The 219,691-nt window shown below is 53.1% G+C and overlaps 11 protein-coding genes across 17 annotated transcripts; 9 read left to right on the top strand and 2 right to left on the bottom strand.

Annotated features, from left to right (window-relative positions):
• The first annotated feature begins 2,999 nt into the window (after window positions 1-2,999).
• BLVRB (biliverdin reductase B) lies at window positions 3,000-7,819 on the top strand. The gene is made up of 5 exons (XM_036747884.1): window positions 3,000-3,186; window positions 5,337-5,501; window positions 5,641-5,730; window positions 6,980-7,108; window positions 7,491-7,819. The coding sequence occupies exons 1-5, from the start codon at window positions 3,108-3,110 to the stop codon at window positions 7,649-7,651; spliced, it is 624 nt and encodes a 207-aa protein (XP_036603779.1). The 5' UTR covers window positions 3,000-3,107; the 3' UTR covers window positions 7,652-7,819.
• Window positions 7,820-10,981: 3,162 nt separating this feature from the next.
• On the top strand, window positions 10,982-13,851 carry SERTAD3 (SERTA domain containing 3). Its single transcript, XM_036746502.1, is given in 3 exon segments — window positions 10,982-12,551; window positions 12,554-12,883; window positions 12,886-13,851. Coding segments are annotated over 3 exon segments (690 nt in total). The 5' UTR covers window positions 10,982-12,397; the 3' UTR covers window positions 13,092-13,851.
• A 1,786-nt stretch (window positions 13,852-15,637) lies between these two features.
• SERTAD1 (SERTA domain containing 1) lies at window positions 15,638-18,058 on the top strand. Its single transcript, XM_036745667.1, has 2 exons — window positions 15,638-16,084; window positions 17,062-18,058. Exon 2 carries the CDS (start codon window positions 17,066-17,068, stop codon window positions 17,729-17,731), a length of 666 nt encoding a protein of 221 aa, XP_036601562.1. The 5' UTR covers window positions 15,638-16,084; window positions 17,062-17,065; the 3' UTR covers window positions 17,732-18,058.
• Window positions 18,059-22,384: 4,326 nt separating this feature from the next.
• On the top strand, window positions 22,385-40,672 carry PRX (periaxin). The gene is made up of 8 exons (XM_036743657.1): window positions 22,385-22,626; window positions 23,135-23,319; window positions 29,840-29,895; window positions 30,064-30,159; window positions 30,766-30,894; window positions 31,089-31,308; window positions 35,248-35,444; window positions 36,245-40,672. Exons 1-8 carry the CDS (start codon window positions 22,385-22,387, stop codon window positions 40,670-40,672), a joined length of 5,553 nt encoding a protein of 1,850 aa, XP_036599552.1.
• A 1,937-nt stretch (window positions 40,673-42,609) lies between these two features.
• Window positions 42,610-45,609, top strand: HIPK4 (homeodomain interacting protein kinase 4). The gene is made up of 4 exons (XM_036742708.1): window positions 42,610-43,074; window positions 43,473-43,829; window positions 43,941-44,786; window positions 45,093-45,609. The coding sequence occupies exons 1-4, from the start codon at window positions 42,610-42,612 to the stop codon at window positions 45,285-45,287; spliced, it is 1,863 nt and encodes a 620-aa protein (XP_036598603.1). The 3' UTR covers window positions 45,288-45,609.
• Window positions 45,610-46,272: 663 nt separating this feature from the next.
• On the bottom strand, window positions 46,273-62,461 carry PLD3 (phospholipase D family member 3). Of its 2 annotated transcripts, none has more exons than XM_036744615.1 (12): window positions 62,001-62,461; window positions 53,347-53,435; window positions 53,106-53,168; window positions 52,725-52,870; window positions 52,222-52,402; window positions 51,885-52,005; window positions 51,676-51,803; window positions 47,958-48,158; window positions 47,683-47,822; window positions 47,374-47,539; window positions 47,148-47,247; window positions 46,273-47,068 (listed from the first exon to the last, which is right to left on the bottom strand). In XM_036744615.1, exons 2-12 carry the CDS (start codon window positions 53,371-53,373, stop codon window positions 46,881-46,883), a joined length of 1,461 nt encoding a protein of 486 aa, XP_036600510.1. In that variant the 5' UTR covers window positions 53,374-53,435; window positions 62,001-62,461; the 3' UTR covers window positions 46,273-46,880. The 2 variants fall into 2 exon arrangements, with proteins under 2 accessions (XP_036600510.1, XP_036600511.1); XM_036744616.1 differs by lacking the exon at window positions 62,001-62,461 and adding an exon at window positions 54,322-54,698 and having other exon boundaries at window positions 46,275-47,068.
• On the top strand, window positions 59,533-72,559 carry C2H19orf47 (chromosome 2 C19orf47 homolog). 3 transcript variants are annotated; one of them, XM_036744619.1, is made up of 11 exons: window positions 62,558-63,126; window positions 63,578-63,631; window positions 64,298-64,358; window positions 67,807-67,894; window positions 67,979-68,093; window positions 68,922-69,003; window positions 69,522-69,659; window positions 69,980-70,132; window positions 70,564-70,634; window positions 70,740-71,082; window positions 72,043-72,559. In XM_036744619.1, exons 3-11 carry the CDS (start codon window positions 64,340-64,342, stop codon window positions 72,138-72,140), a joined length of 1,107 nt encoding a protein of 368 aa, XP_036600514.1. In that variant the 5' UTR covers window positions 62,558-63,126; window positions 63,578-63,631; window positions 64,298-64,339; the 3' UTR covers window positions 72,141-72,559. The 3 variants fall into 3 exon arrangements, with proteins under 3 accessions (XP_036600513.1, XP_036600514.1, XP_036600512.1); XM_036744617.1 differs by having other exon boundaries at window positions 62,982-63,126; window positions 70,740-72,559; XM_036744618.1 differs by lacking the exons at window positions 62,558-63,126; window positions 63,578-63,631 and adding an exon at window positions 59,533-59,536 and having other exon boundaries at window positions 70,740-72,136.
• Window positions 72,560-73,858: 1,299 nt separating this feature from the next.
• Window positions 73,859-116,082, top strand: AKT2 (AKT serine/threonine kinase 2). Of its 4 annotated transcripts, XM_036745848.1 has the most exons (16): window positions 73,897-74,031; window positions 79,157-79,261; window positions 80,053-80,145; window positions 91,949-92,078; window positions 93,904-94,032; window positions 95,276-95,387; window positions 98,900-99,053; window positions 99,424-99,555; window positions 100,763-100,828; window positions 108,876-108,944; window positions 109,422-109,544; window positions 111,713-111,841; window positions 112,035-112,249; window positions 112,566-112,653; window positions 113,019-113,121; window positions 113,453-116,082. In XM_036745848.1, the coding sequence occupies exons 4-16, from the start codon at window positions 92,033-92,035 to the stop codon at window positions 113,530-113,532; spliced, it is 1,446 nt and encodes a 481-aa protein (XP_036601743.1). In that variant the 5' UTR covers window positions 73,897-74,031; window positions 79,157-79,261; window positions 80,053-80,145; window positions 91,949-92,032; the 3' UTR covers window positions 113,533-116,082. The 4 variants fall into 4 exon arrangements, with proteins under 4 accessions (XP_036601741.1, XP_036601743.1, XP_036601744.1 ...); XM_036745846.1 differs by lacking the exons at window positions 79,157-79,261; window positions 80,053-80,145 and having other exon boundaries at window positions 73,859-74,031; XM_036745849.1 differs by lacking the exons at window positions 73,897-74,031; window positions 79,157-79,261; window positions 80,053-80,145 and adding an exon at window positions 90,319-90,340.
• On the top strand, window positions 115,442-122,505 carry LOC118836332 (cyclin P). The gene is given in 8 exon segments (XM_036743656.1): window positions 115,442-115,446; window positions 120,331-120,515; window positions 120,600-120,715; window positions 121,279-121,368; window positions 121,458-121,613; window positions 121,745-121,903; window positions 121,992-122,146; window positions 122,340-122,505. Coding segments are annotated over 8 exon segments (1,032 nt in total).
• Window positions 122,506-123,169: 664 nt separating this feature from the next.
• On the top strand, window positions 123,170-125,855 carry TTC9B (tetratricopeptide repeat domain 9B). The gene is made up of 3 exons (XM_036745145.1): window positions 123,170-123,551; window positions 124,367-124,549; window positions 125,490-125,855. Exons 1-3 carry the CDS (start codon window positions 123,170-123,172, stop codon window positions 125,603-125,605), a joined length of 681 nt encoding a protein of 226 aa, XP_036601040.1. The 3' UTR covers window positions 125,606-125,855.
• Window positions 125,856-125,996: 141 nt separating this feature from the next.
• On the bottom strand, window positions 125,997-139,071 carry MAP3K10 (mitogen-activated protein kinase kinase kinase 10). The gene is made up of 10 exons (XM_036745144.1): window positions 138,059-139,071; window positions 134,695-134,875; window positions 133,384-133,532; window positions 131,379-131,554; window positions 130,545-130,785; window positions 129,124-129,249; window positions 128,830-128,962; window positions 128,279-128,391; window positions 127,416-128,111; window positions 125,997-126,473 (listed from the first exon to the last, which is right to left on the bottom strand). The coding sequence occupies exons 1-10, from the start codon at window positions 138,780-138,782 to the stop codon at window positions 126,130-126,132; spliced, it is 2,883 nt and encodes a 960-aa protein (XP_036601039.1). The 5' UTR covers window positions 138,783-139,071; the 3' UTR covers window positions 125,997-126,129.
• Between the last annotated feature and the right edge of the window lie 80,620 nt (window positions 139,072-219,691).

Genomic DNA, 219,691 nt, shown 5'->3' with positions numbered 1-219,691 from the left:
AGATACACAGCTGTGAGCTGCTGCATTAGGAAGAGCTGGGCTCGGGTTCTGGAAACCTTGGTTTGTCATGACTAACTTTAAGTATGACTTTGGGAGAAACTCATCTTTCCCTATTCCCCCTCATTCCCACCTAGCTCATCTTTTCCTCCCCAGGCTCTGTTCTCTGCCCTCCTACATCTCTGTTCTCTGCCCTCCCCCGAATCGGTTCTCTACCCTCCCCCGTATCTGTTCTCTGCCCTCCCATGTATCTGTTCTCTGCCCTCCCAGTTCTACCATGCCCTATGGAGCCTCTGAAATTCCCCTTCTTCCTGAACATCTTCTATCTTCTTTCACTGAGAAACCTGGCTCTCTCTGAAAGACAAGGCATTTTCAGCCACCATCTCCCTCAATGAGTGCTTCCCTCATGCCCCCACTAGGTGACACTACACTAAGAGAGAAGTAAACATACTCCTTGCTTTTCACTGCTGCTTCCAAACCATCCTTTTGCCCCCAACACCCTCTGAGATTCACTCTCTATGTCACGGGTCCAGATCCTTGTGATAACTCATATATCGGGGCTTCAGGACTCTAATCTTTCTTATTTGAGGAGTTGAGTGCTTGGCTTACAGTCTTCCTCTCAATCCCGACTCCTGACATCACAGTCAGGGATACTTTGGTCTCTCAGATGCTCAAACTCTTCAGTTCCCAGGACTTACAACTTCGCTCCACCTCGGGGATCCACAGGGTGGCTACCTGCAGTTGAGGGTGCACAATCATTCACCAGTTTTATCTCCATAACTTTCAGCACTGAAATTCCCCTCTCTGATCATAGCCTTCCATCCTCTCCATCCCTATTTTTCATCCTCATCATAATCTCCAGTGTTTGCCTTTCACTCTTCTCACAGTTAGTTGTCTCTACTTTAACTCTACTTTCTTTCCCTTCACCATCTTACACCCTATGGCTGGCCAGTTAAATTTCACCCTTTCCTCCACTTTTGAATCCCTTACACCTTTGTCATGCTTTGCTGAACCACAAACTTGTGTCACCCTTTCTATCCCCCTCCTCCACTCTTCATATGCTACAAGCTGCTTGAGAAAGTCACTCAACTATGCTGGCTGGAAACCCTCATGATCTGATCAGGACTGGACCATTCCTGTTGCTCATAATCCTTTTATTTTCACACTGACTTTTTAAAAAATTACATTCCCATTCTCTCTTCAGACTCTTCTCTTCTCACTCTCCCACCCCTAACTGAGTCTCACCTCTACTGAGAAAATCAAGGTTATTCACCATGAGAACTCTTTTCTTCCCTATTCTGTGACTCAAAACCCTTCCTCACAACCCTACACTCTTCCTTCTCTTGCTCCAGTCTGTGATAAAGAGGTAGTCTTCCTCCTAACCAAGGCCAATGTCTCCACAATATCTTCCTTTATTCCTACCCCTCCCATGTCCAGGAGTTTTGCCCCTTTGCCCCCCTCACCTCTCCTCCCTACTATGCACAAAAACGTCCAAGACTCCCCATCATCCTTGAAAAACCTTCACTTAACTCTGCCTTCCCTCAAGCTATTGTGCTATATCTCTTCTTTTATAGCTGAGTAAAAATGTCATCCCTCCATTTCCTTGCCACCTCCTCATTTCTCAGCTCTTTGCAATTTGACTTTGAATCTTATCACTCGGCTGAAACCACTCTTTCCAAGGTTACCAATGAAATTACTGATTCCAAGGGCTTTTTCCTGGGCATCATCCCTCTTGACCACTCTGTAGCTTGTGACACCATCAACCATCCCCTTCATCCAGAACACTCTTTCCCTGACCTTTCCAACACTGCCCTCTCCTGGTTTTCCTCCTTGTCAGACTTCTTCCTTAGTCTGCACTGCTAGATTTTCATCTGTCTTCTACACTTTAGCTGCAGGAATTCTCCAAGGTTATGTCCTGGAACTGATTCTCTGCCACCAACCCATGCTCTTTCTTAGTGATCTCACTTGCTGTCATGGGTTCAGCGATCATCTCTACATAGATCCAACCCTATATCCAGCCCTAATCTCTCTCCTGAACTCCACAATACCAGCCATATGCTGGACAGCTCCATGTGGACATCCCTCAAGTCCTATAGTCCCCAAAGGGAATGGCTTCCTTTCTCTCTAAATATATCCCTCCAACAAACTTAGCCATTTCTGTCCAGGGCTCCATCATTCTTCTTGTCACCTAGGTTCAAAACCTTCAGGTCATCCTCCATTCTTTCCACTCCCTCCACATCCCCCACCCCCATAACCAATCAGTTCCAAACCAAGCCAATACAAAAAGCATTTACCAAGGACCTCCTATGTGCAAGGTACTGTGCTAATTGCTAGGAATAGAAACACAAAATGAAAAAATCCTGCTTTCGAGAGCTTACATTCTACTGGCCTGTAGAGAGGGGGAAGGAGAGTCATGCGTAAGGCCAGAAAGGTAGGTTGGAGCCAAGTTGTGATGGGATTTAAAAGCCAAACGGAATTTTGCATTTGATTCTGGAGGTAAGAGGGAGCCACTGGAAATTATTGAGCAGGGGAGTAGCAATGTCAGACTTATTGCTTTAGGACTATCTCTTTGGAAGCATGGACTGGAGAGGGGAAAGACTGAAGACAATACATATATTCCCAACCTTTTGTGTCGGGCTTTGACCAGGAAAAAAAAAAGCTCTGTGAAGGCCAGGACTGTTCGGTTTCTGTCACACTCTCAGAGCCTTGCACACACTCTGGCTGAACTGAATTGACTTACATCAAATTGAAGCCATTTCTTGCCTCAGTTTCTTCACCTGTAAAATGAAGGTGTAGAGGATCTCTCTGAGTGAGCTACCAGCTCTGTGCCTTCGCCAGATGCACACCAAGGAGAGGGCTGTGTCTACTGCAGGGACCTTTAAATTAAAACCGGAGGGCTAGCGAGGACGACCTGCCTGCCCAACTGTGGGCGGGCTGGGAGGAGGGGGGCGTGTCTAGAGGCGGGGTCTCCTCGCTGGCCCGCCTCCCCAGGGGGTGGGAGCCTGCAGCCAGAGTTCGGGTCTTTAGATCCGGGTCTATGGTTTCGCAGCGAGGCGCGGAATTCTCTGTGGTTTCTGTCCCTCCAGACTGGATCCCCGGCCTCTGGCAGCATGAACATCAACAAGATAGCGATCTTTGGAGCCACCGGCAGAACCGGGCTCGCCACCCTGGCACAGGCGGTGCAAGCAGGCATGGGGCATGGGACCTGGGGGTGCAGGGTCACGTGAATGGGGTACAACATAGAGGACTCTGTGGAGGTGCAGAGAAGGCTGTGGGGCTCTGAAGGGCTAGACGAAAATGGTGTGGGGCGTGAAAATTGTCACGGGGGGCATGGAGAGGGGACACAGGGAGAGGGCACACCGAGGGGGAAGCTGAGGGGTATAAAGATTTGCACAGGCGCAAAATACAAAAGGCTGCGGGTGGGGGATGGGGGTGGGATTGTTGTTCGTCCTTTGCTCTCAGAAAGGACCAGGACACCAGGGAGGTGATGCCATGACATGCAAGTGAATTGGATTTAAATGGTGAGGGGAGAGGGCAAAGGGGATTCTGAGGAAGAGAATGGATGAGGCATAGGATTTGGAGGATAGCAGGAACATGCACAGGGGCCCCAGGGAAGATATGGGGATGGGGCACAGGGGGTTCTGAGGGAACTTGGAAATGAGGTGCAGGATAGGACACTGGAGACTCTGGGGCACAGGGGACTGAGAGTGGGATCAGGAGGCTCTGATGGAGACATGAGGATGGAACCAGAGTCAAGGGGATTCTTTAGGGTTCTTTGTGGGGCACATGGGGGTAGGGCACAGAGACAAAGCTGGGTCATAGGGAATATTTGGTTTTCTTGAGGGAGGACTATGAGCAGAAGTCCACATGGGGGCCCTAACACTATCTCCAGCACGAGACATAATAATTTCATAAGGGCAGCCTCTGGAATGGGACACCCCAGGGCTACAGCTTCAGCCTGGGCCAGGAGGAGAGCCTGGATCTGGAAGGGAGAGGACTGAGTGGGGACCTTGGTGGCCCCAGCTAACGACACCAGCTCCCTGCCTGGTCTGGGCCCCATAGATAGACCACCTGGTAGCATGGAGACAAGTTAACTGACCCAGATGGTGAGAGAGATAACAGGATATCTGAGGGCCCCACATGGGTGGGTGGGGGTGCCTCTGGCATCCCTCCTCCTCCCAACCTGGGCATCCTCCCCAAGCAATACTCCAGCCCAGAGAATCACTCCTCCCAGCCCCCAGCGTCCAAGGAACCCCCTTTGTGACATGTGATAGGGAGAGGGGGCAGAAAGAAAGAGGAGATATTCTTGCTGACTAGGATTTCGGGAGTAGGGGGGCAGTGTAGAGAGGTCAGGAAGTTGGGACTTGCTGAGTCATTCCTCTCCCAACTTCCTCCTGCCCCCGGCTTCCTCCCTCCCTGCTGCTCACTATTGGGATTACACCCTGGGAGAGCACACAAAAGGGTCTGGCAGGCTGGACATCTTGATGTCCCTGGGTCTTCGTTTCCCAAATCTCTATAATAAGGACAACAGCAGCTTCTGTTGCAGGGGGAGCCCGTGTCTTGCAGCTGGAGCTGGAGCTCCAACATATACTCATCAGACAGTCCACCGAGCCTCAGTTTCCTTTTTTTGTAAAATGTGGATAGTAGTACCTGTCCTGCCTCCTCTCAGGGCAGCTGTGAGGAAAACCTGCTTGGTGTAGGTGACAAGGGAGAGAATTCTGGATTTGTGGTGTTCAGTTCAGATCCTTGCCTTCTGTTTCGTACTTGCATTATTTACCTCCCCAGGGAATTAGGATCATGGGATCCTAGAACCAGACCTGGAAAGGACCTCAGAGGCCATCTAGTCCAACCCCTTCATTTTACATATGAGGAAACTAAGGCAAACAGGTTAAGTGATTTGCCCAAGGACACCTTGGTAATAAAAGTGTCAGAGGTAGCATTTGAACCTAGGTGCTCCAACTCCAAATCCAGGGCTCATTTCCATCGTACTAACCTTGCCTCTCATGTTTTGGTGTGCTAAAATTCTGCATGAAGCCTCTTCCAGGCCTCCTTAATCTGAATGCCACTCCTGATTTATCCTGTCTATAGCTCATTTGTACATCCTTGTTTGCATGTTGTCTCCCCTATTAGGGACCCCGTTAGATACTGAGCTCCCTGAAAGCAAGCCTTTTCTTTTACCTGTCTTTGTATCCTTGGCATAGTGACTGACGTACAGTATGTGATTAACAAATTCTTGTTGGTTGACATTGGGCCATTCTAAGATGCAGAGTCCCAGGTTCCTAATCCCTAGACAACGCCTGACCTCTCCATCTCTCTTGTTGTTTCTCTTCCATCTGTAGGTTACCAAGTGACAGTGCTGGTGAGGGATATCTCCAAGCTACCCTCTGATGGTCCCCAGCCAGCCCGGGTGGTGGTGGGTGATGTCCTGCAAGCAGACAACGTGAATGAAACTGTGGCAGGGCAGGATGCTGTCATTATATTGCTGGGCACCGGCAGTGACCTGAGTACTGAACCTCCCCTGTGCCCCCGGCCTGTCCCTGTGCCCCGGCCCCCTCAGCCACCACCCCCCCCACCACCTCCACCGCTCCCACTGCCTCCACCCCCTCCAACCAGTGACCATCACTCTCTGTCCTCCCCTCCAAGGTCCCACCACCGTGATGTCAGAGGGCACCCGGAACATTGTGGCCGCCATGAAGGCCCATGGCGTGGACAAGGTCGTGGCCTGCACCTCGGGTGGGTGGAGTGGGTACCTTGAGCATTACCAAGGCATTAACCCCAGCCTGGAAACCTGGCCCAGCCTGGGCCATAGCTAGCACAGAGACGAATGGGGGTGGGTGGGGGAAGGATTGGAAGATGTAGGGGATCTGAGAAAGGTCATGAGTGGCCTCCTCAAATCTGGACTGAGGGGGTCCAGAGGAAAGCAGCCAATTTGGAGAGATGTCTGGAAACCATGCCAGGTGACTGAACTGGGGATATTTAGCTGGAATAGAAGCGACTTAGGAGGACTATCTTCCAGGATTGGCTAGACCTAGAGTCAGGAAGACTTTAGACATTTACTAGTTGTATGACCTTGGGCAAGTTGCTTAACCGGTTTGCTTCAGTTTCCTTACCTGTAAAATGAAGATAATAATATTACCCACCTCCCAGGGTTGTTAGGAGGATCAAATGAGATACTGTTTGTAAAAGCACTTATATTGTCTGGCACACAGTAGGTACTGTAAATGTTAGCTATTATAATTATCCTTATCAAGTGAGATAATATTTGTAAAGCGCTTATCATAGTGCCTGGTACATAGTAGGTATTTTATAAGTGTTACTCATCTTCATCGTCATCATCATCATTATCAAATGAGATAATATTTGTAAAGCGCTTAGCACAATGCCTGGCACATAGCAAGTGTTATATAAAAATATTAGCTATAATTATAATTACTGTATTGTGAAAGAGGGATTAGACTTATTCTGTTTGCCCCTAGAGGGGAAAATTAGGAGCCTTGGGTAGGAAAAGCTTCAGAGAGGCAGATGCCGACTCAACATCAGAGCAAACAAACAAGCAAAAATTCCCTAAGGAAGACGTGGAGAAAACCCGAACAGTATGAAAAAGTGTGCAACTAGTGGACACAACATACCCTCATCAAATTTCTATCTAAATTTACACATAAAAACTCATTGTGATAGAACACAAACCTGAGCCAAATTATTTAGGTGTTAAGATAGCAAAGGCTTTTTGTCTTCTTGTATTTCTATAATTTCTTTATGAATTAAAAACTGCTAAAAAAAAATTCTCTAATGGGGCGGGGGGGGGGGGGGAGGGACTGCCTAATGATGAGAGCTATCCAGAAGTGAGATGGGTTATCTCCAGAAGGAATGAGTTCCCTGTCACTAGAAGTCCTTAATAGATGACGTATGACCACTCCTCGGGGTATTGGGCCAGGGTTATCTACTCCATTCTGTAACACTGTCCCCTTCTTGCTCTCTGCAGCTTTCCTCTTGTGGGACCCAGCTCAGGTCCCTGCCCGGCTCCAGGCAGTGACCGATGACCACATCCGTATGCATAAACTGCTGTTGGATTCCGGTCTACACTACGTGGCTGTGATGCCCCCGCACATTGGTTTGTGGCTTCAGGAGGGGGGGTCCTGGGCTCTTCCTTGTTCATACCTACTTAAGGATGTCCCTTGAGTGAAAAAAAAGAGTTCTTAAGTTCATCAGGTGACCTCCAAGGCCCTTTCCAACTCTGGGATTCGGTGGTTGGTTCATGCCCTGGCTGTGCCCTCAGTCAACTGTGTGACCTTGGGGCTTTAGTTTCCCCAACTGTAAAGAGAGAGCGTCTCAGTTGGCTCTGAGTCGTCTATGAGCCAAAGTCCTGGTCTCCAGGAGATGCCTTCATTCCGAACCCAGAGAACATCCATCCATCCATCCCCCTTCCTAGACAGGACAAGAGAGAAAAGGGAAGTTGAACTTCAACATGCTTTCTCCTTCTCTTCCCATTGCAGCTGGGGACCAGCCACTGACAGGAGCCTACAATGTGACTGTGGATGGACGGGGTCCCTTCAGAGTCATCTCCAAACATGACCTGGGACACCTCATGCTTCGATGCCTCACCACAACTGAGTATGATGGACATATCATCTACCCTTCCCATCAGTATACCTAGGAGAATGTGGAATCCGTACCATGAGCCTAGCCCCAACCCAGCCCGACCACGGGTGAGAAGGAGCAGCGCTTGGTCCTGTCCTTTGGAAGCAGGGATAGCCCATTGCTGAGTGGGGCTATGGGAGGAAAGCAGCAAACAGAACAATAAAAGATCCTGTAGTACCAAGTACTGAGTGATACAGACTCCTAGACTTTCCTACTTTCCTTCTCTGTGTATATGTATGTCTCTGTCTCTGTGTGTCTCTCTCTCGCCCTTCTTCCTGCCTCTTTCTCTCCCTCTTTGTCCATGTAGCACCCCTCTGGTTTATTTCTAATACTCGTTCTGCAGGGTTGGGTTTTCAGAGGGGCAGCTGCTATCTCAGGTTCTGCGAGGTAACCCTGTGGGTCTTTTCTCCTTACACTCTAACTCACAAGCCCCAGTAACCATCTGTAGGCTTAATTAGCGTTTTTAAAAAGGTATTGATGAAGATAGTGTGGTAAAAACAGTAAGTATATAACATTCCCCCCCCAAGCTTGGGGTTCACTCTCCCACAAATACAAAGTCTATAGGAAGCGTAAGCTCAAATTTCTGGGTCTGCTAGATTGTTTGTGGGACAGACCACACACAATTCCTAGACCTGAAGGGCATGGTAGTGCTCACGTCCGAAGCTCCTAGGCTGTGATCCTCTCCCCTTGCCAGGGTGAGGGACTGTCTGTGTATTCACGTGGGCCTGGAATGTGTGTCCCTGAGCACTCAGTGGTGCCTCAAATTCTGTGGAGCCAAGGAACTCTCTGCTGGATAGAGCATCTCCCTCTGGGCAAGTCCAGGGGAGGGATGTGGCTGATGGAGCCGGGAAAGGAGAACCGCTTTCTCTGCCGCCCCCACCCCCCAGCAGGGGTCTCAAGCCACAACTCAGGATTCAGCAGTGCCTTAAACTTTTTAGGGTTTCGCTTTTTGAAGTCCCCTGAGGCTGGCTAATTTGTTTTCTGGTCAAACCCGATTGTTCTCTTCCGGACTCAATTTGAAAACAGTCAGTTTAACACCTCATTAATACTTTGGGAATACATGGGGGAGGGATAACAGAATAACTTTCTCCTTCCCTTACGTCTGACTTCTTCCCTACATTTGTCTCTCTTCACCTGACTTTCTTTCCTTTTCTGACTCAACTCACCTCGCTGAGTCTCTCTCCTGTCTTTCGTCTCCTATCTCTCCTTCCTTGTTTTTACTTCCTGGTCTATATCACCCCCCTTGTTGATGTATCTGTCTCTCTTTGCGTGTGTCTCTCTCTCTCCTCTCCTATCTCCTCTGTCTCTGTCGCAATGTCTGTCTGTCTGTCTCTCTGCCCTTTCCCTCTGTCTCTCCTGTCGCCTGTCTGTCCGTTCCTCCCCTCCTCCCCTTTCCCTCTGTCTCTTTGGTTTCTCTCCCTGTTCTGATACCTTGGTCTGTGTCATTTCATTTGTTGGTATCTATATCTCTTTCCTTCTGTCTCTCCTTGTCAATGTCTCTCTCCTTTCCACTCTCCTCCCTGTGTTGACTTCCTGGTCTATCACTTTGCAGGTGGTTCCTTTGGTCTCTCCACGTCTATCTATCTCTCCTTTCCTCCCTCTTCTCCATTCCCGTCTGTCTCCCTCTCTGTTTCTCCTCTTCTCGCCTACCTGTCTCAACTCTTGTCTCTCTCCCCTCTCCAATCTATCTCTCCCTCCATCTGTCTCCATCTCTTTATTAGTTTCCATTCCCTCGGGTACCTGGCTGTATGTGTGCGTGCACGTGTGCGTACACGTTTGGGATGTGCGTACACGTGTGGGGTGTGCGTGAGAGATAGCAGAGCAGAGCAGGGAGCCCCGCCCAGGACAGATCTAGTCCCTTCCCCAACCTCTCATGCCACCAGGGCTGGGCCTCGGGGAGTCCGAAAAGGCAAGATCCTGGTCGCCATGGCGACCCCAAGCTTCTTCCCCTCCCCCGCCTCTGGCCCTTCTGATTGGCTGCAGGCGGGGCTTTGGACAGCTGAGTTAGCCGCCTCTTTACGCCTGCGTTGTAGACACCGCCAAGTGCCAGTAGGCGGAGTCGGGCGGGGTCCTCTTTCCGCCAGCCCGAGCGAAAATAACTCTTTTCTCCTCCCTACGTCACCTCCTCCCTCCGGGCTTTTAGTTGGCCCAGGGAGGAGGGGCCCGCACCGACCCCCGGGAGGCTGGACTGGGAGGCTAGTTAGTTTGACAGTCACGCGACTCAGGTCTTTAAATGGCCCGGAGCGCAGATAGGAGAGGGGAGGAATGAGTGAAGACCGCATCACCTGTAGTCGGAACGGTAGCCTCACCCAGCCAATCAGCGAATGGCGCGGGTGAGGCTTTAGCCAGTCTCTGAGAGGGGCCGGGCTGTTGGCGGGGCTGCCTGGGTGTGACAAGCACGGGCTCCAGGCCCCTGCCCCGCCTCCAGTCCGGAGCCATGGAGCCCGGATCGATGAGCTGGAGTCGGGGTGGACGGGGTAGGAGGAGGAGGAGGCAGGGACACCCCGTGGACTAGAGCTGCCAGGACGAGGCAAGAAAACTTCGGGGATGGAGGCGAGAGGGTCGAGAGGACTAGAGATCTAGGAGAATCAGACCAGGTCTTAGAGCCCTAGATCAGAGTCGGAAGGGGGTGGTGGTGGTAGTGGTAGTGATGTCAATTCAGACTCTGCAAGGTGTAGAGATCTGGCTTCGGACGCCGATGGGGAAACTGTAGATAACAGCCCTTTTTAAAGGGCAGCGTGCTGTAGTGAGATTGGAATTGAGGAGACCTGGGTTCAAATCCCAGTCTTTTCTCCAATACGTAACTAGCTGTGTGCCTACATGTATCCTAACCTTTGAGTCCCAAGTTTTCCCGCCTGTGAAATGGAGATAATGGTTTTTATACTGCGGAAATGTAGGACGTTATTCAAACGTGTGAGCTATTATGGATCAAACTAGAGCTGCCAGGAGGAGGCAGGTTTCTCCGGGGCTGGAGACGGGGGTCGAGAAGACTGGAGATCTGGGAGAATCAGACCAGATCTTAGAGCCCTGGGAGGTCAGAGTCAGAAGTGGCCTTACCTGGGAGAGAGGAGAAGGAAATGAAGGGGCCTCTTTCTCCTACCCCCACTCTTACGGACCCAGGGGCTGGTGTCTCTGCTTAAGCTCCCCAGTTCTCACCCAAAAGAACCTCGGAATTTTTCTGTAGCAATAGTCTGGAGTGGGGGTGGGTGACTGGGGAATTTCGGAGAGTGGGGAGGAGCTCCTGCTACATTTTTGTATAAGTGTGATGTTTTTTTTTCCTTCTTAAAAACAGTTTAGAGAGGGGCGGAGCAGCCTGGGGCCCCAGAAGGCTGAAGATGGAGTGGCCTTCTGGGAGTTGTAGTCCACTACCTGAATAGTTACATTCTCCCTTCCCTGAAAGAGAACCCGCACTCAGTTCCCTAATAGCCTCGGGGAAAGGAAAGGAACCAAACCTCCCTGGGCGTGGCTTGGAAAAGATGAGGCCGTCTGATTGGAGGATAGGCCAAAATGGGCGTTGTCTGAACGTTTCTAAGACCGGAGGGGTGGAGCAAGATAGTACACTCTCGGAGGTGCTTAGCCCTGAGGGTGTGGCAGCCCCTGGGGCACGTATGAGTCCTTTGCATATCTTTGCTAAACTAATCCTTTCCATTTTTTGAGGCTTGTCCAGTGAGAATCTAGAGAACTGGTTTCTAGTCTTGAATTGTCAGTGAATGACTTCGAGCAAGTTCCTTCCCTTTCTCTGTCCCTCTGTTTCCCTCTCTGTAAAATGAGGGGACCCTACCACAAAGTGATCCCCGGGTAATCAAAGTCCTGGAATGTCAGAATCATAGACCCTAGAAGGGACCTTAAAAATCATCTTTTTTTACAAATGAGGAAACTGAGACCCAGAAAGGTCTGCTTATTACTCACAAGTAGTGACAGAGTATTTAAATGGAGGCCCAAACAAAGGGGGGAGGGGAGGACTGATTACTGAGATATTAAAAGGATGAGGGCCAAAAAAAAAGGATAAGGGCCTTCTATCTCATTGGCAAAAGGAACTCCTAGAAGACCCAGTGGGTACCTGATGGACTGGGTATCAGAGAGACCAGGGTTCAAATCCTACTACAGACAAGTGTCTGTGGGCAAATCATTGAACTGCTCAGCCTGAATTTCCTCATTTGCAAAATGGAAAATGTTTAGACTGGATGGCTTACAGTCTCTTCATTCCTTTCCAGGTCTCAGTTCATGATCCCAAGTGAAGCTATTCCCTCTACCCATGCAGGTCAGCTCCTCCTCAGCAATTTAGAGAGGGGCAGAGCAGCCAAGAGCTAAGAGTTACCAAAAGCATTAAAAAGTTAAGTGGCTTACCCAGGGTCCTACCATAGGTACTGTCTGAGGTAGGATTCAAACCCAAGATTCTGGTTTTGAAGCCAGCTCTCTCTACCCACTCTCATACTATAATAATATAAAACCAAAATCCTCTGCATTTCCCAAATTTATTTTTGAGGATAAAACAATAGGGCATCTCTAAGCTTTCCTGGCCAAGTTCAGTTCATTCTATCAGTGTTCAGAAGAGGGCCCTCACAGAGTCTCCAATCCAACCCCATCATTTTTCTAGAGGGACGAAAGTAGGGCTTAGAGTTGGTCTTATGGGAGACACCATAATAAGTCAGTGGCAGAGGCTCGTCTAGGGCCCAGGGCTCTTTGGGGCCCCTTTGCAGTAGGAGTCCTGTGGGTACAAGCAGGGCCTCCTAACTCCTGTCCCCCCTCCCATCAGGGGACAATGGTGGTTGGCGTGAAGCGAAAACACCCAGATGATCACTGAGATCCAGAAGAGGTGGAGGCTGGGAAGGAGTCCCAGGAACAGGCCCCCTTCTCCAGGTCCAACCTAGGCTAGACCCTACTTCGACTTTCAATGGACAAATTCCAGCTAGGTCCCCCAGCCTCTTGAGGCAAGTGCTCATCACAAACACCCTGAACTACATCAGGGAAAAGATGAAGCTGGAGAGGAGCCCAGCCCCACCCCAGGAACCTGGGTTGGAGCTGCTTTTACCTTTGACTGCCTAGTCTGCCAACAACTTCCTCAGGGAGCTGGAGGTGATCCTGGGCTTAAGAGCCACACAAGACTGCTGTGAGCCCCCAGACCTGAGTTGTAGCACTACTTCTGCCCCTGATCTGTTGAGTGATAGCAAGCAAATACCTTCCCCTCTTAAGGCCTCAGTTTCCCCATCTGTCAGAGTTGAAGAGCCTGCCCTGGGCAGCTTTGAGATCATAGTGACAGGTGCCTTGAAGACCTGGTTCCTGATGACTTCTTCCCTGACCCTGATACTGACACCTCAGATGTGGAAAGAGATCCTTGGCTCTCACCTTCTGCCATTGCTCCCTCCTCTGGGGCAGCCTGCTCCCTAAGGCATCCTAAGACTGAATGGGACTGGACTGAACTGGACCATATCTTGGAAATCATCAAGGGGTCGTAAGACTGAACCTTTCCCTTCAGATACTTGCTCACCTCTGGAGAGTTTCAAGAAAGTGGTCTCCAAAAATTTCATATCTCAGGAACCTGGGGTGAAGCTTCTTAGTCACAGCCTCATCAGCTCTTCTGCCCTAGTCTCAGTGCCTGCTGATGGCAGAAAACCAGAATGTATCTCTCTTTCCTGATGGCTTGATAGAACTCTGCTCCCCCTGCCTTCATCTTCCCACAGCTGGAGCTGCTGTCATGGAATCCCTCCTTCTCTCCACCCTATCACCCTGACTGGCCTATGGTGTGCTGGGGCCAAGCACTCTGGGGCTGCTGTTCCTACTTGTTAGCCTTTTGGGTCTCCTGGGAGCCTGGTCCCCAGGTACTCCCTGGTTTTTCCCCTTGATTTGGCTTCAGACTGGATGAAGAACCTGGCTTCAGGGTTGAGTAACTGCCTGGGGGAGGAAGGGGGCAGGGCAGGGCTGAAAGCCAGGAGCCTGGGCCTCTGGGGAGACAAAGTCCAAATTGCAAGGAGGAGGGGCTCTAGACCAACCCCCCCTCCCCTCCCACCCAACTCCCAAGGTTGACAGGTATGGAAACAGTAAGAAGTCACATCTTCTTCCTCCTCTCCACCCCAGGGCCTGCATAACTGTGAACCCCCCTCCTTTGTCTGCTCCTTTGTACTTGGTCACCCCCTCCCTTACCCAAAGTGGCTTTGTTGAAGTGCAATAGGGATACAGGGATCTTTATCTGTGGTCATGCCTTCCCCACCCCCCTAATTCTACAACCACCTATTTCACCTTTTTTTGTGTGTGTGTGAGTAAAACTTTCAAATTCCATAATGTCCCTTTAATCCGTTCTTCTTCCCATCATGCTTTTGGCCTGGAACTTCTGGTGGGTAGGAACAGGTGGCCTGCCATATAAGGCCAGGGGTCAGGTGTTTCTCCTTTCTCCACCAGGCCCTCCCTGCCTTTAGGGCTACTCCTGGGTGGGGGGCGGGGCTGGTCAGTTAAGACTTAGTCTTGGAAGTTGGGAGGGGTCTTAGACATCTTGTCAAGCCTCTACATCTTAGAGAGGAGGAAATTTAGGCTGGGAAGGGGAAGAAACTTACCTTTCTTCTCAAAGAGTGGACCCCTGGGGAGCCCCTGGAACCCTTTCTGGAGGTCTTCAATATCAAAACTATTTTCATGATAATACTAAGATGTTTCAATTTCTAACATGGTAGATAGAAATTGATACTGGACAAACAAAAGCTCTTGGGGAGGTGTGTGGCTCCTGAATAATTTCTAAGAATGGAAAAGGGTCCTGGAACCCAAAAGTTTGCCACATCGGGGTGTACAAAATACAGGAGGAAATTCTTTTCTTCTGTTGGGGGAGAGGGGCTTTGTGGAAGGGTCATGACGGGCTCTGGCTTAGTGCTTCCTTTCTTCTAACTCTACTCCTCCTTATTTGGGAGCACAGCCCCAGGAGCTGGCCCTCAAAGCAGGGTCCTGAGGTGAGTTTGCTCAACTGTGGGGAGATCATGGCTCCCTTCTCTGCTGGGTTGGACCAGCTGGGGAGTTCTGCGGGATTCTCTCTCTCTCTCTCCCTCCGCCCCCCCCCCCCCATCTCTCTCTCTCTCTGTCTCTCCTCTCTCTCTCTCTCTCTCTCTCTCTCTCTCTCTCTCTCTCTCTCTCTCTCGTGTGTGTGGTAGAATACGATCTGGACACTCCTGAGAAAGCTGGCTGGCTGGGCCCCTTCCACCTGCCCCACCCACCCTGGGGCCCTGTTTGCTCCTCCCTCCCTGGCCCCAAGACTACGTTTTCTCCCCCTGATAAAGCCCCCGAGGTGCCCCAGCTTCGGAGCCGCAGGTCGCGCTGGCTCATTTTCTTTTAACTTTCGTTTCTGTGCCGAGGGCAGGCCTTCCTCTCCTTCCCCCCACCCCGTCCCGCTGTTCCCCTCTGTCTGGGCCTCCCTCATCTGTTCCCCAGCTGCCAAGAAGTTCGGGACGGACAGGGCTCTGCTCAGCTGCTTGGAATCGCCCAATGGCAGAGCCCCAACGATCTCGAGAGCTCAAGCCTCTCCTCAATTCAGAGCGACACGGGTCCACAAGAGGGAAGCGTCCTAAGAGTCTGGGCCTGCAAAAGCCCATCTGGTACAGCCCTGATATTACAGCAGAGGCCAAGAAAAGTGACTGGTCAAGGTCACACAGGTCTGCCTTGCCAGGAGCCGAGCCTAAACTCAACTCCGGGCCTCGGAGCCCCCGGGCATTTTCCATTTTGGCCCACCGAGTTGGTCAGAAATCAGTGGTCCCAGAGACCTAGACTCTCCCCCCAGGAGTTCTCCTCCCCACCCCCAGAAGTCGCTCTAGCTAGCTTTTTAAGGCAGCCGGGTGGGGGAGGGGGAGGGGGCTCTGCAATTTCCCCCAGGCCCTTTCCGTCCAGATTCCGGGGGCCAGAGTCTCTGTGACAAAAATGCGGGGGGAGGAAGATGGCCCGGGGGTGGGGGGCGGCTAGCTAGACAGGTGCATGTGGGGCTCTTGTCAACCCAAGCAAGAACCCAGCCCCTCTGGGGGGAATGGGGGACAATCAGTTTTTCCAGCTCCTTCAGCCCTTTCCTCAAAGCCCAAGAACAGACCTCCGCCCTCGCCGACCTCCCTAGCCCAGAAAGAGACAGCTGAGACCGAGTACACACGGGTTGGCCAACTAGCGAGTGCCCCCGTCCCGGGCCTCCCAGCCTCGGGAATCCAGTTCTCGGAGCCCGGGCTCCTGGTTGGCCCCGCCTCCCCTCCTCACCCTGCCCCTCGCGGAAGCGAACCAATCCCGCGCTCCAGGGGCGGAGCCTCCGAGGGGCGGGGCAGAAGCGGAGGAAAGTAGCAACCCCCCGACCGCGCTCCGGAGCCAGTGCAGCTTCTAGCGACCCAGGGGCCAGCTGCGGGAGGAGCGAGGGAGCGAGCGATGCGGTCGCCCCGGCCGCTTTCTGATTGGCTGCTGGTGGCGTCGCGGACCCTCTGATTGGCAGCTGACTAGCCGGGTATGTAAATGAGGCGAAGGGGAAGGGGGGAGGGGGGGGCAGGCTTTGGGGGCCGGAGAGTGGATCGCCGTCCCGGGCGCGTCCGATCCCCGGGCGGCGTCCGATGCTCGCGCCGCGGCCCCCGGGGCGCCAGGCCTGGGCTGGCGGGGGCTGCTGCCGCTGCCGCTGGCGCCTGCTCGGGCCTCGGGTGAATCACGCCCCAGCCCCGGGGAAGGGGAAGGGGAAGGGGGCGGGGCGCGGGGGCGCCGGCTCCCTGGCTCCGGCTGCGTGACTCACCCGCCCCCGCGGCCGCCGCAGCCGTGCCGGGCCGGAAGCGGGAGCGGAGGCCGGGCGGGGAGCCGTGCCTAGCCGAGCCGGGCTGGGGGCGCCCGCGGGCTGGGGCTGGAGAAGCCGGACCCTCCTCTCCCCCTCCCCTAGCTGGCCCGCCCCGCCCCGGGGGCGTCCGGGTTCTGCCCTTGACTCCTGCTGGGCGAGTCCCATCCTCCGAGCCCCCACCGCCCTCGCCCCCCTCTGTGGAAGCATAGGAGGAGTCCCCTGCGCCTGCCAGGCCAACCCTGAGTTGTACAAGAGAGGAAACTGAGGCCCACGGGGTTGTGACTTGGGATCCTAGTATGAGCTGGAAGGAGCCCCAGGGGCCGTACAGGAGTAGAGGGTCAACCTTTTTGGTGTGCGGGCTCCTGGAGCTGTCCGGTGAAGCCCATGGACTGCTTTCGAGAATAATGTCTTAAAGTGCATGAAATAAAACACACAGAATTTTAAAATTCATCAGTATTGGAATACGGTTGTTAAAATTTTTTAAATGTTCACAGACCCCAGGTTAAGACTCCCTGCATTAGAAGGTCTCCACAACTTTAATTTTCTGGGATTCTTTGTCCCAAGGCATCAGGAGAGGGGTTTTCAGGGTCCTTCGATGAGGGGAACCAAAAGAATGTTCTGAGAAGCCCATTTTCTGACCCCGTATCCCCCTTTCTCCACAGACCCATGTTGTGCAAAGGTGTGAAACGTAAGCGAGAGGAGGAAGAGGAGGAAGACCTGACCTCACAGGACTGGTGGCTAGAGGAGACCACCCCCAGCCCAAGCCCTGAGGAGGGAGCTGGCCCAGCACCCCTGCCCCCCAGTTCTCTCTTCAGCCTGTCTATATTCAAACTCCACCATGGCCTCCGGAGGGGCGAGCCAGATCTCCGCCACCTTGTCCTGGTGGTCAACACTCTGAGGAGAATTCAGTCCTCTATGGCCCTGGAGCCTTCTGCCCCAGAACCCCCTTCTCCGGCTCCTGCTGACCCCTTCCCGGTGGTCCCTGATGCCCCTCTATGCACATCTGTCTCAGCCCTCCTGGATGACCTGAGTCACATTGAGGGCCTCAGTGACACCCAGACAGCCTTTCCCGAAGATGCTCCCCTTAGTCGGCCCCCTGACCTGGGCCTGGATCCTGGCCGGCCGGCTCCTCTGGGGTCCCTGGAGCTCCTTCTGGAGGATGGACTAGAGGGTCTTTTTGATGACATTGACACCTCCATGTATGACTGTGAACTCTGGCCCAACCTTAAAACAGACTCTGGGGAAACAGAGGACAAGATACAGGGACCTGGGCTGGACGTGTCTGAACTAGATTACCTTATGGATGTGCTTGTGGGCACACAGACTTTGTAGGGGGACCAGGAAATGGTTCCCTGCCCCCAAGAGGCCAGAAATGGATGAGCTGCTGGGAGCTCCCCTCCAGGTTACCGACTGTGGAGGGAGGGGGGTCATAAAATTGTGGGGAGGGAAGCGTGAACGGTTTTTAAGATGAAAACAATTAATATATGAAGCAATGTGTCTGTCCCTTGTCTATCTCTTCCTCTTCCCCACCTGTGCATATTTTAAGTGAATTATTGGCCCTTGTTACGTAGCACTTGCTAGGTAGTCTTAGGGCAAGGCTGTTTGCCTCTCTAGGACTCAATTTCCACAACTTTGAAATGAAGAGTTTGGATCCTGTGGTCTCTAAGTCTCAACTCTGTCTCTGATTCTGTGTGGGCTTGAGGAAGCCTCCTAACTTTCTCTAGGCCTTAGGTTCCCTTCTATATGAGGACTGGAATAGATGTATTTCCCTAAGACCTCATGTAGTTCAGACATTCTGTTTTAAGGTCACACAGAATAATATACAATCCCAGAACTAAGAGAGATCTCAATGCTGTAGAATATAGAGGGGGGGATGGAAAGATAGATGGAGCATTAAAGAGCTTTCTATGTGCCAAGTGCTGTGCTAGGTTCTGACAACACAAATACAAGCATGGCAGCCCTCAAAGAGTTTACATTCTAATCATGGAAGATAACAAATATGTTTGTGTTGGAAAGGGAGACTCAAGGCATTGGAAGAGAAGGCAGTAGTTTGGGGAGAGTGGGAGGGATTCATGGCTGGAATCCTTCCCAAATTGCTGGTCCTGCAAAGGAAGTCTCCAGTGAAGAGAGGAATGCCCCTGCATGTGAAGGTGGGAACTGTTTTGTGCTACAGTTTAGGTACACAGTAGGTGCTTAATAAATGTTTGTTGATCAAAAGCCCCCCTACCCCCTTTCCAAGCAAAAATGTCCTTTACTGTAGCTTTTCCCAAACTTTTGGCCTCAGGACCTCTTTATGTTCTTAAAAATTGAAGACCACGCACCCCTTTTGTTTGCTTCTCATGATCCTCAGTTTCCCTAACCAGGAAATGAGGGAGTTGGTTTCTGTGGTTTCTTAAGGGCTGTGGATTGTGGCTATTGATATAACTGTATTAGAAATTAAAGCATCTTGATATTATGATTAAAGTAGTTTGGATCTCAGAGACCCCCTAAAAGGGTCTCCATTCCCTAGCTCCAGGACATTTGGAGAGCCTCAACTCTATTAACTCTAATAAGTGGTCATCCATCCTCCAGGTGGAGATAGCCACTACTTCCTGAAGCTGCCCATCCCACTTTGGGGAAGAGTTATCTCTTATATTAAGCATGATACTCCTTTTCTCTGCTTCAGTAAAGACCTGGAAGTTCTCTGCTATGTCCTAAGGTCCCTTCCAGTTCTCCTACGTTCTAAGCACTTGCCATTAGGAGGCTTCTTCTGGCTGTGACATTCTATGTGCTTACGAGATGGCGCATCTGTCTGTCTCCTGCCTGTGGGAGCTGTGGCTGGGCCACATTCCTCAGGCCACTTAGTCGTTTGGAATGAGCGGGGCTGGGCGGGGTCCCTGCACACTCAGCACCCTGGCACGGGAGCTTGCGTCCTTCCTGGGACTGGGGAGATGGGGGGGGGGGGGTTGGGAGGACGTGGGTTGAGGGCAGAGGGTGGGAGGGAGGAGCTGGGGATGGCCAAAGCCGGAGCCCTGGGGAGAGAAGATGCTTAAAAAGAAACCCTGCACCATAACCTCCAGGCTGGGGTAGAAGGAAGGAAAATGGCCCGACGACTCCAGAAAGGGAAGAGGGTTCCTCCCCTTCTGGCGCCCTCATCTGTGCTCCTGGTCTCCATTGGGATGAGGGCCAGGGAGAAACCTCAGTTCTCTTCTGGGCATGGGGCTGGGGAACTAAACCGAGAAGACACTTAGGTCTCTAAGCAGAATCGAGGGGTTGGGAGAAATACCCTAGTAACAAACATCCCCAACTGAGAGTCTGTGGATCTGGGCTATCCTTGGGACTATAGATGGGCTTGGCCTCAGTTTCCCCATCTGTAAAATACGAGGACTTTACTCAAAGGGGTTTTCAGTCCCTTCCAGATCTAAATGCTATTATCCTCAGGCTGCCTAGGAGCCCCAAACAGGTCCCTTCCTGTCTGGCCAGGCCTGGCCCAACCCTCCACCCTCTACAACGCAGCTTCCTGCCCTGTTCAGGGGAAGGAGGGCGGAGCCAGGGAGCCCTAAGATCTCGCCCCTCCCAGGAGGGAAATGGGCTGGGCCTCAGAGAACCTCTGAGGGCGAGGAATCCTGGGGCAGGCGGAGGACTAGACCCAATCCTCTCTGGCTCTTGTCAAGAGAGTGAACCTTGTTCTTTCTGGGGATTCTCAACTACTCAGTGGTAGGGTTTGAGGGTCATGGGCATTAGAAGAGCCCTTAGAACACCGAAGACTGAATGATGGAGTTGGAGGGGGTGGAGAGGGGATTCTTAGGAATAGACTGTAAGAACCAAGAGGGTCCTTAGAATACAAAAAGTCAGAGCTGAGAGACACCATTGACTCTCTGACCTGGTGGAGTCCTTAGAACAGAAAATGTCAGAGCTGGGAGGGCCTTGGAACAGGGAATGTCAAAACTGGGAGGGGCCTAAGAACAGGGAATGTCAGGGCTGGGAGGAGCCTTAGAACAAGATAGGGCTGGGAGGGGCCTTAGAACAGGGAATGTCAGAGCTGAGAAGGGCTTTAGAATAGGGAATTTGGCGGCAGAAAAGAATTTGGAAGAGCATCCCTTCTAAACCCCTTGTTTTAACAGAGATGGAAACAAGGCCCTAAAAGTGGAGGGATCTGCCCCAGGTCACACAGACAGTAAAGATGAGGCACCTGGGATCTCTCCCCGGCCTCTCCATTACAACAGGCTGCCCTTTAAGAACCGAAGCGCTGCTCACTTCCTCCACAGGCTTTCCCAGTAATCCTCTTTCCACACCTAGGATAGTCCCCTTTTACTCACTTTGTGATCTTGGACATGTCCCATCCCTGAGTCTGTTTCCCTACCTAGAAAAGAAGGTGACTGTCCTGAGGGCCCCTCCTACCCTGCTGCTCCAATGTACTTTGAGCCAAGTCAGGCTACCCATTGTGTTCAGTCCTGCTGTGTCCAGCCCCCCCTTGCACACATTCCCAGAGCCCACACCATTCCTGAGAGAGCCACCCTCCCACCCAGCTCAAAAGGCCTCTGTCCCTGCTAGTCCCCTCCAGCACTCTGAAGTGAATGCCACCAAGCCCCCTTGGCTTCCCACTTTCCCACTGGGGCCTAGTGGATACACTTTCCTGTTAGACTGGAGAAATATTGGATGAAGGAAGAAAGGGGTAGGGCTGAGATAAGACTTGGAGATCTCTGAGGACAGAGGGCCTGGCTTCTGTGGGGATGCTCAGGGGAGAGACAAGACTGAGCAGATATGAAGGGCAGGATTGAGGGGTGTGCCGCAGGAGATAAGCCAGGGCCTGTGGCTGGCTCTGGCCAGGCTGAACCAGAGAGAGCTGTTAAGGTGGAAGGTGGATGTACCCGAATGGCCTTTCCCATCCCTAGCCCGGTGCCCACAGGCAGGCTGTCCCCAGGCTGGTTGGAAGTCCCCTATCCCCACATCCCCTCCCTTCCCCTCCCCTCCGCCGGAAGTCCTGTGTTTACAGAGATCCTTGGCCTGCTCCTTCCCCTACCTACCCCTTCCCCAAACCCTCCCCATCCCAAGACTGCTCCCTATGCTTAGCCTAACTCTACCCTGCCAGGCCCTCTGATCTCAGTCTTTTCCCTAAATAGAGTTGGGTCTTTGAGGCTCTGTTCCATGGCTGTCCCAAAGGCCACCCAGTGTGGAGCAAAGGATTCTCTGTACACCCTGATAGCCAAAGAAAGCTGGGATCCAAGGCTCCCCTGGGGCCCCCTGGGGCCCTGTGAAGGCCCAGGCAGCTGGCCATTGCCCCCTCCTTTTGCCCCATCCCCAGTACCTCCCTACCATGGGGGCTCAGTGCCAGGGTCCAGCCTGGCTGCCTGCCCGAAGGTTATTTCCTAAAGCTCAGCAAATTCCAACTTCCCCATTGGTGGCTGGGAGTAGGCAGGGAAGGAGGGGGATGGGGCATTTTTAGGGGAGGAGGGGGAGAAATGTTTTCTTTCTCTCTTATCTCCCCCCCATACCAAGGGAAGGGAACTCAGAGTCCCTGTCCCTACCAATTTCCATAGGACCCCACCGAAGACAAAGATATTCCTAGGGAACCAGGAAGCCGGGGCTCAGGGAGTACCATCAGAGCCAACCTAGTGGACCAGGAATCCACAGACCTGGGTTCTGGTCCTGATTCTGCTGGTGGTTAGTCCTGTGTCCTTGTGCAAGTCCCAAGCTGTCTGGGCCTTGAGTACCTCATCTGTATGATGAAAGGCTCTGCCTGGAGGGTCTCTAAAGGTCCTTCCAGGATTGACCTTCTATCTTCTGTGTTCTAAGGTCCCTCCAACTCGGATCATTCTATATTCTATTAGGTTCTTGTGTGTTCTAAGTTCTTTTCCAGTTCTAAGAGTCTACATTCTAAGATTCTTCCAGGATTAATGTTCTAACAGGTCTAACAGCCTGTATTCTAAAGCCCTTCCAGTACTGGCATTAGGAGTTCTCCTGTCCATCCAGTTCCAGGATCCTGTGGGCCTCGGCCAGGGCACGATGGGTCAGTGCAGGACCAGGGCAGCCACCAGTCCTTGGTGCCCCGAGAGGGACAATGACCAGTCCCCGAAAGCTGCTGACAGGCAGTTTGAGCTAATCCCCCAGCCCTGGTGGGCCCCATTCCCCAGGGCTCAGAGTAGCTTCAGCCAGGCAGGGATCCGACAGGCAGGGCACACTGAATTCTGCCCAGAACGGGGCCATGTGGACCTACTTCTGCTCCTTGTGCCAATCTGCGGGGCCAGGTGAGTCTGGGAGAAGAGGACATGAGAGGAAGGAGGAAGGATAGGGAAAAGTCCAGGGATACCTCTCCCAGCTGACTACCCAACCTGACCTGTTACCTCCCCACCAGCGCCCTTAAAACCAGGGAAATCAGCCTGACCCTGGGGCTGCACCTTAATCAGAGTAGAGCCCCTTGGGGGCATGAGGCACTTTCTTTACAGCTGCTCTGTGAGGTAATCAGTACCCCCATTTTCCAGATGAGTGACTTGCTACACATAGCAACTAAGTGGCAGGATTAGAATTCAAACCTTAGTCTTCTGACTCTCCCACCCAGTGTCCTTCCTTGTACCAGACAGCTGGAGAGTCTGGGGGTGAAGTAAGGGCCAGGGCATCAGGCGCAGGCAGGCACCCGGTGGTCCTCATCCCAATGGAAGGCACAGACAAGATGTGGGGAGGCTACGGGCTGCCCTGAACACCACCAATTGTCTTCACGTTTGTCCTTGCCTGTGACTCATCCTCCCCCCCCACAAGCCCTGGGAATCCTGAGGGGCTGCAGAATCTCCAGACTAAGAGGCCAGAGCTCCAAGTCAGCAAGTCCTGGGCTTCAGCCCCACCTTTGCCCTTTACCAACAGTCACCTAAAGTCCCTGCGCCTCGGCACCCTCCTCTTGGAAATGGGGATAGTAATGCCTACGGTGGCTACCTTCCAGGCCCGTTGTGAGTCACTGGGACAAGGTCCCAGGAAGTACTTCTCAAACCTTAAACTGTCATGCAAATGTCGGCTTTCAAATTGGAGTTGTTACCATGGTCATCTTTGCCCATACTACTAGGTGGCAAAGCTGGCATTATCATCTGCGTGGTGCAGATGGGAGAAACTGAGGCAGGGAGAGGAGAAGCCATTCCTCTAAGATCACTCAGAGAATCCAATACTAAGGGAGTGTGTGTGTATGTGTGTGTGCGTGCGCGCGTGTGTTTGCGTGTCTGTGTATGTCTGTCTGTATCCATGTCTGTGTGTCTGTGCTGTGCGCCTGTGTGTATCTGTGTATCTGTGTCTGTGTGTGTGCCTGTATGTCTAGGTGTGTGTCTGTGTGTGTGTCTGTGTCTCTCTGTGTCTGTGTGTGTGCCTGTGTGTCTCTGTATCTGTGTGTGTGTCTGTGTGTGTGTGTGTGTGTGTGTGTCTGTATGTGTTTCTGTGTCTATGTGTCTATGTCTGTCTGTGTGTCTCTATCTATGTATGTCTTTGTGTGTGTGTCCCTGTGTGTGTGTGTGTGTTTATGTGTCTGTGTGTTACTTTGGGATTGGTTATTCTTCCTAGGACATAGTTGGCAAGGGAAGAGGGAAGAGGACTGTGTCCTTTCCCAGAATCCTGCTCACCCTCAGTCCTTGGCATGTTGGTCCCTATACCCAGAGGCCCAGAGATACCCTCAGACTGCCCCAAGGATTCCTGCCCCAAGGGCTGTGCTGGAAGCAGCATCAACCAGAGAACCAATACCGTTTTCAGCATGAGTATTTATTCCTCAAAAACGGGCAGGGGTTAAAAAGCAGAAACCCTGATCAGATCAAATTAAATCAAACCAAACTGATTTAGTGTTCTGTTGATAGTCTAGACTTAAGAAAGTGATAGGGAAAATGTTAATGATACAAATTAAACTAAAAAATGTGATAGATGAGTATATATTCTTGGTGTTTTGGAGAGTCAGTTGTTAAACATTTACCATCACTCCCCTGCCTCCTCCCCAGCTGACCCCCTGCAAACTTAGGATTTCAGAATTCGAGCTTGATAAATATCACAGCATTATAGGACCTGGAGTTGGAAGAGAACACATATTCCTGGCCCCCACTCATTTTACAGAGAAGGAAACTGAGAGCCGTAAGGAGAACGGACATTCCCAAGACCACAAGATAAGAACGATGATAATATTTCTATACTATGTTAAGGTGTGCAAAGTGCTTTACACCTAGTGTTATGGACAGTCAGCCTTGAAGTTGGGGGTAGGGAGAGGGAAGGGAACAAACATTTATGAAGCACCCACTGTGTACCAGGCACGGTGCTAATTGACAAATATTTGATCCTCACAACAAACCTGACCTGAAGCAGGCGGTATTACTTATCCCCATTTGACAGTTGAATAAATTGAGGCGGACAGGGGTTGCATGACTTGCCCAGGGTCACACAGTTAGTTAAGTGACTGGGGCTGGATTTGAACTCAGGTCTTCCTGACTCCAGGTCCAGTGTCCCATCCACTGCAGCACCACGTCGCTGCCTCGAGAACACTTGCATTCTAGTCCAGTCTCTGAATGGGTGACCCTGGGTAAGTCACTGCCTCACTATAGGTGCCAGAGAAGGTGCTGATCTGCAGCAGGAGAAGGGACTTTCTCACCCACCACGTATTACTCCATTCCACGGTGTGGCAGATGCTATTATCATACCCACTTTGTAGATGAGAAAACTGAGGCTCAGTTAGATTCTTACTATTGACTTGCCCAGGAAGTGTATGAGGGGGGACTCAAACACATCTTCCTAATCCAGGCCCACCAAGTTCCCCAGCTAACGGGGACCAAACTCGAACACAAGACCTCTGAAGTCAAGTCCAGAGCCATATACAGCAGCCTTCCCTTGCAAACAGTGGAGAGATAGAAAGCTAGACAAGGGGTGGGAGGGGGATTAGGGAGCAGGGAGATCCACCCCTCCCCCATTCCCAGCCGTCTCATGACATCTGCCAATGAGCTGAGCCCTCCTACCATCCCCACCCCCTGCCCTCCCAGCCCAGTTCCTTTTCCCCCTGGCTCGGGCAGTACAGGCAGGGTATCCAGAGCCAGCCATCGGTCCAGGCAGACGGTAAGAGAGCTCCTCTATCTGAACAGCAGTGGGGCAGGAAACCTGAATCCTGGAGAAGGGCCCTGGGGGACAGAATGCCTGGGCCAGGGGAGGAGAGGCTTGAGGAGCACGAACTTGTGACTGTGGGTGGGGAGAGGAGACGGGGGCTGGAGGCCAAGATGCTAAATTCTGTAAGAGTAACCTAAGGGACAGAAGGAAAAGACCAAAGGCAGGATACCTGTATCCTGAGCGAAGGCTGGGAGCCAGAGACTAGGAGGACAAAGTCCTGGAAAGAGACATGGGGGGGCAGAGATGAGGTTGTCTAAGTCCCAAGATAGGACAAAATGGTGATGGGGAGCCAAGTGGAAGAAGCTGGGGGAGAAGAGGGGAAGGCAGAAAGGATTGGCCACTGGGCTGGGTCCCCTGTTGGGACCCTTCATTTCTCCGAAGCCAATGGGCTCCAAGCCCCACCTTAGAACCTCCAGGGGGGTAGCCCTTCCATCATCCCCCTTGCCTATTGCTACCTCTTGGGTCACCAGTGGAGGAAAGGGTGACTCCTCCCAAAGGAAGAAGATTCCTAACCTCAACCAGGGTGGGACCGAGCTGAACCCAGCAGCCCTAGGTGATTAAGAGCCTGAAGAGACCTTGGCCATCAGCCAGTCTGACCCCCAGAGATGGAATGACTTTTGTAAAGGGCAGAACCAGGATGTAAACTGGGGTCTTCTGACCTGAAATCAGCATTCTCCCCACCGCCCTGGGCTCAGAAGCATCTTTCCCAGCTTGCTCAGGTAGTGTCAGAGCAAGGATACTGAGTTTTTTTGACGAGATCTTCCACATCAGCTAATCCAGAGACATCCTTTACAGATGGGGAAAATGAGACCCAGAGAGAGGCAGTCTTTTGCCCAAGGTGTTTCAATTCAGGTCCTCTGATTCCAGGTTGGCACCTCTTGCCACTGAACCACATTGGCCACACTCTAGGGATGGGGGTGAGATGGGATTCTGCTCAGTTCATCTTCTTCTCCCACAGGGTCAGAGAATCTCAGGAATCTAGGTTTTACCACCTCGTCCCTAGGGTGCTCCCTGTTTCTGGCTCTTGGAACGTGAGCATCTCAGAGGCATAATGATCTTGTGTTTGAGGTGGCCCTACAGAGAACACCAGAACCCTGGGCTGGGCCAGGGAACCTGGGTTTGGGCCACGCAGCATGATACTGTGGAAAGGCCGCTGGGACTGGAGGTAGAGGACCCGGGTTCAAATTCTGCTTCCAGTGCTTACTAACTGTGGACAAGTCACGTAAATTTCTTCAGTTTCCTCCCCTGTAAACTGAAGGTGTTTGGACTGGGTGGTCTCCTTCTAGCTCTGGAGTTTTGGCCCTAAGTCATTAAGCCCCTTCCAAGTATAGACAGTGAGTCTATGACCATCGACTGTGTGACCCCAGTGATTCCTCTGTGTAAGGGAGGGGGGTGGACTCCGTGACCTCAGATGTTCCTCCCAGTTCTGACATTCTAGGATTCTTTAAAGCAGTTCATATTAGTTATGCTCATAATTGTTAATAATATGGATAATTAAAATAAGTACAATTATAGCCATCACTCTGGCTTGCTCTGGAACTTCAGGTGAGTCCAAGGGCATGAGGACCTGAGTTCAATTTCTGGCCGGTGTGGGTGCCACTTGTCTCTGCCTCTTCTTAGCTATGGGAACCATTCTGCCTCTCTGAACATCAGTCTCTTTTTCTGTGAAGGGAGGGGTTGGATTAGAGTAGGAGTCTTAAGCTGTGTTGTGTACTGGCCGCCTTGGGCAGTCAGGCTGGTGACATCTATGGATCGCTTCTCAGAATCATAGTTTTAAAGGCATAAGATAAAAAACATGGGGTTACCATGGAAACCAATCATATTGCAATGTAATTATCCATTAAAAAGATAAACTGGTGACCCCAGGTTGAGAATCCCTGGATCTGATGGTCCCTAAAGACCTTTGCAGTTCTAAGGCTCATAATCCTATAATTATTCCCTTCTCTGGGCCTCAGTTTCTCCTGTCCAGTTTAAGTAGAGGTGCTGAGCTGGATCTGGGGTAAGTCAAAGGCAGGGGAAGCCAGTAACTGGGGATGAGGTGAGCTTCCTGCCCCCCAAATTCTCTCCTTGTAAGAGCTAGATATGGGGTACAGAGAGGATATGGCCAGGCTAAGTGGGAGGGGAAGGCCAGAAGAAAAGGGGATGTCCGGTCCCACCCACCTATGCTAAGAGGTCATTTTCTGCTCCCCACCCTGCCCTGCCCTAGGCCCAGCTGGCCTTCCTGTCTCAGATCCTGCCTGCTGGGGACCCTCCCAATCTGTCCTGGACCCACAAGCTCCCAAGGGTCCCAGGAGATATTCTAGCTTTGACTCTAAATGGTGGGGGCAGTGTTCGGACCTGGGGCTGGGAAACAGGTGGGGAGAGAAGCAGATAAGCTCAGACTGACATACAGAGGGAGAGAGTCAGATCTGACAAGAGAGACTGAGGTATCTGGAGGCAGACAGACAGACAGACAGACAGAGATAGAGAGAGATGGGTAATAGCGCCGGATTGCCCAGCTTTGGGGGGCAGGGCAGGTCTCAGCATCAGGTCTCCTGAAAGACAAGACATCAAAGTGGAGAGATGCTAAGTGAACTTAACATCAGCTAGGCCTGGCTTCAATAGCCAAGGCCATTGCCTCCTCTGTGCCTCAGTTTCTGTATCTGTAAAACAGGGATAATCCCAATATTTTTAGGTTGCTGAGGCCAAAGAGAGGGGAGGGAGGTCCCAAGGTTACAGATCTGGAGCCGGAAACAGCTTCAGAGCACATTGAGTCCAACTCTATCATTTTACATATGAGGAAAGAGACTCGGGAGGGTGAAGTAACTTCCACCCAGGTAAGAAGAGACAAAGGCAGGATTGGCTCCCAAGTCGGCCTACCCCTGGGTCAATGCCAGCAGGTTTTACAAATGGGAAAACTGAGGCCCAGAGAGGAGCAGACACTTGCTGCAGATCACATTTCTAGTCAAGGGCAGGGTCAAGACTTGAGACTAGGTCTCCTGTGGTCCTGGCAATGGATCTTTGTTGGTCCTTGAGTTTAGAGAGGAGGGGAAGGGAGGGGAGGATGGGCCTGTGCCTCTGTGCTGGCGGAGCGGGGGAGAAGGGCCCTGGGTCACCTCGATGCTCCCAGGGATCCATCTGCCTGCTGGGGGTGGGCTCTGAAGGGGCTTTGTGTAGTTGGGAGGGGGGTAGGGGGGTAGGGGGTGGGAATGTGACCAGCAGGGAGGGGGATGGGGAGGGGCCCTATTGTTCCTGAAAATGTGCCTTGTGAGAGCTGACCTTTCAGCCGGAGTGGGGGCGAAGTCAAGATGCCAACCCCACTGGGGGATGGGCTTGCCAGGAAGAAGGGGTGGAGCCCAGGTGGGGGGCAAGGGAGTGGCTGGAGAGGCCAAGTCATAGAGGAGGGTTGGTGTCTCAGTAGCGGCCCTGATGAGGTGAGTCCCCCAGCTTCGCAGCATCTAAGAAGCCCACAGTTTGGAGGGAGGATGGGGAGGGATAGGATCTGGAGCTGGAAGGGCCCTCGGACACCATGTAGATAAGGAAACTGAGGCTGGGAGGCTGAATGCCTTTCCCAAGGTCCCACAGGTAGGCAGGATGGGATCTAGCCTTCTCCTGAGCAGGAATCAGATTCCATAATCACATGAACAAGAAATCACCTACTTTCTGCTTGAGTACACCTAGGGATGGGGACCTCACTACTTTAAGAACAACCTTTTGGGCAGCTCCAGTTGTTCAGGAATTTATTCCTTGGCTTAAATGGTCCCACCTCTGATGCTTCCTACCTGTGTGAATTTGGGCAACGTTCTTCAACTTCCCAGCTTCCGTATTTCCTTTGGAAGAGGGTTGTTTTCTATGGTTGTACTCTGAGAACCCTTCCAGCTCTGGATCTGTGATCCTATGTCTTCTAAACTCCCTGTACCTCAATTTCCCCATCCATAAAGGGGGTTGGACTACCTGGCTTCTGAGGTTCCTTCTGGCCCAGATCTCTGATACCCTTTTTGTCCCTCGTCTTGTCCTCTGGGGTCAAGCAGAGCTAGGCTTCATCTGCTATTCCGTGGGTGTCAGGTGGCAACCACACTCTCCCTCCCTCCACCCAGTACCCATCTCTTCCCCACTCTGTCTTTGCCTGTCTTCCTGTCCCTGCGTATCCTGATTTCTACCTCATCCAGGGGGCCATCAGTTGGAAAGAACAGGAAAAGCCCCCACATCTGCCCCCTATGGGTGACTGTGTGATGCTAGGCAAATGTCCTTCCCTCTCTGATTCCTCCTCTACCCAATGAGGACTTGCCGGGAGCTCCCACTGAGGAGATTCAAGGATCCTGCAGCCCCCCGCCGGCCGCAAGACCACCTCATCCCCCTCTCTCTTTCCAGGGTCCCCCAGGCAGTCTCAGACCAAGAACATTTCCAGGGTAGGAGTTGGCGCTGAGGTAAGTAGCTGGAGGACCTAAGGCATTGCTCCGTCAATGGAATGGAAACTCCCCGAGGGCAGGCACCACTTCTTTCTTGTTTCTGTATCATCCGAGGCCCTTAAATGCTTGATATTAGTTGTTCAATTGCTCCCTCCTCTTCCTCAGTCCCTGGCTTCTTCCCCACAGACAGGTGCTCAAGAAGAGAAGGGGAAAGCAGCGGAGAACCCTCAAGCGCCCTGGGCTCAGCGCCCCCCAGGAGCTGGGCACTGTGCAGAGAGAACGGTGAGGGTCGCCCTGGACTCTGGCCCCGCTGGATCAGGCAATGGGAGGCAGGGGAGGTGAAGCCCCGGGACAGACTCTCAGCTCACCATGGGCAAGACATTGCCTTGCCCTGGGCCTGTTTCCTCATCTGTGACAACTCAGTGAAGGAGGTAGGACCAGCATTAACCCTGTTTTACAGATGACTCACAAAGGTCAAGTGACTTTTCCAATGTCACGCAGTTTTAAAATTGAGAGAGGGGAAAAAGGAAAGCAAAACATCAGAGTCCAGTTTAAATGAAAGTGTCTTCTGCCTAGAAGCCAATGGGTCTGAGCATTGGCTTATGCCCTCCTGAGGGGCTTGGAGTCAGAAGGCTGGACTTTATTTTTTCCAGCCCCCAGTGCTGTGTGAGCTTGGGCAAATCACCGGACCCCTCTGACCCTCGCATTTCCTCCTCCACTAAGTGAAGGGCTGGTCCTGGGTGATGTCTAAGGTCTCATCCTGCTCTGAGCAGGTGCTAGCAGTCCTAGGCACTAGTGTGATGGCACCTGGCTCCTGTTCTCTGGTCCTCTTCTTATGAGGTGCATCCTTCTCTTCCTCTCTCCACCTCTTTCTCCTGCCCACTGCAGGCCCAGAAGCTCCTGCTCCATGCAGAGCTGAAGCAAGTTTTACAGAAGAAAGGAGAGAGGCAGGCTGCATCTGGGCCTCTGGCCTCAACCTCTGGACGCACCATGGAGGCCAGAAGTAGGAGTGCTGAGGTATGGCTGTCATGTTGAGGGAGGGGAGTGGCATTTCAAGTACAGGATCCTCCAGGGGTGCAGGCCTTGCTCCCAGGAAGCCAAGATAGCCGGGGACCTTCTCCAATGGCCATGGCCCACTGGGAGCCCATGGACAGAGCCTCAGACTGGGAGCCTCAGTTTCTGCTGTATCTCTCCCCTTCTCCCTCTCTGAGATGAGAAGACTGAATGGCCTCCCTGCCCCACTACCCCCTACCAATGTCCTCCTCTGCCCCCAGGAGCTCAGAAAGGCAGAGCTGGTGGAGATCATTGTGGAGACTGAGGCTGAGACAGGGGTCAGCGGCATCAACGTGGCAGGTGGGGGCAAGGAAGGAATCTTCATCAAGGAATTGCTCAAAGACTCACCAGCGGCCAGGACCCTCAGTTTGCAGGAAGGTACGTGGGATCTGGGGTGTGGGGGGGCAGGGGAGGGTCCATTAAGTCTTGGCGGGTAAAACTTCCATCCTGAAGAAGCCTGTAAGGTCAACCTTGGAGTGGTAGCAGTGCAGCTGAGCTGTGGAGCCATCAAGTCAGAGATCCTGGGTTTTACCTCCGCCTGGAGCCAGCTACTTGACCTCTCTTACCTCAGTTTCTCCATCTGTGAAAGGAGAGACTAACTGGCCTCTGAAGGACTTTCTTGTTCTAGATTCTATGAGACAAATGCCCAGGGCTGCACAGACTAAGACAGTTAAAATGGAGCCAAGCTTAGAACCTAAGTCAAGATCTCAGGACAGCTGGGTGATGAATCTTCCAAGGCAGTCAGTGGTAGGGGCAGAAAGGGGTGGCAGTAGGTCATGTTGCTGTTACTGTTTAGTCCTTTTCAGTCCTTCAGTTTGGGATTTTCTTGGCAAAGATCCTGGAGTGTTTTGCCATTTCCTTCTTCAGCTCATTTGACAGATGAGGAAATTGGGGCAAACAGGGTGAAGTGACTTGCCCAGGGTCACACAGCTAGGAAGTGTCTGAGGCCAGCAGGTCATAGGCTCACCAATTTAGAGCTAGACTGGACCTTAAAGGCTAGGTGGGTCCAACTGCCTTGTTTTACAGATGAGGAAACTGAGGCAAGAAAGGTGGTGTGACCCATCTAGGCATATGCAGCTAGCATGAGAAGCAGGATTGGATCTGCTCTGTACCATTACTGGCTTCCTTTCTCTCTCTCCCTCTCCCTCTCTCTCTACCTTCAAGTCTCAGCCAAAAGTCCACATCCTGCTGGAAGCCTTTCCAGACCCCTCTTAATTCTAGTGTAGAGTGGGTGATTATTTCCAATTTCTCAGACCTATAGCTTATTTGTAGATGGTTATTTGTATATTGTCTCCCTATTAAGCTGGGAACTCCTTGAGAGCAGGGACTGTCTAGTGTGTGGCACAAAGTAAGCACCTAATGTTTCTTGACTGACTGGGGAGGGCTGGGGTGGAGGTGGGAGAGGTGGAAACCTGCCCCAGAAGAGGGGATGTTGGTGCCCCGAGGGCAAAGCAACCACCCCTCAGTCACTTCTTAGAAGAGCTTACAACTTAATGGGGGAAGAGAAATCTTCAGGAATAATTAAACTATAGGGGTATGTAGTGAAGGCGAAGGATGGGGTTCAGGAGAAATCCGAGTGAGGTTCTTGGTGGGGGTGGTGGGATGTGTGGACATAGAATGGAATCTCCTTGAGGGCAAGGGGTGTCTCCCCTTAGCACTGATGTATTTAGAGTCTGGCAGTGTCTGGCAGCACATAGTAAGAAGCAGAGAACGGGCCCCACAGTTTCAGTGGTATAAGGCAGTGGTTTGGGTACAGACTCCTCAAGGTCAAAGCTACTTTCATAATAATACTGAGATATTTTCATTTCTAATACCATAAATACCAACAGATCTAACCTACATAAATAAAAGTTCTTGGGGGAGGTCCTCAGTAATTTGACCTAAGGCCAAGACTGAGAACTGCACCCCCTGCCCCCTATTAATAGTCTTAGAGAGTTACCTAGAACACTGGGAGGTTAAATGATGTGCCCAGAGTCCCAGATCCAGTATAATAATAACTAACATGTAGCACCTACTATGTGCTAGGCACTGTGCTAAGCAACTCACACATATTATCTCATTTTATCCTTACAACAACCTTGGGAGGTAGGTGCTATTATCTCCACTTTACAGATGAGAATAACTGACGCTGCGGGTGAAGTGACTTGCCTAGGGTCACACAGCTAGGAAGTGTCTGAGGCTGGATTTGAACTCAGGTCTTCCTGACTCTGGGCCCCCAAACTCTGTCTGCCTCCATGAGTGTACCTGTATGTTTCAGAGGCAGAAAGTGAAACTAGGTCTTTCTGGTTTTGAGGATGGCTCTTGGCATGTAGTTGGTGCTTAATAATTGCTGACTAAAGACTCCTTAAAGGAGTTAGCTTTGGAACTGGGCCTCAAAAGCCAGGCAGAATGGAGGCCCTGGGTCCCATTGTTGTCCTCTGCACTCCCAACAATGTCGTGAACTTAGGTATTGAAGGGTGCATCAAGTGGGAGGAGTTCAGCAGGCGGAAAGGGGGGCACAGCCTGAATGGAGTCACAGAGTTGGAAGACAGGAGGCTGGGGCTGGTAAGTTCTGCTCGTCTCAGTTAGCTGGTGAAGAAATGGGAGTAAGGGTAGGTAAGGCTGTATGGGGAGCACAGGGGTTGGAATTCTGACTCTGTTACTTCCTAGCTGTGTGACCGTGGAGGAAAGCATCGTGGGGTAGGGGTCAGGGCCTGGGCTTGGACTCAAGAAGCGCTAGGTTCAGGATCTAGGAAAAGTCACTTGGTCTGTGACTCAGTTTCCTCATCTGTAAACAGAGGGAGGTGGGACTTGATAGCCTCTAAATTCCCTTTCAGTTCTAAATCTATGAGCCTATATGCCAGCTAAGCACTTGGTGCCTCAGTTTCCTCATCAAAGGAGGATGATGATTGGGCTAGATGGTACCAACTGTCCCATCCACAGCAGGCAATCTGATTCGTGTTCTCAGGATGCTGTTAAAATAATTTAGCCAGCACTTAGCTCAGCAAAACATTAGGCTTAGAACCAGAAGTTATGTGAAAGTAAGACTTCAGTCATCTCCAATTGTCCAGAAAGGGGTCGAGGGCAAGGGATGCCCTGGGATGCCCAACCATCCTGCTAGGCCAAAGCCCCCAGTGGGATCTTAATTTGCATTGGAAAAGAAAGTGCTTGGGCCACCTGGGTGGCACAGGGGATAGAGCATTGGCTCTGGAGTGAGGAGGACCTGAGTTCAAATCTGGTCTCAGACAGACTAGCTGTGTGACCCTGGACAAGTCACTTAACCCCAATTGCCCAAAAAGAAAAGAAAATGGCCAGAACCAAGGAGGGGGACAGTCTATCTTCTGCCCTGGTCAGATAACTTCCAGATCCTTGTGCTAGCTCTAGATACCACAATCTTTTACGATGAAAAGAGAGAGGCTGAAATCCAGAGCAAGGACACCTGGGTGGTGAGGGGATTGGGGATCGAACCAGGGATATCTAACCCGGAGAAGATAAGACTTTGGGCAGGCGGCATGGTGGCTGTCTTTCAAGAATTTGCAAGGTTGCCCTGTGGGGGAAGAGGTCGGCCTCGTTCTGTTACTTGCCATAGGATGTCACCAGAAACAATGTGTGTGGGGGTATGTGGGTATGTGGTGCAGGGAGGAGGAGCCGGGGAGAATTCCAGCTCCATGTCATGAAAAGCATTCTAATAATGGGAACTGTCCAGAAGTGGGGCAGGATGTCTCAGGAGGGAGGCAAGGAGTGCCATGTTGCTGGAAGTCTCCAAGTGGACCATACGGGCCCACCTGTCGAGGGGTTTTCTGCTCAGGGAGGGGTCAGACAAAAGAACCTCTGAGGTTCTAGTGCCTTAAAATTCAGTTCCACTAGGCTCATATTGAATGTGAGAGGCAGCCTGGGCGAGGGGGTGTGGGGGTGGGAGTTGCCCTTAATCCGGGAAGACCGGAGTTCGAACCTTATCTCCAATATATATGGGCACTTCTCTCTGCTCTAGGTGACTCTGAGGTGATAAGGTCCAGAGAAGGTGCCCACTGTAGAGGGAGTGCTCTCATCTGGAACTTTCCTGTAGCAGTCCTGTCCCCTAAAATCCTATGCAGAGCACACGGGGCAGTTGGAATCACAGGAAACAGATTTCAGCTTGAAAAGTGAAAGGGAAACTTCCTATCCGTCAGAGCTATCCAGAAATGGAAATGGGCTGCCTCAATAGGTAGTGAGTTCCCCATCACTGGAAGTATTCAGGCAGAAGCTGAATGATCACTTTAAGCGATTGTTGCACGGTAAGGGCTGGACTGGATGACCCTGGAGTTCCCTTCCAGCCCTGAGATTCTGTGACTCCCACAGGGGACCAGCTACTCAGTGCCCGGGTCTTTTTTGACAACTTCAAGTATGAAGACGCTCTGCGCTTGCTGCAGTGTGCAGAACCTTATAAGGTCTCCTTCTGCCTCAAGCGGACAGTGCCCACCGGGGACCTGGCGCTGCGCCCGGGCACCGCAGCCGGCTACGAGGTCAAGGGCCCCCGGGCCAAGGTGGCCAAGCTGGTACGCGTGCTGCTCCCCGGCCCTGCCATGGAGGGCCCTGGAGCCCCAAACTCGGCCCCAGGCACCCTGCGGGGAGCTTCCCACGCCGCTCCTGTTGCCCCAGGCTCCGCCCCCTGAGCCTGCCCAGCCGTCTGGCCGAATGGGGACTAACCCAGCTGTTAACCTTCCCCAGCCCCTCCTACTGTCCCTGCCCCAGGCCAGCCCAGCCCAGCCTCAGCCCCAAACTCCTTCAAAACCTCCCATGGCCCACAGTGCCCGACGGCAGGTCCGGGGCACTGCTCCGACTCCTGGTCTTTCCTGCCCTTAGCCTACCGCCTTCGCGGGCTGTCCATTCAGGCATCACCGGCTGATTCATACTCCAGATGATGAGGCTGATCTCCCCACAGCAGTGGTTCTCAAACTTTTTTGGTCTCGGGACCCCTTTACACTCTTAAAAATTAAAGAGGACTCCCTAGAGAGCTTTTATTTAGAGGAGAGTTATGTCTATCACTATTCACTGCATTAGAAATTACAACAAGCTAGTGTTAGGAAAATCGTTTGGACCTGGGGACCCTCAGGGGGTCCTGGAGCCTCTTTGAGAACCACAGCCCTAAGGTGGCTACAGCCACCTGAGACTGTAAATGAGGGACAGTCCTTTAGAGCCCAAAGGAATAATGCTATGATGGAGGAAGGCCCAACGGGGCTGGTATCTGAGGGCAGGCCTTCCTCCCCCTCCTCAGCTGCTCTGTTCCCAGCCTCCCCCTAATCTTCTGGCCCCCTCTATTATTCCACCGCCTCCCGCCTCTCTCCTCTCTCCCCAGAACATCCAGAGCCTGTCCCCAGTGAAGAAGAAGAAGGTCCTAGCTGTGTCGGGGGCCCCGGGAATCCCCTCAGACCTGGCCCCTGTTGATGTTGAGTTCTCCTTCCCCAAGTTTTCCAGGCTGCGACGGGCAAAGGCCGAGGTAGCCCCAGGGCCCGCGCTGCCCGCCCCTGCCCGCCGACGCTTACGTCTCCCCCGGCTGCGGGTGAGGGAAGTGGCCGGTCCTATTCCAACCACTGAGCCAGTGGCCCAGGTGTCTCACCTGGCCACCATCCCCTTCCTTGGGAGCAGGAAGGCCAAGGTGGAGGGTGCCCTGGCTGGAGAGGAGCCATCCTTTGGTGCCCACTTTGTGACCCCCCAGCTAGAGCTGGTTGGGCCTCAGAGGGCAGGTGCTGAGGCGGTGGCTGAAGTTCCAGAGCCTTCTGGCACTGGATTTAGCCTCCATCTGCCCACATTTGGCCTTACAGCCCCAGCAGCACCTGTGCCTGAGGTGGCCACAGGGGGCATCCAGGTGCCCCAAGTGGAGCTGCCTACCCTCACCAAATTGCCTTGCCTAGAGGCCATAGAAGGTGGGGCCATGGCAGCACCCACCCTAGATGTGTCTGTGCCATCCATGGAGGTAGACCTGGCTCTGCCCGGAGCTGAGGCTGAAGTCAGGGAGGAAGTCCGGGGAGTAGGGCCTGAGGTCACTTTAAAGGTGCCCTGGCTCACCTTTCCCCGCTTTGGTGCTCGGGGGAAGGAAGGAGTAGGGCTTGAGGGTGAGGGAAAGGCTGGCAAAGGAATAAGGGCTAGTCCTGAGGCCAGGGCCAAGGGGTCCAAGCTGCGGATGCCCACTTTTGGGCTCTCCCTGCTGGAGTCCCGGCCAGCTGCACCCGAACCCACTGTGGAAGGCAAGCTGAAACTGCCCACAATCAAGATGCCTTCTTTTGGCATCGGGGTGTCTGGGGCTGAAGTGAAGCTGCCCAAGGGCCCAGAGGTGAAGCTGCCCAAGATCCCAGAGGTGAAGCTGCCCAAGGGCCCAGAGGTGAAGGTGCCCAAGGTCCCAGAGGTAAAGCTGCCAAAGGGGCCAGATGTGCAGCTCCCCAAAGTAGCAGAGATGAAGCTGCCAGAGATGAAGTTGCCCAAGGGGCCTGAAGTTTCCATTCCAGAGGTGCACCTTCCAGATGTGCAGCTCCCAAAAGTGCCAGAGATGAAGCTGCCAGAGATGAAGTTGCCCAAGGGGCCTGAAGTTTCCATTCCAGAGGTGCACCTTCCAGATGTGCAGCTCCCAAAAGTGCCAGAGATGAAGCTGCCAGAGATGAAGTTGCCCAAGGCGCCTAAAGTTTCCATCCCAGAAGTGCACCTTCCAGAGGTCCAGCTCCCAAAGGTGCCAGAGATGAAGCTGCCAGAGATGAAGTTGCCCAAGGGACCTGAGGTGTCCATCCCAGAGGTGCACCTTCCAGAGGTCCAGCTCCCAAAGGTGCCAGAGATGAAGCTACCTGAGATGAAGCTTCCCAAGGTCCCAGACATGTCTATTCCAGAGGTGCACCTTCCAGATGTGCAGCTCCCAAAGGTGCCAGAGATGAAGTTGCCCAAGGGACCTGAGGTGTCTATCCCAGAGGTGCACCTTCCAGATGTGCAGCTCCCAAAGGTGCCAGAGATGAAGTTGCCCAAGGGACCTGAGGTGTCTATCCCAGAGGTGCACCTTCCAGATGTGCAACTCCCAAAGGTGCCAGAGATGAAGATACCTGAGATGAAGCTTCCCAAGGTCCCAGACATGTCTATCCCAGAGGTACACCTTCCAGATGTACAGCTCCCAAAGGTGCCAGAGATGCAAATGCCCAAGATGCCAGAAATGCACCTCCCTAAGATGCCTGAGGTGAAGCTGCCCAAAGCTCCAGACGTGCGGCTTCCTCAAGAACCCATGGCAACCCGTGGGGCAGAACGGGGGGAGGGACTGGACTTTGGTTTCAAATTACCCAAGATGTCCATACCCAAGTTGGGTCGGGTGGGATCTCCTCCACGGGCCAAGGTTGGGGTGGTGAGCCCTGAAGTTTCAGGGCGTGGGGAGCCGTTGCCCATTCTTGAGCCAGTGGCCAAGGGGCCTGAGGCCCGGCTCAGCTTCCCATCAGTTACACTGCCCTCGGTGGAGCTGGAGCTGCCTGGAGCTGGGCTCCCAGGGCCCCCTACAGGCGAGGGAGGCCGCCCAAAGGGAGCTCCCCCAACATCTAAGCTTCCTGCAGAGCTTTCTGGGATCTCGGGGGAGGCAGGGTTCAAGATGCCCAGCCTGGTGCTACCTGCAGTTGAGATAGCTGCCCCCAAGCTTCCTGAAGGAGAGGCAGAGGGGAAGCTGGAAGTGTCTGAGCCCAAACTCAAATCTCCCAAGTTTTCCCTGCCTAAGTTTGGGCTTTCGGGTCCCAAGGTGGGAAAAGGGGAAGGGGACAGTGGGGCCAAGCTGAAAACATCCAAGTTTGGCATCACTTTCCCCAAGGTGCGGACAGGTGTTGAGGCTGAAACCAAGGAATCTGGGGAGGCCCCTCTGCTGTCTGCCCTGGGTGTCTCTGTCCCCCAACTCAGCCTGGATGTCCAGTTGCCCACAGGCAAGGTGGAGGTGCCCAGTGAGCTGCCTGACATCAAACTCAAGGGCCCCAAGTTTGCTTTGCCCAGGTTTGGGGCCAAGGGCAAGGATATGGAAGCTGGAGAGATGGTGCTGGAGGAGGGGGAAGCAGAAAGCAAAGGCCGGGGGTGGGAGACTAAGGTAAAGATGCCCAAGTTTAAGATGCCCTCATTTGGGCTGGCACGAGGAAGGGAGGTAGAAGATGGGGACCGGGGCAGCCATGAGGAGAAACTACATATGGGGCATGCTGCCTTGAAACTACCCCAAGTGGAGCTGCCTACTTTGGTGGCACAGGGAGAGGAAAGAGGGGAGGTGGAGAGGGCAAAGGGGGAGGTCAGGCTGCCAGAGCTTCACATCTCAGTGCCTGGACTGGCAAGTGGGGCAGAGCAGGTGGGAGTGGGGACCTCTGACAAGGATGCCAGAGGCCACAAGGGGGAGATGACAGTGCCCACACTGGGAATCACAATGCCCCAGGTAGAACTGACTGGTTTTGGTGGGGTTGGTGAAGGGACGGGGTCTGATGCAAAAGCTTCCCAGAAGCAGAAGGAAGGGATGGCCACTGCACCAGAGGGTGCAGGCTTCCGGGTACAGCTGCCCCAGGTGGACCTTTCTCTCCCTGGGGCCCAACTAGAGGGAGGGGAGATGCTTGTGGGAGAGGGGGTGTTTAAGATGCCCGGTGTGGCTGTGCCCCAGCTGGAGCTGGATGTAGGGCTCGGGCACAAGGCAGAGGGGGCCAGGGATGCTCTGGTGAGGGGTGAGGGGCAGGCAGCAGCCGAAGGCACAGCAGAGGGGAGATTCCGGTTGAAGATGCCCACCTTCAAGGGCAGTGGGGAGGGTGAGGGTCAGCCTCTGGGCCCACCTGGAGCCATCCCTGACCATACCTTCCACCTCTCCCTTCCAGATGTGGGCTTCACAGTGGAGCCAGGAGCTGCACAGGCAGGCACACCCCCCGAAGGGGGCAAGCAACGCTCCTGGATGCCCGAGGTGGAACTCTCCCCACCTCCCATGGGCAGCCATGCTGAATACCAGGTCACTGGGGATGGGCTGGAAGGCGAGGCTGGGCGCAGGCCCAAAGTCAAACTGCCTCGGTTCGGGCTCTTGCTAGGGAAAGAAGAGGGAGATGATGGGGAGAAGGCCAAGGGAAAGAAACTGGCAAAGGCAGGGGGCAAGGATGACGCTGATGTCTCTGGGGAGGGAGGGACAAAAATCTCCCCAGGGTCAGGGAAATCTACCCTCCTATTGTCTTGGGGTGGTTCTGGAGAGGGGAGTGGGGAGGCTGGCAGCCGAGTCCGGAGTCCTAAGCTAAGACTGCCTAAAGTAGGCTTTGCCAAGGGCGAAGCGCCCAGTGCTAATGGGACTAGCTCCCCAGGAGAGGAGGCTGGAGCTACCGTAGCCTTGCACAATGGGGCATCCACAGGCCGCCTTGGCCGTGTGTGCCTGCCCCAAGTGGAACTTGCCTCCCCCTACAAAGGCCCAGAACAGGAGCCTGAGATGAGCCGGAGCCTGGTGGGGGGGGATAGTGGCCCGTTTGCCGCCTTGCGGGCCACCCGTTTCCGCTCCCCCTTCTCCAGCCGCTCTAAAGAGGAAGGGGAGCCTGGTGGGACGGAGGGATCTCAGAGGTCCCCCGGAGACAAGTCCCCCAAATTCCACTTCCCTAAGGTGTCACTGAGTCCCAAGGCACAGGGGGTGGCCAAGGGAGTCCCAAGTGAGGAGGAGGAGGGAACGTTCAGGGTCCGGCTGCCTAAGGTGGGCTTCTCTGAGACAGCAACTGATGGTGAGCCAACCCCAGTGGGCACTGTCAAGATGGAGGGGGCCCAAACAGCAGCTGTCTGAGTTCTTTTGGGGATGTAGAGGTGCCTTCCCTGTTCTCCTCCTACAGCTCTGTGTGTTAGATACTAGCACTAACCCTATGAGGCCTGAGAGGTGGGGGCAACCCAGGAATCACTGGGCACCAGCTACCACTCAGGCCACACACCACTTGGAGGAAACATCTGTGTAATGACCGAGAGCCGATTGGTATGAATAAAGTAACCCTAAGTCAGTCACTTTGTCTGGTCACCTCTAGCAAGAAGCCCTGAGACTTTGGTTTGGGGCTGACTGGGCCTCTGGTCTTCATTTTTGGGGAAGAAGGTACCAGGAGAAACCAGAGATTGGGTGGGAGCTTTACGGTTGGCCCTCATGGGGGCTGGATGGCATATGAGCACTCTGACTTGAGCTTGAGAAACACAGGCCCTGGCCTCAGGGAGCCCCAGTAGAGAGGGATATGTGATGGGAGAACGAGGTCCCTGCTCCTACAGAGAGAGACACGGATCCCCTGCCCTCATGTAAACCCTATGGATGGTAGGCCTTGCGAGATCATTCTCCTAGAGGTGGGAGGAATCATGTTGTCTGCTGTCCGGTAACCCCCTTGGTCTATAGCAGGAGGGAGGAGAGAGAGCTGCAGCCCTGGGGTAAATCATCTTCACTCCAGAGAGGGGAGCCCCCTTTTTATATGAGGGGCACTAGAGTTGGGGGGAAGATAGGGGCTTGTTTTGGGAAGCAACTGGCCACAGAATCCCAGGCCAGAGGAACTGGTGGCATGTTGGGACAAAAGTGGCAGAGAGAACGGACACTTCGGCCCTGCTCCCAACTCTGGGCACCAAGATAGGAGGGGAATGTTGGGTGGCTAAGAGGGGGTGGAGGGCACCAAGTAGAATATGGGGAGGGGTATGTGGGTGAGCCCATAATGGCTCTTTGTTGACCCTTGTTATTTACTGCTAGGAGGGGAGAAAGGGGGCATTTGGTTGCTGGGTGTTTGTGCTGAAGTGCATCTATATGCATGTCCAGTCACTGGTGGGGCAGGGCAGGGCAGGGCGGGGCTGAGGCATTGTAAGCCAGGGCAGGGGGAGCTCAGTTGGTATGGTGGGGTGGGGTGGGACAGGGCAGGGACCCATGGCAGAGCTGGCTCCACAGGGACCACCCTCCAGGAACCTCCTTTCCTGGTGTTCTGGTCCAACCAGTTTGCCTGGGCTGGCAGCACCCAGAGGGGAGGCAGGAGGCCTAGAGGGCCCATCTTCTCGAGCAAGGCCTCAACATTTGTGGCCAAGGGCTGAGCTCCTCTAGAAGGGGGCTCAACCCAATCCCTCCTCTCAGGAAGGGAAACTGAGGCCTAGCTCAGGGTGGATCACATGAATCACAAAATCTCAGAGATGGATGAGGCCTCAGAGGGCAGCTATTCTAACCTGTGTGTGAGGAGTCCCTTGGCAGCATCTCTGACTATAAGAGGCACCCACATGAGTAGAGAATTCTAGGCCTGGGTTTAGCACGGACACCTTCCCAATGGTGACTTCTTCAAATGGGGAGGGGAAACGGATTCCCATCATCGGGTTCTACCATCCAGAGGAAGGCTAAGTGCCCTGAGCCTTCAGGCACTGCCCACTGCCCACCCTGGGTTCTGCCATCAATCGGGGGAGGGGAGAGGCCTTTCTTGGAACACGACAGTCCATTCTGCATCAGGGTCCAGAGGAGGGTCTCCGACAACAGAACCCATCCTGCTCAGCAACCCCGGAACCGATCGGGGTCCGGGGGGGGGCTCATCCCGAGCCCGGGGTGGGGGGGAGGGGCGAAGGCCCCAGCAGTTTCGCACTCCAGAGAGGGGGGGGGGCGGGGCGGCGGAGAGGGCGCTGTCCCTGGGCGGCACGAGTGCGGTTCTCTTTCCCCCGCTCGGGCCCCGGGGCCGGCGGCGGGGCGGACGCCCTCGGAGGCGGAGGGTCGAGGGCAGTGGCCGGGCCATGGCCACCATCCAGTCTGAAACCGATTGCTATGACATCATCGAGGTCCTAGGTAAGGGGACCTTTGGTGAGGTGGCCAAGGGCTGGCGACGCAGCACAGGCGAGATGGTGGCCATCAAGATCCTGAAGAACGATGCGTACCGGAATCGCATCATTAAGAATGAGCTGAAGCTCCTTCGCTGCATGCGGGGCCTGGATCCCGACGAGGCCCACATCATCCGTTTTCTTGAGTTCTTCCATGATGCCCTCAAGTTTTACCTGGTCTTTGAGCTGCTGGAGCAGAATCTTTTTGAGTTCCAAAAGGAGAACAATTTTGCACCCCTTGCGGCCCGTCACATCCGCACGGTGACACTGCAGGTGCTTCGGGCCTTGGCCCGGCTCAAGGAATTGGCCATCATCCACGCTGACCTCAAACCGGAGAATATCATGCTGGTCGACCAGACACGTTGTCCCTTCAGGGTCAAGGTTTGGGGATGGGGGTCCAGAAGAGAGGGACAGGGTGGGGGTAGAAATCCTCTCTTCCCAGGGCACCCTTACCCCTCTAAGGATACCCCCAAACCTACTCCCACTCTTCTGTTACCCAGGGCCTAAACCCCTAGCACATGTAAGGGGGGACCCCTCTGTTTTCCAGCTGCCTCCCTGGTCCCCTTCCCATACTCACCTACTGTACGCCCCTCAGGCCAACTTCCACTGATGATCTGCATCCCCTCCATCCTAACACCCCAGAGGAGAAACTCCTTCCCCATCTTGCCTCCTGACTTCATCCCATTAGAAAGAGGGGTTGGTAGAGGCCTGTAGCAATTGCTCAGGCCTCCGGGCTAGAGGGATCCACCTGGCTGAGGGCACTGGGGGTGTGCTCACAGGTGATTGACTTTGGCTCAGCCAGCATCTTCAGCGAGGTGCGTTATGTCAAAGAACCGTACATCCAGTCCCGCTTTTACCGGGCTCCAGAGATCCTCCTGGGACTGCCCTTCTGTGAGAAGGTGGATGTCTGGTCACTGGGGTGTGTGATGGCTGAGCTTCACCTGGGCTGGCCACTCTACCCAGGCAACAATGAGTATGACCAGATCCGCTACATCTGTGAGACCCAGGGCCTGCCAAAGGCCCACCTCCTCCACGCTGCCCGGAAAGCGCACCATTTCTTCAAACGGAATCCCCATCCAGAGGCCTCCAACCCTTGGCAGCTTAAGTCTTCAGCTGACTATCTGGCAGAGACCAAGGTAATGGGTAGCTTGCTTGGGTTTGGGCATAGCAGCCCCCTCCAGGCTGTTTGGCTTGGGCTCCCATGGGCAGAGCCTGGGGCTGAGCCCTGACTGGTTCCTGACCACCAGGTCCGCCCCCTGGAGCGGCGTAAATACATGCTCAAGTCTCTGGATCAGATTGAGACTGTGAATGGCGGTGGGGCAGCAGGCAAGCTGGCATTTCCAGACCGCGAGACACTGGCAGAGTACGCGGACCTCAAGAGCATGGTGGAGCTTATTAAGCGGATGCTGACCTGGGAGTCCCATGAGCGAATCAGCCCCAGTGCTGCTCTCCGCCATCCCTTCGTGTCCATGCAGCAGCTGCGCAGTGCCCATGAGGGCACCCGCTACTACCAGCTATCCCTACATGGCTGCCGCCTCTCGCTGCAGCTGGAGGGTCGGGCGCCCACAGATGATGGGCCGCCCTACTACCGCCTGGCAGAGGAGGAGGAGAGCAGTGGTGGTGGAGGTGGCAGTGGCACCTACTACCGGGAGGAGAAGGCCCCCGGTGTGCAGAGGGCCATCGACCAGCTGGATGACCTGAGCCTGCAGGAGCCTGGAAAGTTGTGGGGGGAAGGCCGGGCTGGGGCCTATGGTGCCAGTGAGCCAACCACTGATACCCTGGTGCTGCCCAAGGGGGTTAGCCGGCGGGGTCGTGAGCCCGGGCCTGAGCCCATCCTAGCCTTCTATGGCAGCCGACTCACTGGGCGTCATAAGTCCCGGAAGCACCCCGCTGGCTCCAAGTCTGATCCTAACTTTGGCAACCTCATCCGGCTGGGCCAGGCTTCCCCCGATGAGGGTGGGCCTGGCCGGGGCAGCGGCTGGGAGGAGGGGGAGCGGCGTGGGGCCTCCGCGGACCCCCCAGCTGTCCCGCAGCTAGATGGGGATGGGCCTGACGAGCGGCCTGGGGCCAAGGAGCTGACACTAGCTGCTGAGGTACCAGGGGCTGGGGGAGGGCCCATGGCTAGGGGGCTGACAGTCAGGGGAGCGGGGTGGGGGTTGGGGTGATAGTCCAAGGAGAGGGGTGAGGGCCTAGAGGGAGCCTGGGCAGAGGATGTGATGTGGGGACAACTTGGGAAAAAGGGGGTGGCAGGAGGGGAAGAGAGTACCAGGTGAAGGACCCAGCTGCCATTAGCACCAAGTGTCTGGTGGGCAGTGACAGGCCCGGTAGTTGGGCCTGCGCAAAGGGAGGCAGATGAGAGGATGCCGAGGGACCTCCAGGACCCCCTCCTGTCTCTGCAGAGGGCTGGCCCGGAGCTGTACGACGCAGGTGTACCCCCTTTGCCCCCCTGCCCGGGGGAGTGGCTAAGCGACCCTGACTGGAGCTTGGAGGGCAGCGGGGGGGCCCGGGGTCAGGCCCCCCCGCCCCGCCACCCCCACCCCCACGGGCCTCCCCGGGTCACTGGCTTCCTCCAGCACGTCGGCGGGCATCACTGATGGATCCCCCCCTTCCCTGGGCCGTGCCAGCCACGACCTGGTGCCTGCTTCATTTGACTCATCCCTCGCCCTGAGATGCGCTTACCTAGAAATCCAGATTATAGTTACAGAAAAAATAAATACACAGAGATTCCCCCCATCCTCACCTCCACCCCCTCCATCCCCAGCTATCGTGCACCTGAGAGGGCCCTGCCAGGCCACCCTGCAGGACCCCCCTGTGCCAGGAGGGGTGCCCAGGGAAGGGGTGGCTGCCGGGCCTGGCTCCATGCCCTCTCCCATCCCCCCCAGCTCTGCCTGTTTCCATAAAGGACTGTTCAGCTGCTCTGGCCTCCTGGTTCTTTGACTGGCTAGGGCCTGGACAGTGGAGACAGGACCCCTGGGAAGGACCCTGATCAGGAGCTCTGGGGACTGAGAGCCATGCCTGGGATGGGCTAACCTCACTCCCAAGTACAACCTCCATTCATACTAAGAGACACAGACACAATCTGCTCAGGCTCTCTCTCTGGCACTCCTCCCCCCTCTCCTCCCTTTCTCCCCCTCCCTCTCTCTCTTCTCTCTCTCCCTCCCTCCTTCTCCCTCTTCTTCCTCCTTTCTCTTTCACTCACACACGCACACACACTCTCTCTCTCTCTCTCTATCCTACCATGCTCCAACATGTCCGACCCATGTTCATGAGTATACAAACATACATTACTACCACTATCACTTGGCCTTGGGCCAGATGACCTCTGACCCAGCTCGTGCTAATACCCTCAAATACCCCTTCCTACCACTGCTGGTGCCAATGTAAAACACTAACACACGTCTTGCTCATGCTCACTCATACTGATTCTCCCACCCCCCACTCATGCCCCCGAAAATCTGGAAATCCCCAGCACAGCTGCCACATGCTGCTCCTCCATTCTGCCCACAGGTGGTCCTGTACCCCAAGGGCAGTCTGTCCCATGGCACCCGGTCCCCCCAGAACTCTCAGCAGACACGAGGCTTGCCTCATCGACACTTTATTCTTGTTGGGATCCCTGGCTGCAGGTGCAGCTCCAGTGCTCGGTGTGGGGCAGGGAGGGGGTGGCCCCCATCCAAGGCTTTCTTTCTTCCCTTCGTCATGAGGTGAGGACTCCACCCCAGGGAGGGCCCGTCTGCCCCTTGATTCCACAGCCTCAAGGAGAGCTGGGAAAGAGGGGAAGCCTCCGGCTGGACCTGGCCAGCTTCTGCCAGCCTGGCTCTGCCTGGGCTCATGCCCTTCACTGGCGGGAACACCTAGTCAAACAGTCTGCCTAGGTTTCTGAGGCAGAGACAGAGATGGGAGGGAGATACAGGAGGAAGACACGGGGAAAGGATGGACATCACAGAAATCCACACAAAGCTGGACAGAAGCCTCAAAAGACAGGAAGCCACAAAGACTGACAGACAGAGACAGCAACAGAGACTCTCAGAGATGGGCAGAGACCGAGGTGTGGGGTGGGAGAGAGAGTAATGCAGGAGCAAGAGTACGATGAGACAGTGGGTCAGAAGAGACCCCACGGAAGTAGGCTCCTGGTCAGTGTGAGGGAGCCAGGCCTGGAGCCCCTGGCAACGCACTGGGGCACAAGGCACTCACAGCAGGCGGCAGGAGTGCCCGTCAGCCAAGCCCGGGCTGTCCAGCTCGTGGCTGTACGGGGAGGCCCAGTCTCGAAGGAAGACGGCTTCCAGTTGTGCGCGGAGGCCAGGAGATTCACTCTGATTCACCACCAGGGCCGAGCCCGCAGTCTGCGTGAAGTAGTTGCCAGACCAGTTGGACGTGCCTGAGGGTGGGGAGCAAGAGGGTCAGGAGGCCGGCTCACAGCCCCGGTGCCCAGGAGGGAGGGGCCTTGGATCACTCACCCACATAGGCAGCTCGGTCAGTCACCATGTACTTGTTGTGGTTGACACGGGCGTAAGGGATCCGGGCCTGGGCCTCACTGGAGGGGATCACGAATAGCTTCTAGGGATGGAGAAAGGCCCAGATTCAGCAAGGCCCAGCTGGGAAGGGGCCAGGGCCAGGGACACAAGGACAGGGACGGAGGAGGAGGCGGCTGCTGACTACAGGTGTCAGAAAGGGTCTCCTTACCACTTGCACATCATAGTGGGTGCGGTTGTCCTGGAGGGCAGCCAGGGACAGGAGGAAGGGGCGCAAGGCAGGCTCCGAGTGGCCCCAGCAGCTGACCAGAAGCCTCACCCGAACCCCCCGCTCGAAGGCTGCACGCCGAAGGGCATCATCAATGGCTGGCCAGAACCTGGGGAGGGGTCCTTGTGCTGAGCCACCCCTCAGCTTCCTTTCCTCCCACCCATACCCGATTCCCACATGGCCTCCCTGTCATGCTCCTTATGTCCCTGCCACAAGCTTCCCCTCCACCCCCGACAGAAAGGCCATATGCACCTTCGAGGGTGGGAATATTCCATGATGGGGAGATAGTTCATAACAGCAACATAGACAAAGTCTCGGGCATCATTCACCAGGCTGAGCAGGGCGCGTAGGTCTGGGGTGCGGCCTCCCGGGCACAGTGATGGGGGAGCACTCTGGGGGGCCAGGGAGAGAATCAGTACTGCTACATCTCTCCTCCCCACCCCCAAATCTTGGACTGGGGCATGGGAAGGAGGGCACGGGAACATCTTGGCATCGAGGCAGAGACTACGGAAGGGTGGGCTCCTTACCGAGAGGAAGGCCTGGGAAGGGGTGCCATTGAGACGCAGCTCCATGGGGGTCTCCAGATTGTAGTGGGTGGTGTAATTGTCTGGCCAGGGGGAGGGGATGCTGCTGTCTGGCTGGCCCAGATACCAGTACGCCTCGAACACTTTGGCCAGGTCCTGGGCCAGGCAGCTGCAGTTGTAGACGACCACCCCCAACTCCTTCACCTGCAGGCGGGATGCAGAGAGTTCTGGGAGGGCTGCCCCAAGCCTGGGCCCCTCGGGGGGCAGCCACCCTCTGCGGACCATTCTGTGCTCACCCTGATCTGTCCCCTCTAGCCCAGCCCAGTGGGGGTTTAGGGGACCAAGGTCAGCATCAGCCTCGGGCCTTCTGCCCATAGGAAACAGTGAGCGAACAGCCAAGCATGGAGCTGTCCAACACCGAACCTCAGGTTCCCATCTATAAAACGGGGTGATGTTTATGGTTCTTACTTCAGAGGGTCCTCCGGACCATAGAGGCTACCAAGCCCAACCCCCTCATTTTACAGATGAGGAAACCAGGCCCAGGGGCACTGACTCGGTCACACTGAGGCTGTGAGCCCCTTTCCAGAGGAAAGTGCTGATGGGGAGCCCCAGCCCCTTTGCCCGCACCCTGCCAAAACAGAGGGCACTCAACAGCTACATCTACGTGGGGCAGGCAGAGTACCCTCCCTGCCCGGCCCCCACCCTGACTTTTTGTTTTAGTCATTTGTACCAGCCAGGTGAGGCCCGAGAGGTGGGGATGGCCCAGGAGTGGGTCTAATGGGCACGGAAGTCTTTGGTCATCCTCACTGCCTGCAAGTGGCCAAGGCCAAAGAGAAGCCAGGATGGAGAGAGGAGTGGGAGTAGGGTGGGGCTGAAGGATGGGGGACCAGAATGACGCTGTTAAAGACCCTTTATCTGAACGGCTAAGCAAAAGCAGGGTCTGGGTTGGACCATCTCTACCTATTTCTGGTACGCTGGGCCTGGAGGGCCACAGATACTCACTGCCTAGCTGTGTGACCCTGGGCAAGTTACTTAACCACAGTCTGCCTCAGTTTCCTCATCTGTAAAATGGGGATAATAATAGCTCTTACTTCCCAGGGCTGTCCTGAGGATCAATTGAGATGATGATGGCAAAGCTCTTAGCACAGTGCTGGGCACACAGTAGGCACCATACAAACATTAGCTATTACCATCAGCTATTAGTATTGAGAGAAGTGTGTGGGGCAACACATGCAGGACAGACCACAGGGAGAGAAGCCCTGGTCTTGTGGGAGAGGTGGGGGTATGCGGTGTGTGTGTGATGTGTGTGAGAATGTGTTTGTGTGTGTGTATAAATGTGCATATGGTGTGTATGTGTGGTGTAAGTGTATGTGGGGGGTATGTGTGTGTGTGATACATGTGTGTGTGTGATTTGTAGCATGTGTGTATGTGTGGTGTCTGTGTGTGTGAGATGTGGTGTGTGTATGTGGGTGTGTGATGTGTGGTGCGTGTGTGTAGAGCGGCTCCTTGAGGAAGGGTTTGCCCTGTTTCCCAGATAGGTAGTGCCAATGGCAGAAATGGTGCTGACCCCCAACAGGACAGCTGTCCTGGACGCCTCACCATCGACCCTCTCTGGGATCCAGAGCTGATGTCCATGCACTTCTCCCAAGTCCCCCCCTCCCCCTCCCTGGGACACAGCCCCTGCCCTCCATCCTCTAAGAGGTGGCTGGGGGCTCCCCCTCTGACATGAGGCTTCCCTGACCTCCTCAGGCCTTTGTTCCCAAACCACTGGAATTAGTACATGACTGAGCGTAGACTTCATTTACTCGCTTTACTTTTCTGGCCTCCATACCCTCACATGCCCGCCTGCCAGGGTATGAGCTCTTGGCCCATCACCAGAGCTTCACTCCTTGGATTTGTATCCCCAGGGCTCGTGCGCTCCCCAGCACACACTAGGTGCTGACTAGGTGTGTCCTGACTTTGGGTCACTGTTTCTCCCCTAGGCCACCTGGGTGCTCCAATGACTGCTCCCTTCTTGGTCTCTGTGTTAATGATTCACCATTTCCCAGGTCCCCCCAGGGCCTTCTCAGGCCCCCTTTTCACTCCTCTTCCACATTCTGTCTCAGGGATCTGGGTTCACTTCTCACTTTCATGTAGAGGATCCAACTTAACAAAGCTCAAAGCACCTACTCCATCTTGGTGCTAGGGCAGGCTCTAGGTTAGGGGTGGGTCCTCCAGGGCGGCAGCGGTTCTATTCCATGAAGTTTGGAGTCAGTCAAAGGTCTGTTCCTCAAGGCCCTGTCCTGGGTCCTCTTTGCTCTTCCTCTGTCTGTACTTGGTGACCTCATCAGCTCCCATGGTCCGGCTGTCATCCCTTGGGAAATGGCCCCCAGAGCCAGGCTGTCTCCTGAGTTATGGCCCTGCCCCATCAGCCATCTCTCCAGGTAGGCGTCTCAAACTCAACTCACCCAAAATGGAATTCCTTGTCTTTCCCTTCAAACTCACTTCCCTCTCACTGTTGAAAGCCGGCTCCCCTCGTAGTTACCAAGGCCAGAGACCGCAGCGGCCTCCTCAACTTCTCCCACTCGTTCCATGCCACATCTTGCTGTTTCTATGTCCACAACGCCTCTGTCTACACTCCCTTCTCTCCACCCGTAGCTACCATCTCAGCTTAGGATTTCATCAATCCTCTTACCAGAACAATTGAATATAGAACCATACAAGGTTTCTCCTGTTGGAGTGTAAGCTCCTTGAGGACAGAGACTGTTTCTAGATTTTTCTTGATATCCTCAGCACTCAGTAAATGCTTGCTGACTTCTGCTGGATAAACCCAGCCCCCCTCCAAGCTTCCCCACTTCTCCTGAGGGCCTCGTCAGCCTTCCAGTCCCCCAGGTTCACAACTTCTGAGTCCCTTTTGTCTCCTCCCTCTCTCCTAGATCCAATCAATTGCTAAGTTTTAGCTTAGCCTAGAGCCTGGCACACAGTAGGTGCCTAATAAACATTTATTGATTATGGATGGAAGTCTGGCTGCCTCTACCTCCATTCCATCTCAAAGCTACCCTTTTCTCTCCAGTCGTTCAGCTGCCATCTTGGTTCAGGTTTGTCTCCCCAATGGGCTTCTCTCCAACGCACCCTCCACACAGCAGCCAAAACAAAGTCCCTGACATAGGCCTGACCCTGTTCCTTACTCACTCAAAAACCGTGGCAGTAATTCCCCACAGCTTCTGCTAAGCTCCTCAGCCTGGGCCTTAAGGTTCTCTACCATATGGCTCAAACTTAGCTTTCTACCTGTATTCTTATTTCATAAATTCCCTTCATGAACTCTCTGTTGTTGGGAGTCCTTCCTTGAACCTGACATGTTTTCTCACCTGTGTGCATTTATCTAGGCACCTGCCCCATATCTGTGAAACCCTCCCTCCCTTCCTCCTCTGTGGCTTTGGGAAACCTAGTCTTCCTTCCTCCCCCACCCCAGCCTGGGAAGCCTTCCTGGATCCCAGTGGCAGCTACACTTCTCTCTCCCTTCTCAGAGTGTCTTGTATTAATCTAGACATAAACACGCTGTCTCCCTCCAGTAAGCTCTGGGGCCCTCCTAGCTTGCTTCTGAACCTGGGCTGCTAGTGCCTTTCTTGTTCTGGCACTTGGTAAGATGGCTGAATTGGGAATAAGGGGAACTAGTTGAGAGGGAGTAGGGGAGTGGATGGAGGATGCCCTCGCAGGGGAGGCAGCATCCTTAGCTCCATACCTGGGTTAGAGAACGCCAGTCCATGTTGGCACTGCCAATGTAGATATGGGTTTGATCCACTACCCAGAATTTGGTATGCAGGACACCATGCGTCAGTCTCTGCATATCCACCATCCGTACTTGGGCCCCTGGGGCAAAGGGAGAAGAGATGCTGGGTCCTTTGTCCCTGGCTGGCCCCAGCTCCCGCAACCCAGGCTCCCAACACTCACCACTCTTTAGAAGGCTCTGCAGGTCAGCCTGGGGTTGGGGACCCCTGGGCTTGCTGACAGCCACACGCACGGACACACCCCTTGGGACCAGACTCTGCAGCTGCCTGAGAATCTCCTCACCCTAGGAGAGAGGAACAAGCGAAATGCCTGGGTGCCCCATGTCTACCGAATGAAGGGGTTGGCTGAGATACCTCCCAAGTCTCCTGCAGTCATAACATTCCCTGGTGTGAGCTGTCCCAGAGGGGCTGTCCCCCCTTCCCCTTCCCCTAGCTCTCTTGGTCTTGCTCCCCACAGAAGCTCCCGCCTAAGCTGGCTCCAGGCAGGAGCAGGGGGACACCTGTTGGGCAGAGGGCTCCTGGGTCTGGGTATCATTGTTGGTGAGAGTCCAGTAGAAAGAGGCGATGTCAAGGCTGTGCTGGGCCCCAGCCATCAGGTCCAGCCAGGCCTGGCTGATGGAAGGGTAGACAGGACCCTTGGGGAAGGTGAGGCCCTCAGGGATGCTCTCTACCAGGACAATCCTGGAGGTAAATAAGAAAGGGAAGGATCAGGATGTGCAGTGACAGAGAACGTCCCTCTTCCCAGGCCAAGCCCCTCTGTGAAGGCTCCAGCGGGGATGGGGGTAGGTCTGAGACCCCCAGGTTTTTCACTGGTTCCTGCCTAATTCTTCCTCCTGGTGGACACCATGAGTACCCGAGGGCTCTCTCTCTCTCTCTGTCACACACACACACACACACACACACACACACACACACACACACACGGTATGAGTATCTGCCCACTTCTGGCATCGGGGCTGGAAGCCTTTCCCCCAGGCCCAGCCCCTTCCCATGGGGCACTCACTGGCAGGGATCCTCACAGACAGAGTTGGGGGGTGGCTGTATCCTCTCTTGGGGAGTCCTGAGCCTGGGCCACAGCAGCAGCTGGGTGAGCAGGGCACCCAGGCCCATTGCTGTCAGTGTCACGATCAGCAGGACCCATCGGACTTTCTGGAGGAAGGTAAGGAAAGAATGGCTTAGTGGGGAGGAGCCTCTCAGGGAGGCTGAGTCAAGCATGACCTCCTGCCCCCACCTCTCCAGGGCGTCTGGAGACATAGAGGCATCAGGACCCAGGGTGAAAGCACTTCTTTCTGACATCAGAGGACAGTGTGCCTGGATGAGGGAGTTGTGTAGGTGTGGGGGGGGGGGCAGTGGGGTGGGGAGGGGTATGGTGGAACTGATCTACCTTGTCTCCTGGTTTCCAGGACACAGCAGGTGAAGGAAGCTGCTCCTCAGGGCGTGGCTTCAACTGTGGGAGAAGAAATAATGAAAGAGCCCTTTCCAAACCCCAGAGTGTCTGTGTGCACGCATGTGGAGGATGGAGCGTGGTCTGCTCCCTGGGAAATCCTCTGTAACAGGAGGAGCTGGGGCTGGTGGCCCAGCCTCCTAAGCTCTGCTGGTCTCCCTCAGATTCCCTCAGCCCTCACCTGCTGGTACACTGTGTGCAGCTTCATCTTCCTCAGTGGAACCCTGGCAGGGCCAGGCAGGCAGATGAAGGACAAGCTCTCTCTCCAATCTGTGAGGAAGATGAGCAGGATTTCAGCCTGGTCCACTCTGGGAAGGGCCCTCATGGCCACGGGGAAGGTCACAGGGTCTGCTGGCAGAATGCCCTACCTTCTTCCCCTCAAAAGGGGAAACACATTGGCCACCAGCAGGCCTTATGCAACTTGTGAGGTCCCCAAAGGAATGCTAGGACAGGGCCCCGAAAGAGAGAAATCCTCACAGCTTGAACTTGGATGGCCCTCTGAGGGGCATGAAGCATTTTTCTCCCACTGTGCCCATTTCACAGATGCCTGAGAGAAGCATCTGTGACACACAGCAGGCAGGAGCCAGATGTGCTGCTCCGAGGCTGGGTTTCTGGCCTGAGCACTGCTGATAAGCACAGCCCTCTAGGGTGCTAGGAGCTTCTAGGCAGCCTGATTCCCTGCCTCTGCCCCCCAAGGTTGATATGGTTGGGCAAAGTACCCTATCTGACCATCATACACCATTGTTTCCCTACAGGAACCTCTGATGGAAGGTGGTGGGGGAGAACATGAGTGATAGCAGAAGGCCCAACTCCCCCAACCGCAGCAGGAATTGGGGGGGGGGGGGAGTCTGGCGGCAGCGCAGGCTGGCTGAGACTGAGAACCCAGGTGTCTTCCCTGGAAACCATCTACAAAGGCTTTGTCGGAGCTAACCTTACCCTACGTCACTGAGTACATCGTGAGCCCCAGTTAGCTCTGAGAAATGAAAGGAGGGGTGGATCAGAGGACCCCAACCCCTGGGCAGTGGGGAGTAATCAGGGCTGGGGGTGGAGGGTCCAGACTCCCAGGACCGGCCCCTCTCTGCAGGCTGGCTCGAGGTCCCCAGTCAATCCCCGGCTCTCCTCAGAGGCCTTTGCTTGGGGCCCAGCTCTATCTTACCTGGAAGGAGCGTCCTCCCAAAGGCCCCCGATGCCTTTCTTCTCCCAAATGGGGAGACAGGCCAGGCTGAAGGCTCCAGAGACAGCCGAGGGGCTGGATCAGTCAGTGGCTGGCCCCACCTCCCAGCAGTGGCAGCAGCCACTGAGGGCGGTATCTGGGCCTGGCCACACCTCCCTCTCAACACCACTGCAGACCTCAGTCGGGCCTGCAAAGACGGTGGCGGTGGTGAGCTCAGGGGAGTCCCCACCCCCGAGCCATCTCTGCTCTGGGAACAAAGCAGTCTTCCCTCCCCCCCACTTAAGCCAACCAGTCTGGAGATCCCAGACACTGGGCTCTCTCCCACTCCCAGGCTGGGTGGGCGGATGGGCACATGGCTGAGTCACTGTGTGTGTGTGTGTGTGTGTGTGTGTGTGTGTGTGTGTGTGTGTGTGTGTGTGTGTGTGTGTATGTGTGTATGTGTGTGTGTGTGTATGTGTATGTGTGTGTGAGTGATACAAGGGGCTGGTGACAGGCAGACAGGTCGAATTCTGGGGGATCTCCTGCCTCTCTGCTAGGCCAGCTGCCTCTGCTCATGGCAGGGATCTGCAGTCTGATGGATAAGCTCTCCCTTCTCCAGGGAGCCTTTCCCAAGCCCTCTGCAGGCTGGGGCCCTCCCTCTCTTCATTATTATTTACTTATCCTGAGCAGAGTGCTGGGACATATTTATTTGCTTCTTGTCTCCTCCCCGTCAGACTGGTAGCTCCTTGAGAAAAGGGTTACTTTTGCCTCTTTTTGTATCCACAGTGCATGGTACACAGTAGGTGCTTAATAAATGCATATTGACTGATTGCTAGACTGCCTGTACGATCTTGTACGCTCCCTCCTCTCTGGAGGTCATTTTCCTCATCTGTCCAATAGAGTGGTTGGCCCAGATGATCCCAAAGGCTCTTTCCAGCTGGAAATTTTGTGAAATCTCAATGGCCTCTGAGCCCCTGGCCTGGGGACTCTTCTGCCTTCTGCCTCCCCTGCTTCCCCAGGAGTCCAGAGTTCCTTCACCTTTGGGTGGGGTAGTCTGGCAAAGCCTGAGCTGTCCCCTCATCTTAGCTGCCTATTTTCACAATTAAGGAATTCAGTTAGTGGTCAGTGAAAATAGAGGTGCTAGCCACTCCCCTGAACCCACCCAAGTTCACGGACCCTGAGAAATTTATCCACACATGCTCCATTAAGTACCTCCCCCCAGCAGATGTGCAGGGCTGGGGATGGAGGTGTTCCCAAGGCAAACAGACCTAAGGTAGCACCAGCCTCTCCTTTCTTTCTGAATCACAGGACGCCAGCTTCAGGGCTGGAGCAACCTTCAAAGTCACTGAGCCCATCTCTCTCGTTTTACCAATGAGGACACAAAGGTCAGTGAGGTGATGACTTATCCAAGATCACACAGACAAGAAGAGATAGTCAAGATTTCATCTCTAGCATTCCCACGTTTGCCACGGTATCCCCCTCCTGTCTAATGCCTACCTGGCTCACTGGGCCCTGCAGCTGCCGTATATGTGAGTCAGAAGCAGGCCAGGAGGCCCCCGCAGGAATGCCACTTCTGTGTGGCCAGCCACTGTGCCCTACCTGCCTACCTCAGGGAATAGTTCCAAGGATCAGAATGACACAATGTATGTGAAAACACACACTTTGGAAACCTGGAAGCTTTATGTCTACTGCTGTTAATGGAAAGGCAGCTAGGTGGCGCCATAGTGCACAGAGCGCCGGGCCCGGAGTTAAGACTCATCTTCTGGAGTTCAAATCTAGCCCTTGACACTTCCTAGCTATGTGACTCAGGCAAGTCACTGGACCCTGTCTGCCTCAGTATCCTCATGAGTAAAATGAGCTGGAGAAGGAAATATCAAACCAGTCCTATATCTTTAGCAAGAAAACCCCAAGTGGGATCACAGAGTCCAACACAAATGAAAAATGACTGTACAACAAGCTGTTACTGGAGGTAGAGAACATATTCCCCCATACTGTGTGCCCTCTGGGCCCTAGGGCTCCACCCTAAGGAGCACCAGGACTTGCTATATGTCTCATCTCTCCCTAGTAGGATATGAACTCTTTGAGTCCTGGGATTGGCCCAGGTTTCTATTTGCTGTTCTCAGTCTTTGGCATACAGGAAGTGCTCAATAAATACATTTCCTTCATGACTCCAATGTGATATGACAGCCAGGAGAGCTAATTCAACTTTGGGCTACATTTGCTTCTAGGGAGAAGGGTGAAAATGGCAGAGGTAAACTCAGGTTTGAGGCCCAGGAGCTTTCCAACAACCGGGGCTACCCAAGCCTACCATCAGCTGCCTCAGGAGGTAGTGAATTCAGCATCACTGGAGGGCTTTGAGCAGAGGCTGGTGGACCATTTGTTGGGTGGGTTTTAGAGGGAATTCTTCAAATGTGGGTTGAGCTAGAAGCACACCTGAAATTCTATGATTATGGTATTCATTATTCTCATTCTTAGCTCCCAGGAGGAGCGCTGTGGTGGGAAGGGTTGGGTCCAGAGCCAGGCATGACCCAGGTACAAACCCTGCCTCTGCCACCCCCCCAGACTGTGCCCTAGGAGTCCTTCCTGACTTTTCACTGTCTCTCATATCCAGGTCATTGCCCAATCTTGGCGATTCCACCTCTGGGACATACTCTGACTCCACCACCAATCTCCTCCACCTTCAGATGGGCTTGGCCAGAGACTGCTAGTCATGTGACCCTAGGAAAGCCAGGGATGCCAGAGTCTCAGTTAACTTACCTGCACAATGGAGGGAAGCAAGACCTGCTCTACCTGACTTTCTGGGTGGTTGTGAGACTCCTACAAGATAGAGCACCAGGTAAACACTGGCTAACCCTGGTGCCTGTACCACCTCTTCTGCCTGCAAAGAGATGGGAGCCAGGAGGCAGGGCGCTGAGCCCTCACACTGACCCTCCACAGCCCAGAGACTTTGGAAAAGACAGCAACTCCACAGCTCCAGCTTCCGCCTATATAAAACAGAGCTAATGACCTCGACCTGGTGGGAAAATGAGATGGGTGAAAGGGACAGGAAAGGCTATTATCATTCCTGTTCACCCTCCCCAGCTGCCTCCCACAATCTGAGGACCTGAGCACCACTCCAGCCTGCTGGGACACATACACCCCACAAAGAGACATCTGCAGGCAGCTTACATTCACCTCGTCCAAAACAGAACTCAACTTTCCCCAGACCCACCTTCCTCCTGACTTCCTTAATCGTCCAGGGCCACTGCCACCCCTCCGCTCGCTAGGCCATGCCCTGGGAGGCCTTCTTGACTTCCCAACATCTCTCATGCCCAATGCACTGCCAAGTCTTGTCAATTTCACCTCCATGGTGCCCCCCTTTCCACTGGCCCTGGCACCACCTTAGTTCAGTTCTGCATCCCCTCTCCCAGACCTAATGGGTTCCCTGCCTCCAGGCTCTCCCCATTCCACTCCAACTTCACAGGTGCCCAATGATATTCCCAAAGCACAGGTCAGACCCTGCCCTCCCCACCCCCCAGCCCCCACCCAGGTGTTTCTGCCATTCTTTGGTGTTTTTAGGCTCAAATATGACTCCTCTGGTTTTTTAAGCCCTTTGCTATCCAGCTGCCATCTAGCTTACCAGACAGACTTCATTTGACTGTACTCCCTCCTTCTCCTTCTAGGCAGGCTGTCCTGCTTGCAGTGCCTCTCCCCCCACCCCCCACAATGATTTAGAACAGGCTTGTCCCCCACCCACCCACCATACCCCAGGACTGCAAAGGTCTCTTCTCATCTCTGCCTTCAGGGCAGCTGAGTGGCAGTTAACCTTGTTTGCCTCAGTTTCCTCATCTGGAAAATGAGCTGGAGAAGGAAATGGCAAACCACTCCAGTATCTTTGCCAAGAAATCCAAATGGGGTCACAAAGAATCAGACACAACTGAAAATGACTAAACAAAAATGGTTTCCACTCTGTTAGAATGGAAGCTCCTTGAGTGCAGGGGCTGTCTTGCTTTTCTAGCTGAATCCTCAGCTCTGAGCACATATCAAGTGTTTAATAAGTATTTTTTCCATTCATTTGTTCATGATTTGTATCTCCAGCAGTTAGCCCAGTGCCTAGCACATAGTAGGTACTCGTACTGGCTGAACGAACTTGTGATAAACGTTGCCGTTCAGCTGTCTCAGTTGCATCTGACTCTTCGTGACCCCATTTGGCTTTTCTTGGCAGGGATCCTGGAGCGATTTGCCATTTCCTTCCCCAGCTCATTTTACAGATGTGGAAACTGAGGCAAACAGGGTGAAGGGACTTGCTCAGGGTCACACAGCTTGGAAGTGTCTGAGGCCAGATTAGAAGTCAGGAAGATGAGTCTTCCTGACTCCAGGCCTGGTGCTCTATGCACTATGGCGCCACCTAGCTGTATTGCCGTACTGTGTACTGATAAAAGTAAGCAATTAGTACCTCTCCAAAACTCTGTGATTTCATCAGCTATGTTAACATAAGTGGGCTCTATTCTAGCACCGACGCCCCCGCCCCGCCCCCCCATCCCCAACATCCCTCCCAGCCTCCCAAGCCTTAGAGGACAACCAGGAGCTCATGAGGCTGAAAAACTTCTCTGTCCATGTTTAGCTTCCTCCTGAGCGTGTCCAGGCTCACACTCCCCAGGCATAGCCTTTGCCCCCCAAGGGTTACTTTGGAGGGAATGTTAGCGGAGAATTGTATGCCTGAGGTCCTGACTCGGACAGACCTTCGCTGTTAGAGAGGAGTCATTGCTACAGTGTAGCAGAGCAGATGGCAGCAGCATCTCTACAGAAACAAAGTGTCATCCTTGCTACTCTTCTACTTTGTTTCCAGCTATGTAACCTTGGCAAGTCCCAAGCTTGATAGGGTTCAGAGCTGCATGAGACCCCGCCTATTTTACAGAGGAGGAAACCCAAGGCTGCACACAGCTAATAAGAGGCAGTGGGGTGGCTCAGTGGAGACAGCGCTGGGCCTGAAGTCAGGAAGACCTGAGTTCAAATGTGACCTCAGCCACTTACTAGCTGTGTGATCCTGGCCAAGTCACTTTACCTATTTGTCTGTTTCCTCATCTGTAAAATGGGCATAATAGAACCTAATTTTCAGGGTTGTTGTGGGGATCAAATGAAATAATATTTGCAAAGTGCCTGACACACAGCAGGTGTCTGTCTGTTGGCGTTTTTTAGATAATCGGGGTTAAATGACTTGCCTAGGGTCACACAGCTAGTAAGTGTCTAAGGTTGCATTTGAACTCAGGTCCTCCTGACTCCAAAGCCAGGGCTCTCTCCACTGAGCCAGCTGGCTGCCCCACAGTAGGTATCCTATAAATGTCAGTTAGTGTTAATACACAGCATGGCTGGAGAGGGAAATGACAAACTAACTCCAGGATCTTGGACAGCAGAGTCCGACAGGACAGATTACGGACCTTGGCAATCAGGAGTAGCAGGCCTTACTGTTGACTGTGACCCTACGTGGTCTCTTTCCTTAGCAGCAGCTAGCAGGAGCACTTTAAGGGTCCAGAGCAAGCCCCCTCTGGCCACCTCCATCATGGCTCCGGACTGGGCACCTCCTCCACCTCCTCCTCCCTTCCTGTTTAGGTGAGGTCGAGGTCTTCTCTCATTAGAAAATGAGCTGGCTTTCTTTTTTTGTATTTGCATCCCCAGCCCTGAGCACACAGGAATCACTTAGTAAATGCTTGTTCATTTGATTAGACAAAGTACACTCTTCACAACTCCCACAAAGGAAGGGCAGGTTTTATTTTCCCTGTTTTATAGAAGAGGCAGGTGAAGGTGAGGGACACAATGACCTAGTAGTGGTCACCCAGAAGGACATGGATAGCCCACTGTCCTCTAGTCCATGGAATATCAGAGCTGGAAGGGACCCTAGAGTCCCCTCTTATTATCAGTTAGGGACCCGGAGCTACAGCGTCAGAGTATCCCAGTCCTCTGATACCAAATCCAACACCAGCCTTAATGCTGGCTCCACTGAACCTTTTTAGAGAGGGAGAGTGAGGACCAAAAGACGTTGAACTTGGACTCAGGGGGGCAGGATTCCTATCACAGAGCTTCCATGCGCTACCTCTACGACTTTGGACAAGATGCTTTTCTCACTTTAAAGGGCTATGTGAGCTCTAAACCCAGAGGCAATATGGTGGTGGAAAGCCTACAAGATTGAGTCCGAAGACCTGGGTCTGAATGCTGATTTTGTCACTGCAACAACTCATTTATTCCTTGAATGAACATTTATAAAGCAATGAGACCCGTTACATGCACGAGACACTTGCTAAGAACTAAGGATCCAAAAGGGAAAAAAAAGACAGTCCCTGACCTCAAGGCACTTATATTTTACATGGAAGGAATAGGAGTTCTATCAAGGCAAATACAGGGCAAGGCCCTAGGGGGTGGGGGCAAAGGAGGGATGCAGCTGAAGTACTCCAGGAACGTGGGATCTCGCTGGCAGGATGAGGAATGGCTGACCTCACCTCAGCCTCTGAGCTTCCTTCCCATCCCAGGTCCCAGCTAAAGTTGCCTTTTCTAGGAAGCCTTCCCTGGGCTGACTATCTCCCACTGATCCTGGGTACAGTTTGTTTACATGCTGTCTCTCATTAGATAGTGAGTTCTTTGAGAGAAAGGACAGTCTTTTTGCCTCATTTTGAATCTCCAGCTCTTAGCACCATGGCTTGCTGTACAATGTCTCCCTACCCCCACTTAATAATCTCCAATTTATCCTGTTTACAGTCTCCATCATAAGACTGTGAGCTATCAATAATCAACCGCCATTATTAAGTACCCACTACACGTCAGGTACTGGGTTAAGTGGTACAAAGAGGCAAAAGACAGCCCTCAAGGAGCTTACAATCTAAAGGGGGAGACAACATGCAAGCAAATACATACAAAGCAAGCTAGATACAAAATGTTCAGGAAATGATTAAAAAAGGGAAGAGCCTGGGATTGAGAGGGGTTGGGAAAGACTTCTGGAGAAGGTGGGAATTCAGTTGGGACTTAAAGAAGGTAGGGAAACTTGTATCCTCCATATACATACTCTTTCTCTTTAGAGTATGTGCTCCTCCAGGGCAGGGGCTGTCTCTGGCCTCTTTTTTATCCCAGTGCTTAGGCCACTGCCTGGCACACAGTAGGAGCTATATAAATGCTTATTCCATTCCCCCTTTGATTATCTCCCATTTATCCAGTGTATAGTTGTGTTCGCATGCTGGCTCTCCCAGTAGATGGTGGGCTCCTCGAGGTCAGGGGCTGTCTCTAGCCTCTTTTTTATCCCAGCACTTAGGCCAGTGGCTGGCACACAGTAGGTGCTATATAAATGCTTATTCTTTCCCCCCTTTGATTATCTCCCATTTATCCAGTGTAGTTGTTCGCATACTGGCTCTCCGGTAGACAGGGAGACAGGGGCTGTCTCTGGCCTCTTTCTGTAGCCCAGCGCTTAGGCCAGTGCCTGGCACAGAGTAGGCGCTTAATAGACGTGCACTGGATTGAAGTGGATTACAGAGGGCGGGGGACACCGGGCCTCCAGCCCCGCAGGCGCTTCACGGACACCCGCGGAGCCCTGGGCTGTACCTAGGGGCGGGGGTCCCAGGGCGAGGAAAGCCCCCGGCCGTCCGCGACCTTGGCGTCGGCGCCGCAGGCGGGCATTAAGGCCCTTTTTAAATCCGTCATTCCCCAAGCCTCTGACTTACCCAGGGCCGGGGGCCGGGGAAGGGACCCACGGATGGAGCGGGTGACGGTGATTCAGATGGCCTAGCTCCCGGTGCCGCCCCCAGGAGGAGAGAACGCCCCAGCCCAGCCTACGGAGAGGCGGAGGGATCAGCTAGGGACGCATAGGTGGCGCATGCGCGCTAGTTTTCTTTCACTCAAACTCCGCTACTGAAAACTTCCTCCGGGGCGCGTGCGCGCAGCCTCAACTGCTTTGGGGGTTCTCCGGGCAGTGCAGCGCTAGGCGGGGCCTCCACCTCTTCCGGGGGCCTCCGGCCTGAGGGTGGGGAGGGTGGGGGGTTGGAGCCTGTTGTTCGGCCCGCGCCCACACTTTGGGTCACGTGTCCCGAGGGATGGTGGGGGCGGAGGGAGCCGGCCTGCTCTATGGTCGCGGCCGCAGCTAGAGCGGCCCCACTCCCCTCCCGGGGAGGGCCTCTTCCGGCGCGCGCTGAGTGGTATTTCCGGTCCAGCCGGGACTGAGGCGGGTGGGGGGGGGGGGGGTCCGTTGGCTCCGGGCAGAGGGCGGGAGCCTGAGACCCGTGACAGGTAAGGGGGGAGCCGGCCCCGGCACTGCGAGGTAGGGAAGGCGAGCGGGTGGGTGCCGGAAGTCGCTGCGTGACTCCTGGAATCGTGCCCCGGCCCCTCTGGGCCTCAGTTTCCCTCCTCTGTGCAGTGGCAGGGGGCGGAGGTCCCCAGCCCCGGGAATGTTTGCTGAGTGTCGGGATGTCCCGGGGCCCCCGAGATCAGGATAGAAAGTGCCGGCCCCTGCCCCTGAGGAGCTTCCAGTCTAGCGGGAGGCGGAGGCGGGGTCGGGGTCGGGGCCGGGGCAGGCTCAGCTGACCCGGGCCCGCGGAGCCTCCCCCTGATCCCTCCGCCCCTCCCCCTCCTAACCCTCCTCTCCCCTCCCCCAGCTGAGGGGGCTCATCCCTTGGGCACAGTCAGACCGGCAGAGCCTGGGCATCCCCCACCCAAACCTCTCAGTCATGCCTTTAAATTCAGAAATTCAGATACCCAGGATTGCAGAGGAAGCCACATCCAGGCCCAGGCCCAGACCCTCCGCACGTGGGACCCTCGGCGAGTCCGGGTGCCCAAAGCCGGGGACTGGAGCAGGTGCCTTCCACTCGGGCTGCTGTGAGGGTAGAATGAGGGGGCGTCCGGGAATGCTGTGGGTTATTACAATGAGGGTGCCCGAATATCGACGAAAGCCAGATTTTGGGGGTCCTGTTGGAGCCCGACCACTCCCCAACTCTGGGACCCTCCTCAGGCTGGGGGAGAAATAGGGAGCCTTACCTAAAATAAGCTGGGGGGGGGCAGGCGAGCCCTTGGAGATTCGGAAGAAAGGGAGGGAGGAAGGTGAGACCCCAACAGGAAAGCGAGTCAGAAAATGCATGCAAAATGTTCACACATTCTCATCTGTTAGTCATCTTTGTGTCTTTGTCTTAATAATGATAGCTAACTTTCACATAGCACTCTAAGGTTTGCAAAGAGCTTTACAAGTATTAACTTATTTGACCCTCACAACCCCTGGGAGGTCGATGCTATTATTATCCTTCTTTTACAGCTGAGGAAACTGAGGCAGCAGAAATTAAGTGACTTTCCCAGGAGCACACAGCTAGTAAGTGTTTGAAGTAGGATTTGAATTCAGATTTTTCTGAGGCGAAGTGCAGCGCCCCCTAACTGCCTTATTTCACCTGTCAGAATCTAAGCTTTTTGAGGACAGAGACTTTTATTTAATATTTGTATTTTCCCCAGTACCTAGCAAGGGTCTTGCTCATAGTAGAGGCTTAGTAAGTGTTTACATTTGTTGAAAAAGGAGTGGAGGTTAGTGAGAGAGGAAGGAAGAGGGTGGTTGTTAATGGGATAGAGGAGAAGTGGTGGAGGAACTAGGTGTAAGAGGAAAGAGAAGAAAAGGCAAGGGGAGGGTGAGGAAGTTAGAAGGGGATTGGGGGATAGTCCACAATAAAAATATCCCCCACTCCTCTGAGACAGTTTCTGGTCATCCCGCACTCTCTTCTAGGCCCTCCTGCCCCCTTAAAAACAGCCAGGTCCTTTCCTGAAAGCGTGGGAAATGAGCCCTGAGAAGGGGCTCTCTGAATGTCGCCTTGGGTTTCAGGGCTGGGGGGAGGGGGGTCATTGCAGTGGCAGTGAAGGCCTCTGGGTGATTTCCTGACAGCTGGTCACCAGCTATTCCTGAGCTCTGAACCTGAGCCCAGGAATGCCAGCCCTGGTGAAGAGCCTTCTCACAAGCCTCTTCTTTCTGCCCCCCCCCCCCCCCCACCAGGCTACTTTGGGGAGTGCCGGCTTGGTTGTGCCTGGGGAGAAGATGGTGTCTGTGACAATGGGTGAGTCTGTAAGGCCCCCCCCCCCCCCCCCCCCCCGCCCCGTGAAGTCCACTTGATGAGGGCACTGGCGGTTGGGTTAGCTGTCATGGAGGCAGACCCTGTGTGTTATAGTGACAGTGACAGCTGCTGGCGTGTGGAATGCAGGCTGAGGACTCTAGCCCCAGAAGCCATGCTTAGGGCTCCTGTAAAGGGCCCCTTTCCCTCTTCTCTCTGCCTTATCCCAGCTGCAGCTTTGGTGAGAATATTCCATTCCGCTCCCTCTGAGGTTCAGAGGACCAAGGTGTTCCAGGCTCAGGCCTGTTCTGTGGGTCTTCCCAGGTAGCCTGGGAAAGTTCCAGCCCTGGGGATTGCTTGGCTCTTTTTCTACAGACAGTTCTCCCCATGGATTCTGGCCAGTTCCTTCTTAGGCTTAGCAAGTTTTGTTGAGAGTATTAGAAGGGACTGGAGCCTCCTTCCCTGCCTTTTCACTCCAGGCTTTATGTTGTGGAGCGCAGCTGGGACTGCAGGATGCTGGGGGGAAGCATGATTACCTGAGCCCTCTGAAGCTGGCGTGGGCTCCTGGGGTCTCTGGCCTGCAAGCAGAGCTAACGGGACCCTGGTCAGGGACTGGATCAGGGGCGCTTCCTGCTGAACAGTCCATTCATATGGTTCCTCTCCAAGTGCCATTCCAGTTCTGAGCTGCTCTTCCTTCAGCAAGCAGTTATTAAGTGCCTGTTGTGTGCCAGGCATCAAAACCAGTGTCCCTGCCCTCAAGGGGCTCACATTCGGACAGGGGAAGAGAACCTGTAAATAATGATGTATGTAACAGGATTGATACAGAGGTGATGGAAGGTGACATCTTAGAGAAGGGCCTCCAGCAGAAACTGGGAGGGGTGTGCATGTACAACAGTAAACATGAATGAAACACTGTATGCTAGGCATCTTGGTAGGCAGTAAGGTTACAAGGACAAAATGAAGTAGTCCCTACCCTCAAGCACTCCTAGAATGAATATGAAGTAAATACAAGGCACTTGAGGGAGGGGGAGGATGTTAATAATCGGAGGATTACCAAAGGCTTCCTGTAGGAGGTGGTGCTTGAGCCTATGAGGGCTCTTGTGTGGAGGAGGAGGAGGTGAGAGGGAGCAGATTCCAGGCCTGGGAGATGCACAGGGTGGGGGGAGGGGTGATGATGTGCGGCCTCAAAAGCCCACAGAGGTAGGAAGGGGAGTGATGGGAGATTGGGCTGAAAAGGTCCCTTGGGGGGGTGGGGGCAGTCTGTAAAAGGATCGAAAAAGTCCGACAAAGGAAGCTCACCTTGGTCCCAGAGGGAATAGGGAGACCCTGGAGTTTGTTGATTGGGCAGCAATGTGGTCTGACCTGGGCTTTAGGAAAATCACTAGCAATGAGTGGAGAATATAATGGAGAGGGAGACCCTTAGGAGTGTCTGTGTGTGTAGCTCTGGGGACCTTCTGATGGCCTGCAGAGCATTCCAATGCAGGAACGCGCGTGTGTACGTTCCTAGGCGTTGGGGAGCAGTCATGTGGGCACAAGTGTGTTTGCCTGCATGGTGGCATAAACGGGTGCAGCGGCATCCTCAGCCTGCTGGTGCTTCTGCTGTGAAGGTAAGCTCTTACTCTGAGGCTCGTAGCCAGATGCAAAGAAAGACCATGGGCTGAAAGGAGTTTGCTTGAGGTCTAGGTTCCTCTTTCCTTTTGAGGTTGGTCCCACAAGTGGGTCTTCGTTTTCCCTCTTCCTCCTGAGCAGAGCAGGCTGACCTCCTTAGCTTTATGGAATCCTCTCCTAACCTGGAGCATTTGGCAGTCTGATGGGATGTGTTAACTTCTGCATCCAATTAGTTAACGTAGGTAAAGCATCTTAGAACTGGGGAGGGGAAAGAGAATAAACATTGATAGAGCACCTACTATGTGCCAGGCACTGTGCTAGGTGCTTTTTAAAGAAATTTTACAAATATCATCTCATTTGATCTCCCAGCAGCCTTGGGAAGTAGGTGCTAGTATTATCCGTTTTGAGGGATGCTGAGACAGGCAAAGATTTAGTGATTAGCCAAGGCTCACACAGCTAGTGAAGTGTCCAAGGCTGTACTGGAACCCAGGTCTTCCTGACCTGAGGCCCAACGCTGTATCCACTGTGCCGCCAGCTGCCTCCATGCTAACTAAGAGCTACCTGTTAATTACCATGTGTTACACATATAGGTGTGCCCAGTGATTATGGCCTCCTGAGCGCTCTTTAGAACCTTCTTTTTATCCTGCACTTCAGCAAAGTGAGCACTTATACACACATATGTGTGTGTGTACATATATGTATCATAGAACAGAAAAAGAGAATTGTACACGGAACTGTGACTCTCTTATGTACGGCTTACTTTTCTTTTTAAATGTGGAATAAATTCAACATGTAATTTCGAAGCTGTCTTCCTTGTCTGTGATTCTTTCTGGCCTTCCTTCTGTTGTCTTGTAAAAAAAACAAAACTTCATGATTTTTTTTTCTTTCTTTTCTTGCTACTCTATCCCTAAGCCCACCCCCTTCTTCCCCTCCACCACCTCAAAACTGGAAAAAAACCCAAATCCAGAACTCTTGTAACAAGGTAGCATGCTTCCTCATTAGTCCTCAGGAATTGTAGCTGGTCATTGTACTGATGAGTCCTTATGTCTTTCCTAGTTGACTTCTTTGCAGTGTTATTGTTATGCATAAATTGTTTTTCTGGTTCCACCTACTCCACTTTGCATCATAACCTACAAGTCTTCCTTGGTTTCCCTGCAACCATCCCCTTCATCGTTTCTTAGGGTGAAATAATATTCCATTGCATTTATATACCGTAATTTGTTTAGCCATTCCTTAGTAGATTTGCCGTTTTCCCCCTGGATGCTCTTCCAAGGGCCCAGAGGATAGTGAAGGACCCCAAGAGGGTGACCTGTGAGGGTTGGCCACGAGATCTGGGGAAGTTGTGCCTTAGAAGGGAGTACTTAAGCGGAAGGAAGGAAGGATGTCTCTAAGGACACAAAAAGATGGCAGGGGAAGACCTCTAGAACACCTCTCACCAAAGGACAGTGGGTAGAACTTAGAGGCAAGTTTAAGATTAAAGTAAGGAAAAACTTACTAACAACTAGATCTGCCCTAAAGTGAAGTGGATTGTGTCTGGGCGTGCTGGGCTCTGCTCCCAGGAGGGTTTCTTGGATAAAAGGGGACCTTTCGGGGAGGGCATCTTTGTGGAGTTCTACATCAGAGATATTGTCCAACTTGGACATTCTGTGATATGCTATCACTGACAACGGAATGAGGGGTGGGCATTTAGCTGGGACTCAGCTAAGCCGGAGGCGCTTCCATGTCTATAAGACTGGGTTTTGTTGTGAAGAAGGAGGCTGGGTGGCACAGGAGCCAGGATGCAACATATTTTGGGGTTGACAAGATACATCATTGGTTCTCTGACTTCCTTTCTGTCTCTCCATAGCTACATCAGAATGGATCCAGTTCTTCAAGGAAGCTGGGATCCCCCCAGGGCCTGCTGTCAACTACGCAGTCATGTTTGTAGATAATCGGTAAGGCAGTTCCACCATGGGGAAGGAGGGTAGGTTAGTGCCCTGGCCTGTGCTCCTCTGCTCACTACCCAGCATTTCCCACAGGATCCAGAAGAACATGCTGCTAGACCTGAATAAGGAGATCATGAATGAGCTTGGTGTGACTGTGGTGGGTGACATCATTGCCATCCTCAAGCATGCCAAAGTGGTGTACCGCCAGGTGGGTGAGGCCAGCTTGGGCAGAATGGTTCCCCAAGGGAGTGCAGCCCCTTGACTCAGACTGTCCTTATGGGGGTATGGGAACCCACCCCCCCATAAGGTATTCTGAGAGGCTGGTGTGTCATAGGGGCAGAAGGGTGCTTGTCTCTGTTTCCTGCTTTGTGGTCTTCCATGATCAAAGAACAAGAGGAGTGAGTTGGTGTTTCCTTTTTTTTCACCTGTTATACCAGGAGGCTTCCTTAGACTCTTTGCTTGGGAGACAGGTAGACCCCATGATGCTCTACTGGGTCTCAGCCCTTTCCTAGATTATGTGGTGCCTGACATCAAGTGAAATGGGCTAGGAGCAAAGCCTCTGCCCCCCTCCCCCAGCAGAACTATCTGGGATATACATTCGAGGTGATGTAATTATCAACATTGGGAAGCACCAGACAGGCGTCCTTCATTTGGGCCTCATGGTGGCCCACGAGCTCAGTGTCCCAGAATGAAGATATGCATTTTACAAGGAGGCCAGGCTAGCTCATGGTCACACAAGCCGGGAAGCAGCAGAGGCCAAAGTCCAACTGAGGTCTCTCTGACCGTCTCCATGGTGCCACACTGCCAGACACGAGAGAAGTGAGGGCCGCCAGTGGGGGCAGTTTGCTCCAGGTCCCACATAGCCAAGGCCTGAGCTTACATGCCTAGAGGAGCCAGACTGTCCCAGTTCTGTCACTGTCAATAACAGCTTCCCTTTGATCATTTAGAGCTAGCCAGGCCTCTGCGCACTAAGAGGTGTCCAGGGCACCAGGGACCCTTGTCTTGGCGATGTTTTTACCTGTCTTGTCTTTGACAGGATGTGTGCAAAGCGGCTGCCGAGTCCTTGGCTTCCAGCCCCAGCCACCTGCAGGCAGAGCTCAGGCGCAGCGCGACCAGCGGTGAGTTTGTCTGTGAGGGCTCCCTGCTTAGCAATTCTGGGCACTCAGGGTTGGTGCCCATGAGAGTAGTCACTGTGTGCACTAGGGCAGTGGTGGGGTGTGGTGGGGCATGGTGAGGGATGCCTTGCTCTTCTTCTATGGCACGGCTCTGGCCGAGCCTCAGTTTTTTGACCAATAATCCTCCCATCACACGCTACAAGAGTATTGGGAGAGTCATAGGAACTAATGCACAGAAAGCCTTCCTCACATCTGGAAGGGGGATAGATTTTACTGTAAGAACCACAGTGGAGGCGAGCTGAAAGCCAAGCTTCAGTGCCCATTTCCCCTTCCTTTGCGGCCGTGTCTTCTCTGATTTCTCTGTGGCTTGGCTTTATTTCTTCAGAGCTTTGAGGAGGTCAAGTCCAGGTCACTCCTGCTGACCAGTTAGAACCCAGTGGCTGTCCCCCAACCCCACTCCACAGGTTTTGATGGTCCAAGCCCTGCTCGTAAGTGTCGTTTCCCCTTTGCCACTTCTCCAGCTGCCTCTCGGATGATTGCTAATAGCCTGAGTCGGGACTCCCCCCCCAGCACCCCTGCCAGGCGTCCTGATGCCAGTGCCTCTAAGATCTCGGTTACCGTCTCCAACAAGATGGCTGCTAAGCACGCCAAAGCTGCTGGTATGGGGAGTACAGTGGTGGGGCCTCTGTGAGGATGGGGGGGTGGCCAAGTGCCTCTGGGGGGCTTCTGCCCCCTGGGGGATCCTCTCACTGATTGCATCTTCCTGGGAGAGCTTTGGTGAGGTTATTCAGATGTTCCCTAGAAAGAAATTCCAAAGCTTTGAGTCCTGTGAGTGAAATGAGATGGAAGGTGGGAAGAGGGGCAATTTTCTGATTGTGTTCCCCATTTGGAGTGATGGAGCCCTTCCTTCCCCCATTCTAGAATGTTTCTGAGGGTGCCTGACCCAGCTGCCCATTATGTCACATTTGACCCCTCCTAGCTCTGGACCAGCTTGAAGAGGAGAATGCCTCTGTGCCAGTGAAGCGGAGGCGCCGAGTGACTGCAGAGATGGAAGGGAAATACATCATCACCATGCCCAAGGGGACCACACCTCGGACACGGAAGATCCTGGAGCAGCAGCAGGCGGCCAAAGGTGAGGGCAGGGGCTCCCCTACCTCTCCAAAGGGAGCCTTTCCTAAGGGTCTGCCTGGAGAGGGCAGACAGGAGGTCTGGCCCCCAACATAGGCCTCTTTGTTCTAGACCTGGGAGCCTCCTCATCAGCCACGTCCTGGGCTTTAGGTGTGTTAGTGTTATGGGGATCATGTACAATTTGGTTCCTTGCTGACATGTCCCTACAACTTAGTTCAGCCATCTCATTATGTCCTGGATCCCATCTTTTCCATTTGTTTCACATACCTGTACCCCATACCTACCCTTTGAGACCTCTGAGGATTGCTGTAGCTTCTCCACAAGCCCAGGTGTTTTTCAGGGTAGGGACTGTGTCTTCTTCCTTGGTATCTCCAACAGTACCCAGCATAGGGCTGTGGCCATCAGGGCACTCAGCATGACTGACTTCCCTTCCAGGTGTCCAGAGAACATCTGTATTTGACCGGCTTGGCGCTGAGACCAAGGCTGACACAACAACTGGGAGTAAGGTGAGATGGGGGGAAGGGAAATGTGTGGAAAGCTCTTGTGTTTCCTCCCTTAATGTCCTAGTTCATCCTTTGCTCTAACTGGTGACCCCTTTAATTCCAATGTAGCCCACAGGTGTCTTCAGCCGACTGGGTGATGCCCTGGAGACAGACGAGGAGCGGGCAGGAGACAGTGATGATGACAGCTCCGTCTTACAATATGCTGGGGTCCTGAAGAGGATGGGCAAGTCCTTTACCAAGGACAGCAGCCCCCTGGGGGTGACCATCAAGGCCAAAGCTACCAGCTCAGAGCCCAAGCCGGTCCCAGCCACTCTTCGGCGTTTAGGGGGCAGCCAGGGCCCCTCTGCTGAGAGAAAGCCAGAAGCATTGCCCAAAGTCAGCGTCATCCAGAGACTTGGCAAAGCCACTCTTCCACCAGAGGCTCAGGACAGCCAAGTCACCAGCACAAAGAGTAAGTCCCCAGCTGAGTTCAAGGTTACCATAAAGAGGACCTTGGCAGGCCCGAGGGTGAGCAGCTCAAGTGAGGGCCATAGTGCGCAGATGGACAACACAGGCACTATTAGTGTGTTTAAGAGACTGGGGCGGAAGACCGACTAACATTGCCGCTAGGGCTTGGTGAGCCATCTTGGAGCGCCTCTGTACTGTGTTTGCCTTAACTCACACACCTGGCCTGGTCTGGCCTGGCCCCTGCCTTGGCCCACCGCTGGCTTTCGTCTGGGGCTCTCAGTTGCTTGTGTCTGCTTCCACTGCCTTAGACACCCCTCTTAGCTCCCCTTGTCCAAATTGTATCGAGTCCTCTCATGAGAACATGAAATCTGGCCAGTGAAGTGTGCTGAAGGTGGGGCACATCAAAGAAAGAGATCCTGCTTCAGGCCAGGAATCTGGCACTGTCCAGAGCTGTTTCCACCACTGGGGATGTGCTGTTATGGGAGACGGAGCTGACAATGGTCGGTGGAGTGGGAGCCCTTGGGGGAACCAGTGGTGTTGAGTTCTGGATAAAGGACTTGAGAAATCCAGTGCTTTCCCTGCAGGACCCGTGGCTGCCCCCTTTTCTTGTTTTCCCTCTGTGACATCCTTCCCTCTTTCTTCCAGGGAAGAGGAATGCCCCTTCCCCACTAGCTTTTACTTGGCCCCCAGGTAAATGGGAGAATGCCAATGGCCCAAATGGACAGGCCACTCTTCTCCAGCATAGCACTTGAATGGACCCTGCTCAGAGACCAACTCTGAGGTCCTTTTCAGAGATCTGTCAGCCCAGGCCCCCCCATGTCCTTGTCATGCCCCACAGCCAGGAGGGAGGGCCTCTCATTCTCCCGTCTCTCCCTTCCCTTCCCCTGCTTGCTCTAGGTGATTGTCTTTAGTCTTCCTCCTTCACACTTTTCGTTTCTCTTCTGTTTTCTGCCCCGGTGGGAAGGCCAGACTGCCCGCTGTCCTCTGCCTGAAGTGCGTCTGTCCTCGCCCTCCCTGCGCCCTCCCCGCCGCCCATGGCGCCGTGCTGTTAGGAACTCTTAGGAGGCCAAGGCGCTGCCGGGGAGGGCTCTCCACCTTGGTGCCTGCTGGCCAGAGGAGCTTCACCTGGGCCTGTCTGCCCGCCAACAGATGTAATCATGAGAGGCCGCAGAGGGGAGAGGAGATGGGTTTTCGTATATTTTTGTGATTTTTTTTTTTCCCTACTGTGGGCAAGTGTTCTTTACTCTGTTTTTAGACTGAAAGTGAAATGCTTGGGGTGAGGTGGGGGGAAGGGGAGGCAGGGACTGGGGAAAACCAGGTTTCTCCGAAGATGACACCATCTACCTGTGAACTGGATTTTTCCTGGACTTGTTTCAGGAATGGAGGGGAGGCCCTTGATGTGACCCTTAGTAAATAAAGCTGGGGTCACCTGACTTAGAAGCCCTGGAAACCGAGTACTACAGCCCCACTTCTCTTGTGGCGAGTGTTTTTGTTTTGTTTTCTCGGCTAACACTTGGGGTGGGCATTTCTGGGCAGTGTTTTGACTGGCCCTGGCTGACGGCCATCTTGCACTGGGGTGACTGAGCTTGAGCCTCAGGGGTCGTCTGCCTCCACTTGGTTTGGGGAGGGCCAGGGCCACGGCCAGCCAAACCTCTTCTTGGCAAGCTATTTCCTTTTTATCCCTCTCCGGAACCATTTTGGAGTAGCCGGGGTGCACTCGAAGAACTGGAGTGCTAGGCTTTGGTCTCTGTTGGACCTTGGCCAGAGAGAGCCAGGGGAGGGGGAGAGGTGCTGATCTTGCACCTGGATGGGCGGTGGAAGTGGCTACCCTCGGCCATATCAAGGGTGGCCCTGAGGGGCAAGCTGATGAAGCCGAAGGGGACCTCCCTGGACCCCAACCCCCTCAATTTACAGATGGGGAAACTGAGGCCCAGAGACAGAAAAGGACTTTCCCCAGGTCACACAGATAGTGACCGGCGAAGAGGACACTGAACAAGGCCTCGGACCGGATCCAGTGCCCCCCGCCCGGGAGGAGATGGTCTGGGATTGATGAAGGGGCTTTTGGAGAAGGTGTAGCCTCCAGCCGTGGGCTCCGTGGCCGTGGGGTCAGAGCGCTGAAGGATGGCCCGGATCGGCCTCCTCACACCCACTGGCGTCCAAGGCAGTTCCAGACCTGGCACCCTGGTGACCGCCCTTGTCATAGCTAAAGCGCTCCCGGCAGAGAAGGGTGCCCCGCCCGGCCCACTCTCCAGCTCCATGGGGCGGTGCCACGTGCGTCATGACCACGCCGTCCTAGGCTGCCCTCGCGCGGCTGTATGAGCCACCGGCTCCGGGGTGAGAGCCCAGGTCCTGGAGCGTCCCGGAGGCGCCGCGGCTCTCGAGGCAAGCTGCGCCTACGCACCTCGCTGCCCCCAACAGGCAAAGTGTCACTTTTCCCCTTTTTTTCCGTCTTATGCGCCTGCGTGGTCCCTTCTAGAGGCCACACACCAGGCCACACCGGTTTCGTTCCTCGTCGCCCCCGCTTTCCACAGCTGCGCCGGCGCAGCAACCCTGACAACTTCCCAGAGTCCTTCAGCCGAGAGTCTGCGCGCTTGCAGCTTTCCGGACAGCCCCGCCTCCCCTTCCCTTCCCCCGCTCCGAGCGTCTCGGTCGTCATCCCTTACGTCAGTTCCTGTTTGTGGCAGGAGGGGGCGGTCCTTCCGGCCAGGGGGCGGGCGGCGGGCGGGGGAGGCGAGCCGCGGGCCGGGGAGGGAGGGCCGGGAGGGAGGGAGGGGAGGAGCGCGACGGGAGGGGGGCGCGCGCTCCGTAGCTGCTGCGCGAGCCGTTGGGGCCTGACGCGGAGGACGATCCACGGCCACCCGGCACCCGCAGAGCCGCCGTAGGAGGTAGCGGTCGGACGGCTATGGGCGGGAGCCGGCGCCCGCCGAGGACCCGCAGCGGCCGTCGGTGACAGGTGAGGGAGGGGGCGGTGGCGCCGGGGCCCCTCCCCTCGGGGAGCCCGGGTGGGGGCGGGGGAGCCCCTGATCTGGAGGAGGGGGCGCGGGCCGGACCCGGGCCGGGGTCAATAACCAGGGGTGGGGCGGGGGGCCAGGCCGACCCTGACCTCGGCTAGGGGGGGTCCTCTCTCCCCTCGGCCCCTGTGCTGGGCCCTCGTGTGCCCGGGTGGTCTCTGCGACATCGCTCCTGCCCGGGGGCTGGCACTCCACCACCCCCAGGGTCTGGGGGAGGCCATTCTCTGTGGGTGAATCTCTCCCCCTACCCCACCATTGTCTCCGCCGCCGTCAGGGTTTGTTTTCCTCCTTTGGCAGCTCCTCGTGGAAGCGGGTTGGGGTGGGGGGGGCAGTCAGCTGGGGGGCCATGGGCCCGGGAATCAACTGGGGGAAGCAACGGGGCCGGGCGCAGGCCGGCGGGGGGCAATTGGGGGGTCACTGGCCTCTGGGGCAGCTGGGGAGCACTCAGCTGAGGGGCCGCAGGCGGGGAGGGGGACAGTTGGGGAGGTCATGGGCCCCAGAGGCAAATGGGGGGCAGTCAGCTGGGGGGCCGCAGGCGGGGAGGGGACAGTTAGGGGTGGGGTCGCGGGCCCTGGGGGCTGCAGGAGGGGTGTAGGATAGGGGGCAGTTAGCTGGGGAGCCGCTGGGCGGGAGGAGGGCCGGCCCACCTGCCCAGGCTCTGTGGGTGCTGTCCGGGGGTCCCCCCACGCCGGCAGCCTGTGCTCCTCCGTGCTCGCTGGGTGACCGGGCAGCTGGCGTGTTGGAGCTGCCTCTTTGCGGTCAGAGGGGAAGCGCCGTTTCCTCCAGTGTAAGTGCCCCTTCTCTTGGCAGTGCCACAGAGCCACCGCTTCCGTGGAGGCTATCTCATTGAGAGATTTCCCCATGTGTCGGCTGAGCTGGGGAGAGTTTCCCCTGGAGGATGTTGGTGGTGGCGATCTGCCCCACCGAGGCAGGAGGAGGGGGAGGAGACACTTTCCTCGGGGGAGGGAGGTGGGAAGTGTGCAAACAGCTGGTTCCTCAATGTGGCCTACTGGAAAGAATCCAGAAGACTTGGGTTCAAATTCTGATTCTCTGTTACCAACGACCTTGATGACCTTGGACAGAAAATAGTCCTAACAACTGACTTCATTTATCATTTTGACAATAATGATGGTGGTCACTGGTTTTATATAGCATTTTAAGATTTGCAAAGGTCTTTCCATGAGTTATCCTCTTGGAGGCGCACTGCAACTCTGAGGCAAATGCCACTGGCATGATTCTTTCCATTTCACAGTAGCAGAAGCTTGACTGAGTAGCCTGCCCAAAGTCTGTGCAGCCACATGTGAGGCAGGAGCCTGATTCAGAACTTTCTGAATCTATACCTGGCACTTGAACCACGGGGCCTCAGGTTCCTCATCTTTAATATGGTCAGGTTGAATGACCTTTCCAGCCCTAAACCCTATAAACCCTAGCCTTGTCTAGAGGCAGCTCGGAATCTCCCCTGAACCTCAAGGGATGACCATCGCCGCAGTCCTCTAGCTGACCTACAGGTAATTAGAGACAATTCTTGGCCATCCTTCAGGGCTGCTGCCTCTTTCAGGTGATGTTGGCTTGGGCTTGGTAAGCAGGTCCTTGATGCTAGGAAAGTCCTTGTCATTGACCCATCAAGAAGCCCTCCCAGGGTTGGGGGCACCCGCCTTTTGGTTTCTCCATCTTCAGTGGTTGTAAAGGAGTCCAGCAAGAGCTGCTTTGGGTTTGTCCTTACCCCTAAAAAGGGACCATTTGTGCCCTGAGCACTGTAGGGGGTCTAAGGCAGGTCACTCTTGGGAGCCATCCTGTTCATTTCTCTGTCTACAAAGAGGCTTCATCGGCTACAGCTTCATCCTCCTTTCTTACCTGGCCCAGTGCTTTGGCTCCAGGGTCCTTTTTCTCTTTTCTCCTTTGACTTCCAAGCACTTCTTCATCACAAGCTGCTCAGCAGGACCAGCTCTGCTCTGTGTGTGTGTGTGTGTGTGTGTGTGTGTGTGTGTGTGTGTGTGTGTGTGTGTGTGTGTGTTTGGGAAGATAGGAAAATAATCCCTACCCGCCTTGAGTTTCTAGTCCAGTTAGGGAGACACCCCCACCCCCCACTCATTCAACAAACATTTCCTAAGCACCTGCTTGGCCTGGTGTCCTTTTCGGGAGGGACTGTGCCCTCTCAGAACTCCTAATTAATTAAAGGAAATAAGACCTCCCCAAATAAACACCATTGTAGAATTTGCTAAATGTGTATGGAGAGACATAGAGGAAGTTCCATGGGAGGCCCAAGGAGAGAGAGAACAGAGCAGCCAGCAAAGTGTTCTCCATTGATCCTCACAACAGCCCCAAAGAGGCAGGCACCATTCTTCTCATCCTCGCTGCCCCTGCTCAGTGGCCAAGGTGGGGAGGTGGGAACCGGCCTCTCCCCACTCCGTGCTCAGCTCTCTTTGGCCCTGGCCTGCATGAAGACTGGAGATGTTCTTCTTGTCATCACTTTTCTGGTGCAGGCAGGAGAGAAAAGATTCTTCTCGACAATTGTAATCGCTAACACATGGAGTACTTTTAGGTCTGCAAAGTCCTTTATGTGGGTTCATTCACCTGATCCTCCCCACAACCTTGGGATCGAGGTGTTATTATCCCTATTTTACAGATGAGGAAACTGAGGTAGACAGGTTGAGTGACTTGCCCAGGGTCATACTTCAAGTTGAGTGCTTGAGGTAGGATTTGAACTTGGGTCTTCCTCATTCCAAGTTCAGCACTCTTGTCTGTTGTGCTTTCAAATATTTGAATGGTCTCATGTGGAAGAGGTATTAGCTGGATTCCCCTGGGTCTTAGAGAGTAGAAGGAGGACCCAGGCCACCAATGGGAGGCCCTTTGAGCTATTTTTCAAAGGATAGCGGTTTCCTCAGGGTGGGAGTGAGCACCACATCTCTAGAGCTCTTTGAGCAGAGCCAGACTGGCCTCTCACTGGACATGTTGGGGGGGGGGTGCTGACTCAGATGATCCCTGCTGTCACTTTGGGTTCTTATGTTCTGTGAGTCTGTTTGAAAAGACACACATGGAGCCATTTGAAGCTAAGCAGGAGGATAGACTGCGTGAAGTTGGGGTGGGAAGGAACTGAGTAGGGATTAATGATCCACTTGCTGGGGGCGGGGGTGGGGGGTGGGGGGGGCATCCTCTCCCTGGCTTAGGAAGGCCATGCAGGACACTGGATCTCTCTGACTTGCATGTCTTCTCTTGATCTTCTGATCTGGGTCCTCCCCACCCAACCTGATGGTTGGGTCCAGTTCATTTCTTCCTTTCTTCGAGGGAGCTCTCTGGGCCTTTGTGCAGGCCAGGGACCCTGTGAGCAGGCCAGGGATCCTTTGGGCAGGCCAAGGACCCTTCACGCAGGCCAGGGACCCTTTGTGCAGGCCAGACTCTTTGAGCAGGTCAGAGATCCTTTGGGCTCTGCCTCTCCCTGTCTCTGGCCCAGCCCTGTCCAGCTCTCACTGCTTCACTCAGTTTGATGTTATATATTAGCCTTAACCTCCTTTTTCAGAAGGAATCTGCCTCCTGCTGAACACCTTCCATGGCAGTTGGAGTCAGGAGTTAGCAGAAGCTCCATTTAACTCTCCCTCCCTCGTTCAAAGTCTGCCATATTGGCTTTTCAGTTGGAAGGGGCCTCAGCGGCCCAGGCCCAGGCAGCTCACCTGCCTCTGCTTGCCAAGGGCCCAGGAGCAGACCCCAGCATCTACTCCTCACACTTTCGGATCGCTTTCAGTTGGAGGGAGTCCTTCCGGCTTGAAGCCTAACTTGGCCTGGTTTCAGCCGACCCCTCTTGCTCCTGGCCTGGCATCACTTGTGCCCCTTTAGTTCCTGGCCAGTGGTGAGGTCCCTGGTGGCATCTTGGCTCTCTGCGCTTCTCCCTGCCCCTCCTCCTCTGCTCATTATCCTTTGGCCTCTTCTTTGCCCTCCTGCTCAGGTCTCTATCCCTTCTGGCAATTCCTTTGTTTTGGACCACGGCTGCTCCTGGGTATCTGTCCCCTGCCTCCCACCACAGTTAGCGGCTTTTTATTTTTATCTGCAGTGAAGTCTGGCCAAGCTTGGCTTTCATCTGGAGGACAGTCTGTCACCCAGGCTTGGTGGTCTTCCCCTGCTTCATTGGCTCAGTCATTGTCACAGAGCCTTTCAGGAGAAAAGGGATTCTTCACCCTTCTCCTAATTGCTTTTTTAGGAAGAGACTGACTTGGAGACAAGCTTTCCAGAGAAAGGACTTGTTCTGGGGCATGGAGCAAGTCATGGGCAGAACTCAGCTGGTACCCTGGGCACCTGGAACAAGTCATGGGCAGAGCCTAGCCTGGCACCCTGGGCACCAGACAAAGCCACCTTTTTGAGATGTGTGCCCAGGAGGAAAGAGCCCTGTGACCTTGGACCAACTTCTCTGGAGTTGGAGGACCTGGGTTCAAATTCTGACTCCATCACTTAGTATGGCAACATTATTTAGCCTCTGTAGGCTTCACTTTCGTCATGTGTACAATGAGGGGTTGGCTTCTCCCTTTAGTCCTGGGACCATCTGTTACCTTTTGGGGCCTTGGTGTCCTCAGTGTGACTCTCTAGATCAGCAGGGATTTGTGAAAGGTCTACTAGGTGCTGAGCCGCTCTGCTAGGGGCTGGGGATACGATAACCAAAGAATCTCTGTCCTCAGGGAGCTGGTGTTCTACTAGGGAAATAGTGTGATAGACATGAGGTTCACAGGAGAGGAGGGAGCAGGAGCAGCAGGAGGGCTGGGTGGCCTGGGGAGGTGGGTTGGCTTCCAGGAAAGTGGAGCACATGGTCCTGGAGGCTCTCTCTCAGCCTCAGATTCTGTGACTGGACTTTGTTGGGGCTGCAGAGCAACTCGGGGCTCTCTCCTTGGGAAGGACCCTAAGCGGCCGCTGCCTGCGCCAGAGAGGCCGGAGCGGGGGTGGGGTTGGCTGTGGCAGCCTCCTCCAGATGAAAGACCGGGAGGAGGAGGCCCCAGTTGGGGGAAGCAGACCTGGGCATAGGCCGGGCCTCGGGGAAGAGGAGGAAGGGAGCTTGCTGAGGATCGCCTCTCCCGTCGTCCACAGGGAGGGCAGGGCAGCCCCGCCAAGGCACAGCAGGAGCCCCGTTCTCTGGCGTGGCCAGGTGGACAAGAAGCAGCAGTCATTCAGAGAGGTGGCAAGCCGCTGCAGGTTGCAGGTTCTTCCCCCCTCCCCCACCCTTTCCAGGCCCTCCATCTGTCTGCCCTTGAAAGCCCCGCCACGGATGGCATTTTGAGGGGAGGGGAGAAGGCCAGGGTATTTATTTCCTGCCTTGGGCCTGTTACTCTGACTCAGTTCAGAAACCATCCCTCCCTCTAGAAGACCAAGCTCCCTGAGGCCCGGCTATGTTTCTCTGCCTTCTCTCTTCCCTTCCCTTCCCGCTCCCCAGGGCCAGGTGCACAGTAGGTGTGCTTACTGACCTGGCTCTTCCTGTGACTTCTTGTCGTGTGTGTGTGCACGCGCACGCTCGTGCCCTCATGCATGTGTGTGGTCCTCAGCCAGCTGATGGGCGCTGAGGCCTCTTTGGAGCCTGTCTCCCAGCAAGGATACTCACCCCAGCCCCTCCTGGCTGGGCAGAGCCCATCCTCATGCCGCTCTTCCCTCCCCCTCCCCCAGGCCTGTGCAGCCTGGGGTATGGTAGACCTTCTCTTGGAGGCAGGCATCTCGCAAGTGGCTCTTCTGGGGACCTGACATCCTCTTGCCTCATTTTATAAAATGTCTCCCATGTATTCTGTTAGCAGGTTCTGTTTTCATGGTCCCAGTGTTTGGGGATCTGCCCCCCACCCCCACTCTACCCTGTAACAAAGGACAGTTAAACTAAGCCGGGCATGTGGCCTTCAGCCCCCTCTGGCCCTCACCTGCCGTCTGCTGGCCACTCTTTGGGATCATTCTTGGTTGTCAGTTACTTCCTGTTGTCCATCTTTTCCTTTGTGTTGTTTCAGGGGCTGTCCAGTCTATATCAGCTGACATAACTTCCCACATTCCTCTGGATTCTTCCTGTCTGTTATGTCTCCTGAACCGTCTGGTGTCACAAGGTGCCTAGCCATTCCCCAGTCAATGGGTACCCACTTTGTAGTTATTTGCTAGGGATCCTTTGTTAAATCTAGAAACTTCAGTTGTGCCTTTGATCTCCTGGGAGTATATGCCCTAAACACATTTACACCCCTCACCCCCACATTACAGCTCAGGGTCTCAGAGCTCTGGACATCGAGCAAGAAGATAGATGTGTGCCTGGGAGATACACAGGCTGGTTTTCTAGGTTGGAGGCCAACATGGGGCATGTCATTTGGGGCTTTTTTGTTCTTGCAGAATTTCTCTGTCCCTTCCAAACCTGGCGCCGAACTGGGTCCCAGAAGCATCCTGGATGGCCAGGAGCCTCTTTCTGGTTTTCTGCATCTCGGGCCCACCAGTAGCTCTGGAGAGGTCACCTATGGGGGGAAGGGGCCGGGTGGGGTGCTGTTTGCTCAGCCCTCTAGGCCATACGCTTTCCAGCGTCCCCTGCCTCCCCCACACTGCCATGGGCTTATCAGAATGCCTTCATGTAGTCTCCGAGATTTGGTTTGCCTCAAGGAGGAGGAGGTTCATTCCTGTTTGCTCCTGGCCTGTCCCAAAGCTGGGCTCCAGTGACCTGCAGCTCTGCAGAAGGGCCCATCTGTAGGGCACCATATCGATGATGGTCATGGAGCAATTGGAAGGTGGCAAAGGCCCTGATATCTCATGGTTCATTGATGCTCCCAAGCCTAATTATCACAAGAGGAACAACTGACATTTACATCATTTTTCTTCTGTGCCAGGCCCTGGGATAAGGCTTTTAATAGTATCTCATTGGGGATGAGGGCTTGGCTAGGGGGTGGCAAGCCTGGTCATGGCCCAGGGTGGGATTTATAGCCAGGACCTCTTTCCTGACTCCCAAATACAGCCTTCTGTGCCCACTTCAGTGCTGCTGCCATCTCCCGTTGGAGGCTCTTCCTGAGCATTTAGTACCAAGTGTGGGAACTCGGGGGTCTGGGGGGAAGGAGAGGGAGGCAGAGAAGAGCCAGCCCAGGGAATGGGCAGTTTAGCTTCTGGGAATCAGGGGTTAATCCGCAAACACTAAGTACCTATAAGAAATGTCGACTGGCACTAGGGTGGCAGATAGAAAGGTGAGATGTAGTGTGTCCATAGATAAGTAAATATAGGGGATATACTGAATCTGTATGCAGTGACCAGAGCAGGGCTGGGAGAGGCACAGGGGGAGCCAGGAAAGGTCCCTTGGAGAAGCCTGAAAGGCAGCTGGTAGGGACTGGTGGCAGTTGTGAGAAGTAGAGACACGGCAGGCGGGGGCTTCAGCCTGAGCAAAGATGTGGAAACAGGAGATTGAGAATGTTATGTCTGGGAAGCAGCATGAAGGCCATCTGAGGAAGTAGGAGAATGACTGGTCACCAAGAGCATTGTGTCTGGGGGTGTCTACAAGGCCCAAAACAAGGTTTAGTTTGCCAGTCCCATTTTGAGTTCAGTTCAACAAGCTTCATTAAGTGCCAGGCACTCTGCAAGGCCTTGGGAATACAAGGACAAGCCCGAGAGCCCCTGCCCACCCAGAGTTTACAATCTACTTGTGGGAGGGGGGGGCGGTGCGCTGGAGCAGTGTTTGCAGGGAATGTGGAATCCCAGGTTTAGATCTGGAATGGACCTCAGAGGCCATCTGTGTACACTGCTAAGGTTGTGCCAAACATCACTGGGTGCCCAGTTGTGCTCAGGGTCCTGGTCTAGGCAGCATGGTGGCTTCCAAGAGCCAGGAGACAGTCTTAAATGTCTAATAGCAAGAGACAGAGGAGAATTAAGACGTGTGTGCAGGTAACAGTAGTGAAAGGGAAGTTGTGACAAAGGCTTCAGGAGAGACAACCTAACTTTAGGCGGTGTGCCATCATAGAAGGAGAATTGGGTTCAGGTCCTACCGTTTTCAGTCTTGTCACACCCATTGTTTCTCCCATTTGTGCACTCTGATCTGGCCAATTGTGTTTTGTGCTGTTCTTCACCCACAGCACTCCCACCTCCCATCTCTGGGCCTTTGCAATGGCTGTCCCCCCTGCCTGGAGTGCTCTCCCTCCTGACAGCGGCTTCTTCAAATTCCTCATTTCCTTCAAAGCTCAACTGAAATGCCACCCTTGACATGGAAGGCTTTGCCGATTCTCCTCAGCGGCTGCTGTCTCCCTCTCCTCAGATGACTGTGTACCTCTTTTACATCTTCTCATGAGTGTATGTGTTGTCTCCCTAAAAAGTTCCTAGCAAGGAGGGATTGTTTCATTCTTTGTCTTTGTATCCCCAGTGGCTAGCACCTAGTAGGTGCTTGCAACGTGTTTGTGATAGAGTCCCAGCGTTTAACGCACAGTGGGTGCCTGCTAAGTGCTTGTTGGTGATAGAGCCCTAGTACTCAGCTGGGTGATAATGGGTCAGTTCCTTCACTCCTTAGAACCTCAGGTTTTACAGATGTAAAATGGAGCTGTTGGTGTGGCTTGAGAGGCTGAGCCTGGGAGGCCTGGCTGGCATCTGCTGGTGCTCCTCTGGTTCTGTTCCTGCTGCTCCTTGCGAGCAGGACCTGGCACATAACAGGCCTTTAAGTAAGAGATGCTTGTGGCTGGAGTGAGCTGGACTAGAGAGAACGTGGGGCCCTTTCAGGCCACCTCTTCTTTTGTAGATGAAGCAGGTAGGGAGTGGAAGAAGTGGGATTTAACCAGAGCCTTCTGCACCAGGCCCCGAGAGGTGCTCAGATTTGGCTAAGGGGCCATTGTGAGGCATCCGTAGAACAGAAGGACGTGAGCAAAGGTAGAGAGGTGGGAAAAGCGTCAAAAAGGGACAGAGTCTGGGCAGGGGGCGCCCCAGAGGCCTTCAGATTCAGGCCCTTTATCTCATGCATGAAGAAACTGAGGGAAGTGACCTGCCCAGAGTGTTGCACGTTGTCCATATCAGAATCAGGATTCTAACTTGGGGCCATGACTCTAGAGCCAGGCCCTTTCCACCATGCTCTGCTGTCTCCCAAAACTCAGGGTTTGCTTAAGGATGCTGTGTGTGATTCAACTATACTGGACTAGTGGGAGAATGAGACTGGAAGAAAAGTAAGTTGAGGCTAGACTGTGCAGGGTGATGGTTTCTGGCTTAAGCAATTTAGCCGCTTTTGGAGACTTCTGAGCGATGTGAGGAGAGCCTTTGAAATAGATGTCTGACATTGAAGGCCACAGAGATCGGAGAGGAGCTCCTGGGAGCAGGGAGCCCAGTCAGGAGACGAGAGCAGTGGAAGTTGGAACTCGGATCAGAGTCGAGGGTGCCCAAAGGAGGGGATGGGGTGCTGCTCTGATGGACAGGGAGGGAGAATCTCATGTGTGCACCTGGGCCTTTGGGCTGGAGCTTTCTCATTGGCTGATTTGTTGGAGGTGCAGATGGAGGAGGTACCCAGATGCCCCTCCAGCCGATTCTCCAGCAGCTGGTAATGCCCCCATCCCTGTGGGAAGCTGCCTTCTGGCTATGACAGCCTTTCTTGAACTGTCAGGTCTTGGGAGCCTCAGCATTGGCAGAGGGAAGGGATGGGCTGGAGAGTCGGGGGGAGGCATTGTGGAGACTGGAGTGGCTTTCTGGGGGGCGGGGGGGGGGGAGCTGTCTCTGAAAGGAATAGCAGTGGCTGAGCTTCGTTTCCTCCCAGCCCCACTTTTCCTAACGGCAAGTCATCTTGTACTGGGCTCCCCACTCCACTTGCCCTCCAGGTGTACCAGGAAGACAGTGTTCTCTTTGGTCCCCAGGAGGCCCCTGCCCCTAACCGTGGCCCCCCAGAGGCCGGGGACACAGTGGTCCTCATGGTGAAGCGCCTGGGCCGATGGCAGGATGTGGTCAGCTCAGTAACTCCTTGGCTCAGCTGTCAACACGCCGGGTTTCTCACCTCCCCATGGAGGGAGCCTGCCTGCAGCAAGCTGGGGGCCCAGGCTTGTTGGGGGGGGGAGTCCATCTTGGCTCCTCGGCAGGCCTGTGCCAGCTTTCCTCATGGCTCCAGCTGGACTGAACAGAGCAGACTCCATCAGTTGGGGCTTTGGGAGGGCTTCCTTAGGGCCTGGCCCATACCCCCGGCACCAGTGCCATCCAGAGGGTGCATGAGGCCAGGTCGGGGGAATGGCCAACTTGTAATTGAGCTGATGATGGTGTTGAAGGCAGGGGCCACAAGGTGGGTTTGAATCCCAGATCTTGGGACCTTGGGCTTCAGGGTCTGGGTCTCGGACTCAACTCTGTGGATCAAAGGAGAAACACTCATCAGGATGGCCTTGTCAGCTAAGCTTTAAACTGAAGGCCCTCTCACCTTGTCAGCCACTTCCAGGAGAGGCTAGAGTATGGAGCAAGAGTCAGATTGGAGTTTAGGCCTCCTCCCCCTCCCCCCCCCCCCCCCCGACTGCTGCTGGCTAGCTGTGTGACCTTGACCAGATCATTCATTTCCTATTCGTGGCGTTCAATTCTGTACTCAATAAAAGGAGGGTGTGGGATTGCTGCCTTCATAGGATTCCCAAAGCTCCAGATCCTCTCAGTTTAAAGGAAGGACTTCATAAGACTCACACTCCTGTGAGCTCTCTGGGGGTTACAGATTGCTTTTCTTGTGACTCTAGGAGGGAACAAGCTCATTTGTTCTTCTCCCTTTTGTATAGTTGGGTAAACCAAGGCCTTGAGCAGTTCAATGATTTCACCAGGGTATTTAACTGACTACTAAGGAGCAGCAGAGTTAACATTTGAACTCAGGCCCCTCTGGACTCAGAGCCTAGCATCCTTCCTTCTCCACTGGCCTGGCCCAAGTGGCTAGACATTACTGATGTTTCCTGTAACCTTAGAGCACTAACTTTGGAATTGAAGGACCCGGACATGCCAGTTAAATGGACCCTCAGCTTTCTTGTCTCTAAAAATGGACATCATAGTCCTTATCCTAACCTCCCTCGGTAGGGTTGCCAACTGGGAGCTGGATTTATTCCTCTGATTGTGCTCTCCGTGTAGTTAGGGGACTCCCACCAAACACCTCCTTGTGACTGAGGGCTTGAGAATTTCAATCAAAAACATTTATTAAGAACTCTTATGTGCCAGGCCCTGTGCTAAGTGCCGGGGATGCAGAAAGAGACCAAAGATAGTCCCTGCCCTCAAGGACTTTACCATCTAATCCTAATTTAAAGCAAGACTACAGATGGCCAGCCCAACTGAAATATTTGACTGGCCTTGGTTGGGGAAGGGGGGCCATGGAGGGGCAGGGCCTCTTCTGCAGTTTGTAATCAGCCAAGTCCTTTTTTGCTAATGGCTTGGGTGGAGGTGGGGGTGAGTTTAAACTTTTCTTTCCAACTTATCTCTCCACAAAAACATGGCGGTTTGTTGGGGGTTTTTTGAAGATTTCATCCCAGACCCTGGAGTCTCAAAAGCCTCTTAGTCTATAACACAAGTAAACACTCATTTTGGAACTCTGACTAATTAAAGGATTGAGCATGCTGAGCAGTGGAGGCTCTTGGGTGTTAGGCTGCTGCTTGCTTTGTGGGTGGTTTGCTTTAACCCTGTCATTTCATGTCCCCTCCCCTGTGCTCCCCGGCGGCCTGCCCACCTGCTGTTGTTCCAGCTCACGTTGGCCTCCCAGCCTTCCCAATGGTCATAGCCAATGTAGGGGCCATGTTGGCTCTTAGGAGGAGGCCCACCTTCCCACATGGCCCCAGGCCTCACACAGCCTGGTGCTTCTGGTTGGAAGGACCTCAGGAGACCCTTTCCTGCCTTGTCCATCCTTAGGCCTGTCATTAGGGAAATGTCAGGTAGGGAAGTCATGAGATTCTCCTTGGAGTCCTCTCCTCCCATTACTCTGTCTGTTCTGCTGGTTGTGTCTTCCTGGAGAGCGTAAGCTCTTTGAGGGTAGGGACTTTTTCCTTTTGTTTTTGTATCCCTGGCACTTGCGACAGTGCTTGGCACATAGTAAGTAGGTACTTAATAAGTGCTTGGAGTATCCAGGTGGCGCAGTGGATAGAGTGCCACGCCTGAAGTCAGGAAGAGTCATCTTCCTCAGTTCAAATCCAGCCTCAGACACTTTCTAGCTATGTGACCCTGGGCAAGTGACTTTACCCTGTTTGCCTCCGTTTCCTCATCTGTAAAATGAGCTGGAGAAGGCAATGGCAAACTACTCCAGTACCTTGGCCAAGAGAACCCCCAAATGGGGTCACAAAGAATTGGACACAACTCACCGACAATAAATGCTGAATTGGTTTGGGTATAAAAGTCAAGGCTTGTTCATGTCGGGCACCTCTCATTAGGCCTGGAGGGGAAATTTCTTTTGATGTCCTTGTCTGAGAGAGGATCCTGGGCTACAGGGGCTCAGCTGTTGGCTTAGTACATAGTAGACATTCAGAAAGCAGTTAGTGATTAAGTTTGTAAACTTAAAATTAGGTTCTCATACTTTGAGATTGATGAGCTAGTGCAGAGGGCAGTCCTGTTGTCCCGAGGGCCTCAGTGGGCAGGCATTGGCAAGACAGTCTCAGTGTTGCTCAGTGAAAACTGCCCTGCAGGAGAACTTTTTGGACTGCAGGAATCCAGCGGGTCTTTGTGGGGTGCCTGGTGCTTGGGGAGCCACGGTGGGGCCTTCCGAGGTTGGGCTATTGAAGTAGTACTTAGTATAAGGTAACATCTGCTCTCCTCACAGTTGGAAGTAATAATGTGTTAAGTAACCATATGTTATGAGGAGGCTTTCTTGGCCTGGTCCTGCTCCAGGTGGGCCTTCAGGAGTAGGGCTGCCTTTTCCAGGGGCCAACCTCCATTCTCTTGCTCAGCTTTAGGCCAAGGGTGTTCATTTAAGAGAGGGATGACAGAGGTTAGACTAAGGCTGAGGCTAGTATTCTTCAGCTGGACATAAGGGAAGCCTTTCTAAAGATCAGAACCATCCCACTATGGAGTATATTGCTTAGAGATGTAGTAAGTTTCTTTTTTTTTTTTTTTTTGAGGTAGTGAGTTTCCCATCATGAGAAGCACGAAGACAGAGACTGAATTGACCAAGCCCTGAGCATGGAAGCATTTTTTTTGTCTGGAGGTCAGAGGCTGATCTAGGTCATGGGGAAGGGCCTGGGGACTAGAAAGGGACCTAACAGCATCAAAGGGTCATGAAGCCTCAGAGATCATTGAGTCACAGCCTTTAGTAAGTACCTACTCTGTGCCAGGCCCTGGAGACACAGATGTGTCCTTCCTGGAGCCCCCTGGTCACATTCCCTCATTCTATGGTGTGGCACCTGAGGCCCAGACAGTTGAAGTGGTTGTGTCCAGCCTAAGGACATAAGCCAGTAACAAATTCAAATCCAGTTTCCCTGAGCCCAAATCCAGACTTTACAGCTTTCACTTGGAGCAGGTGGAGTGTTAGCTTGATGAGGCCAGGGATGCTTTGCCTTTTGTCTTCTCTTCCCCAACACTGGGGTAGGGGAAGGGCCTCGAAGCATCCTTTCCTCACCCTGGGAGGCTGGTACATGGTTCTTCCACTGTGGAAGGCCTCCTCACCAGTCTCTGCAGCAGATGAAGGTCAGCTTGCATCTGGCAGAGCCTCTTGGCTTAATTTACTCTGTGTGTTGGGGTTTTTTTTCCCTCTGGCCTTATTTATTTGCTTTTCCAGTAACTGCCCGACCCCAGACAAAAGACAAGAGCAGGCCTTTTCCAGGAAATTAGATCAACATTCTCGGGTGGCCTATTTCACACTCAGCAGAAGCCGACTGGGGCTTGATGAGGGTGGTGGGGCACAGGTGGGCCTCCGGAACACCATGTGCATAGGGAAAGGACCTGAGATGCCAGCAGTGCCTGCTTCTTGGCCCCCAATGGGTTCATTTCAGGTGGACGATCTGGGTTGAGGCTAATCGGCATGCCATATGTCCTACGTCTTCTCGCCTCCATCCCCATGGCACCTCTGAGGGATGTGGGCTGGAGAGGGAGAGGAAAACAGACGAGACCTCGAGGGTAAAGCTCCAGCTAGGCTCGCTCGGTGTTGGTTGTCTGATTTGGGAAGCCTGGTGTGGCGGCCTGAGCGATGGACACAAAGGCAAGAGGCCGGGCTTCCAGGCCCCATTTTGGCCCTAACTGTCTCTGGGGCTTGGGGCAGGGACTTTGTTCTTCATCAGTATGATATGGAGAAGCAATTTGCGTTCTCTACTTCCCAAAGCGCATTGGGTGGATCAGGGGGCGGGGGTCATCAGTCAGTCACCGACAGGAAGTGCCTTCCATGTGCTTCACACTGAGCATGGGGTCTTTGCAAAGTCAGAAGCTTTATTCCATTAGGGGGATGCATGCACATATGCCTATATACAAGATAATTCCAGGGGCCGGTACAGCTAACTGACTCGAGACATCTTCCTGGCGGTGATAGCAAGTCACAGGAGCCCGCTTTCCTCTTGAGCTTTAGGGTTCACCAAATGCTTCACCGATATCCTCATTTGGGCAGAATTTGAACCCAGGTCCAGCACTCTGCCCAACAGCACACTCCTCCCAAAGGAGCAAATGCATTGGCAATGCTCCGTGTTTGTAAAGTCCTCTCTGAATTCGGGTTATTGTTCTTCAGGGGTGCGAGTACGGTGTTCGGATATCAGGGCGTTGAATTAGGGAGCCTCACACTGTCTCGTGGGCACAGTCTACACTGGCCATTTCACTGGCCCCTTGGTTGTGGGAGAAGGTAGATGATGGTATGGGGGGATCCAGCCCCTGCTGACTTTTTGGGTAAGGAGAGTCCTGTGGCTATGAGCCTCCCCTCCTCTGACACCACCCTGGAGAGAGGAGAGAGCTTTCCAGCCAGGAGCCTCTGGCCCTGGCCCTGGCTCTGGCTGCCTCCTCGCCTCTAGCAGAGGCCACGCTCCTCCAGCTCAGGTGCTGCCTGCCAGTCCCCTCCCCACTCCTCAGCCCGTCACTTTTTTTCCCTGAAATGGCTTCCCTGCTCCCCACCAGCTGTCACCTCCTTTGCTGAGAGCAGGTTTTCCTGACCCATAGCCAGAACCCTTGTGAGGAGAGGACACCCCACCTCCTGCCCCTGAGTCGAGTTTCCATGTTAGGTCCTGGGGGGAGGTTCAGAGTGTTCCTTATTTGACTGTATTTAGTGTCTTACTGTCTTTCTTCTGGGTCATAGAATGTCAGGTGTGAGAGGTCCTCCAGGACAACCCCCATATTTGCTTAGGGAGGAGACTGAGGCCAGAGAGGGGACATGTTCTTCCCACTGCCCCCGGGACCTCTATGGAGGGTGACTGGCAGATCCTTCCAAAGGCCAAGCCTTGTGGAGTTTGGGGAATGACTGCCAGGCAGAGGAGTTCAGGTTTCAGAATTTCTCAGCTGGGCTGATATCCAGGACGAGCGTGTGTTTCGTTTCTGAACTGGAAAGAGCAGATCCACCTACCCGGAGTGCATTGCCAGGCTAGGGTGGCAGGAACTCTGGGGTCTGGAGCACAAACAACCTTAGGAGTTTCTCTTCAGATTAGGGGGAGACAGCTGTCTGAACCATCCTGGGAGTGGGGAGGAAGCCTGCCAGTTAAGGGGGAGCCCCAAACCGTTTCTCAGAGGTTGCATGGGTCCATCGTGGAGGGGTAGGGAGAAGTCTTGAGGTCTGGGGGGCCCCAAATATGAATGGAATAGGGACTTCCCTTCCTGCTCCCAACCCCAACCCTGACGGCCCCCTGGCAAAGGCATCTAAGTGGGCCAAGGGGCAGTATGCCACCGCAGGGCTCCTGCCCCCTCTGAAGGTCCTCAGGGCAGGAGAAGGGGGTGTTTGGCTCTGATGGGTGTCTTGCTGCTCCCCTCACCCTGGAGTCCCTAAGTGGATGGGAGAAACATGATGCCCAGAAGGTTTCCAGCCTCTGAGGCTAATCACCACCTCTCATGGGCCCTCCCTTGGCTCCTGGCTGGCGGGCCTGACAGGCTGTCCTCAGACGAACTGGGAAAATGCCCTTTCCTTGCTTGGATAATGTAACGGCTTGTGATAACTCCATTGCTTCCTGCTCCCTAAGCCCTGGAAGAAGGGGTGTGTGTGTGTGTGTGTGTGTGTGTGTGTGTGTGTGCGTGTGTGCGTGCGCGCGCGCGCGCGCCTGAATATACATGTATGTGCCTGGAGGGACTGAGGGGCCAGCCGAGGGGGGGGGCAGGGGCGGCGGGGGGGGGGGGGGAGAGGCCGACGTCAGGGCACAGTTAGGACTGCACTTGCTCCGGCACCCTGGAGGGCCCTGTTCTGAGCTTTTGGCCATGGGAGAGAAGGTGGGAGGCATTTCTCTTCCGCTCCAGGAATTAGAGAAGAAGCCATTGGCGTCAGCGGGCTTGTGCATTTGTCAGCTGCTCTTTGAGGAGGGGTGGGAGAGGGAAGGGACCTTGGCTTCTATCTTGATCCCCTGGCATGGGTCCCTGGGTCCTGGCCTCCCAGGGGTCCAGGGTGCAGCCTCTCCCAGAACAGCTCTGGGCAGGTGTGGGGAAGGCAGCTGGCCCTGACTCGCTTTCTCCCTCCGGAGGCCTGCTAGCTGCGCACACAGGAACTGCTAAAGGCCAGTCATCTGTGCAGTCACCCTGGCACCTCCCAACAAGGTCGGGGGGGGGGTGGCATGCCGCTGGAGCCCAGGGTGCCCGTGAGCCCCCAGCTCAGGCCCAGGGCAGAGGGCAGGGAGGGTGTTGGGGACCACACGGCCAGAGCCTCTGTGCTCTGCTCTGGGGGTTGGGGCAGCTGAGTGGGTCCCTCACACCAGCCTCTCAGAGGATCCTCTTCAGAGAGGTCCTGCCTGTGTTGGGGCTGCCTGGGGCTGTCTGATTCACCCACTTACCTCAGCCTGTTGGCATGTGAATGACGCGGGATTCTAGGCCCTGTTGGGGGCCGGCCTTCTGCTGGCCACCTTGAGATTCTTCTTTTAGAGAAGCCAAGGGACGTGTCTTTTCCCGCCCCCATCCCCCCAGCCCCTTGTCAGACCAGGGCATGGGCTGTTTGTTGTCTCTCCATTCAGGCTGCTTTTGCCTTCCCTCATCTCCCTGGGGACTCCCTGAAGAACTCCATTCGATTCATTTTCATCCTGTCTCCAGAGTGCTTCTGCCCAGAAAAATGGCATTCCCCTCTTGAGGGCTCAGCTATGTGGGTCTGGGATGCCTCCATTTGCCCCTTGCACTCTCACTGCTAAGGAGTCGGCCTCCTGGGGAAGTGACTTAGCTTGGCTTCGGGGATGAGAGTTGGCCATCGTTGGCACTGAATTACATTGGGGGTGGGGTAGGCTAAATTTTCTTCCAGGGACCTCCAGGCAGCCCTGACTTCCCTCTATCCCAAGGACATGGGGAAATATTTGAATCTTGGACCTACTCCAAATTAGCTTTCTGTTGGGGGGGTGTATGTATGATGTGCAGTGTATAGGTGTAGGTATATATATGGTGTATGTGGGGTGGGGGTGTGTATAATGTATGGTGTGTGGGTGTGGTGTAGGTATGTATGTGGTATATGTGTGTGTGGTATGGTGTGATATAGTGGGAGTGGGGGGTGTATGTGTATGGGGGTGGTATAGTGTTGTGGGGTAGGGATGGATATAGAATGGGGTTTGTATGTATGATGTGTCGTGTGTAAGTGTGGGGTGGTATGGGTATGTATGTGTGTATGGTGTGGTGTGTGTGTGTGTATGTATGGTGTGTGGGTATGTGGTGGCATGGGCATGGATATGGTATATGTATGTGTATAGTGTGATGTGTCATGAGTGTGTGGTGTGTGTGGTGATGTGTGTGTGTGTATGTGTGTATGCGGTGGGGTGTGTGTGAAAAACGAGAGAGTGACTTGGGTGGGCAGAGGGAGGCTTCCATGGGAATAGGGCCTCGGGTGGAAACGTGCCCCTCTCTCCACAGCGGACCGCGCTCTGTCCTTGGCTCCCTGGATGCGCTCTCACCTGACCCATTCCTGGCGAAGCGGTGGTGAGGCCGGGCGCCACCATGAACGAGGTGTCCATCGTCAAAGAAGGCTGGCTCCACAAGAGAGGTGAGGAGGGGCCTGAACTGGCGGGGCCCGCAGGCCTAGATGGGATCTCCCCCAAGTTACGAGGGCCAGAGTTAGGCCCGGGTTCAGATCCTGTCTCCAGTCCCAGGTGTATGACCCTGGACGAGTCATTGAATCTTGCTGAGCTTGGTTCCTCATCAGTTGGTGATCTTTGAGCTGTAGCTCTGCCTGGTCCCTCTGTGGCCCCACAGTCAGAGCAGACAGCTGGATAGCATCGGAAGGCTGGCCAAGTGCTTGGTGGCTCTTGTGTCCCTCGGTCCTCCCAGTACCCCCAAGGACTTGGAGGGGCCTGCTGGGTGATCCTAGCTCCTTTCCAGGACCGATGTGGAGAGGCCTACGCAAATGTTGGGGCACCAGAGAAACATTGTTGGGAGGTGGTTGTTTTGGGTGCTGGCATTGGCTTCCTTGGGCCCTGTGTGGAGCCCTGCTGTGGGTCTAGGAGCCCCTGGGAGCTGTGCTTCCCATTGACAGGGAAGAGGGTGGGTGGTGGCAGCAGCAGGACCAGCATCTTCTGCACATCGGTCAGATGGATGTCATCTGTCAGAGCCACACGGCCTCTCCTTGGGTGGGGAGCCACTGGGGAATGAGCCAGCCAGCTGGGCCCTGGGGCAAACAGAGAGGCCATAGCAGTGGTGTTGGGGGCAATGCCTTGGGAAGGCTATTCATTCCCTCAGTGGCCCTCCCAGACTAGCTGCTCCGTCCTTAGTGAAAGCCAGAGCTGGTGGGCCTGTTCTCCTGGGCACTGAGGGGGGCCGCTTGGAGCCCCAGGCTGATGCAAAGTGATGAGGGATCCCATGGAGATAAGAGCTGTTTTAGAATGGCCAAGAGGGCCTCAGTCCTCAGGGGTCACCTTCAGGGTGTCTGTCTTCACCTCTTACCTCGAACCTCCATGCCTGCTTCCTTGGCCCTGTCCTTGGCTTTCCCTCTCCCCAGGGGCCCCACCTTCTCCATGCTCCAGGAGGGCTGCAGCTGGCATGGGGGGAGCCGCTGATTGAGTGCTGTCTGGGTAGAGCTCCGGGGGCCTGGATCAGCTTCTCTCCCCACTTCCCTCCAAGGACCTCCAGGTCCCTCCAGCATTTCAGCTCCCACTGTACCTGCTGGGTTTTCTCAGTGGAAAAACCTGTCCACCCCAAGCCTAGGCATCATTGCTTCACAGCTGATTTCTTCGGGGTGAAAGGGACTCTGCCTGGGCCCAGAACATACCTCTAGCTTATCCTCATGAGAGCAATAGCCATGGACCAGGAACAGGAGAAGGGCTGAGCAGCAGGCCCCCAGTTAGGGCCAGAGGCCATGAAGCAGCCCCAGTCGGTTCTAGGGTTGCTGCCCCTGGGGCATTGCAGCTAGGGAGCAGCCCATCAGACCATGACCTCTGCCATACTTGGGTTCTGCCCAGCACCTTGCCCTGCGTCAGCCAGAGGCCCCTTCCTTCCCTCTCCTCCCAGACCTGCCACCCATAGGGTTTCTCTCCTGGAAGTGGGCATGTTCTCCGCCCTCTCTCCTCCCTTTGCTCTCTCCCTCTCCCGCTTCCCATCTTCTCTCCTTTCTATCCTACCCCTTCCCCCAGTCTCCCTCCTGGGCTCTGTTGTTGCTGGCTTTCTGATGAGTCACTCCCCAGGCATCTACAGCCTGGAATGTAGCTGAGCTTGAGAGGAGACAGGATCTGCCTGTGTCTCTCATCGCCTGGCTCCAGTAGGCCCAGCTCTGGGCTGGGGGGTGTTCCCAGGGCCCTGGGTCTACCGCAAGTCAGTGGCCCTCTCCAGGCACATGGGGGCCTGTTTTGCTTAGCCCTCCCCTCTCTTCTTTTTAGGTGAATACATCAAGACGTGGAGACCTCGTTACTTCCTGTTAAAGAGCGATGGTTCGTTCATCGGGTACAAAGAGAGGCCAGAGGTCCCTGACCAGAGTTTACCCCCTTTAAATAACTTTTCTGTAGCAGGTTTGTTGAATAAAATTTTGAGGGGAGTTGGATTAAAATACCCCCTTCCTTGAGCGTTGGGCCTCTTGAGAGCATAGATTCCTTTGTTCAGGCCTGGGGCCATCCCCAGGGCAGCCCTCGGGCCCCATCTGCCCTTGGTCAGGGGACATCACTGTCCCTTGGCTTTGGAGTTCAGGTTTATTTTACTCTTTGCGGTTTCTGTGTGCTTTCCCCACAATGACCCTGGAAGGTGGGTACCCCCAGCACGGTGTCAGCTTGCCCCCAGCCACACTGACCCTCAGTGGCAGGTCTGTGGCGCCCAGGCCAGGGCTATGCGTGCATGATAAAGAGTCATCTATGGCCTGAGGACTGGCCAGGCAGAGCACAGGCACAGCATGGGCTAGCCCAAGACCAGTGGGTTCTTTGGAAGGTGGTGGAAGGCACAGGACCTGACTCTCTTACTGAGGATGATTTGGGGTAATTCCCTTACCTAACCTCACTGATCCTCAGTTTCTTCATCTGTAAAGTGATGCTGTCTAAGGCCCCTTCCAGTACGGAGTCCAGTTTGTCTGTGAGAAGAGCAGCAAAGACCATAAGGATTCCACTGCTCAGTTAATCCAAGACCTGCCTTGTGTGGAGGGTGAAATCTAGGCCTCCGCAGGGTTACCCAAGAGGCTAATGGCAGAGCAGGACTTCAAACTCAGGGCTCCCATCACCCTCCACACCTCTCCTCTGGGGCTCCCTTTGTCCCCACTTTCCGCCTGGCCCTGGGATCCAAAGGCAAGAGCCAGGCCATTCGGTCCTCAGGGCACTTACATTCTCGTGAACATGGCGGCTAACTCCGCACTGAATGCGGGAAGGCCAAAGCCATGCTAAGAGAAAGCCTCACAGAGGCTGCCAGGCCTTCCCAGCATAGGCTGCCAGGCTGTCTCAGCACGGGTTGCCAGGCCGTCTCAGCAGGGGTCGCCAGGCCATCTGGGGGGGGGGGGGGGGGGCGACTGTCTCCCGTTGGGAATAGAGCCTCATCCAAGTCTGTGTCAAGCAGCAGTGAGTGGCCACTCTGCTTCCAGCCTGGGGGAAATGGGGAAAGCTAGTGTAAAAAAATGCAGAAAGTCCATACGCAGTCATTTCAAGAGGGAGGTGGTGGGGGGAGTCGTAAAGAGCCACATGGAGGCTTGGAAGGAAGCAGCTCCTGGGGAAAGGGGTGCCCTGGCCTGTGCCTGACTGCTCCTCCCTCATTTCCTCCCTTTCCCTTCCCCTCTAGAATGCCAGCTAATGAAAACAGAGCGACCTCGGCCCAACACCTTTGTCATCCGATGCCTGCAATGGACAACGGTTATTGAAAGGACGTTTCATGTGGATTCTCCAGATGACAGGTGGGTCTTCTTCCCCTGGGAGAGGGAGCCCCAGGCCTTAAAGCTCAGGTCTTAGCCAGCCCCTGGGCCTGGCTGTTTCTCACCTACTTGGCCCCCTCCTAATTTTTCCTGGCACCACCACTATCTCTGTTGACTCCTGGCAATGGGAAAGCGGTTTGAGGAGAAGGCCTTTTAAATTGGAAACATTAACTGTTACCCTTCTTGGTCCACTTTGAGAAAACTGAACCAGAGAGATGGCAGAGTGGGAGGGCAGGCTGGAGGAGGTCATCTCCAGCAGGACCAGTAGGGCCTGCTGCTCCCCAGGCCTGCTTGGGGCCTTAGAGCACAGGGGCAGCTCCTAACAACAGCCACCAAGCTGCCCTTTTCTCCGAAGCGCTTCAGAGTGCTCAGAGCCCTCTTACCCAGTATGGACACTGAGCATGAGGGGGAGGGAAGTGGCTTGTTCAGGGTCACACAGCCAGCTCTTCCTGACACCACATCTAGCATTCCTTTTCCTGACTGCCTCCATGCCTACAAAGTTCTCTCTCACCATCTTGGTCTCAGGCTGGCTCCCTCAAGGCTCAGCTCAGGCTCTACCTCTGAGAGGAGAGCCAGGCCCTGCCCCCAGCCTGCAATCCCTTTGTGGGCTTTTCCTCTCGAGGTGAGCTCCACAGAGCATCAGCTCCTTGAGGAAGGGGCTGCATCATTCCTGTCTTTTCATTGTCAATGCCCAGAGCAGTGCCTGGCACAGGTTAATGATGGTCAGTCCTTATTGAACTGAATCCCGAAGCTTGGATCTTGGACTAGATGGAGGCTGGATCAGAGGGTCACAGGTTTAGAGGCCATTGATTGAAACCCCCTCATCCTACATCAGAGGAAACAGGCCCACTCCCTAGGAAGTGGCAGAGGCAGGATTTGAACCCAGATCTTCCTGCCACCAAGGCTGCTGCTTGGTTGGAAGCACCATGACCAGGCTGCAGCCAAACGCTGGGCTTCTTTTGGTCCCATGTGGGATGGCAACCACTTGGCCATCATTCACCACTTCCTCTGCCCTGTTATCTTGGTCCTGCCAAAGCCACAGAGCTTTTCCTGGGAGATTTTGAACCCTATGAGCTAGTTGGAATTGGGCCAGCAGTGCAGTGCTTTTGACCCGTGTTCTCCCTTTCCTGGGACACATGTCCCTTTGCAGTCTTGCATGGGCATTTATGGAGCTCTGGTTGGGGGGAAGTGCCCTTAAAAGCTTATTCCACTGCCCACAGGCTGGATGGGCGGGCTTGGACTTCTGGCAGACTGGTGGTAAGATCCTGCGGGAGGCCTGGTGCATGTGCCTCCTCTTGGCCCAGGCTTTAAGGTAGAAAGGAATGAAGGAGATCAGCTTGTCCATGTCCCTGGTTCAGGACAGGACTGCACTTATGTCCCTGACTCCAGGAACTGCTGACCCTCCCACAAGCTAGTGGCTAGTTGGGGTAGAGAGACCATGGGATAAGAAGTCAGCAGAACCAGGTGTCATTGGAAGCTTCTCCAAGCATGAGCTGTTGCTGGACCTGGAATGAGCCAGGCATGAGGGGCCAGGAATGGGGGCCAGGCAGAGACCAAAGAAAATGGGCCTGTTTGAGCCTGGAGCCCAGAGAAGGGTCTGGAGTTGTGGGCTCTCTGAAGGGTCCTCTGGGGCTCTTCTCGACCCTGGAGCAAAGGGAGATTGGGACAGAAGGGGGAGGGAGTGAGGTAATGTGTTGGCTGTGAGGACTGGGTGGAGTGGTGAAAGGGCTCAGAAAAAGTCTTTGACCTTGACCAGTAGAGTGGAGGGCAAAGGTGAGGGGAGGAGTGGGGTGGGGAGAGAGCCCCTCCCCCTCCCCAGATCCCCCAAACTGTTGGGGAGTGCTGCCCCAGCGGGCATAAATCCCAGGATTGCTGTGACATCTGAGCTCCGTGTCACTGCCCCTAGAGTGATTGTGAAATTCATTTGGCCCACTGGTCAGGGCACCAGCAATCTGCTCCTTGCCCCATTGTGGCTGGGGCCCTCCTCGGGACCAACAGTACCCATCGACTCAGTCCATTTTAATCAGCAAATGTTCACAGGGGCTGCAGGGTTAGCTAGTCCCATGTGCCCCTGGTGCCCAGAATGTGACTACAGAATAAACAAGATCCCAGAGTCCCCAAACCTGCCACTTCATTTCAATGGGCCTCTGTCTGGCACTTGCTCCGCATCTGGTGAACACAGATGAGACACATTCACCTTGGGAACACAGGAGCAGTTAGCCTGAGCTGCAGACATTGAAGTTCCCTTGAAGGAAGAACTCCGGGCTCTCCCGGCAGAAGCACTGATGCCCCCAGAACACGAAAGGCCTTGAGAGGTCTAGGCCCCAGTTATAGGACACTCGCATGCCCTCTGAGAGAGGTTACATGGGCATACATCCTGGAAACTTTTAAGGAAAGGGGCAGCTGCCCTGCAGACGTGCCCAGAAGCAGGGGGCATAGTTCTTGCCCTAAAAAGTCATGGTGCTTTCAGAATTTCTCTTGGCATCAATGGAAGTACTTAAAATGATCTGTGACATCATTTGGGTGGGCGCTCCCCCTGGCCGCACAGCCTGCCCCCCACCGTGGCTCAGGAGGTGGCCCGTACGAAGTGTTGTGGCCTCCACATCATTCAGAGAGCCCACAACTTTAGACCCTCTTGGCCAGTCTCCAGGCAGCGGCCTGGGATGATAAACCCTTGGCCTCTGGCCAGGCCCATCCCTGTCAGAGATGCCCTTCTCAGGGTGCTGGGACATTCTGAGAACGAGGGTCACCCCAGCAGCGCAGACAGTTTGGTGGAACAGTGGCAGAGACAGAAATCTTAAGTCTCCCGGCAGTCTGAGCCAAAAAGCTGCACGTGGCAGACAACATAAGGCCGTCATCAGAGGGTTAATCACCTTGTGGGCCGTGTAGGAGAGGGGGCCAGCTCCGCCAAGGTCACACATAACCGGAATCAACATCAAGGTCAGCATATTAGAGGTAGAGGATGCGATGGGGACACAGTCAGGCAAAGGCTGGGGTGGGTGTTGTGAGCTCCGTCCGAATGACTCCTGTGACATATCTGCCCCCCAGAGGGGCCACCATCTTGGGTGTCCTGGAGAATGACTCAAATGGAGGTGCGGCCCACCACCCTCTGCCCCCGCCAGAGCCGCTCTGGGATTAGGTTCCACCTTAGCCTTGTTGACGAACCGCCGCCGTCTAGAGGAGGACACATTGCAAAGTGATTTCAGGAAGGAGGCAATGTTAGCCATCTGGGCACCTGGGAAAGCCCTCTTGGTGGAGGAGAGGCAGAGAGCCTGGCAGGCATGGGGCATAGCCAGTTCAAACACGTGGAGGTGAGAGATAGGAGGATTGCATATGGTGGTCACTCGACAGGCCAGTTTGACTAGGGAGAAGGGGACTGGACACGGAGGCTGGCAGGGCCCCCTCCAAGCCTGGGAAGGCCTCAGTGGACCCTCGCTGGGAGCTCCTTGGTGGGGCTTCTCTCAGCATAGGGCTGTGATTTGTGTCTCACTTAGGGAGGAGTGGATGAGGGCCATCCAGATGGTAGCCAACAGCCTGAAGAATCAGGAGCCCGTGGAAGACTCAATGGACTACAAATGTGGCTCCCCCAGTGACTCCTCGGTGGCTGAGGATATGGAAGTAGCCGTGAGCAAAACCCGGACAAAGGCGGTGAGTGCTTGGACTGGGGTGTCCCGTGGGTGGACAGCCCTGGCCCAGACATGGGCCGGTGCCATCCAGGATGCCTGTTACCCACCCCTCTTTGGGTTTTTGAAGGAAGCAGTTGACTGCTCCAGGTGGGGCCAGCCAATGAGCTGAGACGCTCCTTTGGAGGATGAGGAGGGAAGGAGGGGCTGTGTCCTTGTGCATATTAGCCCCCGGGGTGTGTGTGTGTGTGTGTGCGTGTGTGTGTGTGTGCGCATGCTTGCTGTGGGACTGCCCAGTGTCAACTCCACGGGGCGGGGGTGGGGCAGGAAGGAGGCCACTTGGGATCCGCTGATAAGGACCAGGCGCACCCCACAGAGCATCCTCTCCACCACAGACCATGAATGACTTTGACTATCTCAAGCTGCTGGGCAAGGGCACCTTCGGCAAAGTCATCCTGGTGCGGGAGAAGGCCACGGGGCGCTACTACGCCATGAAGATCCTGCGGAAGGAAGTGATCATCGCCAAGGTGGGCCGCCATGCTAGCGGGGGACAGGGCGTCCCTTGGGGCTCGGCTGCAGGCCAGCCTGGTGGTCCAGACTCTCCACGACCCTGTCTGGGCTTGTCCTGGCACAGATATGGAAGGGGTTTGTCCGTTCCCATCTCCGGGTCAGTTTACAGATGAGGAAACTGAGGCAAGCAGGGTCACCCAGCTAGTAAGTGCCTGAGGCAGGATTTGAACTCAGAAAGAGGAGTCTTCCTGACTCCAGGCCTGTGCTCTATCCGCTGTGCGGCCTGGCTGCCCACTGTAGGTGCAGACATACCTCCCCCTTGTGGCTTAGCGGGTAGGCCAGCCTAGCAGACGGACTTAGGCTGCACATTAAATGGGAGCACACGATGCCCCCTTGTGGCTCAGGCTGAGCCAGCCTGGAGGTACATTTGTACCACATGGAGAAAAGTCCGAGGCCCGTGGATGTCATGGATGGGGCATCCAGACAGATGCAGATAGAGAAGGACGGGGTGCCTTCTCATGGGTCAGAGGGCAGGGGCAGATGCATGCCAATGCCACATTAGGTAGGACACAGGTGCCCCCTTGTGGTTCCAAGGGAAAGACAACCCAGCAAGTGTCTTCATGTAGCAAGTTAGAAAGCCCACTCCAAGCAGGGGCCCAGAGGAGGAGACCCCTTGGCTGCTGTCCTCCCTGGGCAATCCCTGCTCCTCGGGAGGCCAAGGCTAGTGAGTGGCTTGAACTCTGGAGGTCTGAGTGGCAGGGGGTGGCCCTTAGGAGGGGTAGGCTGGGCCCAGTGAATAAAAGGGAACAGGCGAACACTCCTGTGATGGTCAAGAGTGGGATTAGGCTCCCCACAGATGGCCGCTGCTCTGCTACCACATAGCCATCCTGGGAGGTGGGGAGCCCAGGTAATGGCCCCCTTTGACATAGCGAGAATGTGGGCCTCGTGAGCTCCTGAGGCCCCATCTAGTATGTGTTGGCCTGAGGCTGAGCCCAGGTACAAACAGGATCTAAGCCACTTTGGGTGAGTTGCTCCCCTGCCCTGGGTGGTTAGACAAGAAGCCTGTGAAGGCCCTGCCGAATTTGAGGATGCCTTGTTATGTATTAGCAATGGGAGCAGGTGACCCTGACTTTTCCTGTCTAGGTGGTACCTGCAGAGGGGGCCCAGACCCTAAGGCCAAGCCATTGATGTAGTTTCAATGCTTGTCTGTCTGTCTGTCTCCAGGATGAAGTTGCCCACACAGTCACTGAGAGTCGAGTCCTCCAGAATACCAGGCACCCATTTCTCACAGTAAGTGGATCAGGCCCAATACAATACAAGGCAGCCCAATACAAGCCCCAAGGGCCTGGCTGTCTGGGTGGGACTCACTTCAAGGCAGACGGGCCAAAGGAGGCAGCCCTCCTGGAGGTGCTCCAGAGGGCATCAAATCTTTAGTGTCACTGTCACTTCCCACCCCTGGGTGACCCAGAAGCATGTTGGCCAGGTGATGGCCTTGCTCACCATCTGTGGTCTTCTACTGATCTGCTGAAGCAGGAAGCCCCTTGCAACATGTTCTTCCCATGGATACTGCATGGGAGTAAGGCCTCCTGACTTCCAGGCACTCCCATAGCACCCACCCTTGGTACCTCTCCAGCCCTCAGGGCCGTACTTTCTGAGGCAGCCTGCATGGAGCTGTCTGGAAAAGCCAGAGATTTTATGGAGATGACAAAACAGCCTTTTGGGTGGCCAGCTTTTTGGGCAAGGCCAGCCAGGATTTTTTTCAGTTATTTAGTGTCTTCCTCTCTTTGAGATCTCAAAAATCAGCTCTCCAAGTGTCAGAGCTATTCCTCTGGGTCCAGTCCCGCTGCCCTTCCCCACCTTGGTCACCTTCCTCCTGCTAGAGCAGGCTGCCTGCCACAAGGCACACAGAACTCCACACTTGGAACTGCTGGCCTGTCTGCTCCATTGTCTCTGGAGATGCTCTTGCTTGGTTGAGGTTAATGCGAGGGGTCCTACAGATGCCTTTCCCTCCGCTGCCTTTGGCTGTTTTGTGGGGTGATGTTGCCCACAGTCCTCCCAGCATCCTCCCCCAAACATTGCAGACATGAGTTTGTCCTCTAGCCCAGCCCTGTCTTAATAAGGAGAGTCAGAGTTTGTTGGCTGAGAGTTTATGGACACTTGAGGCCTCCTCTTTGTCTCTTGCATTCTACAGTAGTGGCTCCATGCTGGCTGGATGGATGTGAGTCTTCCTCCGATAGTAGAGATCTCAGACCATGCCAGTCTCCTTGCCCTTGTCCTGTCCTTGGTTTATGCCCTTCAGGCCCCCTTTGAATCTCTACCTTCTGGGCAGCCCAGGAGCTGGTCACCTGCTCTCTCTCATGCTCCCACCTCCTTTTCTGATCTTCCATTTCCTAATGGCCTCTTTAATGCCCCTTCTTGAGCCTGGGTCTCTACTAATAACAGACTGCTGTCTGCTTAGATACCCCCGCCCCACCCCTGACTTGTTTCTTTCCTACCTTTTGGGTTACCTGCAATTTTAATTCTTTGGAGATGGTGGCATTCCATGCTTCACAATCCTAGAGCATCACTAGAAGGGCCTTAGTGTTCAGGAAGCAGCTTGAAAATCACCGAAGGCCTGGCACCCTCTGCCGAGGCCTCTTGGCCAGTCCTCCTCACCCTGTTCACTTGGGAGTCTGTCTCCGGTGCCTATACAAACTGTGGGTACCAATGGATGCGATCAAAGGATTGCATGCCGGACAGTCCCTGTTGTCATCCAACTGCTTTTTCCTGTGTGCACTGTTGTATGGTCTCTGGAGGGACTGTGGGTTTCTGAGGTGGTTCTTTAGTCTTTTGGGGTTGGATGTAATCAATGCAATGTTATTTGCACCTGAATTTTACCATCCATAAAGAATTCCTTGTCCGTATGGACTCTGCCCAAGACCTTCTACTTGACAGAGGGGACACCTTCACTAGGCATGCATCTCCCTTCTTTGTGCTTCAGTTGATCATTATTTCTGCTTCTTTAGTGCTGAGTGTTCCTTCTCTCAGAGACCCTGGACCCAGGGGAAGAGCAGGCACAAGCCTTGACTCTCAGGGCTGTGCCTTTTGGCTGCACCTCTCATTTGAGGTTCCCCATAGCTGGCAGCCACTCCACATGTGGGTCACATTTATTTACAGGCCTCCAAGTCTTTCTCCATTCTTCCTCAGAGACTTTGGTGCTTAGCTTCTTGTCTTCTTCTCCATGCCAGTGCTTGCCTTTGTATTCAGAGACTTCACCATATGCAGATGTCTCCAACAGAGATATCACCTTCTGTTGCATTGAGTGCCCCAATCTCCATGACCCAAATCTTCAGCCACCAATGGGGACGGTCACATTTTTTTAAAAATCGATGCCTTTTTTTAATGTCACCTTAATCTCTGAATATATTCTTCTCTCCCCTTGTGACAAAGACCAAAAAGATAAAGAAAAAAATTTCTTAAAACCAGCCAATACCTCAATCACATGTAACAGTAGATGCAATTTTCCTCACCAGTAATTCTCCTCCTCTGCAGAAAGAGAGGGAAATGCAAGCATGGTCCTTAGAAGCATGTGGTATTATGTTTGCTCTGTGAGTCTTTCCATTTACAGTCCTTGGCTACCAGAAGTCCTTCTTGGAACAGTTGGGTGTTTATGGGGCCTTCCTTCATGTCGGTCTTTGACCTCTTTGGAGCACGTGCTGGGTGGTGGGGGGTCTCTGGGCGTTGATGTTGTAGCCACTTTGCTTTCCAGATGCTGGCTGAATTCACAGCTCCACCAGCAATGGATTAGTGTTTCTTATCTCATCTTAAATCTCACCATCATTCTTTTTAAAGTGCATTTCACTTTTGCCATCATTTTTTACTTGTGTTACCTTCGTGATATTGAATTCTGAAACTCTTCTAACCTGTTGTTCCCTCTCCCTTTTGCCTTCACTGAATGCGTGATGTTATATTATCCTCATTAGATCTGGCCTTGAGTCTGGTCCCGGGTGGGCACACTGCAGACACAGGTGGCCTCTGGATGGCTTTGGCCCTAGGCAGTAGTTGGCCAGCCCCTGGGCTTGAATGTCGAGATATTAGGCAAGTGGATTCCAGCCTGCAACATGAAAGCTTTGTCTGTGTCATCTCTGGGTCAGGTGCATTTCCCAAAAGCATACGGACTCTTTCTTTACCCAAGTCACTGACAAAAGCACTCAAGGCCAAACATAGATCCCAAGGCTTCTTAACTCCTGAACGATGGAACCATTCGTGATTACCCTTTGGTCTGCCTGACCAGTGCAGTGGCCTCCTGACTGCCACCTTTATTGTTGTTCAGTCCCGTCCAACTCTCCATGACCCCATTTGGGGTTTTCTTGGCAGAGACACTGGAGTGCTTTGCCATTTCCTCCTTCAGCTCACTTGACAGGTGAGGAAACTGAGGCGAAAAGGGTTAAAGTGACTTGTCCAGGGTTACATGGCTAGTCAGTGTCTGAGGCCATATTTGAACTGGGGAAGGTGAGTTTTCCTGCCTGAGGCCTGGCGCTCTGTGGCACCATCTAATTATGCCATCATCTAGCCCACCTCTTCCTCTTTTGAGCAAGACTTACCCAGGAGACCTCATCGAATGCTTTGCTAGCCTAGATCAGGGATTCTTAACCCGGGGTCCTCAAACCTATTTTTAACAATATTTTGACAGCTTTCCTTTATAGCTGATGTAATTATTTGAAGCACTCAGATGCCTGTTTCCGAGAATGTTCCATACAGACTTCCCTGGCTCTGCTGCCCCAGGGGTCTCAAACCCTTTCCAGGTGAAGGACCCTTGCTCAAGGAAACACTATTTGAGCAGCCCTTGATGACCAGCAGTGGATCCTGGTCCAAAGGACTGCCCTCAGCAAAGATGTTCCGGCGGCCTGGGCAGGTCCTTTAGTAGTGTCTTCAAGAGCGCAACCTGAAATGACATTCAGGCCCACCCAGAGGCTGCAGGCGCCACTCCCTTACAAGGGGAAGCTGGTGTCAAAGTGGATAGAGTGCTGGGCCTGGAGTCAGGAAGATCTGAGTTCAAATCCAGCTTCAGACACTTCCTAGCTGTGTGACCTTGGACCAGTCACTTAAGCCCCTTTGCCTCAGTTTTCTCAGCTGTAAAATGAGGATAATCATTACAGCACCTACCTCCCAGGGGGGTTGTGAGGGCTAGATGAAACAGTTTGTAAAAATGCTTATTACAGGGCCTGGCACACAGTAGGCACCATGGGAAGACTTATTCCCTTCCCCACCCTAGTGATGTCCTTTAGCCTGGGCATCAACTCATTCTATTGTCCTTTTTGTTCTGTCCCTTCCTGGCCAAAGGGAAAACAGCAGCATCTCCTCCTTTGTTCCAAGCTCTGAGGAACCGGCGTCCCTTCTTGTGGCCAAGGCCAAACCCTGTCTTTGGGCTCTAGGAGCTTACTCCCTCCATCTGGCACGGCACAGCAGCACCTCTGAGGTCCATGTGTTTGACCTGTGAGCTGCTGGGCGTCCGTCCTCTTCAAACCTGACCGGCCAAGTGTTCAGACCAGCTCTGGAGAGAGGCTTTGCAAGCCTGGCAGAGCCCTTGTCTTCCCAGGCCACAGCCCTCGCTCCCACAGAGTGGCTCTCATCTTTTAACATCAGGCTCAAGTTGGGCTTTGCCCCTTCTGTCCCTGGCACTGAGCAGAACCAGTCTGATCCCTCTCCGGCTGCAGGTCTGCCCTTCATCTTGTCTTCCTGGTCCTTCTGGGCAGTCCTCAGATGGCCCCTAGACTTTCTCCAGCTTATCAGTCTCCTCCCGTAAGACAGAGTGAAGGCCTACCATGGGGTGCATGTGGCACATCCCCGCCTGGATGTCCCATCAGTGCCTCAGACTCTTCATGCCTGTCCCTGCATCTCAGCCGTAACATACCGTGTTCCCAGAGGCTCTGCCCTGGTCCTCCACTCTCTCTCATTGATCTCACCAACTCTTATGGGTCATTTAGCATTCTGAGTTGATTAAAGGCTCCAAGAGCAGCCCTGGATGCTTCACTTATCTCTACATTTGATGAAGATCTGAAGATACACACATGACTTAGTTGTTTCTGTCTGGTCTCCCTTGTTTGCCTTTCTGGAGTAATGGTACTATCCATGATTCCCCCCCACACCCCCCCATTTTTAGTGTCTTTTTCCAGCCATTTTTTTTAACTGAGCATTTCTTCTCTCTCCCTCCCATATCTCCCACCACTTGGATGAAAAAAAAGACAAAACAGCCCTCTCCATGACAGTTCTGTCGTGCCCATGCTGGCTGTGTCCAGTGTGTCCATGGGCCAATGACCCTGTCAGTCTGGGTCAGGGGCAGAGCATGCCTCCTCCAAGCTCTTTGCTCAGCTGTCACTCTCCTGATCAGAGTTCTTGAGGCCTTCTGGACTGTTGTCTGAATGGTTCTCCCTGTTCTGCTTGCTTCATCCTACATCAGGACCTAGGGGCCCTCCCAGATCCTCCATTACGTTCATACACCACCCCCTTTTCTAGTCATTGCTGGCTTGTTTCCAGTTTGATGCTGTTACAAGAAGGGCTACTATAAACATTTTTGCCCTCTTTCTATGATTTCTGTGGGATGGAAACCTGGTGGTGCTGTGGCTGGGCCAGACGATGTGGAGAGCTCAGTAACGGCTACCCCAGTCCACAGCTCTGGCTGCCATGCTGCTTTGTCAGTCTGGTGGCTGTGAGCAGGAGCTCCACAGATGCTTTCATTCAAATGCCTCTGATTTATGGTGATTAGAAGCATTTTTTTTTCATTGATTACTTCCTTTGAAAACTGCTTTGACCTTTCAGACATCTTCATAGTCAGAGATTTTGAAGAAACTTGGAGGATACTTTCTGCTGGAACCATTTGGGGAAAGCTTCCTGGAAAGCTAGGTAGCCTTAGCTGAACCTCAAAGGAATGGGAAAACATTGACTCTTTTTTTTTTTTCTCATTTCTACCAATTACCCGACTTCTCCCTGCCCTCACCCACAAAATGAGTCCACGGTTCACTTGGGTGGTGGTCTGCCTCTTGTGATGGGGTGCCTATGTGGGTGGGAGCTCAGACTCCTGGCAAGACTGAAAGCCTGGGAAACCTGCAGACCAGAAAGGCTCCATATTCAGACCTTCCACTCATACTTTTCACCACCTTCACCATGTCCACCTTTCCAGTAAGGTCATCCTCAGGACACCATCCTAGGACAGAAGGTTCACAGAGGGCCCGCAGTTAGACTAATGTCTCTCGCTGGTCTAAAGAGCTGGGATGGGATGGTCAAGACCTATTTGGTCCTGACCTCAGCTTCCTGGGCTCCTGCCATTGGCTCCTGACTGTCCTGAGGAAATCCTTAGTGTACTATGTGCTTCTTTACTCTCATGGCAGAGTGGAAGGGGCTACACAGGCTTCTGCGACACCTTGTGGATTTCTGTGTTGCTGAGGAATCCATCAGCTGAACAGCCCTCGTGCTGGTGAGCCAGGCTGGCTCCGGGCAGCAAATACAATTGGGCACCAGGATAACGCCCAGAAGGGTGCAAGGAACTCAAGCTCTGGGTGTGTGTTTGGTGAAGCTAAAGGACCATTTGACAAAGTAGAGGAAAATAACCTTGAAGGCCCTCTACTGTGGTAGATGGCAGCTGTGAACATGGCGTGATGTCACATGAGGCCTCAAGCTGATAGCTTAGAGGATTTGACACTGCACAAAGTCTAAGTGGAAGGCCAGCTGACCCGGTGGCTCTCACTGTGGATGACATGGGAGAGCCTCAGGCCCGAGGATGCTGCAGGGCCTCCTCAGGAATATGTGGAGCCACCAGCCCATCGAGGAGGAGAAGTACCTGTCAGGCAGTCTGTGACCCGGAGCTGAGAGGCCAGGCCAGTGGGTCAGGGCATCTGGTCGTAGTCCCTGGGGACCTCCGTGATGCTCTCTGTGGTCCTCAGCTGCTGCTCCTTGGCAGAAAAAGCCCTACTGGTTATTGTACACTTACTCTCTTCTTCGGGGCTTCCCTCGGGGCATTTCTTGGCCCATAAAATTTATTCACAGTGTTGGCTGTCTTTGGTTTGCTCCTATCTCCAGCCACAGTTCCTGATTTGAGACTCTTTGCCGACCAGATTCTGCCCTCCTCTGCTCTTGCATGAGGTGGTCAGGCCCTATTTGGACCTGACCTCGATTTCCTGGGCACCTGCCATTGGCTTCTACCTCTCCTGGTGTGTCTGTTCAGAGTGCTGGCAGACTTCACTGTCCCTATTTGGGTTGCTGGAGGACTCTGCCAGCTTCCTGGGGCAACTCCAGGCAGGGCACAGTTTTAAGTTTCTGTTCCCCCAGGGCATCCCTGATGGGGGTGCTGCTTTGGGCTTCCACTGCCCCTGCATCCTCAGTTGGGGGGGTGCTGTTACAGGCTTCCGCCCCTCCAGGGCATCCCCAGTGTGGGGAGGCTGTTACAGGCCTCCACCCCTCCAGGGCATCCCCAGTGTGGGAGAGGCTGCTACTAGCCTCCGCTCCTCCAAGGCATCCCCAGTTGGTTTGGGGTGGGGGGTCTGTTACAGGCCTCCGCCCCTCCAGGGCATCCCCAGTTGGGTCTCTGCTGTGGTCTTCTGGCCTCATGCTGACTTCCCTGGCAGGACCCTTCTTCCAGGACCTGCCACATCTTTCTTTGTGCAGTCCTGGCCTAGGAAAAAGAGCTCACTGTTGCTTCTCTTTGGTTTTCTTGGTCATTAATGGACCAGGCATCCTCTGGATCATTGCTAGAATAAATACAGGAGAGCTGAGGGCTCTCGTGACATTCTGTGCTGCTATCTTAACCCCTTCTTTTAACACCGGTGTTTTCCTGGTGCATGTATATGCCAGCACATGGGGGTGTGCCCCAGTTTGAGAAGAAGTGAACTAGCAGGTAGCCCCTGGGTCATGGGGCCATCTAAGAGAGGAATGGCATCTAGGGACTCCCCGGAAGCTGTGCAGTGATTGGGTGCCTGTGGAGGGCCGATCCCATCAGCTGAGAAAACCTGCAGGGGCCGCCCCTGCCCTGGGGGAAGTAACCCCATTAGGGAGATCCCAGTCCAGTTGACTGGTGAGGAGGGTTCACAGAGCACCTTTACACTGAGCAGCTTTTGGAGGTGGGTGATGCCGGTGTTACTGTGCCCAGCTTACAGATATGGAAACTGAGGGTGATCATCATGGCTGATACTGAACACCTTCAGTGTTTGATTTGCAAAGCACTTTATATCTAATTATTTCATTTGGGAAGTTACGTGGCTGATCTAGGGTCCTTCTCCTCTTTCTCCCCTCTCCCTCCCTCCCTCCCCCTTTCTCCTCCCTCTTTCTTCTCCCCCCCCCTTCCCCTCTCCCTGTCTCTCTCTAGGCACTAAAGTATGCCTTTCAGACGAATGACCGCCTCTGTTTTGTGATGGAATATGCCAATGGTGGGGAGGTGAGTAGTGGTATCTCTCAGTGTTCTTTTGGCTTGGGGAAGGGTGAGGGAACCTGCCAGGCAGGTGTGGCAGTGGGCAAAGGGGTAGATGGGAGTTGAGATGGAAGAGGACCAGAGTGAATAGGAGAAGGAATGGGGGGAGATCACATCACATCATGTCATGTCACAAACCATTTCAGAAATATGAAAATACCCTCCCTGCAGACCACTAGTGGCTTCCCCTTCTCCATGCCCTCCTTCCCAAATCCCCATGGCCTTGTAAGTTGGAAGCCGGGGATTCCCACCTTGCTGGGCTGGCCCTGCCAGCCTTACTCTAGGTGGCCATGTCTGTGAGCCCTAATACCTGGTTTCCCTGGAGCTCTAGATCTGGGGCTGTCCCAAATGAGTGGAGTGAGTGAGCGAGTACACTGGTGTGCCCAGGTGGGTTGGGCTTGGCACAGGCCCCGCTCACTCAGTCAGCCTCCTCTTTTGCTCCAGCTGTTTTTCCACCTGTCGAGAGAACGCGTCTTCACGGAGGACAGGGCCCGGTTCTATGGGGCCGAGATCGTCTCTGCCTTGGAGTACTTGCACTCCAGGGACGTGGTCTACCGTGACATCAAGGTGAGTTCCATCCTTGGCTGTGTGGTGGCCCAGGGAGCGCTCCCCTCTCACTTCTCCCTTGGCTTGCGGCTCCTGCTCCACTAGGCCCGCATGCTTCCTTCCACATTGCTGAGGTTAAGGCCCAAGGCGAGGCCTGCCTGTGTGCCGCTGCTGCCTAAACTGAAACTCCAGGAGAACCTCTGAGATCCGTGAATGTTTTTATTATCATACACTGAATCAAACATATAATCCTAATACAATATTGGCGTGGGTGGTGAAGCCACGTTCTGCACCATTGGAGGAAACTTCCCCAGCCATGAGGCCGCATGGCTCCGCCTGAGTTAGGCACCTGCCTTCAGACCCTCTGTACCTGTTGGCTGTGGGGCCGTTGGGCTGGAGCCTTGTGCTTGCTGGGTGACTCTGGGCAGATCACTTAGCCTCCCTGTGCCTCAGGTCCCTCATCTGGGCAATGAAGGTGGACCCAATGAGGTCCCTTTCATCTCTAAAGCTCTGGTCCTTTGGTATAAGATCGTAGGACGTGGGTCATATTTACTGTTAGTATCAACCCTGATGTTTACAAAGAGCTTTGAGGTCCACAAAGCAGCATCTCTGTATGGTCTCCCTACAGTGCCATGGGGCAGAGGCTACAAGCAGTCCTGTTCCCAATTTACAGATGAGAGAGCTGACTCTAGTGTCTGAAGTGACTTGATCATTGTCTCACAGGGGGATTTGGACCCAAGTCTTGTGACTCCAAATGCAGCTCTCTCCGCTGGTGCCGTGCCATCCCTCTGAGCATCTGCTGTGTGCAGAGTGCCATATCAGACGTGGGCGCTCACACAGAGCTTAACAGACATGTGCCCAGGCTCCCCAGGACCTCACATGGGAACTGGATTGAGCCTAGAAATGGCCATGCCCCTGGGAATGCCCCCAGGCTCAGGGCTGCAGGGGAAGGTGCTCAGGTTTGCTTCCTGAAGAGCTGGCAGGAGGGGAGGAGAGCACCCCTTGGGCACTGGCCCCTCCCCTCTGCCCAGCTCAGCCACCTCTGGGCCAGTGCTCCAGGCTGGGCACCATAGCTAGAGGAAGACATGAAGACTGTCTCATCTGGGGTGGTAGAAGTGCCTGGAGTTCATGGTTAGCCTGTGGAAGGCTTGGGCCACACATGGTGGCTGTCTTCAAGCATTTGAAAGGTTAAAGGAAGAATCTACCATGTTCTGCTTGGCCTCAGAGGGCGGAGGAGGAGGATCACTGGGGCCAGGTTAAGCCGGATGTCAGGGATCTGTCCCAGCATGGAGGGGGCTGAGGAAAGCCTGTCAACAGGACGTGTTTGGGTGGAGGGGAGAGGCTGGAAGGAGGGAGCAGGAGGGAGTCCCTGGCCCAACCTTCCCTGCTCTGCAATTTGCTGGATGGCGTAGGGTGGGTCACTTAAGCTCTCTGGGCTGGAGGTCCCCTGCCAGCAGATTGGAGTGTGGCCAGTGACAGGGACAGGGCACCAGTTGGGGTAGGGCTGCTGTTCTGGAAGCACGCCCCTGCCCACGCTGAGATGGGCTGATGCTCCCACAAATGCTTGTCTCCCTCAGGGGACTCTTAGTCTTGTCCCTGGGGGCAGGGACCCCTCCTACATTTGGCTCTGGAGGCCAAGGTTTGTTGCTGTACTGACCAAGGTCTTAGAATAAGGGAACATCAGAGCTGGAAAGGATTGTAGAGAATGTCAGACGAGCCCAACTCCACCATCTTACAGCTGAAGACGCTGAGGCCCAGAGGAGAAGCAGCTTGGCCAGAAGCACACAGGACCCCTCTGGCCTTCACTCCAGCCCCTCTTCTTCTGTGACCTCCACAGAATAGGATAATGCAGCCGGGTGCCCAAGTCATGAGTATGAATCCTGCCCTCGGCTGTCACTAGCTGTGTGACCCTGGCTGAGTCACCTGCCTTCTCTCCACCACAGGAGATAATAAAGCACCTTTCTGTGGGGTTTTGGGGATCACACAGGATATGTAAAAGGTGCTTTGCTAACCTGAAAGTGCTAGATAAAAGTTACCCCTGTGGGGGGCCTGCTCTGGCCTGGGCCTCAGACTTCTCACCTGGGTCAACTGCCTCCAAGGCTTTACTGAGTGGTGGCCCCAGAAGGGCAGCTTGGTTCCTCTCTGCTTGGGGCCATCTCTAGGCCCTCATGTTCCTGCTTTCCTTCCAGCTGGAGAACCTCATGCTGGACAAAGACGGGCACATCAAGATCACTGATTTTGGCCTCTGCAAGGAGGGCATCAGCGATGGGGCCACCATGAAGACGTTCTGCGGCACCCCGGAGTACCTGGCCCCTGAGGTAGGCAGGGTGGGTCAGGGTGGGTCAGGAGTGGCCAAGAGCAGGGCCTGCTTCTCCTCCCCTTAGATCCCCCTCACTCCCTAGGCTGCCTCTGCCACCCTCAGACTAGGGCATCCCACATGCTAGCCAGGGGTCCCTGTGGCTGGGGCTACAGGGGAGGACCTGACGTGCCCTCACCCTCTGCACGCCCCAGGTGCTGGAGGACAACGACTATGGGCGGGCAGTGGACTGGTGGGGGCTGGGCGTGGTGATGTACGAGATGACCTGTGGCCGGCTGCCCTTCTACAACCAGGACCACGAGCGCCTCTTCGAGCTGATCCTCATGGAGGAGATCCGCTTCCCTCGCACGCTGAGCCCCGAGGCCAAATCTCTGCTGGCCGGGCTCCTGAAAAAGGACCCCAAACAGAGGTAAACCATGGCGCCGGGACACAGCAAGGTGAGGGAGGGATGATTGTGAGTGTTGTCCCAAGTGGGACTGGGCTGCTTTAAGGGGCAGTGGGCTCCCCACCTCACTTGAGGTCTTCAAGAAGTCTTGCAGGGTACATTCCAGTGAGGGCAGGACCTGGGGCCAAAGAGGGCTAAGATCCTGCATCTGAGGAACATGCTGAATGTAGGACCCCACAAAGGGAATCCAGTAGAGGGGCCGACTGGTCCAACCCAGGCCCTCTGGCCACTGGCAGGAGGGGAGCCCCCAGAGACACTGAGGCTCTGTGTGTCCTTACAGGCTGGGTGGGGGTCCCCGGGATGCCAAGGAGGTCATGGAGCACCGTTTCTTCTCAGCCATCAACTGGCAGGATGTCTTGCAGAAGAAGGTAACAGATGTTTCCCAGAATCCTAGTGGGCTCCTGCTCCGTCCTGGCCCTAGGCAGAAGCCCCTCTGTGGAGGAACTAGTCCCTTCCTCTTCCCCCCAGCTTCTCTCCTTCCCAGGATGCTCTTGGGGAGACCTTCACCTCCCACTTCCCACAGAGCTTGGTCTTTGGTGCCCCCTTTACTCCTGACTCCTCTCTGGGGGTCTGAGCTCCAAAGGCTGCTCTAACTTGATCATCCCAGAAGAATTGACCCTGGTCTCAGTTGCTCCAATGAGCCGGGGTTGAGGACTCCCTTGGGAGAAGAGGGTGGTGAACAAACAGCTGGTCCTTTTCTTGTCGGTGACCCTTCCCTCCCACTCTCCCCCAGCTCCCGCCCCCATTTAAGCCCCAGGTCACATCAGAGATTGACACACGGTACTTTGATGATGAATTCACGGCGCAGTCCATCACCATCACTCCCCCAGACCGATGTAAGTAAGGCCTCCCTCCTCCTAGCAGCACAGAATAGTCAGGGTCCCCCAGACCACTCCTGGGGGGCTCAGTAAGCAGCCTGAGTCCCCCTGCCCCAGATCCCAGGTCAGGACAATCCCTGGTGGGGAGGATAGGTTTTGTTAGGTCACAGAAAGCCCTGGGCCCCCCTTCTCTGTGCTCCCCAGCCCCTCAAGCCTTTTCTCCTTTAGGAAGTGCCTCCTTTTTCAGCTGCAGGCCCCTGGCCTTGGGCACCTTCCAGCCTTTGGTCCTGGCCCTGGGCTGACTGTTGGGGGCCAGCCTCCCTCAGCAGCTTTTGTTGCATTTTTGCAGATGACAGCATGGGCTCCCTCGAGTCTGACCAGCGCACCCACTTCCCACAGTTCTCTTACTCGGCCAGCATCCGGGAGTGACTTGACCATTGGAGTGGAGCCCATGCGGGATGGACAGGCAGCTGCCAAGGCCACAGGCTGCCTCCCTTCTGGGTCACTTTGCCTCTGGTCCCATCCTCACCCTCACCCACATGCTTTTTTTCTCCTCCCCAACCTTGCCTGGGAAGGATCTGGCCCTTCCTTCATCCCTCCTTGCCTGGCGCTCACTGGCTAGCCTTCCCCCCACCGTGGCCCTGTGGCCCTGGGGGGCTCTGGTGGGGAGAGGGCAGAGATAGCGACTTGGCCCAGGGCCACAGGCCTCCCAAGGTACTAAGGATTCAGTGAAACCCAGCTTGCTGCTGCCTCATGGCCTGGACACCTCTCACATCCCTAAGGGGAGTGTGGAAGCCTTTCCAGGCTCTGCGCTGCACAGGAGGCTGCTGGGCTCCCAGATCTCCCGTGCTGAGCTCTTTTAGGTCACGTGGTGGATGTGGCCAGCCTTGTCCTCGGACTGGGCACCGAGGAGGTCTCTGTTGATCCTCAGAGGGAACCCAGGATCCCTTCTCCCTCTCCTGGCTCCAACTGGCCAGGCCTAGGGAGAGCAGCGGTGCTTTATCCTGGACGGAGTCAGCTGTCAGCCCATGTCCTTGGGCCTTGACCTCGTGTGTGTATCAGGAGAATGCCCGAAGTGGCCCCCGGCCAGCAATGGGCAGGCGTAGCTACTAAAGCAATAATGTCTCATACCCGAGCAGCCTTAAAGCCAGATGCCCCAGAGCCGACTGGCTCCTCCTCCAGCCTGCCTCCCTGTGGCCCTCTGGCATTTCAGGAGCTCCCTGGGCTGGCAGAAGGGCAGGGTTGTAGGGGCTTCTAGGCCCTTCCTCACCAGATGAGATTGGCTAGGAGCACCAGAGCCAGGGTGGGGTTCTCATCATCCCCGTTGGGGTCAGCTGTATGCATCTCAGGCTGGCCAGAAGGGAAGAAGGCCACTTGTTCTCTAAGGAGATGCTGGCTATGGGGGCAAGCCTGGGTGTGCTTGGGTAGGACCCCCAGAGCTGTGGCTCCCCTGTTGGGGCAGGGAGGTTTGGGGACCTGCCTTACCATGCATACAGGGAAGCAGAGGACAGCACTCTTGTCTCTCTTCTCCTTTCCCCACTCCTGGACACAGCCTCCTGTCCACTGTGGCATGTGGCCACCCCACTGGGAACTCGGGACCCTCTCTCCCAGTGCCTTATCTGGATAACATGACGGCCTCCCCAGAGTGAAAGGTTAAGGCCAAGGAACATCAGGAATTAGAGGCCTGGGGGAACCTTGGCTTCTGTTTGCAAGGAGGGGTGATGGAGGCTCTGGTACGGTCTGTTACATCTCCTCTCCCCCCGATTTAGCCTGCTTTCTCTCAGCCTCTTCATCTGTCCCTCCTGGGACTTGTACGTGGCCCTGGCATCTTCTGATCCTGTCAGGCCCAGGCCCCTCTCCCCATTCCTCAGCCTCCCCTAAAGCTGCTGGCTGGGCCAGAGCTTTGGATGCCTGGGGTGACCCAGGGCGGGCCTCCTGGGTGTTCTCCCCTCAGCCCTCACTGAAGGCTTCGGGTCAGAACTATAAGAGGAGACTGGGCCCAGAAGCTTTTGTACAAGGTGGCTGCACCCTGGGTCCAGATCCAAGGCAAGGCTCGAAGGGTCAGGTTGGGAGGGTGTTGCGAACTGGGGCCCTGCTTCAGGTTAGGCTCGAGTGCACATTCACCACCCCCCACGTCCCCAAGGACTGGGGTGGGGGGTTCAGAACTGTTACAGATTCCTTAATGCAACAGTGTTCAGGCCCCCAGCTCCCTGCAGGAGGGGCGACGGGGTGTTAGGTCAAAGTTTGCGGTCCAGTGCTCTCCTCCTGCTGGGGCGTCTGCCCACAGGGGCTGGATTGATCCCGTTTTCCTTCCTGCATCTCCTGAGGCCTGTTGCCCATGCGGTACCAGAAGAGCCTTAAGATTAGACAGGGCGGGTTGGGCCCCTCACCAGCCCTGCCCGAGCCCCCATGCTCTGCCCTGGAGTCCTGAGGGGCATGGCCCCACACCTCCCCCAGTCATTTCCTTCTGCTCACAACAGATTGATGGGGAGCGGGGGATGTCACTGTCTCCCCCCAAACCCATCTGCCATATTCTGGGGTTGGAAGCAGGGAGGACCAAGTGATGGCTCCTCAAAGCAGCTGTGGTGTCTCGGGCTTGGGGCCCGTGTGTGTGTATATACATATACATACATATCTGTGTGTCTCTGTGTTAGGGATGGGTCCTTCCCTAGGACCCTGGGGTGGGCAGAGCGGGCCAGGGACATTAAGGGCTCCTCAAGGCTCAGGGCCTCTCTCCTGCCCACCCCAAGGACACCTCCCTGGGGCTGCTGCAGCTCAGAGCAAGGCCCTCCTGGCTGCCTCCTTAGGGGTGGGGGGGGGGGATGGTTTTCCTCATGATGCAGGGGAGGGGACTGCCAGGGATGGCAAAGGCTTTGTGTGGGGATTTTTTTTTTGTGTTTGTTTCTGTAAATCATTTTAGCTACTTTCTCTCTCCTTGAATTTATACGGTACCAACAATTAAAAAAAATTTCTGACAAATTAAGTCTGGTTTGGTCTCAGCCCAGGTGGGGCTCCTGTCAGCTGACCCTTCTTGAACCCCTGTGGCACAAATCGGGAAGGCTTTGCTTGAGCCGATCCCTCTGGGGCCAGCTGCCTCCAGGGTCTGGCTCAGGAGGAGGTTGAGGGCATTGAGCTCTGCCAACTCAACCTGGCCAAGCTTCAGGAAACTTGCCAGTGCTGGGGTTGGGGAGTGGGGGAGATCCTGGGAGACACTGGTCCTTGGCTTCCTGAAGTCAGCCAGCTGGTAGGGGTGAGTGTCTGAGTTCAGAGGGTCCTGGGGGAGGAAGGTGGCCACCGACCAGTGGAGTCGAGAACCTCATGTGGGACGTGATGCCGGAGTTTGGTTTGAAGGCTGGTGCAGAATGATCTGGAGAACAAAGACATTGCAGGCATAAGGGGGTGGCACAATCCAAGCCGCAAAGGCGAGGCCAGTTTGGCCTGGGCTGAAGTGTGGTGCAGAGCCTCGAATGCCAGGCTGAGGAGTTGGCACTAGAGCGTAGCTCTCTAACAACCCTCCTTGGACACATGGGGGAAGGCGGTCAGGGATAGAGTTCTGAAGGGACCTTGGAGGCCATCTTGGGGCCTTTCTGTCACCCTCCGTGACATCCTTGGCAGGTACCTTCCAATGTTTACTCTGAGGCCTCCCTGGACAGTGCAGTATTCTATGTGTCCAGTTCCAGCTGCTAGGAAGTTTTTCCTGACTTCAGGTCTCCAATTGCCTCTTTAGGGCTGAGGGATCATCCCCTCCCTGCCACCTTTGCATCCTGGGTGTTTAGCACAGTGCTTGGCACATACGGAACAATAATGATGAGTTGTGTTTATATAGCACCTACTGGTGCTAGGCGCTGTGCTGAGTGCTTTTAATAAACACTTGATCCTCAAAAACTATGATTCCTATTTTATAGGTGAAGAAACTTGAGGCAAATAAGTGACTTGCCTAGGGTCGCACAGCTAGTAAGTACCTGAGACCCTGAATTTTAACTCAGGTCTTCCTGACTCCAAGCCCAGCCTTCTCTACACTGCCCCACCTAGCTGCCTTAATAACACTTCAAGGCTGCTTGCCTGAACGCTAAACCCGTTAGGCTCGATGCAGCTAAGATCAAACCCATTTGCTTTCTTTGGTTCTGTAATATGTTCACTTTACAATCCACTCAAACCCCTGAATCTTTTTCAGACAAATTGCCTCTTGCCTCCCCCATCTCCTACTTGGGAGGTTGACTTTTTGAACTAATGTGTGAATTTACACCCTATTTGATTTTGGCCAACATTCTAGCCTATCAAGATCCGCTGTTATCCATCGTGTTTGCTTTCCCACCCCAGCAGATAGAAGCATTTATCCAAGTCACTGACAGGAATATTATAAGGATGTTCTTCAGCATGAGGCCAAGCCCATTCTGGGGGCACCCCACTAGACATCAAGTACGTTGAATCGTGTCAATGCTGAGGTCCAGAAGCCTATGAATACCGGATTTCAACCTTCTCCTCAGGTTCATTCTAATCTTTCCCCATCTAAAACTCCTCTTCCCAAGAGAAAACAGGCCCACAGTAGAAGTAAAGTAGCTGAGCCTTCTCACTGCAGACTGTCATCCCAGGCCATCCAGTCTGAACAGGGATCTGGTCCCAAACCCTCTTCTTTGGCGCTCACCTGCCTGGCCCCCACCAGATGCCAGGGGCTGGGGGCCACACTCAGAGCTCTGGAGCTGAGCTGAATCCCATCTGTGTGACCCTGGGCAAGTCACAGCTCAGAGAGGTTGTCTTAGTTCTTGCCAAAATGAGGGTATTGGAGCAGATGGGCTACTGAAGGCCATTTCCAGATCTTCCCCACTGGGAAGGAGAAAGAAGCTTGGGATAATCCTGGGCTGATACAGACTGAGAACTTATTCTGTATTGTTCTGGTGGAGGGGAAAGACTCAGGAGCATGGAGACCTGGCACTGAATGCTGTCACGGCTAGCAAGACACCCTTCCCATCTTGACCTCTTTCCTCTCCGGCAAAAGAAATTTCCAAATATTTGCTCAATCTACCTTCCAGGTGCTTTGTGCACTTTAGATAGGTGGGCCCTGTTCCTGTTAGGATTTCAGTCTGGGGGTGGCCTTTTTGCCAATCCCAGCTATTGCTTCTTAGGAGGAGAGAGGCCTTGCGAAGGAAATGGGGGTAGAGATGTTTGGATAGACTTTCAAGTAGGACTCCTAGGCCCCCTCCTACTTGTGGCCCTTCCTGAGCCCCCTAAATGGGAGCACCCTCACTCTCCTGAATTTATTAAGCCCCTTCTGTGTGCTGAGCACCATGCTAAGTACTGGGGAGGCATTAACTGGTCTCTGCCCTCAAATAGCTTTCTTTCCATGGAAGGAGATGCATGCATATTTAAACATATGTACACTAACTACAAAATAAAACAAGGTAGTAAGAGACGGAGGAAGGTACCAGCAGTTGGAGTATCAGGGAATTCTTCTGGGTTCAGTCTTGAAGGAAGAGAAGAAATCTGTGCTGCAGTGGGTAGAAAGGGGCAAATTTCAGGAATTCAGGAGAACCAATACAAGGGCACTGGAGTGCCAGGGGGCCTGGGGAGATCGGGGAAGGGCAGGGATGAGGATCCATGCTGGCAAGGTAGGTTGGGGCCAGGTGGTGAAGTACTTTAAACAGAGGGGTTTGAATTTGGTCCTAGGGGCAGTCGGGAGCCACTGGAGTTTATTTGGTAAGGGAGTGACTCAGTCAGATCTGCACATATGGAAGATCACTCTGGCAGCTCCATGGAAGATGACCAGAGTGGGGGGAGAGGAGGTGGGGAGGCCCAACAAGCCATCAGAATAGTCAGTGTGAGCAGGGACATGAACTGGAATTAGGAGATGACTGTGCAGGCACAGCATGGCTACCCGTTTCTCTGCATTTGCTCCATAAAAAGCCAGCTCCTTGAGAAAAGGAACTGTGTGCTTTCTGACTTCACATTCCTAAGGGGTCTGCTGACCCTTCATTTGACAGATGAAGAATCTGAAGCTCAAAGGGCTTGCAGGGACATCAAAAATCAAACCCTAAGCCTGAGTCAGAAGTGGAATGAGGACTCGGGTGTCTTCCTTATTCCAAGTGCTTAACGCTTTCCTCCACAATGGGATCCAGGTGGAGAGTTCAGAAGCCAAGTCATGAAGACCTGAGTTCAAATCCTGCCCCAGATACTAGCTGTGTAACTCTGGTCAAGTCACTTAATCTACCTGCCTCAATTTCCTCACCTGTAAAATGAAGAAAATGATAGTACCTACCTCCCAGAATTGTTGTGAGGCTAAAATGAAGCCGTGTTTGTAAAACGCTTAAAGGGCTATATAAACATGTAGTTGTTCAGACACGTCTGACTGTGTGACCCTATTTTGAGGTTTCTTGGCAAAGATACGGGGCTGCTGGGCGGCACAGTGGATAGAGTGCCGGGCCTGCAGTCCGGAAGACTCATCTTCCCCAATTCAAATCTGACCTCAGACACTTCCTAGCTGTGTGACCCTGGGCAAGTCCTTGAGGTTATTTGCCCCAGTTTCCTCATCTGAGCTGGAGAAGGAAACGGCAAACCGCTCCAGTCTCTGCCGAGAAAACCCCAAATGGGGTCACGAGGAGTCGGGCACGAGTGAAAAACAGCCGAACAACAACAGCAAAAAATGGCATTTTACAGATGAGAAAACAAGTAAACAGGATGAAGTGACTCGCCCAGGGTCTAGTGTCTGAGGCTGGATTTGAAGTCACGTCTGACTCCAGGACCGGTGCTCTATGGCGCCACCTAGAGGCCCTATTTAATACAAATAAACACTAAATAAAAATTCGAGCTAGATGTCTGGCCATTAGAAGAAACCAAATGAGGCAGGGAAGCAACTTAGTTACATTGTAGCTACATTGTAGCAAAGACCACCTGAAAACCCGAGGGTCGCCTCAGGTAAGCTGCGCCTGAATCCGGACCAACCAACCAGCACCGCGTTCTACTGAGGAGCCAGTCACGGCCACACCTTGCGGATCACGTGAGTACTAAATAGAGCAAGGCCCTTGCCTCCCGCTGTGGTCAATTAGAGTCGTAGCTGTGGGGAGCCAATTGCGGCGGGGCGGATTGCGTTAGGACCAATGGCCCCACTTCCCGGGAATTTCAAGGGGGCTAGCTACAAGGTGGAAAGAAAGAAACTCGTGTCCGCACCCGTTAAAAGGGGTCAGACCAAAGCCCGGCCCCATCCCGCAGGTCTGCGGCTCAGTGAGTGGCCAGGTTGTCGGTGAGCCCCGCTGCTAGGGAGGGGCAGCGCCTCTCCTTCTCCTTCCCCTCCCCTCCCCTCCCACCCGGGCGCATCTCCTTTCTCCCAGGCTGTGCTGAACCGGGGGCTTCCCTCTCCTTGCAGAGCCCGTGAAATCAAAAGCCTGTCGCTGTTGCCCTCCCAGGGATGGCGCCTGCCGGTAGGAGCCCCAGGCCGACAGCTCGCGGACCGGCCGGCCCGTCTTAGTAGTAAGCCACATGGCCAACATCGCCTTCCTTCGCAGGCCTTTCGGAGAGGGGCGAACAGCCGCGGCCGCCCCCCAGGCTCGCCGAGGCACTGACCACGCTGGGGCTGGATGGGGAGCGCGAGTACGCAGGAGATATCTTCGTCAGTGTCATGGTGAGGCGGCAGGGGGGTGGGCGCTGATTGGACCCGATGACCTCCATCTGTGAGACGGTCTGTCCCGATTGGCTAGAACTCGATCCATTTGTCAGCGGGCCGGTTTTTATTGGGGCGCCTAGGGCCTGAGCTGATTGGCCATAGCTCAGTACGGTCCCTGACCCCCACCCCTCGCGCTCCGGGAGTTTTCAGGTGAAAACGGGCTTCTTTGCCTTTATTGCTTTCCAGCAGCTTGGCCCGAAGCTTCTAATTCGGTGGAGCTGGTGTCTGACCACTTATTGGCTCCTCCCAGAGGCGTCAGTGTTTGGTCCAACGCTTGAAACATTTTTTTTTTTAGTAAATTAGAATTTATTAAGCACCTACTGTGTGCCAGGTACCTTTGCTAAGCGCTGGAGAGGCAAAAGTCCCGGCTCCCAAGGAGCTCAGTCTGACCGGGGAAACAGCATGGAAACCACTGTGTATAAACAAGATATTTCGCCTCTTACTTTCTCCGGTTTGCCCCTGTGCTTAGACCTCGGGGAGTGGATCCCGGGCCAAATTCTCCCTACCGTCCCCCACCGCAGGCAGGCCGGGCGCTCCCCAAGACGGACTTGCCTTGTGCGGTGACAGCGGAGATGCGTGCCCTTGTGGTGGACTGGCTGGTGCAGGTGCATGTAGGTGGCTGGGGGCGGGGCCTGGGTGGGTCCCCGGGGCGGACCCCGCCCCTGCGGCCGGCCTCAGGCCCCGCCCTTCCCCTGCCTAGGAATACCTGGGCCTGGCTGGGGACACGCTCTATCTGGCTGTGCACCTGTTGGATTCGTACTTGCGCGTGGCACCCGTGAGGCTGCGCCGCCTGCAGCTGCTGGGGGTAGCCTGCCTCTTCGTGGCGTGCAAGGTGGAGGAGAGTACCCGCCCCGAGGTAGGGCTTGACCGAAGGGAGGGGAGGGGCAGAAGGAAAGGAGGGAGGGAGTGGGGAGGGCTGGCTGGCCTGCACCCACGCATTCCCCCCTCCCTGCCCCTTCCCGCTCCTTTTCCCTAACCCCGCGCCAGCCAGCTTCCCTGTGCCTACTGGGCGCCGGCTCCTTCTCCCCGGCTCAGCTGCTCCGCGCTGAACGGCGCCTCCTCAGCCGCCTGAACTTCCAGCTCTACTACCCGGGCCCCCTTCTCTGCCTGGGCCTGCTGGCCGCCCTGGCCCGAAGCCGACCGCGGGTGAGTGGGGCGGGGCTGATGAAGAGAGGCTGGATGGGCCAGTGTGCAGGGAGCCGGAGCCTCCCCCTGAGTCTCAGCCACCTCTCAGGTCGTGCTCTTGGCCACCTACTTCTTGGAGCTCTCTGTCCTGGAGGCCGAAGCCGAGGACTGGGAGCCGGGCCGCCGAGCTGCTGCAGCCCTAGCCTTGGCCCAGCGCGTGCTGTTGCACGAGGCCGGAGAGCCCCCCGAACTGGGTCTCTACAGGTACTGCTTCTTGCCCCAGCTGCACTAGAACGTGCTTAGAGATCCTTGGAGGTGGAATATCGCTCAGAGATCCTCCCTGGGTAGAAGGGGAAAGTGGGGTTTCTCCAGGGGGGAAGGAACCAGGCTGGGGCGCTGGGGAAGGGCCCCCTCCACCCTAGCCTGGCTCACATCTCTCCTTTCCCTCGTCCTGCAGCAAGGCGGAGCTGGGCCCCATCGAGCCGTGTATGGCCCGAGCGGCGCTGCGGGGTCCCGCCCCCGGTCGGGCCGCAGTCTTTCTCAAGTACGCGCGACCCCAGAGGCAGTGTATCAGCCTCACTGCCGCCCGCCTGCTCTCCAGGACCTGCCCCACGCCTCCCTGAGCTGGGGAGAGGGGGGTACAGAAGGAGGGGATCTTGTTTAAAAAAGTTACGTCTGTGTATCTGCGTTTCTAATAAAAACGTTGTTTTTAAATTCTGTGCTTTTCCTTATTCTCCTTATTCTGATGCTTCCCTCCCCTCTTCTCTGGCTCCTCCATAATTTTCGACCTTAGCTCCCTCCAGCAAGAAAAAACTCGAGAGATGGACGTAATGACGTAGCCCTCTGGGGAAAAGGGGAGCGGAGTAGTAGAGTCCCTGGGGCTTCTACCGTTTTTCCCCACCCCCGCTTGTCGCATCCCTACTTAGGAGTCTGGTGGGAGAAGAGAGCCCCGTTACAGGGATATTTGGGGCCTGGGAATAGGCCCAAAGGACAAAGGGCCTGGCAGAAAATCTACTCCTTTTCCTCTTCCAATATTCGAGTTCCAAAACTCGGGGCTGCTGGGATTGCCTCTCCTTTGGGGGGTGCGGGGACAGGGAAGCGAGACGATCGGGATTTGGGTCTTAATTTGGAGTGGTGCATTTGAGGTAGAGGGAGGCGTTGAGAAAAGATTCCCCAGCCCCGCAGGAGTGGCAGGAGTGGCCGGACTCGGTGACGGCGGCGTCTAGGGTGGGGATGGGCTCCCCACCGTTGGTGATGCGGCGGCTGTAGTGCCGCGAGTTTCCCACAATGCAGTGCGGTGCGCTGTCCCCGGTGCTGATGCTGAGCGCAGCCCCTGAGCCACCGCCTCGTCCGCCTCCCTCCCGTTCCCCACCAGGCCCGGGCCCCCGCCATGGCCCGAGCTCGGAGGCCTCGGGAGGCCCAGGCGGGGGAGCTCTGGAAAGCAGCCTGCGGGCCGCCGTGGCGTTTAAGGCCGAGGGCCAGCGCTGTTACCGAGAGAAGAAGTTCCGCGAGGCTATTGGCAAGTACCACCGGGCACTGCTGCAGCTGAAAGCGGCACAAGGAGCCCGCCAGCCCGGCCCGGGCCCCAGCCCTGCGCCCCCGCGGCTCAGTGAGGAGCAGCGGCGGCTCATGGAGAGCACGGAGGTGGAGTGCTATGACAGCCTCACTGGTACGGCCGGGGCCCAGGGAAGGGACAGGAGGCCCCCGGGGCTGGGGAGGCTTCGGGGAACACAGGGGCGGAGGGAGGCATGGCCAAGGAGAAGCAGAGGCCAGGGGCGTCCGACTTTGGGGTCTCTGGGGTCAGGAAACATCCGACAGGGAGGAAGCCTTCTGGGCTTCCCCAGCTAGAGTCTGCCCCGTTACCCCCACCCCCACCCCACCCCACCCCCCACTGCTCTCAAACCTGCCTGCTTCGCCCGAGTTATCCCCGCTCAGTCCAGCGTGGTGGGCGGGAAGTGAGGACTGGGCGAAAGCGGGAGGACCCGAGGGAAACCACAGCCACACACCTCAAGGGACCCGGCTGAGGCCGTCCAGTCTGGGCGGATGAGCTGGACCTTTCTCTCCAACTCCCTCTAGCGGCAACACGAATTGGTTCTGTTCCCATGTGGCAGTTGATTGGCTCCTCAAGGTCCGGAGCCCTCGGACCTTTTTACACTTTGACTCCCCCAGAGACTGCTCTGATTCTCTCCAATCTCATCCAGCCCCATTTGCCCTGTGCCTGCGTGGCTCCCTCTAGTGGCTGCCCGAGTTAAAGTCGTAAAGATTTCGTTTCGCCCCACCCCAGCAACTGCCCCTCTCCTGGTCCAGACCCTTTATTTTCGGGTTCCCTCTGGTCGTCTCACCAGCGCTCTCCAAATGGGATTCCCAAGCACCATATGCCCCGGGCTGCGTATTCCGATGGGTGCATTCCTGAATTGAAAGGGTTAATGGGGAGGGCTTGGGCTCAAGGCTGAGCCGAGGGCCACTCTGACCATCCCGCCTCAGCGTGTCTGCTGCAGTCTGAGCTGGTGAACTACGAGAGGGTGCGGGAGTACTGCTTCAAGGTGCTGGAGAAGCAGCAAGACAACTTCAAGGCCACTTACCGGGCGGGCATCGCCTTCTACCATCTGGGCGACTACAGCCGCGCCCTGCGCTACCTGCAGGAGGCCCGGAGCCGGGAGCCCACAGGTGAGAGCCGCCAAGGAAGGCCTGGGAAGGAGAGAGCAGGGAACTGGGAGTCTGGAAGCCTCGGGTTCTAATCCCTTCTCCAACTGCTGCCAGCGGTGTGGCCCCCTTCTCTGAGCATCAGTCTCACCATTTGTAAAGTGTGCTCGATAATAGCACTGACAGGATTGTTGTGAGGAGATGAGAAAGGGCTTTTGTAAACCTTAAAGCTCCATATAAACGTGAGCTGCTGTTCTATTATTCTGGTTAGGGAGAAGCAGGAGGTGGGAGAGGGAGCGAGAAGAGGAAGGGGAGAAAGCAAAGACACTTCCCCCACCCCCACCGCCACCCAACGTGGTCCCAGTCAGAAATAAAGGGGAGGGCATCCCCCTCCCAGGCAGACACATTTCCCAAGGCAGAGGCCCCCAACCATGTTGAGGGGAGCCCACACGCACCCAGACGCAGATGCTCTCTGTGTGCAGACCAAGATTTGAACGTACGGACACCCACATCCACACAGGGGGCGGAGGTGGGGGGAGAGAGGGAGGGAGGGGGAGAGAGAGAGAGAGAGAGAGAGAGAGAGAGAGAGAGAGAGAGAGAGATCTCACCCCACACCCAGATCTAGACGCCTTCCCACATAAATTCAGGTAGCCACAGAGCCTGGCTAAATACAGCACAGAGACAGTCACGTGGGGAGATTCCGCCCATCAACCTAGAACCAGACTTAGGGCGTTCCCCAAAACAAGGATGGAGGCGCACTCACCTAGGCATGGAAACGCTGCCCCAGCCCCGCCTCCCAAATGCACAAAGGCAGCCACAGTTTCTACTTGGAGACTTCTCCCTGCTGCCCACTCCTACATACCAAAAATCCCCCATCTCCCATCCCCACCCCCTACGGCCATAGAGCCACCACGGCAGCGCTGGGCTGCCGGCTAATCCCCCAGCTCGCCCTTCCTGTACGCAGACACCAACGTCCTTCGCTACATCCAACTGACCCAGTTGCGGATGAGCCGCTGCAGCCGAGAACGAGAAGGTGGGGACAGCGGGGGTCCCGCCCGTGCTCGAGATGTGATTGGCTGATCTACTGACCTCACTCCTGGGGTCCCCCTCCCCAGGTCCGTGTCGTGTGCTTTGTGTGAGACTTGGGACTCCAGCCTTGGGAGGGGCAGGGGGAAAGGGCAGGAAGGCTCTTGACCACTGATGCCAACTTCTGGTATTGCCACTGCCTTGTTGGAGGTTTCTGTTTATCCATGACTACAATGAGGGTGATGGTCCCTGGCTGGACCCACCGCGGGGAGCTGTTGTGAGGGTCCCAAGATAATAAATGTGTAAATGGTGAACCCAAAGTGTGAGGTGGTGTTGTTATCTGGGTGGCCAGGGCAGGTCCCTCCCCCCTCCCACTGGAGGGAAAGATTTGGCAATGAGAGATGGCCCCCTCCCCAGACCCAAGTCTCATCAGCAGACAGCAGAGTACAAGACAAGGAACTTATATTAGACAGACTTTCCCCTCCCACCCCCCTTCCCCAATAAATACATAGCATCAGTCCCTGTGTGGGCCTCTCTCTGCCCCATGGGGGCAGCACCCAAAGGCCAGGGCTGTACATTCAGTGGGAGACATCGGCCTCAGGGTCAGAGAAGGTGGGCACAGTACCACACAGGGGTACAGTGCTGTCCTGGCTCTGTCCTTCTGTGTCCATGTCAAGCAGGCTAGGCTGAGGCCCCGGGGTGCCTGGTGTCCCGGGTGCAGGAGGAGAGGAGCCGCTGAATGTTCTGTTGAAGGAGACCAGCTTCCAAGGATCAAGCCGGGGCCGGCTGGCAGCTGGTCTTGGCCGAGGGGCAAAGGTCAGAGTGGTGGGCCGGCCTGGGGGCTCCGGAGGAGGCCTCCTTCGAGGTGGAAACAACGTCTGCGGGTCAGGCAGGCGGGGGAAGTCCAGGGGGTCCCTGGGAACTGGAAAGAAGAGAAGATTGGTTGGGGGGGGCATGTTTAGTGGCCCAGGCCTAAAGCTGTTGGCCCATGGCAGACTTTCCCAACCCAGCTACTCTGGTAGTGGGGCCGGGGCAGCCCAATGCAGGCCACTTCCCACCCTGGCCAGGGTTGTACAGTCACATCCTGGAGACAGGAAAAGCAATTGAAAGCCTGGATTGGATTCTAGGTCTGGCTTCTTCCCTACTCTGTCTGTGACCTTAGGTCCACCCTGGCCCCTCCCTGGACCGTAGCTTCTTCTATAAAATAAAAGGATTGTGCCTGCTGGACTCTGACAGTCTGTTTGCATTGTCCCCATTTCTGATCTTTGACTCTCGGCCGTCATCCGGGATCTCTGTACTAGTCTGGGCCAAAGCAGTGAGGGGAAGGGGATGAGGGCTGAGGCAGGAGCCCCACACACTCCTGCTCTCTGAGCTTGGGGGGAGGGGCTCCCTCAGGCCTGGGGACCTGGTACCGGGCCCAGACAATCCCATCTTGTTATGCTCAAGGCAAGCTCAGACAATGGACAGTGAGGGATAAGAAGGGAGGTTCTGTGTCTGGGCGAAGGGCAGGGGAGCAGATCAAGGTCCCTGGCCTGAGCTATGGCTGAGCTGAGCTATGACTCCCCCCAGAGCGGGGGCTGCCTACTCCCCAAGACCCTCCGTCCCACAGAAGCTCAGAGTTGGGCTCCTGTCCCATCCATCTGTGAGCTAGACTTCTTTTGACAATATCCTCCATGAGGGGCTGTCCACTCTCCCCTCCAGCACATAGGAGCCTTTCCACTTAGAGAATATCATAGGGAAGTTCTTCCTTTTCTGGTGGCACAGTCAGGGTGCCCTCTGCTCAGGGAATCCTGGGCCTTAGTTTTCTCCCCTGTCCCCCCAGGCCCCCAGGAAGCCGGCCTGGCCCCTGGCCCCCAGCCCTCACCCTCTGGTCCTGGTCGTTGGTGGCTCTGTACCAGCTGCCTCAGGGCCCCATCTGATGGGGTCCGGCGGTGCCCCCGACTCACAGCCCGGGCAGCTGTGACATGGGTGGGGGTGAGCGACTGGCGAGGGTCCTTCTTGAAGCTCTCCACCTCCAGGTCCACCAGGGGGTTGGTGGCAGGTGTGCTTGGTGGGGAGGTCCCCACGCCCATGGTTGGGGGCCCTTCGTCACTGTCTGAGCGAATCAGGGATCGTGTGGAATTGCAGTCAGAAAGGGAGGACAGGGAGAGGATGGTGGCTGAGGGCACCAGGCCAGGGGTGGGGGCTGGGGGGGCCTCTTCCCATGCCCCCCTCCCATGGCAACGGGCCCTCCGCCCAGGTGGACTGGGTCCCCGGGGAAAACGAGCAGTCCTGGGGAAGAGTCCATCCTTCCACCAGCGAGGCTCATCATCTCCATCAGCTGCTTGGGCCTCTGCAACATCACTGCCCAAGGCCACAGCCCCCAGGATGGTGGCACATCTCAGTAGCGCCAACTCACTCCGCTTCCGGGGGGCCCCACCCCGTCCTGGAGGGGCTGCTGCTGGGTGAGGTGGCTCCCAGGGGCTCATGGGGGCCTCGGCAGGCAGAGGTAAGGTGAGGTAGGATGGGGGAGTGTAGGGGGAGGGGGGCACACTAGTCCCGTCGGCTTCTGCAAACTCTTCTGTTTGGGGGGGGGGTGCAGGAATAAAAGAGAAGTGGTAAGTTGAAGGCCCCTCCCTCCTCTACTGCGCTTCCTCCCATTCCCACACCCCAAGGCTCCTCCTCCCTGCCTGCCCCCATCCTCCCAACCCCGTTCCCTCCCCACCTTGCCCTTGCCCTGACCCTCACCCATCTCTGTGAGGCTGGAGAAACCGGGGGCCATGGGCATATGTTTGGGAGACTTGCCCAGGTTTGGGGCACTGGATGACCACTGCTTGCTACCCTCCCCTAGGGCCTTCAGCCTGCAGGGGCAGAAATCAGAAAGCTGAGGAAGCTGGCCTGGGAAAAAGAGCCTTCCTGACCCCAACCCCTCACACCCAGAGTGGCAGCTAGGCTCTCCTCTTGGCTCTGCCCTGAGCTGGTATGACCTTGGACGAGTCACTGCCCACTTTGTGCAGTGAGGAGTTCGGGATCTCTGGGGTCTCTTGCAGCTTCAGTGGTCTGAGAGTCTGTGAAATGTTATCCCTAGGTCTGATAGGGTCAAGAGAATGGAGCACGTGGGGCACAATGGAAAGAAGGCAGCGTCTGGAGTCAAGAGCCGGGGTTCCAGTCCCAGCTCTGCCACATCCATTCAAGGGCTGCTCTCTGTAAATTGGAGGGGCCGGACTAAGGGACCTCTCCCTAAGACCTACTGAGCATCCTGTCCTCTACACCCCCCTTCCCCTCTGGCCCAGCCTCACCTCTCTTCCCCACCAAGGCGTTCTTTCTGCAGAGTGGAGCTGGGACCCCATGTCCGGCCCTTCTTCTTCCCGGTGACTAGCTCCTCCTTCTTGAGGGCCCCACTGCGGCAGCTGGTGCTCTCTACAGGAGTCACTGGGCCAGTGAAGCCCCACCCCCCAATCCCCAAGAGGAAAGTGAGTGGAGAGGGCAGAGGGGTGGCCAGACTCAGCCACCTCGATGGCCCTGTCCCTTTCCCTTTCTCCCCCTCCCACCTCCCCCAGTGGACATGGAAGCACTGTGTGGATGGCACTCACAGCGGATGGCCCGGAGCCGAGGGATGATGCTGGGGCTGGCAGGGGGGCTGACTCCCTCAGGTGCCAGCCCTTTCCGCTTGTCCAGCGTCGTTGGAGAGGCTTGGACGGTGATCTTGTGCTCAAATCCTGGGACAGGGGGAAGGCATTAGCACCATCTTCCTGGCCCAAAGCCCTAGCCCTCTGCCCCAGACTCCAAGTCATGGGATCTAAGTCAGAAGGGCCCTCAGTCACCGGCTAGGCCAACCCATAGTGCCAGACGATTCCACGTCACCATGTACGGGACAAACAGGATTGCAGACTTCCAGCGAGGGTGCGGAGGACTATGCACACCGCAGCCCAGTCCATCTGGGGACAGCTGTCATGCTTAGGACACTCTGACTGAAGCCTACCCAGCTCCATTCCAATCAGGGAGCATCTACAGTATCCATATTCCCACTGGACTATATAAACGAATCTTACAGAATTATAACTTCATGGAATGAGAATCTGAATACATGTGACTGTTTCACGAGAGTCACTATTCTCATTAATGGCCTTAGCAGTATCTACACCTGACCCACTTCCACCCAATGCTCCTGTTTCTGCCTTCTGGGAAGAAGGAAAAACAAGGCTGATCCCTGTTCTCTAAGAGAACCCTTCAGATTACGAGAAGACTGTGGAGAGGGAAAGAGGGTGTGCAGGCCCTCCCCGGGTCACCCCTGAGAGGCCAAGGTCATGGGTAACCCAAGAAGATCTCTGCAGAAGACGGCACCCCAGGAAATAGACCAAGGGGCTGCTGGGAGCTGAGAGGCTAGGATGATGATCCCAAGGATCTCAGGGTGGAGGGTCCCAAGACCTGGGACCCAGTTCCAGCTAGGCCCAGGGCTCCTACAGTGAACTTGGGGAGTCAGCACCTGCTCTTCAGGGCCCATTTCCCTGCCAGGAAAATGAAAGGCCTAGATACAAGGGGCTCCACCATCCCCAGGTCTCTCATTGCAGGTTCTAAGGCAGAGGATTCAAACACACAGAGACCAAGGGCTCTGGAACCAGATCAAAATGGAACTGGGAAATATTTAAACAAAAGAAGTAAAAATACAATAGAACATAGATAATCTTAACATGTGCTGTTCTAAGTTAATATGTGGACTGCAGGGATCCTTATATGTGGTTTACTAGCTTGAGTTTGATAGGCAGGTCAAAGGCCCCTCCCAGCTCTGACATCCCCTGTTCTAAGACCCCTCCCAAGCCTGACATCCCCTGTTCTAGGGCCCTCCCAGCTCTGACATGCCCTGTTCTAGGGCCCTCCCAGCTCTGACATGCCCTGTTCTAAGGCCCCTCCCAACCCTGACATCCCCTGTTCTAGGGCCCTCCCAGCTTTGACATCCCCTGTTCTAGGGCCTTCCCAGCTGGGCCAAATCTCTGGCTCTAGGGGTAGCAGCCACCTGAGGGCAGGCTGATGTTGTTGCTGTCCCTCAATTTGAGGCGGCTCCGCCTGAAGTGGCCCCTCCGTTTCTTGACACGAGGCCGCTCCTGGCTCAGCTGGTCCATGAGCAGATGCAGCTCACGCCCCACAATGTCCATTTCGCGCTCAGCCAGCTCCTGCTCCCGTCGCCGAAGCTGCTCCTCCTGCCACTTCTGCTCCTGGGCTGCTCTCAGGAGCTCTTCCTCCCGGCTCCGGAGCTCCTAGGGCACAGGGGGTGGGGTGGGTTGGGGGGCTCCCTTCTCCTACTCTCTCCTCCCACCCCCCAGGCTCTCTCCCCTCCCCCAGGGTCCTCTCCCCCCACCTATGCGTGCACTTGCACACTCGCACTCACACACACACTCTACACACCCCCACCATCACACACACATCACACACAAACTACATGCTCCCACCACCACATACACACTTCACACTCCCACCATCACACATACATGCACACACATATTACACACACATTACATACTCCCACCATTGCAAACACATCACACACATACTACATACTCCCACCATCACACACACACTACACACCCCCACCATCACACACACATGCACATATTCTACATGCTCGCACCATCACACATACATGCACACACACATCACACACATCACATACACATTACATACTCCCATTATCACACACACATCTCACAAACATACATCACACACACACACGCTGCACACACACAGTCATACACACTACACACATATATACACACACACGCACACACATTACACACACTACACACTCCCATCACACACACTCACACTCACACACACACTTACACACACCTACCTTCTCCTTGGTCCGAAGGTCATCAAACATGTGTTGAATTTCTTGTTTCCAGTCCTCCTGGAGGGAGTGGAAGGATTCGAGGGGCATCTGGAACAGGGCCGACCGCTCTATGGCCTCCAGGCGGCTCAGGATGCTGCCAAAGTCCGGCCGCTGGTGGGGCTCGGGGTCCCAGCACTCTGCGGGAACAGATGGCCATGGATGTGGCCCTGGTTCCTCCTGGTCCCAGGGATCATAACCAGGCACTAATGGGAGGGGGGAGGAGAGGGTGCACAAGGAGAAGGTGCAGATTTCCATAGGGCTTAAAGAACTCACAGAAAGAATGATGAATGTAAGAGTCATGGGTTGTGAGTTCAAATCCAGGCTTCACCAACTGTGTGAGCCAATTTCTCTGGGCCTCAGTTTCCTCCAAGGACCCTACCAGCTCTAAGTCTGGGATCCTCTGAACTTCCTTGCTCTCCCAGGGAGGAAGGGCCCGCATGGGGGCAGTGGGCTCCCCATCACTCACAGTGAGGCTCTAGTTAGTGTGAGCCTCATTCTTGTTCAGAATAACCTAGAAACATTTCCAAGGTTCCCTCCAGTCAGAGGCTCAGCCCTCAGACTCCAGGTGGTAGGAGCGAGGACCGCTCATCAGACCTGTCCAAGGCTATATCCCTAGGACATGGACCAGAATCCTGCCCCCACGAGTGGCCCAGGATGGCAACAGAGATAAATTCAAGGAGTGGGCAGCTAGGTGGCACAGCGGATAGAAAGATGGACCTGGAGTCAGGAAGACCTGAGTCCAAATCCAGCCCCACACACTTAGTAGCTGTGAAACTCTGGGCAAGTCAATTAACTTCTGTCTGCCTCAGTCATAACAGCACGGCCTTCCCAGGGTCGTTGTGAGGCTCAAACAAGATAACTGTAAAATGTTCGGCAAACCTTAAAGTGCCGTACGACCGCTAGCTGTTATAAATGCTAGCTATAAAAGGCGCGATCAGTGCTATTTTTAAAACCCCGATATGTAGATTTACCGATGAATCAAGGAATCAGATAAGCAGCAGGGGGATGAGGATGGTGCCCATGCCCGCTGTCAGGAAGAACCAGTCCTGATGCAGAGCTCGGCTCCAGGTGGCTGGAGGGCATTTCCAGGGACTCAGTGGATCTGCACTGCTCCTGGGGTGATGGGACCCACCCGGGAGGTCTGATGAGCAGGCACAGCCGGCCAGAGGGGTTGGCCCCATACTTCCATACTATTATCATTACAAACATTTATAATATCATACACTAATCTGTAATACAATAATTATTATCATCATAAGAGCTGACACGTATGTGACTAGCTTCACAAGTACAGAATGGAGGAGGCATCATAAGACAGGGGTTTGCCTGGAAAAAGATCTGAGGGTTTTAGCGGACCACAAGCTCCATATGAGCCACAATGCCCAGTGAGTCAATGTTTATGATATGCTTGTTGAATCTGCAGTGAAATGGGGGAGACCAAAAATATCTCATGGGAACCTGATCCCACTTCCAAGAATAAGAAAGCTCTCCAGCCTGGCCAGACCACATCTGAAGGGCCGGGTCCGGTTCTAGGCACCAAGGGTTCGCTGATAGACTAAAGATTATCCAAGGGAGGATGAAGGGTCTTGAGTCTGTGCCTCACGAAGAGTAAAGGAACTGGGGACGCTCAGCCCGGGGAAGACTCAGGAAACGTGAAGCCTATCTTCAAGCATGTGGAGAGAAGTGACCGGGCTAGCTTTGCTTGGCCCCAAGGGACACTGGGGTGGGGGTGGGGGTGGGGAAGACAATGAAAAGAGAGAAACTGACACAATTACAGCCTTCCCAAGTGCAACTAGCTGCCGTGGAAGGTAGTGAGCTTCCCGTCACCAGAGGCATTCACTTCCCACCACTGGGAGGTTGTAGATGGATTCTACAGGTCATGAGCTTTGGGGTCAGACTGAATAGGAGAGGGAGGAAGATGGTGCAGGGAAAAAGTGCCAAGGCTTAAAAGACTGGTCCTACTCACCCTCCAGAAGGTGCACAAAAGGCTCGGGGCAGGTGGATGGGATGGGCAGCATCAGCTTGTTCATGGCCACCCCGTAGGCCACGGCCAGCGCGTCGATCTCCCGGTAGGGCACTTCCCCCGTCAGCAGCTCCCAGAGCAGCACCCCAAAGCTGAGGACAGATGGTAGCTGCAGGGATGGCAGCCGGTCCTCTCTGCCCACTGAACGCCCTCCTCCATCAGACTCTGCCCACTTTCCCACCTCCGATGCTGTGCTCTGTCTTAGGGGGAGGGGAATTGGGCATGTGCTGCCCAGACTGGAACTGAGGGAGGCAGATTCCACCTGAATAGAAGGGGCCCAGCACTCAGAACTGGGCTGCCCATGGGAAAAGCTGCCATGACAGGGAGTGATCTCCCCATCCCTGCAGCAATTCACTCAAGATGACTGCTCCTCTGGGTGAGGTTGAAGGGACATTTGTGCTAAAGGGAGGGATCAAATTAGATAACTGTCTGAGCTCCCTTATCTGCAGAAAGCAGGGGTGATAGCAGACAATCCCTGAGTGCTCCGGTCCTGGATGTATCCCTCACCTCCTCACTGACTGCTGTACCAACAAGGCCCAGTGAACCCCAGCTGCCCACTCTCATCCTTCACGGGTGCTAGCTTCCCCCTGTCCCCCCCAAAGTGGAAGGACCCTTAGAGCCAGACGGGCAGTCATTTATTACTCATGTGACCCTGAAAAAAGTCACCTCCCTACTCTGGGTCTCAGGTTCCCTTCCCCTCTGTTGGGGGTAGACTATGGAGATTCTCACGTCTTTTACTACTCTGGTCTTCTAGGTTTTAAGGCCCCTCTCAGCCCTGACATTCCCTGTTCTAAGGCCCCACCCAGCTATGACTTAACCCTCTTCTAAGGGCCTTTCCAACTCTGACATCCCCTGTTCCAAGGGCTCTCCTAGCTCTGACATTCCCTGTTCTAAGGGCCCTCCCAGCTCTGACATTCCCTGTTCTAAGGGCCCTCCCAGCTCTGACATTCCCTGTTCTAAGGCCCCTCCCAGCTCTGACATTCCCTGTTCTAAGGCCCCTCCCAGCTCTGACGTTCCCTGTTCTAAGGGCCTTCTGCTTTTGACCATCCTTTGTCTGGAGTATCTCATTCAGAGTTGATCAGTATCCAAGAATCCCCTCAGTGGTGGTTTCTCACCAGCTGCTAGATGCCCTGCCCTCCCTGGTGCCCTGAACCTGGCTAGTCTCCCTGCCTGCCCTTGCCTGTGGCCCCCTGCCTCCTGTGGGCTGAATTCTGAGTCTCAGCCTCTCTCCCTCCTCCCTGTCCCTGACCGTACCTCCAGACATCGCTGCTCTTGGAGAAGAGGGACAGACGGATGACCTCGGGGGCCATCCAGGCATACGTTCCAGCTGCACTCATCTTGGTTGTCTTGTGCCACTCCCGGGCCAGGCCAAAATCTGTGATCTTGAGGACGGTGTCTGACAGGTCCCCATTCTCGAATGCATCCAAGATGAGGACTGTGCGAGAGTGAGGAAGAGAGGAGAAAAGCCGGCTGCAGACCTGGGGCAAGAGACCTTCCTCCTCCTCCCTGGCTTCCTCCTCTCTTCCTGGCTTCCCCCTCCTAGCTAAGAAGGCTCAGTCATCAGCAAAGATCCCTCCACCCACAGACTCCTAAGCCTAGCCTTCAAGGCCTAACAGTCTGGGCCCAGACCTCACCTATCTCCTAGTCCCCAGCCATTGCCCCAGCCAGGCTGGTGGGCTTCCACTACACCCATGCTGGGCAAGATCCCATCTGGGGCACCATCTCCTGAGGGGAATGCCCTCTCCCAATGCCCATTCCCGCTTTGATATCCCAAGTCTATAATGCTACCTTATTTTTAAGCCTTCTAACTCTTTCAAAGTGCTTTGTGGAACAAATGTGACCCATTTATTGGATGGATTGAAGGGACATCTGTTCCAGTTGCAGGGAAAAGCAGCTCCACCCTCTGTCTACCTCTGCCCAGACAGGCTCAGTAGGAGGTGTTGGGTGCACTGGGTGGGGAGCCAGGAGCCCAGTGCTTTCTGATGGCCTGGTGCCAGGAGCCTGGCATTCTTTGGCCTGCAGCCCCTGGGGGCTCTGATGCTCCTTGGGGCCTTCTGATCTGAGGACCAGAATGATAGGGCTGGAGGGGCCCCTTAGGCACCACCTCATTCAACACTCACTTTACAGGCAGGGAAATGAAGTTTACCAAGCACGCTTAACGTCTGCAAAACCCTTTCCATCTCACAATCTGATTTCAGCCTCACAAAAGCCCCATGAAGCGGGGACTACAGGTGGTATTGTGTCCATTTTACAGAAGAGTAAACTGAGGCTCCAAGGAGCCAAGTGACTTGCCCAGGTTCACACAATGAGTATCAGAGGCTTTTCTGACTCCAAACCTAAAACTCTTGCTAGCTCCTCTACCATCTTAATGCCTGGCTTCTTTCCTTAAATTAGGGTCATTCATTCCAACACTCATCTATCTAGTCAACAACTAACTAGTACATATGAAGCACCTACTATGTGCCAGGCACTGTGCTAGTCATTAGGGACAGAGACAAAAATAAAAACAATCCCTATCACCTGTGCTCCCAGCCCCCAGGTAGGAGGTAGCATTTGAAGAAAACAAGAGATTCTAAGGGAGAGGGATGGCATTACAGGTAAAGGAAACAGCTTGTGCACAGGTGTGGAGGCAGGAGTGTGTGTGTGTGTGTGTGTGTGTGTGTGTGTGTGCGCGCGCGCGAGTGCACATGCACGTGCGAACATAGAAGAAAGATCTTTGAACCTGGGGCCAAGTCTGAATTCAGCCATGAAATATCGGGTGGTGGCCTAGATGACATTGAAAGTCCCTTCCATGGACCTCCCTCCCTTGAGGGCAGAGATTGTTTCAGTTTTGATTTGGTACCCTTAATACCTGGAACTTTTTTTTTTGTAACCAGATCTGTGATTTAATCCATTAAAAATTAAAAACAGGGAGCTCCTCCACACATGTTGTGCAAATTAAAGACTCGTCTGGGGCATTTCGAGGTGAAAAGATTCTGCTTGGGGTCAATAGGTGCCAGACACCAGAGGGGCTGGAAGCCAGGTCTTCCTGACCCCCAGACCAGCTTTCTACTGCTCACCCGGCACACAGTAGGCACTCCATGCATGCTTGTTGACTGACTGACCCAGTGAGCTGTGCGGCCTTGGACCAATCAGCCTACCATTAGCGGTCTAAATCTGCTGGGCTGAGCGGGACTGGATTGCCTTTCAAATCCTACCCTGCTCTAGTCATGTCAGTAAAGTGAATCCTGGGGGAGCGGGGTGGGGACCCATGACAAGGGCCACACCTTCCCCAGACTGGCCCCTCCCAAGACCCAAGAGGCAGCCCTGGCCCTGCTGAATCTGAACTATCCCTGGGCAGCCCGAAAGACGGCTTAGTGTGGGGGATGGGGCATTGGATTTGGAGCCAGGAAAACCTGCCACTTATTATTCCTGTGATCCTAGGCAAACCCCTTAGTTTCAGCTTCCTTATCTATCAAAGTAGGGAGATGGCTCCTTCTAGCTTTTGATGGACGATGCTATGATGTCAGCAATTTGCCCAGGCACAGTGCTCCAACAGGGCAGGCAGGCTGAGGGGCCACTACCACCAATGCCAGCAACTATACCTGAACACCAGGCATGGATGGGCCCTTTGTGCAGTGAAGAGCCTGGAATCAGAGGCTGTGGATTTGAATCCTGATTTTACCTATATAACCCTCTCTGGGCCTCAGTTTCTCACCAATAAAATGAGAAGGTTGGACAAGAGGATGGCCCTGAAGGCTCCATGACTCCAGGGAGTGAACACAGGACTAACTTCAGGGCTTAGGTTCAAATGCAGATGATGTTACTAATATGTCTGTGACTTTGGACAGATCTTTTCTCCTTTCTTGTCTCCAGCTTCTTTATATGTAACAAAACTAGTTTCTCTTCCAGCTCCAAGTCCTAGATCCTTTCGATGATGGTGGAGGGAGCTGAGGCCCAGAAAGGAGAAGGGATTGAGGGGTGGAATGAGGCAGCACTGGAAGGTTCCTAGGCCCCATGGCTAGGAGGTAGAGGGCAGGAGGAGGGAAGCAGTCTCCTATGAAGATGGACAGTCTGATTCTCCTTCCCTCCCCCCGTCTCCCACCTACCCCCATGCAGTCCTGGGCTCCTCCTGACTCCCAGGCCAGGGTACCACCCCAGGAAGAACATTGGATCTGGGGCTAAGGGCCTGAGTTCAAGTCTCTGTACCGCTAGATACTACATGTGTGACCTTAGGCCAGTGACTTAAACTCTCCGGACCTCAACTGGACCTGCTAATCTCTGAGGTCCCTTCTACTCCAAATCTGGAGTTCTCTCTCACCCTTGGGAATGTCGTCCTCACCAGTCCTAGGATCTTCCTACACTTCTCCAAGTTCAGATCCTTGGCCAACCCTACTGTCCCCATCCTTACCCACTCCCCCACTCCCCCACTCAGGTACCTGAGTCCTGGGCATTGGGGCATGAACACCAGAGTTAGAAGCAGAGATCCTGGGTTCAAATCTTGATTTTGCTGCTCACTACCTGTGATCGAATAGCTTGCCCCACCCCCCTCCAGTTTTCTCTCTGCAAAAGATTCAACGTCAAAATGCTACCCCCTAAAAGGCTGAAGGAGAGAGGGAGGGGGTAGGGGGCCACTCACTGTTGATGGACTTGAGGTCTCTGTGGATGATGGGCACCGGTGCCCCACTGTGCAGATACTCCATCCCCCGAGCCACCTGGACGGCCCAATTGACCAGCACGTGAGGGGGTACCCGGCGGCCAGCCAGGGCCCGGCTCAGCGGCCCTCCTCGGGCATACTCCATGACCAAGCAGAGATGGGGTGGCCGCAAGCAGGCACCTCTCAGGGCGATGATGTTCGGATGGCATAGGGCGCCAAAGAGCCGGGCCTCCCTGGCCACCTGCTCTGCAGTGACCGCCGGGTCCCTCTCGGGGTCTAGCCTGGCAGCCTTCACGGCCACCTCCTCACCATGCCACCTGGCCCTGTAGACTTTCCCGAAGCCCCCGACGCCAATGATTTCTTCTAGCTGCAGTTCACCAAAGGGGATCTCCAGGGGCAGAGGGAGGCCCGTGGGGGCAGGGGTTGGCACCCCGGGGGCCACCACGTAGTTGCTGGGGAAGACACCCACGCGCCCACCAGGCAGCTGCCCAGTCCACCAGCCCTCATCACCGGACACAGCCCAGTCCTGGGACAGCACCCGCACCTGGTCTCCCCTCCGGAGGGTTAGCTCCTCCTCTCCAGCAGCCTCATAGTCAAACACAGCAGTCCACAGGGGCCCCGCAGCAGCAGGGACGTCGGGGCCCAGGGCCCACTCTTCAGTCCCCCGCAGGGCTGGGCCCTCCCCACCGTCTTCCTCCTCCTCCATGGGACACGGGGGAGGCTGGCTCAGGCGTGCCCCCGGCTGGCTGAACCCCACGTGCTGGGCTGGGGGGTAGCCATGGCTGCTCCTGGGGAGCTCCTGGGGCCCATGGCTGGGGGCAGGGGGCCGGAGGAAAAGGAGACAGGCCTAGAAGATGTCATCAGCATCCCCCCACTCTCCGCGTACACCTCGGCGTCTCCGTCTTTCGAAGGGCTGGCCAAAGCGGGTAGGGGAGCAGGACAAGGTGAAAGCGGTCACCTCTTCCAGGGAGCCCTCGGGGCCTCCGAGCAGCGGGGAGGGGGAGGCCCGCGGGTTGGTGGTGGGGGAAGGGGGATCGATCAGCCCCTCCCCTCCGCCAACCTGCCCCTCCCCCTGCCCAGTCGCCCTTACCCAGCGGCGGCGGCCCCCCGCGCCCCACGGCTTCCCGGCATCCTGGCGCGCCCCCCCCACTCCCCACCCGGGCCCAGCCCCGGCCCCGGCCCCGGCCCCGGCCTCCTTCCCGGACCGGCCACCTGCTCTCCCTTCAGGACCAGCCGTCTCGTAGAGAGGTTCCCTTAGCCGGAGGGCGGCGGCTCCATCGCCCGCACCTGCCCCGGCTCCGCCCAGCCCAGCCCGGCAGCCTACCCGGGGGTTATCAGCAGTGCCCGCCCGGGTGGCCCGAGCTGCCGCGGCCGCCGCTGCCACCGCTGCCACCGCGCTGGCGGATGGGACTTGTAGTCTGCGCCGCCCCGGCGTGATTTCCACCCCCTCCCCGTTCTCCTCCCCCACGAAGGGGAGGGCCAGGGGCTTCGGACAGACCAACCCTCTGGAGCCGACCTTCTCGGGCGGTGGGTAAACTGAGGCGGCCCTGGGAGAGGAGCGGGCATCAGAGATCCTAGCCTTGGGCAGCCCGGAGGGTCCAGCCCCCTTCAAGAGTGTGTGGGGAAACTGAGGCCGAGAGAATGGCCGGGTGGGGGGGGAGGGTAGTGATCCTCCTTCTTGGGAAGCTTTAGGAGATTTCGCCTCTGGCTTTAGTAGATGGGTAAATGAAGCCGAGGAAACGGAAAAAAAGGATCATTGGATCATAGATTTAGAGCTGCAAGAGGCTTGAGAGGTCATCGAGGCCAACCTTCTCATTTTACAGATAAAGAAATCGAGGCTCAGAGAGATCAAATGACTGGCCCAGGGCCACACAACCAATCAGTGTCTCAGGCAGGATTTGAACCCAAATCTTCCTGACTCCAAGTCCAGCGCCCTGTCCCTTTGCTTGGGCTGAATCTGGGGATGTCTAGGTCTTAGCGCTTGGGATTGGATCCAGCCTTCTCTTTTGTCAGGTAAGGAAACTGAGGCTCCTGAAGAGAAGGCAGGGAGGAGGAGTGACTGGTCCAACGTCACCTCCTCAAAGCACCTGCTGTATGAGCTCTGGGAAGGAAAAACTGGGGGTCTGTCCCAGAGCCCCAGTGTGCTGGGGCTCCTCCTGCCTTCCAGGGCAGGACCCAGGCGGCCCCATCCTCTGGACCAGCAGCCTGGGAACTCTGGTTCCCTTCCTTCTCCTGTCCTCTTGTAACAGTGGCATACAGCTGGGACCTGGGGGCAGTTGGGGAAGAACTGGTGGGGAGGGGCTGGGGGGGAGGGGGAGATGCAGAATCATCTGAGCCGCCGTCCCATCCTCCCCCTCCTCCAGCTGCCTTCTGGGAAATGTAGTCCTCTCTGCGGGGGTCAGAACCTGACGGGTGGCAGGGGTCAGTTTGGTCCTGGGCTACAGGGAAAACCTTGAGGCTTGGATTATTCATGCGTGGGGATCCGGGCTCAGGTCCCAGCTCAAAGGATGGAAAGACAGGAATGTATAGAGATCACCCCTTCCTTTCCAGATGGAAAAACCAAGGCCCAAGTAATCAAAATAACATCGATTAAGCGCCTACTATGTGCCAGGCACTGACCTAAGCATGAGGGATGCAAAGCAAGGCAAAAGGCAGCCCCTGCCCTCCAGGACATCTCATCCTAATAGGCGAGACAATATGCAAGCCACCAAGTGAGACTGAAGATACAGACAGGGTGGGGGAGAGGTCTTTTGAGAGAGAGGGGCGTTAGCTGGGAGGGGAATTGGGAAAGACCTCTTGGAGGAGCCCGCTTTGAGCTGAGGCCTAAAGAAGGCTGGGAAGGCAAAAGGCAGAGGTAAGAAGACAGTTCTAGGTGTTCTAGGAGTCTTGTCTCCTCCCCCTCCACCCATCTACAGAATGCCTTTACTCCCCAGCCCAGGCTCCAGCTGGGAATAAAGAGCTCTCAACCATCTCCCTGACCCCCTCCTTTTAATAATTTTTTTCTCCTTCACCCTTGTTTCATAGTCATTTGCGGGACAGCAGTGGGCTAGTGGTTTTGAAGTCACGATGACCCAGATTCAAATCCTACCCCTCCTACAAGCTGGGTGGCTGGGCAAAGCTAAACCTCAGTTTTCCCAATTGTCAAATGGGAATGAAAATACATGCACTATTTGTCTGGGGGGTGGGTGGGAGAGAAAAGACTAAGCATTTCTTAAGGGCCTACTATGCACTTTACAGATATATTTTTGTTGGATCCTCACATCCACTCTGGGAGGTAGGTGCTATTATCTCCATTTTACAGATGAGGAAACTGAGGCAAGCAGAGATGAGGTGACTTGCCAGCTAGGAAGTATCTGAGGTTGGATTTGAACTCGGGTCTTCCTGACCCTCCTGCAAGGGTTCTGACCACTGTATTACCTAGCTACTTCACAAAGGCTCAGTGGGGCTTCGAGAGCAATGATGTAGGTCGAGGACTTGGCAAATTGACATCTCTGGAGAAGAGGTCGTCAAGGAGGGGCCTGGCTCAAATCCAGTCCAGGCACAAATCAAGATGTAGTCCTGGCCGTGTTATTGGCCCTCTTTGAGAAGGAAGGAACAACAGCAATGATGGCCTGTGTCAGAGTAGTCAAGTAAGCAGACATTAGGCACCGACCCTGTGTAAGGCCCTGGAGATAACAGAGGTGAAATCCAAACCCTCCCTGCCCTCAGAGAGCTTGGGCTCTAACAGGAGAGACAACATGTCCCCGCAAACCATTTTGAACCCCCCAAGACCTGAGAAAGGCCTAAATCCTGGATTGACCAATCAGGAGAGGCATTGTGGCCCACTCTGAGCTCAACCTACCATAATGTTTTGCATGCTCTGGCATAACAGACATGCCTTGCTCTCTGAATGAACTCAACATGCCCCTTCCTGTGTCAACACTACAAGGCCAGGCAAAACTGACCAGAACATTCTTCTGTTAATGACTACCAAGGACAAGGCACCCTAACCAGGCACTGCCTTGAATAGTGGGACTTTTCTTATCTTGGTATTTTATGGACATATACTATGCAGGTAAAGGAAACACAGATATCCTGGGTTGTAATTTCAGTTGACATTTTGTGAACTCTCTTTTCCTATTGTATTTACAACCTATTCAACTAAGAAAATTCCTTTCTCATGCTGTGGTTAGACACATATGGAGATCATAAATTTGAGTGGCACAGACATCCTGAATTGGGATTGTTCTAAAATGTATTTAAGACTTCTCATTCTTTTATCAGACAGTCAGAATCTAAGTTCTGGCCTCCATGCATGTATTCTGCTAGTTTTAAGGGAATAAACAATATGAATTTATATGCCACCTAGCCCGTTTGCCTCTTCTAACCAGACTCTCAGGTTGACAATACCCATGTTGAAGTACAGGACCTTGTCTACACTAAATGTCCAACAACAAGAGTTAACAACTGCTCACATTTCTCTACGCTTTCAAGTTTCCTGGGTGATATTCATACATTGACTCTTCTGGGTTCCCTCATTCTTCCATCATGGAAAACCTTTCCTCCACTCCCTTCCCTCACAGACCTCCCCACCAGAGGCAGCTAGGGGGTGCCATGGAGCACAGAGTGATGGGCTCTGGAATCAGGAAAATCTGAGTTCAAATCTAGCCTCAGATACTTACTAGCTGGGTTTTATTACTAGCTCAGTTTCCTCATTTTTAACGGGATGAGAACAGAGAGAATACTTGTAAAACAGTTAGCACAGTGCCTGACACATAGTAGGCACCTTATTAGGTGTGTTGTGCTTATTTACTTCCTTCTCTTCCTTCTGTGACTAGATCAGTGGATAGACTTGAAGCCAGGAAGAACAGACTTTAAACTCTGACCTCCTACACTTACTAACTGTATGACCTTGGGCAAGTCCCCTGAACCTTAGTTTCTCCACCTATAAAAATGGGGACCAATAGATGGCATCTACTGATCAACTAATTCCTCTACTCCATCCCCAGAAGTGCTTAAGGCTTATTGATTTGAATATGAATAGAACTGGATCGACCCTCTGTAATGACAATTTATTTTGTGATACAGAACCACATAGGTATATTGACAATTATCATCTATGTTGTGTTTATTGCCTTGCTAATACACCCTCTGGATTTAGGCCCCACAGATTCATTGACTGTTGGATATGGGAGGGACTTTAGAGAACAACAAGCTAATCTCCGTATTTTATTTATATTACTATGTTATGGATGCTTTTTGTTTTTTATACCTGATCTCTTCCTAATACCTCACCCTGACTCACCCCAGCTCCCACAGAGAACCAAGAAAAACTTCAGCCAAACCAACTAACAGAGAGATCGTGTCTAGCAGAGTATGCAGCATCCTGCACCAGTAGGCCACCACCTCTCAAAGGAGAGGAAGGTGTTGGTTCTCTGGAACCAAGATGATAATTACATATTAATATGGTTTCTCGTGTCTTTTACAGTTGTTTTCACTTTGAGAATGACATATTTTATTCTCCTGGTTCTGCTCTCTTCATTCAGCATCAGGTCATACCTGTCTCCTATTTCTCTAAATTCTGTATGTCCATCATTATTACAGCATTAGAAAACACATTCATGTGCTGCAGTTTGCTTAGCCATTCCTGTCTGTGTGATCCCAATTTACAGAGGAGGAGAACAGAGCTCCTTCTTTACAGTCTTGGGGGCCAGGGGAGGGAAGGAAAAAAAGGAGGGGGGAGAAGGTTACATAGTAACTTTAATATATATTTTAAAGGAATAGCAAGTTGTACATGATAGATTTGCAGCTTCCTATGCAATCATCTTTTTTTTTTTCTATTTTGCTATGTTATGAAAATGCTTATTTTATTCCTTAGGTTCAGAGTAAAATAAGTACAAATGTTAACAATGCTGGCTTCAACTCCACCAGAGGGCATTCAGGCCCTAGTCCAGCATCTTAACCTCCCAGGGAGGGCCCACTCACCAAGAGCCTGCTGGGCCTAGAGGAGATAAGAAATACCCATATGGCCTGTCCTGGTCTCCCAGGTCTCACAGTCTAGCAGAGGGCTGATCCTCAGCACACATGCCTTATCTGGCAGGAGGAGGGTGTCAGAGAGATACAGACAGAGTTCTGGGGGCAGGAGGGGGCAAGGAGGGGAAGGATCCAGGGAGGTTTCTAGGAGGAGGTGGCAGCTTTAAAGGATGGATAGAAAGCAGATTCAGGGAAAGAGGGAGGACAAGCTGGGCGTGAGCAAAGGCATGGTAGATGATGATATGCCCAGGACATCGGGCTAGGGGCTCAGCAGAGGACAGAGGCTGGAACACAGAAAGGGATGGAGAAGGGGAAGGGGTCAAGGTTGGCATATTGTGGAAGGCATTAAATGCTGATAGAGGGATTCAAACTTTACTCAGTGGAGAGTAGGGAGCCACTGAGCATCTTTGAGCAGAAGAGTGTATGAGGAGAACTGTCCTGCAGCATAGGAAGCACACATTGCTGGGAGGAGTATTAAGAGGTTACTAAGGATTGTTGACCATTGTCTGCCTCAGAACTGGGAAAAGGAGAGACAAGGAAGGAAGGAAGGATGGAAGGAAGGAAGAATGGAAGAAAGGAAGGAAGGAAGGATGGAAGGAAGGAAGGAAGGAAGGAAGGAGGGAAGGAAGGAAGGAGGGAAGGAAGGAAGGAGGGAGGGAAGGAAGGAAGGAGGGAAGGAAGGAAGGAGGGAAGGATGGAAGGAAGGATGGAAGGAAGGAGGGAAGGAGGGAAGGAAGGAAGGAAGGAGGGAAGGAAGGAAGGAAGGAAGGAGGGAAGGAAGGAAGGAGGGAAGGAAGGAAGGAGGGAAGGAAGGAAGGAAGGAGGGAAGGATGGAAGGAAGGAAGGAAGGAGGGAAGGAGGGAAGGAGGGAAGGAAGGAAGGAGGGAAGGAAGGAAGGAGGGAAGGAAGGAAGGAGGGAAGGATGGAAGGATGGAAGGAAGGAAGGAAGGAAGGAGGGAAGGAGGGAAGGAAGGAAGGAGGGAAGGAGGGAAGGAAGGAAGGAAGGAAGGAAGGAAGGAAGGAAGGAAGGAGGGAAGGAAGGAAGGATGGAAGGAAGGAAGGAAGGAAGGAAGGAAGGAAGGAAGGAAGGAAGGAGGGAAGGAAGGAAGGATGGAAGGAAGGAAGGAAGGAAAGAAGGAAGGAGGGAAGGAAGGAGGGAAGGAATGGAGGAGGGGAAGAAGGAAGGAAAGAAAGGAGGGAGGAAGGAAGGAAGGGAGGGAAGGAGGAGTGGAGGGAAAGAGAGAAGGAACAGAGAGGGAGGAAGAAGGAAGGAAGGAAGGAAACAAGCATTTATTAAATGCCTATTGTGTGCTGCTAGGTAGCACAATGGATAGGGTACAGGGCCTAGAGTCAGGATGACTCATCTCTGTGAGTTCAAATCAAGCCTCAGACCCCTCCTACCTGTGTGACCCTGGGCAAGTCACTTCACCCTGTTTGCCTCAGTTTCCTCATCTGTTAAATGGGTTGGAGAAGGAAATGGCAAACCATGCCAGTATCTCTGCCAGGAAAACCCCAGATGGGGTCACAGAGAGTCGGACCTGACTGAACGATGCACAATACCAAGACTCTATGCTAGGCGCTAAACGCTTTACAAATTTTATCTCATTTAATCCTCACAACAACAACGAGAGGTAGGTGCCATTATTGTGCCCATTTTGCAGTTGAGGAAACTGAGTCAAACAGAGGTTAAGTGACTTGCCCAGGGTCACATGTCAGTGTTCAAGGCCGGATTTGAACTCTAGACTTCCTGGGGCCATGCCCAGCACTCTATCCACTGCATTTCCAGCTGCTTCTCAGACACCTCAAACTGAACGTCCCATAGACATCTTAGACTCGCTGCGTCCAAAATATAAGTCATGATCTTTCCCCCTAAACTCTCCCCACCTCCCACCTTCTCTCTCATTATAGAGGGCAGCACTATCCTCCTATCCCCCAGGCTCACAGCCCAGGATGGTTCCTGGGCTCCTCAATGTCCCCACCCCATATCCAACATGGCACCAAGGCCAGCTGCCATCACCTCTGCAGCATCTCTCTCTCTTTTTTAGATTAATTTATTTATTTTTAGTTTTCAATATTCATTCCCACAAGATTTTGAATTACAAATTTTCTCTCCATCTCTCCCCTCCCCCCCACCCCAAGATGGCATGAATTCTGATTGCCCCTTTCCGCAGTCTGCCCTCCCTTCTATCACCCCACTCCCCCACCCCTTATCCCCTTCCCCCTTACTTTCTTGTAAGGCAAGATAGATTTCCATACCCCATTGCCTGCATATCTTATTTCCCAATTGCATGTAAAAACAATTTTTAACATTTGTTTTTAAAACTTTGAGTTCCAGATTCTCTCCCTTGTTCCCTCCCTAGCCACCCTCATTGAGAAGGCAAGAAATTCAATATAGGTTATACATGTATCCTTATGCGAAAAACTTCCATAATAGTCATGTTGTGGAACACTAACTATATTTCCCTCCATCCTATGCCATCCCCCATTTATTCAATTTTTTCCTTTGACCTTGTCCCTTTTCAAAAGTGTTTTCTTCTGACTACCCCCTCCCTCAATCTACCCTCCCTTCTATCATCCCTCCCTCTTATCCCTTTTCCCTCTACTTTCCTATAGGGTAAGACACCCAACTGAGTGTGTATGTTATTCCCTCCTTAAACCAAATCTGATGAGAATAAGGTTCACTCATTCCCCTTCACCTCCCCACCTCTTCCCTTCCATTGTAACAGCTTTTTCTTGCCTCTTTTATGTGAGATAATTTACCCCATTCTATCTCTCCCTTTCTCCTTCTCCCAATACATTCCTCTCTCACCCCTTACTTTTATTTTTTAGATATCATCCCTTCATATTCAACTCACTCTGTGCCCTCGGTGTGTATGTATGTGTATATGTGTATGTATGTGTATATGTATATGTATGTATGTATATATCTATATCTATATCTATATCTATATATATGTATATTCCCTTCATCTACCCTAATACTGAAAAAGGTCTCATGAATTACAAATATCATCTTTCCTTGTAGGAATGTAAACAAAATGGTTCAACTTTAGTCAGTCCTTTATGATTTCTCTTTCCTGTTTACCTTTTCATGCTTCTTTTGATTCTCGTATTTGAAAGTCACATTTTCTATTCAGCTCTGGTCTTTTCATCAAGAATGTTTGAAAGTCCTCTATTTCACTGAAAATTCATTTTTTGCCCAGAAGTATTATACTCAGTTTTGCTGGGTAGGTGATTCTCGGTTTTAATCCCAGCTCCCTTGACCTTTGGAATATCATATTCCAAGCCCTTCTATCCCTTAATGTAGAAGCTGCTACATCTTGTGTTATCCTGATTGTGTTTCTACAATACTCAGATTGTTTCTTTCTGGCTGCTTGCAATATTTTCTCCTTGACCTGGGAACTCTGGAATTTGGTGACAATATTCCTAGGAGACTTTTTTCTTGGGATCTTTTTCAAGAAGCGATCGGTGGATTCTTTCAATTTCTATTTTTCCCTCTGGTTCTAGAATATCAGGGCAGTTTTCCTTGGTAATTTCTTGAAAGATGATGTCTAGGCTCTTCTTTTGATCATGGCTTTCAGGTAATCCAATAATTTTAAAATTATCTTTCCTGGATCTATTTTTTAGGTCAGTGATTTTTCCAATGAGATATTTCACATTGTCTTCCATTTTTTCATTCTTTTGGTTCTGTTTTATAATATCTTGATTTCTTATAAAGTCAATAGCTTCCACTTGCTCCATTCTAATTTTTAAGGCATTATTTTCTTCAGTGATCTTTTGAACCTCCTTTTCCATTTGACTAATTCTGCCTTTTAAGGCATTCTTCTCCTCATTGGCTTTTTGGAGCTCTTTTGCCATTTGGGTTAGTCTATTCTTAAGGTGCTATTTTCTTCTGTATTTTTTGAGGTCTCCTTTAGCAAGCCGTTGACTTGTTTTTCATGATTTTCATGCATCACTCTCATTTCTCTTCCCAATTTTTCCTCTACTTCTCTTACTTGATTTTCCAAATCCTTTTTGAGCTCTTCTGTGGCCTGAGACCAATTCATATTTTTCTTGGAGGCTTTTGATGTAGGATCTTTGACTTTGTTGTCTTCTTCTGGCTGTATGTTTTGATCTTCTTTGTCACCAAAGTAAGATTCTATAGTCTGAGTTTTTTACACTGTCTGCTAATTTTCCCAGCCAATTACTTGACCTTTGAGCTCTTTGTCAAGGTATGACTGCTTCCAGAGTAGAGAGTGCTCTGTCCCAAGCTTTAGGAGTTTGCGTTGCTGTTTTCAGAGCTACTTCTAGGCACCTGTAAATTCCTATTTTTATCCACTAAAGGACAGGATGCCTGGGACCAGACACTGTCTTGGGTAGTGGGAGTTTTCTTATTTTGCTATCCTATGGACATATGCTATGTAGGGGAAACACAGATATCCTGGGATTGTAATTTCAATTGACACTCTGTCAATTCTCTTGTCTGATTGTATTTACAACCTATTCAACTAAGAAACTTCCTTTCCCATGCTATGGTTAAGACATATGAAGGTTATTATTTTTGAGTGACACAGACAGACATTCTGAGTCGGGATTGCTTTAAATGTAAAGAAAGGTTTTTTCATCCTGCTTAATCGCTGAGTCAGAATTAAAGCTCTGACTCCATATGCATGTGTCTGCTAGCTTAAGGGAGTAAACAATGTGAATGTATACATCACCTGGCCTGTTTGCCTCTTTTAACCAAACTCACAGGTGAACGAGACATAATTTCTAGGTAATCAATCATTTTATTAATAATGCTAGCATATTGCCAATAAAATGGGTTAGTGACACTCTCAAAATGCCAAAGAGGAATCATGGCAGTGGGCTCTATATGCCCTTGGAAGAATGGGTGTTTCTGAGAATGGCAATCAGCTCTGATTGGTTAACAAGTAATGAGAGAGAATGAATATTACAATGAGAAGTGAACCTATTCTAATGAGGGGCTGGGGGATTTAACTTTAATTATATCATTTACTTCTATATTGCCCAGCCTTGGCCAATCTAATCAAAGAATTTATCCCCCACTCCAAACCTGTGCAGAGCACAGTGGGCTTCGCCACCTGGGTGGGGTCTAAACAAGATTGAGGAGAAAGTTAATTCAATCTCATTATCAGCTATGTCCTTCAGAGACTGAACAACCTACAAGCTTCTGAAAAAATCCTGGTCCTAATTGAATAATTATTAATATGAGGGATAAATAATCATCTCTTTCACCAGCCACGCATTCAGTATCCCAAGCTGTCTCTTGCTAAAACAATCCAATTATTTCTTTCCTGAATCTCCTGAGTTCCAGTGCTGCCAGAACCAGCACTGGTGGTGAACAGCTTATACCTTAAAAGCTGTAGCCATGAAGATGTTTGGAAGATGTCCCTTCTTTTTTGGACTTGACTTATGATTTTGCTGGCATAAGGGACTTGGTGGGGAAACTCTTTACCAATGGGGATTGGCTTGTGCCATACAGATTAGGGTCATCTCAGAGAATTTGTTTGGGTACTTAGAAATGAAGTGTGTGGTCACACACACCTGAGGCATGACTTAGAACCAGGTCCTTGGACGCTATGGCCAGTTCTCTATTCATTCCATTACATGGCCACCCACATATCCTGAGCAAGCTACAGATGGGTTCTACCCGTACAAAAGAGAGAATAGTGTATGCACTTGTTTTTAAGAAGCTATGACACTAGTCCAGGTGAGCAGTAAGAAGGGCTTATATTAGTGTGGCATTAAAGGAAACAAAAAAAGGAGGCAGGAACTACCCTTGGCAGAAGCCAGATGCCCAGGATTCCTGGCTACCCCTAAAGGTTCATTTAGTGTGGTGGAGAGAAGGGGACAAACCACTGTTTTTATTGGAAGTAAGAAATTGTGCTTTATTTGGGGTGAGAAAGATTATATCCCAGGATGGAGCTGGGAGGAGATAGGGAGGACTGGGGAGGCAAGCAGGGGAAGGACATAGCACTGGCCCACTTTCCTCAGGCAGCACCAAGAAGCTTAGAGGGAGGTGTCCACAGGGAGTACCTGGTGAGAAAGGTGTATTGGGGGGCCTCAAGTGTTGGCACTCCAGAACCTGAGTCAGTGTTTGGAGGTAGGGGTGGGGGTGGGGGTGGAGATGGGGATGTGGGGCAGCCCTCTGGCATGGTGGGGGTCAGAACAGGTGGAGCTCTTCCAGGTCAGCTCCATGATCCCATAGGGTGTACTACCTGTTGGTAGAATGGTGTGTACTTGGTTCTGCCCAGGCAGGGGCAGGACCATCTGGAATTTGGGTTGGTAGATTTTACGGTGAGTCCCACAGGAAAAATGGTAGAGGAGACGCTCCCCAGGTACTTCATCTTCCGTAGGGAGGGCCTGCTTATATAGTATATCCAGTGGCGGGGATTCCTTTTTCTGCAGGAGTTCACTGAAAAGTGTGTGGATCTTGGTGGACCTGAGATGGTACAGATCCAGGAGCTGGTGGAACTGGGCTAGCCAGGAGGAGTTGTCTTGCTCATAATGCTTCTGGAGGGTCACTAGGACGTGGTACAGGGCAACAAAGGTCTCCCATGGAATCATATCCTGGGGAAGGACAGCACGGCTTCTCTTGTGCTTCCCTGGATGCCTCCACTGGGAACTGATCTTTCTTTTCCAAGTCCGGAGGTCCCTTTTCAGTTGCCAGATCAAAGGTAACTTTTCTACATAGGCAGAGGCACTCGGAGCCATATCTCTCAACGATGACATAGTTATAGGCCCCTTGTCCTTGAACCCCACTGAAAACCTCTTTGTCCAGCTCCCAGAGTCCCTAGGGGCTGAGGCTTTTGTAGTGGTGGAGGGGGTGGGGGAGACCCCAGAAGCCAAAGAGGTGGCCAGAACAGTGGCCGGAGCAGTGGATGGAGCAGTAGCTGGAGTGGTGGCCGGAGAGGTGGCTGTAATGGTGGCTGAAGCGGTTGCTGGAGTGGTGGCCAGAGTGGTGGCTGGGATAGCCATTGATGACTCTGTTATGGTTCTGTCCAGAGGCTTGGCTTCCTCTCTCTTGATGGGAGGGATAACCTTCAAGCGCCCTGGGCCTATGGTGATTTTCTTCCTCTCAGCCTCAGAGAGGTCAGGCCCTGTGTCAACCAGCTGCCTCTGGGGCAGGGCGATAGCCTGCAGGCCAGCCAGGTGCAACCAATCCATTTGTTTCTCTGAGAGGACCTTGGCCAGCAGCTGGCACAGGTACTGGTAGGTGTTCTGGGAGAGGGGCTCTTGGTCTTGGAGCTTTTTCAGGGTGGCTTTCAGCCAGACCCGATCCATCTGGCTGAGTTCCAGGGTGTCAACGGCGAGGTCAGCCAGCCCTACGAGGGGTTCTCCCAGCATGATCTGCTGCAGCAGCAGAAACCACTTCCACCTGTCCTCCATCATTTTCTTCCTCTGTTTTTTGGCCACATAAGAGGGTACCTTGAGCTTTCTGAGTTGGTGAAGCTTCATAAGGGGCTCCTTTTCTTCCTTTTCTCGGCCTCTGGCCTCAGTTTCCAGAGCCACCCCCTCCCTGAGCTTCTGAAGCGTACGTCTGCGCCGGGCTAGATAGAGTTTGTTCTGGATATTTTCCCCTGAACTGGTAACATCTTGTAAGTCTCCCCATGGAGTTATGCCTTCAAGTTTCTTGAAGGTCTTCTGGAACTTCTCTTCTCTCTCTTCCATGGGGAAAGAAACTGTCTTCACAACTTCTAGGCTGATGTCTTTCCTGGGACTCTTCTCAGCTGCTTTCTTAAAAGGTTTTCCCAAAATACCTTCTTTTGAGATGAATGGGCTTCCTTCCATGGCCATTTTAGTGATAGCATATATGTCTTTCCCTTTTTCCTTCTCCTCCTCTTCCTCCTTCCCTTCTGTCTTCTCCTTCTCCTCCTCCTCTTCCTCCTCCTCCTCTTCTTCCTCCTCCTCCTCTTCCTCCTCTTCCTCCTCCTCCTCCTCCTCCTCCTCCTCCTCCTCCTCTTCCTCTTCTTCCTCCAATTCCTCTGGGCCTTTCTCCAAGGGTTGTCCCTGGCGTTCTCTGGCCCTCTGCTCTCTCCTCAGCTTCATTGACTTCTTAAGTTGTTGAAGCTTCCTCTGAAGCCACTTCAACCAACTCTTCAGTTCCCGAGTCTCTTTCACCTCCTCCTGGGTCATCTTAACGTCAGCTTCTTTCTGGAGCTGAGCTCTCTCTGCCATGGCCAGCTTCCATTCCTTGTTGGCGAGTTTCATCTCCCTGGAGTAGATCTTCCTCTCCAACAGGGCCAACTTGTTCTCCTCCTTGGCCAGCTTCCTCTCCTCATCAGCCAGTCTTTTCCCTTGGTGAGCCAGACTCTTCTGTATTAGGTCCATTTTCTTCTTCTCCAGGAGAAGAAGATCTTCAGACAGCTTTGCCTTCTCCTCCTCTTTCAGGAACTCCACTCCCTCCATTTTCCTGCTCTCCTCCTCAGCCAGCTCTTTCTCGTCCTCCATCAGCCTTCTTTCTTTCCGGAGTAGCCTCCTCCTTTCCCGGAGCTTCCGCCTCAATGCTGCCCTTTCCTCCTCAGACTTGGCCAAGTCTTCATCTTTCATATCACCCAGTACCCTGGACAGCTCCCTCTTCTCCCGAAGCTTCCTTCTGTCCTCCCAGAGCTGTCTCATATGTTCACTGAATATCTCCTCCTCCTCTGGCTCCAGCCTTTCCTCCTCTGACTCCAACTCTGACTCCTCACTCCATTCATCTTCACTCAAATGGTCGCTTTCTTCTGAAGACGATGGCTTCTTCGTGGAGCCTCTCTCTTCAGAGGATTCACTCCCCTCTCCAGGGAAAGAAGGTCCTGTGTCCTCAGTCCTTTGGAGCTGCTTCTTTTCCATCTGTATCCTCCTCTTCTCCTGGCGAAACTTCCTCTTCCTTACCTTCAGGAAAGTCCCCTCTATGAAGAGTTCCTTTTTTTCCAAGGCCACTTCTTTCTCTTCCTTATCTAGTTTCCTCATCTTTTCCCTGAGGGTCCTTCTCTTCTCTTCTTTGGACAGAAGCCTTTCTTCTCCCATGGACTCTTCGTCAGGGCTCATCTCCATCTCCTCCTTCAACAACACTAGCTTCTTCTGGAGTCTCTCCTTCTCCTCCTTAATCATCTCAGCCTTTTCCGCAGCCAGCTGCTTCTCTTCCAGCAACAGGTTTTTCTCTTTGGTGGGGAGCTCAATTTCTGCTTCCATCAGTTCAATCTTTTTCTGCCTTTCCTCCTTGATTAATCGGATCTGCTCAGGTGCCAGCTTTCTCTGTTTGTGAAGCAAGGCCAGCGCTTTCTCTGACAGCATCCCCTCTTGCTCCAGGAGCAGGCCCTCATAATACAGCTCATCTTCATACAGCCCCTCCTCATACAGTCCCTCCTCAAATGGCCTCTCCTCAAATGGCTCCTCCTCATATGGCCCCTCCTTAAACCGCCTTTCCTCAGATGGTTCCTCTTCAGATGGCCTTTCCTCAAACAGCCTTTCCTCAGACGGCCCCTCCTTAAGCCACCTTTCCTCAGATGGCCCCTTCTTAAACCGCCTTTCCTCAGATGGCCTTTCCTTATATGGCCCCTCCTTAAATCGCCTTTCCACAGGTGGTGCCTTCTTAAACTGCCTTTCTTCAGATGGCCTTTCCTCGGATGGCCTTTCCTCAGATGGTCTGTCCTCAGATAGCCTTTCCTCAGATGGGCTTTCCTCATACGGCCCCTCCTTAAACTGTCTTTCCTCGGATGGCCTTTCCTCAAATGGCCTTTCCTCATATGGCCCCTCCTTAAACCACCTTTCCTTAGATGGCCTTTCCTTAGATGGCTTTTCCTCATATGGCCTCGCCTTAAACCGCCTTTCCTTGGTTGGCCTTTCCTCAGATGGCCTTTCTTCATATGGCTCCTCCTTAAACTGCCTTTCCTCAGATGGCCTTTCCTCAGATGGGCCCTCGTCAGATGGCTTTTCCTCAGATGGCCTTTCTTCATATGGCCCCTCCTTAAACTGCCTTTCCTCAGATGGCCTTTCCTCAGATGGGCCCTCCTCAGATGGCTTTTCCTCAGAGGGCCCCTCCTCAGATGGCCTTTCCTCAGAGGGCCCCTCCTCAGATGGCCTTTCCTCAGATGGCCCCTCCTCAGATGGCCTTTCCTCAGATGGCCTTTCCTTAGATGGTCTCTTCTTGGGCAGCCCAACTGCACGCAGTCCCTTAACACGCGGCCCCACTTCACGTGCCTCCTCTGCATCACTTATTTCTGGCTCTGCATGCAAGCCCCTCTTCTCCAGAAGATGTTCTGTTTCTTCCTGAACCTGCTCTTTCTTCTCCAAGGGCTCCAGTCTTTCCTCTAGGGCCCTTTCCATCTTCTCCTCTGCAGCTGCCTTCTGTGCCCTGGCCAGTTGCTTCTCATGATGGGCCTGGAGCTGGTCTTCCTTGGGGATGCGGCCTCTGTGAGCCTTCTCCTTTGCCATGTCCCTGGCCAGCCTCCTCTCTTCTCTGGCCCTCACTTTGTACTCCCTGGCCAGCCTCATTTTATCCTTGGACTCCTCCATGCTATCCTTGAACATACTCAAGGCCAGGAGGGATTTATCCCTTAAGGCCCCATATTCCTCCTCCTCATCCCCTAAAAACTTTTTCTCTTCTCTGGCTAGTCTTTCCTTTAACTGGGCCAGCTCTTTCTCTTTCCTGGCCAGCTCTTCCTCTCTCCTGGCCAGCTCTTCCTTTGTCTTGGCCAGATCATCTTCTTCCTTGGCCAGTCTCTTCTCCTTCTTGACCAGTTTCTTCTCCCTCTGGGACAGTTTCCACTTTTGCCTCCTGAGTTTAGCCTCTTGAAAGGTAAGGCCTTCAATATCTGAGAAAAACACTTTCCTTTTCCTGGGCTGCTGAGGACCCAACTCCTGTGACTCAACCTCTGACTCAGCCTTTTCCTCTAACACCACACCCTCCCCTTCCTCCTCCTCTGCTTCCTCCTCCTCCTCTTCCTCCTCCTCCCCTTCCTCCTCCTCCCCTTCCTCCTCCTCCCCTTCCTCCTCCTCTTCCTCCTCTACTTTCCCCTCGGAGGGTGGTAGGAAAGGACAGATGGCCTGAAAGAGTTCCCAGCTAGGGGACTGCTTATCTAGCATCTCCTCAGCCACAGCCACCATCTCGTGACCCAGATTCTCAACCAAGTCTTTTTGGGAGGCAGAAATTCTCATGTTCATTAGCTGGCAGACATCATCCCTCCAGGTTTCATCTTTGCCCTGTTCAAGGTAGCCGGACTTCCTTTGGAGCAGCTTTCCATGCCTTTTCTCCTTGCCCTTCTCTGACTTTTTTCTCCCCCCTTCATATGCTTCCCCCTCTTCTTCTTCCTTCACCTTCTCAGCTCTGCTCTTTTTCCTCTTAGGCGCTTTGGCCCACTTCTTTGGGGGCGTCTCCTTGGCTGCCTTCATGACGTTCTTGATCTGAACTCTCCTCATGACCTTCAGGCTCACATCGACATAATCACTCAGGTGTTCTTGGCTCTGATAATCCGGGGGTATCAGCTTCTGGAGATCCCGACTCTCTTTGGATTGTCTCTGTGCCCTGGTCTGAGGAGGATACGTGACCGATGAGACTGATTGGAGGCTGATATCTCCCTTGCTTTCAGAAGCATCCAATGGTGACTTGGCACCTTCAAAGCTCAAGGATTCGATGGGCTTTCTGGCATCTCTGCTTCTAGCTTTGGACCTCTTGAGGGCATCCAAAGACTTGGCATTGAGACTTGCTGCAGGAAAACACAAACAAAAACACACACAATGTGAGGAATGAGAGAACCTGTCCCCAAATCTACGGTTAACTGGGCAGAACCCCTAAAAGGAGAAGAGTCAAAGGCAGAGCCTATCTCTGGCCTCTATTCTAAGGCCAAAGCTAGGGAAACTGATACCTAGTAGGCTTCCTTCAGTTGTTGTGGCCCTAGGATACACTGAGAAGAGGGGGAAGGACCAGGGAGGGAGCCAGAGAAGGAGCCATGAGAGTCAACGGGGAGGCAAGAGAGTGGGGCTGAGGGGTAGGAGGGTTTGTTAACAATAATAACAAGAATCATTTGTATGGCCTGTGTTCTCATTTGATCCCCACAACAGCCTTGTGAGATTGGTGCCCATTTTAAAGATGAGGACATTGAGTTCATGGGAGAAAGGGTGGTCAGCAGAGGCAAAAGCTTTTGTTGTGGGGATGACCTTCCTTGGACCCTCCCTTCTCTGTAGGAAGCTCCTTTGTCTCTGTTCCCTGGATGTCTCTCCCCCTTTCAACATTCCTGCAGGAATGCTCTGTGCCAGCCCCATACCTGCCCTTCTGCTGAGCTCCTTCTGTCTCCTTTGGCCTTTGCGAACATCGGAATCGGAAGCGGTCTCAGCACTCCTGAAGGCTGGGTGCTGAGGGAGCAGTGACAGGTCTGAGGATAAAGACATTTTCATTCTAATGTTGGTAGGGGTCAGATCGTCGCTGAGCTGGTGCTCCACCATTTCTGTTAGGTTGTGAAGGTCATGGAGGCGCATCCCCAGCAACTGGTCCAAGGACTCATCCCCTATCTTCTCCTGCCTGGGGAGAACAAGGTTGAGGAAGTGATGCCCCAGGGCTAAGGGAAAGTGTTCTGGGCCTGGAGTGAGCCCTTGGGGATGAAGAGAGGGATCCAGGAAGGAGAGAGGAGCAGGAGAGCCTCAGGAAGAGCAGAGAAGGGGAACAGGGCAAGGGCAGATGGCACGGGGAAGGAAAGAGGCTAAGGAGTGGATGGAAGGAGGGACGGCCACTCAGGGAGAGGCCGGACCCTCCCTCGTTAGGAATGCTATTGGGAGCAATCCTGGAATCATCTATCAACAGTTAGAAAGGACCTCAGAGGACTTGCTACTCCATCCACATTAAATATGTGTACACACACACACACACACACATATATATATATATATATATATACATATATATGGATACATACATACATATATATGCATTTGCATATCTCTATATATCTCCAAGGAAACCAAGGCCAATGAAGTGAAGCACTTTGCTCAAATTCTCTTAGGTAGTGTCAGAGGTGAAATTGGAACCCAGGTCCTCTGACTTCTTTCTCCCCTACCCTGCTGGCTCCCACATAGGATGGCCTTAAGTTATAAAGTCCCGTCCAGTTCTGGGACTGTCATCCTGTGGGCAGAGGTAAACAAAGGCTCAACTACAAGGAGAAGGGGAAATTCGAGGAAGCCCAGCCACTGGACTCTCCATCACTTACTGCAGCCCTCGGAAGGTCTCCCGGTTCCGGAGCAATTCCAATAAGGAAGCCTTGTCACGGATGCCCGTGAGAGTCCCTATGAGCTCCCAGGCCTTCGCCCGCACTTTCTCATTCCCATCCAGCAACCCGCGAATCAGGGGGATAGCAAAGAGGTGACTGATGAGGCCGAGTCGCTGCAGGCCTTCCCAGGCAATCTCCCGGATTTCAGGCTTGGAGTGGGATGTGTCATCCAGTAGTTGCCGAGCCGTTTCTGAGCGCAGCCCTGGTGCCACGTTGTAGGCAGCGAAAATCTGTGCCAGGACATTGATGCACTGGTTATATTTCTCAGGTACGGCGCCGCTCATTATGTTAAGCAGTGTTGTGATGGTGTTGTTGACAGACATGTCACTCATCTGCCGATTTTTATTTCGGTCCTTGAGGTTCCCAAGGATGTCCTGAGCACCCGAGGCCAAGGCATGCCGGGCCAGTTCTTCAGTGATCTCAAAGTTTAGCTCATCCTCTTCACTTATGCCTTCTGTAGCAAAGAACCTAAACTTGATCCCATCACACTTGAGGTCTCGCCAGGTGTCCTGTAGCCTGCATTGAAGGAAGACAGGGGTTCCCTCAGGCCAGAGGAAGGCCCTCACCACCGAGTTAGGGATATAGCCATCGGGAGCAATGAGCCACTTCCGCCCTTGGCCAAAGAAACGCTGCAGCAACCTCATAGGGCGCAGTCCATCCCAGAGTGCTAACTCTTCTTGGGTGAAGATGGTCAGGGGAGCCTTCTGCTCTTCTTGGCTTTGGGCCAATGTGAAAACAATCTTGCGCTTTCCCTTCTGAGACTTGCCCTTCAGGGCTATTTCACCATCGATCTCTTCCACCACGTGGGGGACTGTATGGTCAAAGGCGATGGTCCGCAAGTTGGGCAGGGCTTCCAGCCCCTGGAGTTTCTGTATGCCTTCACCCAGGTAGACGTAGCAAGGCAGGAACACAGTCATAAAGGACAAGAAGAAGCTGGGCAAGAAAGGTTTGGCCACTTGTTTTATTTCATCCTCAAGGTTCAGGCCAGCTAAATAGTTGAGCCGGGAAAGAGGGAGCAGCTCCATGCAGGATATGAGGTAGATACAATTGTTAAAAGTAAGGAGCAGATCTCCTCGTTCATTTGCAAAGCAAACTGGGCCGAAATGCATGCTGGAGCTGAATCTGGCCATGGAATTGCCCTTCATGTCCCAGAGGCCCACGGTACCATCTCTGGCCCCTGTGGCTAAGATTGACAGGCTCAGGCAGACATCAAAGGAGGTAATTGGGGATTTGTGCAGGGGCTGAGTCTCTTGGAAATATGAGTCTTGGCTCATTTCAGGGGACACCAGGAAGTCACAATACTTCCAAAACCGAAGGCGACTCTCATCAGTGATGGCACCCACAGACTTGGGCATCAATATCAGATGGTGGAGGTGGCAGCTGCTTAGGATGCTGGTGAAGGCAGAGAGGGTCACCTTGAAGTCCTCAAGGATGACCTCTGACAGGTGTACATAGTGGTCCATGCCATAAGAGCATATCAAGGTGTTTTCCCTGGAGCTGGTGGGTGACCCCGTCAGGGTGGAGATGATTAGGACTGGTCCAGTATGCATGTATTTCTCAGTACGGGCACAGGTGTGTTGGGACAGTATGCTCACAATGCCGCTCTTGTGGCCACAGTATATCAGCCCATCTATACCGTGGCCCAGGTGAGGCTGCCCGTAGGCCATGCACTGTATTTGATCGTCAGGATTAGTGCAGGCCTGCAGGATGTATTTGGGCATGGACGGGCACTTGGTGGTATCAAAAATGATCACGTTGGCATTCCCCATGGCCACAAACAGCTCCTGGTGCTCGGGGTCATAGGCTGAAGCAACGGCGTTGTCCAGGGCTGCGAAGGGCCAGGTGAGGAAGAGGAGCTCGCCGGTAGTGGGGCACAGGAAGCGAAAGAGGCCGTCCTCGGTGTGGCAGAAGATAAGGGTGCGGTTCTCCCCGAAGCTGATGCGTCGCAGATGCTGGGCGGTGGCCCCGCAGTTGTTAAAGAGCTGGTAGAAACAGGACATGTGGTAGAGGACAAAGGTGTGCTGGGTGTGGCAGAAGAAGGTGCTGTCATTGACGAAATGCAGGTGCAGCAGCTCATCCTTGCAGATGTTCAGCTGGCGCAGCAGCCTGCCCGATGTCAGGTGCCACTCTTTCATCAGGCCTTCGCCCCCCGCCGTCAGCAGCGTGTGGATCTTGTCACGGTTGTGCACCAGCACCACGGGCCCCGAGTGCGCCTGGAAGCTGACGAAGGACTGCCGGCTGGCGATCTGGTCCAGGTTCCAGATGAGGATCTGCCCAGCTTTATTGCCCCCGAAGAGGTAGCCCTCGGAGGAGCAGGTGCAGCAGCAGGTCAAGGAGTGCCCGCTGTTGGGGGAGGAGAAGGCTTGGCGCTCCTCCAGCTGTGCCTGGCCCCGCCAGACGAGGATGCGCAGAAAGCTCTCGCACATGGCCAGGATGGAATTGGATGGCCCGTCCAGGCTGATCCCCTGCACTAGCTCGCTGCCGGACATGCTGGTGATCTGCAGGATGTGCAGACCCTTCCCTGCCGGCTCGATGGTCCAGGTGATGACAGCCCCCATGATGCCGGACAGCAGCACGTCCGCCTTTGGGTCATAGGCCAGGCAGCTAATGGAGAAGCGGCATGGGACCATGCAGCGCATCTTGAAGCCCAGGCTGTGGTCCCCAAAGACCCGCAGAAACAAGTCGCCACAGTAAGCCACCAGCATGCGGTGGGTGTCCGTGTGGACCAGGGCCTGGACTGGCGGCGGGCGATCTAGCCTTGGTACCTCTCTCTTCTGCACCGGCTTGTAGCCCGTTTTTTGATACACCCACACCACTGACTAGGAGGGGACAAAAGAAAGAGAAGGAAGGAAACAAGCATTTATTAAGCACCTACTGTGTACCAGGCACTATGCTGAATGGTTGACAAATACTGTCTCATTGGGTCCTTAGGACAAGTTGGGGAGGTAGGTCCTGCTATTATCATCCCCACTTTACCGATGAGGAAACTGAGGTTGAATGACTTGCCTGGCCCAATTCCTGCATTTAGAGTAGAGGAAAGCAAGGCACAAAGAGGGGAAGTGGTAGATAGCATGCTGAACTTGGAAGCCAGGAAGATCTGGGTTCAAATCCTGCCTCAGACACAATCAGGTCCTAGGATCATAAAGCCAAAGAGGACCTCAGGAGCCCTGTCGTCTGGCTTCCTTATTTTATAGATGGGGAAACTGAGGCCCCTGGAAGTTAAGTGACTTCCTCGAGGTCACAAATGGAATCAGTCAGTCAGTCAATAAACATTTATTAAGCTCCTGCTACATGCCAAGCACTATGCCAAGTGCTGAGTACACAAAGAAAGGGAGACGATGTGAAAACAACTATGGACAAACAAGCAATAGACTGGATAAATCAGACATGACTAACAGGGGGAAGGCACTGAAATTCAGGGGGGTTGGGGAAGGCTTCCTGTAGGCAGTGGGATGTTAGCTGGTACTTGAAGAAAGCCAGGGAGGCTGGGAGGTGGAGATGAGCCTGCACAGGGTTTCAAAGGCAGGATCCCTGACCCTCAGTTTTCCTCTCTGTAAAATGGGGGACTCCTCAAGTCCCCTCTAGCTTTGGATCTGTGACCACCAGAGGCAGGGTTTGAACCCAGGTCCCTCTGAGCTCTCCACCTGCGAAATGACTTGTGTAAGGTCACCAACAGGTTATGTTAAGTCATCGAACCCAAGTATTCTGGCTCCTAGACCAGGGGTCTCTCTGCCACTGCCTCCCCAAGTCCTGGGCTACTTCAATAGCCTGCTGATTGTTCCCCTACTCCCCTCATCTCCTCCTTTCTGACTCATCTTTCATAGACTGCCAGATTAGTGTTCCAAGGCTCAGCCTGGATTGTATCTGAGGCAGCCTAATGGGCAGGGGCAGGATGCTGTAGAACATGGTCCTGGGTAGGGGGACAGAGAGGGAAAAAGGCTTTCTTTGTAGGTGCTAGGGACAGGAGGTCTGGTGGGGATGGTATAGAAATAGTACAAAGGAAGAGCACAGTAGGTCTGTAACTAGAAATGGTGGTGCCTGGTGCAAGTAGCAATGGTGAGGGGGTGTGTGCGTGTGTGGTTGTGTGTTTGGGGGAGTTGTAGGTTCATCTTTGGTGTGACCCCAGTGGGGGTTCAGTATGCCATGAGATGCAATGTTTCTAAGCAGCTGAAGGGAGAAAGGACTCCCAGAATGAGGCCACCTTAGGTTAGGGCAAGCAGGGGAGGAAGCCCTCAACTGAAGAATAATGCTTTCAACACCCTCTAAATTTTCCACCCTGGAGAAAAGCCCTACTTCCCCACCCTTACTCAGGGTTACTCTAGTGGACAGCCTTACTTGCATATCCTTCTTGCCTGCCTGCACCCAGGAGAGGGTGGCAAAGTAGTAGGAGTCCAAAGAATAATGGCAGATGAACGGCATGTTGTGGGGATAGCGGCTCTCCTGATACACCACCTGGGGAGAGTCGTTTAAGATAATCTCGGAGTCCAAAATGTTTTCATTTTTCTCAGCAGAGGCCTGGGGGGTGGAGAGAGAGAAAGAGATGAGAATCCGGGCCGACATGGCCTCCACTCCCCATCCCAGACACATGTAAATATGGCACCTAAACGTCTTTCTCCTGAATGACTTCTCACACTGGAAGAACCTTCTGCCCTTATGGCTTCTTCCTATGATTGGCCGGCTCCTCCCAGGACCTTCACTTTGAGGAGGATGCCCGGGCCAGCCATGTCTTCATTCCTGTCCAGGCTGCACTCCCAACTCTCTGGGCTTTCTCTACCATGCCTCTGCTTCTTGCAGGTAGGGACCAGCTTTCTTTTTGGCACATTGAAAGTGCTTAAATAAATGCTCGTTGATTTGACTCAATCCAGATCATCTAGACCTGGAAGGGATAGTCATCCAGCCAACCCCTTTACCTTGCAGAGGACCCCAAAGGTAAAGCACCTAGCCCAGGGTCACAGGTATTAAGGGCAGAGCCCGAATTCACTTTATTTACACCAGCCCTGATGGGGTAATACTCTTGCCTCCAAATGGAAGGGCAGCCAAGCCATGGTACATGCATGCGTGCGCGCACACACACGCACACACACACACACACACACACACACACACACACAGATTTGGCTGAATGATGGGGTATCATGAAAAGTGAGCCTGAGTTCCACACCATGTTGGTGGTGAGATTGTCTGACATCACACAGGTAAGTGACTGTTGGAGGCAGGGATTCATCCTGAGGCCCTCTCACTCCAAATCCAGCCCTCTTGGGCACAATGAAGACCGAGCCTTGGGGAGAGAAAGTAGTCATCCCTCTGTACGGACCTCCCCTCTCTGAACTGAAGTTTTCTCCTGTGTGAGACTGGGTGAGTTGAGTTGCCCACCCTCCACTCCTGTTCAGTAAACTACAGTGATTTCCTGTTATCTCTAGGATCAAAGACCAACTTCTATTGGGCCTTTACTCTCCAGCCTTATTAGTTATTATTTCCCTTCACATGCTCTATGGTCCAGACCAACATCCCTCCTTAAATCTCCTCTTTTTTTTTCTTTTTCTTTTTGAAGGGGAGAAGGCAGGGAAATTGAGGTTAAGTGACTTGCCCAAGGTCACACAGCTAGTAAGTGTGTCAAGTGTCCGAGGTCACATTTGAACTCAGGTCCTCCTGACTCCAGTGCCGGTGCTCCACTCACTGCGCCCCCTAGCTGCCCCTTAAATCTCCTATCTCTCGGCCTTTGCATCGGCTTGATCTTCTAGCCCCTCATGCACTCCTTTCTTACTGCTACCTCTTAAAATACTTAATTTCCTTCCAGATTTAGCTTAGGTACTAGCTTCTTCATCTTCTCCACAGGGCCTTTCCTGAATCTCTAGCTATTTGTGCCTCCCCTCCCCTTCCACCCATATCCCATCCCCGGCCATTATCTTGTGTTTAAAATTTTTTTAATTTTATTTTTATTCTAAGCTTAAACATGAGAGAGAGAGAGAGAGAGAGAGAGAGAGAGAGAGAGAGAGAGAGAGAGAGAGAGGAGGGAGAGAGCATTTTCACTGATGCAAAACAGAAAGAGGGTTGTATATGAAACTGAGAATCTCCATTTCATATCGCTTGCTTTTAAAAAAAAGTATATAACACGTTCCACGTATTACTTTCAAACCTGTCCTGTTTGAGCTTTCTTCTGAATTTTATTCTTTTCTGTGCATTTAAAAAAAACCCTCAATAACCTCCTTTTTTGGGGCATCACTGTTTCTACCTTACCCTTACTCAATTAAAAGCAGAGAACAGACAAACCCTTGTAAGAAATAAACATAAACAAGCAAAATGAATTTCCACGTTGGTCATGTCCGATAACATGTTTTTTCCTTTACCATGAATCCTCTACCTCTCCATCAGGAGATGGGAAGCATGCTTCATTATGACCCTCTACAGTCATAGCTGGTCATAGTATCAGCATTCTTAAATCTTTCTAAGTTATTTGTCTTTAACAATGTTTTTGCCTTTGTAGCAAATAAAATCAATAAAGCTAAACTGAGATGTAGGACTCCATGCAAAATTAGTTTATCAACAGTGATGTATACAACTGTTAACGAAAGAGTTAGACTGTCAATCTCAGTAAAACCAGGAAACCCAATGAGAAGGAGAGGACCCTCTTTATTAACATATAATAAAGAAGGGGTCTTGGAAAGGCATGGAACATTCCGATTGTCTATTCTAAGAAAGGTGGGCTGGCATTCAGGTGAGGCTAATCATGCCCTTTTCTGACAGCTAAGAAATATTGTTTTATGGGACCCATTTGAATATTGTAATTCTTGCTAAGGGATCAAAACTACCAGACTTGCTGTCTCCTTGGAAGAGATAAAATCTTCCCAATTTCTTAAGGATGGGCAAGGACAGACGACATATCTTTTGAGGATAGTACCAAGTTAACTTATGGGGCTTAAAGATGACAAACAGATGTACTGGAAGGATCCCATGGGCTACTGGTATGAGGAATAATACTTTTTCATTTAATTATAACTTTTACTCAGAGGGAAAGCTAAATTCCTGAGCTCAATTCAAAGATATAGAAAGGTGGCTTTCAGCAGATACAGACTCAATGATAAAAATCAATACAGCATAAAATCATTTACACCGTAGGATCAATATAGTAGAAACTAAGTAATATTAATTTTTATCTTCTTACCTTGTATAAAATGGTGATCTCATTTGGCTCACTTCAGTTCATACAATTTAGGATTCTCTGAAATCTTCTCTTTCATAATTTCTTATATTGCAAGAATATTCCATTGCATTTTAAGCCATAATTTGTTCAGCCAGTCTCTAATTGTTCAAGAGATCATCTAAGCAGAGGCCCCCAATCTTATTTGGCCTACCACCCCCTTTTAAAAAAATTACTCAGTGCCCTCCTGGAAATCTACTTTCTTTAACCCTTTAATGGTTTTTTTGGTGTTTTTTTTTTTTTTGAAATTTGCATCACCCAAGGCTACTACCACTTCCCTGGATCAGTCCAGCATCTCCCAGGAGGTGGTATTGCCCACTTTGGGAACCTATGTAAAAAGCATCCTCTTAGATTGCAGTTTTTCTCCCCCTCCTTTTAATGCCCCTTTGGGCTAGAGAAATTTGTTTGTTTGTTTTTGCCTGAGGTATTTTCCTTCCTTGGCCAGGCAGTTTCCTCTCTCTAGGCTTACTTTTCCTCAAATGAAGAGCTTGGTCAAGATGACCTCTGAGGTCTTTTATCCCTTAGCATGTGATCCTAAGAACGCCAATATTGAAATGTGAACGATTATCAATAATAACACTCTTCCCATAAGTTCTGCTATTACCCGTGCTGATAAAAGTCAGCAGAGGGTGGGTAATGCTATTATCTGAAGGGCTAAATCTTTAATGGGTGAATTTCTGGCATCAAAGCAGGCTGAAGGAGAGACTTTTGGGTGAAGGTATCATGGAGATCTGAAGAGGGGAGACAAGTGTAGGTTAGGGGACAACACAGCACGGAGTATGGTGTATTGATAGCAGCCCTGGCTTGAGGGCCAGAAGATTGGGGCTCCAGTATCAGCTCAGCCACCACTTGTAGCTTCTTTATAACTAGGCCAGTCCATTCCTTGTTTAAATCCTCAGATTTTCCATCCGTCTGATGGGATTTCACTCAATGCTCTCGAAGGGCCCTGTCAGCTCTGACTTTTATTCTTATGTGGAAGAGGTGGCGCGTTAAACATTTAATTGCTGAGTGCTGTGCTAAAATTGGGGGGTATAAATGCAAGCAAAAAAAGATGGGTTTCCATTGAGAAACAGAATTGAAAAGCTGGGGGTGGGAGGAGAAGGCAGCTGAGGACCTTCATCAAAACGGGGACTCTAGGAGAAACTCACCAACACAAAGCTCTGCAGGGGCAGAGCTCTCCAAGCTTCAGTGTTCTCATCTGTGAAATGGGATAATAGCACCCAAAAGACATTGTGGATGAGGAGCTGGCCTAGGGATCAAGATGGCCTCGGTCGAAGTCAGGCTTCTGAAACGTACTGACTCTGAGACCTGAGGCAGGTCTCCTGACCTCTCAGTTCTCCTTATGTTCTAAGTTGCAGAGGAGGTGGGGATGTGTGTGAGCAGAGTGAGCTCATAGGATCCTAGATTTAGATGGGGAAGGGACCTCAAGTTGGCCATCTAATTTAGTCCCCTCATTGTACAGATAAGGAAACTGAGGCATGGGGTTAGGGAGTAAGCAACTTAGGACTGAGGCTTTAGAACTGCAGGTAGACCAGTCCGAACTCCTGGCTTTATAGATGAGGAAACCAAGACCTGGAAGGGACAAGGGATTTGCCCAAGGTCATGCAGGTACTAAATGTCAAAGGTAAGATTTGAACCTGGGTCCTCTGACTCCAGGGCTCTCTTCCCTTTCCTCACTGATGATATCTCATGTCTGGACAAACAAAATAAATAAAGAACCCAAACAAAACCCCCAAACCTAACCTACAGCACTGTTGTGAAGATTTAGTGAGACTTCCATACTTGGCAAACCTTGAATCACCATAGAAATGTTGCGTTACTGGTGGTAAAGATGCTGGACCTGGAGTTAGGAGAGAGAGGCCTTGGTTGGAACCCCTCTTCTGACGCTTAATAGCTGAGTGACCCAGACAAGTCATAGTTTCGTACATCCGTAAAACAGGGATGGTAAAACAGTGGCAGTCATGATCTCAGGCTTCTTGTGATGGAATGAGCCCTGCAAACCTTTGGGTGCTGTGGGAATTCCATTTCTTATTCGTGCCTCCCCTCCTTCCAAGTGTCCCCTCTCCCAGAATTCCCTTCCCTTCCCCTATGGCAGCTCAGGCCACACGTTGTGGGGATGAAGCTTTGAAGGGCTATCTCTTTCCCATTTACATTCCAGACTCAGAGCTGGAAGGGACCTCAGAAGCCAGCTGGTTTAAACTCCTCATGTTACAGGTAGGGAAACTGAGGCCAAGAAAAGTGAAATGATTTTTCCCAAGATCACCCAGGTAGTAATTGGTAGAAGTGGGATTCGAACCCAAGCCTTGTGACTCTGCACCCAATCCATGTCCCCAGCTAGTCTGGAAGGGCTACAAAGTGTCTGCCCTCAGGATAGCTTTGTCATCTGTGAACCATTCCCAAGCTACCGCTCTACCACCTTTAATTGCACAGCTGACATTTCTGATCCCAAGTGCGAGGCTTTATGTTTATGCTTATTTGATTGAATTATATTAGATTCACTATCTTACCTCTTCTATTTCTCGTTGCTCATTTATAAGAGTTCTCAGAGTCTTCACATCAGGAATGAGTCTGTTGGATATGTCCATGGTATCCTCTTTGTCTTCTCCAGATGTCTCTGACTATAGTACCTGGGGGAGTTTGGTTTCATAGGCAATGAGATTTAGGGGGACCTCACAGCTCATTGGGTCTGATACCCTTATTTGACAGGCAGGGAAACGGAGTCCCAGAGAAGCGAAGTGAGTCATGTAAGCATCTGAAGGTTGGATTTGAACTCAAGTCTTCCTGACTCCAGACCCAGCCCTCTGTCCACTGTACCACTTAGCCACTTTGAGATAGAGTTGGGATTCGGACCCAGATCCTCTATCTCCAAAGTCCAGTGCTTTCACCACTGTGCTACCTTGCTTCCCTCAGAGGAAACTTGAGGCTTGGCCATGTAGTATGGGAGATGATGGAGGGAATTTGGGGAGGGGCCTATAATGTTGGGAAGGAAGTCCTTTATGTGATTCAGGGTTTTGGGAGGGGGTCAGTGACTCACTGTGGACAGCCAAGAGCACACCGAAGATGAAAGGCAAGGGCGCGGTAACCAAAGATCTCGAGAGTCTCCTCCACGTCTTATGATCCTCAGGTCTAAAAGGTTATGATGCCATGTCTGCAGCTTTGTGACCCAGACCTCTGGGTTCCTGGCCTTTGTTAGCCTTTTGTCTTACTCTCTGTGAGCTCACATGCTTAGAACCCCACATGTCACAGATGAAGCCTTCGGCCTCCAGCCAGACTCGGCAGAGCTCAGCACCTCCAGGCCAGTCCAGGAAGCTATCCTTGCCTTGACTATAGAGTGGCCTCACAGGGTCATGGAAAGAACTCTGGCCTCCCAGCTCTTACACCCTCTAGCCTGGGTCATCCCTGGGCAAATTGCCTTGTCCCTTTTCCCCAGTCTCAGAGCCTGTTTCCTTCTTGGTCAGATAGGAATGATGATATTTGTGCTGACCTCACAGGGTTGATGTGAATAAGGAAGTTCATTAACACCTTTGTCCTGTTCTCTGGTCTGACCACATCTGGCTACTGAGAAGCTGAGAGGGTCCCAGAGGAGGCCAACCAGGTTGCTGATAAGTTGATCATAAGAGCTGGAAGGGTCCTTGGGCTACTGAGACCAACCTCCTCATTGTACAGATGAGGAAACAGAGGCCTAGGGCCACCTAGGTAAATGTCAGAGATCCTAGGTCTGAGCCCAGGTCTAGACTTCTGTGCTGTTAGGGGGCCATATGATCATATGAAGGTTATTTGAAAGAACGAGGGATGCTTCCAGCAGAGGCTGATACATTATAGTTAGACACGAAGCAGGCACCTAAGGAATGTTTGACTGACTGATCAATTCCTTTGCCCACGGGTTATAATAGATCAATACCTAATCACATAGTCTGTGATTCTGGGCATGTTTAACCTGGAGTAGAGATGGCTCAGCAGTAACCAGATAGTGGGGTTCAAGTATTTGAACCTTTCATGTGAAGGAGTATTCTGCTTGGCCCCAGAGGAGCAGTGGGGAGCAGCTGCAGGGAGGCAGATAGATTTAGACTGGATGTCAGGAAAAAACCCCTAACAACCAGAAATGTCCAAAATGGTAGAGAGGATTCTTCACCAGTGGTGATTTCCACCACACTGGAATTCTTTACGCAGAGTCCAAAGGTGGTGGTGAGCTCCTCATCACTACAGGGACTTCAAGCAGAGAGGGGATGATTGCTCAGTCAGTATGTTGGCTGATCAACAAGCCTTTATTAAGCATTTACTGTGTTCCAGGAGTGAAGGGAGGGGTTGGGAAGACCCATGGGAAGAGTGAATTGCTCCCTACTCATAGGAGGCAGACATTCTACTGGGGGAAGGGGGGGGATAATGAGCACGCAGATAAGTTTACATAGAATAACTATAAAAAGAAGAAACACAAAATGTTTACACAAAAGTGTCCCTCTGCCTGTACCTCTCGAAAGGACTTCTTCTAGGAACAGAGTTTTAGAGGTGGAAGGGACCTTAGAAATCACTGAGTCCAACCCTCTCATTTTACAGTTGAGGAAACTGAGGTTAAGTGACTTGCCCAGAGTCATTCAGTTAGTGAGCATCTGAGGTGAGATTTGAACTCAGGTCTTTCTGATTCAAATCCAGTGCCCTAGTCACTATGCATGACATTTTGTTATTGAGTCATGTCTGACTCTTCCTGAGTCCCATTTGGGATTTTCTTGGTAGAGATACTGGAGTAGTTTGCCATTTCCTTCTCCAGTTCATTTTACAGATGAGGAAACTGAGGTAAACAGGGTTAAGTGACTTACCCAGGTCATATAGGTAGGAAGTGTTTGAGGCTGGATTTGAACTCAAGTCCTCCTGACTCCAGGCCTGGTGCTCTATGCACTGGTGACCCTACCAATTCTTAGGTGCAGGCCTAAAGTCAGTGTCCAAGTTTTCTTTCCCCTCCTCCCAGGCTCTTAACCTTCTTCCATGAAGTGACATGCTCTCAGAGGCGCCCTGGACATGTGCCAGTTTCCACTGTTGACACTGGTTCTGTCCTGTCTGGTCCTATGTTTGTGTCCCGTCCCCTTCTCCTGCTGTGTCTCTAGGTCTTATCTAAACTTTGCATCATTCTCGCATGGGACAGGCACTTTATAAATGGCCATTGAAACAATGAATGAAGGTACTCCACGGCTATCTTAGCCACCCTCAAGAGCCTAGAGAAACTCCCCCATTCTTTCAGGCCCGTCATAGCTGGCCCTCAGGATCTCAGAAGCTGTCACCCCGAGGTTTGAGTGATGGGGAGCTGGCTTGGAGCATTCTCCCTCCCAGAGAGGCTTGGTAGCTTTTAATTCAAAAGCCCAAGGGATGACTCCACTGGGAGATTTTGGGCTGATGGGAGAGGCCTCCTTGGGCAGGCAGGGTCTTCCTCCTGCTCTTTGGTCTATACCAAAGGTGAATTCCCTGCAAGAGATAATTCCTGGCTTCTTCTTCATGCCCTGGTCCTTCCATCTCAGTGCAGGCTGAGCTTGGCCCCCGTTCATTGGTGGGAGTGGGGAGGTAGAGCTCTATCCTTGTATAGCTCTCTTCTTCTTTTTTTTTTTTGAAGGGGGGAAGGCAGGGCAATTGGGGTTAAGTGAGTTGCCCAAAGTCACACAGCTAGTAAGCATGTCAAATGTCTGAGGCCGGATTTGAACTCAGGTCCTCCTGACTCCAGGGCTGGTGCTCTACTCACTGTGCCACCTAGCTGCCCCCTCTTCTATAGCTCTCTCAATGACACCATCATGAGACCATAAATTTAAAGCTACAAGAGACCTTAGAAGTCAACAAGTCCAATTATTTTATAGGTGAGAAAATTAAGCCTCCGAAGTAGGATTCAAACCCAGCTCTTCCTGACCCCCAAACCAGCAGCCTGCCCACTACATCCTATCCTGTGTTCAGGACCTTAGGATGTGAGGGCTGGACTGCAGTGTTGGACCGTGGAGGTCACATGGAATTCAATTCTTTCATTTCATTTTTTAAAACTTTAATCTTATTTTTTTCAATTCACAAAAACTTGGATTTAATTATGTGGCAAAGTCTGTCCCCCACATGTATGGGGGTGTCATAGTGTGACTTGAAGAAGGACAACATAGCTTCTCTCCCAACCCTTCTCCAAGGGAGATTTTTTTGAGGCAATTGGGGTTAAATGACTTGCTCAGGGTCACACAGTAAGTGTCATGCTGGATTTCAACTGAGACCCTCCTGATTTCAGGCCTGGTGCTCTATCTACTGTACAATCTAGCTGTCGTGAGATTTTAATTACTGCCAGGAGTGGAAGCAAGAGATTAGGGGCAGAAGCCACTTTGCTCTCCTGAGAGAGGGGAGGGATACCGGACTGGAATTATATCTATCTGCTCCCTTAAATGTTATTTGTCTAGGGGTTATGGTCTTCAAATTCAAGCTAACATCTGGCCACCGTTTATTAATGAGAAGAGGCAGGACCCAAGTTTTATGTCCAAAACTTAACCCTTTTCTCACCAAATACAAGTTCTGCAATGAATGCACATAGCAATTAGCAAAGAAACCCATTTATCCAAATCAATAGCAAAACAGATATCAGAGAACATACACACATACATACAAATATATATACCCACACATGTACGTGTGTATATATACATACACACACAGACACAATACAGAGTGAAAAAACTCTCCCGATGGGAAACAAGCTAAATCAGATCAACCACGAGAGGATCTTGGATCTCTTCCAAGGGGAAGTTCCCCTAAGTCTTTAGTGTAGCAAGTTGGAGACAGGAACATGGTGGAGACTTCTAGCTCCTCTCATGCTAGCTTCTTCCCGAAGTCTTTTCCTTTAGTAACCTGAAACAGTCTTGGCATCTTCCATCTTCCCTCCTGAACCAGGAGCTGGAAGTTCCTGAAGTGACTACAGAACCCAAAGAATTGGGAGACTCCTATAGAATGGAAGAAACTGTAACTCTCTCCCATTCTCTTAAATTCTGCCCCACACCTCACACAGATGCAAGATGTTGATTTCCACCAATTCCCATTGCAATGGACCTTGGGACTGGAGTTACAATTAGGTGCAACTACAAAACCCTCTACAGGAATAAAGGAAGACAAAACACAGAAGCAACATTAATTTCTCGTGGTTGAGCTGTTCCAAGGTTTAAAACATGAGGTTACTACCTAGATTTAGAGTTATACTCATCAAATTACCAAGAGTTTACTTTTTAGAACTTGACAAAAAAAATACAACTCATCTGGAAAAGCAAAAGGTCAAGAATGTAATGATACAACTACAGAAGTAAATATTCCTATTTGAAAGAAACTGCTTGGAAAACTGGAAAGCTATTGGCAGAAATTAGAGTTAGACCAGTATGTTATACCATACACCACATTAAGGTCCAAAAGGATGAGTGAACTAAATATGAAAAGTAAGTAACATCATTTAAAAAATTAGAGAATAAGAAAAGGAGATACCTTTCACAACTACGGCTACAGGGAGATTTTTTTTTTACCTAAACAAGGAGGACAAATGATCACAGAAGACAAAGTGGATAGTTGTGAGTATGTAAAATTTAAAAAGGGTTTGCAAAGTAAAATAAATGGAATTTGAAGGAAAGTAATTGAGAAAAACCTCTTTTTCTGATAAGGGTTTAATATCCTGATGTATCTCCCTTCTCCACTGTGCCCTCTGGAATGCCTGCTCCATAATTCAAAAACTTTCTTTCATCTTAAATCTCTTCCTCTCACCCCTTACATCTTCTGGCTCTCCCTGAAACATAGTTCCCTCTTAATGAAAATACTTTTCTCATCACGTTTTCTGTGACTGGTTCCACTTTTTCTCATACTTCCTGACTCATTGGGAGCCTTGTTGGGGGTGGGGGAGCATGAATACTTCTTGCGCCCCATTGCCCTTTCCAGACTCTCCCTTTACTACTATTACCAAGCAATCATTCTTCCTTTGAGGTGTTCACTCACCAAATGTATTACCCAATCCAGATCCTGGTGGCTGTCGTCTATCAGCCCTTAGGACATTTTGCTCCCTCCTGCAGTGGGTTCAGCATCTGGCTCACATCTTTCTCTTCTCCCCATCTCCTGCCCTCAAGGTGGCAGCATCAGTGTAAATTTTGTTACCCCTTCAAAGGCCTTAACTTCCTAGTTCTTCAATCTACTTAATTCCCATGACCTCCCCTCCTACTCCAACTCAGCCATACACAGAAATGGCCATGCCTTTGATCCTGCCATCTCCCACAAGTATTCCTTATCCACGAGCTCTGAATTTCCTTTTTCTAATCTTTTATGATCCCCTCTTTCTCTCTGCCCGGTGGCCCCCAACACTGTTTTCCATCCTCACCATGGCCTCCCTCCCTTCAGCCCCTCCATTCTCTCCTAAGCCAAAGCCCTTGCATAGTCTACATTCCGCTCCCTTTCCCGTTATGCCTCCTTGAGCTCCACACTCACCTTTATTCTCTTGCCCCCTTTTCCAACTCCCAACTGGATTTCTCCTGCCATTTGCGTCTACTTCTGTTCACATGCTGCTGAATAGAAGTCATGGAGTCATGCTGATTGGGTGCACCACAGATTGATACTATCGAATCTCCACTGGGTCCTAAATGCATCTAGACAAACATTCTGCTGCCCTCAAATGATTCCACAATCCCTCTCTCCACTGCAGCTCTTCCAAACTTTATTCTCTGTCTCCAAGCTCTATTGTTTCATCTGAGAACCTGGATCATGTCTCACTGGAAAGATGGAAACCATTTGCCGAGAGCGTCTCCTTCTTCCCTCCTCATTTCACATCATTCAGTCACCTTCCTCATTGTTTTCACCTTCAACTGAAGGTGAAACTGACCTCATTCTCCTTGCCCAGGCCAACCCCCATGTGCCTCCCTGGTCCACCATCTCTCTAGCAAATTGCCCCCTCCACTATCACCCCTACTCTTTCTCTAATCTTCAGTTTCTCCCAGTTTTCTCCATCTTGGCTGCTTACAGACATGATCGTGTTTTCCCCATCCTTAAAAAAGCCCTGGTTTGATCCTACCATCTCTTCTAACCATCATTCTAGGTCTCTCCTCCATTTCTTGGCTAAACTTCTTGAGATGAAGTCCTTTTAGAAGAGTGTTTCTGTTCTAAATCCCTGGAAATCTGGCTTCCAACCTCATCATTCCGCTGAAACTGCTCACTTCCAAGTTACCAATGATTTCTTAATTGCCAAATCTAGTGGCCTTTTTTTAGAGGCAATTGGGGTTAAGTGACTTGCCCAGGGTCATGCGACTAGTAAGTCTCTGAGATCAGAGTTGGACTTGAGTCCTCCTGACTTCAAGGCCCCTAATGACCTTTTCTTTTTTTTTTTTTTGGCAGGGCAATTGAGATTAAGTGACTTGCCCAAGATCACACAGCTAGTACATGTGTCAAGTGTCTGAGGCCATATTTGAACTCAGGTCCTCCTGACTCCAGGGCCAGTGCTCTACTCACTGCGCCACCTAGCTGCCTCTACTAATGAGCTTTTCTTAATCCTCACTGACTTCTCCACAGCCTCTGACACTGCTCATCACAGTCTCCTTCTGGGTACTTTTTCCTCTTCAGGTTTCTCCTCCTTCCCTTCCTATCTGCTTATTCGCAGTTGGATTTGATAGCTCTTCATCCATGTTCCAGCCTCTGATTACAGGTATCCCCCAAGGGCCCCTCCTGGGCCCTCTTCATTTCTCTTTTACCATCTTACTTGGTGACGATCTTTGTCTTGCCACTGGACTCCGATGACTCTGCAGGAGGGAGTGAGGCTCATGACTTTGCCCAGCTCTGCCTCACTCAAATCCAATTCATTTGCAAGTCAAGACATTGCCCTTCTGATCCTCTTTGAGAACTAGGGTTGAACAACAACATGCCTGGAATGTTCCTCCCCCCCTCCACCTCTGCCTCTTGGCTTCCCAGGCTTCTTTCAAGTCTCACTTTCTGCAGGCCTCTCCCAGACCCCCCAGCTACTGATGCCTTCCCCTACTTTGTATATGGAAGTAATTTGTACCTAATTATTTACATATTGTCTCCTCCATTGGAATGTAAGCTCCTTGGGGAAGCTGTTTTCTCTTTCCTTGAATCCTTGTAACTTAGTACAGTGCCAGGAACAAAGTAACTGCTTAATAAATGCTTGTCAACTGATTGACCCTTATAAAGAAGGGATGCTATCCTAGCAGAACAAGAGTCTTTTCCAATAGATATGCAGCAAATGACTATGAAATGAAGAACTATAAGCCATTAATAACTCTATGAAAAAATGCTCCAAATCACTAATGAAAGAGAAATGAGAATTAACATGAATTAAATGAAACATTAACATTAAATTAAATGAAAATACCAATTGTTGGAGGAGTTCTGGGAAGGTACACTCACTAATGGACCATTAGTGGAATCATGGATTGGCTCAACCATTCTGGAAAACAGTTTGAAACGATGCCCTGCCTACACACACACCTCAAGTCACCAAACTGTACGTTGCCTTTAACTCAGAGATATTGCTATTAGGTATATATGTCAGGGTGGTCAAGAACAAAGGGAAAGGACCTGTAGGTACAAGAATATTTACAGTAGCATTTTTCTTGTGGAGAAATGGAAACTAAATAGATGACCATAAGCTAGGGAAGGACTTAACAAAAAAGAAGAAAAAAAAGAAAGAAAACAAACGAAATGCTTTTTTCCATTAATTCATTCAAATTATGGCAGATGAGTTTTGGAGAGGATCAAGTAGTTCAAGCAAATCTCTCCACCCCAGCTAAAATAAATGATAAGACACCAAAACCTGATAAGTTAATGAGGTAAGTACATCTCAAAGGCTTTAGTTTATGTTAAAAATCTTTTCAAAAAAATCATTTAAAAATCTTTGAAAGCCATTGGACAAAGCAAAATTATGCCAGACAGTAGTTCTATTGGTATTGGGTGACGCACTTGTCCATGCTCAGTTGATCTGCTATAAAAGAGCAGAGCCCATTCAGAACCAAGAAGACTCAAGCAAGCAGAGAAGAGAGAGCCAGCCCCCTGAGAAGGAATCAGTTGGGATCAGGGGAGCACCAGAACTCTGGGCCCTGATGGTTGGTCATGTTTCCTCTCTCCTTACACTGACCAGAGGAGGACCTTGTGAACTTTGGAGGATTGTTCATCTTCGTATTGCCAGTCGACCAATGGGGAGGTGCCCCGTTAGCAGTGTCCCCGGAATGACTAAAGGCAGTGTTTGAATTGGGATCGAATGCCAGATTGGATTCAGATTCAATGGACTACAAAGAACCCGGCAGAAAAGCCATACCCTACCTAAGCGGATCACCTCGAAGACTTCTGGAAAGGGATTTCCAGGTGCTGTGTTACCCTCATTTGTCACATGTGCTCAAGTGGAGACCACTTTCCCCTAGTCTCTCTATGTTTTTGTGGCAGATTTTAGAGGGAATGTTTTGTACCATCTATCTTGGTAAATCCCCCTACCCCTTTCTAAGAACTAATTGAGTCTGGCTGACTAATTGATATCAACCCATAATCATGGGAGGTGGAAAATACCAGTGGGGACTCATGAGTTATAAAGCTCTAGAAAAGATAATGCCCATTCTCTTAAGGCTAATCCCTAGAACCCTGGTGAGATGTGTAGCAACCAGGGTTGGCTGGCTGGGGACCTGACTCATCTTGCTAGTTACCATAGTTGCTCCAGGCTCTACACGTGCTACGAATGTAATGGGACATTATTTCACTGAAGAAATAATGAAAAGGTAGATTCAGAGAAACTCAGGGACACTTGAATGCACAGAGAATAAAATGTGCAGAAAAAGAACGAGAAATACGATCACAACAATAATAACAATGTGAGAGGAAATGCCCCTTTAAGACCTCCCAATTCTGACCATCGTGAACTCCAAAACAAAAGATTTAAAGACCTTTAAAAACATTTCAGGCAGCTAGATGGCACCATAGTGCATGGAACGCTGGGCCTGGAGTCATGAAGACTTGAATTCAAATGGGACCTCAGGCACTTACCAGCTGTGTGACCCTATGCAAGTCACTTAACCCTGTCTGCCTCAGTTTCCTCATCTCTAAAACAAGGAGGTTGGAATGATGAACTCTAAGGTCCCTTCCAGATCTAGATTTATCATTATCTTATGATTCAGGCAGCTCACAAGTCAAAGTTGTGTAGTGGAAAGGGTATTTATTGATCGGAAATCCCTATTCTTTTGCTGTTTTGAATGTTTTCTGTGTGACTGGGGTCAGGGAGGAGACTTGCCTACTCACTCAGCCTGTTTCTTCATCCATAAAATGATCAGGGTAGGGTGTAGCAGCAGCAGCAGCAGTAGCAGTAGTGGTAGTAGTAGTGGTGGTAGTGGTGGTGGTGGTAGTGGTGGTGGTGATGGTGGTGGTAGTAGTAGTAGTGGTAGTGGTGGTAGTGGTACTAATACTGGTACTGGTAGTAGCAGTAGTTTATTGTTCAGTTGTGTCTGACTCTTCCTGACTCTATTTGGAATTTTCCTGGCAGGGATACTGCCAAGAAAATAGGAAAACATCCCAGCTCTGAAGGCGCTTCCATATCACTGGAGGAGACACATAGACATATAACATTATTTATCTGTAAAGTAAATTCCAGTGCTGAGATTCGAGGGTAGATGATCTCTCAAGTCCCTTCTGCCTTTCCCCCTGTGATACTCTGAGAGCAGGGATCCTTTCTTATTTGCCTGGGTCTCTCACATTAGAATATGGGCTCCTTGAGAGGGTGCTTAACTAGACTAAGATCCTAGAAGGTGCTTAACTAATTAATTAATAAATTCATTCATCCGTTTGTTCGTTCATTCATTCATTCACCGCCCCCCCCCCCCCAATCTTTGCAGCAGCATCTGTAGCAAAAGTTTAATACAACCTTTTCAGGAGTTGGCGTAATGCTAGGAACTGGCTCTAGAGGGCACTGTGTCTCCAGGTTCAGTGAGCTTCTGGATCAGCCGTCTGCTAGTTGGTCCTTCTGTTGGAGGGCCAGCTAGGAGAGAAGGATGCAGGGCGGTGGGAGGGAGAGAGGGAGGGCAATCAGCACAGCTTGGTGAGGGTCTTCCTGCGTGTGCTGCCTTCCTGTCCGCTTCAGTACTCTGAGGAGCAGCATTTTGGATTTGAAGGCTCATAGGGACTTTACAAACCATTGAGGCCAGCCTCCTCAGTTTACAGATGAGGAATCTGAAGCCCAGACAGTCCAGTGACTTCCCTAGGGATTTGAGGTGGGATTTGAATTTAGGTCTTTTTGGGAATCCAAGTCCAGCACACTCCACTATATCACACTGACCATTTAACAAGCAGCTCTCGACTACATGCCCAGCCCAGGTCTTCCCTACTTGAGTGGCCAGTTGTCTATCCACTAGGCTTCCTCTTGCTGTGGAAGCATCAGCTCTCCATCTTCCTGATCGCCCCCTACCTTTGGCTCTACATACCTGTGTCCAGCATTTAAAAGCTCCTTACCACCTGGTTCCTCCACATTTCCAGTCTGGTTCAGCTTTATTCACCTTCATGTACTCCATGGGCCAGCCTGACAGGCCTTCTTGCCATTACTTATAGAGCACAATTCATTTCCCTCCTCCATGCTTTTCCATAGCCTGCTCCCCATGTCTGGAAGGCATGCCCTCCCTGCCTCTTCCTGTTGGTTTTCTTTAAGATTCAGAAGCGGAAAGCCTGGTAGGTAGGACCTTAGCTGACTGAGGGACCCTGTTAAGCCACTCACAAAGGGCTGGTCTGAAGAATGGGGCTTCTCCTGAGATGGGAGCCAGAGGTGACCCAGCCAGACCATACCTTTGCTGCAGAGGCAAATCCCCTGCCCCACAATGGACAATTAATAAAGCCTTGTGGGATTGAATGCTGGTCTCCTCTTTCCTCCCCTCCCTCATTTCCTTAGTTAATTTTGTGTCTATTTTGCATACACTTATTTACCTATACACTAAATCCCCCCCATAGAATAGAAGCTCCTTGAAGACTGCCTGTATCCTTGGTGCACTGTGCCTAGCAGCTAGTCAGCTATTACTTTGATTTCTTTTTAATTTTAATTTACAAATTTTACTTTTATTTATTTATTAATCACTTACTATGTGCCAGACACTATTCTAGTCACTGGGGAGCCAACGAAGGGCCAAAAACATGGCTCCTTTCCTCAAAGAGCTCACTTTTTTTTCTTTTTTCTTTTAATTAATTAATTATTTTTTTTACTTTACAACACTCAGTTCCACAAGTTTTTGAGTTCCAAATTTTCTCCCCCTCCCTTCCTCTCTTCTCCCCTCCCTCCCCTAAGACGGCATGTAATCTGTTATAAGTTCTACATACACCTTCACATTAAACTTGTTTTCCCAATAATCAAGTTATAGAGAAGGATTATAACCAATGAAATGAACCATGAGAAAGATGGAACAAAACCAAAAAGAAAAGAAAAAAGAAAAAAAGAGAGAGCAAATAGTATGCCTCAATCTGCATTCGGATTCCGTAATTCTTTCTCTGGCTGTGGATAGCCTTTTCCATCATGAGTCTTTCGGAGTTGTCTTAGATCCTTGCATTGCTGAGAGGAGCCAAGTCTATCAAAGTTAAAGAGCTCACTTTCTAATGGGTGAAACAAGAGGTAAATAATCTGGTGCACATGAAATATATAGATTAGGGAGGTAGAAGGTCACCTGAGAGGGGAAGGTACACACTAGGTGCTTAATAAATGCATTGTTGATTGATTGAGACCTGGATTTGAATCCTGCCTCTGAGAATAAGAAATCTTTCCTGATCCCTCTTCATATTAGTGTCATCCAACTGTCTATAGCTTGTTGTCTCCTTGTTTGTGAGCTCAGTGAGGGCAAGAGGTATCCTTTGCCCTTCTTGGAGTCCCCAGTACTTAACACAGTGCTTGGCACACAGTAGGTACTTAATAAATGCTAGTTGTGTGGGCAGGCTTTATCTTCTGTAAGGATCTTCACTGTGAGGAAAGTGCATTGTATAGATGTGAGTTATTATTATTATTATTATGGGTGTGTGGGGGAGAGCAGGGTGGAGACCAGAATTCAATCCCATTAGCCCTTATTAAGTAAATGTTCAACGGCTGATAGGCAGTGGGCTCACCTGCGGTCTGTGTGTCAGGGAGAACGGTGCTCTGGGGCTTCTGGCCTTTCCTGTTGACATCTCACTCTCTCCCTGCCCCCCCACCCCCCACCCCATTCTCTGGGCTTCCGCTGAGTCAACTGCTTGGCCCCTTTTCTGTCTTTAAGGCCTTTCACAACTAGGCAGAGAGCCAGGGTGAGGCTCCCTGGGACCTAGGGTGTGAACACAGGACCTAGGGTGTCAAGAGGATGCTTCTCTCCTCTGATTTCTCTGAGCCTCATGCTTGGAGCTCCCTTTTCCCTGATCTCACTCTCCCAGGTAGCCTAGATATTTATGTATGGAGAGACCCAGGCCCCTGTGTTGGAGTATATTAGAATGTAGGGCCTGAGTCCCAGCTGTCTTTGCATTTCTTGCTTCAAGCATGAGCCTTAGTAAATATTTGTTGAATGAATGGCTGGGACTGGCCCTCTGGGGTGCTGAGGTCTAGAGCTTCCATTCAATTCGTGGACAAGTATTTGATTATTAAAAATTCTAATGGATTTTTATGTCACCTTTATTTCCAGATAACACCCATATAACCACCCCTTTAACAAAGAATAAAAACTGAACCTGACACCATAAATGACATTCCATACCCATAGTCCCCCACCTATGGGAAAAAGGGAGAGAAACATATTTTCTCATCTCTTTTTGGGGGTCCAAACATCAATAGCATTTACTATGTACAAGGCACTAGGGAAAATAGGAAAAAATGAGAAGAACAAAGGTCCAGGTTCTGCCCTTGAGAAGCTTAGATTCTACTGGGGCTGGGGGATGGGGGGGATGCACAGACACAATATAGCATGGGACCTTGACAAAGGAGAGCTTTAAAATGGTTTTTGAGAATTTGAGGAAGGAGAAAATACTTTCAGTGGGGAGGAAAGGCTTCCTGGAGGAGGTAAGCCTTGAAGGAAGACTTCTTTTGTCAGAGATGAAGAGAGGAGGGCACAAGTGCAGCATGTACATGGAAAAAAGAAATCGCAAAAAATGAGTGATCTAGTCTGGCTGGGAGTTCAAGTGAAATAAGGCTGGGGGATTGGGGTCCAATTATCGAGGGCCTGAAATGCTGGGCTGACTGTGTATTTTGTCCTCCAGGTAATGGGGAGCCCTGGAAGGCTTCCAAGCAGGGGAGTGATGAGTAGTGTGCTCAGATCTGGAAGCTTATGGTGACAGCAAATGACTGGGAGAGGCTGGAGGCTTCTGACATCTAGTGTCTTCACTTTCATGAAAAGCATACTGGGTTCAGACTCTGTACTTCACTTCCCCTCTCTCCATTCTCCCTGCCTAGCCAAGAACATTTACTGTGAAAAGGCAATTGGTTTGAAGTGGGTTCCTATCTCAGCTTTGTTGCTAATTAGCTGTGACCTTGGGCAAATTCCATTTTTCTCATCTCTAAGAGCAGGGGAGGAGGAAAAGAGGGTTTGGAACTTGGGAGTTGGGAAAAGCTAGATTCGAACACTGCCTCAGTCACTTACTGTGTGACCCTGGGTAGGTCATTTCTTTGGGCCTCAGTTTCCTCAGCTGTAAAATGTGTGTGTGTGTGTGTGTGTTCCTTCTAGCTCTCCAGCTGTGATCCAATGGGCTGGCTGTCCTCCAATGTTCTTTCTAGAGATGGCAGCCCAAGGCTTGCCCTGTTGGGCGGGGGAAACCTAGCCAGTTGTGGGACCCGTGGGACCCAAGCCACCCCCAGAAAACATCTTCCTGCCTGGCCTGTTATTAACATCAACAATAACAAGGCTAATAACCCCCCTGCGGGGCTTCCCTGGCCCCTCCTAAGCTGCTGTCTCACTGGAGCCAAACTCTCCCACCAGGAGCTTCATCATAGCACCTGAAGACCGTGACCAGTCGAGAGGTATGTTGTCCCCTGGAGCCAGGTGGGACCCCAACCCTAATGGTCCTTGATACTTGCTGAGATTTCTCCCCAGAGCCATGGGTGGGGTACTCAGCTAGGGGAGGGGGGAAGGGAAGAAGCATGGATATGGTACCTACTATGTGCCTGTGCTAACCGCTTTACAAATATCTCTTTTGATCTAGCTAGGTGGCTGTTGGAGAGCTCCCAGCCTTACTGTTTGAGGAGGTCCCCCCCCCACCCCTCTCCCCGTGCCCAGGTGGGGGGGGCAGAGAGGGGGAAACTAGGTCATCCCGATCCCGGGCCAGGTCCTGTAGGCTGAGGACAAAGGGAGGGTGCAGCCTCTGAACGGAGCTGGGTGTCTGGGCTGGTTGGGGTCCGAGCCTGGCCCTTTAGGGGGGGCTGATGTCCAGGACGGGAGGATGGGCGCTGGACCCTTTGGGGACGTTGTTGCGGGGGACTCGTTGTGAGCATCTGTACGAGAGGGTGGGGATGCTCTCCTCTTAAAGCGGGTAGGATTCCTGAGTTTGACCCGCTGGTCTTGTAAGAGGGGAAGATGGACATTGATGGTGGGGGGGGATGGACAGGTGTGGGGGCGCTGCGGTGTGGCTTTGCGGAACCTCGGTGGCTGCCCCAATGTTTATTAAGTGCCTACTATGCCAGAAGGTGGGGTGTTCCCGACCCAGTTGGGGTGGCCCTTTGGGAGGGCTGCTAACTCCTTCTACCAGATCCCGCACCCCAACCCCTCCAGGGCCCCGCCTGGGGTTAGACTGGAAGCTCGCCGAGGGCAGGGATGCTGGGTACCGTGCCTAGGCGCTACCTAAGAGATTCTAAAGGCTTGATTGACAGTGGAGTGTGGGGGCGGGCGTGAGCGGGACCTCTGGGCGGGAGTCGGTGAGGGGTCCCCTACGAGTGGGCGGGACAGGATGAGACCCCTAGAGTCAGGTCCTAGAATCGCACTTGCATCCTGGGGAACGTGGTGGGGGCGGGGCAACGGTCTCCCCACGGCGGACCCCGGGTCCCGCGAGGCGCCGCGACTGGCCCTTTAGGGCCAAGAGCCTCGCCTGGCGCGCCTGTGCTGTTCCCCGGAGCGATCGCTGAGCGGGAGCGGGAGCGCGCGCGCGTCTCCGCCTCGCCGCGTGCCCGCCGCCCCGCCCCGCCCCAGGCACGCGCTCACCTCTGCTGGGGCCTCGGCCGGCCCGCGCGCGCGCTCTCGTGTGCGTGCGTCCCGGGGCGCGCACTCCGCCCCCGCCCCCTCCCGCCGGCGGCGCGTCCTGTCCCGGCGCGCGCGCGTTCGAAAGTCCTCGCGGGCGGCCCCGCCGCCCTAAGTTAGCCGGAGTTGCTTGTGGCTGCGCGCGGCGCTCGGCTCGGCTCAGCTCGGCTCGACTCTGCTCGGGGTAAGTGGCTCGCGCCCCGCAACCGGAGCCCGCGCGCCCCCTCGCGCCCCGGAGGTTGGCGGCCAGTCGGCGGCCCTCGACGCCCCCCTCATCCCCGGGGGATGGCGGGGCCGGCCGACCGTACTCCCGGTGCGCCTTCCTCCTCCCCTCCCGTCCCCGGCCCTGGGCTGCTTCGGCTGCGGCTGCTGGGACTTGTAGTGTCCCCGGGCGCCGTCCCACTCCCCGGGTGGGCGGCCGCCGGACTACAGCTCCCGGCAGGCCCCGCGCCGCAGGGGGGTGGAAGGGGAACCGAGGGAGAAGCCGGCCGCTCCCGACCACGCATGCGCGGGGGAGCCTGCCTGGCGTGTTTCTTTCCACGGACCTCGGCTTCCGCAGGCTAGCGTCTTTGGTCCCCGGGACCCCGCCGTGGGGGCTGGGCGGGGGGAGGGGGAAGATCCGAGGAGATGCCCCGAGCTCGGCCTCTTCCCTTCGTATACAGTGGGAAACAGGCCCAGGGAGGGCAAGGGACTTGTCCAGGGCTATACGGCAAATTCGTGGCAGAGGCCAGAATTTGAACCCAGCGCTCCCTTTGCCAAATCCAATTTGGGCCTTATTGTGCTTCTGTCTCGTTTGTATAGTTGTTTGCAGTGCCTTTTCCCCCATTAGACTGTGAGCTCCCGAAGAGCAGGAATTGTCTTCAGCTTTTTTTTTTTTTTTTGAGTAGGCGCATCATTAACGTTCATTGATTGACTAAACCTCAGCGGCCTAGGAGGTTGCATGGGGTGCACTTCTGCTGAATCCTGGTTATGCACAAGTTAATGCTTTGATGCTGGTGCACCTGAGACCCTCCTTCCCCTAGGTATGGGGAAAAGGCAGGCTCCCTCCAGAAATACAGATCCAATTGGTCCTTTTTGCTTTATTTACATCACTGTCACATTCCGGTGACCACCTCCAAATCCTATAGAGCCCTGGTACCCAGTAAGACAATCAAGAAATGCCAGTCAACCTGCTGAGCATGTGGCATGCCTCATTCTGCACCCATGGACCCTCACCTTTGCTTCACTATGGGCCTTGGAAGGAAGTTTTGGACATCATATCAACCCCACAATGAAACCTTTCAGTTTTCCCTTAACTTGGCACATAAATTGTTTTCCAGGGCCTCCTGACTCTGCGCTATCAATGTGTATGTCTTACCAAATTTCTCTGGATTCTGGAATTTATTTGGGGTGGGATGTTACTGTTTGTGGGGCCTCTGGGAAATCACTTCATCTCTCTCCCAGTCTTAGTTTCCTTAGTTTTGGCCTAGATCAGAGCTCTGTCAGAACCAGAGTAAAATGTAGTTGGGAAATATTTAACAAAATTTTAGAAATACAGTATGCTATGGATAATGTTAATTTGTGGTTTTCTAAATCAACACTCGGCCCCCTGGGTTGTGTCTCTTTGATTTAGATGCCATTGCACTAGATGGCCCTTGCTATCTCTTGTAGTTGTAATCCTATGCTTTCTGTATTTGCCATTCTCTTTTTTCTCGCTCCTAGGCCTCCTGTATTGGTAATTAAGATGGACTTTTAACACTCAATCAAGTGCCCTTGAAGAGTTGGCCTTTGTTTCCTTGATTAAATTAGGAGTCCTTGATGACTACCTTGCCTCAAGGGAAAGCCTAGTTTATGTGGGTTTGAGGTGGGTTTGAGTGACGTTTGTGACATCAGAGGCTTTTAGACCAATGGGTTTAAGTCACATTTTTGTGATGATTTTAGGTGATGTGGGTGAGTTGCATGTGTGACTCACCTTTGACCCTGAACAAGATGTATAAACCCAGAGGTTGGCATTCTCCCTTGGGGCTCTGAGCCACAGGAGGAGTGGCGTGTGACTCTGGGCCAGCCGTGGTTATGAGCTCTCTAGCTCCTGAACTCAGATGTTGATGCTTTCTTGGTAACTACGAATTGTATTTGGTCTGTTTATGATGTATGTTTGTATTTGCTCTGAAGTTCAGGGTGCTGGATTTTTCCCCTGAACTAAGTGAATGATATTTGTATGTTGGATTGAAATGAGATTGTTAACCCCCTAACATTACTTTCCTTAGTAAAGCAGGTCAAAAGAATCTGTGCTGGCAGCATTCTTCTTGTTGGGCTCGTGTTGGTCTTTCACCCCCATAGCAGCTGCTAGCCCAATTGCTGCTACACCTTCAGATACCATAATCTGTTTGGCCATCCTCCTCATCCCTACTGATGATCCCTCCACTTTCAGTTTTTTTGCTGCTGCAAAAAACGCTGTTGTATTTTGTATACATGGGGCCATTCCTCCTCAGGTGTGTATACCATACCTAGTAATGTATCACTGGACCAAAGAGTACATATGACTTCTTGGTGCAATGCCCAGCTTTTCCAAAACAGCTGGACCGATTCTCAGCCCTGGTTGGAGGGCATTAGTGTGCACTGAGGGGCTTACAGCCCTTCCCACATGAACTGTTTTCATATCCTGGCAACTTTGCCCATATGGGGACTTTTGAATTGTTTTAATTTTCATTTCTTGTATTATTAGTGATTGGCAGCATTCTTTGCTATGGTTGTTGATAGGTTTCATTTCTTTTGAAAATTAGGAGTTTGTCTATTGGGGAATGGCTTCTGTTGTTCATTTGTATCAGTTCTTTCTATATCTTGTGTAGGAGACTTAGCAGAGATGGATGTTGTAAAGATTTCGTTTGCGGAATGGTTTTTCAGTTTTATGGGGTTAAACTTGTCCACCTTATCTTTTACGAACTTCCCCCTTTTAAAATGAAGAATTCTCACCCTGGCTGTAATTGTGCAAGGTTACCGCCCTACCTTTACTTTTTTATGATGTGACTTTGATGTTTGGGTCATGTATTCATTTAGACCTTATTGTGGTGTTGGCCTAAGCCTCATCTCTGCCAAATTGCTTTCCAGTTTTCCCAGTGGTTTTTGTAGAAGATGGGGTTCATACCCCCAGGAATTGGTGTCCATGGATTTATTGAAGCAGCCTTGGATTTTGGAGCCATGTGGGGCATCACAGTTTGGGTGTGTGCCCTCCTGATTCCTGGCCATGGGGCATTCCTGCTGATTATCCTGCTTTTCTTGAGGGCTAATACGCCACAGGGGGTGGGGATCTCTGTGAATGAAAATCTAGTCCAGTGGGGTCTTAACGTGGGGGGAGTGGGGATGGGGGTCTGTGAACTTGGTTTTTTTTTTTAAATTTTTTTTAATTTAATTTAAATTTATTTATTTAACATATTTAGTTTTCAGCATTGATTTTCACAACAGTTTGAATTACAAATTTTCTCCCCATTTCTACCCTCCCCCCCACTCCAAGATGGCATATATTCTGGTTGCCCTGTTCCCCAGTTAGCCTTTCCCTCTATCACCCCCCTCCCCTCTCATCCCCTTTTCCCTTCCTTTCTTGTAGGGCAAGATAAATTGTGAACTTGGTTTTTAAAAAACATTTGGAGAACTGTACTGTAGGTGAATTGGCTTCTTTTTATTTTATGCATTTAAAGACATAAAGAGGGGGGCCCCAGGCATCCCCAGATGGCCCAGGAGGTCCAAGAACCCCGCTGTAGTCCAGAGAATCTCCATGTCCAGAGAGCGGTCATTGGTCGCCCATGGGATCCCCTCCCCTCTGTGCCTCTTTTCTTCCTCAGTTCCCTCAAGCCCCATCCAGGTGTGATGTGGCCTCAAGACCCTTCCCTCCCCTGCTTGCTCTTCTCTGGACAATCTGCAGCCTGTGAATGGCCCTCAGCTGAATGCCAGACTCCAACTGTGCTCTGGCCGGGGCAGAACTGAGAGGTGTAGCTACCTCCTGCCCAAAAGAGATCACGCTTGTAAAGAAAGCCCTTAGCATAGTGCCGGGCACACAGTAGGTGCTTCATTAGCGCTCGTTTCCTGCCAGGATGGAAGCTGGCCTGGTTTCTATCTTACAGTTTTGAAGCCTGTGGCGCTGGCAGTCTGATAGCTCCTCCCCCACCCCTCTTTTCAGATAGCTGCTGCTTAACCAGCACCCCCCTCCCCTCCCTCTGGTGAAGATGATTTTTTTGTACCCAAGGGTAAGATGTTCTGTTGATTCCTCTGTCTTATTAGATTCAGTCCAGGCTCTAGCTTGTCACGCGCTTTTTGCATTGATTCCCATATCCCGTCTGAGCTTCGTGACATCTGTTAGCTGGAGAAGCGTGCCATCTGCGCCTTCATCCGAGTCACTGGTGCCAGTACGCTGGGGCGTAGTGCAGATCCCTGGGGCCCTGTGCTAGAGACCTCTTGCTAGGTCGGGACTGACCCATCTTCCCAACTGCTTCTGCCCATCCTTCCAGGTCCAGATCCATCTCCTGGGGTCATCATTGAGGCCCCATCTCCCTTCCCTCTTCACAGGATTACCGTGGGACACGTTAGCAGACGCTTTGCTGAAATCCAGATAACCTAGAGCTGCGCCAATATGAGTCTGGAAAGACCTGTTCTTGATGAAGCTAGCCCGGCTCTTTGTGGTTGGTCAAGCGGCTAACATTTATTAGACACCTTTGGTGTGCTGGGTACTGGGTCCTGGGGATACAGGTGAAATGAAGTGTCCCTTGCTTTCTTTTTTGGGACTGGGCCTCCCTACTTCACCCAGGCTGGTGGTGCTGTGGCCGGGGACAGGCCTGTGGCCATCGCTGATGCCAGCCCGGAGCTTAGACGTGGAGCTTGGACGTGCTCCACTCAGCCCCCCCTCAGGCTGTCTGCTCAGACTTGGGGGATGCTGATGGGCCTCTGACTCCTGGGGACCTTTGAAGGAGCAGATGTTTTATTGAGGGACATATGATCATGTTTGCTGTGGGGTTCTGATGATCCCTGCTAGAGCAATCCCCCTGGCACTTCCAGCTCTTTGGTCCTTGGCTTCCTCACAGTGTTTCAACCCTCACACCCACCTGGCCTTTCAGGCCCCAAGGGTAGGGTTTGCTGGGGCCAGGTAAGTTCATCCAGGGCACACGCTGCTCTCTTCTTCCTTCTTATCTTACCTTAGCACAGGGCAGGCTTGTAGGAGGTGCTACCCAAAGGTGGGCCTGCCGTGGCTGTTGCTGTGGTTGTGGACTTTGTGGTGTCGGTGATGGGCTGTGCAAAGGCGTCATTTGTCTCCATTGGTATTCTAACCGCAGAGCTAAGTGGATCCATGCCATTGTGGCATTAGGAGGCTGAGAAGGGCCACAGCTTGGCAGTTGACAGGGTCTGTAAGCTGGTCTGAGAGGGCTTTTGTCCAGGAAGCTCCTTTAACATCATTTGTGGTTTTGGAAGGGAGCTGGCCTCACTCCTAAGTGACCTGGTCGGGTCTTTTCAGGCCAGCTGGGTCATAGCATCAGCGAATGTCCGAGTGTGACCTTTAGAAAGAACAGGACGAACCTTCCCTTGGGCCATCCTCTGGGCCAGTCATACTCATATCCCTCACTGGACCGGCTGCTCCTTGAGGGTGGGACCTGTGCTGGTGTCCCTCCTCCCAGGGCCCTGAGCTTGGGGAGTGCTTACTTAAGCATCTCTTCAACGAGGAGGCTATCTGGGGCTTGGGTTGCTGGGGTGCCCCCATCTCCAGAGCTTCCCCCCGGCAACTACTCTTGGCCATGATGGGGGTCCCGTGGCTTGGCTGGGCCTGGGCACAGGCTTTCTGAACCTTGGTGGATTGTTCCGGTTGTCAGGTGGCAGATCAGAAATGGGGCTTTGGAGCCACACTGTGACTGCTGGACCCCCCAGCTCCCTTTGGCCTGTTGACTCAGCTTTTGGGGAGCAGGGGCTTGGCTGCTGATTTGGGGCAACAGTCCATGTCACCTGGACTCGTGGTCTTTGTGGAAGGCATGGGCACTGTTAGCTCCCTTGACATTATGATGGCTGTGAGTGGCAAAGGCTCTCAAGTTTGTTCTTCTGGTTCTGTTTCCTATGGGGAAACGCTTCTTGCCCTACTTTGGAATATGTAATGGTGGTGACCCTCTTAGTAATCCCCTGACTGACCCTGACTGTTGTGTGAATGACCTCCACGTGCCATGCCCTCCCGGCCCTGGAGGGGACCAGTGGCAGAGCCCTGGCCCGGGGATGATGTCCAGAATCTACCCACACAGACTGAAGTTGGGAGAGGCTGTTGATTCAAGGCAGTGAGTCTTTATTAAGCACCTTCTGTGTGCCAGGCACTGAGTCAGGTGCTGAAGATTCAAAGACAAAGTGTGGAACAAGTCTGTACCCTTGAAGAGCTTACGTTATGTTATACTGGGAAAACAACAGATGCCCATGGAAGTGAATTAACGGGTGGGAGTGAAGAAGTCCTGACAAGTTGGGAATTCACCAGGGTGTCAACAGGGTGATTGATGCCACTCGCTCAGGCATTCTGCGTGCTTATTGAGGCTGGCTGAGGATCACCCTGAGCAGGCAGGGCAAAGAACAAGCCAAAGCCCGGAGCCCGGTGACCTCGAGTGACCTTGACAAGACATTTCACCTCAGTTTTCCCACCTGAAAAATGGGAGGGCTAGACTAGATAAGGAGTCATTCGCTGGGTTCTGTGACCGTGTGTGTGTGTGTGTGTGTGTGTGTGTGTGTGTATGTGTTTTGATAACTATTTTAACATCATTGGTTTGCTTTGTGCTCCTATGGATTTTGGTTTTACGTAGATCAGACCTTAATTCTGAGGCGGGGTTCCTGGGCTTTACCAGCCTGCCAGCCCAAGGGGTTCAAGGGGCAGAGGAGGTGATGACTCCCTTCCACCTCTAAAGTCTGAATAATCACAATGCAGCTGGAGTCAGTTGGAGCCAGTGAGACAGGCCTGTAGGCCAGGGACCTGTCACTGTAGGCCTGTAGGCCAGGGACTCATTACTGCCCAGCTAAACTTCCTTCTTTTCGCCCCTGAAATGTCAGTGTCCTGCAGTCTCCCGTACCCAAAGCGGGGTCTTGGCATCTTGTCTTTGGAGCGTCTACAGTGAGGGTGATGGCAGATGCTGGCAGTCAGGTCTGCTTAGAACAGCCCTCACACCTTTGCTTGTTTGAAGGATTGTGTTTGGAGAGAGAGAATTGTCATTTCTGAAGCTGAATCTGTATTTGGCCAACCACGGACAGCTTAGGATTTGGCTTGTATCCCCGCTAAGGCCCCCAGCCCACGGCGGGAAATTCCTGCTGACTTCTTCCTTTCTGCCCCAGCCACAGCGGTCCTCAGCACAAACAGAAATGAAAAGAAAAAATTGCCCATCTACCCATGTGGGCGGCTTCTGCAGAAACACACGGTACCTGATGCTGTGGCTCAGAGTACCCAGAGCAAGGAGGAGTAAGAGGGAAGGGCAATAGGTGGCAGACATCCTGGGCATGGAGGCAGAGGAGCTGGGGTCAGATCCTGGGCCTGATGCTTCCACAGACAAATAGCCTGGGCAGCATTGATTAAGAAGTGACTGCGTGCCAGGTGCTGTGCTTGGCCCTGGGTGCAGAGACAGAAGTGAAGACCTTTCCTGCCCTTGGGCAGCTTATGATATCTCTGGGGACAGGCAAAATGTCAGCCTCTTGAGGGGGTTTGCTCTTCCAGAGAGCTGGAGGGGAGGAGAGTGGGGGTCCCTTTCACGGGATCCTAGGGAAGAGCCAGGATGAGGCCATGATGGGATAACCCAGTAACCCAAGGCCCATCTAATGCACCTCTCTCTGGCCTCATCACTCATGCGTGATGTGGTTTCTATAGAACTCAGTGGTTTCCTTAAACTTTCATTTTCCAGGAACCATTGAATGGTGGTAAGGTAGGCTGTGCCTTGCTGGATCGAGGGAAGATTAGCAAGGGCCATATGATGCGCCATTGTGCAGAATGTGAAGTGACAAGTATGATGGCTTGTATGGTGAAGGTTGGAGTCAGCGGAATGGGCTGGATTGGGCCATAGCAGCCCACCCTGTGCTCTGGGCTCCCTCCCCAGCCACAAGAGGCACTTCAGCTGCGGGGAGCCTGCATCCCTCACCAGTTTCCCCTTTCTGTCCCCTGCCCAGTCCATGCCCCCAGGCATGTCTGTAGTGAGGGGAAAAGCATAGAGTCTTATGGCCTACCAGCAATAGAATCACCAAATTCAGTGAAAAAAAAAAAGAGAAAGAAAAGTATAGTGGGCTGGAGTCCGTGCCTTGTTGGATCGTGTGCCTGGGCAGGTGATGTGGTCACCAAGTTAAGGGAGGCAGACTGAGCATTAAGGCGGGGGGAGGTCCTGGGTGGGCACCTGCACATGCTTGTAACTCATCTGAAACCCTTCTCCACGTGGCCATGGAAATTAACTTGAGCTAGGGTTGGAAAGGAAAGGGGGCAAAGCAAATGGTACAGGCTGCTTGACTGGCCAGCCTCACGGAGTCAGGGATCAGTTGATGGATAGATGTCAGCCTGGAGGGAGGGAGGCCTCTTGTTGAATGGTCAAAGGCAGCGTCCCTGACCCTGGGCTGGTCAGCATTTTTGGCAGGCACCGACTGCAGTGTGATGAAAGGTGGGGATGTGGCTCAAAGCTGGCCAGGCTGGCTTGTGCCAGAGAAATGTCAAGTTCCCCAGAGATCTTGGCAGACTGGAGGGGAGGCTGAATGGAGTGAGATGAAGCCTCAGTGGGCCCGGTGCCTTGTGTGCCTTGGACACCTCGGGTGAGTCAGTGGTAGGGCATGCTGTCTGCCAGTCTTATGAGGCTCTGGGAGAAAGAGGATGGGCAAGAGGGGTCTTCCACCTTGGTCAGGCTGTGTGTGGAGGAGTGGGTGGGTGCCCCAGTTCGGAGGACACTGGCAGATGTACTGAAGGACAACCAGGATGAGGAAAGGTCTGGGCACTGTCCTCTGAAGACCATTGAAGGAAATGAGAGCGTTTACCCTATAGGAGGGGGCTTAGTAAGGCTGTGATGCCTGTTGTCCAGCTCTCTGAAGACCTGTCCGGTGGAAGAGGGATTAGCCTTGTTCTGTCTGGGGCAGGGCAGGAGGGGGTGGGCAGTGCAGAGAGGCAGATGGAGGCTTTCCTCCCTGCTGGGTGACCACTTGTCAGGGAGGTAACAGAGGGGATCATCTTCTGTTCGGTGCAGATTGAAGCAGATGCTGAGAGTGTGTGTGTGTGTTTGTGTGTGTGTGTGTGTGCGCGCGCACTTGTTCCCATGTGCCCATGTGTGTGCTCTAGGAGGTATCAGGTGCTGGGAGAGGCATTGGTGGCTGCAGCCTGAAGCCCATGTGTTGGAGCCGGGGGGGTGGGGGGGGGTGGGGGGTGGTCTGGCAGGGGCTCCACCTGGAGAGAGCCAGCTCTACCTGTCAGCAGCCAGGAAGAGGTCAAAATTGGGGGGCAGGAGACGTGCCTCGAAAGGCCCAATTGCCTGGGCCCACGTTTGGTTCTTGAACCAGGCCTGCAGGAGCAGATCCTGCGTGGGTGCCGAGAACTGCGCCGAGACCTGCTTTGGTTCATTCTGGGAACACTGGAAGGGCAGAGCTGGTGTCTGTCCAAGCTGCCTTGTGGGGAAACTGAGACCCAGAAAGGGTTATGCTTGAGGGCAGAGCCCCGCAGGATCGTAGGGAGCTCAGCCTCTCCCCAGGGAGAGGCCGTGGGGTGGGGAGAGTGTTGTGCAGTGGCCATATGGGGGGCCCCGTGGCTTCTCCTCCCCAGCAGGATCCCTTGCCTGGTGGCCTCAGTGCTGGCCTCCCTGCCCACACCGGAGGCCTCCTCACTCCCTAGTCAGAAGCTTTTTCCTTTCACTGAAAGTCTCCATCCCTGGGGCAGGAGCTGCTTGTGTTTCCCTGGGCTTCTCCACATGGGCAGGGACCCCTTCGGCAGCCCTGCCAGGGAGGTGGGATGTGGCTCTCTGCAGCTCTCCGAGGCAGGAATTAAGGCTTGGCAAGGATGAGGGATTCAGAATATTTTCCTTCCAGTTTGTGATGTAGTAGAAAGAATGCTGGGTTCAAATCCTGGCTCAGCCACTCAATCTTTGTGAGCTTGGGCCAGCGCCCCCACCTCCCTAGGCCTCGGTTTCCTCATCTGTAAAATGAGGGGCTTAGTTTGGATGCCTTGGAGCCCAGGCTCTAGTCCAGCATTCCGTGAGTCATGAGATCTTTGGAGCTGAGACTTGAACCAGGTTCTTTGGGGCCACAGTGTCATCTGCCCTCAATCCCGTCCACCTTAGGTCCTAAGAAGGATCAGAGAGCGGGTTCTGTGAGAAGACAGAGCAGCAGGAAGGGGGCGCCCGAGCCTGGGGCCGGGCCCAGGAGCTGCCTTTCCCCCTCCCCAGGCCTGTCCTCCTGAAGCACAGTCCTAGCTAGTCCTTGTGGAACCTGCGAGCACTCACAAACGTGCACGCACACACACGGACACACACAGACATGTGCATACACACCTGGTCACGTGCACACACAAGGACACGTGTGCACACGGACATGCACGTGCTACACACTCACACATAGACACACAGGCATGGGATGCACATGTGTGTGCACACACTCACACGGACATGTCCACATGTGCGCACACACAGACACACACTCATTTGCAATGGACTTTTGGTAGAAATTTCCCCTTCTAGCTCTGAGCCCCGAGAAGGTCCCCCGAGCAGCGGACTCATCCCCTGAGCCAAAAGAGTATGTGTTTCTTTTAGAAACCCAAGGGCCCGAGCTGGTCTCATACCTCCTGGCAGTTAGTTCTTCTTGGACCCCTGTGGCCTGTCGTGCTGTGTGGTCCCTCCAGACAAGTGCCTTCCTTCTCTCCTTTCCAGCGTATCTCCCTTTCTGCCATGGATGCTTTGGTGCCCATCCCAGTCTCTGCCAGCTAGATGCCAGTCTCACCTGCCTGGCTGCTGGCTCTGGGGGCAGAGACTCCAAACAGACTTGTAGCTCAACGTTTGGCTTACCAACAGACTGAGGAGGGTGGTATGAGCCAGAGGGGCCACAGGAGGAGAAAGGTTGGCCTGTAGTGCCAGGCTGGACACGAATGCCATAAAGTCAGGGGTTTCTGGGCTGCCGTGAATGCCATGAATGCAGGAGCTTCCGGGCTGCTGTGGCGCAGATATCTGACTAGACATGAATGCCATGAAGTTGGGGGCTTCTGGGCTGGCGTGAGCCAGACGTCTGGCTGCCCGGCTCTTGATTGGCTTCTTTTGCCTCTGGGCTGACATGGGGTCTCTCCAGTGCAGATCTTATAGGCCCTGGGAATAGAGGGGCTTGGGCTTGGCTTCTGGGGGGATTCTTGTGCAATTCCTGCTTGTTGCTGCTGGCCTTTCAGAGGTGTCCAGAGCTGCTGAGGGCTCAGGGATCAGGGAGTTCCTCCCTGGCTCCAGACCTTGCTGGAGCCTGACCACTGGGCTATTTGGCTCAGAGCTCGGTTTCTCTGAATGCTCATATGTTTGCCTGGAAGTAGCAAGGGGACACTTGCCTCCATCCGTTTATGGCCCCAGAGGGACAACCGGGGCAAAGATTGCAAACCCTGCCCTTGTTTTCCTAGCAGCCTGTTAGGATCCTTCCTTCCCAAGGCCTGGGCACAGCTGGAATGGGCTGAGCCTCTGTGTGGACAGGCCACCATCAGCCCCGGTAACCGTCGAATCTGGCTCCTGGGAAACTTGGTGGGCCGGTGCTGCAGCTGTCCAGAGACCCCGAGTGTGGAAAATGTGCATTAATCAGATGGTTCTCCTCCATGCCTTTCCCTCAGCCACTGGTGGCCCGCTCTTGACATCCCCACTCCCTGGGACTTGCCTCAGGATGCTAACCAGGGCTCAGGGCCAGCCTTGGGTGAGCCCCCTCTGTCTTTTCCGTGGGCAATGTGCTGGTGTCTGGGTGGAGAGAGCAGAAACGTGGGAGCACAGAGTTGGGGGCTGCAGGGAGGACCCCAGCTTCCTGGAAGGAGAGACTGCCTGACCCTGAGAGCCCCTCAGAAAGGCAGGGGTCCTTCCCTCCCAGGAGAGGGCTTCACATGCATGGGCCAGGACCAGTGCTGAGGGCTGGGGAGATGCTGGAGAGAGAGTTGCCCGGTGTCCTCTCCTCCAGTCCTGAGCTTCTCTGCTTCCAGTGTAATCAGACAAACATCAGAGCAGGGTTTTGGACACTCCACTGCCTTGCTCTGAGACCTTGGGCAAGTCCCCTCAGAATGAGGATTTGGGGTGGGCTTGGTCCTTTCTCCTTGCCACAAGCCCATGAACGTGTAACCCAGTGAAGCCCCAGGCCTGGGCTCCTTGGTTCTCGGGGGAGCGCCATGGCCTTCCTCCCCCTTTGCCTCCTTCATTCTGATAGATGCCGTTCTGAAACTCCTGAGTTTATCCTGGGGCGAGCAGACTTCCATGGTGCCCCCGAGGCTCTTGCTGGATGTTTGCTGCACATGCTATGTGATGGGGGCTGGTGGGGCAGAGGCTGGGGGACAGCGTTGGGAGGCCGCCCTGGGCTCCTGCCCGGCTCATCTCCTCCACCCACTCTCCAGCCAAACAGCTCCATTTTTCCATCTTTTCCTGGCCTTTGGCCATACTGCCCTGCAGTCCTGGATGAGCTCTCTTGCCCCTTTGTGGAAGGCCCTCTTCTTCAGAGTGCAGGGTATAGGCGGAGGGGCAGAGAGACTCAGCCCTGCATCCTCACTCCCTGTGGGAGCTCAGGCAGGTCATGTTGATGGACAAAGGCTCCGGAGCTACAAACATGACTTCATTTCATCCTCATGACAAGCTGGGGAGGCAGGTGCTTCTATTGGTCCCATTTTCCAGTTGAGAACACTGAGGCAGAAGAGGCTAAGTGATGTACAGCTAGGACGTGGCTGAGGCAGGATGTGAGCTCCCAGGCCTGGCACCTCCCGCCTGAAACTGCCCCACAGAGGGGGATCCCTGCTTCCTGGCCAGGCTGGCCTGGACCTCTTTATGTCCCTTCCAGCTCTGGAGTGGCATTGTCGCTTATGTCCTGACATGCTGGCTTCGTGGCCCTGTGGGTCCCTGTGTGGGGCGTGGGGGAAAGAGAGGGCACTGCCAGCATGGGAAAGCTTTTGAGATTAGAGGGGCTTTGGCCTGGCTCAAGGAGGCTGGCAGAGGGGAACAGGGCAAGATGGGGGCCCCCTGCCACCTGTGGACCAAGGATCAGGGCCCCACATGGTCACATGGACCAGTGCCTCAAGGTTGAAGAGACCCCCCACCCCAGGGACCCTTGTTCCAGGCTTGTTCCCTTTCTCTGGCAATGTGGCTGTTTAAAAGCTGTTTTCTTTAACCAGGACCCTTCTGAGGCATGCCTTTTTACAAAGAGCAGCTCTTTCTTGGGTCACACATACCCCATCTGGCTGACTGGCACTGGCTCAGGGATTTGCCCGTTTGGCCACTCCCCTTGCCACCTCCACAGGCATCATGGCTGACCTTGCCATTGCAGCTTCTGGAGATCTCGGTCAGGCAGACAGAGGCTCCTGGGTTTGTGAATACCAGTCAACCATATGCCAGTGTCCATTGGAGCCTCCCCCCAGGATGCCCTCGATTGAGTTTGGCATGCAGTGCCAAGTCTAGATTGGGCGTCAGACACCCCCCCCCCCCCCCGTGGCAGTGCCCAGCTTTGCCACTCCCTCATCCATGTGACCTTCTCGTATGGGCCTCAGCGTCTCCATCTCTAAAATGAGAGCATTGAGCTGGTTAGCCTCTGAGGTCCAACCTTCCAGCTCTAGACCTTGTGACTCTTGGGAAACATTGTGGGTCATGCATTGGAGAGACTTTCATTTAGACTTGGTGGAAAGACCCTCACTGCCGTCATGGATGAGAAGAATTTCATTGGCATCTTTGACCTTCGTTCTCGCTGACGCTGGGCGCCGCAGTCTGGGAAGGACAAAGAAAAGATGAAGAGCCTCCCAAGCAGGAGTAGGCCTCACATCATGTCCTAGGAGGGACTTGGAATGGAAGAGAAAAGCAAGTGGGCCTCGGTTGTTGATGGCCTGGCACTCAGAAGGGAGGTCAGCCTTGAGGGCCAATCTGGGAGGAGGTGGTGAGCTCCCCATGGATGGAGGTATTCAAGCAGACACTGGAGGACCGCTAATGGGGGGGTGTGCATGGGTCAGACTTGCTGGTATGATCTCCGAGGCTCCTTCTAACTCCTGGGACATTCTGCAATTGTCACATTTTTCTTGGACTGACTATGCGCTGTCATGGGAGAAGGGCATCAGGAAGGCTTTGAGTCCCGGCTCAAAGATTCCTGACTTGACCCTGGGGGGAGTGAGTCATTTTGGTCTTTTTTCGACCTCCTCTTCTCCCCGCTGGCAGTGCCCCCACTCATGTGCCCCCCTGGGGTCTGAGGGCACCAGTGAACACCTGCCAGGCCAGGGCCCTGTGCCAGGTGGAGAAGGAAGGGCCCTTCCCTGGAAGAGCTCCCCATCTGGTGGGGTGGGGTGGGGAATGGGATAGGCTGCGGGGAAGGCCCCCCAGAAACGGTGGAGGACAGGGGGAGATCCTGGCATGAAACCGGGGGGGGAAGGCCACACATGCTGCCGTCCTGGAAGGAGTCCGGGTTCCAGCCCTGGCTCAGGGGCTGGCCTTAAACCAGTGGAACCACTGGAACTTTCCGTGCCTTTGTTTCTCCCTGTGTCAGAAGAGGAGGGCCCCTGCAGACTGTGCTGCCAGGCAGCTGGCACAGAGGCTTAGCTGGAGCAGGGAGGGGTGGGTGGGGTCCCAGCCCGGATGCCAGGGCACCTGAAACCTGCCTTCTCGCTCCTGTGGGGCGGAGCAAAGCTCTGAGCTTTGTGCTGGAGGCAGCCAAGGCAGTGTGGGCCACGGTCAGCAGCCCGGTGGGGCCCTGAGAGTCCGTCTGCCAGATTTCCTGTTAGTGGAGGCAGAGAGCACCCGGCTCTCCTTACGGACTCATCGACTTCTTGTAGGTGTAGCTTGGAGGGAGGAAGCCCTTCCATGGGAGAGACCCTTTGGGCACACTCAGGATATCCCTGAAGCCTCGGCTTCTCCTTCAGCGGATTAACCGGCTGCAGTTCTGGTTCTGGCCCTGGCCTCCAACAGATCCAAGCGATTTAAATGGCCTGCCTGCCACCAGGCTGGCCCAGGGCAGAGCCTCCTCCTCCTCCCACCTCCAGGACCACAGAGAGCCTAGGCACATCTCCCCTCTGGCTCTGGCAAGGTGAGGTCACTCTAGTTCTCTCTGATTTCTAGTAAAACAGTTGCTTTTGCTCCACCTTCTCAGGGACCTGGGGCTGCTTTTTTAAGAATGCTGGCTGTTCAGGGTCAGGTGTTTGAGGAGACACACCCACACAGTGCCCAGGCTGCCTCCCAACCACCTGAGGCCTGGCGGGAGAGTGCAGCCTGGGCAGCAGGGGCGGCTGCCCTGGCTGCATCTCTGAGTGTTGTGCACAGTTCTTGCTGGGCCTTGCTGGGCCTCTAGCTGGAGTACTGGGCCATCTGTCTTCTGTCATTTTTAATTAGGAGAAAATTAATGGATTCATAGCTGCTTGGTCTTAGGGATTACTTAGACTTAACTGTTACTAATTAAACCACCAGGAGGGGGTTTGTTTAGGTCGTGGTGGTGGTGGTGGTGGTGATGGTGGTGGTGATGATGATGGTGGTGGTGGTGGTGGTGGTGAGGGTCTTTTCAGAAATGCCATTTTAGAAACGGGCATGTGTGTCTCAGAGCAGACCGCTGCCCAGAGAGGTGCCTCTGAGGCCCCCCCACCCCCACCCCAGGCAGAGGGCCTGGTGGCCTGCATCCTGCCGCTGCCATCCCGAGGCATCTCCCCAGAGGCTTTGATCTCTGCCCTGCCCCCAGTACCTTCAGTTATTTGTTTAAAAAATGTTTGTCTTGATGTCATCTTTTAAAAAATATCACCATAATTTCCCTAGTATTTGTCCTTTTCTCATAGAACAAATACTATTTTTTAAAGCCAAGAAAGAAAGAAGAGGTAAAAGTCAGCCAGTGGGTTGAGTTCTTGGGTTTTTATTTAGCAGTCAGTGGTTTGTGGCCAGTCTGGGGTGTTGGCCCTCTGGGGCCCTCCCAGGCCTGATCAAGAGGCCTCCGGGTGTCCTGGCCAGCCCTGCCTCTGGGAGCTGGAGCAGGGGCCCGACCCGGGAGAACGGTTCACAGGCTACCCCTGCTGTGCCTGAGAGTTGGAAAACAGCTTCATTCCCTGCTTTGAAACCTCAGAACAGGTTCTTTTCAAAAGGTGCCAGGAGCTGAATGGGCCTGGCTGGTGGCTGGAGAAGGGGCCCTTGGGTAGGACTTGTTGACTTCTGGCGCTGGGCCTTCCACGTGTAGAGGATAGGAGTCCTGGGGGGGGGGGTGGTCCCTTGCTTTACCTTCCTTCTTGGGGGTCCTTCACCAAGGTTCCTTCCAGCTCAGTTTAGGGCCCTAATGATGGTGCCGATGCCACTAGATTTCCCTCCATTAAAGAGACTCGAACCAGTGATCTTGGAGACCCTTAAAATGCGTATGTTGTTTTTCTTCCTCCCCCTTTTTCCTGTGAGCAAATTACAGTGAATTAGCCCAGGACACTGGTTCCCTTGGCTCATGGGGCTCCCAGGCTGCAAATTCCTGTGTCAGAGTACGGCCACCCCAAGGGCCTAAGGGAGGGAGTTTTGCCAGGCATTCAGATTCTGGTCTGTCAGCCTCGCAAAGGCCTTTTGGGGTCCTCTGAGCCAACCCCCTCATTTTAGGAGAGACTGACCCACCAGGAGAAGGGAGAGGAACTGCCTCTCCAGGCCCAGCTTCCAAATGCTGCACCAGGCCACCCTCCAACAGACGTCCTGATTCCGGAGTAGGTCTTGCCACTTGTAAAAATCATCCGAACCATGAAGCAGGATGTTTCTTAACGCCTTTGGCACTGGCTTGAGGGTTCCGCCTTGGGAGACCTGAGGATAGGTTGGAAGGGTCCCGTGGTGGCTTCTCTGCCACATGATGGGATTTTTCTTGTCATTGGATGCTGGGGGCTTTGGCTCCTGGCCTTTGCAAAGCTGCCATCCGAGTCCCATAGGAGTCAAGAGACTGGCCCAGGGCCCTTGTGCCCTTCTAAGGTGTGTGTCCCAAAACCAAAGGCTTTTTGTCCTCTTGCTGACTCCTGGGAGTCATGGGAGAATTTCCATTGTGGATTCAGAGGCATTTTGTTGTCCATGGTCTACCTGCCCAGCCCCAGCAGGTGCTGTCCTATGACCTTGACGTAGCCAGGTGTGCTGGGGCCTTCATCGGTCTGGGTAACCAGGAAGAGGATCCTTAAGATTGTTGACAGACCGTCCTGGCCCTGCCCATGGCCTCGGGAGAGCCTGGAACCCTGGAAACTTCTCAGCTCCCTGGGCAGGCTTCTCTGGAGGAATAGATTGGGGCAGGTAGGGGGTGAGCCCCTGCACCAGCTTGGGTGCTGAGCTAAGCCCTGCCTTCTTTCCTGTCCTGAGACAAAGGTTGGCACTATTAGAAATATTTCGCTTTAAAACTGTTCGGCTGGTTTTAGGTTAATGATAAACGGGTTGGGCATGGGGGGGTGGGGGGCAGTTAAGTCAAGATGGAATGTTTCCCCCCTGGCCCAGGGGGCTCATGCTGGAGTCCCTGAAGGGCTGTCGGGGGGCAGAGGGACTGGCCTCCAAAAGCTTGAACCCAGAGGGCAGAATCAGGAGGGGAGTTTGATGGGAACAAGCCGCCCGGCTCTGGGTGGGATGGGCTGCCTAGGAACCTGGCAGGGAAGCTTCTCTTTTTTGACTTAGACCCTGAGCCGCCTTTGGGGAGGAGGCCTTTATCCCGGGTGTCCCATCCCAGAGGGCTGTAAAGAGCTGATAGGCTTCGTATGCCATGGACCTTGGTCTGCCAGACAGCCTTCACTGATTGAGCCCCGGGAAGCTTCTCTCCCAATTATTAAACACCTATGAGGCACCTGCTGTGTGTCAGGCACTGTGCTGGGGATACAGAGAGAGGCAAAAGGCAGCTCCTGCCCGCAGGGAGTGCCCAGTCTAATGGGGGAGACAGCAAATAAACCAAACCACCATGTTGGAGCTGCCTCCAGGATAAGTTAGAGGAACACAGGGAAGGCACTAGATTGGGAAGGGGATCATAGCTGGGATCTGAAGGAAACCAGGGAAATCAAGAGGTGGATATGACAAGGGAGGGCATGCCAGGCAGTCTGGGGAAATACCTGAGGTGGGAGATAGAGGCCAGTGTTGGTAGATCATAGTATCTGTTGTATTGGGGGGGGGGGGATGTATGGTGTAAGAAGGCTGGAGAGGTGGGAGGGGGCCAGGCTGTGAAGGGGTGTGAATGCCAAGCAGGGTTCTGTATTTGCTCCCCGAGGCAATAGGGAGCTGCTGGGGTTTGTTGAGTAGGGGAGTGAAATGATCGTACCTTTGCTTTAAGAAAGCCCCTTTGGTGGCCCAAACAGTGGATTGGAGTGGGAAGAGACTCGAGGCCCGCTGACCTCCCCACCAGGTCATTGCCACAGCTTGGGCATGAGGTGATGAGGACGTGCACCAGGGCGGCAGCATGTCGGAGGACGCACATCCGTCTTCTCTTGTCTCATCTCTCCTCTGGTTGGTGGGGAATGGTGGGAGCACCAAGCTGACCTGACCCCCTCCCTGTGAGCTGCCTTCAGAGGCAGTGGAGGGCTGGTGGGGGAGGGGAAGCACAGGTCAGATGGACACTTGGGAAAGTGTCGTTGTTTTCCTTCTCTAGGGGGTGGAGCAGATGCTCGGGGCTTGGTGGTTCATGCAGGCTGATCTGAGGCCTGGTGCCTGATCCGCCGTGACAGAACCTCCCATTAACTCTCCAAGGGTAATGGAACTTATCTCCTTTGTGGTTGGTGGTGTCCCTGTGCTCAGAGAGACTTTTACAGGGGACCCTTGAGATGTCAGTTGACAATGTTCTTGCCTTTCTTTGTATCCCCAGCTGCTTAGTACAGGGGTTGAGTCATTTCAGTCTCATCTGACTTTCTGTGACCCATTTGGGGTCTTCTTGGCAGAGATACTGAAGTGGTTTGCCATTTCTTTCTCCAGCTTGTTTTACATATGAGGAAACTGAGGCAAACAGGGTGAAGTGACTTGCTCAGGGTCACACAGCTTGGAAGTATCTGAGGCTGGATTTGAACTGAGGTTTTCCTGACTCCAGGCCCAGCTCTCTGTCCACTGTGCCACCCAGTTGCCCTGGTGCTTGGCACAAATCAGTGCTTATTGACTGACTGACTGATTGCTGTCCCTACTTTGGGCATGTAAGGAGAGACATTTTCATAGGGACAGAGATACCAGAGGTTAATTAAGCACTGGAATTCTTCTTCCCCCCCACCCCCCACTTAATAATATTTTGTTTTTTCCAATTCCATGTAAAGATAGTTTTCAGCATTCACTTTTTTTAAGAGTTTTGAGTTCCAAATTTTTTTCTCCCTCTCCTTCCCTCTCCCCAAGATGTGTGCAATATGGGCTCTACATGTGCAATCATATTAAACATTTCCACATTAGTCAGGTTGTGAAAAGAATCAGAACGAAAGGGAAAAACCATGAGAAAGAGAAAAAAAGAGAGAAGAGTCTGCTTCCATCTGCATTCAGACTCTGTGGTTCTTTCTCTGGATGTGGACAGCATTTTCCATCATGAGTTCTTTGGAGTTGTCTTAGATCCTTGTATTGCTGAGAAGAGCTAAATATCAAAGTCAGTCATGCACAATGTTGCTTTTGCTGTGTACAGTGTTCTGGTTCTGCTCGCTTCACTCAGCATCAGTTCATATAAATGTTTCCGGGTTTTTCTGAAGGCCGCCTGCTTATCATTTCTTATAGCACAATAGTATTACATTACGCTCATAAACCACAACTTGTTCAGCCATTCCCCAATTAATGGGCATCCCCTCAATTTCCAATTCTTCGCCACCACAAAAAGAGCTGCTGTAAATGTTTTTGTATATGTGGGACCTTTCCCCTTTTTCATGATCCCTTTGGGATACAGCCCTAGCAGTGGGATTGCCGGGTCAAAGGGCATGCACAGTTTTGTAGCCCTTGGGGCAGGGTTCCAAATAGTTCTGCACAATCAGCTCACAACTCCACCAACAATGCATTAGTGTCCCAATTTTCCCACATCACCAGCATTTATGATTTTCCTTTTTTGTCATGTTAGTCAATCTAATAGGTGTGATGTGGTACCTCAGAGTTATTTTAGTTTGCATTTCTCTAATCAGTAGTGATCTAGAGCAATCTGGATGGCTTTAATTTCTTCCTCTGAAAACCGCCTGTTCATATCCTTTGACCATTTATCAATTAGGGAATGACTTGTATTCTTATAAATTTGACTCAGTTCTCTATGTATTTGAGAAAGGAGGCCTTTATCAGAGACACGTGCTGTAAAAATTGTTTCCTAGCTTTCAGCTTCCCTTCTAATCTTGGTTGCATTGGCTTTGTTTGTAAGCACTGAAATTCTGCCTGCTAAAGTATGCTGATCCTCACATTGGAGCAGGAGAGAGAAGACACTCTGGGGCTGTTAGTTACTGTTGAGTGTTCTTGAAAGATACATTCTAAAAGTTGTCCAGGGACCTGGGTCTGGGCTGTTCAGTGCTCAGACAGCCACATGCCTGCTGCTGTCTTGGCATCTCGTTCCCAAGCATGGCATGGGGTGAGGTCACTCTCTGTTGTCTTTGCTTGAGACTTAAAGGGTGGAGGAGGTAGGAGCAACAGGGAGGACAGAAGGAAGGGCCTGGGGGTCACGGCAAGCGAGCAGATGGCTGCATCAATTCGTTGCTAAGGTCGGAGCTCAGGAGGAAGAAGGGAGAAGAGTAGGAAAGGAATGTGGGTTTTGTGTGGTGCAAGGTGATTGCGGGGGGAGCTTACATGGTGCCAACAGTTTTTTCCCTAGTTCAGCATCTTTAAGGACTTACTAGGTGATTGTCTGTGTGGGCCCTGTCTCCACTAACACATTCTGGCTCCTCTGTGGGGCCTTGGATGATGGCCTTGGAGGGGGCAGGCACTTGGTCCTTTGGGGGTCCTGGGTGGGTGCCGGCATCCAGTGGGCATCCTGGGCACCAGGACAGGGATTGATGGCAGGCCCAGCACTTACAATGAGCATAATAAGCCGTAAGTGCCCTTAGAGGTGATAATGATGTCCCCATACCTGATCAGGCACTTCCAAGGGCACGTGACTTCTCTGCTGTGAGCCAGTGGGTCTCAGCCAAGATCTGAGAGCTGGCTTTTTGGTTTTGTTTTTTTAGCATTTTGGAAACTGTTTCCTTCTCGTTTGACCCTTGAGACTCGTCATGACCATCTTCACTGCCATCTTCATGATCTGGCTGTGTAGCATCCCAGCCATACGGCCCTGAGAACCCGGCCCTGGGATCACATCCAGGCTCTGCCACTTAGGACCTGGCTGTCTGTGGCTGGGTCACTTCACATTCCTGGGCCTGTCTCCTCCTCTGTAAGCTGGGGAGGCTGACCTCCTGGCCTCAGAGGCCCCTCCCTGCTCCAAGGCGGTGACTGTCAGACCTAGGACCTCTCTGGGACCTCCAACCTGGCATCTCCAGGTGCTTTTGGGACATCTTGAATTAGATGTCCATGTAGACATCTTGGACTCAGTCTGTCCAAAATACCTGAACTCTCTTCTTCTTTCCCCTCCTCCCAGGCCCTCAGGCTCCCCGATCCAGGGGGCAGCCTGGACTCCTCACTCTTTCTCACCCCCATATCCCCTGTGGTGCCAAGGCTGGTTGACACCTCCATCTCCCCTCAGATCAGGCTCCCACCCTGCTGCAGGCATTCATCCTCTCCCCCAGATCCTTGTAGGAGCTGCTGGGGGGTCTGCTAGCTCCAGCCAGCTACCAGAGGGATTGTCCTAACCCACAGGTCTGACCATGTCGGGCCCTGCTCAGGGACCTCCAGGGCTCCTAGCTCTGCTTGGCCTTCCAAGACTTTTAACATTTGCTCTCTCCTCCCCACCTCCAGCCTGTAATTCTCTCCCTCCTCACCCCCCCCCCCCCTCCCGCCAAGGCCCAGCTAAAATCCCAGCTTTTACAGAAGCCTTTCCTGACCAGTCTTCATCCTCACACCTTGGTCTTTATCCTGTCTGTGGCCTGTGTGTACATAGCTGTTTGCGTGGGGCCTTCCCACCCCCAGAGTAGGAGCTCCCTGCCCCAGTGCTTAGCGCCTGGCATGTAGTAGGCGCTTAAATAAATGTTCATCGACTGACTAAGCAGGAAGCACGACTGAGTCCAGTACCAGCTGCACTGCTTCCTTGGTGGCCATGACCACACCCTCTCCTCAGCTGTGATAGCACCACCAGTGTTTGCCTCTCAGGCTTGACTTTCCCTGAGGAGGGTTGTGTGGCACCTTTCTACCGGAGCCTCCTGCCCTGTGTGGGGCTCAGGGCCCACTTCTTCTCCATGTGCCCTTTCCTGATCAGCCTGATGACCCTGGAAGGCCTCTCTTCCCTCCTCCCACCCAGCCTTGGGCCATCCAAGTACTGGCCATGATGTTTCTAGATCAGTGCGCAGGTCTCCCAAGGGCAAGGTTGGCCTTTTCCTCCCCAGGGTGCCTAGGTTTAGTTTAGCATGTTTATTTTTAAAACTAAGGATTTAAAAGTTGTCATTAACCTTGTGTAGATAGTCTGGTGCAGGACTTGCTGCCCCAGACCGGGTAACACCCCCAGCCCTCACTCCAGGAATTCCATCCTTTGTTCTTTGGGGCCCAAGAAGATTATTGGCGATTGCTGCACAAACTTTAAAGCACCATCTCAGCTTTTGTCATTGGTGGCACCTGCCATTTGCAGACTCTGTAATGGGCATCCTGTGCCAGGGCGTCTGCTGGCACCCCCTGGTTCAGGCTGTGGTTCATGCTGTCTGGGGAGCTCAGAGTTGGAGCTGCCTCCATGTACCGAGAGTCCGTTCTTTTTGGGCCATGCATTGAAGCTGCCGAGCTGGAATTTAGGGACTGGCAGGATTTCAGTGTGTTGTGGTCTTCTGACACCCCCTCCCCCATGTCCCCGTTCAGCATCGGGGCTCTCTTTGGGTCTTCTGCTGCAGATGACATGGCTAGAGTCTGGGACAAGGTCTAACTGGGCTTCAGAGGCTGCTGAGAGAACAGTTTTCCCTGCTGGCAGGTGGCCCCCGGGCCACAGAGGTGGTGTGGGGCCTGGATGGGCCGGGCCCCCACACTCCTGGGCCGCAGAGGTGGTGTGGGGCCTGGATGGGCCGGGCCCCCACACTCCTGGGCCGCAGAGGTGGTGCTGGGCCCAGCCCTCTCCCAGTTCCTAGCGGGCCTGCCCGGCCTCTCTAGGGCTAAGTGTGCCTAATGGCCCTGGCTGGCTGCGATGCTTTATAGACTGGAGTTGGAAGCCGGGAGCTCCAATGTTGCCTGCCTGACTAATGGGTCTGGGCCACCTCCTCCCGCAGTCCATCTGGGCTGTCTGTGCTCCGCCCCCAGCTGGAGGAGGGGCAGAACTGGTCTGGCCAGGAGTCTGTGTTTGGGAGAATGTGGGGATTGCCTGCCCCACTCTGTACTTTGTTACTTAGAATAATGCTGGCGCTCCCCTCCTCCCCAGGAGAAGGGCCTGGATGTTCACAGGTTTCCCATTTATCCTGAGTCTGGCTGCTGGTGGGAGGGGGGGCAGGTGGGGAAACTGAGCCAGGCAGAGAGCAAGGGGCTTGCTTCAGGGCATACCCTGTGGGAATGGGGCAGCAGAGGCATCTTCCAGGACAGGGATGGCGGGCTCCCCCCCAGGGCATCCCTGGGCCCTCTGAGCCAAGACCTTTGGGGGCTGGGTGTGACTGCCTTCCCCTCCCTGGGCTCTTAGCAACTCTGGGAGCATTGAGGATGCGGAGTAGAACATGGAAGCAGCTGCCTACATGAGCTGGAGGGTAGATGTGGGCACCAGCACTAGCATACTGGTCCCCATGCCCCCCCCAGGAGCTCAGCCAGGCTGCTCCCACGTTCACAGTGGAGGCACCCTGGCTGTAGAGGGCCCAGGGAACCCAACTGGGAAGTGACGGGCCAGGCATGTACCTTCCTTCCCCTCTTGTCCGGCATGCCAGCTGTCCTCATTTTGTGCCCTTATCACTTCTCCTTTACCCTCCTGCACCAGCCAGACCATGCCCTCCCCTAGGCCCCCTTGCCCTTGCTGTTCCCTCTCCCTGAGCCTCTTGAGCCCCTCCAGGTGTGGGCACACTGTCTCTGCCCCTTATCTCTGTGTTCTGGCTCCAGGGAATGCCTGGCATGTTTTGGTTGAATTGAATTGAGCCTCAGCATCCTAGCTGATCATACCTGATCTGCCCACCCGCCCCAGGTGTGGGAAGGAAGCACTTGGGGGATTCTCCTGGTATTTTTGCCCGGCTTCTCTCTTCCAGCCTGTTGGCCTCTTTGCTTGAGGCTGACTGCCCAAGAGCCTCCACGAACCTGGTGTGTATTTGGTCATGTCCCTTCCCTGGGCCTCAGATGGGGGTTTGGACCCTTCTGGTTCCTGGTTCCTTCTTGCCTCCTAACCTAGTCTGGCTCCTAAGCCTCAGTCAGTCTCAAGCTTTCTGTCCTTGGCCCTGTGTCCAGGGCAGCTTCTGGCTTGGGCTAGAGAGTCTGAAACCTTCTCCTCTCCACCCAGTGGCCAGGGGGAACTGGAGGCCCATTCGTGGTGGGCATGACGCCGGTGGCCATTGCTGAGCTCCAGGAGGAGGAAGACGGTCACTAACACATGGTTGAGCGTCCAACTCTCCACAGTGGGGACATTGTGCACTGAGGGATGGTGGGATGGGGTGAGCCTCTAAGGGAGGTGGCAGCATGCCCCGGCTGAAGTGGGTGTTCTCCCTGAGCAGACACTCGTCCTTCTCTGTGGCTGGTGCTTGGACACCCTTGGGTGCCCCTGCCCCTCCTGGTTTTCATATTGATCCGTCTTTTAGGCAGTAATCCAGTGTGAAGAGATGAGGACTGGCTCATTGCAGAGGAGGGGGCTGGCGCCGGTGACGTGGTGGAGGTCCAGAGGGTGAGATCCGGTGACTGACCAGATATGGTGACGTGGAGGGAGGAGCTGAGGGCAGCGTGCCCGAGCCTGAAGGGCTGGCAAGTTGGGAGGATAGATGAATTTGTGGGAGCAGGGGAGGGAACTACTTAAAGCTCTGTCTGGGACATTCGGCCTTGAAGGACTGAAAGTCCAGAGAGTCCTTAGCCTAGGGATGATAAGGAAACCTCTGGGAGCTGCAGATGGCTTGCTTCCCAGCCGTTTCCCATTTTGCAGATGGAGAAACTGAGGCCCAGAGAGGCAGTGTGGGTAACTAGCCCTGCCAGACCAGGCTTCCTGAATTTGAGTCCAGGGCTGTTGCCACTGGGCCTGATGCCAGCTGGGGTTTTTCTTCAGTCTTGTCCAGTGCCAGGGAGCCTGGCTCGTGCAAGTTGGTCCCTGCAGATCCCAGAGAACCAAGCCCCTTGAGCCTCTGTGGGTCTCTGCCCTCTTCTTCTCCCTCAGCCCAAGTGCATGGCTTTGCCCGTGGGTATTGTTGGGGGTGTTTCTGCCAATCTACCAGCCCACCTCTGCATTCTGGCGATGGCTGCCATCAGTGCCCAGCTGGCTCAGGAAACCCCGCTTGGGATCCACGGACGTGGATGTGGCGTGGCATCCTGGGCACGCCTGAGTGGGATTTGTGGTCTCCATGGAGGTCTGGGGGAGGGCATGAGAGATGAGACAGGAGCACAGAGCAGATGCCAGGGGCATTAATCATCTGAGAAGCCCCTTAACCACTCTATATGGCAGCCTCTTGAGAGCTTCCCCCATGCCACCCCATGCGTCTCGTGTCTGTGTGGGCTTCCTGGCTGTTCTGATGGAAGTGCCTGCTGGCATGATGGGAGGGGAGGGCCCTTCCGCTTCCTTCCTGCCCAGGCTTTCTTGTGCACTCGGGTGACCCCAGATTCTCCAGGCCTCAGTTTCCCCACCTTGAGTAATCAACTAGAGGGCCATTCCGCGGTTCTATGATCGTGGCTGTGAGCGTGTCCTCAGTTCCTCAAAGCCGGGACAAAGGAGGTTGCCCAGGCTTAGCCCTTTGATGTCAGCAGGGTGACCCTCTCTTGCTTCAGCCTTTCCTCCATCTTACTGGGTCTAGAGCTTGTCTTCCCCATGAATGAGCCCTGGAGGCCCTGGGGGCCAGAGCCTACTTTTTTTGTATCCCCAGTTCTTGGCACAGTGCCTGGCACACAGTAGGCACCTAATCAGTGTTCATTGACTGCCCAGCTTAGTTTCCTTTTTCTGTGGCTGAGTGGTGGTGGCTCTGGCCCAGGGGGTGCTACTTGCCTGTGTGCTGGGGTGTGGTGATCCTGGGGGTGCTTTGCACAGCTCAGGGCCCCATGTCAGGGTGGCTCTATCCTGCTCATCCTTCCCTGCCATCTGAGCAAATGAAAGCACAGAGGTCCTTTTCTCTCTCTTAGATGCATGCCTGGGGGCATCATTACAATGCCAAGCCTTGTGCTCTGCCCAGGAGGTGAACAGCAATGCCTCCAGGGCTTTCTGAGGTCCCCCGACTTAGGCAGTGGCTCCAGATTGCTGACCTGGGGAAGCCCTGGTGTCCCATGTGTCCCCAGAAAGAACCTGGCTTCCCTCCATCAGCTGTGACCCGGAGCCACCCGTGTCTGCTGGAGGGCTGCCCCTGCCCTGTCCAGCTGTCAGCAGGAGGGAGCTTTTCCATGGGTTGAGCTAAAGTTTAGATCTTAGTAAGCCCTTCCCCGGGGCTTCTGACTTTGCCTTTAGGGACAAGCAGAAGTCTCTTGCCTGTGACACACCCAAGGTGGGGTGGGGAGAGAAGGCTTCCCCGGGGCTCCCATGTGCAAGGTGGCCCTTAGGAACAGCCCCCGGGGCCTTTGTGGCCTGGTCTCCTCCTCTGGATGCCCACAGGCACAGCCTGGCAGAGTCTTTCTCCAAAGGGTTTTCTTGGAACAGAAGCCGTTCTGTGGAACCTGCTTAAGTGCTGGGGTGGGCTTGGAGATCTCTCTGTTCCTTGGCTTCCTGTCAGCTGTCAGTGTGCCTGCCTCCAGCAGGCTCCCTGGCCCTTGCTGATGGGCTGCTTCTTCTCTGCCTGGCTGGCTCGCCACTCAGCCATTCTGGTTAGCATTGTCTCTCAACCAAGAGCCCATAGGCAGGTCAGTGCAGGAGCCTCAGGCCACTTAGCTGGGGTGGTAAAAGCTCCCAGCCTGCTTTGTTCTGGCCTGTGTTCTGGATAGCTGGGGTTTTTCCCAGCCTGCTTTGTTTCCGGCCCATGTTCTGGATAGCTGGGGTTTTTCCCAGCCTGCTTTGTTTCCGGCCCATGTTCTGGGTAGCTGGAGGTCTTGGGCTTATCCTGACAGAGGAGGTTTTTCTGTACTGTGATTGCATTGTCAGTGGGGTGCCCAGCTCCATGGGGCCTGTTTGCCTTCAGGCCTGTTCTTGCCCAGATGTGCAGAAAAGCTCCTTGATGCACACGTGCATTTGGGAGCAGCCCCTTTCAGGTTGGCACAGCTGGTGGTCTGTTTGTGGACACTCAGGGACTGGGAGACTTGACTGGGTGGGTTTTTGCGGGGGAGGAGGAGGGTGTGGGAGTAGTGCTTGAGCTTTTGCTCCAAATACGGATGTTGTCTTTGGTTGTCAGGTAATGGCCTGCCCTGTGTTTACCAGGCTGGCCATCTGTGACACACCTGGGTACCTGCAGGGCTGTGGGGATGATGACAGCAGCCAGATTTGCTCAGGCCCCCAGCCCAGCCATCTGCCCCTCTTTCCCTCCCACCTCCTTTCCAGGCCCAGGGATGCTGTGCGAGGTATGTCTGGGGCTGGGCCTCCGTTCCTCAGTGTGCAAACACAGAACTCCCTGGACTGGAGGCCTGTGGGCCCCAGGGTGGGGGGAAGGCAGGAGCAGCCCTGGGGCTCTTGGGAGGCGGGGCCTGAGAACTTGGCCCGAGGAGGCTGCCAAACGGGTTCTGCAGCCCTTGGGGGCTGCTGGGGTTGTTTGTTCTGCTTATCTGAAGTGGAGCCAACAATCCAGGGCTTCCAGTGGCCTCCTGGCTAGGCCTCTCCACGCTGGAATCTGGCAGTTAGAAGGGACCCACTGTGGCCTTTGGGAGCATCAGGAGGCCCCAAAGCCTCAGAGATGGACTGTGGGCTGAGCGTTTATGGGAAGGCTTTGCAACAGACAGCCCCGGGAAGTAGAGGCCCCAGCATCATTTCTGTTTTGGACAAGGGAGCTGAGGCTCAGGGCAGCTGAGGACTGGTCGGGGGTCAGGTGTCTGGGGCAGGATGTGAACTTCCCTGCCCAGTGGGGCCAGGTGACCCTCCTCCTCATCTGCCCAGTGGCTCTGCTCAGGGCTTCCCCCTGCCCCAGCCCCGTGGCTGTGCTCTGGTGGGCCCCTACCCCTACCCTGTGGGCCACAGCACTGGCTTAGGCCAGAGCTTCCTTCCCTCAGTGCTGCTCCTGATCCTGTGTGCTCCCATGCAGCCCTGACTCTGTCCCTGCCTGGGAGCAGGGTGGCTGTAGGTGGGACGCAGCACCTCTCTGAGCTCCAGTTTTCCCATTTGTGAGGTGGGGATGATGATGATAATTACCCTGACATCTCCTCCCAGACTGTCGGGGGCACAGTGCTGTGGGAGTGTGTGTCAGCCTGTAAAACATACATAGCCTCCATCTTTTGCAAACTGTTGAAGATAGTTCTGTACAGTGAGGACCCTGGACCCTGGCACCCTTGGGGTCCCATCCAGCTCGGACCGGGTTCTGTGTCTCTGGTCACTCAGAAGGAGAACGTTGGGATGAAGCTTCATTCACGTAGCTGGGCCTCTAGCAGCGCAGTCTGTTGGAGGGCCCTCTGTCGACCTGGCAGCACAGTTCATTGGGAGACACATTTCATCCCAGGAAGGTCTTTCCTTGCCGAGATGCCAGAATGGTCCCTAGACTGTCCTCCTCATCATTCCCTGAGTTGTTTTCTCATGTGCCCTTTGATCTGGTCCCTCTCTCTGCTTCTCTATAACCTTCACTGGCTCCACTTGCCAACAGAATCCAGGATAAGCCCAGCACCTTGGCATGCCAGTGTCTCTGTGATGTGGCTCTTCACTGTTAGCATCTTGGGATTTAGAGCTGTAAGGGATGGCATGGAGGTAGGGGGCTTAGGAGTTGAAACTGTTGTGAAAAGAGGGAATTGGCCTTGGGTAATCTTCTAGTCAGAGCTGGATAGGTCCTGGAGGAAGAAGTGGCTTGTCTGAGATCACCATGGGGCTCCTGATGCCCAGTGCGGGGAGGAGTCCTGGTCCCTTGGCTCCTGTTTGTCCCCTGGGCCTGGGCTATGTGCTGAAACTCCTTCCCTCCAGCTCTGAGCCCCTCTGTGCCGCCCCAGGTGACCAGTGTCTCCTTTCTAAAATTCTTCACAGCACCTTTTGCCTCCACCTTCATCACATGTTGAGTGTCACAGTGATGGAGGCCTCTCTGGAGAGCTGGGTCTGCCTCTGCTCCATCTGCGCCCCTCTGGCTGAGTGAGGGCTCGACTTCAGGCAAGTCTCTGCCAGCTAGCCCTTTCTAACATAGGTCAGGACACTGCCCGTAGTGAATGAGTGTCTGTCCCGAGGAGGTCTGCATCCCAGTCTGCCGCCCCTTCCTCCTTGCTCTGTCCGTGGTCTGTGCTTACCCAATGTTGGGTTGAGTTGAATCACTGAAGCTTCTGGAAGGTGGCCAGGCCCTCTCAGACTCTGTCCTAGGAGGTAGTTGGCCTGACCCGAGGACCCACATCCCCTTTGGCCCATGGAAGGTAGCTGAGCTGCCTCTTGTTTATTCTGACCCTTCCGCAGGGCCCCATTTTCTGGCTGCTGCCGCCATCTCTGACATCTCCCTGAGGACACACAGCGGCACCAGCCCGGCAGCAAGCTGTCTTGTGCCTAAAGTCCCCAGCTGTGTGAGACTCCAGCCAGCCAGCTGCTCTGCTCCTCGCTGCCAGGGCCGAGCTGTGGGCCAAGGACAGGTCAGGCTGGTGGCAGCCTGGCTCTGGGCCTCAGGAGGAAAGGCTTGGGAACTGGATACCCCCCGCCAGCTTTAGGGAGCCTGCCCAACAGGGAAAAATGTGTGTGCATCCTGGAAGCAGCCCTGGGCCTGTGGTGGTTCCTGAGGGGCTCCCAGAGGCAGCAGCTTCCTGAGTGGGGGCCCAGCTGGGGCTGCAGGGCGAGGGGGGAGAGGGGTCAGAAGAACTGCCTCTCCTCTGTCCCTCATTGGTGCATTGTTTAGTCATTTCAGTCACGTCCAGCTCTTTGTGACCCCATTTGGGGTTTTCTTGGCAAAGATACTGGAGTGATTTGACATTTCCTTGTCCAGCTCATTTTACAGATGAGGAAAATGAGGCAGACAGGGTTAAGTGACTTGCCTAGGGTCACACAGCTTGGAAATATCAGAGGCCAGATTTGAATTCCAGTCCTCCTGACTCCAGGCTCAGCACTCTATGGGTTGCCTTCTTATTGGCATAGGACAGAGCAAAGCCTCAGGAAGAGCCGGTTCTTGCCCCCCCCAGGGAGCTGTTGCCACAAAGCACTTTGGTCAATGCACCAGACATCTAAGGAGGGTCCTCCTATGGGGGAGTCCCACAGCTTGGGTTCCTGAGGTGAAATTGCATTGGTCAGTTACAGTGTCCAGAGGTGGAGCAGATCCAAGGCTGGGAGGTGTTCGTGGGGGGGGGGGGGAGGCTGGGGCCAGCCAGGAGGCAGCCTAGGCTGGGCAGGGCAGTAGGAAACCTGGGGCTGAGAAGGCTGAGGTGGGGCTAGGCTGGGCTGGAGCAGGGCTTGCTTCGTAAGCTGAGGTCTGGGAACTTTCCACTACCCTCAAATTGAAATCTAGCCTTCATTGATTTAAAAACAGGATTCTGAAAAGGGGCCCTGGGCCTCAGCAGCCTGCTAGAGGGGGCCAGGGCACACAAAAAGGGCCTTGAATGTCATTGTAATGCATTTCTCTTATGTTCTGTTGGCAAGTGTTTGAGCTGGGAGTAACCTCATGAGAGGGGTTCCCAGGGAGCCTTAGGGAGGTCGCTTTGCCACGGGCATCACCTTGAACGATGGTGCTACCAAGGACAGACTGGAGGCTGGGAGAAGGCTCTTGTCTGCTAGTCCAGCTGCCGAGGCCAGGGATTTGAATGGACTTGGCATGCACCAGCCAGCCAGGGAAATGTGTGAGCCAAAATGTGAATCTGGCTCTTCCTGACTCTAAGCTAGTCAGTAAATATTAACGGTGCCCATTGTGTGCCGCACTATGCAGAGCCCTGGAGATCCAAAAGATAGGCTTTGCCCTCAATGAGCTTACCATCTAAGGGGGGAGACCCCATGCGAACATGTTTACAAAGCTGTGTGCTGGACAAAAAGCAGGAATTAATGGGAGAGGCTTCAGATAAAAGGTGGGCTTTTAGTTGGGACTTTAGGAAGCCAGGGAGGTCAGGGGTTGGAGGGGAGGGGGGAGAGTGTCCAGGCCTGGGGGCAGCCAGAGAGAATCCTGGGAGCTGTGGGAGGAGTGCCTTGTTCATGGCGAAGGCAGGAGGCTGGGGTTACTGGATGGAAGAGGATGCAGGTGGGGAGTGAGGGGAAGGATCCTGCAAGGGGAGGAGGGGGCTGCCGATGAAGGGCTCTGAAGAGCATGTTGTATTTGATCCTAGAGGAGATAGGGTATTGAGTAGGGGAGGTGACAAGGTTGGACCTGGGCTTAGGAAAACCCCTTGCGGGGACTGAATGGAAAACGGAGTGGGGGGAGACCTGAGGTCTGCAGACCCCCAGATCAGGGTGAGGAGGGCCTGCATCAGGGTGGGGGCAGAGTCAGAGGAGGAGGGGGTAATTCCAGATCTTACCCATTGGCCTCTACAGCCACCTCAGCCCCTACAGCCCCACCCCCAGGCCCCTACAGCCATCCTGGGTTCTTACAGCCCTACCCACCCCTTCACTGTCCCTACAGCCATTCTGGCCCCTACAGCCTCTGTAGCCCCCTGGGCCCCTACAGGCCCCCCCCCCACCTCCTACCTACAGTCACCCCTCCATAGCCTCTTAGGTCCATTCCTGGTGTTTTCTGCTCACTATGGCCTCTCTCTTTTTTGGTGTCTTATGTGCTTGAAAGTGATTTCTCCTTTATAATAACCTTTACTCAAACCTCATTTTCACTAGTAATTGAAATTCACACTTAATTTCACTCTCCCCAGGGAGCCCAGGTTGAAGGAGGAAGGAACACTTCCCCCGCCCCCCAGCCCTTGGAAGGCTCAAGCAGAGCCAGCCCTGTCTGCTTCTGGGCTCTGCCGCCTGTCTATGGTTGGGGGTGAGGGGAGTGTCCCTGTGGCTGCTGGAAAGGGGGGAGGCCTCCTTGGAAAATCTGACACAGATCATTGGGTCCACAAGCATTTCTTAAAACAGCTATGTGCCAGGCACTGGGGATGCAAAGATGGGTCAGAAACTCTCCCTCCCCTCAGGGAGCTTCTCTTCTAGGGGGTGTAAATGTGCACTCAATAAGTACAGAAAAGATAAAGGCCATTTTAAGCCAGAGAAGTAGCTGGTGGGTGCAGGAAACCAGGGATTCTGACAGGCAGGAGGGAGGTCAGGGAGGGGATAGTTGGCAACACCACAAAGATGGGTGTTGAGTGTGTCCCATGAAGATCGCCTATTCAGTGGGGTCTGTTGGGGGGCAAAGGGTGACCTAGAATAAGGCCAGAAAGGGGGTGTTGGCGCCCCTCACGTGGTGAAGGGCTTTACAAGACCAGATGGGGAGGGGCACCAGGGACATGGGCGAGGCATCTGGCCAGCTTTGGCTGCCACACCTAGGAGAGGGGGAAGGCTGGGGTGGGGCCTGGCTAGTGTTGCTAGACTTAAATTAAGATGTGGACCTGCCCTCAAAGTAATTACCACTAACCTTGATTGGGTACTTTAAATTTGGCAAAGCAATTTGCAAATATTATCTCCTTTTATCCTCACAAAATCTCTGGAAGGTCAGTGCAATTATCCCCATTTTCCAGATGGGGAAACTGAGACTGAGAAGGACTTGCTAGTAAGACTCAGCCTTTTCTGAGCCCAGCAATCACACCATCTGGCTGCTCCAAGGCCCTGTAACACTGAAGGGCAGGACAAAAAAAATTTTTTTTAATAATATTTTTTTTCCCTAATTACATGCAAAAATATTTTTGACATTCTTTTTAAAAATTTCAAGTTCCAAATTCTCTCCTTCCCCTCCCCCAGGCATGGTAAGCAATTTGATAGAGGTAGTACATGTGCAGTCATGCCAAATATATTTCCATATTAGTCATACTGTGAAAGAAGACACAAACCAAAAAAAAAAAAAACAACCCACGAAAAAAATAAAGTGAAAAACAGTGTGCTTCAATCTGTATTCAGATTCCATTAGTTCTTTCTCTGGAGGTGGATAGCATTTTTCATCTTGAGTCATGTGTCATTGTATTGCTGAGAATAGGTAAGTCGTTCCCCGTTGATCATCATACAATGTTGCTGTTACTATGTACGTTGTTCTCCTGGTTCTGCGCATTTCACTTTGCATCAGTTCATGTCTTTCCATGTTTTTCTGAAATCAGCCTTGTCATTTCTTATAGAACAATAGTATTCCATTACAACCATATACCACACCATATTCAGCCATCCCACAGTTGAGGCATTCCCTCAATTTCCATTACTTGGCCACCACAAAAAGAGCTGCTATAAGTATTTTTTGTACAAATAAGTCCCTTCCCCCTTTCCCCCCCTCCCCCTAAGAAATCTCTTTGAGATGCAGACCTAGCAGTGCTATTGCTGGATCCATGGGTATGCACAGTTTTATAGCCCTTTGGGCATAGTTCCAAATTGCTCTCTAGAGTGGTTGGATCAGTTCACAACTCTATCAGTAGCGCATTAGTGTTCCAGTTTTCCCACATTCTCTCCAACATTTATCATTTTCCTTTTCTATCATATTAGTTAATCTGAAAGGTGTGGTATAGTACCTCAGAGTTGTCTTAATTTGCATTTCTCTGATCAATAGTGATTTGCAGCATTTTTTTCATATGCCTATAAATAGCTTTGCTTAGTTAGTCTAAAAACTGCCTGTTCATATCATTTGACCATTTATCAATTGAGGAATGACTTGTATTCTTATAAATTTGACTCAGTTCTCTTACTGTTGAGAAATGGGGCCTTTATCAGAGATACTTACTGTAGAAATGTTTTCCCAGCTTTCTGCTTTCCTTCTATTCTCAGTTGCATTGGTTTTGTTTGTGCAAAACCTTTTTAATTTAATATAATCAGATTTATCTATTTTATATCTCATAATGCTCTCTACCTCTTGTGTGGTCATAAAATCTTCCCTTCTTCATAGATCAGCCAGGTAAACTATTTCATGCTTCCTTAATTTGCCCATGATATCACCCTTTATGTCTAAATCATGTACCCATTTCGACCTTGGTATATGGTGAGAGATGTTGGTCTATACCTACTTTCTGCCATACTGTTTTCATGTTTTCCCAGAAGTTTCTGTCAAATAGTGATTTATTGTCCTCAAAGCTTGGATCTTTGGGTTTATCAAACACTGGATTACTATGGTCATTCACTACTGTGTCTTGTGTACCTAATCCATTTCACTGATCCACCACTGTGTTTCTTAGCCAGTACCAGATTGTTTCAATGATTATCACTTTACAACACAGTTTAAGATCTGTGTAAGCTACTTTCCTTCATATTATTTTTTCATTGATTCCTTAACAGTCTTGATCTCTTGTTCTTCCAGATGAATTATGATTTTTTTAGCTCTATAAAATAATTTTTTGCCAGTTTGATTGGTATGACACTGAATAGGTAAATTAATTTAGGTAGAATTGTCATTTTTATTATATTGGCTCAGCCTTCCCATGAGCAATTGATCTTTTTCCAGTTATTCAGATCTGACTTCATTGGTGTGAAAAGTGTTTTGTAAATTGTGTTCATATAGTTTCTGGGTCTGTCTTGGCATTTAGACTCCCAAGTATTTTATGTTGTCTGCAGCTATTTTAAGTGGAATTTCTTTTTCTATTTCTTGATGCTGAACTGTGTTGGTAACATATAGAAATGCTGATGATTTATGTTGGTTTATTTTATATCCTGGAGCTTTGCTAAAGGTTTAATTATTTCAGCTAGTTTTTTAGTTGATTCTCTAGGGTTCTCTAAGTATACCATCATATCATCTGTAAAGCCTAAAGGACAGGAAATTCTCAAGGCACAGGGAAGAGGGGAGATTTGGTCAGGCCTCTGGCTCTGTAAACTCCTTGTGATCAGGACTGGCTGACTGAAATGAGTATTGAGAGGCAGTTCCTTCCCTTGTTCCACATAAGGCATCAAAGGATGGACGATTCAGGCTCAGAGAATTGATTCCCTGCATGTGATTCCCAGCTGAGGGCCTCATGGCACAGGCCCTGCTTCTTTCCAAACGAGGCCCCGCTGGATAGCAGGAGGAGTCGGCCTCAGGTGGGACTCCTGACCAGGTGCTTGCAGGTGAGAGGCCTGAGAGCTGGCTTCGGCTCCAGCAATGGGAGCTCCTCCCTCATCCCAGCTCTGGGTCATGGAGAGCTGAGGCTTTGTGACAGTGGATATGTATGTAGCATTGGAGCATGTTAATGCAACACTCTTAGGCTCAGTTTCCAAATCTTTAAAATGGGGTTATAATTCTTGCCCTAGTCACCTCAGAGAGCTGCTGTGAAATAGAGGACAAACCGTTGGCTTAGGAGTGGGGGGATCTGGGTTCAAATTCTACCTTTGATGCTGACTACCTGTGTGACCTTGGGTAGGTAACTTAAGCTTACAGGCCTGTTTCCTTATTTGTAAAATGAGGAAGGCCTGATTAGATTGTCTCTGAGGTCATTTCCAGCTCCCGATCTCAAGTTCTAACTTCCTGGGTTAGCTGGATTTTTGTCAGGTGGGCTTGCTTAGAGTCAGGTGCCCTTGCCTTGGCCTATAAGGGCCTCACCCACTCTCTGGGTGGATGGCATAGGTGTGTCTCTTGGGGTTTTGTTGGAAGGAAGGTCAGTTGGGTTCACCTTTGCCTTAGTTGTCTGGGTTCCACTCACTTCTTTTTGTTTTGGGCCTGACTTTCTGTTTAATCAGATCATGAATATTTATTTAGGGCTTAGAAGGGAGGGAGTCACACCAAATGACTTTCTCTCCTCTCCCTCTCTGATGGCTGCTCTTCCCTGGCTGGAAGCGGCCTTTGATGGGAGCCTGTGAGTCTCAGAAGCTCCCTCAGGGTCTTTGAAGGCCTTTTCCTTTGGTCACAGTGCCTTTGAGCTAGAAGGGCCCTTAGAGGCTGTCTGTCCCGTCTTTGGTTTTCTCTGTTCCTTTTTGCATCCCCAGTGGATGCCTTCTCTTATTCTGGGTGTGTTAATTTGTTACGGAGCAAACTTTTCAGTTTCAATTATTAGCAATGTTCTGGTTGACATGTGATCACCTCTATCCTGTGTGTTTGGTGAGGGACTGTGGGGGAGCCATTGTCCTCACTGGGTCCTGGGGCTAGCCCACAGGGTCTCCCCAGACTGGGTACCATGAGGTATGTGCCTGTGTATGGGAGTGAGATCCTGGATTGATCACTTAGGCCAAAGCAGAGGGAGTGTCCTCGGGCCACTTGAGTTTCTCCTTGGTTTTTGTGGGCCCTGGAGGATAGGCACTGGGTGGGCCCCGTTTGTAGGAGTGTGTGTGTGTCAGAGGCTGCTTGGGGCCAGTGCCACGCTGCTGAGGCCCAAAGGGACAGATGCTGGGAAGGAATGAGACTGGCTCACAGAACCAGGTTTCTTGAAAGGACAAGCCACAGTTAGTGTCCTAGGACGTGGGGCCCTGGCGTGGCTGTTGGCCTGAGTGGCCGAGGCTTGTTGTTACGATGTGCCACAACCCTGACCTTGGGGATACTCTAGGTGGGACCACAAGCCACCACACTGAAGTAACAGCAATAATAGCTGTCACCTGTACATTGCCCACTATGTGCCAGGAACATTTCACATATATTATTATTGCATTACAAATATCATCTTTGGAAAGACTTCCTGCT

The sequence above is a fragment of the Trichosurus vulpecula genome, chromosome 2, assembly GCF_011100635.1.
Source record: "Trichosurus vulpecula isolate mTriVul1 chromosome 2, mTriVul1.pri, whole genome shotgun sequence".
Classification (NCBI taxonomy): Eukaryota; Metazoa; Chordata; class Mammalia; order Diprotodontia; family Phalangeridae; genus Trichosurus; species Trichosurus vulpecula.
The sequence above is the reverse complement of the archived record's forward strand: the minus strand, read 5'-3'. Positions and strand labels throughout refer to the sequence as shown.

Bases quoted from the DNA above. Each gene is read 5' to 3' on its own strand.
- BLVRB (XM_036747884.1), top strand. From the start codon at position 3,108: ATGAACATCAACAAGATAGCGATCTTTGGAGCCACCGGCAGAACCGGG. The intron at 5,502-5,640 runs GTACTGAACCTC...CTCCCCTCCAAG, and splicing joins GGGCACCGGCAGTGACCTGA to GTCCCACCACCGTGATGTCA. The intron at 5,731-6,979 runs GTGGGTGGAGTG...TGCTCTCTGCAG, and splicing joins GGTCGTGGCCTGCACCTCGG to CTTTCCTCTTGTGGGACCCA.
- SERTAD1 (XM_036745667.1), top strand. From the start codon at position 17,066: ATGTTGTGCAAAGGTGTGAAACGTAAGCGAGAGGAGGAAGAGGAGGAA.
- PRX (XM_036743657.1), top strand. From the start codon at position 22,385: ATGGGTCAGTGCAGGACCAGGGCAGCCACCAGTCCTTGGTGCCCCGAG. The intron at 22,627-23,134 runs GTGAGTCTGGGA...CCCCCCCACAAG, and splicing joins GTGCCAATCTGCGGGGCCAG to CCCTGGGAATCCTGAGGGGC. The intron at 30,895-31,088 runs GTATGGCTGTCA...TCCCTCTCTGAG, and splicing joins CCAGAAGTAGGAGTGCTGAG to ATGAGAAGACTGAATGGCCT.
- HIPK4 (XM_036742708.1), top strand. From the start codon at position 42,610: ATGGCCACCATCCAGTCTGAAACCGATTGCTATGACATCATCGAGGTC. The intron at 43,075-43,472 runs GTTTGGGGATGG...GTGTGCTCACAG, and splicing joins GTTGTCCCTTCAGGGTCAAG to GTGATTGACTTTGGCTCAGC. The intron at 43,830-43,940 runs GTAATGGGTAGC...CCTGACCACCAG, and splicing joins ACTATCTGGCAGAGACCAAG to GTCCGCCCCCTGGAGCGGCG.
- PLD3 (XM_036744615.1), bottom strand. From the start codon at position 53,373: ATGAAGCTGCACACAGTGTACCAGCAG. The intron at 52,006-52,221 runs GTGTCCCCCTGC...CCTCTCTCCTAG, and splicing joins AGGAGCCCTCTGCCCAACAG to GGTGAGGAGATTCTCAGGCA. The intron at 47,069-47,147 runs GTGAGTGATCCA...CCCCACCCTCAG, and splicing joins TGACCGAGCTGCCTATGTGG to GCACGTCCAACTGGTCTGGC.
- C2H19orf47 (XM_036744617.1), top strand. The intron at 68,094-68,921 runs GTGGGTGAGGCC...TGTCTTTGACAG, and splicing joins CCAAAGTGGTGTACCGCCAG to GATGTGTGCAAAGCGGCTGC. The intron at 70,133-70,563 runs GTGAGGGCAGGG...CTTCCCTTCCAG, and splicing joins GCAGCAGCAGGCGGCCAAAG to GTGTCCAGAGAACATCTGTA.
- AKT2 (XM_036745846.1), top strand. From the start codon at position 92,033: ATGAACGAGGTGTCCATCGTCAAAGAAGGCTGGCTCCACAAGAGAG. The intron at 100,829-108,875 runs GTAAGTGGATCA...GTCTCTCTCTAG, and splicing joins CCAGGCACCCATTTCTCACA to GCACTAAAGTATGCCTTTCA. The intron at 111,842-112,034 runs GTAGGCAGGGTG...TGCACGCCCCAG, and splicing joins CGGAGTACCTGGCCCCTGAG to GTGCTGGAGGACAACGACTA.
- TTC9B (XM_036745145.1), top strand. From the start codon at position 123,170: ATGCAGTGCGGTGCGCTGTCCCCGGTGCTGATGCTGAGCGCAGCCCCT. The intron at 123,552-124,366 runs GTACGGCCGGGG...ATCCCGCCTCAG, and splicing joins GTGCTATGACAGCCTCACTG to CGTGTCTGCTGCAGTCTGAG. The intron at 124,550-125,489 runs GTGAGAGCCGCC...TCCTGTACGCAG, and splicing joins CCGGAGCCGGGAGCCCACAG to ACACCAACGTCCTTCGCTAC.
- MAP3K10 (XM_036745144.1), bottom strand. From the start codon at position 138,782: ATGGAGGAGGAGGAAGACGGTGGGGAGGGCCCAGCCCTGCGGGGGACT. The intron at 128,392-128,829 runs GTGAGGCTGGGC...CTGCCCCTGCAG, and splicing joins CGCCTTGGTGGGGAAGAGAG to GCTGAAGGCCCTAGGGGAGG. The intron at 128,112-128,278 runs GTGAGGGTCAGG...CCCCCCAAACAG, and splicing joins CTCCAGCCTCACAGAGATGG to AAGAGTTTGCAGAAGCCGAC.